Source organism: Ursus americanus, chromosome 20 (assembly GCF_024610735.1).
Source record: "Ursus americanus isolate L20-20 chromosome 20, mUrsAme1.1.p, whole genome shotgun sequence".
NCBI lineage: Eukaryota > Metazoa > Chordata > Mammalia > Carnivora > Ursidae > Ursus > Ursus americanus.
The window spans coordinates 9,223,775-9,509,217 of NC_142146.1; the positions used below are offsets into that span (position 1 = coordinate 9,223,775).

Sequence of the window (285,443 nt, forward strand, 5' to 3'; positions counted from 1 at the left end):
TGGCACGGTGATCTCAGTCATTAATGGGAGTTACCACACGCTCTCGCTGCAGGAGCACAGACAGGTCACTACCCTCTCCAAGTCTGTACCATGCAGACTGTAAACTGAATGCCATTGGAAAGGCAGGAGGACAAGGAGCAATGTGTGAGAGGGTGCTATAACTGTAACCAGGCTTCTGAGCCCAGGAGAGATTTGGGGGCTTTTCGAGTTTCTAGCAGGTGGTGGTGTCTAGCAGGGAGGAGCTCACGGTTGGGCCAGGTCAGTCCCAGAATCTGGTCCTGAGCTTTGATGCATCAGAAACATTTCATTTATTTAATAAAACAATTGTGACTGCTATCCTGGGCAGCCTCTTCCCAGCATCAGGATTTCAGGGAAACCAAATTAGTAACCAGAAGTTTATTCACTAGCGGTGGAAGTGAGGCAAAGGGGACCAGATAGTTGTAGACACACTTTTTGTTTTGTTTTATACCCCAAACTTACACAGAGCCTGAAATTTTTTATGCAGTAGAGAACTGGTGTGCCTAAAACCCAGGGTGAGATACACCAGAATGCCAGACACAGTGCCTGACTCCCTGGGCTGCAGCTGAATAAAACTTGACATTGGTTTTCTCCAGTCTTCCTTTGTCTATTCCTCTGTAGACTTCCACCCTTCTGCCTGCCTCTGTCATTATTACTATGTCACTATTTCCAAGGTTACAGTTTATTGGATGTGGCTCCTTATTTTCCTCAATAGGAAAAACCCTAATCTCAAATCAACCATGTGTTTACAAGCCTTCTCTAGAGTTGGGCTTCCCATCGATCAGGGAAATTCTTATTACCCAGAGGTGTCACTTCCTGACCTGATGGACAAATGCAAAGGGTGCAACTGTCTCCCCTTGCACCTTAATTATATTTCCAAGAAGTAGTTCAGAAACACAGACCTGGAAAATGGCTTCAAGTCAGCTCTAGTATGAATCTGAGTTCTGTCAGCTGAGAACTAAAAACCAAGGCATCCAGTGCTTCCCAGGCCCAGACCTACGGGGGTGTCTTTAGGGAGCAGTCTTGAGTCTCTCTTTCTGCACTCTCATCCATGGCCTTGGAAAAGGACAGCAGGGTATCAACTTATGGCAGATTTTTGAAGTCGAGTGCCATAGTGGCCATCCTAAGGCAAAGAACGAGGCTAGCAACAGGGCAATCAACAGGAAAATTCCAGTTCAAAAAACGTGAGGGACAGGTAATAACCCCACTTGGCCTCAGACTTTCCAATGAGTGGGATGAATCTGACACAGAGTGTGAAGTGAGACAGCATTGACTCAGAACTATGGGAATGAATATAAGACAAAAGTAGGGACAATGGTCAACACCAGGCCCTATTTAGAGCTGGGAGGGAGGGCCAAAAAGCTGAGTATTCCAGAGGAAATGGTAGCCCTGCTGCCTGCTCTGTTGGGACCATACCTGGACCAGCTCAGGATGCAGAATTCCTGGAACTTTTAATGAGTGTAAAGGGTATTTTCCATAGAGCAAGAGGAAATGAGATTTACTTCCAACAAAGTGCACAAATCGTCCTGGGCCGCTAAGCATAGCTTTTCTTAATGGTTTAATGGGCCCTGGGTAAACAGTAGGTGAGCCCCTGATTTAAATGGAAAAGTGTGAGTTTATAGAATACAACCCCACAGAGCTAATAAAGCAGGGTGGGGAGCTACTTTAAAGCTGCTACTCCTACATAAACCTAAAGGGACATAAAAGAACCCTATGGACTGTTCTACTGGAATAAGCTTAAAGAACAGTTTCATTTATTAAGGGAAGGAGATTTCTGTGAAAGTAGGGAATCAACAGAAATACTGCATGAAGGTACAACAGCAAAGCATTACATGGTAACCTGAAATGTGTCATGCTACATAATAAAGATGGTTGATGGCTCAGAAAAGGGGCGGGGGCAGGAGAGGGAAGCCAGGAAGGAAGACCCTGGCCCAGGGTCAGGAGCCTGGGGTGTCATGTAACACCTACTACTAACTGTAATCTTGGGGGAGCCCCTTCTGGGCCTTGGTTTCCACATCTGTGAAGTTGCTATAATAATAATAGCAACTGACACTTATTGAGAGCTTCCTCCAAATGCTGGATATATGCCACAAACACCTCATGTGGGTTATTTCATTTAATTGTCACAACGATCTGGTAGGAGAAGAACATTTATGACTTCTCTGAAAAAAACCAGGAAGTCCAACAATGTTGGGCACCAGTCCCCGTGGCACAAAGTCAGAGCTGAGCAGAAGCCATGCTGTTTTAGATGAAACCATTAGCCACATCGTCACACTCCCATCATACTGTTTATTTTGATTATGGTACCTGAATGGTTCTTACAGCAAGTGGGCTTGTGGCCCCTGGATTCAATGGTCTTAATGATCCCTCCTCTACCCCTGAGAGTTGATGTTCTTCGCTCCATGTCAGCCTGCCCAGAGCGGTCAGACCATTCCTCAACAGTCAGGCCTCAGATAGTGGGTGCTGGACATTGCTCCCCGACCCCTTGAGGACTCCTAGGAAGCATGGGTGCTAGGGACTGAGAGCAGGTGCTACTGTGCCCTGTGAAATGGAGTTTCAGTGGACACTGGTCTCTCTGTAGCTTGCCCTCATCTGAGCCAGGAGCTTGATCTCATTTGAATGGGGAAAAAGTAGCAGAAGAATGAACAAGGACATTCTGAAGCCCCCAGGGTCTGTGCCAGGATGAACAAGGACCTTCCTATCCTAGAGGCAAGACAAGGCATGACCCTAAGTCACATTAGTCTACCTCTCTCTGCCTTGGTTTCCTCACCTACAAGTTAATAATAGTCCCTACCTCATAGGGAGGCTATAAGAAGCAGAGAAAGAACCCCATGGGTTGCTAAAAACTCTGAAGTTTCTGGTCCCAGCCCTTTGGCCATCATGAGATACCTGTGGGTTCATAAAAGAATGATCTATCTCTAACAAAAAAACGAAAACCCCTTTCTGCTTACGCTAGCTTATATTGGGTTTCACCCACCAGGAAGTTAGAAATAGAAACTACTTAGAGGTGAACTTACACATTACAAATCCTTCAGGTCTGTGTGTTTTTCCCATTGCTCTCTTTCTAAATGGGCCTCTGGTATAGATAACGAGCAGTTCACTCATTTGTTCCCAGAAGATTGGGGCAAAATGAAGTCCTGCTCATCACATTTCTAACTCTTTTTAGTCCAATTGCTTTGGGAAGGTTTCTACAGCAGTCATCCTTCCCCAAGCTCTCTTTCTTTCTTTTCTGCTCCTCCTCCTCAACTACCAGGCCATAGGAGGAATCCTGGAGCAGTCTTGCTTTATGACCAGTGGGTCCTTTTCACTAACAGCTGTCGCAAACCACATTTCTCCAGTTGGGTTTACTTATTCTTCAACTGAGGCCCCTGTACTGGGGCAGGTGCTCTATTCAGAAACTGTCTGTTCAGAGCTGCCCCATACCTGCTTCTCTGGCTTCTCTGGCTCTTCAACACTGCCTTCAATCAAATGTGCTCCCCCTGGATTCTCATAATTGCTATTTTAGTTTAAATAGGAAAGAGTTGGGGCATCTGGGCTACTCAGTTGGTTAAGCGTCCAACTCTTGATTTTGGCTCAGGTCATGATGTCAGGATTGTGAGATTGAGCCCCATGTTGGGCATGGAGCCTGCTTAAGATTCTCTCTCTCCCTCTCCCTCTGCCCCTCCCACCCCTCTCTAAAAAAATAAAATAATATAATATAAATTTAATTTAACTTTAAAAATAAAATAAAATAAATAGGAAAGAACTGGTTTTATTGCTTTCAACCCAAGAACCCTAGCTGCAATATGGTACCTCACTGGTGAGGGCAAGAGAATAATGGTGAAAAGGAGTTGGTTATATTGAATTGTCAAGAAAGTCCTTTCTAAGAAGGTGAAATTTCTGCTGAGCCTTCAATAAAGTATGCAAACAAGGCAGGCAAAGGCTTGAGAAGAAGCATTCTAGGAAGGCAACAGTAAATGCAAAGACCTTGAGGGGGAATCATCAAGGAGCAGCAGGGAGGCCAATGTGGCTAGAGCCAAGTAAGTGAGCAAGAGATTGGAAGGAGATGAGAGCAGAGAGCTAGGCAGAACTTGGATCCTGAAGTGTCCCTAGGCTGCAGTGAGGAGTTTGGGTTTTATGATATGGCAAGAGTCACTGGAGGGCTTGAACAGAGTGACATATTCTGATTTAAAAAAACATCTTTATGGCTGGCTGCCTTGAGAACTTCCTGTGGAAGACAAGCGTAGAAAGTGTAGTAAGATCAGTGAAGACACTATTTCAGGCATCCAGGAAGATGTGATCATGGCTTGGATGCAAGTCAGAGTAGTGGAGATGGAGAAGACCGAACAAATTTACAATATGGTTTCAAGGAAAAATTGCGTTAAAAAACCTGTTGATGGGGGCACTTAGGTGGCTCAGTCGGTTAAGCATCCAACTCCTGGCTTTGGCTCAGGTCATGATATCAGGGTCTCAGGCACTGGACATGGCCCCTATAAGATTTTCTCTCTCTCCCTCTCCCTCTGCCGCTCCCCACCTCTGCACGTATGCCCTTTCTCTTTATCTCTTAAAAAAAGAAAACACTTATTGATGTAGGGTGTGAGGGGAAGAGAAGAACCAAGGTTTACTCTTAGATTTTGGATTGAACCAACTCCATAGTTGCCATTTGCTGGGATGGTGAAAACCATGGGAGAGACTTGTCATTGTATTAGTCATCTGCTACATAACAAATGATCACAAAATTTAGTGGCTTAAAATAATAATAAACTGTCATCTCACTTTTTCTGTGGGTCAAGGATTCAGGAGTGGCCAGCTGGGTGTTTCTGACTCATGCTCTCTCATGAGGCTAAGTTAAGCTGTTGGCTGGGGCCACATCACCTGAAGTCTTGGTTGGAGTTGGTGGATGTGTTTGGAGGTGGCTCACTCACTGGCCAGCAGGTTGTGCTGGCCATTGGTAGGAAACTTCCATTACTCACCACCTGGACCTTTCCACAATCTACAGGAGTGTCCTTACAACAGGGCAGTGCCTTACTCCAGGCAAATGATGTTAAGATCTCTTATGACCTAGCCTCAGCAGTCACATTCCGTTATTCCCACAATATGGGAATAATGCCTGTATTCCCACAATACAGGCCAGCCGTATTCAGTGTGAGAGGGGCATGATCCCAGGAGGCAAAAATCACTAGGGGCTGTCTTGATGGCTGGTTCCCACACTGTCCACACAGATGCCAGAACACAGTGTAGACAGAGCCAGTCAGGGTGTCAGAGGGCGCTGGCTAGAAGAAGGGACCTGGAGAATGGGCAGGGCTGGAGCAGAATGGTTATATTCTAGAAGTATAAATGAGTCAAAGGGAAAAATTCCAGATATGTGGAATGGACTTCAGTGGGGCCAGATGTTCTCCATTGAAGAGGGAGCTGGGCTAGAGAGACACAAAGCCCTATTTGCCAAAAAACCTCATGGATTCCTATTTGGGGTTCAGAATATATGGAGGAGCCCACAAGAGTTAATGAATCATGATATGGAGAGATGACTATATCTGTTGAAGGAAGAGGAAACCTGGAGCTGAAGATGTAAAAGATACCAACTGAGGCAACTGGTCAGTGTTAAGAGGCAAGCATCCCCCCCCACACACACCCCTATCTTATTTTACAGGAATCACTGTGACCTTATAGGGCTAGCTAAAGGCACAGGGACGCCTAGGACCCATATTCCTAGTTTATGCCTTCTGCCACAGGTGACAGGATCTCTCCCAGTGCCTGAAACTTCTCAAAGACTCCCCGAAGGAATTTGGGTTTAGTATTGTGGAAGGTATTAATCTCCCCAAGACACTCTGAGACCCAGGAGTTGGCTCCTAAGAACAGGCTGCACAAGAAGGAGAAAGCTATCCACCCCTGTGAGCTGAAGGGCTGTAACTTGAGCCCTGAGATAGTCAACCTGTGAAAACTATTAAACTCACTCTGGGCATTAACACTTCTGTGAATGCTAACTGATCAGATTTACTGAGTCTTACTTTAAAAATGCAAAGACCAGGATCTGTGAAGACCCAGGTCTGCTTGAGAAAGCAGGTGTTCTCTTGTCCCAGGCTTGGCCTTAGGGAAGTGTTCTCTTAACAAAGGACCATGTCTTATGCCTATCTAGCTTCACCAGCAGCAGGACATTTCCCCATTTGTCCCTGTCTTAAGCCTCCACCTACAGAAGCACACACCTCAACTTTGCTATCCCATGAGGGATTTGGGCACAAATTCTGCAGCTGCGCCTCAGGATTATGCCTAAAGGCAACAGTCAAACTGCCCTGCCTGCAGGACCAGGTACATAGTTTGCAGTGCTCAGGGAAAATGGAATTGTGAGGCTCCTTGTTCATAAATTATTAAGAATTTCAAAATGGTGACAGCAGAGCATTAAACCAAGCACGAGGCCTTTCTAAGTACAAGGCTCTGTGTGGCTGTACAAGGTTGCACATATACCAAACCAGCCCTGCCTACCTGTTACCTCCCCTGAGTCCACAGCTTTGATGCCTGCCATTGACATTCATCCAATCAGTCTTCCTCTGTGCCCCCTCCAGCCCTCGGCTGAGCCACACAGGACCCTGAAGGAGAAATACTCTTCCTTCCTCTATTTATTATCCATCCCTTACTCTCTGAGCCACAACGATTTCATCTTCTCACCTCCGTGGCCAGGTACATATCTTGTGGTCTCCATCATTAAAGTTTCTGGACTATCCCATCCCTCCTCCTTACAATGTTCTTCCTGTTTGGGGCAACAGTGGCAGCCCTGCAGCCCACAGCTGCCCTCTTGGATCACCTTCCAGTTTCTTCCTGTTTCAGGTGGTCCCACACAAGCCTCTCACCTCTGTCCAGGTCCACTCCATTTCTGCACCATTGCTCTTAAGGCCCTCTCCCATTTCTCCATTGTCACCGAGTTTCTGCTCAACAAAAGAGTTCTGCCTACAGATTGGGAATATTTTATTCCTTTCCAATAATACTGTTCAGAGTTTTTTAGGACAGCTACATTTTAAAGATATTTTATAAGTGACAAAAGATTCCTAAAAGTGTATTTATTTTGTAATAAATGATTTTATAAATGAGAAAACAGAAATTTGAATGGGTTAGGGTAACTTGTCCAAGGTCACACAGCTAGTTAGTGGCAAAGCCAAGGCAGGATTTCAGCACCTGCTGACTCCAACTACAATTTCTAAACTAATTAGGAATTAGTGGGGGTCATAAAAAAATAAAGGAAAAAGGACATAAAGGAACAAGACAATATTGTGTTTTTTTTTTTTTTTTTAATGGCTGCATGTTCCTTGGCACTATTGAGAGGTAGGGGTCTGTGTCCCTTCCTTTGAGTTTGGGCAGGCTTGTGATTGCTTTGATCAATAGAATGGGGTAGAAGTGATGCTAGATCAAAGAAGGCCTGCCTGGTTCTCCTGGGATGCTCACTCTGGGGAAACCCAGCCCCCATATAAGAGCATCAAATATCTTGAGACTGCCATGCTAGAGGGGCCATATGTGGTGTGGTGCTTTAATCAACAGCCCCAGCTGACCTCCCAGATGACAGCCAGCATCAACTTCCAGCCATGTGATGAGCAATGCTGAACATCCAGTCAGTTGGACCCTTAGAAGATTTTAGCCCCAGCTGTCAAGTGACCCCCACCGGTAAGTCTTCCCAGCTGGTGCCCCAGACATCATGGAGCAGACACACCTCACACCACATCTTCATTGTTGCCTTGCCTGAATTCCCGAGTCACACAACCTCTGAATAGAATAAAATGGTTGTTGGAAGACCATCGGTTTTGGGGTGACTTGTTATGCAGCAGTAACTGGAACAGACACGGGCAAGCCATGCATCTGCCCACTAATGTTTAAGTCATAAATTTCACATGACTTCCTCTAACAGCTTTCCAGAATTCCCTCAATAGGCAACAAAAAGATGCCTCTTGTGGAGGATGTGCTTAGAGAGAGCAGGGCTTCCCCTCTCCTCATTCACACTCTTCACTCCGGCTGGGTCTGCTTTCTAGAAAGAAGTGGACAAACTAGGGTTTCAAGTTCAGTGCTGTATTAACTTCTCTGAACCTCAGTTCCTCCTCTATAAAATGAGAGATGGGGCATGATGTTCACTTGGTGGATCTGGAGGGGGGTCCAGAAAAGCAAGGGCATAAACTGGCTCTGAGAGCTCTTCAGTACACTCTAGGGATAATCATAGAGGCCACCTACCATCTGTTTCCCGCCCTGTCCATTCCACAGCCCCCTCGCCTTGATGCCTGGGAGATACAGCCTGACTCAGTGGAAACAACATTCCCAGCCCAAGCCATTAGCTCGAGAGCCTCACACAGCTGCCATCCTTCCCCTCTAGTTTGCACCTTTCCAATAAAAGCATTGCCTCTTTTGATTACAGGAGAAATCTCCACTCTAATTGACTTCCAGGCATTAAAGTTTTACCGAGATGATCTCAGAAGCTCCCTGGGGACAGGAGAAGTGCCGAGCAGTGCCGCCCTTAGGGCCCTGGTGCTAGGGAAGAGTTTCTAAAACTGTTTGCTCTAAATTTTGGCAGGGCACCTTCTGGGGAATATAAAGAGCAGCTCAAAACAAAAGAAGCACTCAATTTCCCTCTCACCCTAGGCCCTGGAGAAGAGGGGCAGCTGGGTCCCAGGCTCCTTGTTGCAGCTTACTGATCTCTGCAACAGGGGGCAGAGTAGGACAGAGACGTGGAGGCCCCGGCACGTGCATTCCTGCCCTAACTCTTTCATGCAATGCCCCAACAGAGACACAAAGAAGTAAGAGGTGTGGTGCCTGCCTCGACAGGTCAGCTGTACATGTGCACATATGACAGATGGTGAGAGAGTATGAGGCAATATAATTGGGTGTCAAGTTAGGTGGCATGATTAGCACTAAAAGAGGTAAACTGAAGATGGGAAGAGGAGCAGAGATTAGGGATAATTGAGGAAGGTTTCCTAGTGGAGAGGAAATAAGTGCTAGACTTTTGAGAATAGTAATAACAGTAAACACTTACATACCACTTGCTTTGTGCCAAATCCTGCCCCAAGCCCTTTATACACTTTAACATATTTATTCCTTGTAACAACCTTTTGAGATAGATTCTGCTTTTAACCGCTTTTTACAGATAAGAAAATCATAGCATGAAAAAGTTGAGTAGCAGCTAGAATCAGAGCTAGCAAGTGGTAAAGCAGATGTGGAGCCAGAAAGTCTGACTCAGGATCCGTGTTTTTTACCACCACACTGTGCTGCCTTTCAAAGTACCAATGCAAGCAGATGAGGGGACAAGGAGAGGAGGAGACTGGTAAAGAGGAGGAAAGGTGCAAAGGCACAGAGGTGTGACTGTGCTCTTCATTCGGTGGCCAATCACACCTTTCCTCTGACTCTTGGGAGGAAAAGGAATCATGTATATGGCTTTACATGCTTAGCAAATTTCTGGAATGATACAAAAACATAGTATCAGTGATTACCTCTTAGATGGAAATTAAAAAATGAAAAAAAAAAAAGAAATGGAAATGGAAGGGAGTGGAGTGAAGGGAAAGGAGGAGTTCTTACTTTTTATTTTATACTCTCCAAATGTGAGAAAATTTCGCCTTGAATCACTTTACAATTCAATATTGTTTGGTAAAAAATGAGCAAAGGGAAGACTCTCCTCACCCTGTCCCCACCATTCCCTTAAGGGATGCATCTTTCAAGAGGGCAAAACAGACCAAACCAGAGCCAGTGCTTGGGCTACAGGAATAATGCAGGGAAGATGAGCTTCTGCATCCTGTCCCCTGCCCAGAGTGAGCTGGGGACCCACCATCCTGCCAGTCAGAAGGCCCATCCTTCAGTCCCAGGATGCCAGGCTCACCCCCCACCCTCTCTTCTCTCAGAGCCCCCTACCTTTCCACTCATCACCATACTTTTGCAAAGATCACAAAGAGAGCCCCAGACCCATGTTTGGCAATTTTTTTAAATAATTGAGAACTTACAAAAATTGAGAAATTCCATATAAACACCTGGATTTCTTACATCTTTTGACCAAACCAGAAGACTTGGCAATTACCGGCCTGCATTCTTACAGGGCCACTTGAAGCCGAGCTCAGGCTCTTGGCCCTTTCAACAAGACACATGTTCTGCTTGCCTCTGTCTTTACCACTCCCTGTATTTTCATACTAAGGCCAAATGCCATTGATATTGTATCTATGCACTTGTTTTTCTTACAAATGGCTTGCTTCCTCAGCTACATCACCTGCCAGGTCCTGGTAAACCGCTGAATTTTCAGTTTGTGGTTTAGATTGCAAATAGTTTCCAATTGTTTCATAAATCTGTTCCCCCCAAGATCCTGGAGTGCAGGAACAAAGTTCAACACATCCTTTGCATTCCACACATCCTCTACCAGTACAGCTTTTCATTGAAGGCCTGATAAATTCGTCCATCCAGGCTAATTACAGAGTAAAGATCTCAATTTCAATCTATCCAGGACTGGCTATGGCCAAATCAATGCAGCTCAATACTCAATCCTCCTCAAGAACGCTATGTGCTTTTATGCCTCAAAACATTAATAGACGAACACTGCTCTCCCCTAGGCCTATAGTTTTACTAAATATAACTGCTGACTTCTGTTATCTGTCTTTACAGGCAACCTGCCTCCCTTTGGCTGATCTATCTTTTCCCATAGACAGTCAACTTCCCATTACCTCTCTCTCCTGCTCATGCATATTATACAAATGACTCATGTATCAACAAAAAGAGCAACCCCCTTACCTTCCACTTGACTTGTTTTAAATAGTAAAAATGTCTTTACAGTTATTACGTTTTGCCAATATTCTTTCACACCTTTGGTCTCACAGAAATCTCTTACAGCAAACCCATTAGAGTTGCATAGTCACTATTTTAGAGATTAGGAAACTAATGCACAGACAGGTTAAGTGACTTGCCAAGCATCACACTGCCCAGATGGGACCTGACTCTAATCCAGTGCTTTTTCTTGATTTTCAAGGACAGGTCGAGTTGGGTGATTCTCAGGAGAAGTGGTTAATGCTGCACTGGGCCCACTCACCCCAGAGAATGAGTTGCAATAAGAGGAAAGGAAAATTTGATTCTCCCAACTCACTTCTCTGTCACAGGTCAGCTGTGACTGGTTGTTTGGGGTGACTGTGACTCCCAAGTGTTTGGGGATCCACCTGGACTTCTCTGGGGTGCCCATGAGAGTAGAAGGAAGCTTTCTAAAGGGCCTCGAGAAGGGCAACTGATCCCAGACCTGGGGCACTCCTGGGAGCCTTACTCATGGAAGAATCTAGGATCAAGGTTACACAAATCAGCAAAAAGAGAGCCCTACCTAAAATGAATCTCCAGTGCCACTTACAGGCACTGAACCAATATTATGTCTTGTCTTTTCTCAGCCAGATCACCACATATTTAGGTGTCTCAAAATTATACTGATTGTCTTAGTCATCTCAGGCTGCTAGAGCAAATATCATAACAACATGACTTAAACAACAAATATTTCTCACAGTTCTGGAGATGGGGAAGCCCAAGATCAAGGTGCTAACAGATTCAGTGTCTGGTGAGAGCTGACAGATTCAATAAGGTTTACAGATGGCCACCTTATTGCTGTGTCCTCACATGATGAAGAGAGATAGTGGAGCATGAGCTCTGGTCTCAGAAGGGCACTAATCCTTTCAAGAGCATCCCACCTCATGACTTCACCTAAACCTAATTACCTCCCAAAATCCCCACCTAATGGGGAGAGAGTCCATAAAACTGACTTTGGCTCCTTTTCCTCCCCCTAAAATTATTAGTTTCCAATCAAATACTTTATACTAAACAAGAGAGGGATTAAGTTTACTATAAGAAACAAATTATACATTGATCCTAAAACCAGGCCAACAGGGGCCCCTGGGTGGCTCAGTCAGTTGAGCGTTTGCCTTCTGCTCAGGTCATGATCCCAGGGTCCTGGGATAGAGCCCCACATCCGCTCCCTGCTCAGCGGGGAACTTGCTTCTCTCTCCACCTGCTTTGCCTGACATCCCCCCTGTCTGTGCACTCTCTCTCTATCTCTCTCTTTGACAAATAAATAAATAAAATCTTTTAAAAAAAAAGAACTTAAAAAAAAAAATAAAACCAGGCCAACAGAAGCTTCTAGTCACTGATGAGATTTCATAAAATACAGGGAGACACTGTAAATCCAGAAGAAACGGAGGTCTGAAAAAGTCTATACATTCAAAGAAAGAAAAACCCAAGTTAAATATCTCTCAGAACTCTGGCAGTTAAACTGATAAGATTAAGCAGGTAAAGGTTGGGATGAAATATATTTGAAAAGTCAAAATGTCTCTCAGGACCACAGCACCAAGAACAGAAGTCCACTGCAGCCTCACTGATAACATACGTAGTAGAGAGTAGGTAGATAAAGAGGCTCGTCCAGGGGCGCCTGGGTGGCACAGCGGTTAAGCATCTGCCTTCCGCTCAGGGCGTGATCCCGGCGTTCTGGGATCGAGCCCCACATCAGGCTCCTCCGCTATGAGCCTGCTTCTTCCTCTCCCACTCCCCCTGCTTGTGTTCCCTCTCTCGCTGGCTGTCTCTATCTCTGTCGAATAAATAAATAAAATCTTTATTAAAAAAAAAAAGGCTTGTCCACAGAGAAAATATAGTCAAAAAGCAGAGTCCAGCAGCACCCACCTAGCATTATCCAGAGTGGCGAGTACTTAGCAGATGGGATATTTCAATTGGCTTGAGAAGAGGACAGGTGCATCTTGCTGTCAAGCTCCATGATGTCATCAATTATCTAATTAGCCCCTTTTGCAGAAGTCCCAGGCTTCATGGTTAGGTGGCTTCCATGAAACATTTCCCTAAAGGAGGACCCTAGGCCATAAAGACCTAGTTCTCTAAGCAGTTTTGTTGTTCACTGTAAATGAATAAACCAACATCAGCCTGGTGTGAGCTTTGAACCTGAGACCTTACCTTTGAGAAAACTGAAGCATTCAGAAGAGAATTCCCCAGAATCCTACGATTATATCTGCTCACCTATCAGTGTCTGCAGCCATATTCATTGCATTCCGCCTGTAGCAAATTGCAAAAATGGCCACAAACTCTTCTCTTTCCTGAACCCATGTCATTGCTATGTAATAATGCAGCTTCTTTATCAGGAAGTAGAATCTATTTCTCTAAGTTTTGAATCTGGGCTTGGCCATATGGTGTGCTTTAGCCAGAAGGACATTAGTCAATGTGATGCAAATAGAGGCTTGAGAAATATTTGCACATTGGGGTTTGCCTTCCCTTGCTGAGCTAGGCAATCTGAGACTACCATGTGAACAAATTCAAGCAAGCCTCCCAGCAGAGTGGTGGCTATGTGGAAAACAACTGAGGCACTTTGGTTGACAGCCGACTGCCAGATATATGAGTGGTGCATGAGGGCCAAATGATGATCTTGATCACCCAACTTCTAGCCAACCTACCAGCTGACCCACAGCAAGCCCAGGAAAGATCAGTCAAGCTAGGCCAGACAAAAAGAACTACTCCACTGATCTGCTAATCCACTAAACTTTGGGGTGGTTTGTTATGGCACAAAAGCTAACCAGTACACTCCCTGTTACTTTGGATGGACTCTCCATGACCCTCTAAAGCCAGCCCCTCTACTTGTGCATCTGTCTCTTTCCCTCTTGTAAATTTAGAGACATAGTTATGTCATTTCTCCCTTCTCTTTTCTGCATCAAGAATGTTTCCCACTTTATTTTTTTTAATAATAATTTTTTATTATATTATGTTAGTCACCATACAGTACCTCCCTAGATTTTGATGCAAAGTTCCATGATTCATTATTTGAGTATAACACCCAGTGCAACATGCAAAACGTGCCCTCTTTAATACCCATCACTGGCCTATCCCATTCCCCCACCCCCCTCCCCTCTGAAGCCCTCATTTTGTTTCCCAGAGTCCATACTCTTTTATGGTTCATTCCCCCTTCTGTTTACCCCCCCTTTCTTCTTCCCTTTCTTCTCCTACAGATCTTCCTACTTCTTATGTTCCATAAATGAGTGAAACCATATGATAATTGCCTTTCTCTGCTTGACTTATTTCGCTTAGCATTATCTCCTCCAGTACCGTCCATGTTGCTGCAAATGTTGTGAGATCGTTCTTTTTGATGGCTGAGTAATATTCCATTGTATATACAGACCACAACTTCTTAATCCAGTCATCTGTTGAAGGGCATCTCAGCTCCTTCCACAATTTAGCTATTGTGGACAATGCTGCTATGAACATTGGGGTGTATATGGCCCTTCTCTTCACTACATCTGTATCTTGGGGGTAAATACCCAGTAGTCCAATTGCTGGATCACAGGGTAGCTCAATTTTTAACTTTTTAGGGGACCTCCACACTGTTTTCCAAAGTGGCTGTACCAACTTGCATTCCCACCAACCGTGTAAGAGGGATCCCCTTTCTCCACATCCATTCCAACATTTGTTGTTTCCTGCCTTGTCAATTTTTGCCATTCTAACTGGCGTAAGGTGGTATCTCAATGTGGTTTTGATTTGAATTTCCCTGATGGCTAATGATTTTGAACATTTTTTCATGTGTCTGTTAGCCATTTGTATGTCTTCTTTGGAAAAGTGTCTGTTCATATCTTCTGCCCATTTTTTGATTTGATTATTTGTTTCCCATGTATTGAGTTTGAGAAGCTCTTTGTAGATCTTGGATACTAATCTTTTATCTGTGGTGTCATTTGCAAATATCTTCTCCCATTCCGTGGGCTGCCTCTTAGTTTTTTGTGTGGAACCAGAAAAGGCCCTGAATCACCAAGGAATTGTTGAAAAGGAAAAACAAAGCTATGGGCATCACGTTGCCGGATTTCAAGCTATACTACAAAGCTGTGATCACAAAGACAGCATGGTACTGGCACAAAAACAGACACATAGACCAATGGAACAGAATAGAGAACCCAGAAATGGACCCTTGGCTCTTTGGGCAACTAATCTTTGACAAAGCAGGAAAAAACATCCAGTGGAAAAAAGACAGTCTCTTCAATAAATGGTGCTGGGAAAATTGGTCAACTACATGCAAAAGAATGAAACTTGACCACTCTCTCACACCATACACAAAGATAAACTCCAAATGGATGAAAGACCTCGATGTGAGACAGGATTCCCTCAAAATCCTAGAGGAGAACATTGGCAGCAACCTCTTTGACATCGGTCACAGCAACTTTTTTCATGACACATCTCCAAAGGCAAGAGAAACAAAAGAAAAAATGAACTCGTGGGACTTCATCAAAATAAAAAGCTTCTTCACAGCCAAGGAAACAGTCAAAGAATGTTTCCCACTTTAAGGAATCATTCCTACCAGCTTACAAACACACTGATATTTCCCCCATACTAAAAAATAAATCAAAACCCTCTCTTGACCCCACTTCCCCTACTAGTTTCTGCCCCAATTCTCTACTTCCTTTTGCTCTAAACCTCCTCAAAATGGTTGTCTATTCTTGCTGTCTCCAGTTCTTTTCCTCCTGTCCTCTCTGAATCCCATTCTAATCAGGCTTTTGCCTCTATCCCTGTAACAAAACATTTCATGTCAAGGTCACCACTGAAGCCAAGTTGTCAACCCAGTGACTAGTTTTCATCCATTTAGTGACATATGACACAATTGGCCATTCTCTCCTTTTATGTATACTTTCTTCCCTGGATTCCAGGTCACCATACTCCCCTGGTTCTCCTCTGGCAGCTCCTTCTCAGTCTTCAGTTTGGGGTCCTCCTATTCTTCCCAACACCTTTACATGTTAGTGCCTGGGAAATCCATCCTGGGCCCCTTCTCTTCTTTACTACCCCTGGTGACCTCATCTATCAATGTGACTTTAAATATTATCTATCTATGACAATAGATAGATATTATAGCCATTTGTATGTCTTCTTTGGAAAAGTGTCTGTTCATATCTTCTGCCCATTTTTTGATTTGATTATTTGTTTCCCGTGTATTGAGTTTGAGAAGCTCTTTGTAGATCTTGGATACTAATCTTTTATCTGTGGTGTCATTTGCAAATATTTTCTCCCATTCCGTGGGCTGCCTCTTAGTTTTTTGTGTGGAACCAGAAAAGGCCCTGAATCACCAAGGAATAAATATCTATCTATCGATGACAATAGATACACGTTTATATCTCTAGTTTCTATTTCCAGCCTATACCACTCTCCTAATCTCTAAACTTCTATTTTCAACTGCCTATTTAATATCTCCACTGGGATGGCTAGTAGACGTGTCAAACTTAACATATCCAAAGCTATTTTCTCATGCTCAAACCACAGTCTTCCCTATCAGTTGATGGCAACTCAATTCTTCCAGTAACTAAGAAACTTAGAATAATCCTTTGCTACTCTCACATCACATATCCAATGTATCAGGATAAAGGTTGGGTCTACCTTCAAAGCCAACCAGATTTGAACACTTTCTTTACCTCTATGTCAGTTTAAGCAACCATCAGTTTCTGCTTGGGTTATTGCAGAAGCCTCCTAACTGACCTCCCCACTTTCACCCTTGTCACGCAATTTAAAAAAGAGATACCCTGGGGCACCGGCGTGGCTCAGTTGGTTAAGCATCTGCCTTCAGCTCAGGTCATGATCCCAGGATCCTGGGATCGAACCTCACATAGGGCTCCCTGCTCAGTGGGGAGTCTCCTCTCTCTCCCTTTGCTGCTCCCACTGCTTGTGCTCTCTGTCAAATAATCTTTAAGAAAATAAATACAAATAGGGGCACCTGGGTGGCACAGCAGTTAAGCGTCTGCCTTCGGCTCAGGGCGTGATCCTGGCGTTATGGGATCGAGCCCCACATCAGGCTCCTCCACTATGAGCCTGCTTCTTCCTCTCCCACTCCCCCTGCTTGTGTTCCCTCTCTCGCTGGATGTCTCTATTTCTGTCAAATAAATAAATAAAATCTTTTAAAAAAATAAATACAAATAAAAAAGAGATACACTAAATATCTATAAATTCGGGATGGGGAAGGATTTTCATAAAATCCCCTTCTGAAAAAGGAGGGATTCTTTGCTTTAACACCTCCTACTATAACAGGGGGATTCTCTGTTTTTTAAATATGGACTTCCCCCCCTCATAGAAATGACTCACTTAATAAATATTTTATTTACATGTATCACTTTTTAAGAAATGTAGCTACAGCATTAAAGGAAGGAAGAACAGCCAGTTACATCAGCAGCTGAATTTTCACAAAGCCCAGAGAGCAGCTTCTATGAGCCAGATCAACATCTTCATGATTCAAATCTATAGGAAACTGATGCAGTTATCATAGGGAAACTTCACTCCTCTTGGGGGAAGGAGCTGGGCCAGTGATTTGGAACCAGGTCTGCAATTTCCACTAACCAAACACAGGGCACATCTAAAATGTTCTCATGCCTAGTGGGCCCTATAGACTCTTGCAGGATAAAATTAAGGAGTTCCGTAGGAAAAAAAAAACAAACGTTTTTCAGGATAATTGGTCCTGGCAAAAGGTCACTTAAAGCAAATCCACTTAAATGGGAAGCAACATTTTATAACAAATGATAGGGGTGAGGGGGAGTGTAGATTAAAGGTTTACCTCAAAAAGAACTAAAAATTATGATAGTAAATTTATTTTATATTTAGCCACATTTTGATTATAACTGCAACTATGGACTAATTCTTGGAACAGAAAAATGAATCAAGACGTGTTTGGGTTAAGATGGCGGAGGAGTAGGGGACCCCTTTTTCAGCCAGTCTACTGAGTCATGTTGAATAGGTACCAGACCAGCCTGAACATCCACGGAATCAGCATGAGATGCAGGAAGATACATCTGGATCTCTACAAATGAACATCTCCAGCACTGAGTATTGAGGTATGAAGCCGGGAGCTGTGAAACCGTGCACAGATATCGGAAGATAAACGGAAGGGGGAGGGAGCCGCTGCATTCGGGTGCAGGGAAGTGGCAGCCACCTGCACAGGGGAGCGGGTGAACTTGCGGACCGGCACCCGAGAGAGAGCAGACTGAGACTGTGAACCGGGGAATGCGTGCCACCAGACTGAAACGGAGCTCCGGTGTGCTCACTGGAACCAGACTGAGACCAGGAGCTCCAGGAGCACGCAGAGGTGGCTGGAGGCTAGCGGCTGGTGGCTAGCGGCTGGCAGTGTTAGAAACACAAGGGACAGAGACGCGCCAGCCCTGGAAGTGAGGGCTGGGATGCCTGGTGTGGGGCACACATCCCAGGACACTGCAGGGTTGAGCAGCACCAACAGAAACAGAGTTAAAGGGGCCAGAACATCAGTGGGGAATGGTCCATGATCCCTCTGTTCTGAGACAGAGGCTGAGATTTGGCCACTGCTGCACTGACTCTCAGAAGAGGCACAGCAAACAACCAGGGAAAGCCTCCAGAGAAAAAGCCTGGAAAGACCGGCTCACAGTGTGCCCACCCCCATCCCCCCTCGCAGGGACAGGGAGACTCTACCCAAACAGGGTTGCCTGAGTATCGGCGCGGCAGGCACTTCCACCAGAAGGCAGGCTGAAAAATCAAGAAGCCCACATCCCTAAGATTCCTATAAAACAAGGGCGCACAGCCTGGGTCCCAGTCAATAATTTGGGCTCTGGACAACCCCGCAACCTCTCCTCATCACAATGATGAGAAGGAGAAATCCCCCGAGCAATGAAAAGACAATGAGTCTGTGGCCTCTGCCACAGAACTAACGGATATGGATATAATCAAATTATCAGAAATGGAACACAGAGTAACAATGGTCAAGATGATGTGTAGACTTGAAAAAAGTATTAATGAAAATGTTAATGAGAATATAGAATCTCTAAGGGTGGAAATGAGAGTGAATCTGGCAGAAACTAAAAATTCTATGAGCCAAATACAGTCAAAACTAGAGGCTCTGATGGCCAGGGTGAATGAGGCAGAAGAACGTATCAGTGAATTGGAGGATGGTTTAGTAGAAGAAAAAATGAAAATAGAAGCTGGACTTAAAAAAATCCACGCCCACGAATGTAGGTTACGGGAGATTACTGACTCAGTGAAATGATCCAACGCCAGAATCATCGGCATCCCCGAGGGGGTGGAGAAAAACAGAGGTCTAGAAGAGATATTTGAACAAATTGTAGCTGAAAACTTCCCTGATCTAGCAAGGGGAACAAACATCTGTGTCCAAGAGGCAGAGAGGACCCCTCCCAAGCTCAACCACGACAAACCTACGCCACGTCACATCATAGTGCAATTCACAAATATTAGATCCAAGGATACAGTATTGAAAGCGGCCAGGGCAAAGAAATTTCTCACGTACTAAGGCAAAGCTATCAGAATTACGTCAGACCTGTCTACATAGACCTAGAATGAGAGAAAGGGTTGCAGGGGCATTTTTAAAGCTCTTTCGGAGAAAAACATGCAGCCAAGGATCCTTTATCCAGCAAGGCTGTCATTCAGAATTGATGGAGAAATAAAAACCTTCCAGAATTGCCAGTCATTGACCAATTTCGTAACCACGAAACCCGTGCTACCGGAGATAGTAAGGGGGGTTCTATAAAGGTAAAGAGGCCCCAAGAGTGATACAGAACAGAAAGTCACAATGGATAGAAACAAAGACTGTACTGGCAACATGGCATCATTAAAATCATATCTCTCAATATTCAGTCTCAATGTAAATGGCCTAAATGCTCCCATAAAACACCACAGGGTTGCAGATTGGATAAAAAGACATGACCCATCCATTTGTGTCTACAAGACTCATTTTGAACCTAAAGATACATTCAGACTGAAAGTAAAGGGATGGAATACCATCTTTCATGCCAATGGATCTCAAAAGAAAGCTGGAGTAGCAATTTTCATATCAGACAGATTGGATTTTAAACTAAAGACTATAGTTGAAGACACAGAAGGGCACTATGTTATTCTTAAAGGATGTATCCAAAAAGTGGATATGAAAATTATAAATATATATGCCCCCAACAGGGGAGCATCAAGATACACAAGCCAACTCTTAACCAGAATAAAGAGACATATAGATAAAAATACGTTAATAGTAGGGGACCTCAACACTCCACTATTGGAAAAAGACAGAACACCCATGCAAAAAATCGACAAAGAAATAAGGGCTTTGAATGCCATATTCGATGAGTTGGACCTCATAGATATATATAGAACACTACACCCCAGAATCAAAGAATATTCATTCTATTCTAATGCCCATGGAACATTCTCAAGAATAGACCATGTTCTGGGACACAAAACAGGTCTCAACCGATACCAAAAGACTGAAATTATTCCCTGCATATTCTCAGACCACAACGCTTTGAAATTGGAACTCAACCACACGGAAAAATTTGGAAGAAACTCAAACACTTGGAGAATAAGAACCATCATGCTCAGGAATGATTCGATAAACCAGGAAATCAAAAATCAATTTAAACATTTTATGGAGACCAACTAGAATGAAAACACAATGGTCCAAAACCTATGGGATACTGCAAAGGCAGTCCTAGGGGGGAAATACATAGCCATCCAAGCCTCACTCAAAAGAATAGAAAAATCTAAAATGCAGTTTTTATATTCTCACCTCAAGAAGCTGGAACAGCAACAGAGGGACAGGCCTAATCCACGCATGAGGAAGCAGTTGACCAAGATTAGAGCAGAAATCAATGAATTAGAAACCAGGAGTACAGTAGTGCAGATCGATAGAACTAGAAGCTGGTTCTCTGAGAGAATCAGTAAAATTGACAGACCACTGGCAAGACTTATCCAAAAGAATAGAGAAAGGACCCAAATTAATAAAATTATGAATGAAAAAGGAGAGGTCACAACCAACACCAATAAAATTGGAAGGATTATTAGAAACTTTTATCAACAGCTTTATGCCAATAAATTAAGCAATCCGGAAGAGATGGAGGCCTTCCTGGAAACCTATAAACTACCAAGACTGAAACAGGAAGAAATAGATTTTTTAAACAGTCCAATTAATTATGAAGAGATTGAATCAGTGATAAACAACCTTCCAAAAAACAAAACTCCGGGCCCGGACAGTTTTCCTGGGGAATTCTACCAAACATTCAAAGAAGAAATAATACCTATTCTCCTAAAGCTATTTCAAAAAATAGAAACAGAAAGAAAGTTACCAAATTCATTCTATGAGGCCAATATTACCCTGATCCCCAAACCAGGCGAAGACCCCATCAAAAAGGAGAATTACAGACCGATTTCCCTAATGAACATGGAGGCCAAAATTCTCAACAAGATCCTGGCTAATGGAATCCAACAGTACATTAAAAGGATTATCCATCATGACCAAGTGGGATTCATCCCTGGGATGCAAGGGTGTTTTAACATTCGCAAATCGATCAGGGTCTTAGATTTTATCCAGAAAGAAAAATTCAAAAATCATAGGATTCTCTCAATAGATGCAGAAAAAGCATTTGACAAAATACAGCATCCTTTCCTGATTAAAGCCCTTCAGAGTGTAGGGATAGAGGGTACATTCCTCAATCTCATAAAAACCATCTATGAAAAGCCTACAGCAAATATCATTCTCAATGGGGAAAAGCTGGAAGCCTTTCCCTTAAGATCAGAAACACGACAAGGATGCCCACTCTCGCCACTATTATTCAACATAGTACTAGAAGTCCTTGCAACAGCAATCAGACAACAAAAAGGGATAAAAGGTATTCAAATCGGCAAAGAAGAAGTCAAAATGTGTCTCTTCGCAGATGACATGATACTCTATATGGAAAACCCAAAAGAATCCACTCCCAAACTATTAGAAGTTATAGAGCAATTCAGTAATGTGGCAGGATACAAAATCAATGCTCAGAAATCAGTTGCATTTCTATACATGAATAATGAGACTGAAGAAAGAGAAATTAGGGAATCCATCCCATTTACAATAGCACCAAAAACCATACGTTACCTTGGAATTAACTTAACCAGAGACGTAAAGTATCTATATTCTAGAAACTATAAATCACTCTTGAAAGACATTGAGGAAGATACAAAAAGATGGAAAAATATTCCATGCTCATGGATCGGAAGAATTAACATAGTTAAAATGTCCATGCTACCCAGAGCAATCTACACTTTCAATGCTATCCCGATCAAAATACCGAGGACATTTTTCAAAGACCTGGAACAAATAGTCCTTAAATTTGTATGGAACCAGAAAAGGCCCCGAATCGCCAAGGAACTGTTGAAAAGGAAAAACAAAGCTGGGGGCATCACAATGCCGGATTTCAAGCTGTACTACAAAGCTGTGATCACAAAGACAGCATGGTACTGGCACAAAAACAGACACATAGACCAATGGAACAGAATAGAGAACCCAGAAATGGACCCTTGGCTCTTTGGGCAACTAATCTTTGATAAAGCAGGAAAAAACATCCAGTGGAAAAAAGACAGTCTCTTCAATAAATGGTGCTGGGTAAATTGGTCAACTACATGCAAAAGAATAAAACTTGGGGCGCCTGAGTGGCTCAGTCGTTAAGCGTCTGCCTTCGGCTCAGGGCGTGATCCCAGCATTCTGGGTTCGAGCCCCACATCAGGCTCCTCCACTGGAAGCCTGTTTCTTCCTCTCCCACTCCCCCTGTTTGTGTTCCCTCTCTCTCTGGCTGTCTCTATCTCTGTCAAATAAATAAATAAAATCTTTAAAAAAAAAAAAGAATAAAACTTGACCACTCTCTCACACCATACACAAAGATAAACTCCAAATGGATGAAAGACCTCGATGTGAGACAGGATTCCCTCAAAATCCTAGAGGAGAACATTGGCAGCAACCTCTACGACATCGGCCAAAGCAACCTTTTTCATGACACATCTCGAAAGGCAAGAGAAACAAAAGATAAAATGAACTTGTGGGACTACATCAAGATAAAAAGCTTCTGCACAGCCAACGCAACAGTCAAAAAAACTAAGAGGCAGCCCACGGAATGGGAGAAGATATTTGCAAATGATGCTACAGATAAAAGACTGGTATCCAAGATCTACAAAGAACTTCTCAAACTCAATACGTGAGAAACAAATAAACAAATCATAAAATGGGCAGAAGATATGAACAGACACTTTTCCAATGATGGCATACAAATGGCTAACAGACACATGAAAAAACGTTCAAAATCATTAACCATCAGGGAAATTCAAATCAAAACCACACTAAGATACCACCTTATGCCAGTTAGAATGGCTAAAATTGACAAGGCAAGAAACAACAATTGTTGGAGAGGACGTGGAGAAAAGGGATCCCTCCTACATTGTTGGTGGGAATACAAGTTGGTACAGCCACTCTGGAAAACAGTGTGGAGGTCCCTTAAAAAGTTAAAAATTGAGCTACCCTATGATCCAGCCATTGCACTACTGGGTATTTACCCCCAAGATACAGACCTAGTGAAGAGAAGGGCCATATACACCCAATGTTCATAGCAGCATTGTCCACAATAGCTAAATCGTGGAAGGAACCGAGATGCCCTTCAACAGATTACTGGATTAAGAAGTTGTGGTCCATATATACAATGGAATAATACTCAGCTATCAGAAAGAACGATTTCTCAACATTTGCTGCAACATGGATGGCACTGGAGGAGATAATGCTAAGTGAAATAAGTCAAGCAGAGAAAGAGAAGTATCATATGATTTCTCTCATCTATGGAACATAAGAACCAGGAAGATCGGTAGGGGAAGAAAGGGATAAAGAAAGGGGGAGTAATCAGAAGGGGGAATGAAGCATGAGAGACTATGGACTCTGAGAAACAAACTGAGGGCTTCAGAGGGGAGGGGGATGGGGGAATGGGATAGGCTGGTGATGGGTAGTAAGGAGGGCACGTATTGCATGGTGCACTGGGTGTTATATGCAACTAATGAATCATCAAACTTTACATCAGAAACCAGGGAGGTACTGTATGGTGACTAACATAATATAATTTTAAAAACACTTAAAAAAAAAGATATGTTTGGGGCATACTTTTTTCTGAAAAAAGAAATTGTTAAGATAGCAAAATATGGCATCCATCACTTCTCACTGAATCTTCACAGTGAAGTTTTAAAGAAAGTAAATTTTGCAAAACAGTCAAGGGCTTTATCACTTTTCTCCAGGGCTACTTCCAATTTTTGAATTTCTATTCATCCCCTTCTGGAGCCTCCATTATGCCATCATCATTGTTGGTTTTCTCTTTTTCAGTTGTGACCAGATAACCTCTGCCAGACCCTCATTTCTTGGAGGCTTCAGTAATAATAATTACTGAATCAGTCCTCCACCAACACTTCCATTATCTTAGTGAAATCCTACATCTTCTGCGAGACTGGCAATTTCACTTTGTAATTGTTTGACATAGTAATCACAGTGGAAACATCTGACATTAATGTTGGGTGGGAGTAGATGTCAGTGTTAAGCCAGAGGGAGATGTGAAGGGGGACCGGCTTTATAAGGATTTGTTTGTTAGTGAGCATTTCATGTTGGGAGGACCTTTGCTTCCCAACGTGTAATTATGGGTACTCCAATAATAAACACTCTGATAATGCAGTTTCCTTTGCACTCAAAACCAGGAATTAGCACTGCAGTTTCTGGGTGAAAGGACTCCACTCGGAGAAATGTGGAGTCCACCGTGGGTAAAGGTGGTCAGTTGGAACCTAAGTGATGCTGGCCGAAAGGCTGACTGAAGTCCCTCCCAGGTCTGGCTTCCAGACCCATTATGTTTAAGCCCTTAGTCTGTGGTCAACACCTATAATTAAAATCCTGGGGTCGGGGGGGGGGGGGGGGGGGGGACACACAAATATCTGCTTTGTGAACACTGCCACCTACTGAAAGTAAGCTTCATTTCCAATTTTACTGTTGTAGACACTACAAAGGACTCTAGGCGGCAATGCATTGCTGTCTATGCCTTATATAGATTAGCTTAGGTCTGGCAAGGCTTAAAACCCCTTCCTCCTAATGGGAGTCTGTTGAGGGATTCTGTGTTTGTGTCTGGTTTGGTCTGGACGGGGTTGGGTCTGGCTGTACAAGTCTTCAAGGCTTGCATAGTAATAGGGAAATTCTTGGAATATGGCTCATTCTTTCATATCTGACTTTGTACATGTTCTTTATATCACTGGCCCACTCAGCAAACTGTTCTCCTTCGAGATCAAGTTCAAATGTCTCCTCTGCAAAGACTTCCTCAACTCTTCCAAAGTTTTTCTCCCTTTCCTCTGTGTTTCAAACAAGTTTTACTCAGTTCTGTTACAACACTTTCCACATGCAACCTAAATAAATAACCCACCTCCTCCTCTAGACTCAAGTTTTTTAATATAGCTGTCATGATTTAATTTTATTAGCATACATTCCACTACCTAGCACATTGAAGACACTCACTTAACATTAATCAAAAGAATGAATAAATACTGTGATCATGCCAAACAGTCCAAGTTTACATCAGCTTCCTGAACTCAGTACTTTTAAATAAGGTAAAATTCACATAACATAAAATTCAAGATTTAAGCCATTTTAAGGTGTACAGTCAATGGTTTTTAGTATATTCACAATGTTGCAGACTAAGTATAGCCACCTAGTGGGGTATGCAATGGTAACATACTGTGATTTTGATTCGCATTTCTTTAATGACTAATAATGTTAAGCACCTTTTCATGTGTTTGTTGGCTATTTGTATGTTAGGGCTCAGGATATATCACCCCAAATTTTGTCATGTGGCATATTGACTATTTTGAATTAAACTTGAGAAACAGCCAGTGCAAGACAGACACTCTGGCCTGCCTTTGTCCCTCTGAAAGTAGGAGATAAATCTCGCATGTGATAAGTACCTTCCCTGTGTCAGGAGGGTAGGAAGTATCCTTATCACTAGAGACTGGGAATTTAGGGTCAAAAAGTATGTATAAACAAACCTTGTTTCTTCTTCAGCATTTTACTACCCTTAGTCCAAACCCCTTTACTAGTCAAGTCTTCAAAAATTTATGATTTCTTTGTCTAAAAGGTATAAAAATCTTCCTATTTTGGTCACTTCTTTGAGTCTCATATCTTTGTGGGGCTCCTGTACATACATATGTAATTAAATGTGTTTTCTCCTGTTAATCTTTTCATTATAGGGGGATCTGAGCCAAGAACCTAGAAGGGTAAAGGGAAAACTATTTTTTCTTCCCCTACATGTATATTTCTTAGAAGAAATGTCTATTGGGTTATTTGTCTCTTTGTTGTTCAGATGTAAGAATTCTTCTATGTTCAGGATATGAGGTCCTTATCAGATCCTATTATTTGCAAATATTTTCCCCATTCTGTGAGTTGCCTTTTCACTTTCTTGATAGTATCCTTTGATGCACAAAAGTTTTAATTTTGATGAAGTCCAATTTAATTTTTCCTTTTGTTGCTTGAGGTTTTGGTGTCATATTTAAGAAACCATTACCTTACCCAAGGTCATGGAGGTTTATACTGATATTAGCTCCTAAGAGTTTTATAGTTTTAGTCCTTACATTTAGGTCTTCAATCCATTTTGAGTTAATTTTTGTATATGGTGTGAGGCAAGGAGTCCAACTTCATTCTTCGGCATGTGGCTATCCAGTTGTCCCAGCACCATTTGTTGAAAAGGTGCTTTCCTTCCCCCAATGAATGGTTTTTGCATCCTTGTTAAAAATCAATTGACCAGAGATATGTGAGTTTATCTGTAAACTTTCAATTCTATTCCATTCATCTACTTGGTATGCCAGTACCACAATGTTTTGATTACTGTAGTTTATAGCAAGTTTTGAAATCTCACCAATGATTCTTAACCAATAAGGTATAAAGAAGTCTGAATGAGATACAAAGACTACAAAATCATAAACCTGTAAGTTTATTTTGTCCATAATATGCCCCATGACCAGTGCTATAATAAAATCTCTTTACTCACGCATGTTTTATATGAATGGATTACGTTTATGAAGTAAAAAGAGAGCTGAGTTTCACCATTTGGGATGATTTATATAAACAAAAGCACAGAGGCAAAAGAGATCATGAAAACTTAAAAGCAAATGAGAGGTCTTTTAGTCAGTGAATGGATGAAAAAAAACTATAGTACATTGACAGTGGAATATTATTTGGTGCTAAAAAGAAATGAGCTATCAAGACATGAAAAGAGACAGAGGAATCTTAAATGCATACTACTAAGTGAAAGAAGCCAATCTGAAAAGGCTAGATATGGAATGAGTCCAACAATATGATGTTCTGGAAAAGGCAAAACTACAAGGACAGTAAAAAGACCAGTGATAGCCAGAGGTAAAGTGTGAGGGACGGAATGAGTAGGTCCAGCACAGAGTACTTTAAGTACTCTGTGACTGGTTGAAACTATTTGATATGACAGTATAGTGGTGGATACATGACATTATATATTTGTCAAAACCCACAGAATGTATAATATCAAGAATGAACCCTAATGTTAACTATGGACTTTGGGTGATGATGATGTGTCAATATAGGTTCATTGACTGTAACAAATGTACCACTCTGGTTTGGTATGCTGATAGTGGGGGAGGGTATGCATGTGTGGCAGCAGAAAGTATTTAGGAAATCTTTGTACCTTCCACTTAATTTTGCTATGAACATAAAATTGATCTAAAAAATAAAGTATATTTAAAACTTTGAAAAGATTTGGGAGGTTCTAGGTGTACTAACAATGTCTGCAACAGGCACCATCTTGAAATTAGGAAGACTGAATGTTTACTTGCTGAGTCCTAAGATGCGCAGTGCTCTTCCTTCAGAGTGTCCCAGAACACTGGTAGCCAAACTTGTATATATTCTTTTAAGATTGTAATTTTTTATAATATATATACATTTGGTCTCTGTCCCATTCCTGGCACAGAGTTCCTAAAATATCTTAAAGGATAAAGAGTGATGGGAACATTTTTTGTTATAATATTTGGTCTTTGTTCTTGGTTCCTAAAATAGCTCAAGATAAAGGTTTTGTCATTCATAACAAACCCCTTTCAACCACACCTGAGTTTATGTTAATGATGTAATTTTTGTAAAGTCCCTAGATAGACTCAGGATGGGGGGCTGGTTGCCAAGAGCACCAACCATGTGATTAGAGAGTTGGCACTAATAGTCCTACCCCCTGACCTCCAGATAGAGGACAGGGACTAGATTAAGTTAACCACTAATGGCCAGTGATTCAATCAGTTGAATGTACATAATGAAGATTCCATAAAAACCCAAAAGGACAGGTTCAGAGACTTCTAGGGTGTCACCAACCTTGAGGTCCTGGGAAGGTACTGTACCTAGAGAGAGCATGGAAACTCCATACCTCTTCCCCCATACCTTGCCCTGTGCATCTCTTCTATCTGGTTGTATCCTTTTAATAAATGTGCGATAGCAGGTAAACTTTTCTTAAGTTCTGTGAAGTGCCCAGCAAATTAATCGAACATGAGGAAAGGATCATAGGAACCCTCAATTCATAGCTTGTTGGAAGCACAGGTAACAGCCTGGACTTGTGATTGCTGTCCAAAATAGGGCAAGTCATGAGGGACTGAACCCTCAACCTGTGAGACCTTATGCTATCTCCAGGTAGATACCATTGGAATTGAATTAAATTGTAGGACACCCAGTCAGGTCCACCAGAATGTTGGAGAATTGCTTGATGTGAGGAAAAATCCACACATTTTAGTGACCAAAATTGACAACAGTACAGGAAAAAGAGGAGTATTTTAGTCTGATCAAGCTTTCATAACAAAATACCAGTCTAGGTGGTTTATAAACAACATACATTTATTTCTTACAGTTGTGAATGCTGAAGATTAGAGTACCAGCATAGTTAGACTCTGGTGAGAGACCTCTTTCGGGTCACAGAATTTTCATTGTATTCTCACATGGCAGAAGGGACAGCAGAGCTCTACTAGGCCTCTTTTATAAGGACATTAATCTCATTTATGAGAGTTCTGCCCTTGTGACCTAATCACCTCCCAAAGACCCCACCTTCTAATACCATCACATTGGGAATTAAGAATTCAACATTTGAATGTGGGGGGACACAGACATTCCAACTATAGTAAGGAATATTTTTCTCTTACAACCTTCTAAGCAGGAGATTAAAAGGGCCTTCTCTGGGGAATCTAACCAACACAGGAAAAAAGACCTAATAATAGTGACATTAAAGTTTCCTTGACAAATGACCAGCCAGATGATCCTACAGTGAAGCCACCTTTGATATGTCCAATCAGGGGATTCCTGCTCTACCACTACATAACCAACCAAGAATGCCAGGCATCTAGGGAGAACTTTTAATATGAAAGATGGAGACTAGCAAACTTACAGATAAAAGCAAACTAGAGGAAACAGGGATTCTCAAAGGAGAAGAAAACAGAAAAAAAAATGCCATCAATATCTTCAGAATATTAGGAAAAGATGTTGCAGGCATGGAACAAGATAAAGACACTATTTAATTTTTTTCCAAGTTTTTTCTTAATTCCAGTTAGTTAACATACAGTGTAATATTAGTTTCAGGTGTATGGTATGGTGATACAACACTTCCATACATCACCCAGTGCTCATCATGACAAGTGCACTCCTTAATCCTCATCACCTATTTGAACCATTCCCCACGCACCTCACCTCTGGTAACCATCAATTTGTTCTCTATAGTTAAGAGTCTGTTCCTTGGGAGAGCACCTGGGTGGCTCAGTCAGTTAAATGTCTGACTTTGGCTCAGGTCATGATCCCAGGGTCTTGGGATTGAGCCCCATGTTGGGCTCCCAGCTCAGTAGGGAGTCTGCCTGTCTCTCTCCCTCTGTCCCTTCCCCCCACTCATATGTGTGCATGCTCTCTCTCTCAAATAAATAAATAAAATCTTTTTTTTAAAGAATCTGTTCCTTGATTTTCCTCTCTCTTCCCCCCTACATTCATTTGTTTTGTTTCTTAAATTCCACATATGGGTGAAATCATATGGTATTTGTCTTTCTCTGACCGACTTATTTCATTTAGCATAATACTCTCTAGCTCCATCCACATTGTTGCAAATGGCAAGATTTCATTCTTTTTGATGGCTAAGTAATATTCCTCTGTGTGTGTGTGTGTGTGTGTGTGTGTGTGTGTGTGTGTGTATACCACATTTTCTTTACTCATCTGTCAATGGACATTTGGACTCTTTCCATAATTTGGTTATTGTAGATAATGCTGTTATAAATACTGGGGTGCATGAATACCTTTGAATTAGTATTTTTGTATAAAGACACTATTTTTTTTTAAGATTTTATTTATTTATTTATTTATTTATTTATTTGACAGAGAGAGAGAGATCGCGTGAGAGAGAGCACAAGCGGTGGGAGCAGAGGGAGAGGGAGAAGCTGGCTCTCCACTGAGCAGGGAGCCCGATGTGGGGCTCACTCCCAGGATCCCAGGATCATGAACTGAGTTGAAGGCAGACGCTTAATGACTGAGCCACCCCTGAAGACACTATTTTAAAAAGGAACATTCAGAGGACTATAATGCTATTACAAGAAATTATGAAAAATTCAATAGAAGGGGCACCTGGGTGGCTCAGTTGGTTAGGCATCTGCCTTCAGCTCAGGTCATGATCCCAGCGTCCTGGGATAGAGCCTCACTTGGGGCTCCCTTCTCAGCAGAAAGCCTGCTTCTCCTTCTACCTCTGCTGCTCCCCCTGCTTGTGCTCTCTCTCTCTGTCAAATAAATAGATAAAATCTTAAAATAAACAAACAAATATAAAAATTCAATAGAAGAATTGGAAAATAAAATTGAGAAAATCTCACAGAAGTAAAGCAAAAATAAATCAGACATAGAAAAAAAGGGGGACCAGGAATTAGAAGACAAGCCCAGAAGGCCTAACATCTGAATAATAGTTCCAGAAAGAGAAAAGAGAAATGATTTATGTGAGAATATCATCAAAGCAGAAATTCAAGGAAATTTCACAGGATGGAAAGTAAAAGGAAAACTGTTTTCCCCTGCTTAAAACACTTCTGACACCAAATGTGTAGGTTTTTTCCCCCACCAAGCAATTCTGACACTAACTACTTAGAGTTAGTATAGACTCCCTGAGCTAAGGACTCAAATCCCACAAGACTTCCCCCCACTTCAGCCATCAATCACAAGTTATAGGTCTTCAGGTTACCCACCCTCCTGTCTGATTTGGTTACAAATTGGAGGTTCCTATAACTCTCTCCTCAGGTTCAATAGTTTGGTATAATGGCTCACAGAACTCAGGGAAACACTTTACTCAATATCGGCAATGGATTATAAAGCATACAAATAAACAACCAGATGAGGAGGCACATAGGGCAAAGTCTGGAAGGGTCCCAAGCACAGGAGCTCCTGTTCCCATGGAGTTTGGGGGGCACCATCCTCTCAGCCTCACCAACCAACGACCTCTCCAAACCCCTTCATTTAGGGTTTTTTATAGAGGTTCCATTATGTAGAAATGATTAATTAAATAATTGGCCAATGGCGATTAACTCAATTCCTAGTCCTTCCTTCCCGGCCCCCAACTCCTGACACCCCAGAAGTCAGGGGGTGAAGCTAAAAGTTCCAACCCTGTAATCACATGGTTGCTTCCTCTGGCAACCAGCCCCCAACCTTCAAGAGTCACTTTGTTAACAAACTCAGGTATGGTTGAAAGGGGGTTGTTATAAATAACAAAAGATTCTCCTCTCACTTCTACCACTCAGGAAATTCCAAGGGTTTTAGAAGCTCTATGCCAGTAATCAGGGATGAAGACAAAATATATATTTCTTATTACGTCACAATATCACACAAAGAGATGCATTTCCAGACTGAAAGGACCCAGAAAATGCCAACACAGTGGGCTCACACCAAGATATATCACTGTGAAATTTCAGAACACTGGGAACAAAGAGAAAATACTAAAAGTTCCCTGAGCATAAAATACCAGGATCAGGAATCACAGTGGCTTTTGATTTATTAATAGCAACACAGGAAGCTAAAAGACTACAGAGAGTAATACATTCAAAATAATGATGGAAAGATAATTTCTAAATTATTATAAATTCAGCCAATTCTCAACGGAATATGAAGGTAGAATATTTTTGGATATAAGAAAGCTACTGTGGGATATATTCCACCAAAACAAGAAAGAAGCAGCCTTGGGATATATGAAACAAAGGCCCAGTTTCCTTTGGAGAGGAGTGAAGGTAGATCCCAGGATAATAGCTGAGCACCTATGTAGAGGAAAACCAGGTCATATTGGAGTGGTCAGAAGGATCTACAAACAGCTTCATTTTAAAAGATTAAATTATGAGGACACTTGTTGCACCTGAATATATTTAGGCCAGTAATTCTCAAAGTGAGGTCCAGTGACCCTAGGGGTTCCTCAAGACCCTGTCAGGGAATTTGCAAGGTCAAACTGATGAGGTACAGGTGACTATACATGAGGTTCAGTGGGGTGGAGTCTGGAGCCCATGACCAAGAAAGAATTCTTGAGGCATCTTTGGTGCAAAATGGGTGTTTATTAAAGCACGGGGACAGGACCCATGGGCAGAAAGAGCTGCTGCCCCGGGGTTGTGAGGAATGGCCCATTATATACCCTCAAGTTGGGAGGGGGTTAGCGATAGCGTAAATCTCTAAGGAATTTTGGAGGCAAGATTTTCAGGACCTTGAGGGGGCTAGCTGTTGTTGGGCAAAGGTCATTTATTACCGTCTAATAAAACCTTAGTCATGAGACCCTTCAGATGTATATCGGTGGGCCATATGCTTGGGGGATGATTGTCAACACGTATCTTGGGGGGTTGGACATAAAGGAAGTTTCCAAAACAATTTTTATACGTTAAAGTAGACTTACAGGATCTTAGTGGAGGAGAGGGGATCAGGCCAGGACTGCCTTTTGCCCTTAGCAAAGTATTAACATTGAGGCAGCTGAGTTCCTAGAGGAATGTCGCCATGCCTGTTTCAAGGACTTGTCAATGGGCTGTAGGTAGTAAGGACTGTTTCTTTGTCCTTTAGGGTAGCCAGGAATGCCTGAGGAATGTTGCATACATCCCATGGGGGGGGGGGTTTTGCAGGGTGTCAGCTTCTGCTTTGTCTTCAGCTTGCCTTCCATTCCCTCATCAAAACTATTTTCACATGAGTATACAGTAGAGTTTTCCAGAGGCTACTTAACATACAACATACATATAACAGATTGAATGCAGAAGTAGAAATATGAAGCCAGATATCTACTAATAAACCCAACATTAGAGAGACTAGAAAATATGTAAAATAATACCACCCTTTTTATTAAATTTATTTTGTTTTGGAAAATATAGTTCTGTTTCATAAGAAAATGTCTCTTACGTTTACATGAAATAGATTTATTAATGCTTTTGAATGTGTATATAAATATTTTTTCCAGTTTTGATTTCTAATATGGTACATGTTAGTGGACATGATCTACATAAACAAAAACTTTTTGGGATCATCCATAAAATTATGAGTGAAAGGGGGTCTAAGACCAAAAAGTTTGAGAACTGCTGATTTACACAGCTAATAGGATGTTTGAATTACATTAGTGTTAAGTAGACCTAACCAAACAAATAGCCATAAACTCCAGAGAAGAGAGAAAATCAAACAGAAAAGGAAGGTATCCATAGTATAATGCATGGCTCAGCTGAGAAAAGCATTTACATGTAAACTGATACTGTCTAATTGAAAGTATGACATAACTATGTTAGGGACTGGGGGCAGGACCAGGGGGCTAAAAGGAAGTTCACAAAAGAGAGCTAACTCTGCATCTCCCACAGTAGAAAGTTGGCAGATAATAACATAGTAAATTGGGGATTTTAAATTTTGGTTTGAGAGGTGGGAGATGATATGTTGATTTTCAACGGGAGAATGGGACATAAGAGAATCGCAAGAGTGGGAATGCTGAGGCAAGGTAGGTGTGATCCGAAGACAAACAAACCAGTGTTTGAGAACCACTAATATTTATAGGAAGTAGTGAAGGTAGAGTCAAGAGAATGGTTTGTGGTTCTGCTGTGCCACTTACTCACCTAACCACGTCACTTGGTCTCAATTTCCTGCTAAGTTAGAGGGCTATACTTGACAGTCACTAAGATTACAATTAAGTCTAAAAATTACTGTATGTTCCACAATATTCTTTTTTTTTTTTAAGATTTTATTTATTTATTTGACAGAGAGACAGCCAGCGAGAGAGGGAACCCAAGCAGTGGGAGTGGGAGAGGAAGAAGCAGGTTCCCAGCAGGGGAGCCTGATGCAGGGCTCCATCCCAGAACTCTGGGATCATGCCCTGAGCCGAAGGCAGACGCGAAACAATTGCGCCACCCAGGCGCCCCTGCACAATAATATTCTGAACAGCAAAGGCAGGTCAGTCAGATTGATCTAGACAAGGGAAGTCTTTTTTCTTTAACATAGAAATAAGAAACATTTTGGAGAAGAAAATAATATTTGATTTGGGCTTCGAGATTTCCAAATTAAATAATCCGTAATTCTATTCATTCAATAAAATTAGCATTCTGGATACAGTTCCATTACATGCAAATGCCATGGTGTTTTTTTCTAAGCTCCTTGTCAACAGCTTCTCTGCTTCGTAAATTCTATTTAAGATGCTGTTTTCTCTTCCTGATCTCTATGTGGCTAGAAAAAAGGAATTATGCTTAAGTAATAAGTGATGATACTCATCTCTTACTTTTTCTTATGTTCATTTCTATGGTTTCTACAGCAATTATGTTTCTTTATGGAGGATAGCTAAAAATGTATCTGCAGCAAGAGCTTGTAAGTGCAAGGTAAATGCTTGATTAGCTGCAATTAGGGGCTCATGAAAATAAATACCAGGTGACAGTTTGCACTATTCATCAAAGTATTAACAGAGGTGAGAGGGAGCACACTTTTTTTCTTTTTTAAAAATAACCAAATGAAGAAAAGTTATCCAAAATGCTCACTTAAAGAAAACCCCCTTTAATAGATTGTATCATTAATAGTGTCTTCCAGGGGACACCTGAGTGGCTCAGTTGGTCAAGTGTCTGACTCTTGATTTCAGCCCAGGTCATGATATCAGGGTTGTGAGATCGAGACTGTGCTGGGCTCCACACTCAGCACAGAATCTGCTTGGGATTGTCTCTCTCCTTCTCCCTCTGCCCCTTCCCCTGCTCACACGCACGCGAGTGCACACATTCTCTTTCTCTCTAAATAAGTATATAAAAAATAAAATCTTTTTTTAAAAAAACAGTGTTTTCCAATCCTTTTTCTTGGCAGATCTAGTAAACAGAGTGGTCCAGAGACAGATTTCAAAGGCACATTTTAAAAGTGCACATACACTGTCACATATAGAAAAATTTGTACGTGCCATAGCTGGTCTATGAAGGAGACATGGCCGCTGCCATAGATGATGACCAGAACAGAGAGGAAGAGGAAGAAATTCCCTGGCTTCCTCCTTTCTTTTCCTTTCTGGTCCCCAGTAGTGCCAACCCCAGCCAGAAGACAGTGGACATGAGGGTCTAGAAAGTGCAGCGGGCAGCAGGCAAACCCTACCCATCAATCAGAGAAGGGTCAGGGTGAGACATAAACAAGAACCACATCAGCACAGTCCACCCCTTTTGCTACGCAGCATTCTTTCCCATCTTTCTACCCAAACTTAACTCTCTAAAACAACTTCATGCTTCTGCCTAACAAAACTGCAGTGTAAGTGCCTGGCATTAAGCTCTTGATTGCTGAGGTATCCATTTAGAAAGACATCCATCTTGAATAAACATTTTGCCAGTTGTGTGGCACAGCTACTAGCAAAACAACCAGATAGGGAATTGAGCCACCACTATCCACGAAGTTTTCTCTTTCAGAAAGCCCTGGATAACCTGGAAAATTGACCACTCTGATGACCCCACTTCTCCCTTCCCATGCCCTAATTTCTACTCTTAAGCTTTAAATTAGCCAATGAGGAGTGAACCCATGAAACCGCAGATACCCCACACTTGGACCCTAATAAAGGCAGAGCCCTAGGGCCTTCCTCTCTCCCTTTACCCTCTCTCTCCCTTTACCCTCAACCTCATTATATGGCCCTCCAGGATGCTGGAGGACTTGTGGGTAATAAATCCTGTTCCTCAAATTTCTCTGATAGTTTCTTGCTAAAATGTATCCTGAAATCATAATAAAAATCACAAGGGCTAATCCAGCCACAATACTGGCTCAGGTGGGGAAATGTCTGTAGGGGATTGCTAAGAGTAATACAGGTCGGGACAAGCGCCTCAGGGTTCCTAGCCAATAGCATCACTATGAATAGGCTGAGACCAACAAAATGTCAGGCAGAAGATGTACCGTACAAATGAAGATGCCCTCACCCTCTCCCCAACAAGGGGAAACACAGTTCCATCTACCATGTTGTCCATATCAAGTTGGGTCTGAGTGTGACTCCTCATAACCTGTTGCCATTTAATGAAATTATAAAGTTAAGCACTGCCAAAACTCTTTATGCAAAATGACAGGAAAAGGAAGGGGGTGTTGAAATCATTCATTAAAATATACATAACATAGCAGCTTTAGTTCTCAACTTCATAACTCATCACAAGGCCATAGTTGATATTTATCATATCCTTCTCCCTCTACTTATTCCATGTTACTTTTGACATCATTCAGAACCTTGGTTGCTTGGAATTCTTTACGTAGTGAGGGGACACCAAACTTCATTCTTAACAGGCTTTAGTCCTTTATCATCCTGCCTTTTCGGGTTACTATTATCCCTTTCCCCCACACTGACCTTTCCTATTGAACATGAAAGTATTAAGAAGCATCCCAATGAGGGGAGCCTGGGTGGCTAAGTTGGTTAAGTGTCCAACTCTTAACTCAGCTCAGGTCTTGATCTCACGGTTGTGAGTTCAAAACCTGTGTTGGGCTCCATACTGAGTGTGGAGCCTATTTAAAAAAAGAAGAAGAAGCAGGAGGAGGAGGAGGAGGAGAGGAAGGAAGAGGAAGAGGAGGAAGAAGAAGGAGGAGGAGGAGAAGAGGTAACGAATCCCAATTCCAGGCATAGTCTTATCTTCCTCCACTGTGTAAAAATGCCTCCATACCAATGGAAATTTTGTTGTGTATTCTAGTGGAAACATTCCACTCTTGGAAATTAAAACTTCTAGATGAGAAGAGCTAAGGTTACAGAAATGAGAAGCCAAACTCTTATAAGTGTGTTACTAGTTGTGAGAAGCTCCTCCCAACCAGTGTGCTCTTGCCATGAAAGAAAATGCAACATGTATTAACCGTTGGTTCAAATCATGACCCATAAAACAACACTCCAATTTGGTAAGGTGCTGTCTCCCAGCTGACACCAAAACTGGGTCTTCAGTAGACCTTTTCAACATTTTGTAAAACTAGCAGCTTCTGAATTTTGGGACACATGATAAGACTAGTTGAATCTCTTGCTGCATATACTTATGGTAAAATGAGTTCCTTGGTTGGAAGCAATGTTGTATGGAATACCTTGATGGTGAATAGGAATGCCATAAGTCCATGGACAAGGGTGCTGGCAGAAGCTAACGGACAGAGAGAAATAATTCATATTCAGAAAACAATCAGTGAGGACAAATTGCTTCCTATTTAATGATGGAAAGGCTCCAAGGTAACTGACCTACCACCAGGTGGGCCTGGCTGGTCCCACAAGGGAATGATGCCATATGAGGGGCCCAGCTCTGCTGTTGGCATATTGTGTGCTCAACAGTACAATAGCCAGATCAACCTTCAGTGTGAAAAGGTCCATGTTGTTAAGCTGAGGTATGGCCTGCATTCCTAATGTCATGGCCACTTTATTCATGAACCCCTAAGTGAGCAACAGAATGGTTGAAAAAAGAGAACTCATTTATATCTACAGGGTGGTTATCTTATCCAATTCATTGTTGTGAGGCTCCCCTGACATGGTTGCCTTTTGGTTGGTATTTACATTGGGTACAAATATCTTTGTACTCTTTGTCTCTCCTAAATCAGGTTCCCCAGAATAGAGTTAGACAGAGGTTCATATATGTGTGATTTATTTTTCAAGCACTCTCAGGAGAATCTGATAAGGGAATGAGAGAAGCAGAGTAGGGAAGGGAAAAGAAATAAGCAAGAACGCGGTTTCAGGTGAAGTCCAGCTACGTTCTGATCCCACAGGGCACTCTGGAGGGTAAACTGTACCACAAAATGTGTCCCACCTTGAGCCAAGGGGTTTTGCATCTCCACCTCAGTCAGTCATTGACTATGGGCTGCCAGGACAGAGAAGCAGCATAATTCCCAGGCACCGCTGGGTAAGATAACCTTGGCTGTTCAAGGACAATCCTCCTGAGAAAGCTGCAAGTATGAGGCATTGCCTGACCATCCACTCAGGTCAGAGATATGCATACAAATTAAGCATTAAAAGGATCCCATTTCAGGGCTCCCAGCTGGCTCAGTTGGTAGAGCATGTGACTCTTGATCTCAAGGTTGTGAGTTTGAACCCCACATTGGGCATGGAGCCTACTTTAAAAAAGGGGGGGGATCCCATTTCTAGTGATCTTTGTTCCCTTATATAGATCCAGATTTCTATCTGGCATCATTTTCCTCCTGCCTAAAGGACATCCTTTAATATTTCCTGTTGTGTGTGATGTCATAGTGATTAATTCTTTCAGCCTTTGTGAAGTCGTCTAACATCTTTCACCTTATTTCACCTTCATTCTTGAAAGATATTTTTATTGGGCATAGAATTCTAGTTTGACAGGGTTTTTTTTTTTCTTTTAGTGTTTAAAGATATTGCTCTATATTGCTCTATTATCTTCTTATTTGCATTGTGTCCAAAAAGAAATCTGAAGTCATCCTTACTCTTGTTCCTCCATATATAGCATGTGTTTTTTCTCTGGTTATTTTTAAGACTCTCTCTTTATCACTGGTTTTAAGCAGTTTGATTATGATGGGCCTCTATGCTGTTTTCTTCATGCTTCTTATGCTCGAGTATTTGTGAAGTTTCATATATATATATATATGTATATATACATATATATATACATGCACACATATATATTATAGTTTCTATCACATTTGGGAAATTTGATTTTTTTCCTTTTTTAAGAAATTTCATTTATTTATTTGACAGAGAGAGAGAGAACACAAGCAGGGAGAGTGGCAGAGGGAGAGGGAGAGGCAGACCCCCCACTGAGCAAGTAGCCCGATGTGGGGCTCTATCCCAGGACCCTGAGATCATGACCTGAGCCAAAGGCAGATGCACCTAACTGACTGAGCCACCCATGCACCCCAAGTTTGGGAAATTTTCAATCATTATTTATTTAAATATTTTTTTCTGTCTTTCCCGCTCTCTCTGGATACTCCAACTATACTTGTATTAGGTTGCTTGATGTTGTCTTACAGTTCACTTATTAATTTTCATCTCTGAAAGCTCTATTTGAGTGTTTTTTTAAACATCTTCCATGTCTCTACTTAACTCTTTGAATATATGTATATGGTTATAACTTTTTTTTGTTAAAAGTAGGCTCCATGCCCAGTGTGGAGCCCACCATGGGACTTAAACTCACCACCCTGAGATCAAGACCTGAGCTGAGGTCAAGAGTCAGATGCTTAACCTACTGAGCCACCCAGGCTCCCCTATGGTTATAACTTTTAATATCCTTGTCTGCTAATTCTTCTATCTGTGTCCATTCTGTGTGGTTTCTTTCAACTGAATAAATTATCTCCTCATTATGGGTCGTATTTCCTACTTCTTTGCATCGCCTGGCAGTTATTTATCAGATAGCAGATGCAAAATTTACTTGTCAGGAATGGACATTTGTCTTTGAATAAATATTCCTGAGCTTTGCTCTGGGACACTATTAAGTTACTTGAAAAGTGCATTGATCCTTTTGGGTCTTCCTCTGATGATTTGTTAGGTGGCACTTCCACAGTGCTCATTCTAGGACTAATTATTTCCCATTACAGAGGTAAAACTCTTCTGTGTACCTTACCCAGTACCCTGTGAATCTTGAGGTTTCCCAGTCTGGCTGGTGGGAACAGGAACTCTTCCTGGCTCTGTGTGAGCACTGTGCATGGCATTGCCATCTCTCATACTTTTGGTGCTGCTTTCCCTGTCCTCAGGTTTCCTTTTTTTCTTTTTTAAATATTTTATTTACTTATTTGAGAGAGAGAGAGAGAGAAAGAGAATGAGCAGGGGGGAGAGGCAGAGGGAGAGGGAGAAGCAGGCTCCCCACTGAGCAGGCAGCAGGACATGGGGCTCAATCCCGGGACCCTCAGATCATGACCCAAGCAGAAGGCAGTCGCCTGACTGAGCCATCCAGGCACCCATCTCAGGTTGTTTCCTTACATGCATTTGCTGACCCGTATTCTGCTGAATACTTGAGAGTACTCTACAGGTCTCTGGGTTTCTGTGTGCAGTTCTCTCCTCTTTGGTAGCCCATCCTGAGAACTCCAGCTTTCTTATTCTCCTCCAAACTCTCAGTTCCTCCTCAACTCATGGAGTCTGCTGGGGTCTGCCTGGGTTCCCCTTCCTGCACCAAGGCCTGGAAACTCTCTAAGGTGGGGCTCACCTCGTTCCTTGTCAGAGATCACTAGTCCTTTGTTGCCTATATTGAATTGAATGTCTTGAAAATCCCTGTTTTACATGTTTTGTCTGCTTTTTGGTTGCCCAGTGGGGAGGGTACATCCAATTCCTGTTATTCCGTCTTGAGCTAAATCAGAAGTCCTCTCCCTTGTTATTTTTATTAGTTACTTACATTATCCAACATTGATTTCTTTTCCTAACCTTCTGAGCAGAATGTTTAATTCATAGGTCACTCTTACTTATAATGATATTCTTTTTCATCACAGCTTTAACCAGAACTCATATATTTGGCCAAACAGTGTTTTTCTTATTGGTGCTTTCATTTTCTCTATACAGAAATTTTTTAAATCCCCAAATGATGGGAGTATTTACTGTTGGATCATTATACCTTTTTTTTTAACATTAACTAGCATTCCTAATATTATTCTAACATAATTAACATTTCTAATAATTTCTAACATTAACTAACTTGTAGTTTTCCCACATTATGATTAAAGGCTGTGGGGAAGCGTACTCCATAGTGGTTAGCAGCTGCATTCTTGAGTCAGAAAGCTGAGATTTAAAGCCCTGCTCTGTCTTTCCTGGCTATATTACCTTGGGCAGAGTATTTAACCTAAGGCTCAATTTCTTCATTTGTAAAATTGAGATAATAATCATACCTATCTCAAGTGGTTGCTCTGAGAGTTAAATTAAGATAATATATGTAAATCCTTTAGCACATAGTAAGTATTCAACAAATTTTAGTTAAAATTTCTATTTGGGGAAACTTATAGGGAATTTTTGCAGTCAACTTTTGCTGTTCAATTGGCACTTGCAAAAAGTGAAAAAGTGTAGGTATAAAGTTTAATACAGTAGCACATTCTCTTGATCCCAACTCCATACCCCCTTGGCTCTCTCTGAGTTTGCCTGCAGCTGCAAGGAACAATGTGCTGACAGTCCCCTCAAAAACCCAAACATCTCTTCTTCCCTGCTTGAAGGTGGCCAGCAATGTTTGGGACTTAAAACTCTCAGAGACAATTCTCAACCAGTGAAGGACAGGAGAAAGCAGATAAATATCCCAGCTTTGCTGTCCCTGGAGAGGTTATATCTAAGATACATTCTACATGTTCCTCAAAGAATCCCCCAGAGGAACTGAGCTTCAGTTACCCACAGGTGAAACCTGCTCATTATGCATCCTAGATGGGGCTTTCCTCCTTCCTGGCTCACTGCCCCTGCTCTTTTTCTTGTGCTCCCTGAGATTACCTCCTAAATAAACTATCTGCACAAGACTTCACCTCAGAATCTGTTTTCTGGAGGAACACAGACTAACACAGATATATACGTATTAGATTATCCTAGTAATTGTACAGTTTACATCCACTAAGCAGTCGTTCTCAAATCTCATTTGATATTACAATCAACTGGAGAGAAATACATCAAAATTTCTAGGAAGTGTTGAATAAAAAACAAATCCAGATTTAGTAAGGAGAGATAATTGGAAGGGAGTAATGCAAAGGGGTTGGGAGGGACTGCTCCTGCAAGGAGAAGCTCTGACCATAAGATCTTGAAGGTTAGACAAGAAGAGTTTTTCTTTTATAGAGAAGAGTAAACAAGACTAGAAGGGACTAGGTGTGGGGAAGTGGGGTGAAAGGGTGACCTAATGGAAGACTAGATCAGAGAATGTTTTCCCCTACGGATGTTGCAGGAATTCTCTGCCTTTAGTGCCAACGGTTCTTGGTCATGTCGCTTCAAAGAATGAAGAGGTAGACCAAAAGAGTGGTGGGTAGCAAAGCAAAGTTTATTGAGTGATAATGTAAAGCTACTGGAGAGGGCGGGAACCTGAGAGGGTTGCCCTCAGAGTTTCTAAGTTTAGGGATTTTTATGACCTCTTTTGTGGAACTATCTTAAGCAACCAGGGTGTGCTGAGTCGTGCCAATCAGGGCTTTGGTCAAGTTATCTACCTATTAGGTTAATGTCAACATGCTGATGGTCTTTTTTGTTGACATCTGGGGCTTACGTCTTAACTGCCCCTTGTCCCCGATAGTGACAAACGCTTTGTGGGTGATTGCCTTATTTTAGGATGTTTTGCGGAAGTCATTTCTGCAAAGGCTGCAAAGCAGAATGCTAGTGCGCTCCTCTCCAAACTGTAAAACAGGATATTAGCTGTTCTATTTTAGCTGTCCTGACTCCATATTTTCTTGTTGGGGACCCAGGCCCTGACTACCTAACTGTCCTACTAACTCCTAATAAGGAGAGGTTGTTAAGGAGGAGTTATGTGCTGGTTCAGGCAGGGGGTGGGCCAAAGCTCAGGGACTTAGGAGAAAGAGAGAATCTTAACTAAAGTTTGGTTAACAAGCATTTTGTTTTGATTGGTCAGTGGGAACAAGCAGATCAGCTAATCATTTATGAAGTCACTGGTGGGAACTTAGAGGGTCTGTGCCTAGTCTTGTCATAGGTAAACAAGGGGGCATAATTGAGTCTTACCTAAGTCATATGGGAAAGGATAGTTCTTTGCAGGAATTCTTTTCCACAACACAAAAGAGGTTCTGTGTGTGTGTGTGTGTGTGTGTGTGTGTATGCGTTATTCCTAAACTGTCACTGTTTTCCAGGAGCATAGGGCTCAGGTAAAATTCAACACTGTCAGGATGGAGCCTGGACAACAATAGTTTCTAGAAGCGCCCCCCTCCCCCGCCCCGATAATGTACAGATTACAATAAAAGACTTGAGAGACACATCAACTAATTAAAACATGTAGACCTTATTCAGGTCCTAATTCAAACAAAACTGGTTTTTTTTTAAAGACATTTATAAAACAATGAGAGATTTTTTAACCCTGAGTCTTTGATTAAGTTTAAGAATTGCTGTTTATTTTTCAGGTGTGATAATGATATTGTGCTTATGAATTTTTAATTTAAAAAAGTGATAATGGTATTGTGGTTATGTTTTTAAAAGAGTCCTTATATTTTAGAGCTACTCACTGGACAAAATGTTCATATACTGAAGGATTTCTGGAATTGCTTCAATATAGTACGGAAAGGGGGAAAGTGGGCAGAGAATTAGCTGGCCGTGACTTGGTAAAATTGTGAACGGTAGGTGGCAGGTCCCCTGGGTTCATTACAACAGTCTGTTTACTTTTGCATAGGTTTGAAATAAAAAAGCTTTTCTAAAGAAACCCCTAGTTGTTCTTAATATGCTATCCATGTTGAAACTGCTTTTCATAGCTTTAATTATTTTTTGTCTGTTCAACGATCAAAATCTGAAAGAGGTTTGTTAAGGGTTTCCCTCCCCTATTACATTTCTATCCATTTCTCCTTGTATTTCCTGTGATGTTTGGTTTATAGATGTCACTGCTTTATTATTTGTCACACGGAGGTTTATGAAAGATTGCCTTGGAAAAATAATACACCCTTATGGCAAAAGTAAGGAAAAAAAATCAAGCAATATATAAGGGAGTACCGTGAAAAATAGATTTTTTCACATCAAATTCCCAACTTTCAATCCCTCTCCTGAGTGTCAGCCACAATTACCGATTTCTTCTGTCTCCGTTGAGGAACAATCAATGTGTGTGTGTTTGTGTGTGTGTGTGTACATTTGCATATACCTGAATGTCCTTTATTTAATATAATTGGGACCCCAGTGTTTTACACTGTTAGACTCCCTGCATTTATCACTTAAATCACTTAAATCTTGTACAGAAAATAGCGCAGTGGAAACTGTGCCCCTCAGAACACCCTGCTGTTTCTGATTCCGTTTCTGAAAGCTATTTCAAAGCTCTGTAAACTACAGATAACAATGCAAAGTAATTCCTGTCTATCGACATGCAAATCAATTCTGGCAGGCGCAGGGACAAGCTCCCCCACCCGTGGAAAAACCAGTTTTGCCCTCATTTATTTCAACATTCCTTTACTCCACAGGAATTCTTTGACTTTTCCTTTGAGTCATAATGGCATCTGCCTAGTTCGTTCCTTATGACCAAGTAAAATCTGCAGCTCATGTTCATTTTATATCTGCATGAGAGTCATGATTTTACTTTGTTTTTTTTTTTTTTTTTTTGAGAATTATCCTTTAACAGTGTTTAGCCCATTGATTGAACATACAACTCATGGGATGTGAAGAAAACCCAACTTTATTTTTATCTCTCAGTGCCCTATGTGAGTAACCGTCTGGATGTATCGGTAACTCATTTACTCTGTTCCAGTCATTTACTTCAACAAGCCTTTGATAAATATGCTTTTACTTGTGTTTTTAAGTCAAATGTAATTACACTTGTAGGATGACTATCTAGAAGAAGGACTAAATCACTCTCCAAAGAAATTATACCAATTTATCCTCCCACTAAGAGTGTATAAAATGATGGTTCACATTCTCTGAACACAGCACATTATCAAAACTTTAGATCCTTCCATTCTGGTACGTGAAAAATGGAATCTTATTTAAATATGCATTTCTTTCATTAGGAATTAGATTGGCATATTTTCATACAATGTAAGCCATCAATTTTCTTTCTCTGTAAGCTGCCTATTTATGTCCTTTGCCCATTTTTTCTATTGTTTTGATTTTTCATATTAACTTGTAAACTCTCTTTGGTTATTAAGGAAATTGGCCCTTTGTCATGGGTGTTGCAAACATCTTTTCCCACAGTGGGGCTGGGGAACCGTGAAGAGACGGGGCCAGGCAAGCACAGTACAACTCGGTGGGTTCAGAATGTACCTGCATCTAGAAAGGCTGCGTCTCTCACATCTCCTGCCCTCCAGATGTGACTGAGTCCTCACCTTCTCATTCACAGCCCCTCAGCAATGAAGATCTAATTGAAGTGCAAGAAAAAGGGTGCACTGAAAAGTCACCATGGAAACTGCCCCTCCCACAGCATTTACCATTCAAAGGCTTCTATAGGCATTCATGTACAACAAATTAACAAAGAAAGATTTCCAGACTCAACCCTAATTTTGAATGCGGTTTGAAGGTGTTTAGAGGCAGGAAGAATGCCTGTGGTTTCCATTGGGAGATTACTAGGAAAAGAATTGTCTTCAGTTCCAGCTTCTGTGGAGAATAATTTAAGACGTTAGACTGTATTTTGTTTTTGCTGCAATTTTCCATCCTCCCCTACCTTCTGCTGATGGTTGCCAGTCCATAGTGCTTAGTGGGCCTTAAGCCTAAAGACTACCTCTGGTCTTGCCTTTAGTGAAAGTCTGGATTCACTGAAGAGGTTAAACTAGGTGGGAAAGGGTGTGCAGAGGAAAAATCCATTCTCTTTGGAGGGCAGAGAAGTCAATGAAATCAGGAAGAGAGGTTCTGCCAGGGGTGATGACCTATGGCCACTGCTGAAAGCATCCAGGATGGTGACTGCAGGGGAGCAAAATTTGCCACCCCAAAATGTGTCTCTTTGGCATGTGGATTATTTAGGATGATCACTTTTTAAGAAACAAAAGGGTCAGGAAGAAGCTTTGACCTTTCCCCTGACTGCCTAGAAGAATTTAGACAGAGGACCTGCTCCAGGAAGGGAACAATCACCATAGATAACTGCAGTATAATACGAATTAGGGGTGGTAGACAGGCCGCAAGGTAGCAAAGTCTGTGTAAATTCCTCTCTATGTCCCTTGTTTCTGGAAGGCCCAGCAAACATCTGCTTACCAAACGTTTATCTTTTTCATCTTCCTGTGGTTTATCTTCCTTCCTCATGAAGTCCCAGACAACTACCCCCTTCTCCTTAGCTCTAGATAAGCCTCAACTGCCTGTGGGTCTCATATTTTTATGTAGTCCACCTATGTATGTAACTAAATTTAATTTTTTCCTGTTAATCTGCCTCATGTCAATTTTTTTTAATTTAAAGATTTTATTTATTTATTTGACAGAGAGAGAGAGACAGCCAGTGAGAGGGGGAACACAAGCAAGGGGGGTGGGAGAGGAAGAAGCAGGCTCCCAGCGGAGGAGCCCAACATGGGGCTTGATCCCAGGACCCCAGGATCCCACCCTGAGCCAAAGGCAGACGCTTAACGACTGAGCCACCCAGGCACCCCGCCTCATGTCAATTGAATTCAGCCAGCCAAAGGAAACTTGAAGGGTAAAGGAAAATTTTTCCTCCGAACAGTGACAGAAAGTGATCAATGATGGCTAGTGATCTTAAGGAGGTGGGGACTGAGGCACTGGGATTTCCAACTGTAACAAAAAAATTCCAGTCCCAGTGCAGGAAAAGACCAGGGGCCTGGTCACTTTCAAATGACATTGGGCATCTCTTAGCCTTAACCACTGTGGCCTAGGACTATTGATGCCTCCTGATATCTATGGGTGACTCCCAAAATCTATGGGTGACTTATCATGGGTCACAGTGGCCAGAGGAGTCTAATCAATGACTGAGGTAGACTTTACCATCATTTTGGTTGGCTGAGGGCTCAAAATTACACTTAATACAATTCTAATAATCTCATATGATATATTTATATATCAGAGTTTGTAGAGTAAGATTCATACCCAAAGTACTTCTTAGGACTAGCATTTTGGGAAGCTTCAGCCAGTCAGCTACTGTGAAAAAGTCCCACCGCAAAAAAAGTGTATTTGTGATGTAGTTTTAATTTTTTCCCTCCACTTAGTAAATGCTTATAAATGCATAACTTTTGCTATATTTTCTTTTATTTTCATAATCAATTATGGCTTTTTATGGGAACAAATAGATTTCCTTAAAAGGTACTTTGATTATGACATTTTAGCAGTAGGAAATCCATTTTAAGGTTTGATTTTGTCACCTCAGAGCTAGTGAGGGCCAAAATCAGGGATGATCTGGATGGTTCTCTACTGCCCTCCAGTGGGAAGTTGGATGGAGATGAAAACATTTTTGGAGTGAAAGAGACTGCTGTATACTTCTAATACTGGCATGTAAAAAATATAGACAGAAAGAAATAAAAAGAACCAAAGGCTATTTTTCTCTCAGTGTGTTCAGAAATAAGTGAACTGTTGAATGATGAGTCATTTAGTACCATGCCTTCTAAGGACGCCTTTAAACCTGAGGAGTTACTGACAAGACATAAAATAGCACACAATTTTTGATGTAAACATCTTAAGCATTCTGAATCTCTATATTTACTTATATAAAATTGATTTTCTTATGCATACTTATGTAGTTATGATGTTGTACTCCATTAGATATCAAACATCCTTCTTAGTAGAGAATTATTAAAGAGTTATAAGAAAAATGCATACAGCTTCTCAATTTCTCCATGTTTCTGACTGATAGCATGGCAGATTTACATTAACAAGTTTATTTAGCACATCTGTGTGAGGCTTAAAATTTGATACTTTTTAAATTGTTTTTAAGGATTTTATTTATTTATTTGAGAGAGAGAGAGAGCACAAGCAGGGTGAGTGGCAGAGGGAGAGGGAGAAGCCGACTCCCCACCGAGCAGGGAGCCCAATACGATGTGGAACTCTGCCCCAGGATCAGGGATCATGACCTCAGCTGAAGGCAGATGCTCAACCGACTGAGCCACCCAGGCACACCAATTTGATACTTTTTAAAATTCATATTTCAAATATCCAAATTAATGCTTTAGGTACTAGCAAAAGGTAATAGTTGCAAACCAAGGCTCTAAAGGGTTTCACATTTGTAAACAAATTTTCAAAACTTATTAATTCCTCTTAAACTACTAAAACAAAAAATATGACAAAATTTATGTCTCTCCCTGGTGATGGCAAATCTGGGGTGTGGTACAAAAACGTACCTGGTTACCTTCACTTTGTGGTTAGATGGATCATTGAGCCAGAAAACATGATTTAAGCATGAGGACAACCTGTAAAAAGGTCTTATCATTTCACAGATCTTTTTCCAGGCCGTTGAGAACAAGAGAGGAGGCAAGAACAAAAGGTATGAAATTTCAAGTTGGTTTGAAAACTTTAAAAGGTGATAGACCCTACATTACATAAAGCTTCTGAGACCTACTCTATGAAAATAAAGCACTTTGGCAATGTTCCCCGAGGAAGGTGATGATTAAAAATTACTCTGAAAATATATTGAATATTTCCTACATACCAGCTACTATGCTAAGATTATCTCATTTACCTTCATAAGAACCACATGAGATAGGTACCCTTGTTATTTCCATTGTACAGATAAAGAAACTGAATATGAGTAACTGGAAGAATCAACCTCCAGAGGAAGATTAAATATGAACATATCTGGTTTATTTGGTAGTAGAAGCCTTCTATAACTCTAATTTGCTTTTTATGTCTACTGCATTTTATTTAATACGTGTGCAGATTTTTTTTTTTTTTTTTGCAGGATTCTAAAGGCAGAGGTCTCAAAATCTGAGAACAATATAATAGGTGTCAAGCCTTCTTACATTTTGAATAAACATGCCAATCTGCCCATGCAGGAATTGCTAAGAGATTGATGAAGAAATTCTGTCAGGATAAGCCTCCTGGAAGTTACATAAGAAAAGACAAAGAATGAAATAGCGATTGCAGAGGCTGAGGGTTAGAATATCTTTGCAGAGCTATGAAGATGCTGTGACATTTCTCCTCCTTATGCAGGAGGGAGGGTTGTATCAGTTATCTATTACTGTGTAACAAATCATCCCAAAAGGAAGGTACATAAAACAATAAACACTTACTATCTCACACAATTTCTGTACATCAGGAATTTGGGAACAGTTTAGCTGAATATGCTGGCTCAGAATTTCTCATAAAGTTGCAGTTTAAGATATCATCTGATTGAGCACGCTGAGGTCACATGCCTATACCCTCCCTGTAAGAAGGCTAGAAAAAGTGAGTAACTGTCTTTTTCACTTTTTGTAAGCAGTGCTCATCACCACCAAGACACATGGTGGGTAATTCCCCAAACACAGAAAGAGAACTCAAATGGTAGACGGCAGAAAATAAAACCACAAAAACTTCTAACTCAAAGTCATCCCTTTGGCTGCTCAACACTGATATAACCACTGCTTTCAATGCTTATACTTCAAAAAAAGTTGCCACTTAAAATGTTGCAAATATCCTTCATACAGTCAAAGATGCACTCACTCCAAGGAAGTCAGCCAATGGTTTCATCAGTTACCACATCCATCTGTCCATTTCCAAGTCCAGAACCTCTAGTTGATATCCAGTCCTTTGCAATTTACAGGCTAAATACTGAAGTTTACCAACAATAGTACAACCTACATGCAATAGTGAAGTAGAGGGCAAAGAAAAAAAATAAAAACTAAAGACATAAAAGTGCACACAAGTGCACACATAAAGGAGACACAAGTAAGGGTGCCAGCTCTCATTTCTTCCCCTGATCATGAGGACTTCACCACTCAGTGACTTCCTTTCTCCACCAGCCATTCTTTGTTTCCTTTACCTTCAGCCAGTACCTTCATTGCTAAGGGATCTGTGTATTTGATAGATCTGTTTAAAGATATAACCACAAACCTATTTCTGCTTGATGATCAGGGTGAATCACTCCAGTCAATACCATAATCTTGTTCTTCTTTTCCTTATCTTGCCTATCCAATGACACAAGACATGCAAAATGGTTAGATGGCAGTCTCACCCCCAAATCAATGAAACCATTGCTCAGGCTTTGTTGAAAAAATTCCTTTCTTTGGTAACATACCTCTAAACCAACAAAACCCAGAATCTCAGAGACTGGCAGTTAAAAAAAATTTAATATCCCGTTGTTCCTAAATCCATTATTTTTACGTATGGAAGCCTGAGAGTTTTAAAACATATCCACAAATTCTTTGACCCTTCTCCCATTAAGAAAACGAGTCTCCAGTTGCTGGAGGGGTGGGGGTGGAGGGATGGGGTAACTGGGTGATGGACATTGGGGAGGGTATGTGTTTTAATGAGCACTGGGTATTATAAAAGAATGATGAATCACAGTCCTGTATCCGTGAAACAAATAATACTTTATATATTAATTAATTGAATTTAAATAAATTTAAAAAGAAAGAAAGAAAAGGAGTCTCCTTTGATATAACCAACCTTAGTGACTAAGATCCTAATGAACTGAATGTGGTTTTGAAGTGACTTCCATTGTTAGTTTAGAAAGGCATTACAGTTTCCATTCAGATTTCTCTCTCTGAGGATGTTTTGCCCTTGGAACCCAGCTACTATGTTATGAGGAACCAAATAGCACTGTAAAAAGGCCACAAGTGGGTGTTCTGGCCACAGACACATCATCAGTCCCCAGACATGTGAAAGAGTGAAACTTTAGATGATTTTAGCTCCCAACTTTTTGGCTGCCCCAGCTGGCATCAAATGGAAAGTGGAACAGAGATAAACTGTCCTGAGTCCTGCACAAGTTATGGATTTGTAATCAAAGTAAATGTTGTAGTTCTTTTAAACCAGTAAGTTTTGGAGGTAGTTATACAGCAATAGACAGCAAGGACCTGAAGGAAAAGAACCAAATATTGCACACTAGTTCAAAGCATATGCTGCAAAAAGGGTTATCTCTCAGAACACACCGGAACTAAGTCTTCAATAGGACATGTGCTTCTTGGTGATAGACAATACAATTAGACCAATGAATTCTATGGGCAATAACATACTGCATTACCTCTTTCATTAAAGAGTGAGCTTCTTGGTCAGAAGCTATATGGTGTCAGACACAATGACTGTGTATAAAACATTCAATAAATCCCCAGATGGTGGCACTGACAGCAGCACAGCAAACAGGGAAGCAAATCTAAATCTAGAATAAGCAATTTCAGAGAGGAAAATAACTATTCTCTTTCAATGACTGGGTAGGGGTAAAGGAATTGACTTGCCTCCAAGTGGCTGGCTGGTCCTCCTGGAGCAGGGGTATCTCACCAACTCAGAATTGGTCATTGCTGCTGGCAATCTGAACACTCAACAGTGGTTTGGTAATCCTAGGCATAGCTCCAATCCTGCTATCATTTCCATTTCATTCATGATTCCAATGAGCAAGCACTGAGCCTGGAAAAGGAGGTTGAGTTTCCTCCACAGAGCAGTTCATTTCATCCATATGATTCATAAGATTTATTCTGCTAGGTCCATCAGCATATCCCATCCCCTCCCAAATATTCCTTGTCACCAGTTCTCCAATCTTGTCTTTCCAATGTCCTTGAACACCTGGCCAAACAATTAGCTTTGCACCATGAATTATTATCCAAGGCCAACTCTCCTTTCAGGCAAAGTGAACTTCTGGACATACTGCTGGCCACTCTGCACATTAAAAGGACTTCATGACTTCAATGGTCTTCAGGTCCAAAGTGGGACCCCAACAATCTCACAGTGCATTTCTGGCAGGTACCACGATATTGCGCAGAGCAACAAACCTGAACAAGTCTGGCACATCATGGGTATTCAATAGACATTTGTTGAATCATGCTTTAAAAATGTAGATCATAGCTAACTAAAATTTAAATAAACGTTTGGAAGAAAAAAATGCAGATCATTTCCCTCCCTCCCCTGTTTAAACTCCTTTAACAGCTTCCTATTGCTCTAAAAGCCCCTGCTGGGTGTGGCCTCTGCTTTTTCCTTCCCCTTGTTCTCTGAACTCTAAGCATTGGTCCTCAATTCTTAGATGTTCCCTATGCCCTCCTGCCACAAGACCTTTGCTCAGACTGTACCCTGTCCTTGCCGAATTAACTCCATTCTCAGATCTTGACAAGATTCTTTCCTGTCTTATAACTATTTTTCTTCACTATAATTAACTCCATATTTATTTATGTGTTTAATTAATTCCTGCCTTACCCTGGGACTCTAAGAATCTAAGGATTATGTGCACTCACCACTGGATCCCCAGCACCTAATATATTGCCTGGCACTTAACAGATGCCAAATATTTTGCTGAATGAACACATGAATAAATGAATGAATGTGTCTGTAATAAAATGTAGTATACGTAATTTATCTTCAAGTTATCACTGCCAGTTTTGCTTAAGAAGCTTTCTGCTATCAGTTCCTACTCCTCGAATTCACATTTCTTTATTAATTTAAAAAGGCATTTGTCTAGACAAGAACTTTCCTAAGCATCATTCTTTACTAGCACTATGCAATAGAAATATGTGAGCTACATACATAACTTCAAATATACTATCAGCCACATTACAAAAACTAAAGAAATAATCTTACTATTTAACCAGTATTTCCAAGACATCATTCAGTGTGAGATCGATATAAAACATATTAATGAAATATTTTACATTTTCTTTATCCTGTCTTTGAAATTTGGTGGGTATTTTAGTTTCATCATATCTCAGTTTGAATTAGCTATATTTCAAGTGCTCAGTAGCCAGACGTGCGTAGAGGATGCTGTACCGGACAGTGCAGTTCTATAGAATTCACTTTCACAAGAAGGAGTGTGGCCACCCTCAGCACCTAAAATTAGTGCCAGGAAAGCGTCCTCAAGTCAAACTTTCGGCCAGAAGATCTAACTGTCCCAGTATAAAAGATGATTTAAACCAGATACAACAGTGAGCCCCAACTCCTTCAGAATTCATTAACTTAGAAAGTTGTCTCTAGGAACAATTTTAATGTTTATCTTCCTATAACATCCTTTTATCTCTTATTTAAATAGAAACGTTCCTCCTCCTGAAGATATGGGCCACCTTCTTTGCCAACCCTTCTATTTCTCCTCCTTCGAAGCCAATTTGTAATTCTTCATTTTTAGGTACTTCGTGGCAAGTCTGCCCATTCCCTTGGCTGCCTAGGAAAAATGGGGCGGGGGTAGGGAGACTCTGTCCAAGCCTCCCATGTCTAGTGTTCATTCTTTCGGCGTCTTCCTTATGCCTGCTTGTACCTCTGGAGGAGGCACCCCAGACAGCAGCGCAACTCATTTAAGGCCCAGAGCTGGAGTCGGATTGCTCTTCGATTCAGGAAGTGGCTCTCTCTCTGCCAGCACTATACACACGCAACGGTTTTTAGGTGCTTCAGCCTCACGAGACAACCACTGCCCACAGCGACAAACAGCATTAGGTGAGCACAAGACCAGCCCGACCTCGGCTTCACCACCTGCCCTTGGCTAAAGGGGAAGAGGCGGGACATCCGCCCGGTCGGAGACACTTCCGGAAGTGACGTAGGAGTGTCAACATGCAAGATGGCGGCCCATCACCGGCAGAACACGGCAGGGCGGAGGAAAGTGCAGGTATGGGAGTCCCGCTCCTCGACCTCCTGGACGTGGCCTGAGGCTCCAGGCCCACCTGCAGCAAGCAGATGCCTCGGGCCGCGGTCGTCCAGGGTAGCGGCTTGGGGCCAGTGGGACAGGGCGCGGCCGGCGGCGAGGGGTGGGGCCGCGGCGCTAACGGCTTGAGGAAGGGGCGGGGGGGGGGCGGCTGGGTGGACCTGCCTGGGCCCAGTCCCGGGACCCTAGGGTTCGCTGTTTGGAGCTTGGGCTTGCCAGACTCCAGCTCTCTCGTAGGCTTGGGCTTGCGGGATCTGGATGGGCTCGTTTCCCGCCCACCTGCCTCCCCCTTCCCTTGCTTTTCACCAAAACGCTCTGCCCTGTCCGCGTCTGAGCCGAGGCCTGCGTCCACTTCTCCCTCGAGCGGCGGCGGAATGGGCCTGTGCGGGGGCGTGGCGGGGCAGCGGGGCGCAGATGGCCCTGCGGGGTTTCTGCGGAAGATTCTGCACATGGGAGCCCTCTGCCTTTTTTTTTTTTTTTTTTTTTTTTTACTTTTTGCGGAAGCTTTGTCCCTTGTGAGGTGGAAACGACGTGGGAGTGTGCTGGTGTTAGTGGGAAAATTATCATTTTTATTAATTTTTTTCATCTTCATTGTGCATTCTCGAATCTTTCTTTCCTGTTCCTGATGATTTATTATCCAAGGGTAAAGAGTTATTTGATCGTTTCGTGTGTTCTTTATGCCTTCGTGAATCCACTTTTATTTTGGGCAAGATTAAGAGTTGTCGCTACCTATTATTTTCAGCGGTGCAAGGAGTAAAACCCTATTACAAGTGTTTGCCTGCAGATATATTAGGATATATCTAGATACAGGAGTGACGGTTTATGCGCTTATTCATTAAACGTTTACTGAGCTCTTTAGTCCCAAAGATGTGCAAAGAATTGAGACAGTATGGGAATAAGTAATACCCAGGATCTCTTTATGAACCACAGAATTATATGTAGTTCTGCAGATTGAAATCGATTGTTTAATAGGTAAACAGGACAAAGTGATCCTTCAGTAAGGTAACCCCAACAGTGGCTGTATGCCATTGTCTTCTGGGCAGTTTACTTACTTATTTTATTGATCTCATTGATCACTACAATGTCCTGAGCATTCGCTAGATGTCTCTGAGTTGAGTGAAATTAATAAGAACCTAAAATAGCTTATTACCCTGTTAGATGATTTTTAAGTGCATCAGTAAAGGGATTTAAGTAACCCCAGCATCCAAGCCAGGTGGGCGGGAATGTGTGCTGCAGACTAAAATGTAACTCAGAACTCAAAATGTAACTCAAAAATGTCTTAATTGTATTCTAGACAGTAGAGTGGTACACTTCTTAGGGTAGTAAGGAGAGTTAGGCATCTCAGTTTCTTGCATTTAAATTTAAAAGGCCATATAAAAGTACAGGATGAGGAAATGTAAATTTACCACAGTGTGTGGAAAAATTGAGTGTTTTAATAAGCTGAATGTGAGCCATCACATGTTGAATGACAGAGATAATTCCATTCTTTGCTGGTCATAGTACAAAACTGCAGGTTGGGATTCAGCACTTACTGCCTTGTTCTTGATGGGTCTAAGCAATCAGATTGGTGAAGTAACCTGAAACTATTTCCTGTGAAGAGCGTCAAAAGAACGAAGATTAGCCTGCTAAAAAGAAGATTCAGTGAATTGTTAGCTGCTCTCAGAATTTGTCCCATAGTTATAGAACCAATGTGAGAAGCTACAGAGATTGATTGTATCTCAGTGTGAGGGAGAACTTTTGTTGATGGAAGTGTTTTTCAAACTAGTGCATGTCCGTTGTGAAAAAAAAACCCACAAACAATAGAAAGGTATAAATGATAATTGTCCTCTACTCTTCCAAGAATGCTACTGTGGACAGTGTGATATATAATCCTAGACCAGTTTTTTGTTTTGTTTTGTTTTGTTTTGTTTTGTTTTACTCGGAGCACTGTTGGCATGTTGGGCTGCATGATTCTTTATTCTTTATTGGGCAGGGAGGGGGTCCTGTGCATTATAAGTTGTTTTGTGTCATCCTGGCTTCTGTCTACTAGATGTTAGCATCTCTCCAGTGTTGACAACCAAAAATAACTAGATACTTTCAGATGTTCTCTGGAGGGTATAATTGCCCCTGGTTGAAAACCAGTGTTCTATACCTCTTTGTGTATGTGTACCCAACTTACGTGATTTTTTTGACTCTAAACAAAGTCATAGTTTTTATTGTTCACTGTCTTGCTGTTTGTCAAAATTTTAAATACACATTCCCATTGACCCAGCAATTCCTCGTCTAAAAAATTGTTTTACAAAAGAGCAGATGAGGGGTGCCTGGGTGGCTCAGTCAATTAAGCATCTGCCTTAGGCTCAGGTCATGATCCCAGGGTTCTGGGATCGAGCCCCCCCCCCTTGCTGCTCAGTCCGATTCTCTCTCTCCCTCTGCCCCTCCCCCAGCTCATGTCTCTCTCGCTCTCTCTCTTAAATAAATTGATTAAATTAATTTTTAAAAAAATTTAAGAAGTGCATATGCATATATCATACTCTAGTTGTGCAAGAGTGTTTATTTTAGGAATGCTGTCATTGTGAAAAAAAATCTCAATGTCCATCAGTAGTCACTTAGCAGATGAGTATACCTACCTGGTGGATTAATTTGCAGTTGTTAAAAAAATAAGCTTGATCTGTATTATTAAAAAAGGAATGGTGTCCAGAAGTCAAAAAACAAGTCAACATAGCATAGTCCCATTTCCACAAAGGAAATAATGTGTCTTAAACATCTGGAAGGCTATTAACAGTGATTATCTCTGTGTATTAGATTATGTGATTATGGGTAAGGCAGGAAATGGGATATCTTTTATTTTAAAATATATATTAACTTTTATATTTTTGAGCTTTTTCCATTCTTTGTTTTTATAAATAAAATCTTTCCATTTTGGAAAAAGTGTATATGGCTACCTAAATATATTTTGCCTCTTGGCTGTCTTGTACCAAGAGGCAGTAGCCCTGAGCTTCATTATTAAATTGTAGGCCAAAAAGAACCCTTGAGACTTATAATATTGATAAATAACCTGTGGAGAGGGGTCCAAACATAGTCCTTATTAGTTATAGACATAATGAAGAATGAGTACATGTCCTACCATCTTCAACTTCTTAAGCAGCCTGGAGGTGAGTATGAGGGGAAGGGGTGGATTTGTGATTGGCAGAAACATGATCAGACAATCAAATTAATGAATTCAGATATATGATACAGATTTTTTCCTGGTAATCAAGTTTCAAAGTAAGTCTTCACTCCCTGGTGGTCCCTTGTTGTTATTATTTTCCAACAACCAGAGTCTGATGGTTGACTCAGTCTCTTTCTCTCTCTCTCTCTCTCTCTCCCTCTCTCCCTCTCTCCCTCTCCCTCTCTCCCTCTCTCCCCATTCCTCCCTCTCTCTCTCCTCCCCATTCCTCCCTTTCCCTCCCTCTCATTTCCCCTCTCCATCTTTCCTTCAGCAATGGCATCTTCTCTCACTTGCTTCAGAATTCTTGGAATGAGCTTGTCACTGCTATTCCTGGTTTAGGAACAACAACCATGTCCTAGTACCCAGGGATGTTTCAAGTATATACTTGGCTTTCCATAACAGGATTCTTTTCCTTGGAAATGACCCCAAATCCAACTTAACCAGGCTCCCATAATAAAACACATGTATTGGCTTAGGTAAATGAAAAGTCAAGAGGTAGTGCTGGTTTCATGCAAATCTTGAACCAGCAGGCTCACTGTAACTCTCTAACCTAAGAAGTGCTGTAAAGTCAGCTTTACCATTGGGCTGCTAATGCATTCTCTTCTATTCCCAAACTCTCAGCTCTTGGCCTTCCCTCTTGGGGGCTGTCCCATCCCAGTCCTCATGTCCCTTCATACAGTATTCAAGGCAACAGTCACTTATGTGGCTCCTGTACATTTTCTTCTAGGATTTGCTTGCCTTGAGGAGAAGAAATGGGGAATGGAGAGGCAACCCACAGAGGTCTCTTCTATCAGTACTTACCTTTTTTCTCTGCCAAATATTTAGTTATTCCAGACCTATTCAGAACTCAGTATGGGTCCTTATTTCTGATTCTGAGTTCCAGTTCTGGGTTGGTTGTTTAATCTTTGAGACTTTTTTTTTTTAAAGGAAGTAGAATGATGCCAAATAAGCTTTAAAGGTTAAAAAATGGTTAGTGATAAGCAGCAGAAGGAGGGGGAAGTGAAATTTTAGTTCTGGTGGCCAGAGTAGGCCTTGCTGAGAAGCTGACTTTTGAGTAAGGATCTGAAGGAAATGAGATTGCCATCTGGAAGAACATTCCAGTGAGAATATCAGATGCAAAGTCCTCATTGGGAATGTACCTGGCTTATTTGTGGAACGCTAATGATGCCTTTGTGGCTGGTGTGGAGTGAGTGAGGGAAGAGGAGTAGGAGATGAAATCAGAGAGGTACCTGCAGGCCAGATCTTTTAGAGCACTTCAGGTCATGGGAAGGGCTTTGGCTTTTGCTCTTGAGTGAGATAGAAAGCAGTCGGTGAATTTGGAACCGAGGAATATACGCAATAAATATGTGTTTTTACAGGACCAGCCTGGCTGCTGTATTAAGAACAAACTGAAGGTGAGCAAGGGCAGAGCAGGGGGACCAGTAGCTATTTAAGAAATCCAGATGCTATGGAATAGTGCTCCACACAGAGTGGTGAGAAATAGTTACATTTTGGAAGACTAGACTTACTGACAGGATGTGAGATGAGACAAATTGAAGTAATGATGGCACCAAGGTTTTTGGCCTGAGTGACTGAAAGAATGAAGTTGCCATTAACGCACATCAGTGAGGGAGAATACAGGAAAAGCTAGTTTGGAGAGAACTATTGGGAGCTTGGTTTGGGAAATGCCACAATTAAGATGCTTGTTAGACATCCAAGTGGAGGTGAGTCAGTGCACACTGGGGGGCGGGGGGGGGGGAGCTGGGGAAATAGCCCAGAGTGCCTCCTTTGTGAGCCTGAAATGCTCTATTTTTTTAAAAAGATTTTATTTATTTGATGGAAAGAGAGAAAGCACAAGCAGGGGGAGCGGCAGGAAGAGGGAGAGGGAGAAGCAGGCTCCCCGCTGAGCAGGGAGCCTGAAGCGGGCTTGATCCAAGGCTCAGTCCCAGGATTCTGGGATCATGACCTGAAACAAAGACAGCTGTTTAACCGACTGAGCCATCCAGGAGCCCCGAGCCTGAAATGCTTTGAAATATCCCTTCTTTTCTTAAAAAGATTGTGAATTTTTTACTTATTCCATGATATATCCATATTTGTTTTCATATAAAAAATTGTTACTGTGATAGGCAGAATTCCTCCCCCGCCCCCCAGCAAATGCCCATGCCCTAATCCCTGGAATTTGTGAATATGTTATATTGCATGATAAAAAGGACTTTGCAGATGTAATTAAGGTTACAGACCTTAAAGGGGGATTATCCTGGATTATCCCAGTAAACCCAATTTAATCATGTGAGCTCTTAAAAGCAGAGAATGTTCACCCAGTGGACGCAGAAGTCAAAGAGATTTGAGGCACTAGAGGGACCCTCTTTTATAGGAGAGGGGAAAAATAGAAAGTATGAGAAAGACTGCAGGCCTGTAGGAGCCTTTTTTTAAGGAAATTAAGGTGGTCACATATGAGCCTTCATCTTCTCTGCCTTTGCCTGTTCTCTTGACTGTCTAAATAAGGTTTTCCAGGACTTTACTCACTCATTCATTATCGCTATCTCCAGCACCCTCTGCTTTTTTTTTTTTTTTTTTTTTTTTACTTCCATCTCTTTTGCCTGTAAAGCTTACCTATATCATGGGGCGATGGCAGGGGGGCGGGGTGGCAGCAAACTTCACTTAACTTGCTGTGACTTCTCTTATATTCTTTCTCCACTAGAATGAAAGCTCCAGGGTCACCTGGGTGGCTCAGTCAGTTAAGGGTGCAGCTGAGGTCATGATCTCAGGGTCTTGAGCCACGTGTCAGGCTCCCTGCTCAGTCAGGAGTCTGCTTCTCCCTCTCCGTTTGCTCCTTCCCCCCTCCCCCCCCCCCCCCCCCCCCCCCCCCCGTTCATGAGCACGTGCTATCTCTCTCTAATATAAATGAATGAATAAATAAATAAATAAATAAAATATCTTAAAAAAATAAATAAAAGAATGAAAGCTCCAGGAGGACTTTTGTGCTCACGCACAAAATCTTCAGTGTTAAGAATTGAGCCTGGCCACTGGTGGATGCCTCATCAATATTTGTTGAAAGAATTGCATCCTGTTTTTCTTTTATCTACAGCCATTTTTTTTTTAGATTTTATTTATTTATTTATTTGGGAGAGAGAGAGAGAGACAGAGTGAGAGAGAGAAGAGGGCACATGAGCAGGGGCAGAGGGAGAGGGAGAAGCAGACTCCCCTGCCAAGCAGGGAGCCCAATGCAGGGCTCGATCCCAAGACCCTGGGATTATGACCTGAGCCGAAGGCAGATGCTTAACCAACTGAGCCACCCGGGTGCCCCATTTTTTTTCTTTAACAGTAGGTTTTTAGGGGTGCCTGGGTGGCTCAGTCGGTTAAGCATCCGCCTCTTCATTTCAGCTCCAGTCATAATCTCAGGGTTGTGAGATAAAGCCCCTCACTGGGCTCTGTGTTGAGCATGGAGCCTGCTTGGGATTCTCTCTCTCTCTCTTCCTTTCCCTCTGCTCCTCCCCCTGCCCTTGTGCTCTCTCTCTCAGACAGAAGTTCTTAATGTGATATGTCTTGGAATATATCAGTGTATGCAGTTCATTTTTTTAAGGTTTTATTTATTTATTTGAAAGAGTGCGTGCATGAGAGAGCACAAGCAGGGGGTGCAGCAGAGGGAGAAGGAGAAGTAGAGGGAGAGGGAGAAGCAGGCCCCTGGGCAAGCAGGGAGCCCGACGTGGTAGTCGATCCCAGCACCCTGGATCATGACCCGAGCCAAAGGCAGACGCCCAGCCGACTGAGCCACTCAGGTGCCCCTCATCTTCATTTTTTAATGACCACTTAGAATGGATAATTTATCTAGTCGTTTCCTTTTTGAAGATACCATTGCTATTTTGTCCCATCATACTAAAATTTACTAAAGAAGATTAATAGCATTTAAAAAATAGTAAAGGAGGTCTTACAAAAGTAAACAAAAGGACAAAGATCCATAATATAGAATGCATAAATGAAGGATCAGTTTGAAGGTTCCAACATCTGACTGATGGGGGTTTAAGAAGGAGCAAACAGAGATCATTATTAATGACTTGATACAAGAAAGTTTTCCAGAGCTGAAGCGCCACAAGCTTCTAGATTGAAAAGGCTTTCTCAATGCATTGCAAAATTATTGATAAAAGGACCAAAAAATAAATAAGTAAATAAAGCAGCAAGAAAATAGATCCTAAACACTTGGGAGTGAGACGGTGGGCAGGTGGCAGTACAGGAAAGAATGAAAATGAGATCACTTTAGAATGGAATGAAACAGAATGGCATTGAATTCAGTGGCAACAGTGGGTGCTGGATTGGAAGTTGGAGCAGTGCCTTCAGAAGTGGAGGGGTTTTTCTACATGGACTTCTTTACCCAGCCAAATCAAGTGTAGAGGTAAAGACCTTTTTAGGCTTGCGAGGGCTAAATCACCTCAGGGACCTTTTCCTGTGTTAGTTTCTTAAGGTCCTGGGAATGTGTTTCAGCAAATCTGGGGAGTGAACCCAGAAAGAAGGAGACATTGAAATTCAGGAAACAGTGACCCTAACCCAGCCCGGAAGAGAAGTAAAGGGAAGCATCAAAGGTGACAGCTGTGCCAGCAGACAGGGCAGGTAGCCCGGGCTACCGTGAGAAGATGTGTGTTTCTGAGAGAAGGCTTCTGGGCAAAGCAGGGTGGTCTGGGCTCTTGCTAAAATATCTCATGTGATGCTGCAATGAAGGGGAGTGAAGTTAAAGTAGAGGAAAGCATAGAAGAAGGAAAGAAAGGGAGAATGCCAGGGAAAACAAGCCTCTAAGAAAAGAAATGTATTCATAATATAGTTCTTGGCTAGTCAGCAGACAGCAGTTTATTCACCCGAAAATAGTGGTACATCTATATTGGAAGAATAGAGGGAGGAGTTACTAAGGGGAGTCCAAAGCTAGATCCCAGTCTACCATAGCCTGAGTAAATAGACAGTGTCTAAAATGGATAAGCCAGAAGATTGTAGGATAAGCACAATGTTTTGAGAAATGCAGTAATTCTTCAAAACAATGAAGAATTGAAATTAGTTACCCCTAGGAATTAAGAACGGGTATGGGGAGTCTTACCCAGACAACAGGGAGATGGTTTTTCATTAGAGTCTTTCAATACTATGGCATTTGATCTTCTGAATACAGGCAAGAATTACTTGGACAGAAATTAAATTATAAGTTCAAAAAACTAATATGTTTCTATTGTAAAACATTCGTACCATATAAAAAACCCACGAGTAACAGTCACCATAATTCCATTACTCAGGAATAACTACTGATAGTTTTATGTGTGTATATTCTTCCAAACTTATGTATTTGTTTTAAAATACACATTTAAAAAGGGGATCCCTCTTACACTGTTGGTGGGAATGCAAGTTGGTACAGCCACTTTGGAAAACAGTGTGGAGGTCCCTTAAAAAGTTAAAAATGGAGCTACCCAATGATCCAGCCATTGCACTACTGAGTATTTACCCCAAAGATACAGATGTAGTGAAAAGAAGGGCCATATGCACCCCAATGTTCATAGCAGCATTGTCCACAATAGCTAAATTGTGGAAGGAGCCGAGATGCCCTTCAACAGATGACTGGATTAAAAAGATGTGGTCCATATATACAATGGAATATTACTCAGCCATCAGAAAGAACGATTACCCAACATTTGCAGCAACATGGATGGGACTGGAGGAGATTATGTAAGTGAAATAAGGCAAGCAGAGAAAGACAATTATCATATGGTTTCACTCATTTATGGAACATAAGAAATAGCAGGGAGATCGGTAGGAGAAGGTAGGGAAGAATGAAGGGGGGTACACAGAAGGGGGAATGAACCATGAGAGACTGTGGACTCTGGGAAACAAACTGAGGGCTTCAGAGGGGAGGGGGTGGGGGATTGGGATAAGCCAGTGATGGGTATTAAGGAGGGCACGTATTGCATGGTGCACTGAATGTTATACACAAATAATGAATCATGGAACACTACATCAAAAACTAAGGATGTAGGGGCGCCTGGGTGGCACAGCGGTTGAGCGTCTGCCTTTGGCTCAGGGCGTGATCCCGGCGATCTGGGATCGAGCCCCACATCAGGCTCTTCTGCTGTGGGCCTGCTTCTTCCTCTCCCACTCCCCCTGCTTGTGTTCCCTCTCTCGCTGGCTGTCTCTCTCTCTGTCAAATAAATAAATAAAATCTTTAAAAAAAAAAAAAAAAAAAAAAAAAAAACTAAGGATGTACTGTATGTCGACTAACATAATAAAAATTATTTAAAAAAATAAAATATATAGGGGTGCCTGGGTGGCACAGCGGTTAAGCGTCTGCCTTCGGCTCAGGGCATGATCCTGGCGTTGTGGGATCGAGCCCCACATCAGGCTCCTCCGCTATGAGCCTGCTTCTTCCTCTCGCACTCCCTCTGCTTGTGTTCCCTGTCCCGCTGGCTGTCTCTATCTCTGTCGAATAAATAAATAAAATCTTTAAAAAAATAAAATACATAAAATAAAATACACATTTACTATTCTGCAACATTTTTATAGTAATTATTATACCCTACTCTGTTGAACATATTTCACTTCAAAAAAACACATAATGGCTTTCTTCCTGTGTTGGTCAGTCTAGATCTACATCAACATTTGTAATGATTAAATAGCATTCTGTTTTATAAGGTGTGTGCCCTTGGGGCGCCTGGGTGGCACAGCGGTTAAGCGTCTGCCTTCGGCTCAGGGCGTGATCCCGGCGTTCTGGGATCGAGCCCCATATCAGGCTCCTCTGCTATGAGCCTGCTTCTTCCTCTCCCACTCCCCCTGCTTGTGTTCCCTCTCTCGCTGGCTGTCTCTGTCTCTGTCAAATAAATAAATAAAATCTTAAAAAAAAAAAAAAAAGGTGTGTGCCAAAATTTACCCAACTAGGATACTTCTAATTCTTTGCCATAAAAATCACACCTCTGTAGTAAATACCTTTGAAGAAGTGGGCCTTGATTTGTTTTGCCAAGAATTACTTTCCACCTGGAATGAGGACCTGACAATCATGTTGTTATTCTCTGACCTTTTCCCACTGGACCAAATCAGATAATCTCCCAGAAATCTGAACATTAAGATTCCTATGTGCAACATAGTCTCCACTGTGAAATGCACTGAGAGAAGCAGATAAGGGGCCTTGGAGCCCCAGAGAAAAAGAGATCAGGAGAGATTGAAATTGACATTGAAGCCATCTTGGTTCCGATGGCTCTCCAGTGTCTGATTCATGCAACAATATTTATTGTGTGTCTTTTATGTGCCAGACACTATAATGAGGTACAGTGGTAGAATAAACAAGGCAGACAAGTTCCTTACCCTCTTGAAGCTTTTATTTTAGAGGAGAAGATATAACAAAAAAAAGAGAAATACGGAGTGTGGTTAAGAACAGTGCAAGAAATAAATAGGGTAAGTGATGGAGGACGGAGACCAGGGGATGCTTTTCAGAAGAGGTGACTTTTCTGCTAAGACCTGAAGGGCCAGGATGAGCCAGACAAGATAAAAGCCAGGGGGAGTGTATTCCTGTGGGGTTCATAGAGGTGGGGGATGTTCTTGGCATGGGGAACAGTAAATTCTTTTTTTTTTTTTTTAAAGATTGTATTTATTTGTGTGACAGAGAGACAGCCAGCGAGAGAGGGAACACAGCAGGGGAGTGAGAGAGGAAGAAGCAGGCTCCCAGCGGAGGAGCCCAATGTGGGACTCGATCCCGGATCACGCCCTGAGCCGAAGGCAGACGCTTAACGACTGCGCCACCCAGGCGCCCCAGGAACAGTAAATTCTGAAGCCTTCGGGTGGGTGGGAAAGAGCTTGATGTGTTTGAGGAACAACAGAGTTTGGGGTGACTCTCATGAAAGAAGCTGGGGGGAGTTAGTTTGAGGTGAGTGTGAAGATGCGGGATAGATCCAAAGCATGTGAGGAATTCAGACTTTAAATGCAGTGAAAAACCTTTGGAAGGCTTCAGCAGAGAAGTGCCATGATTTTAAAAATGTCTCTTATGAGTCATGACCATATTTCCTGCCCTTGGGCTCTGATAGATATCCTTGTATCTTTATGTTAAATTCCCTCCCCCCCTTTTAATTTAGGCTGGTTTGAGTAAATATCTATTACAGTTACTTATACAAAAGACTAGGCCAAAAACAACAGTCTTGTTGTCTTTGTGCATACAGCCCTGGCCCTTTTCATGTCTTTTTTATGTGTTTGTTGGCCATTTTCTTTTTTAAAAACTTCCTCTTTGTGATCTTTATTCCTCTGTTAGAGAGTTTGACTTTTTAAAAAAATATATATTTATTTATTTATTTGACAGAGAGCACAAGCAGGGGGAGCGGCAGGCAGAGGGAGAGGGAGAAGCAGGCTCCCCGATGAGCAGGGAGCCTGATGTGGGGCTTGATCCCAGGACCCTGAGATCATGACCTGAGCCTGAGGCAGACGCTTAACCGACTGAGCCACCCAGGTGCCCCAGGAGTTTGACTTCTTATTGCTTTGTAAGGACTCTGTAGTTTCTCAAGAGTAAATTTTTATCTTTCATATTTATTTCGTTTTTTCCCAGTTAGATGTTTGCCGTTTAGCCTTGTTCATCTTATTTTTTGGCATTCAGGGTTTTTTTGTTTGTTTTTTTCCTAAATAACAGCATTCTTGAGATACAATTTATGTGAACTCACCCTGTTGAAGTATACGATTCAGGGCTTTTTCATAAATTCACAATATTTTACAATTGATCAATACAGAGCCTTTTGTCACCCCAGAAAGAAACCTCATACCCATTAGTATTTACCCCCATTTTCCTCCCTTCCAAGTCCCTGGCAACCACTAATGTACTTTCTCTTTCTGTAGATTTACCTGATCTGGACATTTTGTGGAAATAGACTCCTAACATAACTGGTCTCTTTAACTTCGCTTAATGTTTTTAAGATTCTGTCAGTGTTGGAGCTTTTGTCAGTACTTCACTGCTTTTTATGGCTGAATAAGATTCCGTTTGCACAGATACACCACATTTTGTCTATCTGTTCATGCGTTGGTGGGCATTTGAGTTGTTTCTACTTTTTGGCTGTTGTGAATAATGCTGCTGTGAGCAGTTGTGTATATATGGAAGGTTTTGACTTGTGTTTGGTCAGAGCAGCATTGATCTTTTTCTTTTGTTTCTTTTGTTTCTTTCTTGTTTCTTGTTAGCAGAACCTTCCCTATGTAGAGATTATACATATTTGCCTGTCTTTTTTAAAGTGTTTTTTATGATTAAATTGTTAAATTTCAATCTTTAGTTCATATGCAAATTCATTTTGGTTTAAGATTTGGAAAAAGGATATAATTTTTCCCATTAGAATCACTAGATGCTCCCAGATAATTTATTAAAGAGGTTATCATGCCCTCGTTTATTTGAAATACTATATTTATATCAAGATTAAAAATTCGTAATAGGAAAATATGTGTCCAAATTTTGTTTTATTCTGCTGATTCTTTTTTCTGTATTCCTGTTGTGGTACTCCATTGTAATTCTCCTAGCTTTGCCTTTTAAGATCTTTAAAGAATATCCTTTCATTTAAAAAAAATGACTGGGTATTCCCCTAGAGACACTGTACTGTATGTATTTCATCAGCTTCTAGAAAGAAATCTGATAGGATTCTGACCAAAGTTGGGTTAAATTCATAAATTTAGGAGTTATTAATTTTGAATCTTCCTGTGCTACAATATGGCATGTCTCAGGTTGTTCTTTTATGCACCTTGTGCTGTTGGTTATGTATCTTTCTTGCAAAATATGTTTCTAGGTACTTGTTCTTGTTCCTATCGTAAGTCATCACCCTCGCCCCCCCGCCCCCAGTTTTTTCTTAACTAGTTATTTCGTTAGATTAGAAACGTTTTGCTTTTGGCTGCCTTTTTCTTACTTGTAATTGCTTTTGGTCAGTTCTCTTGGGTTTTCACGTGGAGCAGACAGGTTACCAAGAGCAAAGTAGAGGAAAACGCTCTGAAGGAAATATTGAGCCTGTTATAGGAACACAAAGCTTCATTTTGTGTGGCAGGTCAGGTGAGGCCTTTCTGAGGAGGCATCATTTAAACACACGTAAAGACTGCAACAGAGTGGGGAGAAAGAGCTTCCACACAGAGGGGCCAGTGCGTGCAATGGTCTGGAGGCACAGTGTACCAGAATCGCGAGCAGAGCGTGCAAAGATGAGTGGCAGGAGAAGTGATCAAGGCACTTGAGGCCGGTCAAGGAGTTCAGATCAAATCCTGAGTTGAGGAGAGTAAGCAGCTGAAGAGGTTTTTGAGCAGAGGTGAGACATGTTCCAATTTACATTTTTAAAAGATTGCCCAGCTGCTTTGTGGAAAATGAATTCAAGATAGACAAGAGTGGAGAAGAGTCTGGTTAGGAAGCAGTTGTAGTAAGTTAGCTTTATACCTGCTGATCCTGGACTAGGTTATAATGAATGTCATTCTTCTCCACTGCTCAGTGTTTCAGTCTCTGCAGAATAAAATAACGTTTTTATTGGGTTGAAAAATAAGTTTTATATCGGAAAACATGGGATTTTGAATTTCAGATTGGCTACCGGTAGGCTACATTTTATTATTGTATGTCTTACAACTTCATAAAAAGCAAATCTGGACGTATTTATCAGGTTTCCTATGTTATTCGAGATGAAGTGGAGAAGTACAACCGAAATGGAGTCAATGCCCTGCAGCTGGATCCAGCACTGAACAGACTTTTCACAGCCGGTAGAGACTCAATCATAAGAATATGGAGTGTCAATCAGCACAAGGTAAGGCAGGGATTGAGTTTTACATTTTAAATCTATGCTCAGTAAATGTTTGTCTAATATGGCACCTTTCAGAGTGTCAGATTTAATCTCTGAGCAATGAGTTATTTGGTATACTGCAACCAGAATTCTATAAGCCTCTGAGAAAAAGCCCCTAGGGGAGTATTCATAACTGCTTTAGCTAAGGTAGGGACTCCATAAACTAGGTACATGATAAGAGCTCTCTGCTACAAAGGAGCAAAGATTTGTCTGGTAGGAGGACTGCTTTCAACAATTTATTTTCCTGGTTTAAATATGTTCCCCCAAAAGCTTCTTGGCAACCCTTTTCAGTGCTTAAAAAAAAAAAAAAGTTGAATATGCTCTTTTACATTTATAATTAATCTGGAACAAACATTTGATTTCTTTATTTAAAAGTGATTAGGGTGCCCAAAAAATCCATAGGGCCTTATTAGATAATATAAGGTTGATATAAAAATAGAAAGACAACATGGTTGACTTCTTCAGGAGATTTAAAGTCTGTTTTCTTAAACAGGGAAAGGACTTAAATCTATGTAAAAGTAAATCCCCCGTCAAATGGAAAGGAACTCTTTTTGTATTTTGTTTGGATGCCTGTATTGGGAAAGGAAAGATTCAGGGAAGGAGAAAGAGCATTTATTGAGCTCCTAGCCATGTACCAGATACACTTTTAGCCCTTTCCTATCCAGCGTGGTTTTAATTCTCACAACAACCCTTCAAGGCAGCTGATATGATTCATTTTCATAGATGGGAAGACAGGCTCAGAGAAACCCATGGTTAAATAGCTAGTAAGTGACAGAATTAGATCCCAGTCTAACTTAAGAACTCTGGTGCTTGACCTTGTAGTTTTAAAAGTCTGTGTCTCTCTAGCAAGCTGTGCGAAGTCTGATGTTCAGTCTGAAAAAGAGCCACTACTCTGCACAGTTGCTGTATAATTTTTCTTCAAATGGACTTTAGTCCAGTGGGCTTTAAATTTTTAACCAATGGAAATAGTGGTGGCCCAGTATCAAAAAAATGGAAACTAAGGCTTTGAAATACTTTTTGGAACTCACATTTGAATTGGAATGTCACCTTTCTAGGAATTGACAGTATTTCAGATAAATTAAGGAAAACACTCACAACAACTTAATCCTGAAAGAATCTAGAAAGCTACCTATCCTGCCCTTAGACATTTTTTTTCCGGTCTTCATTTCATGACAAGACTGAGTAGCATCATTTCTCAAATAGACTTGTAGAGAGCTGTTCTCTTCACCCTTGAAGAGTCTTGAACTTGCCTGTGTTCGGTGTAGAATGTAACTAAATGCTCTTTAAAAGGCCTGTCCTGGTAATTAAGCCAAGAGAGAAGAATGGAAGAATCTCAAGGTACTGAATTGATACGGTGGCATGAGTAGTACTCCTTTAACCTTGGGCTTCCAGTTCTTCTCTGAAGGACTGTAGATATCATGAGGAAAACATTTAATTCAGAAGGTAAAAACCTTAGTAGGAGGTTAAGAGCAAAAATGTTCATCTCCCTCTGCAGTGAGGCTGGGCTCCTCACTATTCTGGTCAGTCACATCTTCATTTCTGGGTCTGCTGTCTGCTGTGAGCCTTCACCACCCCTGATCCAAATCCCTCCAGCCTGGAGATCTCCCGTCCTGTCCTAGGAAACCCCTGCCTGCAGCACTCTGTGTCATGCAGTGCCTCGCCCAGATCTTGTTGCCTTTGCTAATTTAAGACATAAAAATTAAGCCTTTGTCCTAGAAACCTAAGCTTTCATCAGTAATAAAAGTCCTGAAACAAAATTTCTGTTTACCTCTGTTATATGGAAGCACCAACTGTTCGATAAAATTCTACTCTGGGGGCACCTGGGTGGCTCAGTCGGTTAAACATCGGACTCTTGATTTGGGCTCAGGGATGTGAGATCAAGCCCCTCATTGGGCTCTGCGCCGTGCGTGGAGCCTGCTTAAGACTCTCTCCCTCTGCCCCTCCCCACCCGCTCAGTGTGCATTTGCGCATGTGGGTGTGTGCGCATTCTCACTCTCTTTTAAATAAATTCATTCATTCATTCATTCATTCTACTCTGAATTCAACTGTCAATTTTAAGACCTGAGAACAGTGTGTCACATTTATTGAAGAATGTAAACATATCTATAATTTGTAATATATTTCATCCTCTAATGTAAACTAATGACCTTCTTAAAATTTTTTCTTTTAATTTTAGCAAGATCCATATATAGCATCTATGGAACACCATACCGATTGGGTAAATGACATTGTACTTTGTTGTAATGGGAAAACATGTAAGTACTTCTTCCGATTATTGGGCTTCTGGAAGTCTTTTATTCAATTTGATATGCTTTTCATTTTTTATGTACTTTTTTTATTGAAGTTTGACATACATACAGAAAAGCACACACACCTTGAGAACACAGCTTAGTAAATTTTTTAAGGTTAATACCCATGTCTACATACAGATTACCAGAAGCCCCCTTGGACTATCCTTTTAGTCACTCCCTTATACACCAAGATAACTGCTTTCCTGTCTTCTAAGCACCATAGATTAATTTTTTCTGCATTCGAACTATATATAAATAGACTCATAACAATATTTATTCTTTTAGCCTTATTGATGTCTCTTTTCGTTCTTATTATGGTAAGATCCATTTTTTGGATTTGTAGTCTGTGTTAGAGAAATTTTTTTCAATCAGATTAGTTGTTCCTTCAACAGGAACATTAAAAAAAGTTTGCCCTGCCTATTTAAAAAAATAAATTTGAGGGGGCATCAGGGTGGCTCAGTTGGTTAAGCATCTGCATTCAGCTCAGGTCATGATCCCAGGGTCCTGGGATGGACCCCGGCATCAGGCTCCCTGCTCAGCAGGGAGTCTGCTTCTCCCTCTGCCCCTCCCGCTTCTTGTGCTCTCTCTCCCTCAAAGAAATAAAAATAAAATCTTAAATAAGTAAATATTTGGGACAAAATACAATAGGTTCTAGGAAGAGCTTTTAGATATGTGTGTGTGTATGTGTGTATGAACATTAACAGATACTTGAATTAATGTTAAGAATACTACAAATATTCAAGTATATATGTGTGTCTATGAACATTAGTTTGAAAGTATGTTGCATTGTTATAATTGTGAAATTGTTAAAATGGTAAAAGTCTTACTACTTGAGTTTGTTTATTCTTTGCCTCTTCTAGTAATATCTGCTTCTTCTGACACGACAGTGAAAGTGTGGAATGCACATAAGGGATTTTGCATGTCAACACTAAGGACACATAAGGTAAAACAACAAACATAATTTTCAGTGTCTATAGTGTAATATTGAGATCTCGCTACTTTATGCGTCTCATTTTCTTACTGATCTAGCAGATCATTGTATGTGTGTTCTGTTACAGGATTATGTAAAGGCCTTAGCATATGCCAAGGATAAAGAACTGGTAGCTTCGGCTGGGTTGGACAGACAAATATTCCTTTGGGATGTGAATACTTTAACAGCATTGACTGCCTCAAATAACACTGTCACAAGTAAGGTGTTTGAAAAAAATTTCTTTCTTTAAATAAAGAATGGTTTGTGAAACATCTTTGATAGGTTTGCATCAAGACAGTGGTTCATATTTTGATAGTGCTTCTACCTACAGTGTTCTAGCCCCTAAGAGTATGATTGAACAATAAGGAGCTTGTTCCTCACTGCAATCTAAAAATGGTAACTTCTTCAGGTGTAACCTGGTTATTTTTATATATGTGCATGTCTTAGCTCCCTAGCTAAAACGTAAGTTCCTTCAGGGCAGAAGAATCTGTCTTATCACCACTTTGTACCTCCCACAGCATTGCCTGGCCCAAAGCCACAGTCTCAGCAGATACTGTTGATAGAGGTGGTGATTACTTGACAAAGTAGGTAGTTTCTGACTCTTATAAGTGTTACTATATCTTATAAGCCCTTGAGTTGATGGCCAAGATGGAGAATGCCCAAAGGAAAGAAAGAAAAGTCCTCCAAATCGGTCCCTTTCAGAGCCACCCTAAACAATCCAGCCAATTTCAGAAGAGTTCAGAGAGTTTGGGTGCCTCCAGAGGCAATTCAGAGACATTCACAGCAGGTTAATAGCATGGGTGCCTCATCAACTAAGAGATCTCAGATTACCAGGTCAGACCCAAACAAGTCTAGATATGAAACTTAGCCTCACAGTTGGCTCAACCTACCAGAGTCCTCTAGTCCAGGTGGCAGTAGGGACGCTTAGGAGTACATTTTTCGCTAAGCCTGGCCTGGAAAGTCTGTGTTCAGGATCTGAACTATCTAGATCCCTACATATAGGTCCAATTTGTCATGACTGTGGAATACTCACATTGACATAGCTGAAACAGTCATAATATAATCTAGGATGTGCCGGGAAGGGCACATTAGGAGACTGGATGTTTATAATTTCTTGAATATTGTTCTGCCCTTTTCCCCAGGAAATACGCAAAGCTCTAAACACTACCCTCCTCTTGTTCTCCTTGATTTTTCACCAGTGCATGATTGTAGTGATTCAGTAACTGATCCCTGCTGAGGGCTATCATGACACATCATTTAGTTCTCTCTAGATGTAGGGTCTGCCTCAAAGAGACACTAACAAGAGGGAACAAAGCAAAAGAAGTCAGGATTGTCCCAAGGTCAGAGACCAGGCTTAGGGTTACAGATTCTGCAACAGATACATCTTGCTTAGAATTGTTTGCAGAGGTTACCACAAAGGTTTATTTATGATTATAGAAATACTAATAGCTAACATTTATTTATTGAGTGCTTACTATAATCATTTTCTAAACATATGTATTAACTGCCTAACTCATAACTTCTCAGTATGTCTGTTTATATTTATTTTTTATTGAAAATTAGGATCATACTGTATAGACCGTTTTATATGCAACTTTTTTCACCTCAGTGAAACTGAGTTCTGAATCCAAGAGCATGAACATGATTCTTGCTACACATTGCCTCACGTCCTTCCAAGAGCTGTACCAAACAAGTTTACTTATCCCACAAGTAATGTATGAGAGTACCATTGTACTGTTTTTTGAGAATTATTACCTCGTTGAAAATCTGAATTGGTAGGTGAAAATAATATTTTTTGTTTTGATTTGTGTTTCCTTGAAAATGATGAGTTTGGACATGTTTTTCATATTTATTGGCACATGTGTGTCCTTGAAAATACATCACTTATGTGGATAGTTTTTAAATGGCAGTGCAATTCAATTTAGCCAGTATTTATTGAGCACTTGTGTATGCTCAAATCTAGAAAAGATGTAAATTTTGATAACAACCTTGTTTAGAATGACCTCCATCATAGCTAGACTTCTTTTCCTTAGAGCACTCACAAAGATAAGATTTTCTAAACAGTATAATTAAATTTACGTTTTTTTGCTGACTAGCTGCCGAACAGCTGATGATTTTGTTAACATTTAGTTTCGTTTATCCTTAATAGCTTCTTCTTTAAGTGGGAACAAAGATTCCATTTATAGCCTGGCAATGAATCAACTGGGAACAGTCATCGTATCAGGGTCCACTGAGAAGGTAAGGGGGAGCTTAATGGGTATATTTTAACACTGGAAAACAAAAACACCAAAATAATTTGATCTGTGTAATTACTAAATATACAAACCAAGGTTTTGCCTGGTGGGTGCTAAGGGAAAGGTTTTATTTGAACAAACGAGAATATAACTATATAATTACTGTCATGTGTGGTGATGGGGGTGGGGTGGATGGGTGAGGGAGGCCTATTCGTTGACATTAGAAAGGCTTCCTCCTATCTGAAAAGATTGGGGGCCTCAGACAGTGTCCATTGGCAGAACAATATTTCCTTCTCAGAATATAATGGTTGTCACTTGACTTCTAAATCATGTATCTTTGAAATGTGTTCATATGTATACTCAGTTTGTGTAATATTTTGTTAAAATACACAGGTTTTAAGGGTATGGGATCCAAGAACATGTGCAAAACTAATGAAGCTGAAAGGACACACAGACAATGTCAAAGCACTGCTGTTGAACAGAGATGGTTCACAGGTATGCACTTGCATGTGCACGCTTACCTAATGACCTTGTCCAAAATTTCATGCACCAGAAACTTCCCTGCTTTGTTGCTTAGGTTGATTTCAACCCAAAGCCACATGTATTATAAACTGTGATCTACTTTTTAATTCTTAAAATACTCAATTGTTTTTAATAGTAATCCACATTTTAAAATTATTGTTTGCATCACTTCTAAATAAAGGCCAAACAAAATGTTCCCTCAGAATAATTCTAATGCCAATAAGTATATGCAGTTATGATGTGTATAGGATAAAATTAAAATGTTACTTTGTGTAAAGCAGAAGGAAGTTTTGGTATTGAATGCTTTGTGCTAGTGAGTTAAGGGGAAATTTCCTGACAGTGGGTCTGACTTTGGGCAAATCCTCTCATTTGACTATGTAGGCACAGTCTATAAATTTAGTGATCTGACATAATACTTAAGAGTCAGCATTTCAAAAAAAATTTTTTTTGGTAATGTTTGAACATGTACTGGTACTCTCGTACTTTGTTGGGTACATAATTCGATTTCTTCTGTAGCAGTGGGAAAATGATCTTTCATCAATGTAGATAATAAAAACAAAAACTAAGCACCATTTTCAGTTAAGACCTACCCCAACCCTGTACCCCTGCCTCCCCCAGCCATGTTTTCTCATGGGCCAGGGAGAAGCCCAGAGCTAACTGGAATTGATTGCGAGTGAGTTAGGAGAGGGAGAGTAGTGAGGTGGTGCGATGAGAGGTGCCATCACTCCTATGGAAATTACGTCATAGAAACTGCCTCGCACGTGATTTAGAGAAACCTTTGTCTCCAGAGGTGAGAGGAAGGTTGGGAAGACTAGCCAAAACCAGGAACTCATTTTCAGAACCAGGCAAAGAGAGGCTTGAAGGTACCCGTGGAGGTCTTTGAAGATGCGGAAGGATCTTGATGTTAATGTACTGTGTGGCCTGGAGGAGGGAACTTCACACTACTAGTCCTTAGTTTACTCTTCTGCAAAGCAGGGACCATAATATTTAGTTTGTGTAGTTGGTAAGAAGATGAGAAGTAGTAAGTATGTTCTTGTCTGTAGGCTGTGACATTTTCTAGCACCCTTGAGTTCCTCTACAGCCCCATTTTCATGGGAGTCAAAGAAGCCCAGTTTGGTCCACTCCTCACTGTTTTGCAGTGTAGTTGCTGGGCTACACGTGAGATGGCTGCCTCTGCCTTGTTCTGTGGGCTTCGTTCAGGATTTGGCTGTGTCCTCTGGTCTTCATGGGACTGTCCTGAAATAGAGGGCTGTGGACAAGATGGTTTTCAGAAGGAGGCTGTGGGCCCGGCAGACTTTCTAAAGCTCCTCCTGCTACTATACTCCTTGCCTTGTTTCCTGTATCTACATAGTCATGAATGTGCTTTTACCTAAGATAATTTAAGTAGCACATATGGTTACAGGTACACTTCATGTGAAGTCAGCTCCACTTACTGTAAGCAGACTGCTTGGAAGGCTGCCCTTGGGCGGTAGAGCGCATAATTAGGCAGATACCACCCTCCTCGAGTTCCTCCTCCATCCATTTTCCTTACTGGCAGCCAGAGGCGAAATGTAAACTTAACCACCAACTACGCAACACACTTGTATTAGGGAATTGATCAACAAAACAGCAATAATAACTCCTTGTTTGGGTCAAAGGAGGAAAAAGAAACCTTTACATACTGATTCTCAAACTCTTGGAACATGCGAGAGAAGCAGTTAACAGTTACTGGACCAGAGCATGTACTGCATCCCCAGAGTTGCCCTGCAGGCTTCTCATGTAGGATCTCTGGTGGCATCATAAGTCAGGGACTTGTGATAAGATATATATAACAGGCCAGTGAATCCCATGGACGTCCCCTTCGTTGTGTTGTTGTTATTTAGCAAATCTTACTGTTTGAGGTCTGTCGCCATTGCAGTTGTTTTGCTTGGTGCCAACATTACTGGGCTGAGGCACCAGACATTTCATCCCGTATACTTGCTCAGGCAACTGCTTGAGGAACTGGGACAATCTGCCGTCTTGGTTTGAGTCAGTGACATCCTCATGTGTTCCTCACAGGGTTTTCCTGTAATTGAAGTCCTGCTGAACCTAGCTTAAACTCTAGGGGTCTTTAAGCATCAAGCCACTCCTTGCCCCGACTTACCTTGCCCACTTGGCTGCTGTCTGTTGGCAGTTATAATTGTGTATGAGTGACCATCCCAGAAACATGTTGGTCAACAGTGACCTGGCCTCAATACACTGACCCACGTTCAACAACGTGATCAGGGCTGTAGACTCTGTGCCCCTAAGTCTAATGTAGTAGAATATTCAGGTCCTTCTGTCTTAGTCCTGAGAATTACCTCCTAATGACAGGGTCTTCACGTTTATCCAGTGGAAGGGTGGAGGTAGTGGGAAACATTTGATGATTACTCTAGCTTCTACAAGGTCGCAGGCACTAGAATTCCTATTAAATAGGCACATCCTTCAACCATACTACCAAACGCTGCAAAGAAGTTTGCCAGCATTGTACTGTAAAAGTAATTGTTGTCTACTTGGCTTTTTAGCAGTCTTAGAATACAGTTACCATCAGAGGTTATTTTGTGTTCACTATCAGAGTTGATACAGCTCTGTTCCCTCATCTGCTTTCCGCTGTACGCTTTGGGATTGGAACTTACCTCTTCCCTGCTGCAAGTTACCGAGACAATGAGGACCCCAACCCGCCACCTGAGCTTTCCTTATCCCAAAGTTGTCAGACCTTACTCCCTGTAGATACATGGCCTAGGATTGGAGGGATCAAAGCTATACTAACAGCTTTGCCACCTCAGAGTAGCAGCTCTTCCTGGACAGAGCAGCCCCTCCTTGCCCCCTCTCCATGAGATTGCATGGATCCTCCCACAGGCATGTCTGGAGGGCTGCTTATAACTTACTGCTTGTAACTTACTCCAGACAGTTTCATTGTTGGTTAGACTCTTGGTTGCCTTGTAAACCAGTTGGAATAGGGGATTAAAACGCTAAGGCTCCTGGTAACTTATGGGGGAGTCTCCTAGTAGGTGTTCATTTAATTAAACACATCCAGAGTTCTAAAGGCCCCTTCCAGTCACAGGGCACGCCAATAAATCTTAATATTCTTGAAGGCCTCATCTGTTCAAACACTTTTGGAATCTCCAAGCCCACAACCATCTTCTCTTCTGTGAAGCTCTTTGCCTATGTAATTTCATACACCAGCACCAGCAGTTGCTTCTTCTTGAGGCCATTTTTTCCCCAAAGAAGTAACTTGTTATTCTCTTCTGCAAGTCACCACGGTAACTGGTAGTGAACCCCAGGCATGCTGAATGTGAATGTGGGGTGGCCGATTCAGCCTCTTTCTGTCAGAGTCACAGTGTGCTCAGCCCTGATTTGTGTGCCAGCAGCTTCTATGTAGTTGATGCTCCTGAGCCTTTGGAAAGTTTCAGAATTGCTAATGTTAACTCTGAATGCTAAAGGTCCACATTTTATATTAATAGATGTTGAACTTGAGGCTCAGATGGGAAGTATCCAAGGTCACAGAGTGAGTGGTAAGCCTGGGATTAGATTTTGCTTCTGACTCCCTATTAGTAGAATCTCAGAGACCTGGCAGGCCATTAGGAATCCATTTCCATGAGGTAGGGGTGAGACAGAGGTGTGACCTAGGGCTCCAGAAGGCCTGTTGGCCTAGTGCAAAGCTTGTCAACCTTAGTGTCCCAGAATGACCTGGAGAGCCTATCAAAACAGATTGCTAGGCCCTGCCAGAATTTCTGCCTCATTAGGTTTGGAATCAGACCATCTGCATTTTTAACAACTTCCCAGGGGTTGCTGATTCTGCATGTGGCCAGGTAGGAGAGGACAAAAGCAGTTTTGCTCAGAAGTTTCCCCTGCCTGAGCATGTCCTGTTGCCTTTGGTCATTTTAGCCTGTGGTGCATGTTTATCAGAAGTCTTTATCAGAGGCAGAAATACAGGTTGTTAGAGGTGGATGTTTGACAGTGTGGTCGGGAGAGGCACCAAGTACAGAGCACAGCAAAGCAGGAACTTTTCTGGCCGGGACATTTTCTGACTTTAACTTTCTCTGTTTTTAGTGCCTTTCCGGTAGTTCTGATGGGACAATTCGCCTTTGGTCCCTTGGCCAGCAGAGATGTATAGCGACGTACCGAGTCCATGATGAAGGTGTCTGGGCTCTGCAAGTCAATGACGCCTTCACGCACGTGTATTCTGGAGGAAGGGACAGAAAGATTTATTGTACAGACTTAAGAAACCCTGACATTCGGGTATTAATTTGTGAAGAAAAAGCACCAGTTCTCAAGGTATGTCCTATATTTTAGTTTTGTGGTTAAGATTGTTACATGTGCTAGCTAAATCCGTCAGAATCTGTATTAAAGCATGAATCGGCTGTGGGGTTGTAAAAACAGATATTTTAATTTTCATTAGTCACTTGTAGAAGAAATTGTGACTTCTTAGATACCTCAGTGACATGTACCTGTCCCACTGGCGAATCCTGGTGCTATGGCCCCACATTGCTCCTGAGCGCACTTAGCTTTCCTGACCTGTCCTTAGTGGAGGAATGTGATGAGTTCAGGTATCTGTGAGCAGACAACAGCAAAGCACAAGTGTGTCCACTGCCTCAAGAGGGAGGATGTGGAAGAGTTGCTCCAGAAGAAGAGAGAACAAGCCAGTTCATACTCCAAACCATTACTGCCTCAAAGTAGTCCTGATTGCTGATCAGCATCTGCTGCATGGGTGAAAGGGTACTCGAGAAGCCGTCCATGCTGACACCTGCTGAGAGTGAAGCCTGGACTGCGAAATGGCCTTATCATCATACGACAAGATTATTCAGCCTCCCTGATAATCTCAGAATTACACATTAAAACCATAGTGAAGAGCTTAACAGATTTAAAATGGAGGCATAAGGACAGCAGTACTTCCTTTTCACAAAAGTCATCCAAAAACAACAAGAAAAGCAAGAAACAGAACTGTAGATACCCACGAAACTAAGTGGCCTGAAACCCAGACCACAGTATAAGAGGAAGGGCTGAAAAAAGGAATAAAGGTCAAATGAGACAGTCGAGGGGATGCTTGTGGCCTAGGAGCACACACATCCTGCCTATTTTGGCTCTTTAAGATAGGTGGTGCCCCTCGAGAGGACAAAACCAATAATTCTAGGGGAGCAAGGGAGTTGAGACTGAAATCAGAGCCCGTGTGCAGGAAGCAGGCTGCTGGGAGGAGAAACACCGCACTGAGTTCTGCAGCTGCCAGGATCTCTTGGCTGTGGAGGAAAAGGTGCAAGAACTTAGTGGCGACATAACTGTGTGTGCCAAGAAACATCACTTTGAACTGAAGACGATTCCTACTTGCTAGGAGTCCGGCCTGTCCCACAACTCCCAACCTTCAGTTTCCTGGCACAGGAAGAACAGTGGATGACTGACCGTAGAGGGATTTCATGTGCGTGCTATCTATATACATGGGTGTAGGGACATATTTCTATATGTGTACTACTTAAAAAATACAGAAGGCACACGGTAAACTGTTCACAGGTGTACTATTCTTAGGTGAAGGAGGAGAATTACATGGGTACTTTTCACTTTTGCTATGTTAGAATGTTTTTTTACTACAGACATTTTCAAAGAGAAAAAGAGACTTATTCCTTGTTATTAAAAAAGAACACGAAAACAAAACAAAAGAGTAACAAAAACAAAATCATGGTAAGTCACCCTTTTGACTACACATTTGGATCCCCTAACTGTTTAATTTAAAATCACGCTGAAACTTTCAGCTGCTGTTTTTGGTGAGAAGTCACCCCTATTACACTTGTAAAAGGTCATCTTTCCTTTAGCAGAGACTCTCCCTCATTATTCTGTGCAACTCTAGCTTTTAACGCATGTCGCGGTGCAGTCAGCATACAAACATGGAATGAAGGAATTGATATTTAATAATCTATAGCTAGTCCCAGCAGCTCAGGAGAGTCAGCATTCCACAGAGCAGTGCTTTTGTGCTTTGTTTTCAGATGGAGCTTGATAGATCAGCTGATCCCCCTCCCGCAATCTGGGTTGCCACGACTAAGTCTACAGTAAATAAATGGGTAAGCGAACCGCTGTATCCCTGGCAAAGGTTGGTAAACATGTGGTTTGTTATCACAGACCTGCCAGATGCCAGTAACAAAGGCTCGAGGTGAATCTGATGCTCAGCATGCTTTCGAATAGTGGCAAAAATCTGAAAGCCTCTGTGAGTTCGATCCTAAGGATTGTACTAAAGATAATAGTCAAGATGAAGCTTCTGACTTCTTTGTCAGGAGCCAAGACAGACATTTGATGTGCTTGGAATAGGCACTATTGCCTGATAAGCCAATAAATGTTGGTATAGCATCTGAGCTCACAAAACTGCATTTGAAAACAGGCAGCCCGGGTCCAGGTTTCCCCCGCTATCCGGAAGTTCACTTTGTGCCATTGTTTATTACCCATTTTCTCTAACCCAAAGAAATCAGAGCAGAATTATTGCTTTTATGAAATGGTGATTGCTTCTTTGTCTTTACACTACATCTTGGCTTACAAAAGGCTTCCTATGAACACTTTACTTTTGGATAGCAGGAAATACCTGTACCAACATGGCAGGGATGGGACACTTGTTAGGCTTCTCTTTTTCCAAATGTAAGAGAAAATAGAAAAATTGTGCTTTCAAATTCATTTCCTTTTTCCTCACAACATGAAGAACAGGGATAGAAATAGAGGATAAGCAGAAGTCATTAAAAGTGCTTTTAATTCTTAAATGTTAATGAAAGAAGATTTAAGTTTCCTTGCTTACCAGACTATATGTGGATAACAAAAGAGAGAGTGTTTCCATTTATTTCTGTTTGTACACCAGTCAAGTGGGCATTCTCAGTACTTGTACAAAATGTTATATATCTTATCTAAATTTCGTTGTGCCAATATGAGATCAACATAGCTTTACCTGGAAAAGTGCCTTTTTTTCCCTCCAAAAAGACAGTATTAATATTCCCTTCTTAATACGTGTTTTGTTTCTTGAAATCATGGTGGATAATTGTACTTTATGACTATTTTTTGGTTGATGTTATCGTTTTGGTTTTTCTCATTTGTTTGTTCTTTGTTTTTCTTGCCACGTTAAACAGATTGGCAAAGCTTAAAAAGCATAAAATGATTAAAAAATGATTTTTGTTCCTTTAGACCTTGAAAGGAATTCATAATTTTAGAGCCTCCGGAGATTATGACAACGACTGTACAAATCCTATAACACCGCTTTGTACGCAGCCTGACCAGGTTATTAAAGGTGAGTAAGGAAGGTGGAAGGTATTATACCTTTTACTGAGGCTAATTATAGTTATTAAGAGATTGACAAAAATAAAGGAGGTGACCTTCCTTTAAATGTAATTCTGATGTCAACAGAAGACACAGTGTATTGGTTTATTTTTAATAGAAGAAAAATATTTTTAAAACGCTATTTAGTGACTTTAAAAGGGGGACTTTCTTGAGGTCATCTTTTTGCCCAGCATCAGAATAATCATGGCTGGGTCGAGCCAAGAAACCACTTTATAAAATTTATGGGGTTGCATGTTGTGTTTTGGCACAAGCCATATCTGGTCCCTGACTTTTCTGTGCTCCAGCTGGTAGTGGCAACTCTGACTTGAACACTCGCGAGAGGAGTAGAATATCGAACGGTCACTCACCTGCAGTTCTGTGCCTGTATCTTTAGAATCGCATGTCCATGCAGGAGGCATAAGTTAGAGACGGGACTGATCCAGAGGTTTCCTGTCATCATTATAACTTTTCCCAGCGGGTAAAACTGTTGGCCCTTAACAGTTTTCCATTAGTAGCCCCTCGAAGGAGGGAGTTTTTTCATCTATAATCTCTTTTTAAAATCGGACAGTTTTGCTTTAGTTGGCCTTAAACTGCCTTAGATATAATTATACATGTATATATTACTGTATGTGTATCTTTTGACTCACCTTCTCCTTTCTATTTCTGTTTCACGCCAATGAGAAATTACTGCTATATGGTGAATTTAAATAGGGAATTGTTTTTGCTAATTGTGTGGGTTTTTTTCCTTTAGGGGGTGCGAGTATTATTCAGTGCCACATTCTTAATGATAAGAGACATATATTAACCAAAGATACCAATAATAATGTGGCATATTGGGATGTATTGAAGGTAAGTAATTTTTTGTATTAAATATGAGTTATTGGATCATGTATCCCCTTTATTTTTTATTATAATATACATGAAATAACCAAGGTAATAGTATGTAAATTAAGATTAGGTTACAATAATACTGTATTTGGGGGAGTGGATACTTTTTTATACTAGTATTTAGATAAGGTCATAGTTTTTAAGCACCTTAAATTTGAGTAGAACCATTTCCGCTGTGTTATATGCTACCTTGCCTTAAAATAAATATATTGCAGTTCCTCATCCTTGACACTATGGACATTTTGGGCCAAATAAGTCTTTGTAGAGGGGGGCTGGGTAGAGTGCAATCTGCCCTGTGCATGAGAGGATGTTTAGCAGCCTCCCCAGCCTCTACCCACCAGGTGCCAGTAACCACCTTTCCTTCTACCGCCAGCTTCAGTTGTGATAGCCAGAACTCTCTCCAGACATTGCTAAATGTTTAGGGGGAAGAAGGAAGAAGCAACATACAAAATCACCGTAGGTTGAGAACTCCTGCAGTGTACAAAATAAGTTTAGCCATTTCTTAGGATTTATAGATACCACTGTGAGCATCAGTTACAACTCTGGGTCATGTTAAGATGACCCTGTGGGATAGTTAGATGTATTAAACTGTTCACCCACATTATAAATAGCACTAAAGAATTTATAGGCAGGGCGCCTGGGTGGCTCAGTGGGGTAAGCGTCTGCCTTGGGCTCAGGTCATGATCCCAGGGTTCTTGTAGGAATCCCTGCTCAGCGGGAAGCCTGCTTCTCCCCGCTCGTGCTCTCTCTCACTATCTCTGTCTCTCTCACAAATAAATAAAATCCTTAAAAAAAAAAAAGGATTTATAGGCAGATTGAAAAGTTTGCTTTTCTTTGTGTTGTTGGTGTATTTGTTCAACACCTATTTCCTGGATTGAATGAATATTGTGTGCAGAGAACTGTGTCGAGAGTCATAGATGACAGAAAGTCTGTACCATTATCCCCTCTGGTAGGGACAAGGGTAGGGGAATGGGAATGCCTCAGAGATCAAAAAAACCAGATGGATTACAGGGTAGTTTGTGGACAAGGGCAATTACTTACAACTAGAGAAATCAGGTGAGCTTCTTGTGGTGGGGAAATCATTTGAAGAGAGTCTTAAAGAATTCCACCAGATGACTAATGGGAGGGCATTTTTGGGAGAGGGAATGAATAAAAAGGCACAGGAGGGAAGGTAGTGCTCATTCAGTGACTTTGAGTTTTGTGTAATTGGAGACTAGAGGTAATGGGAGGGGCAGTATGGGTGTAAGGATGAGAGGTGTCATTCAAGTCATTTCCCAGAGTCTTGAATACAGGCCCCACGGTTGGCCTACTTTGCTATTCCCTAAAGAATCTTAATCTTGGACTGTATTGGAGCAGAAAGAATCCCTTGCCCAGAGGGACAGTGGTCTGTGTGATGGGGAAGAAGCTGGAAGGCCATGTCTTCAGCATAATGACTTGGGGATCTAAAGGAAGAGACAGATGTCGGATACATTTTAAGGAAGAATTGAAAAGCTCTGCAGTTTCCGTTAGGCTCCTGGTTAGAAGAAATGTCTAGATCTAAAGAATAAGATAAACAGCTTTCTTTCTGAGAAGAAGGGACTATCTGAATAGAAACCTTGGCCTGACTGACACTTTCCCTCCCCATTGGGGCAGGGGTATGGGAAGTCCCATAATGAAGCGGTTGCCTGGTGAGCATGGTTGCAGGCTTTAGTAGTTGAATGGAAAATTAAATTGCAGCAGACTCCAGAAGTCCACTCGGTTTTTCTTAATGATAGAGATACACTTCTGAGGCCACTGAAGACCCACGTTTGTTTCAGACTGGGAGGATCCAGAGCAGCCCTGAGGACCTGGTCGGCAGGAACTTGGCTCCTCCACCAGTGATGTGGCCCTAGCTCTGCCCCGTGGCTGGGCTCCCCTCATGCCACCCAGCACCTAGTGCTCTCCAGAACATAACAGAATCTAATTGGGCCAAGCTACTCTTTCAGGGTGGGCCAGCTGTGGATCTGACGTTCTCTCTTGGGCAGATTAGCCAAAGCCTTGGGAGGTGGCTCTGCTTAGGTGGGGCACAGACCTGGCATGGTCCATAATTGGCATTGTTGTGTCCCAAGCAGCTTTCTGTACCCAGACACTAGACCCTGAAGTGTCAGGATCAAGTGATTGGGCGTAATGGATATGACATTAAACAGAAGTAGGGAGTCAGGAGTATTTAGGAACATAGGCTCAGAGTGAAATAGAGTTGCATTCTAATCTTGGTTCTGCTAGCTACTAGCCAAGTGATCTCTGGAATATGCTGAACCTCTCTTACCTCTGTCTTTATTCCTAAAATGTGTGTGACACATTTCTTGGTGAGGTTAAGGAGATGTTTGAGAAGTATTTATCATAGTGGCTGGTACATAATAGTTAAGAGGCTGTTACACTAATGCAGGTGAGAGATGAGATATCTGGACTATGATGGAAAAAAACCAAAATGATGAGGAAGAGTATTGAGGCCTATGGATAAGAGGGAGCTTGAATAAAAGGGAGTATAAACAAAATAAAGTAGCAGAGTGAGTCCCAGGTTCCTAGGTCAGATAGTTTGGTAAGTGGAAGTGATGGGAGGGTGATGTAAGAGGGAAAATGGGTTGTTGGGGGGAAACGGGGGCCATGCTGAGCAAGACAATGAATTTGAGTTTATGTGAATGTCTGGGTAGATAGGAACTCACACACCAGTAAATGAGCTGGGCTGGAGAGACAGGCTCAGCAGTCAGCGGCTGGTGGATTATAAGTGAAGCAATGGGGACATCAGAGTTTCCAAGGGTTACATCTGTACTGAAGAGAGAAGAAACCAGCCATCACCCTTTTGGGAACTGTTAGAAAAGAGGAAACCACAGGTAAAATAAAAAGGGGTCGGAAAACCAAGAGCCAATGGCGGCTCAAGAACTAAGCAAGCATTTCCCAAAAGGGCTTGTGGTTAGCAGCACTGGCCTACGGAGAGTTCGCGTCTGATTTGGAATGTAACGTGCCTGGGATTTAACCAGTAGGGAGGATGGTGTTGGGGGGGGAATAGTCTTGAGGGAGTCCTAAAAGCAAAAGCCAGATAGAGTGGGTTGAGTAGTGATTGGGAGGTAGTGGAGCAGTCTAATGAAATTTGACTTTGGGGAGGTGGGCAGGAACAGGCAGTAGCGAGAGAGGATATAGGGATGGGAGGGTCAAGCAAAGGTTTTGTTTTGGTGTTCGGGTATTTTTGGGATGGGAGTAATTGGAGTGTGTTCACTGCTCATGGGGAGATGTCAGGAGAGACATGAGAGGGTAGATGGCAGTACCAGGTCCCCAAGAAGTGAGGGGGTCCAGAGCACAGCAACAAGGGGCACTTTTTTCCTCGCACAGGGAAAAACGGTAGCACATAGTTAAGGGGATTTTTGTCAAGGCTTCTCTAGTTTTGAAGTGTGGGGGTCAGTGAAGGGAGGTGGCAAGGCCAAACATGACGTGAGTAAAGATTTGACCATGGTGCTGTGAAGAACTGACTTTGGAAACAGAAGAAACCCCAGGTAGCAGCAGTATTGAGGTTGGAGACCGTACATCTGTGGCAGGAATATTGGCAAGGATTTGAGAGGCGGGCGTGCCATGTGTGTTATCCATGTGGATGTCTATGTCGTCCAGCATGCTTTTAGACTCCATTGTAATTAGACAGATGTGAAAATGTGTAAAATTTTGAACACCTAGGTCAGAATTCATCCACTACGTAATATTGATAATTACCATACTTTCTTTTTTGCTGTATAGGCATGTAAAGTTGAAGACCTGGGCAAAGTGGATTTTGAAGATGAAATTAAGAAAAGATTTAAGATGGTATATGTGCCAAATTGGTTCTCAGTAGACTTAAAAACTGGGGTAAGTTAGCAGCTGATATTTGTACAATTTGAGATAATGGAAAGTTTCTGATATAGCTCAAAATTAAGTATTATTAGTTACAGAGTCCTGTGTGTCTAAGTGTGAAGGCAGTACATTTTTCATGTTATTACTTGCAAAATGCAGTTTAAAAATGCCTCTTGGTATCCCAGTAAATTAAATTGTAGTTGCAGTGAATCATGTGAAACACATTTTGATTCTGAATCTGTGGCTTAGCTCTTTAGTCAAATAGTACAGATGAATAGGGCCTTAGAGACTTATTTGGAGAACTTATTGAAATGGAATGCCAGTAACAGTTTTTTCTTTTGACAGATGTTGACTATTACTTTGGATGAGAGTGATTGTTTTGCTGCTTGGGTTTCTGCAAAAGATGCTGGCTTCAGCAGCCCTGATGGGTCAGATCCAAAACGTGAGTTTTAAGTGTCCTTCCTTCCTTTCCTCCTTTCAAAAGAGAAGGTGGATCTGTGCTGGGTTGGGGTTTTTTTTGTTTGTTTTGATTTGTTTTGTTTTTTGCTATCTGCTCTTTTATTTTTTTTAAAATATTTGAGGTTTTTTAAATCATTTCTCAAGAAATCCATATATTCTCTCATGGAAATGGAAAATACTATTTCGTTTTAAATGTTTTGGGAATCTTGATTTTTCTCACAATATGTGGTTTAGCTTTAACACTTAAACACTCACTACACTCTCTACCCTTAAACTTTTCTGGAAATCTGATAGGGTAGGAAAAGTGAAGCTGGGAAACAGTTCTGTTGTTTTCCTTTTTTTTTTTTATTGAGATGTAATCGACATAACATTATATTAGTTTTAGTTGCACATGTACAACATGATTCAATATTTGTATATACTGCAAAATGATCACAAGTCCAGTTAATACTCATCATCATAGTACATAATTACACATTTTTCCCCTTGTGATGAGAATTTTTAAGATCTACTTTCTTAGCAATTTTCAAATATGCAGTACAGTATTATTAACTGTAGTCACCAGGCTGTACGTTACATCCCCTGACTTATTTATAACTGGAAGTTTGTGCCTTTTAAAAATCCCTTCACTTCCCTACCCCTTGCCTCTGGCAACCACCAATCTATTCTATATATCTGTGAGTTTTGGTTTTTGGTTTTAGTTTTTTAAGATTCTACGTATAAGTGAGACCATATGGTGTTTGTCTTCCTCTGTCTAACTTATTCCACCTAGCCTTCAAGGTCCACCTAAGTTATTGCAAATGGCACAATTTTGTTCTTTCTTGTGGGTGAATAGCATTCCATTGTACATACATACCACATTTTTTCTTTACCTGTTCATCCATTGATGAACATTGGTTGTTTCCATATCTTGGCTGTTGTAAATATGGCTGCAGTGAACATGGGGGTCCATATATCTTTTCAAGGTAGTGTTTTCATTTTCTTTGGATAAATACCCAGAAGTGGAATTGCTAGATAATATGGCAGTTCTATTTTTAATTTTTTGAGGAACCTCCATACTGTTTTCCACAGTGGCTATACCAATTTATGTTCCCACCAGTAGTGCACAGGGTTCCCTTTTCTCCACATTTTCATGAACACTTGTTGTTTTTTGTCTTTTTGATAATAGCCATTCTAACATGTGTGAGGTGATAGCTTGTGGTTTTGATTTGCATTTCCCTGATAATTAGTGACAGTGAGCATTTTTTCATGTACTTTTTGGCCATCTGTATGTCATTTGTGGAAAAATGTCTAATCAGGTCTTCTACCGATTTTTTTTTGAAGATTTTATTTTTAAATAATGTCTACAGTCAACGTGGGGCTCGAACTCATAATTCCGAAATCAAGAGTCACAGTCTCCACTGACTGAGCCAGCCAAGTGCCCCTTTCTGCCATTTTTTAATTGGATTGCTTGTTTTTTTGCTGCTGAGTTGTATGAAGTCCTTGTATGTGATTTGCAAATATTTTCTCCCATTCCATAGTTGCCTTTTCATTTTGTTGATGTTTCCTTTGCTGTGCAGGAGCTTTTTAGTTTGATGTAGTCCTACTAACTGACTTTTGCTTTTGTTGTTTTTGCTTTTGGTGTCAGATCCAATCATCACCAAGCTCAAGGAGCTTGCTGCCTATGTTTTCTTCTAGGAGTTTTATGGTTTCAGGTCTGACATCCAAGTCTTTAATGTATTTTGAGTTAATTTTTGTGTGTTACGAGAAAAGACTTGTGAAAGTCTATTATATTTTGTTGATTATATCTTTGGTTGGTTTTCTCCTAAGAATGTAGCATGTAGGCATACATGATATATATAAATATAGTTTTAGTGGCTCTATATGGAAATAATTCCTTAAAAAATGTAATTCCTCTTTTGGTTTGTTCATTTTTAAAGAATGGCTATATCTGAACAACCAGATAGAATATTATTATTACTTCTTTAAACATTCTAAGATAAATTTTAATAGACATGGCAAAATCTTTCAAGTCTTGCTTTTGAACATCATTGGCATTGGGTTAAGAATTAATATCAGAATATGTGGAAACATGATTTTTATTCCTTTCCGTCTGTTTTTAGGCTAAAACTAATAACTCTTTTCCATTTCTTTTCATTTTAATTCACTCTTTTGCAGTGAACTTAGGAGGACTTTTACTGCAGGCACTCCTAGAATATTGGCCTAGAACACATGTGAATCCAATGGATGAAGAAGAAAATGAAGTAAACCATGGTTCGTGTTTTTATATCAGGATAATTGATTTGAAATTACTCAGAAGTTTAAGATACTTGGAGTGTTTGTTATCCAGGAATGTTTAAGAAACATTGAAGCATTTGCTAAGTCGGCATAATAAATAACTTGTGATGTGCCCAGTTTATCACCCTGTCTTCCACATATCAGAGAACATCCAGTCTTAACTGAGGTTCCAAGAGCACTTTGAATCAGTGAAGCAGCTCAAAAGGTATTAAAAAAACCCTACATATTCAAATGGCCTTTGCCCTTAAAAGCAAGCAGCTTAGCAGCCTTCTTCCAAAGATATTTCTCAGAGTAGCTGTGGCCCTGCTGGACTCACCTCCAGAGCTAGCTAATGAGCTGCATCGAAAGCCATTTCTGTCCTTACCTCATCGTATTTCATGTCGGCCTGAAACACAGACATTACCAAATCTGATGATCTACCTGATATTGGCTCTAAACATTTCAGAAAATCAAATTCCAACTCAGAAGTGTCAGGATAAGTGAATAAGTATGTGTAAGAATTAGTGGCACTGAGGATATTGTAAAGCTGTGTGTGCCACAGGCAGTGGCGGTAACTTTCCCTGGGCAGCAGAGAACATGTTTTGAATTTATAAGCTTGGTTCAGTTTGATTGAAGAAAGGGGAAAAAAAAGAACTTAAAATTTCACAGCTCATGTGTTACCTACAGCGGGTTGAAGAGTCCTTTAGTCCCACCTACCAAGCTTACTCTGCTGAATGTTCTCTGAATTCTCTGAAGATTCTGCTGAAGATGGCCCCCTTCTGGTGGTCAGCAATGATGAGGACCTCCTGCCGGAGACTTCGTTCTGGCTGAATGACTCATCTGAAGTGATTTTTGGAGTTTAAATCTCTTGTGCAAGGATGGCATGCTTCTCTGCAAGCCATTCTTCTGATGTCCCTGTCAGAGAGGGCACTGACCCCACCCATGATGGCTTTTCTTCTGTGTCACCTGGCCCACTCCCCTCTTCGTCAGAATTGTATAGTGGGCTCTGAGCCAGAGAAACTCAATGGAAATGTCTTTCCACAGAGGCTTGAAATAGCTAAGTTTTAGTGTGGGCTCTGCCGTTTATCAGCTGTGTCACCATGGGCATATTATTTTCAGTTCTTGGCTCATCCCTCTCCATCTGCAATGTGACAGTTAGACAGGTTGCCTTTAGAGGCCCAAGTGGACAATAAAGGTCAAAAACCAGTAGTACAGTCAGCACCCCTGGCATCCAGGCTTTGTTGTGGGAAAATCAAACTGCCATAGTAGAGGCAGAGCAGGATCCACGCACCTCCCAGTCAGACGGCTGCTCGTTCCGCCTCTGTGGTCACCTGCTGTACCAGCGCCATGACCAGTGGACTCTTTCTGAGTCGTGTACGTTCTACTCAGTGAGCAGCGCAGGCGTTCGGAGGCCTGTAGTGAGTTGCAGGTGGGGTCGATAGACATAAATGGGCGGGACTACATCCTTTAGGGACTGACATTCTGGTAGGGCAGAGAGCTCCTCAGAGCAGACGGAACACGATGAGGTCAGAGGGAAGCGTTGGTTGTTGCTGCAAGGGAGGATCTGAAAGTGCTGTAGGTCAGAGGGTGAGGTTGCTTCTAGATTCACTAGGGATGCTTTATGAGCAAGGTGGCATCAGAGTGGGGCTCACCCATACTTGGTCAAAAGATGACAGAGAAAGCAGAGTGAAAGGAAATCTACAGAGAATAATAAAAAAGACATCTTGACTTCATTGAGGATTTTATTTTTCAACAATACCTCTGACATTAGTTATGGCTGCCATTAAGCATAAATTTTTTTTCTGGCTCAAGAAATTTTTCTGAGCTTGGTGGTCTACACACACACACGCACGTGCATATTGCCATTTATTAGCAGGCCGTCCTAGACTTTCCTGTGGCTGAAGTAGAGTTGTCTTTTTGTTTCAAATCTCATATGTTAATCTCTCCTATTAAAAATTCCTAAAATTATACAGTCATTTCCCATAAGGTACATCATAAGTTGCTTTACTTCTTATTCTTTGTAGAAATTTAACTTTGATTTGTTTTTTACCTTTTTCTGACCGGCTGACTCATCAGACTTTTAGCTTTAAAAACTTCGTGGTGTTTGAAGCCTGTAGAAACAGAATGTTTAGACTCTGTGTTTTTAGCACTAGTTCTGGATACTGACACCATCTGCATCTTTCCCTAGTAAATGGGGAGCAGGAGAACCGAGTGCAGAAGGGAAATGGATATTTTCAAGTGCCCCCCCACACCCCTGTGATTTTCGGTGAAGCTGGAGGACGCACGCTGTTCAGGTATAGGAGTGGAGGGCTGGAGACCCTGCCTAAGAAATCATCCCATTTGCTAAGAAGTACTGAGTCAAACGTGGTAACTTGTTCTAGGGGTGTGAGGGATTTGGAAGCTTTTCCATCTCCATGAGATAGTTAAGTGTCTGATGCCATTAGACCACATTCTAATGAGAGCTGAGCCTCTCGTGTTAAGGCAGATTCTCTGGTGGCTTCTACAGGAAGCTGTCACTTTCTCTCACTTAGTTGACTTGACTGCTAGGGTCAGGGAATCACCAGAAGTCCCTGCTCATAGAACAGCATCAGAGTAGGTAACTTCCCTCAGGCCGGGCCTTACAAGATGGGCTGGGCTGCTCCTGAGAACCGTTGTGCTCAGCGGTGCCCGACTGGAGGTGCAAGGCAGTCCTTCATGAGGCCCTCCCGGGACGCTGGACTGGCTTCACCTCACGTTCCAGCCAGGCGCTGGCGGAATCACAGGGGAGAGCTCAGTGGAGTCTTCTGTGGGGCCATACGTAAGAAAAATGCTTGTCTTGCCCTTAAGCTCGGAATTCTCTTCCTTTACGGTGGTTTCCTGAGAATGTGATGACCAAAACTCTCCTGACCCCCGTGACGTGTGGAGGCCTGTGCCCTGCACTGCAGCCCTGGCAGGGGACGTTTCTTTAGTGCTTTGCCTCCACCCAGTGTTCCTGTCATCACGCAGGGACTCAGAGAAGCAGCTGTAGCATATGTGTGGCCTCAGGATGCTGGGGCCTGAGTGTTAGCACCTGCTGCCCCCGTTAGCTGAGAGAGCCATTCTGCCTGGCTGCACTTTAGTTCCTCAGTCGTCAAGTGGGGGTCATCCCGCATAACTTCAGGGTCCCTCCCTCTAATGTTTGTTGACAGTGGTTTGTCCTTTGTGCTACTTGTGTCACTGACTACCTTCTGGGTTATGTTTAGGCTGCTCTGCCGAGACTCCGGGGGTGAGACTGAGTCGATGCTTCTTAATGAAACAGTGCCACAATGGGTAATTGACATCACTGTGGATGTAAGTGTCCTGCACTCCTGCTTTGCCCTTTTGTTCTGTCCAAATCACGAAGGAAATTAAGAGCAGCTTTAGGCTGTACTGTCTTACATGAGTAAAAACCAGGCTGCTCCCCTGCAGGCCCAAGGTTGCGGAAGAAGTACTGGTCATTAGTTATGTATCTGTTTATATCTTTGTTGGATTTAGTTATAAACGTAATGTGTGCTTATTAGAGAAAATAATAAATGAATCAAGTGAAACTCCCATCTCTTTCCCAGTCATTCCTCTCTTCCACTCACTCCTGTCCTCCTTAGAGGAGATAACTAGTCCATGTTCAGGCCATGACCTTCAGGACTTCTTTCTGTGCATACACAAGCAGATTTTACTGAGGTGTGTGTGTGTGCACCTATGTGTGTACACACACACAAGTTCATTATTTTGGACCAGATCTGTTATACATAGTGGTCTGCAACTTGGTTTGGTTTTTCACTTAAAAATACATCTTGGACATCTTTTCATGTCTGTACATATGGGTCATTCCTCTTTAATGACTACATAGTATGTCTTTGTATAAATGTGCCATCATTTATTTAACTGGTCCCCTACTGACGGACATTAAGGTTGTTTTCAGTGTGTTCTACTACAAGCAATGCTTCGGTGAACACCCTTGTACATGTATCTTTGTGTACTTTTTAGGATAAATTCCTAGAAGTGGAATTGCTGGATCAAAGGGTATGCGTGTTTTCAATTTTGATAGATACTGCCAAATTGCCCCCCACAAAAGCTGTAGCAGCGTACGCTCTCACCAGCATTGTATGAATGCCCATTTTTCCACACACACCGACACTGGGTGCTTTCTGTCTTTGCTAAAAGATGGCAGATATCTTGTTTTGATGTGGGCTTTTGTTTTCCATGTGTAGTGAGGTTAAGCATCTTTTCATATTGGCCATTTGTATTTCTTCTGTGAGTTTCCTTTTTGTATTCTTTGCTCATCTTTTGGGTAATTTGTATTTCTTACTGATTTGTAGGATTTCGTCATATTGCATATTAACCCTTCAACTATTATCTGTGTCTCTTAATTGAAGTTTTACTTTGTTCATGGGTGGTGTCTTTTACCAAGCAAAAAGTTTGACTTTTTATGTAACTAGATTGATCTTTTATGGCTCTGAGTTTCATGTCTTGCTTCGGTATTTCCTGCTCCAAAGTAGCAAAAATGTGTTCTTGTCTAGTATGTCTGTGATCATTGTGTATGTCTAGATCTGTAATCTATTAGAACTTACTTTGTTTGGTGTGAAGTAGGATGCTAACTTTCTCCAGATGGTTAGCCAGTGTGCCAAAACAATTTTTTGGAATCTGTCCTTTTCCTACTAATTTGAAATTCTATCTTTATCATATACTAAATTTCTGTATACACATGGGTCTATTTCTAGACTCTCTAATGTGCTGTTGACCTGTTTTATATATTCCTAAAGCCGTATGAAAAGAGATTTAATCTCTAGAACTTTCAGAAAATGTGTTTTCTGTCCCAGATATACCTCCAAGAACTTAAAGCCAGTGTGACACCTGATGGATATTCTGTGCTCTTCTCTAAGTCCGAGCTCCCCATAAACCACTACTTCCTTTGAGTGTGAAAGTCACCTGGGATGCATTGCTGACTTTAGGCCTGTGGCTTATTCCTGAGAGGAGACATCCAGACAGGATAAGACATGAAGGCTCGGAGGGGATTAATACCCAGAGAAAAGATGACCAGTTAATTTTATCCTTCATCTAAGTATGTGGTTTACTTCATGGTAGACATCTTGGTGGTTGGCCGAAGTTTCCACTCTTGCTTAAAACCTCAGACCTGAGGTCAGAGGGAAAGAAAGTGGGAGGACCTGAGTGGTCTTTTCAGTCGGATGATGGGCCTCGCCAGCCTAGAGTGTACAGTTTTTAAAAGGTGAATGTTGTGGGCTTCTCTCAAGACACCAAACTTTTTGTTTGGGCCCTTCGGTATCAGCCCCAATGTTTTAATGTAGAATTGAGATTTTTATTTCTAGGGCTTTGAGAGTGAAAATAAAATTTGTTTCCCTTTAATACCTTGAATTACTACTTGAGAAGAGCCATCCTGCAGCTTCATATTGCCACCGACATATCATTTTTCTCACATATCTTTTATTACAAAACTAAACATGATACTTTCCTGATATATTTTCTCTAAGGCTGACTTGGATAATTTGATAGCTTACTATACATTTCATAGAAAGTCCGTTTTAATTATAAAATAACTTGCAAATCATGTTTTTCTGTTGACATCATTTTCATTCATTGGCTAATCAATTGATCATACCTTTCTTTTTACTTTTAATATTCCAGAAAAACATGCCCAAATTCAACAAAATTCCTTTCTACCTCCAACCTCATGCATCTTCGGGAGCAAAAACTTTAAAAAAGTAAGTAAATGTAGTGTCACATGATGCCTTGATCTAATTAATTGGCAGAGCTTTCTTCTTCTTTATGATTGCTTTTACAGTAAAAGAGATCTAAAGCTAGTTTTTATAATACTGAAAACTTACATAATTTATCATACCAAGTACCTCCTGTGGTAGGCCACAAATGTTCAAAAAAGTAAGATTTGGTTTTTGTCTCTTGCCATAGCATAGTTTAGGACACAATCTGTGTATAAAAACTGCTTTTATGGATACTTAGGGAATGATGAGAGTAGGAGAAAGAAATGAATTGTGGACTGGAGATGTCCAGAAGGCTTCTTGAAAGACAGAATTTGAGCTAGATATATAAGGAATGGATAGAATTTCAAAAGAGAGGTATTCGTGGTCCAGGAAATGGTTTGATTGAGGATGTGGAAGTGGGAGCATGCACAAGATCCTAAAAATGAGCAAGGACCGGTGCAGCTGCCGCAGAGGATGTAGGGGTGGCCGGAAGTGGAAAGGGAAATCGGAGGTCTCATGGATGTATATCCAAGCAAGTAAAATCAACAAGACTTGAAAACTTTTTGTTCGGGAAATTTCCAAACATACACAAAAAAGAGATCAGGAGCATGAACCCCCATTATCCTATGAAACAAATGACACATGGCTAACCATTGTGCTTCCTCTCTACCTCTGCCTCGCCTCCCTGCCACCTACCTACACACACACATACACATACACCCCGGATTATTTTAAAGCAAGTCCTAGATAGCACTTCAGCTAGACTTAATGACTGAAGTTCAAGATGGCTTTCAGAGTTTGAGCCTGAGCTGCTTGGGTTGGCCATTTTTAACTGACGTCAGTGATACAAGAGAAGTAGGTTTGGGGGTGAGGAAACTGATGAATCTGGTTTGGGACACAGAGTTTGAGGTACCTGTGGGATGTCCATCTGGAGATACCCAGCCAGCTGTTGGGCTTGTGGCCTAAAGTTCAGGCAGGAGGTCTTGGCTGGAGGGCCGAGAGCCGCAGGAGAAAGCACTAGGGGATTTGAAGCCTGGTAAACACTGGGGGCTGCCTTCCCTCCCGGGAGCATTTAGTTTGCCCACGCTCTAGGATCATCTTTAAGAGAAAAAAACCCAGAAGGCTGTTCTTGATGTATAGGTAAGTTTTAAGAACATGTATTTAATCTCACTTACATGTAATCTGTGTCTTGGGACATGATGGAAACGTTGGCAATTCTAAAACTAGATTAAGGCAATGACTAAAAACACTTCTTGGTTTACGTTTCAGTGCTATGTTTTATCTTTATCCAATGTGAACACCAAAGACTATGTAAGAGACAGTATCTAGTGATTTCCTGATGGCACAGTCTGCCCTTGCTTTTTACAGAGATAGACTCTCTGCTAGTGACATGCTCCAAGTCCGAAAGGTAATGGAACATGTTTATGAGAAAATCATCAACTTGGACAATGAGTCGCAAACCACTAGCTCTTCTAATAATGAAAAACCAGGAGAACAGGAAAAAGAAGAGGATATTGCTGTGTTGGCAGAGGAGAAAATTGAACTTTTGTGCCAGGACCAGGTAAGTGCACTTGAGGACCACAGCCCCATTTTTTTCCAGCGCCGATGCTCAGAAAGTTAAATATGGTGTGATTATGGTTCCCATGTCTGTTACCTTTGGGGGTGCTTCTGCTTTTACGGAGGCTTTAAGGAGTGCTGCGTCTCTCCCACCTATTGGTGAGGCTCTTTCTAGAGGGGCCCTGCAGCCCACCCCCAAAAAATCTATTTACCCCAGGGAGATTCTCAGGAAAAGGACACGGAGATTGAAATGCACACACAAATGGTGAATGTGCTGACGGCTTTTGTTTTTTTACCTGACAAGCAAAAGACACATGACTGCCTTGATTGGCAGAGCAGTATCTGCCGAGTTGGTTTAAGATTTGAAGCGGAGGTGGGTAGAGCATTGGGGAGACTTTTAAATAAAGGTGCACTCAAGGCATTTCCTAAGGGGAATGGCTGAAGTTGGGATCTCTGGCCTAGTCACACAAGCCACCCGTCTCTCAGGGCCCGGGTTCGTGTCTGCGTGCGTGGGAGCGCTGTCAGCAAGAGCAGGCCACCAGGTGCAGGTGAGGGGAGAACAAGCTGGATCACCTGATGAGAGTCCCTGAGTTCACAGTGAAGGTCTGGGGTATTACAAAGTAGAGGCTTTGACATTTTTTATTATGTATTTTTTGCTGTTCAGGTTTTAGATCCAAACATGGACCTCCGAACAGTGAAGCACTTCATATGGAAGAGTGGTGGCGACCTCACCCTCCATTACCGTCAGAAGTCCACGTGAGGGGGGGCGCGTGCTCCTGGGTATTCATTTACTGACCTTCCTCTATGGCCCCGAGAGTAGTCCTAGGAAGCCCACCGAGCCCCAGCGGGAGCAAGACTTCTAACGGCCGATTTGGTATGGACCGAGATTCTCTTTCAGTTGAAGTGACTAATGCGATGTAAAATAGAAACCAGTCTCCATGTGTAGATTAAGCTGTCCCCAGGGAAGCAGAGAGCACGAGCAGAAGACCCCGCAAGCACACTGTGTCTTGTGAGATGGACAGAGAACGGACGACAGGCCTTCCTCCTTTCGTTTCCTCCTCCTTTCGTTTCAAAGGACCTTATCTTTGTCTGTAAGCACTTGTTAGAGACACATAGGTAGAGCCACATCTGTCACTGTGTTTCAACTTCAAACCCACACGCTCTGTAGCTTTTCTGACCGAGTACATTCCATTCATGCAGCACCTATGAAGGCTTTTTCCAAGTCGGTCATTAAAAACAAACGAGTTGTTCTCACATTTAAGACAGTTATTTTTAATAGGAATTTGCTGTTGTACAATTCCAGAGCCAGCCCATTTCATAATAAATTATCCTTGTTGGGCTTGTTTTAATATTGCATCTCAGATGCGTTCTTTTAGGAAGACCTATAGAAATTCTGGGTGCTGGACAGTAGCACTTGGACCGCCAGACTGGAGTGTGCCCTGCAGTGCCCAGGGCTGCCGCACCCCCACAGTGCCCCCAGCTGTGCGGCAGCCACAGGCAGGTCCAGCTTTGTTGAGGCGCCAGGCCAAGTGACACCACAGGTTCGTGCTCTGGGTGAGCAGTGTGACACCATCAAAACTTAAGACCATGAGGAAATACTTGCTTCATTTAAATGCTACCTAAAATGTATGGTGTCAGAGTAAAAAGGCTATCCTAGTGAGTTTATTTGGTATTCATATCCTGGGAGTATATGTACTTGTTTTCTCCAGAGTTTTATATGCAGGTTTTTGTTGTGTTACCTGTATCCAGAGTTCTTTTTGTTCTTACAACCTGAAGCTTTCATAGAATCATTTGAGTCTTGTACAGAATATAACTTATTGGGGATAAACACTTAACTTTTGGCAGAAAAAAATACTTTGGATTCTCCCCAAGGTCATTTGTATTCAGAACAGAACAGTGGTCCACCCCTGTAAAACTATATGAGACAAGCCTCCTGTATGAAGCCAGAAGCACAAGTGCCTTCAGAGGGCAGTTTATTCCAGTCCACTTGCCTCCCCAGCTCGTGTGCGGTCTGTCCCCACAACCGCAGGGACTGGGGAGGGGCGGGGAAGGTTTTTTCTTTTCTACATCTTCACAGGTTCAGCTGGAGGCAGCTGATGGGCCTGGTTCCAGACCTTTCTATTTGAGATATTCTTACCTGCACAACTGTAGAGACAGGGTTCCCTCACTGCTGGTCAGCCTCCTTTGGAAAGTGGACAGGTCACTGCCTCCAGCACTTTGAGGAAGTGAGCAAAGACACGCCGCATTTCCAGTGAGTCTTTCTCCATTACACAGAGAGCAACCGGCTTCCTTTTTTAAAAATCCTTTCTATCTGTTGGATACAACAGTGCGCTTTTGGTGCACATTTTTTAGCAATAGTTGTGAATTAATGGCAAAAACAAACCCCACAACTCACTTATCAGCCCTCCACTGTGTTTGCAGGAGTCCTGGGCCCTTGGGCTAAAGGAATGGTCTTGCTGGGCCATTTTGCCCCATGTGCCCAGCCTTGAGGGGCGGCTGCGTTCCCTTCCTGTCATAGATCTGACCCTCAGCATGCTTCTACTTTTTTTCCTTCCAGTCAAACCAGTAACAGTTTCCAGAAAATCTGACAGTCTGCAATGCCAAAAGGGTAAAAATCTGTATTTCACAGTTGTATAGAATAAAGGCTTTAGTTACAATATTTCAAAGTGTAGTACACCTTTATTTCTTTCACTTGTCGTTTTCCTTCATAGCAGATTACAGAGAAAGTTCTGGTTCCGTGTTTACCCTGGCATCGTTAGCATCAGTACCATTTTATCCCCCTATTTAGGGCGGGGAGTGTGTAAAAGTGAGGGAGGAAAGAGCCAGAATCCTAGGGTGAGGGTGATTTTGGACCAGACTGCCAGGCAGCAGTTCAGGGAAGCAGGCCTCAGAACAGTCCTGTGGTGATTCTCTTCTACCTCCTGGATTCCTCCTACAGGCAGACGCTGGGCTCCCAGACAGTCCAAGAACCCAGCTGCAGCCCTGGCTTCGGACACAATGCCTCCCTGTTCAGCAGGCTTATCAGCTGCTCTGGTAGGCTTGACAAGGGCTTGCTTCAAATGCAGTCACAGTGGTAGAAATTTGAAGTGTTTGCTAATTGGGGCCCTCCCTGCATATACTTGGTCTGTGCCCTCCAGAGCAGACAGTCCTTGTCCTGTGGGCCTAACAGAACTCTGAATGCTCTGTTAAGTGCACATATTACAGATCAAGCGGCAAAGGTGGGACGTTAAACTGGGTAGCAGCTAGAAGACCAGGCCAGAGGCAGCTTTTGTGGCAATTAGCAAGAAGTGGGAAGGTGAGGGACTTCAGGGGATGAGAGGCCGTTCCTGCGTGGAGCCCTCCTTTTCCTACAGGAACCAGGTAGAGCAGAAGACCTGGCCTAGTCTTAGCCTCTTGGGGCACCTGGGGTGAAGGGAACAGCCTCCTCCCATTCTATGGAAAAGAGCAAAATGGACCCACTCTCGTCCAGGCCCCTTGTTCCCCCATAGGGTGAGAGCTGTGTGTAAAGAGATCCAGTCAGGATTGGCTTTGAGAGTCTGCTTAGGATGGTGAACTTAGATTTGCAATTTTTATTCACCGCTGGGGCTGACTGGATGCCTTGTATATTTACAAGAGATGGCTGTAGAAGTTTGGGAGCTGACAGGAGTCACCACTAGAGATACTGGGTCTGTGGGGTGTAGGCCCTGGGAAGAAGAAACATCGTGGTCCAAGAACAAGTGAGCCTCTGCTGAAGGGCCTAGAATTTCCAGTCCTCCTCTTCCAGGAGAGGGGGACAAGGTCACTGCTTCTCTCCTCCAGCTGTAACTGGCAGATGTCAGTCAGCCGAGTGACTGTGCAGTGTAGTATAGAGATGAGGGCACATGACAGAAGAGACGGTAATTGGGGCTTCAGGGATCCCCAAGGCGTGGGGCTGCCTTCTAGTGCACACGAGGCTAGCTGAGCTGCGCAAGAAGAATCAAGGCAAGCCCTACCAAGAGTTAGGCAAACTCTCCAGACCTATCCCTTCCTCCCGCACTCCATCTGCACACCCGACTCTGTGTGGACCCTGCTGCCTCCTGGGCAGCCATAGTGTCCAGAGCAGGAGCAAGCACTGGACTTAAGGGTACATGGCCGAAAGATGCCCTTCCCCAAGGCCCATGGCCTCCTCTTCCTACCCACTGAGGCTCTCTGCCCCACGCAAGCTCCTGCAAAACTTGATCTGGGTACTGCTCCCAGTCCTCCACCACCCCAGAAGGACTTGTCTGAGACTCAAACAAGTGCCCGATTCCCCAAAGCCAGGACCATCAGGCAGAATTAATGCTGGGAGGTTATCTCTTGGACACCAGTAGGGTCTGTGTGGACACACAAGCCCCGCCCCACAGCAGTCCCTGCACATCCTGGGAGCCACCGCCTAGAAAGCTGCACACACGGCCGGGATCAGGCAAGGGGCTAGGCTGCGTGTAGTGTGGCCTAAGCTGCTTCCCCACATCTAGGCCTCACGAAATGCCATCAGGGGCCTCGACACAGCCTAGGGCGTTATTCGGGGGTGGATAGCTGGGCCTGGCTGGCTGCCTCCTCAGCCTCTGCCCCGAAATCTGGGCTCTCTGTGCTTGCCAGCTCCTCCTCAGCCTGCGCTTCAAGCAGCTCAGCAGACAGCCCGTCTTCTGGTGAGGCTGCAGAGGTGAGGCTGTCGGGAAGGGTTAGCTGAGGCAGGTGGTCTGGCTGGGCCTGCGTGCCTGGGCTGTCCGGGAAGGAGACCTCAAACTCTGATCCGGACCATGTGGCCTCACCTGAAACATACAGGGAGGGGCTGAGGAGGCCTACAGAACCCTGGGCCCATGTGGCCTGGGACAGCCACCCCACTCCCACCCCAGGCATTGATGGGGAATGGGAGATCTAGTGGCCGGATGCTTTGATGTGGTTGCGTTTCACCCAAAAGCCAGCCTCCCAGCCTCCCACCCTGCTGAGAAACTCGGGGCAGCCTTGCCAACAACCAGGGTCCTTCCCGGAAAGCTTCCGCAGCTGTGGGCCACTCACCACCACGCTCATGAGAACCACTGCTGGAGACGTCCTCGGGCCCGGAGGCTGAGAGAGCTGTGGAGGTCACCTCTGTGGCAGAGGGCAGGCTGGGCCAGACACTGGCATTGCTGCTGTCCAAGAGGGAGATACCCGACACGTCCAGGAAGCCTAGGGAAGGGTGCAAGTCTTCACTAGCATAAAACCCAGACTACTGGAAGGCCCGTACCCTGGCTCACTCAGCCCCGTTCCTGGGGCACCTGGCCTAAAACTGTAATCTCAACCCAGGGGGGGTACCCCCACCCAACCCCAAAGTGATCCCCACTGCCTGTTGCTGAGGAAAGAAAGGGAACAGCACAGTGACAGAGGCCCGGACCCTGCTCTGTCCCCGCTGTGCCGTGTGACCTTGAGCAGGCCGCTTCCCTTCAGTGGACGGCAGTCCCCCCCCCCATCTGCCCACTGGACTGGCTCATCTGCGACCAACTTGGCATGTATGAGCTAGGAGGCCTCAGCAGGTCTGAGGAAGGTTTGGCACTGCCACGGGAGCCTCGCTGTAAACCTGGGGCCCACCTCAGCACCAGGGGTTGCAGGCTCCTTAGCCTCCTCGCCAGAGCCCGCTCGCTACCTGGGTCCATGACGCGCTGCACTGGAGGTGGAGGCTGAAGAGGAATCTCCATGGCACGTGGAAATCCCCCAAGGTCTGGAGCGCCACGGCTGGGACTCCCAGGCTCAGAAAGCTGTCCCTCCACGGAGGAGCCAGGTGCCTGCAGCAGGGCCTACATGGGCCAGGGAAGGAGGCGGGAACAGGGCAGGGGCCGTTGGGACAGAGTAGTCCAACCTAACCCCTAGCCCACCCTGGCCACGGAAGCACCACTCTGCCTGACGGAGCAAACGGCCATGGTGACCTGCCCTTCCCCGACAGGGGATCTAAAGTCAGGCACAAGGGGCCTCACTGGCCTCTCCGGCAGTGCTGACTAGGAGGGAACACCCTTCCCACTCTGCCGAAGAGCCCCAGGTGCCCACCTGGCTGGGCCCCTCTAGTGACCCACAAGAAGAGAAGGCCTTCCGTGAATTCCAGCGTGCCTAGGGAGCAGTCCTCGCATGCCCCCGGTACAGACCCCAGGCACCAGCCCAGTGCCCAAAGGCACTTGGTGACTTTTCAACAGGCATGAAGGCAGGTCTGGCCTTCCCCTACAGAGCTGGCCAGACAACCAGCCCAACTGGGGCCCTGGGTGCCCAGCCTCTGGCCCAACATTACCAGACTCAGGCACAGTACAAGCTCCACACACCTGAGCCTCCGTTTCCCACTCGTGAAATGAAAATGACAACTAGTGCCTTGCCATTACCCTCACCTCCAGACCCAAGTGGCAGGCGGGCTCCACAAATGGGCCCTTGGCACCCATGGCGACAGCAGACTTGAGTCCTCTTTTCCCAGGTAGCAGGCCCCTTTGCCCATAGGAAGCTCCCCACGTCCCCTCACTGGCAGGTGCTCCCCACGTACCTCCATGTAGTCATCCTGCCTGGAGCCCATCTCTGGGCCAGGAGGGGCAGGAGAGTCCTGGGGGATGGGTCCAGGTGGCGGAGCACCAGGAGGCAGGACATCAGGAGGCAGGGCATCAGGAGGCAGGGTACCGGGAGGCAAGGTACCAGGTGGCTTCTTGTGGTGGCTGGGGGGCTGGGTTGGGATCCGGTGTAGATACCCGTAGCCAATACCACAGCCCAGACTGCCAAAGTCCAGAAACATTCGATCCAGGGGGTTGTCCTACAGCCCTTCCTAGGTCTGCCATCCCCCCACCCCCGCTCCTGGCCATGAGGGGCAAAGGGTGCCTCCTGGACCAGTGGTCATCCTCAGGATCCCTAGACCCAGAGCCCAGCCTCCACCCCCCACCATGGGATTCTGGGCGTCCATGTCCAGTGGCCAGGTCCAGCCAGGGCTCTACTGGGCCCCTGCCCTGCCACCCTCCAACTGAGGAAGTACCTGCCCTCTCCACCCCAGGCTGCGTTGGGAGTTACAGTCACCTCCCGGCAGGAGTCGGACTCGGAGTTGTAAACCATCAGCTTCAAGGGCTTCCCCTCGTGGGACTCGATGAGTGTAAAGAAGTCCTCGGACTACGACAAAGCCAGCGCCTGAGCCCCACTCCCAGCACTGGAATTGGAGGCCTCGACAAAACGAGGCCCTCCTCATGGACAGCACCCACCTCCACACCCTATCCAGGGGGCCTGGGGAGGGCAAACCAAAGGTCACTCACCTCCTGGAGGATCTGGTCTGAGCCAACCACATAGTCTGTGTAGGGGCGCAGGCCAGCAAGGGAGGCAGGTGAAGAGGGTTCCACGTCCTGGAGAAAGAATCACCAACGACCCGTCTTGCTCCTCAAGTTGGGGATGGGGTGGTGAGGATGGAGGGGGCCGCATCTCCACGTACTGAGCAGGACACTTGTCCTTGGGCTCTGGGCCAGGACATCAGGCCCAGACTTGCTTACTCCACTTCTTTTCCCGACCGCCCCCAGGTGCACAGACTGCCCAGCAGAGGGCAGCATGAGGGCACCGCTCACAGCCCTGAGCTCTAGAACGTGACCTCGTTTAAATCCTGACTCCACCAACCTCTAGCCTGTAACTATGGACAGATACTTAACCCCCCCTAGCGTCAGTTTCCCCACAATTAAAAGTAGGATATGCAGTACTTCCTCATAGGATTGCTGAAAAAATTAAAAATAGAATATAGGCAAAGAATGAAAACCACACGTTGGCCCACAGTAAGTGCCCAACTGCCGTGCTGTTACTGGTGCAGGCATATCGCTGGAGACCCCTGTGTAGGGGCTGGAGGCGGGGCAGTGAGCAGAACTGGGTAGAAGGATCATTTCCTCCCTGGGAAACTCTACCACTCCCAATCTCCCAGTCTCCCCGAGCAATGCAAAGGGATTGGCCTCATCACCTCCACTGCACTCATGGACAAACTAAGGAGGGCGGAAAGGTTGAGAAATCACCCATGAGAAGTCAGCAATACAGGAGGCTAGAAATCAAATCAGTCCATTTCCGGTCGGGGCACCCTCCTTGGGACCAAGCATCAAGATTGTGGGCACCACCGATGAACGTACAGATCACGCGTGTGTGTGTGAGTGTGTGTGTGAGAGAGAGAGAGAGAACAGACACTAACAGCAACGTCTGCAACAACTCAGTCACTGAGACTCAGGAAGACCCAGCCCCCAGGCACTGCCCAAGGCCCAAAGAGGCTCTGAGGAGACCTGCCAGAAAAGCCTCGGTCCTGGTATACCATAGAGTCTACCAGAAGAGACACGATCTATAAAGGCTGGCAGCAGCAGCCTTCTGGCAGTACGAGCACCCCTCCAGCAGATGGTATCCCACCTCTCAAAATAAGAAACCAAGGGTTAGAGGGTGAGAAGGTGCCCAAAGCCGCCTGGCTAACAGGCGGGCTGCACAGGTCAGGTGATGATGAGTGGCCCTCAGGGACCCCTCTCGCAGAAGCACTGGTTGTTGGCCTGGCCCAGCTGCCCCACACCTCACCCCTACCCTAGCCGCCTGCCAGCCCCACACCACCCCCCGCGCCCACTCACCAGCACGTGCCACACGTGCTCGCTGGCCCTGCGGAAGCTGCAGAAGCGCACGCTGGCGCCCAGCAGGCCCTGGCCGCCCCACATGTTGCTGGGCACCACCTCCACCTCGCGCACCTTCATGGTCTTCATGTTGAACACCTCTAGCTTCACAGGCTTCTCCACGTTGGCCTTCAGCAGGGCCTTCAGCGTGTCATTCTCCTTGTTCTGCGGGGGCAGCGGGGCTGACGCCAAGGGCCCCCACCCTGGGTTGGGGCCCCTCAGACAAGTCTGGGTCTGACAGGAGGAAGGGCCCCGGTGGCCAGCTGCCCCAGCAGGGTCTGGTGTGGGCGTGGGTCAGGACCTGCGACCACTGCAAACCCCACCAGCCCTAAGCACCATGAAACCTGCCTCCCTCAGCCACCCCCCCTGCCGGAAATACAACAAAGTGAACAAAGGGCCTACTTGGTCCAGAGCACCGCAGGGCTGCCCCTCTCTGACCGGCCTCTGGGCCACTTTGACACCTCTCATGCTCCAAGAGGCAGGCCCTTTAGACCTTGTGGCTCCAAGAGCCCCCTCACCACCCATCCACCTCAGAAAGCTCAGGAGCTGGGCAATGAGCAGGGCCCCAGTCAAGCGGAGTACAAGCCTAGAAGAAGGAGAGATGGGCTGGGCCTCCCTCCGGAAGGAAAGGGAGGCAGGAGCAGGGTGGGGCCTGCTGTGGGACAGGACACACACACACACACACACAAGGCAGCCGTAGCATGGGGGAAGCCTCACCAGCCTCGAGTGCCCGATGGTGATGATGAAGTCAAAGTAGGGTTCCAGGCCCGCCTGCTGGGCTGGGGAGTTCTCCTGCACCTGTCCCACAGCAGAGGCCACAGTCACGGCACAAGCCTCATGACTCTCCGAGAAACCCCCTGCCCCCAAATGTCAGAGACTGTCCATCACCACTTCGGGTGGTCCAACAAGGACCCGGGCACTGCACGAACTGTTCCAGGCAGGCCACACGTGTGCACTGTCAAAGTAACGCCGTCATCTCCTGCTACCTTCCTGGGCAAGACTGTCCTCCTCAGGAAATGGCTCTTGTCTGATCACAATCCACACATCATGCTTCCAGAGATGCCTCACAGGAGAGCCCAGGCAGCCCAGGGGGGCTTCTAGGAGGCCACACAGACACAAGGTGGCACAGGCCTGTGGGGAAGCTTGGGCCACTGTGAAGCCAGCAGGTTTACCAGAAAGGTTTAGGAAGGGAGGGCCCCAGGATAGATGAAACCAGGGATGTGCTCAGAAAGACAGACAGGGTAGGCAGCCAATGGCCAGATCCCAGAGGGCCCAGACCCTGTGGTGACAGATCCAAGCTCAGCTGGGCGGGCGTGGGAGCTGCTGAGGAGTGTGGCCGAGGGAAGCAGACCCAAGGCACAGGGATGAGCCTGAGCTGGGAGCCCTATGAGAGGAAGTCCCATGAGCAGGCCAAATCCCCGCCTCACAGCCTCAGCTCGGCTCGGCTCGGCTCCGCTCCGCTCCTCTCGGCTCCTCTCGGCTCCTCTCGGCTCCTCTCGGCTCCTCTCGGCTCCTCCGGCTCCTCCGGGAGCCACTCCTAGCCCAAGGGGGCCTCCAGCCCTGTATTCCGGAACTCACTGCTGTCTCCAAAAACACAGCAACCAAGCCTCCCAGCTGGAGTAGAAATCCATCTCAAAGGCCCCATTTACAGAGCCTTGCTCAAACAATGCAGCCTTTATCCCCAGGGCCAGACCCTGCGGTGGGCCCCACACCCTCAGGCCTTTGGCTGTGAGCACTTGATGTCCTGCTGGTCAGGCATCAGCCCAGAGGACACAGGGCTCAGGTTCTGGATGCCTCCACCACGGGAAGGCCCTGTGGCTTCCGACACCCGCTAGCCCCTATAGTCTTGGATTCCCCAAGCTGAAGGAGAGCTCACCCTGAGCCCTGGGATCCAGGGGAATTCGCCCCTGGAATTAGGACGCCCTTCTAGTTAGGTCACCACCCACTGAGCCCCTGCTTGCCACCCCCAGAAACTGCCATGGCTTCCAATGACAGTGAGCCCAGAAACCGACTCCAGTCCCAGTTGGCCTGCGACAGGGGAGCTCTGAGCCCTGCCCCTCTCCCTTCATGGGAAAGCGGGGACAAGGTGTCTTTGGAAAGCCATTGGACAGTTACTCAGAGACAGCTTGTGCAGAAGTACTCCTCCCTGCTCAGGACCACTTTCTGTGCCACTCCGCCTACCTCTGGGAAGGTCCCTGCTCCTGAGGCCAGTGCCACCCAGCTGCCGGCCCACTCCCCTCCTCAGTTATTCCCTGTCAGCCGCCCTCCATCATTACTGAGGTCCAGAGGCTCAGGCCTCCAATCCCCCGGCCCTCTCCCAGACACCCCCAATACCTCTCCCCAACCTCCCCCATGACCTTGTCCCCTGGCTGTACTCCACTGCCCTTGCCCCGGGCCTTGCCATCACCCACAAAGGCTCTAGTGCAGAAATAATCTACGTAGCTGCCACCGCGCCCACCACAATCACTGCCCTCTGTCCCGCTCTCCTGTGGGGGCTCTCATCACCCTCACCCCACAGCCCCACGATGCTTGCTGCTTTCACAACACTTTCCACTGTGTTCCGCATCAGCGCATCTAATGTAATTAAAGGGACAGCAGCTGACACTTGCTGAGGATTGGCTCGGTGCCAGGGGACTGCGCCACCTGCCCTACCTTGCACCTAACCTTTTTACCAGCACCGACTTATGCAGGAGGAAAAGTACTCCATTATTCAGAAATCTGACCCCAGGAAGTCCAACCCAGAACCTGCTCTGTTCCACTGCCCTGTCACAACCATTTCCTGGGGAACCCTCCACGCCTCTAATCTCCCTGAGGGCAGGGACTTTTCCAACAGGCCGGGTGCACAGTGAGAATGTCAGTGTTTATAGAAGGCAGCACACACAGTTTTCAGGAAATGTAAGCAGGTAATGTCACGCTTCCACGGAAAACGTCCCGATGGCTCCACGTGGCAGAACAAAATCCCAGATCTTTGGGACACAACGGGCCCCGCATAATCTGGCCTCACCCTTTACCTCTCACACAGGCCACCCCACCTATGTATGCCAGCCTTATCTCCTGCTCTTCCTCAACCCAACCGACACAACCCGCCTCAGGCCCTCCCTCAGCCTAGAACGCTCTTCCCCTAAGTCTCTGTACTGTCCACTCCTTCCTTCCTAGGTGTCTTGATGTGAGGCCTTTTCTGACCCCTCTATCCAAAACAGAACCGGCTATCCTCTGTATGCATTTACTCTACTCTCTCCTCCCCAGTACTGATCAGCACGTACCATAGATTTCTATTTCATCTCTCACCCTCCTCTCCGTGCCAGCAACCAAAGGTAAGCTCCCTGAGAAGAGGGATGACATCTGTTCTCTCCACTGCTTTACCTCTGGCACCCAGAACTCGGCCTGCCACAGCATGTGCTCAAAAATACCTGTTTTTGTGAGTGGAAGACCTCCAATCCTTTGACCTCTCCACTCAGCCCCTCTCCCACATTCCCCCCCCACCCCACCTCTCCAAGTCCTCAATTTCTATGTTTTCCATCAGCCTGCTGGAAGATTCTCCTGATGGGATGCATTCCACTGTCCACCTTTTCTGTCAGGTGCCTCACCATGATGCCGACCAGAGAAAGCCCATCACCAAACAGGGTCCTGTCAACTCTGGGCCCTGAAGCCAACCTGACTTTTAGGAACCCCCTTCTTTAGCCCTCCCCTCTTGTAGTTGATAACAGAGCTTTAGACACCCCTCAGCAGCCAAGCACCAAACTGACCAGCTTGCCGGCCTACACTCAGCTCTGCAATCCATCCACAGTGCCCATGGAAAAACACAAGGTCCTTCCCCTAACTACACTGTGGGTTCGGAGACCCTGTGCCCCCTCACCTCCATTACAACACCTCCTTCTCCACAGTACACATCGCCACCCCAACTCTCCAACTGGCTGCAGGCCCTCTCCTCACCTTCAGACTCTAGGAACCCCACTCCGTCTCCACTTTGCTCAGAACTGCTTGTCCAGACCTCCAGGTCCCTCCCCTGCTGCCAACGCTCCCCCCGTGCCTTCTGAGGCATTCTCAGGCTCTCCCTGGCTAGTTGTTTCTGCTCCTCGAGCCCCGGACCGGAGGCCTGTCCGACCCCAAGACGGCGGGATGCGCGCCGGCAGGCTCCCTGGCAGTTGACATCCACTTGGCCACCCCGAATCTATGGACCCAAGGACGGGGAGCTAGGTTCTGGTCTTGCCGGCTCTGTCCCCAGGCCCAGTAAGGAGGCGATCACAAGTGATGACCTAAGTGCGCAAGTGCGTCCCGACTGGACGTGGTGTAATCTTCACCCGGGAGAAGTGCCATTCCGGGTGGCCCGACCGGACCAGGAAACTCTCCCGCTTCCTGCATGGCTGGCACTCGGGGCCGGCGCCGGGCCGACCGCGGCCGCAGACGGGCCGGGGGCCAGAGCGCCGCGGCGCCGCCTCCCGCAGGCTGCTCCCACCAGGAAGGAAGCACACCCCCACACCAGGGCAGCCGCTCGGGGGGCCGGGACCCCGCCCCTGCCTCCCTCGAGCCGGCGATCAGACGTCCCCTCGCGTCCGTGCGGGCGCCCCGCCAAGGTCACCGGCGCCGCGGGGGCGACTCACCCCGTGCAGGTGGAAACCCTCGGCGCCGCCCGCGGGCTGCTCGGCGCTGGCGCCCAGGCCCATGGCTGCGGCCCGGCGCCGGCGCCCGTGTCCCGGTACCGCGATGCCAAGCCCGCAGGGCGAACCCGCGCCACCAGCGCGCACTAGCCCTTTCGGCGCTCGATTGCCAGCGCCTTGTCACGTGGGTGCCTGCCTCTCCCACCCCTGACTCTGACGCTCTTAGCAACCGGCCTTACCTCCGTTTCCAAGGACGCGCGCCTCCAACTTCCGGCCGCGAGAGAAGTGCCCAGGACCCTTACTCGGGAATCCAGCTCTGCGCGGCCGCACCAGACCCGGACTCGGAGCCGCGGGCGCCCGGAGATGAGCGGCAATGACTCCTCCCTTATGGTGCGTGGCCCGAGCGCGGCCAGGCCGCTCCCTCTGGGACTCTCCGCCCCTGGCCCCGAGACTCCCGCGCCCCGCTGCTCTCCTGTCACCTCTCCAACCGCTCCTGCTGTCCCCTTCATCCGCCTTTCGCTGTCCCTGGCCGGCCGCTAATGAAGGGCCTGGCCCCCTCTGGCCTCACTGTTCTTTACGAGCGCATCTTTCTCCGCTGGTGTTCTCTGTGCACCCTGAGCTCCAAATCAGCGTCTCCACCCAGTCTTGTCCTCGAGCTCCCCCCAACCAAGGTATCCAAAACCCTTCTCTGTCATCTTGCCATCATCTCCCCCTCTCCTGCCTCTGCCTCTTCTGCGTCCCCTACCTCAGTAGACGGCACCACTGTTTGATCCTACAGCCTTCACTCTTCTCCATTCCCACATCGGGTCCTGTCTATCAGCAGGAAATGTCAGCTCCTACAAGTGTTCTGACAGAACCCACGGCTTTGTATCTCCTAGCCCAGGATCCCCACCATCTCTCTCCAGGCATCTGAAACAGTACCCCCCCACACACACACCCCAAAAAGTTCTCTGCTTCAGGTCTCTCTTCACCAGCAGTCCCCACACCACCACCACCACCACTCACACACACATATCTGAACACATTCCTCCTCCTGCTTAAAACCATTCCAACTGCTTCCTATTACCCTGAGGATGCTGTCCGGGCTCTTTCATATGGCCCACAAGACTGTTCACAACCCAACCACATCTCCTCCCCAGCCGCAGCACCCACAAACCTTAGGGGAAGTGAAACTTCACTTTGCAATCTCAGCCCCTACTACTGCATGACCTTTGTCAAGCCATGGTCTTTATAGGCTTCAGCTTCTTCAACTATGAAGCATATGGAGACAATAATGCATAAGATAATGGGTGTAAAGCCCTTGATACTGTTCCCAACAAGTGTTTAACCCCAGTAACTTACAACTCTAACTGGTGGTGTCCCCATTCTTGCTACTGGTCCTCTCTCTTTCCCCTTATTCCCTTCCTAAAACAAAGCCTAAGTTGAATTCTCCATCACATTTGAACCAGACTCTGTGGATAATTCACAAACACGTCCAAGCTCCTTCCTGGGGAACTGCAATGGAGCTACTCCTGGGGCTGGTGAAGAACAAAATGAGGGCTCTTCCCTGCCTTCCTTTTGCAGAATGGAGGAGGAGCAGAGAATAGGGGAGAAAGTGGGTCAGAACAGAGAGAAGGGACTGGGGCTGTTGCCACTGTGTCTTCCTCTCTACAGGCTGGGATCATTTACTATAGCCAGGAACAGTACTTCCACCATGTGCAGCAGGCTGCGGCCGTGGGCCTGGAAAAATTCAGCAATGACCCTATCCTACAGTTCTTTAAAACCTATGGGATCCTCAGGGAAGGTAAGGACTTGCCAGTGTTGGCCTTCTAACGTCAGGCACCAGCCCAGCACTGACACTCTGGCTCCACCTGGAAAGTCTCCTTATACCCCAACCATGTTCCCATGGAGAGAGTCTTACACTCAGTAGCTAGGTTCCCAGGTTAATCCACACATGGCTGTGTAATACATATCTAGTTGACTTTTGAGACATCAGAGAGCTCACTACCCTTGCTCTGCACCTCAGTTTCCCTCTCTGGAAAATGAGTGGGTGGGGAGACATGACTGCCTGCTTATTGGGTGAATCCCAGGCTTGGAAACTGGGATCTGGTAGTGCAGGAAAAGGAGGAAGTGGTAGGTATGGGTAAAGGCAAGTATGGTGCAGGAGCAGGGGGAGGAACGAGCCTCACACAGGTGCTGACTCACTGACAGTTGGAAGGTAGTCCTGGGCCGGGGGCTGGCAGAGCCACCGATGGCCAACGTCAATGGATGCAGAGGGGTATGTGTACTCTGAGGCTCTTGAGCAGCTAGCTGGAATGCCCTGACGTCCTTCTTCAGAACTGACCCCCAGGCCCAAATCCTGGCCTCACAGGTGTCCCTTCAAGTACTCACAGGTACATCTGAGCTCCAAGCCCTCTAGCCCCTGGCAGCCTGGACCGTGGGACCAGCAGCCGTTTCAGGGAACTTGGGCCATTGGGGACGTTTGGACCAGTTGGCCTAATGATTCTGGGTGAAGCCAGGTGGTGCCAAGCCTTGAGTCAGCTCTGACAAGGGCTCCCATGTGTCTGCCACAGAGCCTCCTGCCCTCTGGGGACATAACCGTGTGGGCTTTTCTTTGCAGAACACATCCAGGATGCCATCAGCAACCTGGAGAGCATCCGGAATCATCCAGACGTGTCCTTGTGCTCCATCATGGCCCTCATTTACGCTCACAAGTGCTGTGAAACCATCGGTGAGTGCAGCCAGGCCCAGCAAGGCCTGGCCCCACTGCGGGAAGACAGCCCCACTCCAGAGCCGCAGCCCCCCCAAGGGCTGTCACAGGAGGTGGGCGCACCAGTGACAGCCCCTGCCGTTGGCCAGTGAGGAGTGGTTTCTGTTCTCTCCCCTTGGGATCCTCAAGGAAGATCCCATGCCCAGGTTCAGCTGAGTGGGAGCCACGGGCAAAGAGCATGACAGTGGGAGGGGTCCTCTTTCCAGATCCCCCGAGTTGGGAAGACACCCTGCTTTCCTTTGCCCAGACTTTGTTGAGACAAATGAAGTTGATATAAATAATTCCACCCCTAATGTCCACCGCTCTAGAGTCAGGGAAAGATTCCAAGACACTACAAACAACTATTTCCCCTCTCAGGATGGGCTGTGGGGCTGAGGTAGGGGATTCAGTTTGGTCTGTCCGCTCGGCAAACTGCTGGGCACAGGGGAGAAAAGTGAAACCTCAGACAGCAAACCCAAGTCCCGGCGTGGGCAGCTCCTGTGGTTTCCAGGCCCTGGGCTGGCATGTAGTCTGCTGTGTGTTGAAGGAGGCTCAGAGTGGCCAGAGGCAGCTCCCAGGGCCCTCAGTGCCTCCTGCAGGACCAGGCAGCCCTCCTCCCTCTGACTCACCCTCTTCCTCCTCTCGGATTCACAGACCAGGAAGCCATTCAGGAGCTCGAGAGCAGCCTGAAGGAAGTCCGCAATATGGCCAGCGCGACGGCCCTGTACTATGCCGGCCTCTTCCTCTGGCTCATGGGCCGCCATGACAAGGCCCGGGAGTACATCAACCGCACCCTGAAGATCTCCAGCAGCTCCAGAGAGGTACCTGCCTCAGGCGTCAAGGGGACAGCAGCTGCAGAGAGCAGCCTCCCAACGCAGCCGAGGGTGGTGGCCGTTACTCCCGCGGAGCACCCTGGGACTGGGAGAGCGCCGTACCCGGGCACTGACGAGACCCCCGGGCTCATAGGAGCCCCCACCCACGTTGTCTCAGTGGTTAGCTGAGGACACATTGGCATGTGTGCAGAGTCTAATCTGCAGACAGCTGTTCTGAGGCCTCTACTGTGTGTTTTTTAGATCTTGGATTAGGTGCCGACATTTTGAAATCAAAAGATTTTTGCCTAAAAGCCCAGATTTCTGGGTTCTTTTGGAAAACTAGACGAGTTGGCTATGCTGGGCCTACCTTCCCTCCTTGCAGTGGTCTGCTGGGTATCAGTGGTGGCCCATACGGCAGATTCTCACACGCGGTGCATCGGGACTAATATAGAGTTTGAAGCCTCAGTCTAGGCTCAGGCTCGTTGCCACCTCAGCAGGGATGATCTCACCCCCAAGGGGGTGAAAATTGGTTCCCTGAGGAGGGGGTGAAAAAACTCTTACCATTTATGTATAAAACACAGATTTATACACTGCATAAACAGATAGTAGTATATCTGTGATATTAAAATGTCTTGGAGGGAGAGGGAATGATTAAGAAAAATGTCTGAAAAGGCCCCTTAGGAGGGGAGCGATGGGAAAGAGTTGAGAAGCACTGGTCTAGGGCATGAGGGCTGCTTCAGGCCAGTGTCACCCCAGTGCCCCGTGACCTCACCTCCCAGGCCTGGCCACCTGTCTGCCAGCACAGGCTGGGTGAAGACTGGAGCAGAGCCCACAAGGCCCTCAAGCTCCAAATGGCTCCTGTTCACCCCCCAAGAAGGCATTCCCACCTCCCACACAGTCCAGGCCCTGCGCAGGGCTAAGGCCCACGTGGAGAGAGCAGGAGAGGCCGTGCCCAGTGATGCATGGTGGCCTTCTGACCCCAGTGTAGAGTAAACAGGCAATGACAAGATAGGTGACAATATGTCAGTAGGAACAGCAGAGCCGTGGGGTTCCCGGGGAGGGCCCACCCTCAGCCTGGAAGATCACGGAAGGCCTCCGACAGGAGGGTCCTCCTAGGCGGAATTTGAGAGACTTGTGGAGTTAATCAGGTGAAGGGGTTTGCCTGGGAGCGCTGTGTGGGGACAGGAGCAAGCAGAGCAAAGTCCTGGCAGTGGGAGGGAGCTGGGCTGTCCTGGGATCTGCAAGTAGGTGCGCCTGGAGGGGTCTCGGGGTGCAGAGTGACAGGGGTGGGACATGAGGCAGGAGAGCAGGCTGGGTCGAGGCTCTGCAAGACCCAGGACCTCATCTTCTGTCTTGTTCTGATCCCAGGGCTATGTGCTCCGAGGCTGGGTGGACCTCACCTCAGACAAGCCCCACACCGTGAAGAAATCCATCAAGTACCTGGAACAAGGAGTGCAGGACAGCAAAGATGTGCTGGGACTGATGGGAAAGGTGGGCAGTGGGGGGAGGGGAACAATCCCTACCTGGGCCATTAGAGCCAGAGACCCTCTGTCTCTGGGCCCTTACCTGGCTGATGAGGAGTGGGGGCCCAGAGAGGGTCAGGGTCACACAGCAGCCCAGGGCCCACTCGGTTCTCACAATCACACCTGCTCAGTCTGAGTCCCCATCTCGTTCTGCATGGGGTCTTGTCAGGGTCTGTCTTTTTTTCTCCGTATCTTTCTATCACGCTTTCTCTTCTCACCTATTAAGTTCAGTGGGGCAAAAGAGAAGGGATGTATGTGGTTTGTGTTTTCCGATCTCAATTTAAATTAAGTTACATTTTCCTTATGTGACCCCCACTGAATCAGTCTGTGAAGGAAAAGCTAGCCCTCTTATTCTCTTCTCTTAGTATATATTTTCTTAGAAAATGAATATGTACTCATTAAAAAAACAGAAGGCTAAAAAAGTCAAAAGGTGAATTAAAATGACATCCTTCATGCTCCCCCTCCAAACAGCTCATGTGGACCTTTTAGGGCCTTAGTGTGTTCCAGTCTTTTCTCTATGCATGTGGTTCAGGGTGTGCCTTAGAAGGGCTTTCTGGGAAACGGAAGCCAAGGAGAGCCTCATGCAGCAGGTGTATTGGGGGCACCCTTGGGACCAACACCTGTGGGGAAAGGGACAGAAGCAGGACTGGATAGCAGGAGAAATTGGGCTGTGACACAGCCATAGCAAAGGCCTCAGCCAACTCGGGGTTCTAGAGCTGGGGTGGCCTATCCCTGACCTCCTCCCTGACCACATGCCGGATGGGGGCTACCCCTGGGGAGGGGGTGACCTGGCATGAGGCCGCTGCCTTTAGCCATGGATGACCCCAGGGGGCAGGCCCCCCAGCAAGCTATCAGCTGCCAGCTCTCCTGGTCCTGAAGGGGACCCCACTGAGCACCCTCCACAGGGAGGGAGATAGTGTTGTTATTTAAGTTAGTTGTAATCATAAGGCATCTTATCATTCCGTTTCCTTTTCTTTATGTAAGATTTTGTCATAAGCCAGTGTCATTTTGAAAACTCCATTAAACCAATCCCCTGTTGTATGGACCTCATATAATTTGCCAGCCCCATTTCCTATTTTGGACATTGAGATTGTTTCCAATTTACACTTAGAAAGAGTGCTGCAGTGAGCACATCTATTCATCAATCTATCTAGAACAATACTCCTCTTGTTTTTAATAAGTTTTTTGAGGGCGGGTTGCCGAAGGTCTAACGTAAGCTATCCTTTTCAGAGTCCAGTTTCAAGTCCTTTGGGAGCATTGCTCTCTGCCCCTCAAGCACCTGCATCATGACACACTCGGGAGAACCTGGTGGCTCGCACTGGCCTGCACAGGCCAGAACCCCAGCCCAGTGGGCCTTGACAGAGAAAAAGCTATCAAGGGGGTTGCCTGCAAGCCCGAACTGACCCTGGGCCCGAGCGAGCAGTTTTCAGTGGTACACTTCAAGAAAGTGAATGGCAAACGAGTGGGCCTTATGTGGGACTGGAAAGTGCCCAGCACCCTCAGGTCTCCCCCAGGGGTGGCCCACACATGGCCTTGCCATATCCCGCACCTGCTAGGGCTCCCTGTCTCCCCTGAGCCCTTGCTTTGCCTGTCCAGGAACCCAAGCCTGCTGCGGACTTTGATCTGTGACTTTGAGGGATGACTCCTTCCCCTGGGGATTGGAGGGATTCCCTGGCACAGCTGAGGGGACCTGCAGCACCCCTGTGTCAGACTCTGCTCCTGTTCTGGTAGAGACCTGGACACCCCCTCTCCCCCGACCTCCCTTCGTGAGCACTGATGGAGGGTCTTCTCTTGGGCTTTCAACAGGCAACCTACTTCATGTTGCAGCAGAACTACTCGGGGGCGCTGGAGGTGGTGAACCAGATCACCGTCGCCTCAGGGAACTTCCTGCCTGCCCTGGTCCTAAAGATGCGGCTGTTCTTGGCTCGGCAGGACTGGGAGCAGACAGTCGAAACAGGACACAGGTGAGGGGCGGGGGTCAGCCAACACCACTGCACCAGTGTGCTGCTGCTTTCCTTTTTCACAAGCTAATATGTTCCCATCTTACAAGCTGGGGAGAGGGCAGACACCATGTATTTGATGGAACAAGACATAAAAGTAAATACTGTCAACAGAGCAGGTAGCAATAGTGATGCGATCATATGGGGGGGGGGCAGGGAGGCCGTGGCTTCTGATGGACAAAGAAATGGGCATATCTAGAGGTATAAGCACATTGTTAGGAGACAGGTAGGGGGAGTGACCCAAAGAACCCAAAGCACCCAGGGTTACAGGGCAACAAGCTGTTGCCTCTAAAGAATAGGGGGTGGGGGGCATAAAGGGACTGTTGCATTATTTAATTGTTGTAAACTATGGGTATGATATACTGTGATAAAAACTTCAGGGGGCAAGGTCATTGGTGACCAGGAGAAGACCTTTAGCTGAGGCTGGGCCCATCGGCCAGACAACCAGAGCTGGGGAGTTCCTGGGGCTTGTGGAAGCCAGACACCAAGTCGGGGTGACCTTGGAGCGTGGTCACTGTCGATAGAAATAAAGACCATTTGGGGGGAGGGATGTTTGATGGAAGGTTTTCTGAGGATGGAATTTTCGGAGATAACTGAAGCTTACTCTTTAAACTCTAACACTTGAACTATTTTCATTAAGTAAATTAAAATGTATGCTACTCATTTTCTTCCTAAAAAGAGTTAACAGATTATTTTTTTTCTGAGTGACCACAAGTTATCACTATGAATCGTTACTAAATGGTGGTACCGTACGGCACAGTTCAAAACCAAAACAAAACACAAGCAGACCTCTTTCTTCCCGGTGGAGAGATGGTAATACCTGTAATGATCAGCCCTGGAATCTGCATCCCAGAGAGAGGCACGCGGTAGCAAAGGAACATGATTCGAGCCTGCTCAGCCCACAGGGGCCCCCTCGTGAGTGCCTGTGTGGGCCTCGGCTTCCCTCTCTCACAGTTGACACCTGGCCAGTGTCCTCGGCAGGAGCTGGGTCAAGAGCTTGCTTTAGAGGCTTGGCCTTCGTCCAGCGGGATCCTGGGAACACCTGGCTGAAGGCCACAACCATGGTGTGCGCAGCCTCCCTCGCCCAAGGCCCTGCTGCCCTGCCCACGGGGAACAGTGTTTAGTGCCAACAGGCTGAGTCCCACACCCAATGCCTGCCCTCCTGGAGGTTTCCCCAGCTAGTGGTGTTCACAGAACTCCCCCACTGTTTTTTATTTAAAAGAAAAATTTTTAATGTGTTTTTAAAGTTTGTTTATTTATTTACTTATTTATTTAAGCAATCTCTACGCCCAGCGTGGGGCTTGAACTCACAACCCCGAGATCGGGAGTCCTGTGCTCTACGGACTGAGCGAGGCCGGCACCCTGCCCCCATTGGTTTTTAAATCTCTGCCCCCTCTAGGTGTGTTTCTCTTTACATCCCTAATATTATTTATTTTTCCCTTCCCTCTTATTTTTCCTCATCAACATTAAAGTAATTTGTTTCTTTCATTAGTCTTTTTAAAGACCCAGCTTTGAGTTTTGTAGCTGGTGTCTATCACACCTCTGTTTTCTACTTTGTTAATGTCTGTTCTTTATGATTTCCTGCCAACTCCTTCCTATGGGCTGTTCTGCTCTGGTTTTCTAACTCTTGAGTGGGATGACTGGTTCATCCATTCTCAATTTTCTTTTAGAATATAAGTTGTTTAAGTCTGTGCATGTCCCTCAAGGTACCATTCTAGCAGGATCTACACATTTGGATGTGATATTTTCGGTATCATTTGGTTCTAAGAATTTTCTAATATCCATTCTGATTCTTCTTTAGTCCATAAGTTATTTAAAGGTTTTTCTTTAATTTCCAAATGTATTTGGTTCCCAGTACCTTCAGAATCACTCTAAAGGGTTAGAACCATTTGAACGTTGACTGCCTAATCAATCCTGTTGGAATTTTGTATGTTAATTAGAATAACCCTCTATGAAGCACAAGGGCATCCCTGACCAGGCTGAAAAATAGGAAGTTTCCAATAAAGAAACAGAATATCAAAAACCCCATAGTATGTATGACCGGAAACTGTGTCTTCACAATGACACATGATGGAAAGCAAGCTTCCCTTTCTATCATTCAACCACAGATGACTCCCCAAGCACCTCTCCACCACCCTGGAACCATGGGACCATGGTACCATGATCATGTCTGTGATACTTGGAATATGAATAGACTTTTGTCACAAATCGCCCCAGATACATGACTTAAATAACATGAGAGGTTATTCCTCTCTCAAGCAAAAGTCTAGGTGGTTGTCCAGGACTGGGGCAGCAACTTAACTCTGTAGTGTCCCACGCCCCTTATGTCTTGCTGCTCTACCATTCCTGGTATGTGGCTCACGTGGTCCACGTTTCAGCCAGCAAGAAGGAGGAAAGAGAAGAAAGAGAAGGCAGGCTCTAAGGATAGAGCTTGATGTCACCTGGGGCACTTGCACTCACATCCAGTTGGCCGGAACTTAATCACAGGGCCACACCTCAGCTGCAGGGGAAGGCTGGGAGTTGTAGTCTTACTCTGGGTAGCCGTGAGCCCAGCCACATGGGGAGTTCCATTATTGAAAGGAGAAAGGGAGACTGGATATGGATATTTCAAGACAATCGTGAGTGGCTTGCCGCACCATGCTAGCCTGGCCTACGAATACTCTCAGTTTATGGGGCTCCTCTTCCTATTCCAGAATCCTAGAAAAAGATGATTGTAATATCGATGCCTACCAAATCCTAGCTGTGCATGAGCTTGCAAGAGAAGGAAACATGACCACAGTAAGTTCTTTCAAGACGCAGGAGTTGGGCCTTGAAACAAGCACAGCCTGTGGGGGGGTGGCTCTTAGTGCCTCCATCCCCAGGGCCTCGGAGGGCGCTCCCTGGATCTCAGCTCTCTCCCTTCCTCCTCACCTCCCTATAAGGAGGAGGTCAGGGGGTCTGGCTGTGGTTTGCTCTTTGGGCAGGGAGTGAGGTTGACTCTGGTTCTGCCCTGTGTTACCTGTGTGAGCCTGGGCAGGTTCACCCGGAGAAGCCCCAGGCTCCTCATTCATAAACTGAAGATAACTCCAACCACTTTGTGGGGTTGTCAGAAAGACTAAGTGGGATGACAGGTGGGAGAACTTGGAGTAGTGCCTGATTTCGGGAAATGCCATTTTTTTAAGGAGTGGCTGGAACCCCTCAGCTATTGGCCAGGTAGGACCTGGCCCCAGACTTGCTCCTAAGCCCTGTAGTTTTCCAAAGAAACCCAAAACGGTCTTCAAACACAGTCAGACACATCTGGTATTCTTCATGAAAACCTTGATGCCCGGACAGGTTTTTATTTTCAAGAAGAGTTTGTGTTTTCAGCCACAACATTGCCTTTTGAATAAATGCATTGCCTCTGTAAAGAGTGGCAAATTAGGAGTCTGTAAGGGTTTCACGATAGGAAGAGGAAGCTTCTGGTTCCTTCTGCACAGCTCTGAGACTATGGATTTTGTGGGGTGGGGTGAGATGGAGGGTACAGTCCATACTTGGGAAGAACCCTCACCAAGGGCCCCAATGCCATCTCTGGGTAGGAACAGGAGAATGGGCCTGTCCTCAGCTCCGTGCATTCCCAAAACCTTGGGCAGGCCTTCCTGGGGCCTGGCCTGAGGGTTATTCCCAGCAGCAGAGTTAGCATTAATGCCCCTCCGTCACCCCTCACCCCCCATCTCAACCCCTGGGGTTCACCCCTCTCCCCAGGCCTGGCTGCTCAGTGCTATCCTTGCTTGCATCTACTAAGCAGAGTAGTCCCGCCCCATCCAGGGTTTCCCTTCTGGCACTTCAACAACTTTGTGTTGGAAAGAACACAGGCTTTGGAGTCAGTCACCCAGTTGGTTGAGTGACCTCAGGCAAATTCCCTAACCTTTCTGACCCTTCGTCTGCCAGACGGGAAAGTTCAGAGAGTTACACTGACTTACAGGGTCATTGGGAGGATTCACTGGAGTGATGGACAGGCACCAGTGTGGTGACTCCCATCCACATGGAGCAGAGGCTCAGGGCCAGGGACCCACCGTGACCATCTGCTCTCGAGCCAGCCCAGCTGGTGCGCTGCCGGCCTGGTGGGCTGCTGTGTGGGCACCGTGACAGCTGGCTTCTGGCTCTGGCGGGGCGGGGGGGGTCTGAAACGGCACCTTCTCTTCACAAATCTGTGAACAAAGGGGCAGTGCCAGCTCTTGGCTGAACAGTGCTCCCAAAAGCTCCACCTACGGGGCTTTAAAATAATCCTGGGCCCACCCCAGTCCAGTTGAATCCAAATCTCTGGGGCTGGCTCCCAGGCATGTATTGTAAGATCTCCCAGGGGATGCTGGGGTTAAAACCTCTGCCCAACTCCCATTTTATGTTACCTTTGACCTTGTCTGTTTTGTCCCCCACAGGCTGCCAATCATGTTAGAAATCTGATTAAGGCACTGGAGACAAGAGAGCCCCAAAATCCAAGCCTCCATCTTAAAAAAATTCTTGTGGTTAGCAGGCTGGTAAGAAGGTTTTCCAAGTTTCTGAAATCGTACTTCTTGCTATGTTCTTAAGGGGAGTGCTGTGGCTCTCTGAAAGCTGCCCGGATACCCTGTCCTCCCGTCTCTGGCTCAAACTTGGCCTCTCAGGCTGGTGGGCCATACCCAGCGGCCCCTACCTGCCTCTGGCCAATAACTATATCATGTAGGCTCTGTATCTGGGCCCAAATGCTGCTCAGAGATGCTGTAAAGATCATCGCGATTGAGTCTGGAAGTGCTTTTAGAGTAGGAGGTCCCTTATTTGGGGGAAGAGGGCTGTGCCCGGCCGTGACACCCCACTGCCATATTCTCTCTGTGGAAGTGATCTGGAAAGGCGGGCCTGCCTGTACCTCTCTGACATCAGGCAGGTTGCCAAACAATCTGTCTCTGTCAGACCCTTCAGCCCCAAAGCAAGATTTACTAGAAGGAATTGCTGCAAAAACTGGGATAGCTCTGGGGCCTTGGGAACCAGAACCGTGGGGTCAAATGCCATAGGGACACCATCTCTCCTGCAGAGCCACAGATCTGTGTCTGATGCTCTCTGCTCATTCTACACATCTGGCAGCGGCCACTTCCCATCAACGGGACACAAAAGAGCCTCTCTCACCCCGCTTCAGTTTTTTAAAAACTTCTTGGTGACTTGGACCAATTATTGTGGCCAGACAGGAGATAGGCCCTTTGGAGGGCCCTGCGCCTGGAGGCAGGTTCCCCAGATGTGGCCAGGGTGAGGTTCTTTGGAAGCCGGACAACCACACAGACCCAGCTATGGGTGGCAGGCAGCCCTGAGGCTCTCCTGAGCAGCCCCCAGCAGGCCTGTCGAAGTGTCCCCCGTTTCTGACCTGGCCTTGTTCAGACAGGCTAGACTGACTGGTTTCTCTATTCCCGTGTGTCCGTTCCTTGCAGTGTGGGAAGCACCAGGCGATTCTACGGCTAGTGTGTGGCTTCATCGAGCGCACATTCATGGCCACACCGTCCTATGCCCATGTGGCCACACAGCTGGGCTATCTCTTCATCCTGCAGGATCAAGTGAGGGAGGCATCTCTGTGGTACTCGGAGGCCATGAAATTGGACGAGAGCAGTGTGGCTGCCTTAACAGGTCTATGCAGGTTGGGGCGGGGCGGGAGTGGGGGGGCCAAGGGAAGGCAGGTAGCAGGGTAGCCTCCATGGATCCGGAAGATCCCTGTGTGAGTTTGGGCGTACATTGTATGAGGGGTGCCTTTCCACGACATAGAAACGGAAACTGGTATGCCAGCAGAGGCAGAGATGGGGCAGCTGAAGATATGAGTTGACCCATTTTCCCTCCAGATAGCTCCAGGAAAAACAGAAATTTAAAAAACAAACTAACAAAAAAACCAAGCTGAGGGTCACTGGAAGCTGGGTGGGGCCATCAGTGAGATAATGAGATAACAGGAGGATTACTGACAGGCAGAGAATGCAATCAAGGAGGCCTTAAGCGGGGTGGGGCAGGAGGGAGCAGAGCCCCCATGCTTCCCACCACCAGAGACATGAAGGACAAAAATCCTTGCTGCTCCACACACGGGCCACATCCCCTGACATTCCCCCACCTGGCCCAGTCCTTCCCCACTTCCACGTTCAGGGGAGACCCCCAGCCCGTCAGCCCGTCAGCCCGAAGGGAAGTCCACCAGCCAGAATAATCATCCCACGCACCAGCCCAGGCGCACTGTCAGGTGTCAGCTGGAGTCACCCTCTCATCTGACCAGTCTCGGAAAATCGGTGACCTTAACAATTTGGGAAATGTGCTTTAGCTGCTAATACTCGTCAGTCTAGTCCATTTGTAAATCTGCTAACAGTCTGAAAGAGGGGCCGGGTGGAACAGGCGAAGCCACGGCCCTCTGAGGAGCAAAGTTAAAGTCGGATACAGAGAAGACTCCCCCCTCCCCCACTAAAACACCTCCAGTGTTTGCAGAGGCTATAATGTGAGTCAACAAGTAAAGAACAGGCTACTGTGAAAAAGGTTATAGGGAACAAAAAAGTTACTGAAAATTAAAAATACGATTGCAAAGTACAAAATTTCATAGATGAGCCAAATGGTGGGATGGATAGAAGTGAAAACCAAGATGGTAATTAGGAAGACAGTCAGGAATAAATACACCAAAATGACCAGGAAATACCTATAAAGGAGGAATAGTAAGAATAGATGGATTTGTCTTCCCAAATCCAAAACACAGTAGGAAACAACAGTAGTTAAGTCAGCTTGAGGCCGATGCTGGAATAAAGGGACGGCTAAATGGCACAGAAACAGGTCTTACGAATAAGGTGACATTTCAAGCCAATATGGTGGTAGGTTTCAATAACTCGTGGCTGGACGTGTGGCTATCCAGTATGAAAAAAGTAAAGGGAAGCTCCCATCTCAAACCACACTCAAAAATAGACTCCAGTTTATCAGCTCGGTTGGTAGAGCACATGACTCTGGATCTTGAGGATGTGAGTTCGAGACCCACGTTGGGGGATGGGGGTAGAGATAAGTTAAAAAATAAAAAATAAACTCCAGATGAATTAAATATGTAAACATAGAAATTCAATCGGACTTGGCTTCCCTGGGAGAAACTCAGAGGCTGGAAATGAAAATATCTTACCAATTTGACTATGCAAAAATTTAAAACTAATGGACGGCAAAAGACACTGAAAAATAATTAAGATGTAAAGGGCAAACTCATGGAAAATGTTTGTTACAAAGGATTAATCATCTTAATATATAAAAAGAAAACAACCCTAAGAGAAAAACAGCCTAAAGCTATGTATGGAGATTCATAGTAGAAAAGAAAAAGGCCATTCAATACATGAAAAAAAAAGTTCCTTTTCCCTGGCAATAAGAAAAAAAGTGAATTCAAATGAGTTGCTATTCACTTTTTAGACTGGCAAAGAGTAAAGCATGTCTGCAAGGTTGTGGGGAAAGGCCACTTTCAAATTCTTGGCAGTAATATTAACTGAAATGTCTCTGGAGGACAAGTCAGCCTTATCTGTCAACATTTTAGATATACATGCCCTTTGACCCATCGGCTCAACACGGAAATACGTTTACCATGGCCGTGCAACATTTAAGTGTCAAAAGCAAACTAAATGTGAGATGAGGTGTCCTTCAGTGGGGCCACAGTCAAATACAATGTCGCATCCGCAGTGGCATATTATGTTGTCATTAAAGAGAGCGGGGTGGATGTGTGTAAACTGACGCGTATCACGTAGACGTGTACACACTGCTGACAAATGAATGCTTAGAAAGATGGTTGAATATACCGCAAATTGTTAATGGCGGTTACCCTTGGAGAGAGACCTGCTTAAAGCTGGAGCGTGAGCTAGGGATGTGTTTCCATATTGCCTCATGCTTTGAATTCCTCACCCTGAGCATTCCTCACCCTTCCTTCCGCTGTCTCATCTGTGCTCCTTGGCGGGCTGGCCTGCTGGCTCCCTGTCAGAGCCGGCTGTTCATGCTTGTTCTATCCCGGGCCCAGGGATCATCTGGTGCCAGATCCTGGACGGCCACCTGGAGGAGGCAGAGCACCAGCTGGAATTCCTGAAGGAGGTGCAGCAGTCCCTTGGGAAGTCTCAGGTCAGAGCTCTCTGGGGGCATGGGTTGCTCCACGATTGGGTCCCCCACCCTCCTCCTACCCAGTTTCCAGTATCCAGCAGCCCACATGGCCTGGACTCCTGTGTCACCCTCGCCTGCCCGCTGCCCAGCTGGCGTTGGTGCTGAGACCTGGACCTGCCTCCCACAGGTGCTGGTTTTCCTCCAGGCCCTTCTGGCATCCCGGAAGCACAAGGGGGAGCAGGAAGTCACTGCCCTCCTGAAGGAGGCTGCGGAGCTACACTTCTCCAGCATGCAGGGCCTCCCCCTGGGCTCCGAGTACTTTGAAAAACTGGACCCCCTCTTCCTGGTCTGCCTCGCCAAGGAGTACTTGTTCTTCTGCCCCAAGCAGGTTAGCAGAAGTCCTAGCCTCGGTCTGGACAGAGGCAGGGACCTCGCCTGGCTGGCCACCAGGCTGCTCTGTACCCCTGTGGCTGGGGAACTCCTTCTCCTTCAAACTTGCATGTGTAGCATATGAATCACCTGAGAGTTGTTCCAGTGCAGATTCTAATTGGGGGGGGGGGGGGTGAGGTGGGGGAGGAAGGGAGCCTCCCTCTGGAACAAGCTCCCAGGTGATGCCCATGCTGCTGGTCCTCAGACCACATGCAGAGGAGCAAGGCACTGGCCCCTGCCTTTATCCTAGAGAATAACCAGGCTCCTTTTTTCCAGAAGTCTTCTAAGAAGTCTGTTAGCCATCACTTGTTTGTCTGCTTTACTTGTTTGCCTATTTTCCCGGCCAGCCAAGATTCCCTGTGGGCAAGGATCATGTCTCCCCAGTGCCATGTAATGAGTTGTCCCGCAAATATTTATCGAGTGCACTAACCGTGTATGTGCCAGACTCCACGTTAGGTACTGGGGACACAGTAGCGAGCAAAACCAAGTCCCCGTTCCCCGGAGCTTATGCCCCAGCCCTCGGCGGCACAGAGTAGATAATACGCATGTGGAACGAAGTAAAATTCCTTCACTGACACAGTGTTTTCTGAGAGCTTTAGGAGTCTGTCTGGCACGGGGCAGACCGTACAGCCAGGCCCCATGTTCCTCCAGCCCCGGTCGCCGGGCCAGATCGTGTCTCCACTCCTTAAACAAGTCACCGTGATCCTGAATCCTGTAGTCAAAGCAGCGCCAGCTCTGATTGACCCACTGTATGTGATGGCTCAGGTCAAGTACCTCTCAGGTGAGCCCGCGGGCCCCTCACATCTGCTCATCTCTTCAGACACTGCGCTGGGTGAGCGCCCACAGGCCCCCTGCCTGGGGTGTTTCTTACACACGCGTGCACGCACACACGCACACACATACACACACACACACCCTCACCAGGCCTGCCCGCATGTCTGGTCTCCACTCCCCTGAAACTGCCCGACTTCCCTCGCCAGCAGGGCTCTCTCCCACCCGGCCCGCTGCTGCTTGCTTCCGTCCTCTACACCAGGTAAGAGTCCCTGAACTTCCATTATACACCAGGGACATGCTGACGGTGGGCTCCACGAGTCCTCAAAATAGGCAGAAATTCCCTCATGAGGTTTGCATTCTAGTGAGGGGAAGTAGACAGTAAACATATTAACTAAGCACACCCCTGCGTTGTTTGTTAGGACACAGTAATGCCATGGAGAAAACTAAAGCAGGGGAGGGGAGGGCGTGGCAGGGTTGCAGTTTTTTAAAGGTGGTCTGGAGGGCCTCATGGGGAGGTAAGACCCTGTAGCATTAGGCTTTCAGGGTGGCCAGAGCAATATCCTTCCAGCGTCTTCCATCTGAAAGCCCATGCCCAGGAGAGAGAGAGGGAAAGGGGGAGAAGCCTCCGTGGGAGCCTCATTGTCCTCTCTGAGTACTCTCCCCCAGAGGCCTTGCACCGAGTCTGCCTGGAAGACAAGCCGATCTCTGGTGTGCTGGGGCCTTCCGAAGGATCCCAAATGCCAAGGCATGTGTCTGGCCTCCGGCACTGCCTTGCGTGGGTCACGCTGTGCAAGAGAGCTTCCCCATCTTCATCCTCTGGCCTCCCAGTGTTTATCTGGGTTCCAGGCTTGCCCACAGTTTCAAGGGCTCCTGGGTATGAGGCGAGAGCAGGAGCATGCCCCCAGGGCTGCTGGCAGCTGCCAACAAGTAGGTTTAGGGCCAAAGCCAGGTCTCCAGCTGCTTAAGTTGCCATAGTGACATATTCACATTTCTGCAGCACACAAGGAAGGATCGGGGAGTTGGGATCCACAAGCAGGTGCTCCCCACACACCAGGTTATGGACCCTGAGCAGGAGCTGTTGAGAGACCTGGATGCAGAGGGAGGAGGACCCTCCTATCAGCTCAGTGCACCCAACTCTTGGGCTGCCACCACTGCCCGCTGAGGGCCAGCCTGGCCTCAGGGAGACCCCGTAGCCTCCTAGTGCCAGAGCACTCAGCGCTCAGCCTCAGGAGCCAATGGTCCTGGATTTCAATGCTGACTTGGTCCCTTGCAAGCTGAGTGACTTATCGTCACGGGGTTCCAGTCCTACAGCTAAAAGACACAGATAATACTGCCAATCTTGTAGGGCCCAGCAAATATTAAACCACCCTTTCTAAAAGTGCTTTGCATGTGTTGGGCATAGAGCAAGTGGTTCATAGGTTGGGGCTATTATAGTTGCCGTTATTGTTAGGTTTCCTGCTGCTCTGAGGTGTGAGAATCAAGAGTTAAGTGTTCCCCGGAGCTTCCAGACGGAGCAGTGACGTGACTTAGTCGTCTCCCTGAGGGTTACGGAGAGAAAGGAGGGTTCACACCATGGTTTGAGTTTCCTGGCTTTTGTCTGGGTCAAGGAACAAAGTGTAGTTCTGATTTTAAGAAGAGACATCTGAGTGAAACAGAACAGAGCAGGGTTAAATGGCCAACTTGGGTATTTCCAGGTAAAGGGACATAGAAACTTCATTCTGCCTTTACTACTGGGCCCTGGGAGTCCCAGAGGACCCCTGGATGTAGAGGTCTGTTTCTCATTTCTAGGAGAGTTAGAGAATGCCCAGAGCACCCTGCAGCGCTGCCTGGAGCTGGACCCCACCTCCGTGGATGCCCACCTCCTCATGTCCCACATCTACCTGGCGCAGGGCAATTTTGCCATGTGTTCCCACTGCTTGGAGCTGGGTGTCAGCCACAACTTCCAGGTGTGGGTCCTCTATGCCCAGCCACCCACTCAGCACCCCACAGCCCACTTAGCTGCAGCCCCTACTTGCCCTGGGAGGGTAGTCCCAGGAGCTCCTTGCAGCCTTCAGACCCTTCTGCTGGCCAAAGGCAGGGGCAGGCTCAGTGGGCTTCTAGAGCTTTCTCCAGGCTGGGTGCTGTGAGTAGCAGCAGCAGCATGCTAGAGCCCCCGTGCTCCACTCTGCTCCTCTAGGTCCGAGACCACCCCCTCTACCACTACATCAAGGCGAGAGCCCTCAACAAGTCTGGGGACTATCCAGAAGCCATAAAGACACTGAAAATGATCGTAAAATTACCAGCTCGGAAGATGGAAGAAGGCAAGAAGTTCCGTGGGCCCTCTGTACAGCCCAGCGAGCGGGTATCCATCTTACTGGAACTGGCAGATGCCCTCCGGATGAATGGGGAGCTGGTAAGAAATGTGCTCTCTTCCCTTGGGACTGGGGCATTTGAAGGTCCAGGGTAATCAACCCAGGCTCTTTGGTTCTGACTGGTGTTTATTTGTGCTATTATTTGAGCCTTTATTCATCTGGGAGCATATCTTACCCCTGCCTAAAAGCTTCATTGGCTCCCACTGCCCTCAAGATAAGGTCCAGTCCCTCGAGTCCTCATGATCTGTCCCCTGCCTACCTCACTGTCCCCACGAGGATCTCACACAGGCAGAGCACAGAGACCCATAAGGGCAGCCATAGGTGGTCACGTAGAGTGGGCGATGTACAGCTCCAGTAGATGCCCTCATTACACCACAACCTTTAGGAACTGCGTCCCCTTGGACTTTTGTGGTATACAATTTGCTCAACTGTACGAGGCAGCCTTGGGGCCTTGGAAGGTCTGGCTAGGCAAAGGCAGGGAGCCCCTGAGCATCCCATGCTGGTGTAAAGGAGCAGCAGAGAACACAGAGTTGGGGGGGGGGGGTCGTGTTAGGCAAGGGGGGAAGAGGGGAGCTGGCTCCACATGCTCCCTTGGCCCCGCTGTCCTCACTCACCCACCTGCTCACAGGAAAGGGGTTTGTCAGCAGAGCTTCAAGACCATCTCTGTGATCCACCAGTACTGGGGCATCTGGCCTCCTGTGATGATCCTGCCATTGAGAAGGAACAGCCCATGAGGCCCTTTCTCCTTCAAGTTAAAAATAGCCTTTGGTCAAAGATGGGGATGTGGAAGCCTGTTTGTTGTACTTTCCTCCTTTAAATCTGCCAAAAGGAACACAAGACTTAAAAATGAAGAAGTAATCTCCATCTATAACACAATTAGGGGAGAGCCACATCCCAGAAGAGTTGAGTCAGCCAGTCATTTATTCAGCTAGTGATTGAGGACCAGCTATATGCCAGGTGCCATGTGGGGGCTGGAGATAGAGGAGAGCAGCCGGCAAGCTCCCTGTCCTTTCAGAACTTACCGTCCCTGGGGGAGAGAGAATGCAGGGTGCCCTGAGTGAAGGCCTGAGGTTCCTGCATTTGCTTGAAACTTTCTGAACTGGAGATGTGGTCAGGCCAGGAAAAGCAGGGACATTCCGTTTTTGGAAGGGGAGGGCCACTGAACAAGGACTGTCTGCTAAAATGCCTCCTTGCTTCTCTCTGTCCGGACTACTTTCTAAGAGACATGGGCCAGGGGAAAGTAAGGAGGGAAATGACCGGAAAATCAGTTCTGTAGCTGGCTTTGCTAGGATAACAGATCTGCAAACTGAGGCCTTCCCTGTGAGCCAGGGGTTCCATCCTGACCCCCCACCTTCTCACAAAGTCTACCCCAAAAGGGAGGACCCACAGAAAGCTCAGAGGAAATGTGCTTCTAGGGCAGCTGTGCTAGGCCCTCTCCCTCCCCAGCCTCGTTCCTGAGAAAAGGAAATGAGAATCTCATTTGAGAATGAACAGTGATCAGAGGGGATCCAACATAGTGATTATAGGGAAGGAAGGAGGTGAGGGAGGAAGGAAAGAAGGATGGGAGGAGGGAAAAAGGGAGGAAATATAGGAAGGGGGGAAGGAAGGATGGGAGGGAACGAAGGAAGGCAGGAAGGAGAGAAGGATAGAAGGAAGGAAAGAGGAGAAAGGAAACAAAATCACAAGCCAAAGACAAGAGAGGGTTACACTTTGGAGAAAGAGTACTATACAAAATAGAAGAAATATTTTAAAAAAACAAAAAGTTTTCTGCACTCAGTGAAAATAAAAAGAACATGGACTTTTGTAAAAACCAGCTCAAAGATGAGCACCAGAGATCCACAGAGGGGTAGAGCTAGCAGAATTAAAGACAGTAAGCACAGAAAGCAGTGATCCCATTCGTCTCACTAGAAAAAACAGAAAGTGGCTGAACCCTTGCTGAGGCTCTCTGATGGAGGAAAGGGTTGAGAAAATCATCGAAATGATTTGAGAGGATGACAGATGAGAAAGAAAGAGACAGACAGCTAGCAAATGCAAAATCAACATTCCTGCAGAAGAGAGAAGAAATGGAACAGGGGACACATCAGAGACATACCAGGAGAACAATTCCTTTAGGGGAGACACAAATCCGTGACATGGAAAGTCACTCTGTGCTGGAGAAATAGCAGTAAAATATTAAGACCAAGAAATATCCTAATAGTAATATCCTAATGAAGTTATGAGAATCAAGGATTCACAATGTCATTGAAGGTCCTGACAAGCATCTGGGTAGGCGACATATTACCCTCAATGAGAAAAAAAATCAACTTGGCCTCAGACTTTTACTCAACAATACTAAATTCAGGAAGACAACAGAACAATATTTACAAAATGTTGAAGGGGGAGGGATGTCCTCCAGGATATCTTTCATGTATGAAAGCAAGAAAGGATACTCTAAAAAATTGAATAACTCCAGAATTATGGTGTTAATTAAACCTTTTTGAAAAATCTACTTGTCGATATAATCCAGACAACCAAAACACAAAAGAAAATGAAGTTTTAATAAGTGAGAAAAAAATTTGAGCTATAAAAGGACTCATAGAACTAATCTAAATAAATTTAAATATAATTACATTGAAATAATTACACTCATTTCCACTCAAAGCCAGCATAATAGCTAAGTTCTTGAAATAAAAGTTATTGAAGTCAAAATATCAATAGTACCCCATAAAAAATTCAGGGAGGAGGATGTGAAGGGAAGGTAGGGTTACTGTAAGCATGCTAGTTTTTTCCATCTTTATAGAGTGTGAAACAAAAAGTTTTCACAAAATGTTTCTTGATAGAAAGATGACTCTTGGTAGAACTTAAAAGAGACGATTTCCACTACATTTATCAAAAGTTAAGAAGAAAAGAAAGCAGGACCACACATAAAGGCAGAAATGAAGCTGAACACAGCAGCATATAAAAATGAAAACCAAAAACAAAAAAAAAGAAAAGTTGACAGAAAACCCAAGAATGTATATGTGATAATAAAATTGTAAATGAAATAAATGTACCTAGTAATTAAAAGAGGCATTAGAGTGATTTAAACAAACAGAAGGAACCCTTCCTGTCTGTACTTTGAAAACCAAAGGATCCAGAATGAAAGTAAAAACATGGAAGTAAACAAAAAGAAAGCAGAGGTTGAGGAAGAAATGTCTGGTAAGGCTGAATCCAAGTCAAACAGCACGAAAATGGGGAAAGAGAGTCACTTTGTTAAAATAATCAAGAGTACAAATATAATGAAGAAATAATTCAAATAGACTTTTATGTACCAAATACCGTAACATTAAAATACCTTTGGGGCACCTGGGTGATTCAGTCCATTAAGCATCTGCCTTCAGGGCGTCTGGGTGGCTCAGTCATTAAGCGTCTGCCTTCGGCTCAGGTCATGATCCCAGGGTCCTGGGACCAAGCCCCGCATCTGGCTCCCTGCTCCGCTGGAAGCCTGCTTCTCCCTCTCCCACTCCCCCTGCTTGTGTTCCCTCTCTTGCTGGCTGTCTCTCTCTCTGTCAAATAAATAAAATAAAATATTAAAAAAAAATCATCTGCCTTCAGCTTAGGTCATGATCTCGGGATCAAGCCCCACGGGGTGAAGAGGTGCTACCTGCTCAGCGGCGAGTCTGCTTCTCTCTCTCCCTCTGCCCCTCCCCCTATTCCTGCATGAGCACGTGCACACACGTGTGCTCTCTCTCAAATAAATACATAAAATCTTTAATAAATAATAATAAAAATAAAACATACCTTTGACCAAAAGTAGGAAAGTAGAAGGCGATGTGTCCATAGGTCTCCAACAGGAAGGTGGGCGACAGCTAACAGAGGGTCTGTTGGGTTCCCGTGTCCCAGCATGAGGCCACCAAGGTCATGCAGGATGCCATCAACGAGTTCAGTGGCACACCAGAGGAGATCCGCATCACCATTGCCAATGTGGACTTGGCCCTGAGCAAGGGGAACGTGGACATGGCACTGAGCATGCTGAGGAACATCACACCCAAGCAGCCCTGCTACACGGAAGCCAAGGAGAAGATGGCCAACATCTACCTGCAGACCCACAAAGACACCCGCCTCTACATCAGCTGCTACCGGTAAGCCCCAGGTGGCCGCACCTGACAGCCTCATTTCCGGTGGTGTTTTAGGAGTGTTTCTTCCAGATCGTGTTTCTTCCACCTGGGTGTCCAGTCCGCGTCCTCCAGGTGTGTTATATGCAAGTACAGAATTTCCTATGGGTCAGAATTTGAGTGTGATAAGTCAGGCCAGCTCATTGCTGAGTTCTAAAGATACGGAATTGAATCTGTCCTGCTTGGCTGCCCTGTATGGCCCCACATTCTGGTGGGAATCATGGGAATGCACTTCTGCCCCGGGCCCTGACTCTGCCCGTCTCTGAAGAAGTGTCCAGTGACTTGATGTGGTCGATGAGAGGTGCAGAAGTGGGGAGAGCTGGGGTTAGAAGCCCTGTCTATATGCTTTGACATTGGGGCCTCAAAAGTACCTTCCCAGCCCCTTCCTCAAGCAAAACTCTTGGTGGGAGCCAGTGCTAAGGGGGCAAAGCCAAGAGCAGTGGGAAACCAATAAACAGTGAAGTGGTCACATGGAGTTTTAGAAAGAGCAGAATGCCTCCTTATGCAGAGGGGTCTAGGGGGTTGGGAGTGGAGGCCAGAGGAACGGGTGGAAGCTCTGACATGGTCCAGAAAACAGATGAGGAGAGCCTAGACTAAGGCAGCTAGCACAGTGCCTCCTGCACAGTGGGCTTTCAATGAGTATTGGGTGATGAATGAATGAATGGATGAATGAATGAATGAATGAATTAGTGGGGAGGAGATGGATTCAGAAACACGAACGATGCACAGGTCTGAGCTAAGTTTTTGGTTGCTTTTGCAGGGAGCTCTGTGAACACCTGCCTGGTCCCCATACCAGCCTGCTACTGGGTGATGCTTTCATGAACATTCAGGAGGTGAGTGAAAGCCTCATGGCCTTGCCAAGTGGTCCCCCAATCTCATGTCTCCAGTGGGAGAGAAGAGAGAGAGAGAAACGTCTGGACACTCTCCCCACCAGCCCGAGAAGGCCCTGGAGGTTTATGACGAGGCCTATAGAAAGAACCCACACGATGCCTCCCTGGTCAGCAGGATCGGGCAAGCCTATGTGAAGACCCACCAGTACACCAAGGTCAGGCTAGCTTGGGGTGGGGAGCAGTGGGGGGGCCAGCCCAGCAGGGAAGAGGGAAGAGGGTGCATGGGTGGGAGGGGAGTGGCTGTATTTCTACCCTCACTCCCTGCTGAATGGGCTACCAAGGAGATAATTCAGAAGCCACCCCCCCAACGCACACTGCCAGCTGGGAGCCCTCTGCCAGCTGGGAGGGCCTTTTCATCTCAGGCTTCTGTATTCTGGAGGGACGCACAGGTGTGGTGGCCGCTGAGGGGAACGCGGTGTGAGGCACTCAAGGGCAGAACCAGACCCAATGCCAATAGTTCCTGTTTGCCCTAAGGCAATTAATTATTATGAGGCCGCCCAGAAGATCAGTGGACAGGACTTTCTGTGCTGTGATCTGGCTGAACTTCTCCTGAAGTTAAAGAAATTCAACAAGGCAGAGAAAGTTCTGAAACAAGCATTGGAACATGACTCTGGTGAGGCCACATTCTAAAGTCTCTCCCCCAGCATACTGCGCCCCTTTCGCCCCCCACACTTTCTTCTCCTGCAGAATGATGCAGGGGTCCTGAGCCCAGTCCCCTCCCTCCCCCATCCCCGGCTTCCCAGGGGTCAGAGAACACTGATTTGAGTTTCCATTTTGCAGTCAGAGATGTCCCATCCATGATGAACGATGTCAAGTGCTTGCTTTTGCTGGCAAAGGTTTATAAGAGTCATAAAAAAGAAGATGTGATGGGAACTTTGGACAAGGTAATTGACAATAGACAACAGACTCAAGCTCTTTATCTGCCATTTCCTGATGGGAGCTATAAAAGGAAGGATAGGACTGCAGGTCTGGAAGTCTTGAGGCCTGGCCCTCAAAAGAGGACCTAGGTTATACCTCAGACCTCTGCCTTCCATTTACTTCTGCACCTGTGCTCTTCCTTGATGGTTCCCCAAAGTGCCCAAAGGCCAGCTGGACTGGGCTGGAGAAGGTGGGGAAGAAGCAGCTTGTCCTCAAGGATGCTGGTGGTGATAAAACTGGACAATGCCAGTGGTACAGCACTAGGCTTTTTGTTTTCTTATTCATTCTCACAGTAGCCCTTTGAGATAAGCACTGTGATGTTCCTATTTCACAGATGAGGCTCCAAGAGGTTAAGAAATGTGCCCAAAGTCACACTGCTAGTAAGTGGTGGAGCTGAGATTTGAAGCAGGTCTGACCTGATCCAACCGAAGCTCTTTCCCCACTGGACTGCCTCAGTGGGACACTTCCTGGCCATTCCCGCCATGCCTTCCTCGCTCTTTCTAGCAAGGGCGTGGCCTGCCACTTGTTCCTGGGGGGCGTCCTGCAGGTGCAGCAGCAGAGCCCACTCTCTGACTGCTTGAGATGATTTATTCCCTTGTTTCCGGATTCCCACTCCTGTTTGGCCCTTAGAAAGCCCAAAGCCTTCATTCCGATGCTCCCTGGTTACTCACTCAATCCCTGTATGTCGTGGATATTTGCAGAGGCTGCCTCAAATTCCCAGCAGCGCACTATTCAGAGCAAGCGCATCTACCAAAACCCAGCCTGCTCTGAGCACCTACTGTGTGCTTGCTCTAGCACAAATTAGACACAGGAAGTCACAGGGTGTGATGGAAGCAGGTAAACAAGTACAGTCCAGTAGAGCGTTTTGTTTGGGTGACTTTGCTTCTCCTCTGCCCCAGAGGCAGAGCCAGCTCGCCTCCTGAGCACTTAGCCAGTGGCCTTGCCTGTCCAGAGTGACCCAGATTTGCTCAAGGGCACTTGAGATGCCCTTTCTGATAATCTGCTGACACAGAAACAAGAGCGTGGAGACTTGTTGTGAATTGGCCTGGGATCTAACACGTCAGGCTCTGCGTCTCTGATCCTGAGTTTACTGGTTTCCCCAGGCCATGGACCTCCAGTCTCGGATACTGAAGCGCGTTCCACTGGAGCAACCAGAAATGATCCCCTCGCAGAAGCAACTGGCAGCCTCCATCTGTGTCCAGTTTGGGGAGCACTACCTGGCAGAGAAGGAGTTTGCCAAGGCGGTGCGGTCTTACAAGGATGCCCTCTTCTACTTGCCCGTTGACAATAAGGTGGGGTTCTCAAAGCCAGAGCCCACTTCTCTTGGGCCATGACGCCTCCCAGAGTCCCCTGCCTAGGGGCAGAGGCCAGGTCCTTTCCTGTGCCTCGCTGAGGAGCTGCAGGTGTAAGGCCCAGGGCCCCTGGTGTGGGGAGTCTGCTCTAGCTGACCTGGGGCCCTCAGCCATCGCAGCTCTTGGACCCAGGTTGGGAAGCCTCACTTTGAGCAGGCACTTGTGGGCAGTAGAGCGGGGAAAATGCTGCCAAAAGTCATGTTAGTCTGGCATTTTCAGGTGGGGACACAGTGAGAGCTGTGGCTGCCATGGGTCTTTGGGAAGGAAGCCAGACTAAGCTTCCAGGGAGGTTTAGGGTCGTGAGGGAGGTGTGGCCCACATGAGACAATGGTGGCTGGAGTCCGTACAAGAGAACGGAGGAAGAGCTTAGTGGCAGAGCCAGTCATTCATTTGGGGCACCTGGGTGGCTCAGTCAGTTAAGTGTCTGCCTTTGGCTCAGGTCAACCTGGGTTCAAGCCTCACAGGCTCTCTGCTTAGTGGGGAGCCTGCTTCTCCCTCTCCCTCTGCCTGCTGCTCCCCCTGCTTGGGCTCTCTCTCTCTCTCTGTCTTTCTGTCAAATACATAAATAAATAAAATCTTAACAAAAAAAAAAACAAAACTAGCACTCATTTAACAGATGTGTCTCATATGTGACAGGCACGGTGCTAGGCCCGGGAGACGGTGGGCCAAGACCTGTCCCTGCCCAAAGGCTGCCTCAGGCAGGGGGACAGATAAGCACATTTGCAGTTCCAATGCTACACAGTCTGTACCTGCATGTGGGTCTGCACACTGTGGGAACTCAGAAGACGGGTCCCTGCCCCGGAGTCTGGGGCACAGAAGCCGGCCCAGAGACGGTTAGGTCAGAGCCAAAGCTGAAGGTTAAGTACGAGTTACTCAGACTCCAAGTTTCGGAGGTTGGTTAGTAAAATCATGGTATGATTAGAGAATTGGTGAGGGAAAAGGGGAGGGCCAGAGACCTATTTTGAAGGCAGAACTAATAGAAATGGGGGATGAGAGTGGGAAACATCAGTCTGCGTGTTTTCCCACGATGCTCACTGGTCGATTCTGTCTGGTCTTGTTGCAGGTGGTGTTGGAGCTGGCGAGGCTCTATCTGCTGCAGGGGCAGCTGGACTTGTGCGAACAGCACTGTGCCAGCCTCCTGCAGTCCGAGCAGAACCACGAGACCGCCTCAGTGGTATGGGGCCCCCAAACCTTCTGCCTGCCCTCCCCAGGCTCCCTTTGACCACACATAGCTCAGATGCCTGACTGCCCTGCCCCCAGGGGCTGCCAGGCAGAGGGGTGGAGCGCAGGGCCCGCTGCCCTTCACATGATAGGGGTGGGCTGGCAGCAGGGGGCAACGTTAGTCTCTTGGGCCAGTGTTGGGGGAGGCAGTGAAGCTGATTCACTTTCATGGGGGCACACCCATAGTTCCTGAAGGCAAGGGTGCGACAGGTTCCTGGATTTAAAGAAGTGTGTGGGAAAAGCCCTCTCCTGTCTGACTTCTCTCCTCCCTAATACCCAGACAGCAAGCAGGGCCACCCCACAGAAGAGGGGAGCCCTCATTCCACCTCCACCGCCTGCAGCTGGCAGTTCTCAGACAGGGGCGGAGAGGCTGGCTCTGCTGCCTGTCAAAGGGTCCCACAGATGTCCACCCCGGGGCTTATCTTCCCACATCCGTCCTCACCCCAGCTCTCCCCCCATCCCAGGCAGGCCGTTCCTTCTGGGCTCCTCCTGTGGCCACTTCTCCCAGTGCCCAGAGAGGCTCTCCTGGAAGTCCTTTCCCACCTGCCCTGCTTATCCCCACCCCCGCCCAGCCTCCCCACCAGGCCCATGCGAACTGCTGTCAGGAATTCCGGAGCACTGTGTGTTTTCTGATAGATGATGGCTGACCTGATGTTCAGAAAACAGAAATACGAAGCTGCTGTCAATCTCTACCACCAAGTCCTGGAGAAAGCACCAGGTAACTGCCTGCATTAAGACTGCCTGCTTCAGTTCCCAGCCAGCAAGGGCTGCTCTCCCAGAGAAGGGTGGGCCCCCTCCCCTCCTTCCTGACTGGGCAGAGGAAGCCCCTTCCTCTCTGATTGTTCCCAGAGAAGCAGGAAACTGATAAAGCTCCGATAGAACATGCTGGCCCTTCCCGAGTCCAAGAGGCCAGTTCCTGGTCCCAGGCAGGGCAGTGCTTGGCACTGGACCCAGGAGAGCCTGTCTGTCCCATCACAGCCATTGGACTGGATGTGGCCCCCTTCTGACGTCACAGCACCTAGAGGTGGCTAGAAATTCTGCCTCATAGGTAGCTACATTTCCCCTCACTGCTGTATCAAACCACCCCTCTTTCTGGGGCAGGGGCCATACCTGAGGCTCACACTAGAGCCCCTGTAGGCCCACAACCAGCTCAGCCTAGAGGCCCAGCAGAGTGCCGCTGTTAGGAGTACGGATCCTGGAGCCAGACAGCCTATGTCTAACTCAAGCTCTTCCACTCACCAGCTGTGTAACCTTTGGCAGATAACTTCTTTATGTCTCAGTTTCCTCATCTGTGAAATGGGAAAAATAGGTACCTCACTGTGTAGTTAATATATAGGTAAAGCACTTCGTGCCAGGTACTGTGTAAGTGTTAGCTATTATAATGACTTTTCAGTATGATTATTATTATTCTCTCACCTTTGGAGACCAGGGGAGACACTGAAGCTGCTGAGATGTCCTGCTCAGCCCAAATGGGCAGTGTCCGCTGGTCCACTCGCTTCTCCATGCCGGCCCACGGCACCCAACAGGACGTAGCTAGTGGTTATCACAGCCTGGAGATTTCTGCTCTCTTATTTTAGATAATTTTTTGGTATTGAATAAACTAATTGATCTGCTATGGAGAAGTGGGAGACTTGAAGATGCCCCTGCCTTCTTTGAATTGACCAAGAGGATGTCCAGCCGTGTTCCTTTGGAGCCAGGGTTCAACTACTGCAGAGGCATCTATTGCTGGTGAGTTGGGAGCCTGGGGGTGTTGGAGCAGTTCTGTGCAGGGGGTTCTTCTTAGCAGACACGCTGAGCTTCTGCAGAAATTCAGCCTGCAGATCAGGGTGCCAGGAGAGCAGCGATCCAGCCCTGCTGTGTGCAGACTCAGGGAGTGGCCCTGCGTGTCCCTGCCCTCCCTGGCCCTCAGTTTCCCTCAGTGGTTCTTGGTATTTCTCTTCTCCACTACAGGCGCATAGGGCAACCCAACGAAGCACTGAAGTTCCTAAACAAAGCACGCAAGGACAGCACTTGGGGCCAGAGTGCCACCTACTACATGGTGCAGATCTGTCTGAACCCAGACAACGAGATCGTGGGCGGAGAGGTTTTTGAGAACCTGGTGGCTGAGAGCAAGTAGGGGCCCTGCTGACCTGGGGGTGGGGGCGCAGGGGCAGGTCCCTAGGAAAGGCGGGAAGAGCCGCTCGCGGCGGGGCCTGGGCCAAGTGAGGGTCCCGCGCGGGCCGAGGCTGCCTCGGGTTCCCGTGTCCGACGGCCGCAGCTGCACCGACAGGAAAGACTCGGAGCAGCACGGTGTGCGCACCGCGGAAAAGCTGCTGCGTGAGTTCTACCCGCACTCGGCCTGGGGCCAGACCCAGCTGCGGCTGCTGCAGAGCCTCTGCCTGCTGGCCACCAAGGAGAAGGCCAACGTGGAGGCGGCACTGGGCACCTTCATCGAGATGGCGCAGGCCGAGGTGGGACGGCACGCGGGACGGGCGGCGGGGGGCGAGGACCTGGAGCGCGCGCCCACGCCCGCTTCCCCCCTCCCCGTACTCAGAAGGACAGCGTGCCCGCATTGCTGGCCATGGCGCAGGCCTACGCGCTGCTGAAGCAGGTCCCCAAGGCGCGCACGCAGCTGAAGCGTCTGGCCAAGGCCCCGTGGGCTCTGGGCGAGGCCGAGGACCTGGAGAAGAGCTGGCTCCTGCTGGCTGACCTTTACTGTCAGGGCGGCAAGTTCGACCTGGCCTCGGAGCTGCTGCGGCGCTGCATACAATACAACAAGGCAGGGGTCGCGCGGCCGTCGGGGAAGCGGGGACGCCAGGTGGAGGCGGGGCCGCCAGGTGGAGGCGGGGCGCGTGGGGGCGCGGGGGCTTCGGGAGCAGAGGAGGTGCCGGTTGGAGCCCGATGAGAAGAGGCCGGACAAAAGGGGCCATATGCTCGCTAGAGCAAGACGGGAAGGGGACCCGGGTCTGGGTTGGGGAGGGGGACGGGGCTAGGTAAGAGGGGGTGCACAGGGTCGGGCAGCCAAGAGAGATGGGAAGGCTCAGGGGGTCGTGGGGCGTGGGTCAGAGCAGGAGGGCTGTGGGGAAAGGGGTCATGCAAGCCTCCGGGTAGCCTAGAGGGGGCGCACAGCTGACCCCTCGCAAGGGTGGGAGGTGCTGCTGGAGTCCCTGAGAGGTTTGAGTTAATGCAGCTCACCACCCTCCTTTGCCCCCCTTGGGTTGTACCCTGTGCTGGGACCCGATGTGGCTTTCCCTGCAGTCCTGCTGCAAGGCCTATGAGTACATGGGCTTCATCATGGAGAAGGAGCAGTCCTATAAAGACGCAGCCACCAACTACCAGCTGGCCTGGAAGTACAGTCATCATGCCAACCCTGCCATTGGTAAGGCAAGCAGCCAAGGTGCAGGTGGGTGAGGAGGGAGCTGGGCAGGAGGACCACCACCCTGGCTCTTGGGTGGTTAGAGTGCCACTGTCTGTGTTCCCTGTGCCCCGGACAGGCTTCAAACTCGCTTTCAACTACTTGAAAGACAAGAGATTTGTGGAGGCCATTGAAGTCTGCCACAATGTAAGCCTTTTGTAAGCCCCTGGAAGACACTGGGGGTGGGGATGGGGGGCTTGGTACAGTGTCCTGGTCCTGGCCTGATGCTGCACACCCTTTCTCCCTCTGTCCCAGGTCCTCAGAGAGCATCCTAACTACCCCCAAATCAGAGAAGAAATTTTGGAAAAGGCCCAAGGGTCGCTGAGGCCCTAGCTGTGGTCAGTGGGAGCCAGGGCGGGTGGAAGCCATCAACCTACAGAAGTTTCGTGAAGGGGTTGGGAAGTGGGTCAGGGGAGAAGAGCTTGAGAAAATGACATCTTCTTACCCATTTCTATATCGTGTGTGGTTTATTTGAATCATGCCTCATGTGGTCTAAGGGAATCCCAAAGCTTTGTGTTTTTAAGGCACAAGAGGCAACTTTGCTCCGAGGAAGAGGGGGACCAACCAGCCTAGCTTATGCTGGGCTCACTGGGCACCTTCTGTTGGGCTCCATTTTTATTCCAGACTCTCTGAGGGAGCAGAGAGGAACAAAGAGGTGGTTTTAAGAAAAATTCTGCTATATTATTATGTTAGTTTATAAATGCCTGCCCTCCCTATCTGGTCTCTGGATTCCCAGAGCACAAGAAGCAACTGTTCCTCCCTGCCCTGCTGCCCACACCATCCTGTTCAGCTGGTGCCCAGACAGAAGGACCAGCTCAGAAGGTCCCAGAGCTGAGGCTCTTTGTGAGGGAGGCCATCATATTGCAGGTTGTGAAGGCCATTGGCTCACACTGTCCTTACATTCTGTCTCCTCCCCAAGTCCTGTGCTGGCCTCTGCGACAAACCTGATTACCCATGCCTAGTACAGGGAAATACAGCCCAAGAAAAAATAGCTCCCACTTCAGATTTTCTAAAAGACACTGACCAACAAATTTATCCTCCAGAAACCCTTTTCACACCTCAGGGGACAAAAGCAGTGGTCTCTATTTAGATGAATTATGTTACTGGTAACTGGCGAGAGGGTGACAGAGGTCACTTTCCTGCAGGTTCCAACACCTCTCTTCTTGTTTTTCCATAATGGCAATAATGGGCCAGTCTGGCCTCAGAGGGAGGAACTCTGAACTGCGAGTCAGGACTGTGAGCTTCCCAAGACCTTTTGCTCTTTGGACCTTAGTGTCCCCCTCAGTGACAGGAAATTAGATTAGATGTGTGTGTTCCCAAACCATGATACAAACCCCTGTCAATGGTATACAGCAAAAATTTTACAGTTTAATAACTATGCGTTTAAATATCATTGTTACATAATAGAGAAAAATAGCATGATGAACTCATGAATTCTTGAGTGCTGTTACTCAGAATGGTTCTAACTTTTAAGCACATCGGGATAAATGATGTAAAGCAAAATACTTAGCATGAGTAGAATGCAGCTACGGCAAAATTTTCAAGAGAAGTTGTCCGGTGACGACAGTTTGGGAACTGAACAGGTAGGGGTCGCTTTTAGAACAGACAGAATTGTCCTTGGTAGTGGCTGGGCCTTGTTTTTATAACATCCTGCTGATCACATGCACGGCCTCTCGATCTAAGTCAAGGATCTGGAATGCTTTCCCCAGGTTACTACCATCCTTCCTATGGGAAACCAGTCTCCTTTATTAGCATCTGCTTTACAATATGGTTTCTTGGGGCAGGTCGTTGAGAGACAGGTTTGACTGTATGGAGAATGATGCTGTAAAGGATTGTACATTAATCACACTTTTATTGCTGTAAAACCTCAATTGTCTTCATTTATCTAAAGGGAAAAAAAAAAAAAAAAAGGCCAGGAAGTGATCCTGTTGCCCTAGACGGGGGAGTGGGCAGGTTCCGTCCAGCCAACGGGCTATGTCCATGGTTTAGAAGCCTGTGGGGGCTTCCAGCCAGGGATCTGGAGGGGCCAGGAGCTGCTGTCCAGACCCCCTGGGTAATCAGAGCAGGGCCTCAGAGCCCTTGAAGAGACCCAGATTTTGAATCATGCATGCTGAAGCAATCTCTACAAGAGAGTTCCCAGGGACCGGCAGCGGGGAGATGGGGAGACAGAACAACGGAATGTACCAGGATCCTCCACCCTGAGAAGCCAAAGGCCTGGCTGGCCCTGGCTAAGCTGGTTACAGGGACAGGCTACCCACCATAGGCCAGGCACTGAGCTATGGATCCTCTCTCTTGGATGGGGCCACATGGCCATGTCCATGCATGTCCAGGGGTAAGAGATACCCAAAGAGTGACAGAACTGCCAAAAAAGAGCGGATAAAACACAGAAATAGAGGCAGAAATATGAAAACAAAATGGCAGTCACAAACATGCACACGAGGCTTGCATTCCCCAAGCACTCTCCTAAGTGCTGTGTATATACGCACTGAATGAGCTTATGAGGCCGATGCTGTTATCCGCACAGTATTGAGAACACCAAGACCCAGCGGTGGTAGAGGGGAAGTGATTTGCATGTCACCTTACCAGGTAGAAGAGCTGGGATTTGAACCTGGCACTCTGGGTCCGTGCTCTTACGCAGGAAGCCACAGAGATGAAATTCGTCCAGCACAGACCAAAAGCCAGAGAACTGGAGGCAAGAAAGGAGACCCAGATCCGGTCTCCTTGTTTGGTCCTCCCTTTCAGCAGTTTGCATAAATCATTATTCCTGAGGGGGAGGTCAACCTTGCTCCTCAGGCCCTAGGCTCCCCAGGGCAGGGTGCGACCTGCTCCTTTGGCCTGCAGCTGGGCTGCTGGGGACAGGTCAGACGGGTCTGGCTGGTGCAGAGGGTTGAGGTCCTGCAGCTTCCGGTGCTCAAGTCCCCAGGGGCCTCAGCTGCTCAGCCCCACAGGAGGCCTCTACCAGCCACATCCTACTGCCTGCCCCTGGAGGGGGGGGGACTTTGCCCTCAAGGCCAGGCCCCACCCAGCTCAGTGTGCGGAGTGGAAAACAATGGGAAGCAGCCAGAGCAGATAGCCCTGTCCCAGAAGACTGTCCTGCTGCTGCTCCCTACCACCCCAGGAGACCACTGGAGAGAGATGGGTTCTTGGAAAGGGAAAACTGCTCTACCTGCCTGGCAACCTCCCAGCTGGCTTCCTGTCTCCGAGGTGACAGGCCTGCATGGAAAGAGGCCCACTGTGTTGTGGCCCCACTCCTACCCCAACACAGCCTCAGTGTCCACACTGCCCTGCAGGGCCCATCTTCCCCTCCCTCCTCACTACCTCCTGAGGGTATTACCCTCCATCTCCCAGTCCCACAAATGCAGACCACAGTTAAAAATAGAGCCTCTTTATTGGTACCTGTAAGCTCAGGTACAAGGTGTTCCCACAAGCACGCAGGCTGGCAAGGCCTCCTGGGCAAGAGGGCAGGCCCAGAGCCTGGGCTTCTTGGCACAGACATAGAGAAAAATGAATAAATTATAGTTCTAACACTCAAGGACGATACAGAAATTAGGATGCAAAATTCAACATCAGCAAACAGGCATAAAAGCCACGAGGGGCCACCCCTCACCCCAGCCAACTGGCCTTAGGGCATGGGCAGGTGGCCCAGGCTGGCATGCAGTGCCCAGAAAGCCCTGAGATAGTAGTCAGGGGCATGCTGTGGGCCCTGAGGCTAGCCCCTTGCCCTCTCTGGGCTTCCTGCTTCCCTTCTACATTAGTGGACCCAGAATAAAGGCTGTGGCCTTTGGGAAGGAAGATGAGGAGGCAGAGGACAGGAAGCAGAGGGGGCTGTGTGGGGCAGAAGTAGGTTTTGGTCACGGTTGGTCAGCCCAGCCCAGCCCCACCCCCATACCTAGACGCTGTCCCCAGCCACCCGCCTGGAGCCAGGCAGCTGCCACAGCAGACCATGGGGCCCCAGTCCACACCTGGTTTGTACCAAAGCCGAGGCAAGGCAGGGTTGCAGGACTACAAGGCCGAAGGGACTCATAGGGGTCTGTGCCCCACCCCAACCCCAGCACTGCCCACCAGCCAGAGGGGAGGAGCCTACGCCTCCTAGTCTCCAAATAAATTATGGAAATAAATTATAGTCTTCACAGTCCAGAAAATACAGCCACCCATGGGTCTGGGACTCAGGGTGGCAGGAGAAGCCATTAGAAGTGGCTGATTTCAGCCCTGTCTTGTTTGGGCTAAGGAACATCATACAAGACCAAAAAGGGGTCTGCAAAGCTCCAGGGGAGCCATATTTCCTCCTGTTCTTGGCACACACCGTGGAAATGGAAGGAGAGACTGTGTGGGCTTTGGAGGGGGGGGTGCCAGGTGGCTGAAAGGGAAAGCCCCCTCCCCGCCCTCTACTCAGCACAGAAAGTTACAAAAATAAATAATCGATCCAGAGTGTTGCACAAAAATCAGGAGTGCCCGCATAGATGAGCCAGCCAATGGGAAACCCTTGACAGACCTCAGGGAGCCCCCAAATTACAACAAAGCAGCAACGGGGCTCTTGCGGCCACAAAAAGGTACCCTAGTCCTCACACAGGCACTGGCTCCACCAGAGGCGCTGGGGCAGCGTCCTCGAACAACTGGCTGTCTATGAAGGGAGCCAGGGCCTCAGCAGCTGAGTCTGGCAGGCCCACGATGGACTCCAAGAAGCAGGCGCCAGCATCGCCCGGTGGAGAAAAGGCAGGCAGGGGGAAGCAAGGGGCCTCGAGGCTGTCTAGGCTGTCAGACACCTTCCGGGAGGTGTAGTGAGGCCCCAGACTATAGTCTGGCAGGGCCTGGAGCAGCTCGAAGGAGTCACAGGAAGACAAGCTGAGGTCCACTGAGTTGCTCTGGCCAGCGTCTGAGCTGGGCAGCACCGAGGTGCCAGGGAGGCTGCCTTCTCCCAACCCTTCAAGGCCACTGTTTAGGAAGAAGCTGGCATCCAGGTTGGCGTTCTCATCCAGAATGCCTGACGTGAGGCTAGAGCTGGAATAGCTGTGGGTCCAGCTGGCCAGGCTACCAGGGTCACCAGTACCAAAGATGTCAGCTGGGTGGAAGCAGCTGAGGTTGTCGAGGTTCCCTACCCCCCCGTCCTCCTCCTCCTCCTCCTCCCCTCCCAGGTCGGAGTCACTGAGACTCAGGACCCGGGCCAGGCTGTCATCATCCATGTCGGGCTGGAAGCCAGGGCCAGGCAGGGCTGGGTGGGCGGTGCTGCTCGGGGCGTCGCTCGTGCCCGAAGCTGTGGAGGAGTCGGTCATGTCACTGCTACAGCTGTTGTCTGCCAGCTCACTGCTCACGGGGGGCTTGGCCAGCGGGAAAGTGGGGGCCAGGACCTGATCACCAGGGCTGGTGGGGCCGCTCTGGCCAGGAGCTTCCAGCTCCCCCAGGCTCTCAGCCCCCTGCTCCAGCTGCAGGCGGGTGAGCGTGTGGAGGAAGTGGGTCTGCACGCGGGCCTGATTAAATTCCACGCGGCCCTTGGGGTTCTCGCAGCCCTCCCTGCAGCAGCCACAGGGGAACGTGGTGTGGTCCATCTGCAGAGAGAGCATAGCATGAGTGAGGGTCCCGTGGAGCCCAGAGCAGTCCCCGAGCTCAGGCTCCCCTTCCCAGCCCATACCTGGCACTTGATGCCTGCCAGACTGCAGCTGCAGGTCTCGGGGTCACAGACCCTATCACAGCGACAGCCACAGTCCTCCCGGGACTGGCGCAGAGCCTGCAGCTCCCGCTTCTCCTCACGATCGATCCTCCGCACACCGGCAGCCCGCAGCAGAGCCCGCCGTCGCCGGGCCGGGTAGGGCTGTAGGAAGGTCATCTCCTCCAACCGGCCGCCTGCCACGGCCACAGCCAAGTCCTCTTCCACAGAGGCATCATCAATGGCGTCCACTGTGAGTGGCGGGCTGGCCTCCGTCTCAGGTAGCCCAGTCTCTGCAAGCTGTACCCATGGGAGAGAGGAGGCCTGTGAGAGACAGACAGGGGTCTTGGCCCCCACAGCCGTCAGCCACTGGGCAAACGCTCCCCACATGCTTACTCTGGGCTGGGCACCACGGATACCACAGTGAACTAAAAGGCCAAGAACACTGCCCTCAGGGCATTTGCAAAGAGACTTCCTGTTCCTGTCATTCCCCAGTTTGTGGACAAGCCCCCCGCCTCCCTCCTCAGCCAGCCCGACACCCCAACCCCCAATGTCACCTCAACTCCCCACCCCCTACCCCGCGGTGAGGACAGACAGCTTCAGGCACCATGTCCCCAGCCCCTACACCAAACACAGGCCCTTCCACACCCCACTCTGTCTGCAGATAATCAGGCAACAGGCTCTGATGGAGCAATACTGGCCCCAGGGGCCTCTTTCCCCAAATACATAATGAGCAAACTGGCCCCCACCCTGGAAGCCCCTCCCCTCAAGGCTAGGACTTCAGGAGCTGGCCAAGGGCACAGGCGATGGAGAGGGGTCTCCCCTACCTTCCACCGCAGCGCCTCCAGCTTCTCCTCCTTCAAGCGTAGGCGCAGCTTCTCACGCCGTGCCCGGGCTTGCTCCTGGGTGAACTCAGCCAAGGAGAAGCGGCGGCAGGCACTGTGGCGAGGGGCCATACCCAAAGTGCAGCCGCCACGGCTGGGCACGCTGGTGAAACCCTGGCACCTCGGAAAGTAGAAGACGGTGATGCCATCGAAGGCGACTCGGCCTGGCCGCTTCCTGGGAGCCCGCTTCAGGATGGACAGGGCTGGAAGGCACGGAGGGAAGGGGCAGGGCATTAGTTCTCTGTGAGGGACCGCAGACCTCCCGGAAGATGCTGCTGAACGGCCTCTCCTCACATGTCCCGCTCTGACCTCCCACTCCGAGAGAAAAAGAAATGCATCTGAATTTAGGAGCCAGCCTCGCTGGGATCAGGGCTGGTAAAATCGAATGCCACTCCTAGGTCAACATGGGCTTCCTGTTACTTACCAGTCCAAATGAGAGCACTTGTGAGATTAAGCAGCTTTCCCATCTTTATTAGCCATTTGTAGGTTCCTCATGCAGTTTTCTATAGTTTTTTATTATTATTATTATTGATTTGTAGGGCCGCTTTACATGTGACATTGAAGACACTGATCATCTGTCTAACCCATCTGGGCAAATATTTTAGTCTTTTATTTTTGTTCAAGGGATTTTACAAAGTAACTTCTAAGGCCATGTAATTAAAAATATACTGATCTTTTCCTTTACAGCTTCTTGCATTTTGCAGGCTTAGAAAGGCTGTTATTTGGGATTGCCTTTCTAAGTTATGGATTGTTTATTGGTTAGTAAGCTATGTATTTGGTATATTCTATACAAATACTGGTACACTACTGTGTTTAATTAAACTGTAAGTAGTTACCTTAAAACAGTTGAATACTGGCAACTGCATGTATTTTAACTTAATAGATTATTTTGCCTGTCCCAATCCAATACACAGAATTCTTATTCTCTCTGCAAACTGAACTGGGTAGCCCTTACTGAACAATGTTAACTACTAGTGGTGACAGACAGCATCCTCATCTTGTTCCTTAGTGGGATGGCTTCCAAGATTTCCTCATGAATTGGAATGCCAGCTTTTGGGTTGAGACAGTATTTTTAATCACTTAAGGTAGGATCCACTTATTCCTGTTTTACCAAGGGTCTTATCTAGAAGGAACACGACATTTTATCCAATGTTTTTCAGCATCCACAGTGGCTCTCATGGTTTTCCTCCTCGGACATAGTCACTGGGTAAACTCTAAGACTGGATTTTATAAATATTAAACCATATTGCCAGACTAAACCCACAGTTTAGTCAACATACTGTTAGGCTCTACATGCTAAAAATCATCCTCTATCTGTAATACAGAGTTATGGATGTTAGGGCACAAAGACACCGTATCTGGGGTATTAAAATGTCATGGCAGGGTTAAATAGGAAAAAAATATCTAAAAAGGCTCCTTGGGGGTGGGGGGCAGCAATAATGGAAAATAAAGTCGAGGAATAGTGCTTAAGGGCTGTCTTTGTCATTTTGAAATCAGAATGACACCAGCTTGAAAAATAACTGCAGACGAAACCTTTCCACTATGTTCAGGCAAAGCCAAGCGGCACTTTGACAGGAGAGGGACCGGCCTGACAGGCCCCGCAGTACACAAGTGTGGGGCGTGGGACTCCAGTGGTTCAGTTGGTAGGACAGGGTGTACAAGCTGCAGAAACGAAACTGGATCATAAGGGAGGAGTTGGAGCCAGAGGGCCCCAGGGCTACTCTGTGGAGCTCCGTCCTGACCTGCAGGACTTCTAAGCAGGGAGTCCTGAGGTCGAAGGTGAATCTAGCTGGGCCCAAGTGCCTCTGGACAGTGGGCATTCCCGAGTGACCACTCTATTACAGGAAGTGGCCAAGGTGGGGAGCCAAAGCCGCGAGGACACGACCTCCAGAGGCCAGAACAGCTTTGTCAGGGGCCTCCCAATTTCATCTTCAGGAAGGAAGAAGGGGTGTGGTGGTTCCTAGGGGAGGGGGACTCACGGGTGAAACTCCGGCGGCCACAGAAGTCCCGGTCAGGCAAGGGCAACTGATCCCAGGGGCCCTCCTCATCTGAGTCCCAGGCTGGGGAGACTGAAGAGCTTGGAGAGCAGGAGCGAGAACGACGGCCAGAGGAGGACAATGAGGAGGAAGATGAGCACAGTGAGGAAGAGTCCTCATCCAGCTGGTCAAACTTCCTCTTCAGTGGCCCAGTCATGGTGGGGCAGGGGTACTCTGGGGTCTGGGCACAGACAACCTGGAATGGAAAGGAGAAAGCTCTCAGTGGCAGGCCTGAGGGCAGGCGGCGGCAGCTCAGCCACGATCAACTCTCCCCAAACCCTCCAGGGTGTCCCAGGCCCCCCCCCCCCCCCGGCTCTGCGTTCAGGGGGCACGGCTCCAGGAGGCTTCTTTCCACAAGCAGAGCGCTGCGGTCCAAACCCTCATCCTGGCACTTGTAGACTCCCACCCCCTCTGCCCAAAAGCCTTCCCAGGACACCACCAGAAACCTTCCCCACTACCTCCTACAATCCACCTACACACATGCATACACCAGACCAACAGATGGACCAACAGACCTCAGCCCGGCCTCGCTCATTCCCCGACAGGAATCCTGGGGGCTGACTCACTGGCTGGGTGATTCACACGGCTTGCATCTGTGTGCCTTTGTGTGTGTGAGGCCGTCTGCCACAGCCTGCACAGCCCTGTACAGTGGCTCTGCTCCCTCCTCCTCCACCACCAACCCCCAGCACACCCACAGACACACCATCCCGCGTGCACGCGCGCGTGCGCGCACACACACACACACACACACTCCCGCCCTTTCTCTCCTTCTCTCCCTCTCTCTCTGGGGCCAGGTTGACCAGGGCACTCCGGGAAACAGGCTGGCTTTGACACTGGCCCTGATTCCCAGACACAGGACTTTCCGGAGCCCCTCCTCTCCTCAGACAGAGCCACTCAGATTTTCCCTCAGAAACCCCCGCCCCACAGAAGTCCCCTGCCTCCAGGCCTGGCTGTACTTCGTGTCTCTCTAACAACTCCTGCTTGATCTTAAAAATGCATCTACATCTTGCCTCTACTCCAATCAATACCTAACCCTGTTTGTTTCAATTAACTTCCTATGGAAATTTTTTTTTCCCTCTTACACACACACATACACATACACACACACAAACACACAACTCCTCCTCCTCTTAGTGAAACTGACCGGTCAAGATGATGTCCCACTCTCTGTTTGTAGCTTGGTGACTTGCGGGCACCTCAGGACACACAGCTTACTGTGTCCCCCCTTCGAGGGTCTCAGCCTTCAGAGGGGGTGCAACTGGAGCCTCCCACAGCCTGGCTGGCTTTGGCTTCAGGAAGTGGAGTTGGGGTTCCCACCCCTACATACCTCCACTATCCCTGGGAATCCCCAAAGGACTCAGTTCTAAGAACTGAGCTACCTTGTCTCTCTGTGTCCTACAGGGCTCAGGCCTGGGCCCCAGGAGGTCACCAGGAGGAAGGGGAAACGGTGCAGAGGCCCTAGTGCTGGGGAGCCCCTCCCCCACTGCCATCACAGGAAATGAGAACAGGAAAAACCAACCAGAAGGCTGGCCATCTCCTCTACTCAGGTGTCCTTTCTAAACACCCTCGTCCCCCTCTGCCAACCCTACCACAAAGTCTCTGGATCCTAGACCTAGAGGGTGCACAGTCAGTGGACTTACTGGATAAAATTCGTCCCAGGCATAGCCTCTCCCCACAAGCAAGAGAGAATCAAGAGAAACTCCCCTCCTTGCTAACCCTTCACACTGGGCCAGGGGAAGAGAACACACAGGTGCTTCCGGGGACTACTCAGCGGGTAGTTTCTCAGGCTTGGCACCCGCACCCCCCCCCCCAAACCACAAACAAAAACAACCCAGCTCCCAGCTGACCTGCAGGCTCTCCCAGGAGATGGGGGAACTTATGACCCAGGGCAAGGCACACACACACACATATACACACGTGCAGACCACAGAGACACACACAACACATGTGAGCAAACCACACCCACATACCCTGTTCCTACCAGACCCGCTGGGAGACCCTATCCTTTCCCAAACTCCAGATGCTGTCGACAGGGTGCTGAATGCCTAATCACACACCCATGCCCAAGGCCCACCCCTGCCAAAACCAAATGCCCACTTTGTATCTCTGCCTGGCCGTCCCTTAGAAACAAAATTCCATAGGCCCCAAATCGAACCCCTTGTCTCTGTTCCCCACCCCCCGTGCCATCTGTTCCTCTTCCTGTGTTCCCTATCTTAGTAACGGCACTGCCACCCACCCAGTTACTCAAGCCAGAAACCTGCAGCCATCCTCAACTCCTTCCTCCCTCTCCCTCCAGCCACATCCAAGCAGCCAGTCCTGCAAGTACACACTAGCCCACTTAATGCACACAAGGCTAGGCAGAGAGACAGCGGGGATTGGGGAGGCCATCAGCATAGTGTTAGGAACTTTGGCTCCAGAACCAGACTGCCTGCACTGGAACCCTGGCTTGGCTATTACCCGGCTGCGCGACCCTGGTCAAGGTCCTTAAGCTCTGTGTCTCCAATTCCTTGCCTTAAAATCTCACAGGGTTGGGAGGTTTACATGAATCAATACATGTCAAGTTCTTAGAACAGTGGTAAGTGCTGAGTGAACATGTCATTCTACACTGTGAGAAAAAGGCGCTCCTGGATACATGTGAATCTCAATGGTGTCATGTGGAATGAAAGAAGCCAGACACAAGAATACATGTGAATGAAGTTCAAGGAAAGGCAAACCCAATCAGTGATGATAGAAGTCAGAATGGGAGGGGAGGGTGTTTGATACGCACGGGGGACAATCATGGGGGGGAACTTCTGGGCGGGTGGGTTTCTCAAAATGTTCTGTGCTGATCTGGCTGGTGGTTCCATGAATGTCTAAAACTAAAAATTCATCTAGCTGTACACATAAGATTCATATGCTTTATTTATTTCATGTATGTCTCCTGTTTTATTATGTCTCTGTCCCCACTGCTACTGTCCATGTCCCCTGCCTCTGCTCCTGCCATCCCCCAGCAGCCAGAGTGATCTTCCTTAAGATCTCTGCCTGCCACCCTATGCTTAGGAAAGCCGGCCCTTAGGATCAAGCCTAGAATTCCAAGGGGCTGAAGCAGGCCTGGCTGTGGCCTTTCCCCCTCCCCTCACTATATTCCAGCTGAACTTGCAGTTCTCCTAATTGCCATGACCTGCCCGCCTCCTGGCCTTTGCACAAGCTGGAACCCAGCCTACTCTCCTTTAATAGTCATTTCCAAGAGGGCCTCCCTGAAACCCCCACTCCTCACTCCTTACTACATGCCTCTCTGGGCTCCCACCGGCCCTGGGATTCCCCTACCCCTGCCCTTCTCTCGAAGTCTTGCTCCGGCCTCACTGCTGCTCCCTCCCACCAGGCTAAGGGCCTCTCTGCCTGGGCTTCCCTGTACCCATGCCTAGAACAGTCTGGCACAGATAAGGCACCTAAAGACCAGCAGAGGTGGGCCTCAGTGCGATTTCCTGACCCTGTCACAGTTCGTTTGGGGGTGGGGCATGCCCACCCCCCAGCCTGCCTGCACTGGAGCCACAGGAGGGGATGGCTCTGAGGGTAGGAAGTTCAGGCTGCAGTCAGGTGCCAACACAGGCATCTCAGGAGGCTCCCTGTTCCCCAGAAGTAAACACACAGAGATCAAGGAAGCAGATTTAAGCCAGACACCCTGGCTCTGCCTCAGGCCTCTCTACAGAATGGGAATTCAAGGTGAAGGTGTTAGAAGCTTCCAGGCTGCAGACAGGAAAACAGGGACACAGGGACGGTCCAGCCATGCCGCAGATTCTAGTGATGAACCTCTACCAGGATCTGCAGACCTAGGGTCTAAGGAGAACTGATCTCTGCCCTGACACTCCTCTGGGTCGGAGGGAAAAGGAGCAGCCCTTGGGTCTTGCGCTTCCCTGTCCCACCTGGGAATCCAGAGGCCGAGAGAGAGGCAGAGGCAGGAGATGAGAAAAAGATACAGAGACAAGGACAGGCCAAATCAGAAAAAGGAATGAAAGATAGTGAAAGAGTCCAAGAAAAGTGTCAGACAGTGAGTCAGAGGAGGGGGGAGGGGCCTTCAGCAGCTACCCAGGAATCAAGATCCCAACCATGGCTCTGTTCCCAGGGTGAACACGGCCCCCTCCTAGGGTCCTGGAGGAAGGAAGAGCAATTCCCAGGAGCTGGCTCAGACAGAAATACCACACCCCTGAGGAGCCCCAGAGACAGGCCCTGAATCAGACAGAGCCAGGCTTCTTCCTGGATCTGCCTGGGCCCTGAGAATCAGGCCACCCTCCTGTCACCACAGACAGGAGTTGACAGCTCAGGAAGAAGGGGTGACACTTCCCCACTCTACTACTCACAACTATCTACACACTCAGGCCGCACTGTGAATCCCAGGAAGGCTACCTCACCCCAGGCACCAGGCAAACAAAGGCTCTTTGGGGGCCGGGAGGATATCTCAGGGCCTCTGGGAAGCCACATCAACTCCGCTGTGCAGCTCAGCAGTCCCAATGTCCCAGTCCCCCGACCAGAGCTGATATTGGGGAGAGGGCGCCTTCAGCTGCCTCCATCCTCCTCTGGGAATCTGAAGAATGTCTTTTAACCTCAGATCTCCAGGCCTTGGTCAGGCCAGCTCCCCCCAACACCTGGGGTCACATGACCCCAGACCCTCAGGAACTACTTCCTAGGACAAAGAAAAGACACCCCTGAGTACCTCTGGCCCCCACTGGGATTGGCTAGAAAAACCACCTGGGCAGCACAGAGAGGGCAGACAGGAAGCCTTAGCACACCCCATCCCCCCATCCCTCTGAAAGTGATCCTGGGGGAGGGCACAGTTCCTCAGCCTTGGCCTCCAAGGCCTGGCACTGGGTAGGTGCCAAATGTTTGCTGGCTACAGGAGGCCAACTGCTCCTGCAGAAGGGAAATTGCACCTGACAGCAACTGCTTCCTCCACCTAAGCAAGGCCTCCTTCATTCTCATTCATTCATTCATTCATTCATGCATTCAACAAATATTGAGCTCCTATGGCATGCCTAACACTGTATCAGGCACTTGGGCAGACAGGGAGCAAGACCCACACTAGGACTGCACTCTTACAGCTTTTAAATTTAGTGGCAAGGAGTATGTAGTTACAAAACCATGGTAACTCAGAGGGGTGGAACAGGAGGGGGAAAGCTGAGGGTAAAAACAGTCTCTAGGAGGAGAGGAGGCAGAAAGTTCCAGAGGGGGGCACAGCATGTAAGAGAGAGCCAGAATGGTGAGGGGGAGGGGCGTCCTGGGACAGGTTTTGAGAACCAGGGCTGACAGGGCAGGCTTTAGCTTGAGGGCACTGGAAGCCACAGAAGGGTTTAAGTAGGGAGTGACAATACCAGATTTGCATTTTAAAAAGATGGCTCAGTCCCCGACCAGAGGGGGGTGTGACTAGTTGGCCCCGTGCCAGGGCTAGGTGAGCAATGACAGCACAGGGAGGGTAAAGGAGAAAGGGGAATAGACTTGGTAACCTCCGGATGTGGAAATGGAAGAGGGCAGTGATGTCAAGGATTTGGGGACGAGAGGAGGAGGTCTGCTCCAGAGGGCTGTGAGACATCTGAGTGGAGGCGTGGGGTGGGCAGTGGAGCGGGGAGGGCTCCTCGAGTGTCAGGAGTGTAGGCTATGTGTGTGACTGCCTGAGAGCCGGAGTGACTAAGTGTGTGACGGCTGCTGTGGTGGGGACATCCAAGGGTGCGTGCCTGTGGAAGGGCCCCCGGGGAGGGGAAACTGAGGACCGGGAGGAAGTACGTGCTGGGGAGGGGAGAAGTGCGTGGGAGAGAGCCTACGTGTGCCCGCGGGTGTCCGGTGGGGCTGCGCCCGTGACTCACAGCGGTGGCCTCTGCGTGTGACGGTGACTGACAAACAGGTGAGCGTACGACACAATCCCTCCTCCTTCCCTCCCTCCTACCGGGGTCCGTGACTCACGGAGCCTCACTCCTCCTCGCTCTTCCCTCCACTCCCTCTCTGACCCCCGCCGGCCGGGGGCGCCAGGCACGCGCCGCAATCCCGGCGCCCGCCCCCGGTGGGGGGGGGAGCCCGAGGAGGAAGGCGACAAATGTCACCTGCTCCGGCCATGCGAGGAACTTCTGAAAAGTTCTCAGGCAACTGGGTCAAAAGGAAACTCTCCCGTGGACGCGCGCGCCCCGTCACCCCGCCACCCGCGCCAACCTCCACTCGGCCGCCACCCGCGCCAGGCTCGGGGCGCCGCGACTTCTCGGGGTACCGGCGGCGGCGCGGGGGAGGGGAGCGGAAAACCTGCCACTCTCGCCTCTCCGCCTCCCCTCCCCGGACGCCGGCCCGGCGCGCAGCCTGGAGCCAAGCCGTCCCCGCCCCGGCGCCCGCTCAGGCCGGCGGGAGCCAAGTGGCAGGGACCCGAGGGGCACAGCCCCCCGCGCGGGACGCCCCCTCCCCAAGGTCCCGGCCCGCCGGGCCCGCAGCCCCTCGGCGCTCACCTGCGATCCGGGAGCTCGCCCAGGACACCAACGCGACCCGCGTCCCGGCCGGGGACGCCCCCCGCGCTGCTACCCCGTGTGCGCTCGGCCGGGCAGCAGTCGGCCCAGCCGCCCCTAGCTCTGAGCGTCCGGCAGCGGCGGCGGCGGCGGGAGACTGGCTGCGCCCGGCCCCGCCCGCCGCTCCGCCCTCCTCGTCAGTGGAAAACTCCGGGGCTCGCTGCGCTGACGCACGCCCGGCCTCCCGCCAGGCCGCCCGGCAGCCCCGCCCCGGAGGCGTCGCCTCCCCCCGCCCGGAGCCCGGCGCAGCGGCCGCGGGGCCTCCCTGCGGACTCTGACCCGGCGCGGGCGCCGCGACCGCCCTGCGCCCTCGGTTGCCCTAGTCCGTCCCCCTCCCGCAGTTTCTTGAAGTTGCCGACGCTCCCAGCCGGCATAGCAGGGTCGCAAAGATCCCTACCTCGCCAGACGGCCCCCGTTCGCGGATAGGTAGACTGAGGCCCGGAGCAGCGCGGAGTGTCCGGAAGGCCACGGCGACAGTGGCAGAGCCGAGGACTCCTCCAGGCTTTCACCCCCACCCTGCCCGAGGCAGTTGCTATCATCCAATCTAAACGTCCTTCCTCTGTGCCCTCCTTACCACCCACCCCCAGATCCGCCTGAAAAGTAAACTGTGACCGGAGAGGAACCTGGGCAGGGAGCAAGGGGGAAGCAGGGGGAGGGGGGGAGGTCATCTGTGGGCCTGACCTTCACCTCTGCCCACGGGCCAGAGACCCTGCAGAACCGCTGAGCCGGGGGTTCCTGGAAACAGCATCCCCCTCCCCATCCCTCCTTAAAAAAAAAAAAAAAAAGGTTCCTTCCGAGCCAGACCCCGGCCACTTAAAATGGCCCACTGCCTTCTCTGCTCCCGCCAAGGCCTTTCCTGACTAGTGCCCAACTCTCCCTGTATTACTGCACAAGGGAAAGTGTGTGCATGCCCCGGCAGCGAGCCCTGGCCAGATGACCATCCTCTGCCCTTCTTCCTAACCTCAGATCAGACCTTACCCACCACGCGTGTACCTTGAGCGTTTCTACCTTCACACCTTTGCTACACAGCGTTCCTCTCGCCTGGAATGCCTGCCTGCCTTCTCGCTGCTTACCAGAATCTCATCGCCTTTAAGGTCTCAGCTTGCACTGCCTCCTCCAGGGAGCCTTCGTGGGAGCTTGACCCTCCCCCTCCCAGTCCTGCTCCCGCTGCATTCTGGGTTTTTCTCTGACTGCCCTAGATGAATGCTGTCACTGACTAGCCCAACCCTCAGGATTCCTTTCTACCTTCCTCCAGGTGGGGGGTGGGGGTGATCTCTCCTGCATGGATGGCTCTGGGGTGGTGATGATGGTGAGGGCCCTCTTGAGCCACAGGTGCTTATGTAGAGCGTGCCGGAAAGGTCTGCCTGCCCCTTTACCTTTCCAGGGAAGAAAAATAGGAGGAAAGCAGGTTGGAGGAAGCTACAGCTCTTGTCCTTGTATGTACTGAGTGTGTGTGCCTGGGGGACCTGTAGGGGCAGGTGTCTGGACAGCTGGAGCAAAGCTTCCGGTGACTTCCCAGTGTCCTCAAGATGAAGCCTCAACTCTGTAGGGCCTACAAAGCCCAAATAATCTGGCCCTTGCCCACCTTTGCAGCCTTACCTCTCTCTCGTTGTGCTCCCATCCCCCACTCCCCTGCTCCTCCATTTCCGTGTCCATAATAGGTATACAGGTCTTTTTACCTATACACTATACATGTAATATTGGCACAGCTGCATGTAGTTTAATTTACATGTGAGGTATTCTGTTCTTAATCTCATTAAGTTTCTTCCAGCCTTCTCTCTGCACTCCCACCCACACCTCTTGATAACCACTCCGGTCCTGTTCACCAACGACCAGTTTTTGGGTTGCATCCTCCTCATCCTGATTCAGACTTCCCAAGATGCTCATGTCCAGCCTGCACCTACCTTGCACTTAGTTGTGTGGTTTCCGTGTGCATTTCCTGGTGTTGTCTGGGAGTAGTGGGAGGGCAGGGGCTGTGTCTGACTCTCCTCCATGCTCAATCAGAACCTGTTGAATACATTAAGTATACCCAGTAAATGTGTACAGGGAACTGGGGCTCTAGGAGTATACAGGGCTGGAAGTGGAGATTGAAGGGTCATCAGCATACAACGGTCCATCGAGGCCATGGGTGTGGCTAAGACAGCTCAAGAGGGAGTTTAAAGGCTCCGGAGCTGGGTGTCAGTTGTTAGAGGTGACTCAGCCCTCAGGGCTATGATGGCAGGTGGCCACCCACCCACCACCACCCCCTCGGACATTCAGCCCTGTCCTCCCTGTGGCTGCTGGTTGCAGACCTTTTTGGTTCCAAGGAATTCTTTCTTCCACTGCCGCCTCCTTCCTGCCTCAAACCTTCTGGTCTCCCCAGGAGAAAGGGAGTTTCTATGACCTACAGTGGAGTGGAGTTCTAGTTGTCTCCTTCCCTCTCTCTCTCTCTCTGGACTTCAGTCTTCCAATTTGTAAAACAGAGGCATTGGACCAGAGAACCCCACCAGCTTCAACATTCCTTGAGTTTCTTTCTAGAAGACAATGCCTGCTGATCATCTGGGCAGAGTTGAGCACTAGAGTTTGGGGGTGTCTCAGGCTGCCTACGTTTGCATCCTGCTGGGCAGTGTACTGGGGAAACTAGACGGGACAGAGACCAGTGCAGGGAGTTGGCAAGGGCTGCAGTGGGGGCTTAGAGCAGAGAGCCCAATGGGTGACGGGTTTGGGGGGCAGTAAAGGAAGGAGAGAATAAGAGAAAATATAGGAGAATAAAAATAATCAAATAAGTGATGTGTTTTCTCCAGTGAAGTGTCTCCCTGTCCTGGGATGGGCTCACCAGATGTTCCCCAGATGTTGTTGGTGATGGGAAACATCTCCCTCTGGGATCCCAACTCTTCCTGTTCATGGGGAAATGAAGGGTCTGTTCCAAGGCAAGGAGGGTGGGGTCTGGAGCAGCATCCATCTGTGACTATGGCACATACATAGGCAGAAACACACCCACACATCCTCAGGGAATTTCTGAATACTTACAAGAGTCCAGAAAATTTCTCAAACATTCAACATCCCTGGACCACCCATTTTAGGTAAATAAAACAATTATTACGAGTTTTAAATAAATATTTTTCAAACTTAAAAAGGAATGATCCCATCTGAAAAACTAAAGTTAAAAAGAGTAATGCCAAATATGGGAAATTGAGAATTAACCAGATCTATCATGCATTTTTGGTGGGTGAATTGATGCAATCGCTTTGAAAATAATGTGGCAGTACCTAGTAAGGCTGAACATGGGTAGGCTCTGTGATCATCTAGTTCTATTTCTCAGTGTATTCCCAAGAGGGAAACAATGCTTATGTCCACCAAAAGACACTTACAAAAATTGTAGAGCAGCTTTATTCATGACAACCTAGAATGGAAAACAACCCAGATGTCCAATGGATAAATGGAAACAAACTGTGATTTATCTTGCAATGGAATATTACACAGCAAAGAAAAAGAACAAATGCTCAACCCATGCCAGGACAGGGTGAATCTTTAAAACATATTGACTAGGGGCACCTGGGTTGCTCAGTTGCTTAAGCATCTGCCTTCCACTCAAGTCCTGATCCCAGGGTCCTGGGATCAAGCCCCACATTGGGCTCCCTGCTTGGCGGGAAGTCTGCTTCTCCCTCTGCCCTTTCCCCTACTCGTGCACGTGCTCTCTCTCTCTCTCTCTCTCTCTCGTCCACTCTCTTCCTTTTAAATAAATAAAATCTTAAAAAAATAAAATGTTATATTGACTAAAAGAAGGCAAGCACAAAAGAGCTATAACTATAATTCCATTTATATGAAGGTTAAACAGTGGAACTAGATAGATAACATTACCTTTGGGGGTACCGATGGGGAAGAACCATAACAGAGCCTTCTGGGATCATGGAGATGGTCTGTATCTTGATCTAGGCAGGGGTTGGACAGGTACATACATATGTAAAAATTCAAGTTCTCGGCTTCAGTTTTGTTCAGGTTCTGTATGTAAGTTTCGCCTTGCTAAAAGGAGCAGGGAGAGAGGGCGGGGCATTCCAAGTGCGTGATTGGGACAGGGATGCCCTTTGTCTCAGCCTTCCACCAGGAAGTCAGTCTACTTACAGACCAGTGAGGGATACCCAGGACTCACAGGTCAGATTCAACTGTTTAGATTTTTTTTTTTAAGATGTTATTTATTTATTTGACAGAGAGAGAGACAGCCAGCGAGAGAGGGAACACAAGCAGGGAGAGTGGGAGAGGAAGAAGCAGGCTCATAGCGGAGGAGCCTGATGTGGGGCTCGATCCCATAATGCCGGGATCACGCCCTGAGCCGAAGGCAGACACTCAACCGCTGTGCCACCCAGGCGCCCCAACTGTTTAGATTTCTGAGATGGGTAAGAATTTTATTCCGCCGTGATTCTTCAGTGCAAGGAGCTTCATGTCATTTAGCACCTACGAGTTTTACAGTTTTTGCTCTCGTGTTCAGGTCTTTGATCTGTTTAGAGTTAGTTTTGTCCATGCTGTAAGGCCAGAGTCTACTTCACCCTTTTGCATGTGAATATCCAGTTTTCCCAGCACCATATATTAAAAAGATATTATTTTTCAACATTGAATGAAAGCAGCTGAGTCCGCCGGAGAAATTTTACCTCCCTCAGCTGCGATACTCTCCAGTATGCCACCCCAATCCCACAACCTCCAAGACTTGTCTGAGGAATGGGGGTGCCATTCCCTGTCCCAGATAGCCTGGGTCTCTGATTTTCAGTCCATGTTGTCTGCTCATGGCTAATATTCTCCTTACAAGCAACTTCAGCATCACCGGAGAACTTGTTAGAAATGCAGATTCTTGGATTCTCCCCAGACCCACTAAGTCAGGAACTCTGGTACTGGGGCCTGGCAACCTGTCTTCCAAAGGCCCTCCTGTCAATTCGGATGCACGAAGGGGCTTGGGCCCCTCTGAGCTAAAGCCTTGGGAAGCAAAACCCAAGAAAGGGGACTCTTTTCAAGTACAGGTCTTGAACACTCTTGTTTGTCCAAACTGGAAGACTTTTGAATGGAGATCTGTGGATTAAAAATCTGAGCAGTGAGCTCTGGGTCAAAGGATTTTGACAGATATTGCCAAATCATCCTCCCTAAAAGTTGCCCCAATTTCACTCTCCAGGGTATCTGAGCGAGCCTATTTCCCAACACTCTCCCTGGCACTGGGTGTGATCAAACATACTGATCTCTGCCAGTCTGGTAGGAGAAACAAAGAAGACGCCTTAGTGTTTTCCTTGGCATTTCTCTATGTATGAGTGAAGTTGTTTTTTAAGCCACCTGCATTTCTCTCTAAACTGCTGGTTTATATTCTTTACATATTTCATATAGGGTTAAATCTTTGAGGACTAAGGAGATGAACCCTCTGTCTGTCATTCATGATGCAGTCATTCCTGCTTTGTTTTCTAGCTTCGTTTATAGTATATTTTACACGGTATATTTTACACAGAAGTTTTAAATTTTTATATAATCAAATTTCTTAAGTATTTAGGGATCCTGGGTTTTATGTGCTCTATTCCCTATCATAATATTGTAAATTCACCTATTCTTTTAATATGTAAATCCTTATCCATTTGGAATTTATTTTGACTTAAGGAATGGAATAGTGTGCCCATTTTATTTTCCCCCCAAATAATTAGTTAATTTTTCAGCTACTTTTTCTTCTAATTTAAATGTTACCTTAAATGGATAAAATATCTGGTTTTCTATTCTGGTCCACTGGGTTGTCTATTTCATCTCTGGGTACCAAATTGCTTTACAAATTATAATTTCATAATGTGTTTTATCATCTGATAGGTCTAGTCCCACCGTATTACTTTTCTTTTCCAGGACATTTCTGGCTCATATTTATTTGCCTTTTTGAGCTTCATGCCATTTTTTGGACAAGTTCCACACCTGGCAAACAAACAAAAATACAGCGAATATTTTAATTAAAATCACATTGACCAAAAAAAAAAAAAAATCACATTGAATTAATAGATTAATGGAGCACTGGCATTTTTATAATATTGTGTTCTTCCTATTCAAAAGCACAGGTTAGAAATTTCCCTCTAATTTTAATATTATCTTTATAAAGGCCCTTAGATGTCTTTAACATATTTTTCTAAATATTTTATCTTTTTTACTGTAATTGTAATTTCTTCCTATTATATTTTCTGACAAGTTGTATTTTTTAATGTAAAGGATGTTTTGCATATTAACCTTGGAAACTGTCATTATCCCAAATTCTCTCTCTTTTTTTTTTTTTAAGATCTTATTTATTTTTTTGCCAGAGAGAGAGAGCACAAGCAGGGGGAGCAGCAGGCAAAGGGAGAAGCAGGCTCCCTGCTGAGGGAGGACCCCCCCCCCCCCAATGTGGGACTCTATCCCAGGACTCTGGGATCATGACCTGAGCTAAAGGCAGATGCTTAACCAAGTGAGCCACCCTGGTGTCCCTATCCTGAATTCTCTTGTTGTCTCTAACAGTTGTGCAATTTTCAATCATACCATTTATACATAATTTTGCTAGTCTGTTATAGTTTTGTTTGTTTTAAGCAAGGATGGTTGTGGGATATTTGTCAGAAGTCTTTTTGGCATCTATTAAGATATTATAGAGTTCTCCTTTAATCTATTAATACGTTCTATTTTATTAGAAATTCCCTAATATTATTGAACCATTTGCATTACTAGGATGAACTTACTTGGATATGATAGATGATTCTTTTGAGATATTGTTGATTTGTATTTGCTAGTATTTTGAGGGTTTTTTTTCCTCCCCTCTCAGGTTCAATCACACTAATTACTGTTCAGATTCTCCACTTTCCTTCTTATCATTTGTTTTCTTGATAGGTCATGAGCTGATGGGGTCAATTAAAATGTCCTCTTGTGCTGGATCCAATTTCTACTTGCATTATCTGTATATTGTTATTCTGAACTGTCATATCTTATTCTTGACTTTGAAGCTATAGAGATTTATTATAGAGGTGCATAGAGATTTCTAAAAACCAGATTCTTAATGTGGATACTGCTCTCTCTACTGTTCAGCTTCCTCGCATCTCATTTAACATTTTCATGTTTAATTTAACCCTGGCTGATGGTAATTGCAACCTCAGCTCAGTATTTTCTTGTATAACTTGGTTTATATTATATTTTTAAGCTTCCTAAGTTATTTTGGTAAAGATACATCTCTTCTATACAACATACAATAGGAGATTGTTTTACGATTCAATGTGAGAGTCTTTTTTCTATTATAAGGACAGGTTTATCCTATTTACATTTGTTGATATAACTGATACATTAGTCTTAATTCTGTCTTATCTCTGTTGTTTTCCATTTTAATGCTTCCTCTGTTTTCTGTTTTACCATGTGTATTTTTGTCTTCTTTGATATGCATGTGTGTGTGCACATGTGTTTGTATTTTTGTCTGATGGTTTGAAAGTTTACAGTCTGTTTCTAATTTTTCTAGTGGTTGCCTGTATATGGATTTATTTCTCTGCCAAGGGAAGAAAATCTTCAAATGTAGGGAAAGAGTCATCTTCTCAAAGACTGAGCCTTGACACCACAGTTTTGTCTTCAAATTCTTGATATTTTAGCCTCAACATGAAAAATGGCGGTAGTCTCACCCTGAAGCCAAAGGTTCACGCTGCTGAGCTGCTGCTTGAGCTAGTCATGGACAGCCGAGAGCTGCCAGTGCCACAAAGGCATGCTGTATGTCCTGTCTTATTTCAGAGCCTCGTGTGAATATCTTTCTCCACCAGCCAGCATACCTCGTTCAACAGTGTCATGCACTTGCTGTCCATTTCTCTGCACAGTATTTGAAGAGACATAGCCAGAGAGGCCATGAATTGAATTCATTGACTCTTCTTGCTTCTTGTTTTCACACATATCGAGATCAGGAGCCAGATTGTTGCCTGACAGCTGGTCTTTGCGAATACAGTGGTGTGTGGTTGGTGTTCTGATGCAAGTTGTGTGTGTGTGTTTTCTGGTAGGTCAGTGAGCATACCAACAGATAAAGGCACACTCAGAAGAGGGTGATTTTAGGAAAGCTTGTTTACGAGGACTATTTTCAAACGTGTAGGTGTGGGAGCACCTCGGGGGATGTTGCAATAGCTGGCCAGCACAGCAGAGCTGTTACCATCAACAGGCTGGAAGGGAAAGGGGATGGTCACCAGAAAGGAGAGAACTGAGCAGAGGAGGCTGGCTACCTTGGGAGGCCCAGTGGCCCCCCCCCCCCCCTGCTGAAGAACACATCGTACACAGGGAGACTCACAGGCAGGAAACCAAGGGGCTAAATGCCCATTTTCACTCTCTTCCCTCCCTTTTCCTGCTGGGTCCCCATAGCTGACCCCACCTGGAAGCCAGAAGTTCATTCATCTCATCTTACAAGGGAATTAAGTGATAAATAGAACAAAGAGTCATCAGGTACGTTTCCCTCATGTTTTTCTGAAAATATGCGGAGAGCTGACACATCAGGGGTACACCCACTAGGATTGCTTTCAACTACCAGTACTAGAGAATCCAAGTTCCAGTTTAATTCTGTACTGTAACAGGAAGGCTGCAGGTAGGCGGCCAGTGACATTCAGTAATGTCAGTGCTGATGTATCTAGAATTCTCTCAGCCTTTGCCTTGTGCCGGTTGCTTCATATTTGCAAGATGGTGGCCCAGCACCAGGTATCATGACCACGGTTAAGTTAGGAAGAGGGGGAAGTGGGGGTACCAGCATGTATGCCCATTTTATTCAAAACAAAAACAAAAACTTTCATAGAGGTACCCTCAGTGGACTTCCCATCATATTTCATTGACCAGAACTGGTTTCGTGGTCTCTTATAGCAGCCAGGAAGACTGGGAAAGTGGGAAATGGGCTGGTCATGATTGATTTAGACTACTTGTAATTAACTGCCGAGACTGGAGACGTTGGTGCATGGATCAAAATCAGGAATCTGTTATCAGGAACGAAGGGATGGAATAAATTCTGGATCAACAATGAACAAGGCTTACCACAAGTGGTTTTTATTCAACAATGAAGCCAATTGTCTGCTAGCACTCACTCAGGACAGAAATTGCTCTTTCACACTATGTGCTATTGATTTCATGTGACATCCGAAAGTGTTGTTTGATCAAGTAATTTTGCCCAAAGCTTGCTCTGCTTTTCTCCAGTAGCCTATGACTCAATTTACAAGCCACAGTTTGAATCGTGTGTTGGTTTTCACTTTAAGTTAGACAACTTTAATGGTGCTTCCGTAGTTTGGATTTTTCTCTGTCTTTGGTGGCAAAATGCATCATTATCACACAGACATCATTATTTCACCCATATTCTGGAAGGATTTGATTGGTTTTCTACCTAGCTTGCAGGGCCTGACGTGAAGATGATGCAAATGTCTCAGTGGGCCTCATGCCACTATTTGACAAAGTTTCATAATAGACAAAGCCTCAGGGACTAGAGGAAATGCATTACCAGCTAACAAAATCCTATTTTCAGATATCCATTCCCACATCTGTCTTTCTGATTCACACTTTTTTTTCCTACTTGTGTAAAATCATCTTCTACACACTCATCTACCCTGGTATATATGATCGCATTTGATATCACACATTTTTGTTACTATTTCCAATACTCCTTTTTTGCTTTAACGAACCTCTTTTGAACTACTGTTCCATCGTTATGATTTGGGACCACACTACCGTAGTGTAGTAACAACAAAATGGATATATGACAAATGGGAACAATAACATGAATATGGTTGAAATATCATAGCAAATTGAACTACAGTTAATGGCACTCTCTACTAAATATGAGCTGAATCGAACTGGCCAAAAAAGTTCTGGTGGCACAGGGGCACCGACAAAACCATGATGATTGTTGCAAGGTAATGGATTTCTATGGAAATAATCTCTTGCCTCACATTTTAAAAAATATATTTATTTATTTATTTGAATGCAGAGGGGAAGAGTAGAAGGAGAGAGAGAGAATCTCAAGCAGACTCCACACTGAGTGTGGAGCCTGACGCAGGGCTCGATCTCAGGACCCTGAGATCATGACCTGAGCCGAAATCAAGAGGTGGACACTTAACCTACTGAGCCACCCAGGCGCCCCACTTATCCCACACTGATGAAATGTACATAAACAAAATTGCTTGTCTGTGTGGCAGACCCTGCCACACCCTATTTGTGTCCTGTGGCACTCCCAATTCCCATACGTGCTCATGGCAACTCACCACAAACACATGGAATGCTCAACCTGGGGTATTTCTTGGGTCACAGGATGGTGCACACCTGGCACACAGGGCAGGCTGGGAGTGCCAGGGAGCTAATGCCCCAGATACAGACCTTCACCTGAGCGGACTAGGGTGGGGCTCTCCGAGGCGTGCTGCACACAGCATCCCGGAGGCCCCAGTGGGAGTGAGCCACAGTTGCCCACAGCAGCAAACATGCGTCAACACACCCTGTGGTGGTTTCCCTCCCTTCCCCACCTCCCCTTCTCTCTAGCAGTACTTCATGGGATCACTTCCCAAGTGAAACACTTCTACTCACATCTTTGTCTCTGGGTCCACTTTTGGGGGAAACGAGCCCAAGGCCGTTTTTCCTCTGAAATTCCCTGCTGGCCATGAGATTCATGAACCCCACTTTAGGAATGTCTTCTCTAGACGAGCCTGCTGATTTTACAAATGCCTGAGACCCAGAGCTGGGGGTCATTCTATGGTCACAGGCAGCCCAGTTCCCTGCGATCAACCAGTGCAGGGGGAGGCCCTGATGCCTTTAGGGGCTGCATTGGAGGGTCTGACCTAACTCCTGACCCAGATGTGGCACAGAGGGACCTTGAGGAATAAGGGCTGGGGTGGCTGGGGGCTGGGCCTGACAGCTCTGCACCTCCACATTCCCCTGAGCCCCTCCCAGCTTGTGGTCCAGTCCCTGCTTCCTGCCCCCACCACTGAAATGGAGGTTTTTCTGGGTCTTTCTTTCCTGGGTCTTTCCTGAAGAAGTCCTCCCCAAACATCCCATGCATATACACACAAGCTTCTCTCTGGGATCCCAGCTCTGTGGATCTCAAAGATACTGTGAGATGGATTCATGTCCATAGCAGAAGGGGAGAGATTTTTCTCTGCTTTTCTCCCGTTTCCTATGAGAGAAGCTTGCGACTTGTGACCCTGCCAACCATTTCCAGAGAAGAAATTGGCTTCTAGCCCAGCTTTCTAAATAATATGATCATCTATTTCAAATGCCCAACCCACAGACCTTTTCTTACTTCCATTTGACAGACGGGACATCTAAGACCAAGACAGAAATTATATCATGAGCCCATGATCTGACTCCCAGACGGTGATTTGTCATTCCATCTTCACAGCAGGCTTGCGAGGGAGTTTGTTTGAGCCACGAACTTACCCTCATGGTCACCCACAACCCCAGGATGTGTGGAGGCTGTTGGGGTCATGATCCTCTTGGTAAAACCACCTGCCCTCCTGGCTGTGCCCTTTCCAGGTCCTTCACCCCGATCTCTATGGGACCAACAGGGGTGTCATCCAGTGGAGCAGAAATGTCCAGGGCCAGCCAAAAGAAATTCACTTCTATAACATTTACTGAACTCTGCAGCAGACAGGGCCCTAGGTTCACTTGGGGAGCAGTGAAGGGGAGGGATCTTAATGAACCCAATGGATCACTGCCCTCCCGCAGAGAGCTCATAGGCTAAGAAGTGAGATAATTCACTTATAAGAAGCTAGAGTGTCCTAAGGGCCACAATAATAACAGTTGTGATGGTGTAAAAACATGTCCATAAACTCTTTCACACTCTTCTTATCAAGAGGGGGAATCTAATTCCTCTCCCCTTAAGTATGGGCCAGCCTTGGTGACTTGCTTCTCATGAATACAACGTGGAGGAAGTGATACTGTGTGATTTCCAAGGTAAGTTAGAAAAAGTGATATAGCTACTGCCTGGCTGTTTCCTGGGACACTCACTCTTGAAAACCCAGTCACCAGGCTCCGAGGAAGCCTGGATTACTTGAAAGAGCCATACGTGGGTGTTCTGATCAAGCCCCAGCTGAGGCCCCTGACAGCCGGCCTTAAATGCCACATTTATGAGTGGACATGGCTTCAGATGATCCCAGTCTTTGTGCCTCTCCAGTTATGGGGCCATCTTTACTAAGTCCTGGCCATCTTATAGATTCACGAGCAAAATAAATGCATATTAAGACATAAATCTTGAGGGTGGTTTGTTATGAAGCAGTAGCTACCTGGGTCTGTACTCAAGTGTATGGTGTATTTACTAGAAGTCAAACACTGTGCGAAACCCATTACAGGATTATATTCATACTGAATCCTCCAGACAACCCTATTGGGTAGATACTATGGGAATCTCGATATTGTGGAGGAGCAAAGCTCAGAGTGATTACGTGACTTGTCTGACTCATAGAGCTTGTAAGTGGCAGAACCAAGACCCAAGGTAGCCATGTGCTGGTTAATGTTTACCAAAGAGCGAGGGGTGGGGGTGGGGGAATCAAGATGTGCAGTGTCTGCCAATTTTCACAGTGTAAATTCTCCCACCATGGCTGATTTCAAGCTACTGGCACCGCAAGAGAAGCTGAGAAGAGATGGGCATACTCCAGGCAGCCCTCCAGGAGGTTTAGGCCAGCTCCGGTACACCACTGAGTGGAGGGCGCCAACACCAGCAAACATGTTCTGAGATGACAGGGATTGTAGTGAGCACTGGTCAGGAGAGTCTTCTTGAAATGTAGGTAGAGCTGTGGAAAAGTCCTTTTGGACATTCATGCATGCTGTTTACCAAACTATGCCAGACACTGTTGTAGTCACTGATCATTAGTGGCATGTAACACAGACAAGGTCTGTGCTCTCATGGAATATTCTTTTCCTCAGGACAGAGACTGAGAAACTCCAAGGCATAGGGCATATTGAGAAGTTTCAGTTATTCTAGGAGTGGGAGATGGAGAGGGAAGTGGAGCCCAGACTTAGCATGTCACAGCCAGTTCCCAGGAGGGGAGATGGGCTAGTGGCTCCCTTCCTTCTTCTAGCCCTTCCCTTTGGGGAAACCCCGAGTCTGAAAAGTCTCAAGTCTATTAGACTGGGAGTACCCCCTCCCAGCCCAAGGAGACAGCTCCAGGAAAAGGAGGGGACACGGGCTTCCCAAGGCTACCTCCACCAGCCTCCTTCCCATAGCCATCCCTCCAGGTGTTATGAGCAGTTTCCTGAAGTTGGCCTTGGGGCTGCTCAGGCTGGGTCCCTGCCCCAGGATCTGCGATGGGGATAAGAATCAGTGCACAATCCTGAAGTAATATCCATTTGGAGCGGATTCTTAACTGGAAGAAAAAAAAATGCTTCTAATCCAAAGGATTCTGTGCTCTGCAGGGAAGAAATACCTTGTCCAAGCACAGCTTCAGCAGAGAGAGAATTATGAGAAATCACTCTCTTCCAAGATGACTACATCCAAGCTGGTGTGATTTCTTCCAAGGAAGGGGATTTACTTATTTTTTTAATATACAAGACTCAAAATACTTAAAGCATGACACGTACCATTATTGAAAAAGTTACTAAAATGCAAAGAATTAAGTTTTCCTGAAGTCTTGGATTGTGCAGAGTGGGGGTAGGGCAAGTCACTGAGGGGATTACAGCACAAACAGAACATAGTTCGAACCAGATTTCCGAGGTCACTGCTCCTAAAGGCGGTGGCTGGGCTGACACAGGGAGGAGATCCTTCCAGCAACACTCTCCTCAGCCCTGCCCCTCCCAGGCTCCAGTCGGTTCTCTTCAAGTCTCAGTGCTACCCCAAGACTGCCTTCTGGTTTATAAGGGGAAACCATGGATCTGCCCTTTCTATAAAATTGTCTCTCTCCTGCCGTGGGAGACTCTTTAAAAACAAACAAACAAACAAACAAACAAACAAACAATTTTTTCTTCCCTTTGATAAAACTCACACATGTACTTTGTTCAAAATATCCGAAATGGGCGGCTCCTGGGTGGCTCAGTCAGTTGAGCGTCTGCCTTTGGTTCCGATCATGATCCCAGGGTTCTGGGATGGAGCCCCGCATCGCATCAGGCTCCCCCTGCTTGTGCTCTCTGTCAAATAAATAAAATAAAATCTTAAAAAAATAACAACAAAAAATAAAAACGTTTTTAAAAAAATATCCAAAATAGAAGAAAATAAAATGTTGGGCCTCATTCTCTCTGTTTACCCTCAGTCTCTACTAGAGGCACTCTTTCTAGGGCTTTTTCTGTTTGTCTTTTTCTAGAAGCAGTCTATTTACATGACACACACACACACACACACACACACACCACACACCACACACCCAGACATACATATCCCTCATCTTACTTAACCTATAAGGAGGATATATCCCAGCCCTTCTGCTCTCCCTCCCTCCCTCCTTCTCTCCTGCTCCACACACTGGTGTCGCTAGGCTCTCCTTGAGCATGGCTCTCCTTGTTCTCATGTCTCAATCAATGCAGCTTTGGAAGATCCTTTCCTGGGTCTATTTTATTTCTTGATCTCTAAATATCAGAGGGCAGCAAGCTTTGCCTCTTTTCTACCTACGCTCACTCCCTAAGCAGCCCCTTCTCGGGCTGGGTCCTTGCAGAGCACCCTCACCGCTGACCCCTGCTCTGGGTTCTCAAATTCTTCCATTTGCTGCCCCAGACCTGCTCACCACCCTTCTCCTCCCAGCTCTGCGCCTGGGGACTGACCTGTCTGGTATTCCATGCTGTTTGACCACTGGCCAACACAGACAGGAGTTCAGAGGGAGGAGAAAGAGGTCAGGATATACATTTTCCATGTAAGGTTGCCAGGGACCAGCTACACTCCTCCATCGGAGCTCTCCACTCCTGTCAGTGCGCCACATCCAAACCTGTATCTCAAAAATAAGTCCCCTACGCCTGGGTGGCACAGCGGTTAAGCGTCTGCCTTCGGCTCAGGGCGTGATCCTGGCGTTCTGGGATTGAGCCCCACATCAGGCTCCTCTGCTATGAGCCTGCTTCTTCCTCTCCCACTTCCCCTGCTTGTGTTCCCTCTCTCGCTGGCTGTCTCTATCTCTGTCGAATAAATAAATAAAATCTTTAAAAAAAAAATTAAAAAAAAAAAAGTCCCCTTCCTTGGAGGAAATCACACAAGTTTGGATATTGTCCTCTCCACTTCACTCTATCTGTCCCCAGGTACCGGCAACTCTCACCTTTTCCGCATCAGAACTACGGATGGTCAAGTCCCCATTGCTACTAGCCCAGGGGTCCTACTTTGTCCTGGTGGTTTCTCTACACCCTGCTACCCTTCCGTGAAAGGCCCTTTTATTAAACTCTCCTCAAATTTCTCAATCCAAGCGCGTCAGCTGTTTCCCTCTGGAAAAATCTGAGCTACAAATTCCAAATAATTCTGAGATTTCTATCAGCCCTGAACTCCTGACCCACATAAGTAGCTCAGACTACAATCCCTCACCCCGCTGGCTAAAAGGCCAGATCCTCCCAGTCTTCCCCACCCTGGTAAATGATAACTTCACGCTTGTAGGGACTGGTACTCTTACTCTTTCCCAGGCACGTCTGGTCTATCAGCAAACAATGCTGCCACGAGCCACCTTAGGAATTTATCCTTGCAGTCCTGTCTGTAGGACAAATCCCTATGTGCGTAATGGTTAGGTTAAAGGGTAGGTTCCTTTAAAATTTTGATCTTATTGCCGGGTGGTTCTTCAACCTGGAAGGCCCAGCCTGTTCCTGTCCGCCCCGCCCCTTTCCCCCCTCCCCCCTGCAACAGTAGGTATCGCTCCGGTTTTCCCACCCGCTCCTCTATCAGGCAGTTATCAGACTTTTTGATCTCGGTTGACACAGATAGGTATGTTGGTGTCTAACCGGCAATTCTACGCCGTGGGAGAAGCGAAGCACTTTTTTCGGGGAACCTCCACAGGGGTCTGCTGGAGCTGAGCGTGGGACCCCGCGGAGCCAGGCGCCCCGCCGACTGCGTCCACGGTTCCACTCTCTCCCTCGTTTTCCGCGCTTTCCTTCCTCCCCCCCAAGTTTCTGATTCCTGGAACCAGGCTCGGTGACCTCACGCCAGTGACTTCACATCCGGGACCTTCTGGGAATTCTCAGCGGCACTTTTTCGTAAGAAACCAGACGGGGGGAGGCGGGAGGAAGGGGGTGCGACGGAAGGAGGAGTGCGGAGCTTTTGGGGAAGAAGAGAGGGAACCGCAGGGGCAGCTTCCTTCTTCCGATCGGGGACGGGTGGAGCTGGCAGGGGCGTGTGGCCGAGTTGCAAAGACAACCGAGTCCCCGCCCCGGCGGCGGCCAGCCCGGCACGCGCGCGCTCCCTCCCTGGGCCACGGACCCCAGCCCTGGTCGCTCCTGGTTTGGGACCAGGGCGCAATTCCCGAGGGCTCCCAGGTTGAGCCTTGGCCTGATTTTTTTCTGAAGTTAAATGTGCGTCTAACGTGGCAGCTCTGCTACAGGTGGGGAACGGGTATCAAGAAGGAGAAAACGGAGGTGGAGGGGGTTATCGACTTGCAGGTACTAACAATGTAGTGGGAGGGAGATGCACTAAACTAAAAGGTTACAATCGGGCTTTCCAAGCTCCAAAACTGCATAAGATCCAGAGGTCAAAGAAGGACACTCTTGATGGCTTTTGCTTCCTTGAAGAGGTGGCCTCAGAGCTGAGTCTTCCTCCATAAAATAAGTATTTAAAAATAGATTTTACAACTGTGGTGGTATAAAGACGAATATGGTAATGTTAAGTATTAAGGCAATTTCTTCTACCTAAAAATTCCCCTTTTCCCCCTTCTGATTTTATTAGAAGTTAAAACATTTTCAGGGGCCTTGAAAGTATTGTGGGCCCCAGGTCCCCTGCTGGCTGTGTCCAATGGGTAAGCTGACTCAGGGCAAAACCAGGGCTGTGTGACACAGCCTGGATAGAATATTGTGGGGGAGTGGATGGAGAAAGGCTATAAACACAGGTAGCAGCATACACGAAGAGCCTTGAATGACCTGAAGGAATGTGAATTTTGTGGTAGAGCTGGTAGGAAATCGCTGCAGGGATGGACTGGAGGACTGACAGTTTGGAGGTAGCACTGGAGGTGGGGAGAACATTGGGATGGGTGTTGCTGCAATAGGATATCCTAAGTCTTAGCCACAGTGGAGATGGAACGGTGGGGAAAGGCAAAGACAGTTTTGGGAAGCCAGCAGATTGATGTGGGCGGGGGGTGGGCGCAGGGAGAAGCCCGGGCTGATTCTCATGGAAAAGGAGAAAACAAAGAGGAGAAACTGTACGGGTTTCAGGACTCTGGGAAGATCAAATGGAAAGTCCTTCACCAATAACAAAGCGGGGAAAATGTGCATACCATAACAGGCTTGTGGGTGGCTTCAGAGTCACCTCTTGCCCAGATCTCTGCAATAGCTTCTACTAGGCATTCCAACCCCCTCTCTGCTGTCTGAGGCACCTCTCCAAAGCTGTATTTCCATTGGGTCACTTTCCTTCTCCCTGTGGTCCAGAGGACAAAACTGCAGTCTTCTCCTGGGCATTTCCAGAGTTTAGAATGAGAAAAATCAGATGGGATTTTTTTTTTTTTTTTTAGATTTTATTTATTTATTTTGACAGAGAGACAGCCAGCGAGAGAGGGAACACAGCAGGGGACTGGGAGAGGAAGAAGCAGGCTCCCAGCGGAGGAGCCCGATGTGGGACTCCATCCCGGAACGCCGGGATCATGCCCTGAGCCGAAGGCAGACGCCTAACGACTGCGCTACCCAGGGGCTCCCCAGATTGGATTTTTAACACCCTTTACAGTAGAACACTGTTCCAGAACTTCATTTGGCTTTCTCAATCTCCAGTAACTCATCCTTCCCGCCAAAGAAACAAACAACTATACTTGACTCCCATCTTCCAATGCAAACACTGGGCTTCCTCCAGAGCAGACTAGGCTAAAATCAAGGGCTGGGGCAGGAAATACTCTTACGGGGAGAAGAGCTGGGCTCCAATGACTCCTTGAAAGATAAACCTTCATTTATTCACCCTAAAACATGGATCAGCCACCTACTAAGTGCTTTTGTACCATTCTGGCAGGCACAGGGGATGCAACAATAAACAAATGAGAAGTGGTTTGTCGTGGAGATGATATTCTGGTGGGGGAAGACTCCATGGGGACATGGCACCCTCCAAAACTGGACACGTGTTCTAGAACTTTGCCTCTTTCTCACTAAAAGGTGGTGTCTAATACCCCTTGCATTCAATCCAGGCAGACTTGTGACTCATTTGTAACCAACAAAATGCAACAGGAGTGATTTTGTGTGATTTCCAAGGCTGGGTCAGACAAGGTAATGCAGCTTCTGCCTTGTTAGTTGGGACACATGCCTTTGGAGCCTTGAGATGAAATGTAGGAAGTCCAACTACCCTGAGACTGCCATGCCATGAGGAGGCCCAGGCCACGTGGAGAGGCCGTGCGTATGTGTTCTGGAAGATATCCCAGCCAATAGCCAGCATCAGCTGCCAGACGTGAGTGGATGAGCTTTCAGATCTTTCCACACTAACTGTTAAATTACCTCAGCCTTCAAGTTTTCCCAGCCGAGACCCCATACATCATGATACAGAGACAAGCCATCCCCACTGTGTTCTATCCAAATTCATGACCCACAGAATTCATGAGTATTATAAAATGGTTGTTGTTTAAACCACTAAGTTTGAGGTGATTTGCTATACAGGAATAGTATTGAGAACACTGACAATAAGCAAATACGTGACGAAGATAATTTTATATTGTGGGAGGTCGCATGAAAACATGAAACATGAATGATAACTTGTTGGAAGGCCCTTTTGATGGAGAGCGGGGGGGGGCAATAGGCAGGGGAGGGATGGATCAAGAAGGGCCTTTCTGGAGAGACATTCGAACAGGATCTGAGTGAGAAGGAGACCAGCCACTGAAGATCTGAGAGGAAAGACTTCCAGGCAGCGAGTACAGCAAGTGCAAAGGCCCTGAGGCAGGAATCGGTTTGGTAAAGATTCTGTGAAGATCAAGGCCAGTGTAACTAGGGAGATGTATGTGAAGAAGAGAGTGGGGGCAACAAAGTTGGGAGAGGAAGGCAGAGAAACAAGTCATTCTGGTCTTGAAGGCAGAGAAGAGTTAGTTTTCAGATTCAGTGTGCTGGGAAACCACTGGGGAGTATTTACACGAGAACGACTTGATCTGGTAAATTCTCAGAGCTTTGGCTGCCAGGTGAGCGACAGAGTGTTAGGACAGGAGGAAGCAAGGAAGACTACTTGGGAGGCTATGGCAGTGGCCCAGGAAAGTGGGGAATGGGTGATGGCACGAGGCAGCGTGATGGTACTGAAGATGGGGACTGGTGGACAGGAGCAGTGGCAAGGAGTGACGAGAAGGAAGGAGGCGCCCCGCCCAGCAGGTCGGTCCCGGGTGGGGCCGCGACTTGGGTGAGGACCGGAACCCGCACCCGCCTGGAATCCTGAAGGGAGGCTCCGAGCAAGGGCCGGCCAGGACGGCGCGTACTGGCGTCCAGCGTCTGCCGCGAGGAGCCTGCCCCTGGCTGCGCGCCTACCCGGCGTTTCCGGGCAACGGCTGCAGCTGCCGGAACGTCCCGAACCCCGCGGCCTGGGTAACGTCATCGTCACCTCGGAGACGGCGGGTGGGAACGCGCCCCACCTCCGCCTGCCCCCACCTCCGCCTGCCCCCGCCTCCAGCCCCGTTCCGGGGGCGTGGTCTGGGCGTCGCGTGTTTCGCCTGCGCCCGGGCCCAACTTCCAGCCCCGCCCCCGACTGCTGGCGGGAGGAGAGGTGGAGCCTAGGTCTCCGGGGCAGGTGTGGCGGCAGGTGTTCAGGACACTGGGCGAGACCTCACCGAGCGGCCGCTACTCTCCTTGTGCACGCTGCCGCCAGAGTGGTCACCACCCACCCACCTACCTCTTCCCACTCTTCCCTCTAGGCTTCCACCTCCAGTCGTTCGGACCCGGTCCAATGTCATTAAGGTTACTCCCGCGGAGATGCTTTCCCTTGACCACCCAAGCTATAGTACCAACCAATCCACTTCTCTTGGACTTTGTTTTTATTTCCTTCACAGTATGGCTCCCTTCTAAAATTATCTGCTTATAATATATTGTCTTCTCTCTTTTATTATTATTATTATTATTATTATTATTATTATTATTATTATTATTATTATTATTTTCTTGCTTTGTCTTACCCCTTTAAACCCAGGTTCCGTGAATTCAGGGATAAATTCTGCCTTGTTCATCTCTATCCTCAGCATCCTGAATGGAACCTGGCAGGGAGTAGGTGCTCAATAAATGAGTTAGTTGGATGAATCACTGAATTCACTTAATCATTTCATTCGTCTATGCCTTCATTTATTTGACATTTACAGAGTGCCTTCTAGGCACTTTCGATAAGCACTAGTGGTACTGAGATGAACAAGACAGGAACTCCACCTGGAGGTGAGAAAGATACATTAAAACTAATAGTTACCAATAACACTAAAAAGTGAACATGTTGGAGTTCCAGGTGCTGGGCATATAGCTCCAAGCACTCTGCACGTAATAACTCCCTTAATCTTTGCAAGAGTAGGTACTGCAGTCATGCCCACTGTACAGATGAGAACAATGAGAACAGTCTTGCTGTAAGCTCCTGGGCCTCGTAATCAAGTGAGAGCCCGCAGAGGGCAGGGGAGGGAGACATGTGGCTAGGGGCCCAGAGAGATGTAGGTACTAGCCCCAAGTGGGTAGATTTGGTATCTTAATTGCTCCTACACACCACTGTCTTTCACAGGAGACTAGCTCGCTCCAGTTCAGAGCCCAGCTGCCCTAGGGGTGCTCAAGGTGTGAGAAAAGCCCTCAATGAGGGGGCTGTGACATGACATGTAGGCTGATTCCGGGTCTGGCGGTAGGCTAGGAGCCTACCTGTTTAACTAAAGCAAAGTGTGGACAAGCTCCTACATAACCTTGTGGGGGGCATGATGTGTGGGGAGGTAGACAGATGGAGGGGTATCAGGAAATTGAGGAACTACACTCATTCCCATCCGTATGTTAACACTCTTCCCCTAGAGTGGAAGAGCGGCCTTGTCAGTTGCATTACCCGTATTCCTCAACTGGTTTTTCCTGTTTATTCATGGTATCTCTGTCTCCTCATTCTAGAAGGTCAGTTCCCTGAGAATGTGATTCCATAAGACCTTACCTCTGTGTCCCTGCCTCCTAGAATAGGCCTGGCATGCAGCAGGCACTCAGTGCTTTTGAAAGAGTGTAAAGGGCCCTGCACTAAATCATTCTGGCCTTCTAGGCCAAGCTCCATGCACTCGCCTTCCCAGGAGCCCCTGCTCTGCATGCAGCACCTGGCCCTGAGCAAGGGAGAGGGCCCAGCCATCTTGGCCACTGGAGTTCTCCTGGGGTGTGACCCTCCCTCCTTCCCAGGCCTGACTGGGCTGCTGTCCCACTCTGGAGCAGGATTCTAGTCAGATTCCACTCCAGGATGATGTCCAAGAACCTCCAGGAGGGGAGGAGACCAGACGTAGTGGGGCAGCAGTGTATATATGGGCTGGGTAAGGGGGGAAAGGGCAGCAAGGAGAACAGGGGGCTGTGTGGGGCCTCTTTGTTTCCCAGCCACGATGGTAGAAGAAGGGGGTGGCTTTTCAGAACCTTCCAACACTGCCATTGCCAGGAAAATGGGGCGTCTGGAGGTTGTGGCTATTTTCTCCCCCACAGTGGGAACCCAGACTCTAGAACAGATGCACAAACCGTCAGACATGCATGGACGACAGAATAAAACTTGGGTTTATTCAGACTGTATCTTTTCCATTTGGGGTGGAGAGGCAGTATCTTTGGCTTTAGGGACATGTGCCGGTTGCTGAACTTCTCCGTGTGATCTTTGGGCTGCCAGGGTGACCCGCTGAACCATGGAGATAGTGACGAGGGGGCTGCAGCAGGGCCCTTCCGGAGCCCTCAGACCAATCCCGAACAGAGACCAATCATGCTGTCCAGTTGGCCCTGTCCTCTCCAAGAGTTAAGGAGCCGATGGCCGAGAACATTTTGACTCGTAATAAAAGAATAAAGGCTGAGAGGGGAGAGTCACTCAGGGGGCTCTCTCTTAGGCTCAGCCCGTAGGCTAGGCCTGTGCGAGGAGCACAAGTATCTGTATATAACTCCATGCTCCACAAGCGGCAGCTGGCTCCCGTGCCTCTCCCAGGCCCAAGCTACTTGGCAGGCCTCTGCCCAACCTTTCCTCCCTGCCTTCTGCAAGAGCTGGGCCTCCTGACGGAACTGAGGAAAGGGAAACTGCCCACACGTCCCAGAAGGTGCCCTTTCTTCTTGGTCCTTGCCTCACGTGTGCAGGAGGTCAGCGCCCACCTCGGTCCTTGGCCCCCCAGGGAAACGCCGCAGTGCTGATGGGAGGCTGTGGTGGAGGCGGAGGGGCTCACTGGGCCTCCGGCTGGGAGTGGCCACAGGGGGTCTGCGCCATGCCGGCTTCGGCCAGGTTCCCGCTGAACCTGGCTGGGCTGTGCAGGAACTGACGGAACAAGGGGGAAGCATGGAGCTCGAGGTGGGGGCCTGGGCCCCTGGACAGCTCTGCCTGCCTGGTGACCACGGTGGGGGATGAGAGGACTGGGTTCCTGCACGGGTCCACCCCTTCAGACTGCTGGATAACCATTCTCGTGGCTCCACAGCACTGGGAACCCCCCGGTCCAGTCTGCAGCTCCAGAACGCTCTTCTGCTGCCCAGTGGGCGGGGGGCTGGCTGAGGCAGGGGCAGGCTCGGGCTGCTCAGAGCACTGGGTGACCTCCTTCTTGCCAGCCTTTTCCTGGAGACCTTTCTGGTGGAGCTGGGCCTGGCTCACATCCTGTGCTAGGTGAGTGCTTTTCACTGAGACATCAAGGATGCCCTTGGGGCTGGCAGCCTCTGGAAGCTTCCTTGCGGCTGACTCAATAGAGATGAATGTTGGGGAGCAAGACGGATCTCTGCTGGAAGGCAAGACTCCAGGGAGGCCTGGGTCTTCTTTCAGTGTCTCTGGCCTCCTGGTGGAAGGGACATCTGAGGCTGCTTGACCCCTGGTCTCTGTGTGATTTCTGACCTTGGCCTGACTCTGGACCTCAGTATGGCTTGCAACTTGGGTTTGGTTCTTGACTACAGTTTGCCCTCTGACCTCCTGGCCTGAGCAGTTAGGTCTGGCTTTGCTTCTGTCTGTGTCACTGATCTTGCAGGCACTGTGGGCCTTCAGCGGTCCTTGGGAATGGTCCCTGGTGTTGGTCTCAGGCTGCAGGCTGGACATGGAGCTGAGAGCCTTGTGCACGGCCTCCTCAATGTCCAGCAGCCTGGCCAGAGTCTGTTCCCTCAGCCGGGCCACCTCTGTGCTGACCTTTGTCAGCTCCCCGAAGGCCTGCACCACTGAGGCCTCGGGTTTGTGGGGGGCAGCAGGAGTCTGAGGGGCCACTCCCAGCTGGGGCACAGTTTCAAAGAGCCTCCTCAGCGCCCGCACATCCACACTGCTTGTGGCCGCCTCCTCTAAGGCTTGCACCTGGCTCAGGAGGCCCTGGAGTTCTTGCTGGCTTCCCTGCAGAATCTCAGTGCTCTCAGGGGTGGCTTGCTGGGAACCTGCTGTGGGCCCCTCTCTTGGCGGACTGGGACCCTGCTGTGGTGAGGTGGGGTGACTTCTGAGAGCTGAGAGCTTGGGGGCCTCAGGGCTCTGGGCATTGCTGCCTGCAGTCTGGCTCTTGGTGAGTCCGGAAACCGTGGTGCTGGGGCCATGCTGGGGGCTGGGCTGGCTCTGTTCACGTGGGCATCCAGCCAGAGATACACATCTCTGGCCTGCAGTGGTGGGGACGTTGGCTGGCTGAAGGGCCGTTGCTTCTCTCTCACCTGGCTTGTGTGCTCCTTGCCCTGCCGCTTTGGAGGAGCTGCGACATAGAGCTGAGGGTGTGGGCAGCCTCTGAGGAGGGGGGATCTGGCTTAGGTGTGCAGGTTTGGGAGGTAGCTGAGGCTTCTTCCTTGGGGGCATTTTGGGCTCCAGTTCTGGGGTCCTTGTCTGTGACTCCCCAGGGGTTCTCTGGCCAACAGGGCTGCTGTGGGAGTGGAGAAGGGGGTCCTGCAGGGGCTCGGAGTCCTGCCGGAGAGAGTCCTCATCATGGCGGGTTTGGGCTGGGAAATCTGGTCCTGTCACAGCAGCTGGGAGAAGAGGAGGAGGAGGAACAGAGGCATTATGGGAGTGCAGACTGGCACCTGCAGGCCGAGGCCCAGAGGCCAGAGTGTGGTGGGCTGAAGAGGCAACCTTCAGGGTGGTCTCTGCAGCTTGGAGGCCTCCTGGGCTGACTCTTGCCATTGCCTTCTCTGGAGATCCCCAGGCCATCTGTGTGCAGCCCCCAGGCTCCTCCCACCCGGGCCTCAGACTCTGACCTGGGGCTTCCTGGAGTGGGCTGGGAGCCTGGACTGAGAGGGCAGTGTCCCTGCCCCGCTGTGGGGGCTCTCTTTCAGAAGGCTGGACAACCCTGCGTGGTTCAAAGGTCCTCACGGGGTGAGCAGTGTAGATGCCATCCTGAATAGTCACCCACCCCTCAGGCAGCCCTCTGGGCAGTGCTTTCTGTTCCCCACTGACCTTTCTTGGGGGTGCTGGGATCCTGGGGTCACCTCCAGCCATAGGTCTAGTGTTGCTCTGGGCAGCCATGGTGACCACGGCTGATGCTTGCCGAGAACCGTCAGGGCGCCGAGCTGGCTCCAGGGCCGCCGAGCTGGCTCCAGGGGTAGTGGCTTGCTTGTTCTTATTCAGAACTTGCTGGCGCAGGCTTTGGGCCTCAGCAGTTGCCATCTGCAGATTCTGCATGGCAGCCTGGAGGTCTGGGGCCCCAGGCCCCGGGGATGCAGTTGTGGTTCCTTTGGACTTTTCCAAAGCCGCTATCCCTTTCTGCCCAGCGTGACTATCTTCCTGCTTTTCTTCCCCAGCCAGGGGCACTGCCTTTCCAATGGCCTGTGGGAGGTGGGGGGTGCCCCCCAGGCCTCTCAGATGCCCCATCCCCATGCTGGGGTCCAGTGGGGGAACATGGATGATGTTCTCTGTTGGGGGCAGCTTCTGGGCCCCCTCACTGGCTGGCACTGGACTCGGATTGGATGGTGGCTCCCACCGCAGACTGTGCAGGCCACTCAGGTCCCCTTTGTCTATGCAGCTGGCCAGCAGCTGCACACTGCCCCTCTCAGGGGCCCTGCTGGTCAGCCGGGGCTGCAGGGAGTAGGCAGTCAGCGAGACCAGGCCCTGCTCTGTCTCCTGCATCACCAGCCCAGTCCTTGCTATTGAGGTCCCCAGGCCACAAGCCAGCAACTGTTGGAACTCAGGATCCATGTCCTCGACATTCCCGCTGCTGCCTGGAGCTGGCAGCCTCAGCGGCTTAAAGCGGAGCTGGCCCGCTGGGTCCTCCTGAACCAGCAGCCCCTGCTGGTCCACATCTGGCCGGCGCAGCACCTGGCGGACAATCCTGGGAAGCTCGCCAGACACCAACTCCTCCTTCCGTATGTGGGGTCCCCCCTGCCCTGGGCCTGGGAGCACATATTTGGCAAGGCAGAGCTCCCCTGGCCCTTGGGCCTCCATAAGGATGCCTCCATGGTGCAGGAGGCCAGGCACAGTGTGCAGAGTCCGCAGAGTCCCCTCAGCTGCGGTCTCCTGCCTCTCCAGCACCCTGTTGCCCGAGGGGCCCACGGGCTGCTCTTCCTGGAGGTTGCCCCCTCGGATGCTCTCCGCTGCCAGGGAGCCCATGGGGCAATTCTCAAAGAGCCAGGTGAACTTGTGCACGGAGCCCACAGAGATGGGCTCAGGGAGTACCCTGGACCCCTGGTCTTCCCTCTTGCCTGCCTCTAGGGCCTGGAAAACCTCCTTCTGCCGAGACACCTGCCCCGAAGGGATCTCCACTCGGCTGCAGTATCGCACAGGCCCTCTTCTGCAGGGACGGCCTGAGGCCTGCAGAGGCTCAGTTTCGAAGACATGTCCATCTGTCTGTCTTTCCCCAGCCTGAATCTGGCTAACCTGCAGGTGCTGCTCCCTGGAGCTTTCTGGCCTGTCCAGGGGTTGGGGCGCAAACATCCAGGTGCAGGATCGTGCCTCAGCCTTAGCTGTGGGATCGGTGATGTCTGACCCCTGCTTTTCTGCCAACTCACTCATTGGGCACGTCTCAAACAACCACCGGATGGTCTGCACGTCACCTTTGGGAAGTGCCTCAGGCTGGGAACCTGCCTGGCTCTTTCCTTCTTCTTCCTGGCGTTCTTGCCGTTCCCGCTGGTGGATTACCTCCAGGGGCTGGGTCTCAAAGAGCCACCGGGTAGTGCCAACGTCTCCAGCCACCACTTCCTGCCGGGTGATCCCCCGTACCACGTCCACAGTACTGGGGCTTCGGCCCAGTTGGTCCAGGGGCTGTGTCTCAAACATCCACCGGTAGCCCTGCACATCACCTCCAACTATCTGCTCTCTGCTGACAGAGGTCAGGGCATGGAGGTGGCCCTTGCCATCCTGCATGGCATACACCGGGGACCCTATGTCCTGGGACTGCCCAGTAGAATCCATTCCCTCTGCTCTGTTCATACTCCTGTGGGCTGAAGGCTCACCCTGTCCAATGCTGTCCAGGGGAAGGGTCTCAAAAAGGTTCTTGAAGGCCTTCACATCCCCCTTCACCCCATCCCTCTGGAGGGCACTTTGAGAGTGGGACAGTGCGGAGGAGCTGTTGCTGGGTAGATGCTCAGACGTGAGCCCCTCACACTCCCGGGGACCCACTCGCTGCAGGTGGCCCACTTGGACCTTGTCTCTAGGAGTGTCCAGTGGCTTCATCTCAAATAGCCACAGAGTAGAGTGGACATCACCAGGAACTACTTCCTCTTTGGGTGGTTGCTCTGCTCTAGACTCCTCTTCCCCCTTGAGAGTGTCTAGTGCTCGGGTCTCAAACAAATGCCGCTGCTGCTGAACATCTGGACCAGGAGGGATAAGGTCTGGGGATGGCTGGAAGTCTTTCTCATCCACAAAGATCTCCCGAATGGCGTCCAGCGGCTGTGTCTCAAAGATCCAGCGAGTTGCACTGACGTCAGGCCGGGCCCCCTCCTCCAGGGAGATCCCCCGGATTACCCGCACCTGGCTGGGGTCCCTGTTGATGGCATCCAAAGGTTGGGTTTCAAAGAGCCAGCGGGCAGACCGCACTGCGTTGCTTTGGATTTCCTCCCGGCACGCAGCCTTGACCTCGTGGATGGCACCCTCTGCATCCTGGATGGCACATAGTGGCTCTGTTTGGAATAGTTTCACTGTCTTCTTTACGTCGCCCTTCAGCTCCTGAATCTCTGAGCGCAGCTCCAAGGGGCTCTGCTCCTGGATGGAGGGGCGGGAGCCCAGGCGGTCCAGCGGCCGTGTCTCAAAGAGCATCTTGGTACCCTGGACATCCCCGCTGGCCTCAGGCTCCCTCACCGTAGCCTCCGCTGCCTTGGCCTGGCCAGTCAGCTCATCCAGCGGCTTTGTCTCAAACAGCCGGCGGGCTGCACGAACGTCCCCTCCGGATGGCGGCGGTCCGGCTGGCTCCTGGTCTGTGCTGTTGGCAAAGGAGCCTTCCTCAAACTTGCGGGAGGTAGCCTGGACATCGCCGCCAGACACGGGCTCCCTGGCAGGCGGCCTCTCACGGTCCCCGATGGCATCTAGCCGCCAGTTCTCAAAGATCCAGCGCATGCACTGGACGTCACCCTCCGTGGGCTCCTCAGAATCCAGGACGTCAGCCAGATCTTCAGCCACGGCCTCGGCCAGGTTCTTGCGGAGCTCAGGGTGGATGTGCCTGTAGAGGCGGCGGAGCTCACTGGCTTGTCTCTGCTGGTGGAACTTGGAGAAGGACTCCTTGGGCGGTGGTGGTGGCAGATCCTCCAGGGCTGGGGGTGGAGGGAGGGGCAGGTCCTCTGCGGTGGCCATCGGAATGGTCGGCATAGGGGCTGCCTGCGTCTGGGCTTTGGCCATCCTTCTGAGGAGAAGGGGCAGAGGTGAGGATGGGGCTGGTAGTTGGGAGAAATGACAGCGGGCGGGGCCTAGGGGCAGAGTAGTCCTGCGGTGACCTGTGTTTAGAGACTCCCTCCCTCTCCAGGCCTCACCTGGGTATCACTCTGCCACCTGCATGGTTGCTATGTGACAAGTCTTGAACTTAGGGCCTATGGAGCCATCCATCAAGGTGGATCCTGCTTCCCCAGAATTTCCTGGGTTGCTAGGGAGCAGGCAGGGCACTACTGGCCGTGAAACTCTGTCCTTACCCCTACAAGGGATGCCAAAACCTCCAGTAGGCAAACTGGACATGTTCGATCCTCACCTTCCTTTACCCAAGTCGGTTTTCCCCTGGTAAACTCCCAAGGTGAATCCTGACTGATGGGGTTCCAGTCGGGAAGAGGCGGGTCCTATGGAGAAGAAATTCCCTTTCACAACACCAGAGGGCGCACTTGCCTCTTTGCCGGGAGTCCTGCCCAGCCTTTAACGTCTTGCCTCTCAACTCGCTTTCCAGCCCTTCTGGCCCCGGGAGGTTTAGCAGGGGCCTGCAGCCTCTGCCGTAGCAGAAGCAACCCAGGCGCTGTGAGGGGCCGTTGTTCACCAGCTATCTCACAGCTCCGCAAAGCCAGATTCTGAATCCCGGGTTGGGGTTTTCTGTGCCATACCCCAAGACTCAGAAGATGGGAGTCAAGGTGATCTTAAGGGCCTCCTAGTCCAGCCACTCACAATTAAAGACAAGGAAATTGAGGCATAGAGAGAGTCAGATCTTGGCGAAGGAGTGGCAGGCAGTGCTGGCTCGGGGTTCCTAGATCCTATTTGGGGCCCTGTTCCCAAGAAATAAGAGGGAAGGGGGCGTGGAGCTTTCTTACTGGCTGTGATAGCCATCTGTTCCCCAACAGCCACCAGAGGAGAGTGTGAGGGTGACACCCACAGGGAGGGAAGGCAGTGGACAGGGGGCTTACTGCAGAGAGCTTGCCCTGGCTCATGGAGACTCTGCGCCAACCGTAGGCCACCAGCCCAAAACTCCTGTACTTCTCCTTCTCCCTCTTCATGTCAGGCTTCCATCAGCTTCCATCAAGACACTGCTTCCCCCCACTTCCCTCCTCCCTTGCTGTGGCCTCCCACCCCTCAAGCCCTTCTCTGGTCTCAGTCCTCTGTGTGTCTTATCTGTCTTGTGACAGGTGTACTGACAGTCCCCAGAGGCCAGTAGGGAAGGAATGGGAAGCATGTCCCCCCTCCTGCTAACCCTGACCCGCTGCTCTGCTCCACACTCATGCTAAATATAGCTGAGGTCCTGGCCTCGGCCCAGCAGCCCTGGGCTCAGGAGGGAGGCCCAGGCTCAGCCAATGGGACCCTGGGCTCCCTCACCCACCTTATCTCCTCCTCTGTCCGGGGCTCCCTGATCCTGCCCCCTGTCTCCTGAGCTGGTGTCAGGCGCCTGGCCTGCAGGATGACCAGTGCTGGGGCCTGGTGGTGGGGGGAGGTTGAGGGACATGGGCAGCAGGTGGGAGGTAGGACTTCCTCCTCATGGTTACCTCAGAAGTGGGGGGAATTGAGACCTGTTTGCCACCCCCCTTCTGAGATAGCCATCCAGTCTGCCCACCAGACATCAGAGCCTGAGGGGGAAAACTCTGAAACCTGCAGCCCGAGTCTCCTCACACACTCTGGGTGGTTCCTTTTGTCTCTGAGTTCTGATGGGAACAAAGGCAAACCATGCCTCCCTGTCCTGTCACGACCATGTGGCCTGAGCGAATGGCATGTATAGACCACCAACTCCACCCCACCGCTGACCCCAGGAATCTCTAGAATCCCTGTTATGGTTACAAATAGTTAGCATCATGGAATCCAGGGATATCAGAGCTATGGGCCCTCAGAAATCAAAGAATCTAACGCCCCCTTGTTTAGACAGGGAAACGGAGGCCCAAAGACAGGGAAGGAGCTGTTCCGGGGGGCTCTGTAAGGTAGCAGCAAGGCCTGAAGCAGCAGGTTTTCTGACCCCTGCCCCTCCCACCCTTGCCCCTGCCTGGCCTGAAACTCCTGGGGCTTAAGTTTCTAAAGGACAGGGACGGGGTGGGGGGTGTGGGTGGAATTGGAACTGGGACCACCAGACTTAGGGTCAGACCTGAACCCCAAGAAGTGTGCCAGAGCTTGGCCAACTAGGGCTGAGCCAGCCTCTGAAAGGTGACCCCACCTTTGCGCCCAGGTCAGCTTCTCCTTGGCTCAGCCTCCACAGGTCTCTACATCTGGGCAGATTCAGATCTGGTCCCCCCACCTCGTGTCCCCTGAATTTGCCCCAAGGGCTTTCCCACTGGGCAAGACCATGGCCTGGGGCAAAGTCTGCCCTCCATCCCAGGCCTAGGCCGTGATATGTGGGGAGCTGGGCTCAGGCCAGCCCTGGGGAGACATTCCTGGTGCCAGATATGCCAAGACTTTTGCCCACAACAGCTGGGCATGGGGTTTGTCCTAGCAATGCAGAGTCAGCCCTACGTCCTCCCCTCCAGCCCCCATGTCCTCCGACCTCTCTTGTGTCCCTCTTTCTTCCAGACCTTGGGCCTGCCTGGGGCTTCCCTGAGAGGAAGTCCTGAAGCCTGAGGAGCTCCACACCTGTATTTTTAAAAATGGCAGCTCCAGGCCACCTACTCCTGAAAGCCTTTCTGAATGATGCCAGGCTGGTAAGAACCTGTCTCTTCTGTGGGACTCAGGCCTGTGGCAGCCACTATGGGAGCTCCCATGGGGCTCATGCTAATCCTCCTTGAACTTCCTCATGGAACTTTTATATCAGGGATCCCCCACTCACCAACATCCAGTTGCAACCTCCTGCCTCCACCCAGAGGTAACTGTGATTTACACTGCCTGAGAGCCATCCCACATTGCCCGCAGGGGATCCCAGCCCAGAAAGCCAGCCTGCCGTGGAAAGATGAAAGGACAGGCTACTCACCTGAAGGTCCCACTTGGCCGAGGGGGTGCTCGAGGTCTGTGGCAGGTGTGATCTAATGGTCTGTCTGTCCGCTTTGGCTTCTTATTCGGGGCTGGTCCCGCTCTGCTGGCCTCTTTAGACGCCTTCTCTCTGCCCTGGCTCACGTCTCTGTCCTCTGCCCGCCTAGCAGCTGCCTTTATCTTGCTGGCTAGGGGGTGGGCCAGGTGGGGGTGGGTGGGAGAGGCTATGTTCAGAGCATGAAGTGGCTCAGTTATTTTTAGGGCTTGTGGAAGTTCCCCTTCCATCCCAGGGAATCGGTTACATGTCCTTTCTGCTGCGAGGGGAAGGGGAGTAGGGATAGCTTCATTCATTCAAGGCTCATCTGAGAATTGGGGTCAGTGACTCAGCCATGGTGTGGGGTAGAGGTGTCCCAGACTATTTTGAGGGGATGAATCAAGAGGGACATCTGACACCTGGATGGCCCTGCCCCCTTATCCCATGTGGCCCCCCTGTCTGGACCGGTCTCTGACTATTCCTGATGTGTATGTTTACTGTGCTAGGGGACTGGAGGCCCCTGAGGGCAGGCCTGGGCCCTCTTCTCTGCTCCTGGCCTGGACACTTCTGAGGGTAAGCCCAGCTCTCCTTCTCCCCCATTCCCTCCATGCTAAGGATTTCCCCTCTCTTGTCTTTCCTTTTCATGCCCCATAGCACCGGGCTACACAGTCCAGAGTGCAACTGGATCGGGGGAAAGACTCCTGAACTTCCAGGCCTCAACTCTTCACTAGGTCTCTGACTTATCAAAGAATTCCACGGAATGGTTCTGTGGTTTTCGTAGCAGATAATCTGGGTCCTTGTTTACTTTTGAACTCTTCTCTCTGACTCAGGGCCCAGACTTTCTGGGAATGGAGGGGAAGGGAGGGTTGGCACGCGGCAAGCTGACTGGGGGTTATTTCTGACCCTGGAGTCATCAGCTTCCCAGTCACAGATGACTGCGGGGGGTTATGCCTCCCCCTTCTTTGCTTTCCAGAACCCAGGGTACATAGCAGGGTCCAGAGATCCTAGCATCCCGACCAGGAAGGGTGAGGGGCATCAGGGGACCATCCAGAGCACTCGAAGGAGGCGTTTTCCCCGGGCGCTAGCCCTAAGGCCATGCAGGTGCATTCTGTTACCCAGCAGAACAGGGTCTTCCTTCTGGCATCCGGGATGCCCTCTGGTGCCAGGCAGTGATAGCAGGCACTGCTCGTTTTTTCCACTGAGTCAGTGTGAGTCATGCTGCATTAACATGGGGCCAGAGAGAGGGGCATCTGGGAACCCCTCTCCTGCATCCACTCCCTCTTTTGGCTTCCCCTGTCCTTTTCCATCCCCCTGCCTGCTCCCCAGGCTTTTCCTGATCATCTGGTTGGTTCTGTTCTAATACAACTCTCCTTTTCAATATAGTCACCACTAGCCTCAGCTGCTTATTTATGTTTAAACTGAGTGAAATGAATTAAAATTAAAAATCCAGTTCCTCCATCATGCTAGCCACATTTTGAGTGTTCCATAGAGACGGACACATCCCTGTGCAAAGTTCTGTTGCTCTGCTACCGCTATCAACACTGAAAATCTCGTAACAGAGGGTGTTTCCCTCTCTGCCTTGGCTGTCAGGAAGCTCTGAGCTACATTCCTAGTCAAGCAAGTAGGCTTTGCGGGCTGCATCCTGTGTAATGAGGGTGACCAACTGCTGCCTGTCTCCAGGGGGTTCCCAGAATAAAGGACTTTGAGTTTTAAAGCTGGAAAACTTGAAGAAAACCAGAGTGAGTTAGTCATCCTATGTGTAATGATTTAACAGGGCCACACCATGAAGGTGTCAATTACAAGGCATGAGGCATGATTTATCAGAGTATCTTTTTTTAAAAAATATTTTATTTATTTATTTGACAGAGAGAGAGAGCGTGAGCCAGGTGAGGGCCAGAAGGAGAGCGAGACAAGCAGACTCCCCGCTCAGTGCTCAACCCTAGGACCCTGAGATCATGACCTAAGCCGAAGGCAGACACTTAACGGACTGAGCCACCCAGGTGCCCCTATCAGAGTATCTTTGGTGGAGACATTGCACAGCTCTCTCTTTCAGCTCCCTCAAACCATCTTGGGAATGAGGCTGGGAATAAATAAATACACGGAGGTTGAATGGCTATGCTGATTCATCGATCTTTGTCAAAAGGCAGAAGGGCCTTGGGGGAGGGGTGGTGGTTTCCAGGGATGCCAATGCCTCCTTCTGGAGCCCACTGCTCCTCAGTCTTAAGAGTGCCTTCCCCAGTCAGCCCCTCCCTCCACGTGGGGCTCCGCCAAAGCTGGGGGTTAGTCAGATGTTCACAGTCTCCCTGCAGAGCCGGCACGCTATGGCAGAGCTCAGAGCCAGTAGCTGGAGGCCCACTCGGCGGAAGCTCCAGGAGAGACAGGGTCCAGGGAGGATTATGGGCCAGACTGCCTGAGTGTAAATCCTACCTGTGACACTCACTAGCTGTGTGAACTTGAAGTTCCTTACTCCTTCTATTCCTCAGTTTCCTCATCTGTAAGATGGGGATAGTAATTGCGCATACCTCAAAGTGTTGCTGTGAAGAATATACATCTCTCTCTCTCTCTCTCTCTCTCTCTCTCACACACACACACACACACACACACACACACACACACACAACCGGTGCATTTAGAGTAGGGCCTGGCACACTATAAGCTCAATAAATGAGTAAGGTCATTAAGTTTTTCCTGGATCCCTGCCACCCCCAGCTTCTCCAGGTCCCAGATCCCAGTGTGTCCTCTTGGTCTGAAGACAAGTGCCCTTCAAGGCTCTGGCTGGCAGTCCTGGCTTCCCTCTAACTGGGAAGCAGACACTGGTGCCAAGGGCCAGCTCTGAGCGAGCCAGGCTGGGTCTGTTCCAGGCCTGCGGGAGACAGGTCTGCTCAGCCTCTTGATAAAACCATCTGAACCCAGAACAGGGGTTTTCTGCTCTGGGGGGAGCTCTGAGGATGGGCACACTGGAGGAGAGTCCCCACCTTCCTGCCAGAGGAGCGTGGCTACCACGTGAGAGGCGGTAGAGCGTGCTTTTGAAAGCATGGGGTCCGGTGTCAGACTGCTGGGGTCAGATCGCCAGCCTGTCTCTTCCTATTTATATGCCCTCTGAACGTCTTTCAGTTCTCTGCACCCTAGAGTCCTAGCTCGGGATCTTCCAAGCGTCAGCACCCCCATCCCGCCCCCAGTGGAACATTTGGGAGCAAGTGACTTCACTGGGAGGGGAGGAATGTGGTGAGGGAGTAAAGTGAGTTGGGGGCAGGAGGAAAGCAGGTTACTACTGTGGACAGCTGGGGCTTGATCCCATGGGGAGCCTCTGAGAGCTAGTGTAGAACGTGTGTCACCAGGGCAAGGAAGCTGGGGGTGTTCACCCACCATCGTCACCCCCACCTGGACGGAAGCACTGCCTCTCCTATCCTTCCAGCCTGCCCCACAGACAGAGAGATACAAGGGTTTAAGGTGGGAATCTGTGAGTCTGTACAGGGACTGTGACCTGAAGTGGAGTGTGGGGGGGGGCAGGGACCAGTATGTGTGTGCCCATTTTACAGGTCAGGAAATGAAGGCTCAGAGAAGTTAGGTCAACATATGAGTGATGGGCTCAGCAAGGACTAGTACTCAGGCTTCCTGCCCCGATCAGGGTGGTCTAGCCCCCGGGGATGCTTTGATGCTTTGTGAGGAGGGATGTGATGGGGACGAGGCAGACCTGGGTCTCACTGAGGACATGGCTGTCACCTGACAGAACAGCAGGAAGCCTGGAGGTGACTGCCCCTTAATCCTTGGGCTTGGAGAACTGCTGTCAGTCCTGCACACATTCCAGGGACCCCAGAGCACTTGTGGCCAGGAGGGGTGCAGTTGGCAGCTTCCTGGGACGGGGGCCCTGCCCTTTGACCCTGTTAGCATCCTGCTGGCGAATTTCCCCTCCTCCCTTCCTTCCCCAGTACAAATTACGCCCTGCTGGGAGCCAGATCCTAGCTGTGGAGCCTGTCGTGGGATACCACAGTTCAGTGGGAAAGGGACCTGGTGAGGACAGACGTACCAGCTTGGCATTGAGGGGCCCAGGGAGGGAGAAGCACACTCCAAGTGGGGGCCCCCGGGGTGGTTTCATGAAGGATGTAGCCTTTGAGCTGAGTCCCCCAAATGAGGAGGCACTTGAGGAGTGGAGATGGTGGGTATTAGGAGCTGAATTGTGTCCCTCTCAAATTCATATGTCGAAGCCTTAACTCCCAAACCTCAGAATGTAACTGTGTTTGGAGAGAGGGCCTTTAAAGAAGCAATTAAGGTAAAATGAAGCCAAGAGGGTAGGGTCCTAACCCAATAGGACTGATGTGCCTTATAAGAAGAGAAAGGCACCAGGGATGTGTGCTCACAGAGGAAAGGCCATGTGAGGACACAGGGAGAGAGGCCTCAGGAGAAACCAAATTGGCCAGAACCTTGATCTTGGACTTCTAGCCTCCAGAACTGTGAGAAAATTAATTTCTGTTGTTTCAGCCACTCAGTCTGTGGTATTTTGTTCTGGCAGCCTGAGCTGATGAAGTTAGTGGGAAACAATATTTAGGTGGAAGGGATGGCCTAAGTATAGGCCGGAAAGTAGGAAAATCTGACTGAGCCCAGGGCGGAGAGAGATGGGTTGATACAGGAGTCCTAGAGGTCATGGGGTAAGTTTTATCCATTTCTGCACCCCCCAACCCCTACTGCTGAGTACATATTAATTTGAGCAGGTCTTCGCAGGATATAGCTGGCAGAATTCTAAAGATGGTCCCCCAAGATTCTTGTCCCCTGGTGATTGATCAAACACTACTCAAGGCACTGCTGTGAAGGGATTTTGCATGTGCGATTCAAGTCCCAAGTCAATTGATTTTAAGATAAAGAGATTATCTGGGTAGGCCTGACCCAATCAGGGAAGGTTCTTAGAAGTGGAAAGCTTTCTTCTGTTGGTGACAGAAGAGGAAGTCATTGAGATGGCAGGCCTGGGAGCATTTGACACACCTTCACCGACTTGAAGATGGAGGGATCGTGTGAGCAGCCATGTGGAGCCTTAAGGAACTGAGAGAGGCTCTTGGCTGGCAGTAAGGGAATGGGGACCTCTGTCTTACAATTGCAGGGCCTGAATTCTGTCACCATCTGGCATGAGCTTGGAAGAGGAGTTTTCTTCAGTGTCCAGGTGAGGTTCAGCCTTAGGATTCCCTGAGCAGAGAGCCCAGCCCTGTATTAGCTACAGAACTGTGAGCTAATAAAGGGTGTCGTTTAAGCGGCTAAGTCTGTGGTATTCTGCCTCACAGGAATAGAAAACTAATGGAGTGGAAACAGAGCAGTGGAGGGCGGGCGGGAAGCCATGTCTGCCCACTTAAAATGGGCACCCAGCCAGCCTGGAGCTCGGCCTCAGCGTTCCCCACTGTGTGACTGGCTAGGGGGTCCTAGGCAGTTGTGCTCAGCAGCCCCAGGTCACCAGAGAGCCTCAGAGCACCTCAGGCTCCATAAATCCTGGTTAGGGGAAGTCAGAGCAGGAAGAGCCCAGTGTTTCATTCCCTCCCCCACCCCATCCCCTTTTCATGCCTGGGGGGCTGGAAGCTTGTAGCAGAGCTGGGACCCCACGCAGCAGTGAAGGAGCGGGTTCAGGAAGCCCTCCTCTGGAACCCCAGCTCCACACTTGGCAGCTCTCTAACCTTGGACAGGCCATATCAGCTCTGCAAGCCTCAGTTTCCCTGTCTGTACAATGGGGATGGGCTGAGGAGGGAAGGGCTTCTGGGCGGAGGGACGAGAGTGGGCACAGGTGCAGACGGTGTGACATGTGGTGTGTGACTTGAATGCAGGGTGGGTGACAGATGGAGAGTGGTCCTGGGCAGTGGGCACAGAGCCACACTGTGAGTGCCAGGCAAGGAGTTTGGGCCCCATTCAGACAGGGTAATCTGGGTCACAGCAGACAGGTGATGAGAGCCGGTCCCAGCAGCCCAGGTTCCAAGTGATGAAGATTTTGGTGGTGGCAGAGAGGAGGGGACAAGGGGCTGAGCCTACGGGATTCTCAGGAGGTAGAACAGACAAAATGTAAGTAAAAGAGCTAAAAGGTGCCTGAGTGCCTGGTGAACCATCTGAGGTGGCAGGCAGAAAACTGTTCGGTGTACTCGGCCATGAGGAGAGGGGCCCTAGGAGGCCATCCCCCACTGTCTGGCTTGGGGCAGTGGGTGAGCAGTGGGAGTGAGGCGGAAGGCAGGATGGCTGGTGGAGAGGGGGTGACAGGCTGACTTTGGACCAGATGAGGGTGAGGTAGGCAGAGTCTGTCTTCAGGGGCCAGACAATGAGATTTGGACTGGCGACAGAGACCCGACAGCCATTTGTGTGCAGAGGGGATGCAGGTCGCCCGGGGAGGCACTCTCCAGGGCAGGGACAGACGTGGGAGAAATGGACTGTGTAGCCTAGCTGCAGAAGGAAGTAGCAGCCAGGGATGCAGGAGAAAAACCACGAGAGGAGTTGGTCTTGGAAGATGCTGAGGGAGGAATGCATTTCGAGGATGGAGGGGAGCGACAGTGTTCAGTGTTCCACAGAGTAAAGAGAAGGAGCGGGAAGGGGCTGCCCGGTTCACCCCAGGTTCACCAAGGACACCCTTGAGGACTTTGCCCGAGAGCCACCTCCAGGCTGTGGAGGGCTGTGGAGAGCTGCGGAGGGCTTGGGGTGAGCATGTGGAGGCACCCAGGAGAGATGATTCTGGTAAATAACTCCTCTGGTCCTCACAATTCTTACTGGTCAAGTAGGACCCAATACAGGAGTCACGGTTGTGGTGAAAAACTAAATCAGGGTCGGGAAAGCACCCCTGGCAAGAGGGATGCATAGTTCCAAAGGCAGGTGGGAAAGCGGAGCGTTGGAAATGGCTGGCAAGGCCCCCAGCGCCCAGTAGGTGGCAGCACGTCATCAGGTGACACTTCACCTCTCCAAACCAAGACTGCATTTTATCATCTCATTTATGTAATCAGCACCTGGTGAGCGCTGGTTGTTATACTCAACTCATGTATCCTTGAACACTACATCAAAAACGAATGATGTACAATATGCTGGCCAATTGCATTTAAATAAAAAAATGCTTTGCGTGGCTACTATGTGCTGAGCTCTGGGCTAAGCACTGGAGATTTTATATATAGATCTCTTGCTTTCTCTCTATCTCCATATATACCCTCATGGAGCCTACATTTTGGTTAGAGGCAGATAAAACAAGAAGTGAATTATCATCATAACTGTCAATTAATCCTCTAAACTTCCATGCTTTATCTTCTCTGAGTTACCGGGGAACCTTTCTAGAATGTGACCTACATCCCTTTCTCTTTGAACCAAACAGTACCTTCCTTGTTCGTGGGACAGATTGATGCATTTTCCAAAGATGGCCACTCCAATATCTCCCATCCCATCCCATGTCCCTTATAACGTGACTTTGACCCTCCTCCAGTTGAAGGAAAGGAGTCTATATGCCATCCTCTTGCGTCCAGGCAGGGCTGGGACTAGTGGAAGGGCATTTTATGACTTCTGAGGTTGGGCCACAACAGGCAGCAGAGCTTCCACCTGCTTCTCTGGGGACATTGGAACCCAGTCACTACGCCGTGAGGAAGCCCAAGCAGCCTGGGGAGAAATTACGCAGAGGTGAATCGAGGCCCCCAGCCCGAGGCCCTGGCTAAGTCTCCAGCCAAAAGTCAGCGCGGGAGGAAGCCAGCTTAGAGCGTGTATTCCAGTCTCTAGGCAAGTTGTCCCAGCTGACGCCACACTGAGCAGAGAGGAGGCTGTCTCTGATGGCAGAACTGTGGGCAAAATGATTGCTATTGTTTTGAGCCACTTAAAATTTGAGCTCGTTTGTTATGCAGTAATAGATAGATACAAGTCGTTAAGTTAATACTCAGGAGGGCCTACTCTCCATTAGGCTCTCTGCTAGGAACTGGGGATATAGGGTAAACAGGACAGACACGCTCTCTGCTGTCATGGCATTTACTGTCCAGCTGGGAAAACAGAGTGTGATCAAAGCACTGTAATTCGCTGGCTAGACTTGAAGCCGTGACAAGGTTACTGGGCTCCAGGCACCTGAGCTCCAGGTATAGTACGCAAACAGTTAACCTCTGTTTCCTGAGTCACTGCGAACCTCCCGTGAGAAAGCAGCTATTGAGAACATCCAGGGCAGCCCCCAGGGTGACCTGGCCTGTGAGCCTCCCCACTCACACCACCTCCAGAGCCCTTGCTGCAGCCCAGGCCAACATTTCCCACTTTTCATTCCCAGCAAGGCTTCCCACTGCTCCTGGGATGAGACCAAAGTTGGCCAGGGCTCCCAAGACTGAGCGAAGCAGCTCTACCTGTGTCCCCAACTCCGCCTCGCGGCACTCTCCCCTTCCCTCCCTTTCCTGTCCTCAGGATGCACCAAGCTTTCTCCCACTTCAGGATCTTAGCACCTGCTGTTCTCTCTGCTGAGCTGCTGGGGACACCTCAGCCTCCTCCACTCCCTCCCCTCCCTGGACATTTGCACCCGAAGCAGGAGTATAAATGGACCTGGCCTCGCCCTTCTCCTCCTCCTGGCCCTGTTCTGTCCTACACTGTGAGGGGCCTGTGTATATGTGAGGACACCCCAGACCACAGGTCCACAAGGCATCATAAACCCGCCTCTCCCTGGCCACTCCCAGGTCTTGCGATGTGGGCCCTGGCAGAACACTCTGCTGTCAGGTGGATGGACCTAGAAAAGAGACTAGGATGTCTGAGTAGAAAATACCAGGGTCCCAGGTACCTTGAGATGGAGAGAAACCTCTTCAAAGGCCTTGCCCAACGGGGCTGCCGGGAGCCCCATGGGAACCCCAAATAGAGAATATTTGTTGGGGGAGACTTCTAGGCCCAGGGGCTAAATGGGAATTATCAGGAGAGAGCTGGGAAGTGAATCCACCATGTCAGTAACTGCAGGGGATATGGGACTGGGGGTTTCTTCAAAGAACCTTCAAAACACCCCATGATAGAAAGAGCCAGCCCTGAACTTCTGCCAAGCTCAGGAATCAATGCTTCCGGAAAGCACCAGACCTGTGATCTCTCTCCTGCCCTTTCCCCTCTCTCCCTGCCCCACCCCCTGAACTTGGACTCTGGAGGGGTCAGAACACAAAGGGCAAGCTGGGCAGGCAGGGGAGGTGAGCAAGGTGGGATGATGGAAGGCTGCCCTGGTTTGGCATGGAAACTCAGTGGGGGAAGGGGCGTGTCATGGGTTATCTCACTCTTTCCTCGTTACTCGCTTCTCTTTACCCTTCGCCCATCCGCTGTCACTTCAGACTCGGGGTGCAGGAAGGAGAGGGAGGAGAGACGAGGGCAGAGAAAGTGTTGGTGGCGCCCTCTGGGAGGGTCGGAGACCCAAATGCTGGCTGTTCCTCGAGTGGACTGCCCAGTGCGTGCACTGGAGACACCAGCCATGGGTAGGCCATTCCCTGAACAGGGTGACATGACCTCAAGACAAGTGCTGACGCCATCTCCCCGCCTGCACACGCCTCCTCTTGAGTGTGCTACAGGAGACCCTCAGCCCTCTTCACTCCTGCTCTCCACTAAGCCCAGGGCCCGGGCTCTCCCGGGGGGGGGGGGCGGAGAGGGCCCCCTTGAAGGCCCCTATCAGACCTGAAGTGGGAGGAGGACAACACTTTCCTTCAAGAAACCCTCTTTCCAGTTTCACTTCTAGTCACACACTTCTTCCTGGTGGCACATGTCGGACGAAAGGTCGCTTGCCCACTTTCTGTAAGTCTTGCACTTTATTTCAGATTGTGGGGGGTGGCTCTAGGGTCCATTTTTCTTACCTACGGAGCTTTAACTAAAATCTTGGAGACAGGAAATGCCCTTTGAAGGTTCTTGTTACATGAATGGTTTGCACCTGGAGGGGCTCAAGATGTACCTCAATGGCATCAACATGATGTTAGCTAAAGACATCTGATACACAGCAGCCTCTGTGGCTTATCTAAAAAAACCTTATCTAAACTTCTTTTGCAGCTGTGAGCAGGACCTCCTGAAAAATACAGTTGCCATAAATCCTCCCTCTCTCGGAAGTTTACAGCCAGAAAGGAGACTAGCCATTATAACCGGGATGAGTAATTGTTTAAATAAACTTTATCTGAAACTGCCCTCCCTTCCACTGATTCTTCTGTAGAAGCTCTGTCTCCTTACTAAGAGGGTTTATAAACCTCTATCTTTGGCTATTTGGGGGACCAATACACTGAAGGCTCCCTGGTAGAGAAACTTTGTCTTCTCCCCTCTTAATTTGTTATCAGTTAATTCACAGGTCCCCAGAACTGAACCTAAGTTAACAGAAGAAAAAATTTTTTTATCCCAACACATTCTTCTCTTGACAACAAGCGTATATTTGGCCATCTAAGATTTTCTGTCTGGTACTGGATTCTATCTTCTCGCTCTGCAAATGTCACTGCAGAGCAGAGTTCCCTCTTTCTCTCCCTCTCATGAGTGTTAATCGGGTTAGAAGAAGAGATGGGAGAAAAGAGAATGGATGAAAGATTATACTGCTAAATTTATTACTCATTTATAGAAACCACTGTACCTCCAGTTTAGCCACAAACAAGGAAGGGCTGTGGTATTGCTGGGGAGCAGCTGTATGGAAGGAGCGCTTTCTCAGTTCCAAAGCGATCATGGCCAGGAGAGTGGATGAATTATGTTTGTTGTTATTCAGTCTGGTCTAATTGCTCTTGAGTGGAATGTAGAATGTCACCAGGTGGCTGATTACAAATGACCAGACCCCACTCCCCTCAAAAAAATTAATAGCTTGTATATTAATCAGTGTGGGCTGCCATAATGAAATACCAGGGATTGGGAGGCTTAAACAATAGGAATTTATTTCTCAGAGTTCTAGGGTCTGGGAAATCCAAGGTCAAGTTACCTGTAGATTCAGTTCTTTGGGGAGGGCCTCTTCCTAGCTTGCAGACGCCAGCCTTTTTGCTGCGTCCTCACATGGCAATGGAGGGGAGGGGCGCAAGGAGAGCTCCTTTTTATAGGGACACTAACCCTGTCACGGGGGCCCCAGACTCATGACCTCATTGAAGCCTAATTACCTTCCAAAAGCCCCATCCCCAAATACTATCACACTGGGGGGACGGGGCTTCCACATATGAATTTGAGGTGGGGACATGAATATTCAGTTCATAAGAGAAACTTAAGACCAACCAGTTAAGAAGTACTGTAATAAATACAACACAAATGAGGTGCCTGCGTGGCTCAGTCGGTTAAGTGTCCGCCTTTGGCTCAGGTCATGATCTCAGGGTGCTGGGGTGGAGCCCTCAGCAGGGAGTATGCTTGTTCCCATCCCACTGCCCCTCCCCCAGCTCATGCGCATGTGCGGGCTCTCTCTCTCTGTGTCAGATAAAATCTTTAAAAAAAAAATTAAGAAATAAATACAACACAAAATGTTTGTATTACAATGTGTCATTTTTGTTTCTCTTTCTGCCTGTTCTTCCTTGGATCTTGCCCGCAGACATCAAACCTACCTCCTCGTTCCCCTGGGGCCAGAAACTCAACTGGCCCTCCCTGGGAATTAATGTGGAGTCCTCTGATAGCTGAATCAGGTGTGGGGAAAAAAATGTTTCAGTAGAAAATTATGTACCATCTGTAACACACCTTTGTGGGTCATTAGATACTAGCCCTGTTCGTTGTCTTTGAGTGACTTGCAATGTTTCCTAACTTGTAAGTAACAGGTGTATATAAATGCTGTCCTGTCTGGTAGTGTCCTGTCTGGTAGAGGTAATTGACTTCCTCCCCGCTGTGGAAGAATCACTTTTGTCCCTTTTGTAATTCATTTCAACATTCCTTTACTCCCTATACATTTGTGCTGTTTGGAGTTTTCCTTTGAATTGGTTATAATATCTGCTTGTTTTTTTTTCTCAGATTACAATAATAAAATAACTTCTTCAACATGGGTTCATTTTTTACATCTGTATGAAAGTCATGAGATCTTACCTTTTACTGAAAATTGTCTTTTAACACAGGGAGGAGAAGTGACAAGACTCAGCTTCTGAAGAAGGCTGAATCTCTGAGTCCCATGTCTTCTCCATCTTGGGTCATGGAAGCCCCTCCTTCTGGTTGTTCAGGCCCCAAAACCTCGAGGTCATTCTGGACCCTTCCCTTGCTTGCATTCCCCCATTCAACCCTGTGGTTGGCTGACTAATGGCCCCCAAAGATGTTCACATCCTAAACTCTGGAACCCTTGAATATGTTACCTTCTGTGGCAAAGAGGACATTGTAGATGTGAGTAAATTAAAGGTTCTGAGTTGGGGAGATTATCCTGGATTATTTCAGTAGACCCAATCTAATCACAAGGAAAGTAGGAGGACAAATCAGAAAAAGGAGATGTGAGCACAGAAGCAGAAGCTGGAGCCACGTGCTCTGAAGGCAGGGGGTGGGGCATAAGCCAAGGAAGCAGTGGGCTTGAGACGGAGAAAAGGCAAGGGCATGGATTCTCCCCTCCGGAGCCTGCAGAAGGAGGCAGCCCCCAAAACACCTCGATTCTCACCCCGGAGCCTCTTTTCAGAGTTCTGAGCTTCAGAACTGTAAGAGAATAAATTTGTGTTGTTTGTAAGTCAGTAAAGGTGTGGTAATTTGTTCTAGCAGCAATAGGAAATAAGGGCAAACACCACAGCAAATTATGTTGGCTTTATCTTTGAAACGTAGCCAGGATTTGACCACTTCTCCCTAGTTCTGCTGCTGGCATCTTGGGCCAAGCCAGTTCCATCCCTTCTCTGGGTTGCTGCAAAACCCTGCTTACTGGTCTTGGTGTGCCCTGCCCTCCAGCCTTTTCCGCCCTCTGGATGCAGGAAATGAGAGTCTCTACTGCCAAGGAGGCCCTCTGGCTTTACCCCTTGGCATACTTTATAGGCCCCTGCAGCTGCATCCATTTCCATTGTCCTTGCAGTTACTAAAGTTACTACTTCCATACCTCTAAAGGCTTGATACATTGCACCCATCAGGGCATCCCCTCCCTCCATACACCATCCCAGTTCAGCCCTAGTGACCGTTCAGACAATTGCACAGCTGCAGCTTGTCAGGGGCCATCCATACTTACAACCAGCAAGATCATCAGCTCCAAAGTCCCATTTGACATTTGCTTTCCCCGAGAGCACCTGGTATTAGCTGTTGCAGGTCAGGTGCCTCGGGACTCAGACTCTGAGATACAGATTCACATGCAGGAAGCTTTCTGGGGAGTGCTCCCAAGACCAAGAGCTGCGGGCAAGGGATGGGACGAGATGGACTCCTGAGAGGAGGGGCCACAGTTGAACTGCAAGGCAGCCACCATGAGGGCCACAGCTGCCAATCCTGTAAACAGGGCTGGATACCCTTCCATGTTGTCTTCAAGAGGGCTGGCATTTCCTATTCCTTCACTGGTCCATGTGGGTTGGCTCCAGGAAGAGGGTACAAGCATGGGCAAGGGAGTTTTTCCCAGCCCTAGGCAATCCTTGGAGAGCGACTCACCTGAAGGCTTTCAGCCCCCAACCTTCTCAGCAGTTAGCTGGATAAGTTCCAGCAGAGGTGAAGGGGCAGGGCTGGATGCCATCTATCACAGTGACCTTTTATAAAAGCTATCGGATTTTATCATCATCCTGCTTAAAGCCTTCCAATGACATAAAATAAAAGTCATGTGGGGCGCCTGTGTGGTTCAGTCAGTTAATCGTCTGCCTTTGGCTCAGGTCATGATCCCAGAATCCTGGGACAGAGCCCTGCATGGCTCTCTGCTCAGCAGGGAGCCTGCTTCTCCCTCTCCCTCTGCTGCTCCTCCTGCTTGTACTCTCGCTCTTGCTCGCTCTCTCTCAAATAAATAAATAAAATCTTTAAAAAAAAAAACGTCATGTGCAATAGGCCCTACATTCTCCAACATGAGCTAACCAGGCTCCTTCTGGCTCACCAGGCTGTCTTCTTAGCCTTCTTTCTATTCATTTGCTCAATATTTGCTGAATATTTATTATGGACTACACAATGTTCTAAGCCATAGATCACAAACTATGCTCATAGGCCAAATTGTGAGGCTGCTTGTTTTTATAAATAAAGTTTTATTGGAACAGAGTCACATCTATTTGTTTAAATATTGTCTGTGGCTGCTTTCACGCTACAGCAGCAGGGCTGCGCAGGGACCATATGGTCTACAAAGCCTAAAATATTTACTATTTGATCTGTCGTCTAGTTCAGTGCTGTCTGATATATATTACAAGCCTCAAATTTGAGCCACATATGTAATTTTAAATTTTCTAGTAGCCACATTAAATAAGTTTATAAAAAAGAAACAGGTGAATAAGATTTCACACATATGTGGAACTTAAAAAACAAAACAGATGAACATAAGGGAAGGGAAGGAAAAATAAAATAAGATGAAAACAGAGTGGGAGGCAAACTGCAAGAGATTCTTAACTCTAGGAAACAAACTGAGGGTTGCTGGAGGGGAGTTGGGTGGGGGGACAGGGTAACTTGGTGATGGGCATTAAGGAGGGCACTTGATGTAATGAGCACTCGGTGTTAAATGCAACTGATGAATCACTAAACTCTACTTCTGAAACTAATAAAAAAGAAACAGGTGAAATAAATTTCAATAATATGTTCTATACAACGCAATCCCACTATCATTTCAACATATAACCAATATTATAAATTATCAATGAAATATTTTACATTCTCTTTAATATGAAGCCTTTGAAATTCAGTGTATATTTCACCCTTATTGCAAATCTCAGTTTGGGCTAGCCACTCTTCTGGTGCTCATGAGACTTAAGTGGCTGGTCGTTCTGGTATTGGATGGTGCAGTTTTAGAAGCAGGTGACACAGAAATGAATAAAGCAGAGAAAATTCCCTGCCTCCATGAGGCTTACATTCATAATGGAGGGGAGAAACAATAAAACAAACAGATGAACATAAAAATAAGAGCTAAAATAGATTTAGGCCTGATGGTGGGTGATAAGTGGTGATGTGAATTTTGGGGCAGAAGTTGTATGTTTAAATCAGGGAAGGTCACGGGGGGCCTGGGTGGCTCAGCCAGTTAAGTGTCTGCGTTAGGCCTGGGTCATGATCCCAGAGTCCTAGGATTGAGCCCCACGTCGGGCTCCCTGCTCAGCAAGGAGCCTGCTTCTCCCTCTCCCTCTGCCCCTCCCCCTGCTTGTGCTCTCTTTCTCTGACTCTCTCAAATAAATGGATAAAATTTTTTAAACAATCAAATCAATCAATCAATCAGGGAAGGTCACACTGAGAAATCATTTACTGGCCTCTGTAAAGAAAGTATGGAGTGAAGGATTAACCTTACCCAAAGAGAGGTCTTGCCTTTGTCTTAGCTCCTCAGAGGAGTCTGCAGGCCCCCAGAACGTCCTACCTGTAGAAATGTCTCTCTTTGCCTGGGACTTTGGCCAGTGGACAATCTAACGATGTGACTTAGGATGGGGGCTGTGGGCCACGCTGTCAGTTCTGACCTCCAGAGGAACCAGAGACCACAGTATTTGCCAATGTCTGGGAGGGGCTGGAGACTAAAGGTCAGCCACCTGTGCAGTGTGTGACCAAGCTCCAATAAGTTCTCTGAACACCACAGACTTGGGGACTTTCCTGCGGGTTTGCATTACTCTAAGCACACTGTCACATTCTGTGGCCGGCAGGAGATAACGCCATTGTCTGTGGCTCCCCAGGAGAAGGCAACCAGAAGCTTCATGTTCGAACTGGCCCTATGCATCCCTTCTCTTAGTTAACTTTATCGTATCCTTTCCCTGTAATAAACCATAACTATAACAGCTCTCAGTGAGTTCCTCTAGCAAATTATCCAACCTGAGGGTGGTTTTAGGAAGACTGCTGAACTTGCAGTGGGTATCAGAAGTCAGGTGGTCTCTTGTGGGCACAGATTCCCGTAACAAGCAACCTTGCCTGAAATAATCAGCAAGACCAAAAGCCAGGGGAGTCCAGTAGTTTTGGCAAGTTTAGAAATTTTAAGTTTGAAGATCCCATTAGTTCTCTCGACATTGCCTGATGATTGAGGGTGACAGGGTCAGTGATAATTCCAAGATGCTTGCGAGGTTTTCGTTAAGGCTCATATGATTTGCCTTATGAATGGGTATCTTGGTTCCTGGAGATTGTGGAAGGTGTGAAAAATTGACATGATTGGAACCATTTTAGAATAGAGCCAGAGTGGCCCTTCGTGCCCTCCTTAACGCCCATCACCCCATTACCCCCTCTCCCCACCCCCCTCCCCTCTGAAACCCTCAGTTTGTTTCCTGGGGTCCACAGCCTCTCATGGTTCATCTCCCTCTCTGATTTCTCCCCCTTCAGTTTTCCCTCCCTTCCCCTATGGTCCTCCATGCTGTTCCTTATGTTCCACATATGAATGAAACTATATGATAATCATCTTTCTCTGTTTGACTTATTTCACTTAGCATAATCCCCTCCAGTTCCATCCATGTTGATGCAAATGGTGGGTATTCATCCTTTCTGCTGGCTGAGTAATATTCCATTGTATATATGGACCACATCGTCTTTATCCATTTGTCTATTGAAGGGCTTCATTCGCCAACACCAACAGAATAGTCCATCAGTGTGTGATAGCAGCTCAGCCCATTGGTCCCAACAGACAGTTTCATTTTCTCTTCTCCAAGTATTTGCCCACGTCCTCTTTCTCATCCAAACCCCTGCTGTCATCCCACAGGTGGGACACTTTTCTGATTATTGCCAGAATCTGTGCTTCCCAAACTGCAATTCCTTGATCCCAAATAAATGCTCATTTGTCTCACTGCAGCTCTTTGTTTTCAGGTTGACAAAGGTATATCCCAAGTGGCAAACATGTTCTCCAACAGATTTTTTGCCACTGTGAAGGCAACGGAAGGCTTCAACCCATCAAGAAAACATACAGATAGTAACGAGAACATATATATTAAGATTTTACTTATTTATCTGAGAGAGAGAGAGAGAGCACACGAGCAGGGTGAAGGGCAGAGGGAGAAGCAGACTCTGTGTTGAGTGGGGAGCCCGATGCTGGACTTGTTCCCAGGACGCTGGGATGATGACCTGAGCTGAAGGCAGACACTTAACCAACTGAGCCACCCAGATGCCCCAGTAATGAGAACATATTAATAACCCATACTAAGTGCTAGATGAATGAAATCTGGCTGCAGGTGTTCAGAGGGTCCAGAGGGAGAAGTTCTGAGGCCTTTGGGGATAAAGATAGTTCTTCGAGGATCATGCACCTGACAGGCCAAACATGGCTGGTAGCCTGGATTTGCAATTTTATCGAAGTCTTCCCACCAATGCCTATTCATAATCTGAGTCATCTTAAATGCATTACAGTGGGCGAATGAATTCAAAAACCAAAAAATGGGGTCAGTTAGGGAGCCGGGAAGAACCAAACAGCCGTCTTGGGTTTCCCAAAGCCCTGACTGTTTGTCTGATTTATGGCCATTGTTTACCCACCTTAATTTCTCTGGTTCAGGAGCAGATCATTGCCATGTTACAAGGACACCAAGATGGCAAATGTCTGGCAAAGAGGGGTCATTTTTCTGCAGAAGCAGAAGGGACTTCATGCATGTATGCCACAATCTTTAGAGTTTGGAGCTGCTGCTTTTGCATGGAAGTCAGCTGGGGTCTTTTCCTGATGCTCAGGTTCAGTCCTTTCAGCACGAGTCTCGATAGTGAGGACGGCAATGTCAGAAAGTAAGAGAATAGTAGGAAGAAACTTGTTTACTTGTTGCGCATTTTTGATTGGAGTCTCACAGGATGTGAGAAAATCTCCTTTGTTTCTAATACATCTCCAAACCATGGATGAGGGGAAAGACTACAGCTATCGGTATAAATATGAACAGTGTGTCCTTCTGGTAGCTGCCATACTTGGATAAAGGCATGGAACTCTGCTCATTGGGCTGATTGAGCTTGCAGGAGCTCTCCCCTTTTGAGTAGGTCATACGGGGTAATAACAGCCAGCTCAGCAATTCCCCTTTTCCTATCTACAGCAACGAAGATTCGATGGGGATTAGTTAAAGGGGTGTCTTGTAAATCAGGATGCATTGTTAAAATGGAACGTGACTCCCTCAGTCATGGGGCTCACCTCCATCGGGTAGAGGTAGTAACGTTGCAACATTATGTAGATTAGAAGGTAAAAGCAGAAGGATCTCATAGGAAGTTAGTCTACTTGCAGAGAAATGTTGAGTCAATTAACTTGAAGAAGACTTCAGACAGTGTATGAGGTTTGCAAATAAATGTCATTTTCTAAGGTTAAATCCGCTGAGGCTTGCACTGACTTGTACCTGGGGCTGTAGCCTTAAGGCAACTGTGATATGCACGTGCAACGGACTCAAGTGTGCTGTAAAGGCCTTTGTCTATTACTATGTTCTTGTGTGTGCGTTCCCGGGGCTTGTTTATTCCTTTCATGCACATAAAGTAAAAGGGTTCGAATATGCAGGTAGCTTTAAAGCAGGCAGTTCGTACAGAGTTTATTTTAGTCTTATAAAAGCCTGCTTATGCTTATCTTCCCGAGGAAGGGCTTCAGGGATGGAAATTTTAGTAAGTTCACAGAGTACAGAAGTTGATAGAGAAAAATCAGAAACCCACAGTCCATAATATCCAGCCAGGCCTAGGAATCTACAAAGCTGTGGTTTAGTTGTGGGTCTAGAAAATTCCTGGATTACTGGGATTCTTTTTAGAGATAGCTGGTTTAGACCCTGACCTAGGTAATGAACAATGTCTAGAAACAACTGTAATTTTTCCTTAGAGACTTTGTGTCTTTTTTCAGCTAACTGTTGAAGCAAATACATGGAATCTTTTATGGATGCCTCTTTGATGACGGACCACAGCAAGAGGGTATCTAAATATTGTAAAAGGGTGGATTCCCCAGAGAACAGGAGTACTTAAATCTTGAAGTTGTAGGGGTCAAGGGTAGGCTCCCCTAAAATGTGCCACTTTGGCATATTGATTATTTTAAATAAAAATTACTTGAGAAACTGAGTATGCAAGAACATTCAGACCCTCCTCTGTTCCCCAAAAACAGGAAACAAATCTCTCATATAAAAAATATCTCCTTGTATGAGGAAGTACAAAGGCATCCTTACCACCAGAGACAGGAACTTTAAAGCTGCCCAAACTGTAGAAACAAACCTCGTTACTTTTTTCCTAATCTATTACTTCAGCTTAACTTTTGCTTAGAATTCCCTGCTAATTAAAGCAGCCAAACAGCTGTTTTCTTTATCCTGTTAATTCCTCACAAATTTATGGCCTCTTTGTCTAAAATGTATGAAAACTGCCTGCCTTGGTCATTTCTTTGGGCCTCAATTTCATTATTGAGCCCCCCTGAGCATGTAATAAAACCTTGCTTTTTTTTCTCTTGTTAATCTGTCTCATGTAAATTTAAGTCTCAGTCCAGCTGGAAGACCTTAAAGGGTAGAGGAAGAATTTCTCCTTCCCTACAAAGTACTTGGGAGTAATAAGAAGGGGCCTCCGGGAACGCCTGAGGCACAACTGTTCAGGTATATTATTGGTTGTTCCAAGTAAAGGTAAATAGATATAGGCTGTTGAAGTCCTCAGGGATGCTGAAGAAGGCTGAGCAGAGGTTTATAACAGTGCATCATTCTGAGGCAAGTGGTGATGAAGGATAGTTGGAAGAATGGCAGGCAGGGACGAGCCTCCCCCTCCCCCACCCTAAGAGGAAACTACCCTTAAAAGGACTTTACAAGGAGTCCTCCACCCTTTCCCACGTGGCAGTTAGATGACAAGCCTTGTAAATGACAAGCCCCTGGGCGATTAGGCCTTCTCCTCTGGGTGTGAGGCCTTGTGTGGCCTCAGGTTTGAATGGACATTGAGGTAACAACTTAGGGGGAGGTTTAGTTATATCAATCTGAATCTTTTGAGGTTCTGCACTTTTTATTTTTCCAATGTCAGTATTAGAAGGAGGCCACAGGGGCGGGCGTCTGGGTGGTGCAGTTGGTTAAGCATCCCACTGTTGGCTTCAGCTCAGGTCGTGATCTCAGGATCACAGGATCTAGCCCTGTGTCTGGCTCCACACTGAGCACGGAGTCTGCCTGAGAGTGTCTCTCCCTCTGCCCCTCCCACTTGTGCTGTCTGTCTCTCTCTCTCTGAAATAAATAAATCTTTAAAAAAAGTAGGCCACAGATTTTCAGGCACCTCAATTAGCTTTTTGGAATTCTTCCTCTTCTGTGTCAAGGACGAACTGTAAGGAACATAAAAGATCAAGTTCAACTTGGTCAGGAATTCTAAGGTAAGGAGACAAAATGTATTAGCCCTTTTATTTTTCATTTTGTAAAAGATTTATTTATTTATTTGAGAGAGAGTGTGTGTGAGCACATGGCAGGGGGGAGGGACAGAGGGAGAGGGAAAGAGAGACTCTCTAGCAGACTCCCTGCTGAGTGAGGAGCCCAGTGCAGGGCTCAATCCCATAACCCTAAGATCATGACCTGAGCTGAAATCAAGAGTTAGATGCTTAACCAACTGAGCCACCCAGGCGCCCCAACATATGCCCTTTTAATCTAGACAGAAGATCTCTTCCTGGGCCTGGCTGTATCACATAGAAAGAAGTGTTTTTCAGTAAAAGGTCCCAGAGCCATTTGTACTGATTGTGATAAATTCTCTCTGAAATTTGTTAGATAACTCCACTGTGGAAACTTCCTTTTTACTCTGAGGGATTTGCTGTTTTATGATGGTGGCATTTTCTTTTTTTAAAGATTTTATTTATTTATTTGACAGAGATAGAGACAGCCAGCGAGAGAGGGAACACAAGCAGGGGGAGTGGGAGAGGAAGAAGCAGGCTTCCAACGGAGGAGCCTGATGTGGGGCTCGATCCCAGAACACCGGGATCACGCCCTGAGCCGAAGGCAGACGCTTAACGACTGAGCCACCCAGGTGCCCCTATGAGGGTGGCATTTAAAGCAGAAAGCATAGTTCAACTAGAATTTGACAAGGTACCCCATTAATTTTGATTTTAGTTTCCCCTTGGCTGTTTAGGAATTATTGGTAATAGTTTACTGGAGAACCCCTTAGGGCCCATTAACTGTGGGTGAGGCCCCTACCGGGTCCCTCCTTTGAAGGTAGACATGAGGACTTTCGAGAATTTACATAGGACCTTTGAGGACAATCTCTCTTCCAGTGTCCCAGTGTCTTACACCTGAGGCATTACTCTTTGGACCAGCGTTTTTTTCTGATGATGGACCCCTGGGGGGGTGCAATGGGAGAGGTGTTATTTTGAGTTTCTGGCCTTGAAGCTGTTGTAGCCATGAAGCTATTTGGTGGATTTTTGTTTGTGATCTTGCTCAGGGTCCTTTCAAAATGCTCAGCTATGGTCACAAATTCAGTCAGGCAGTGGCCTCCCATCTTATTTTCAACCACGGATTTCAGGAGATGATCCATTTACAAAAAGGGCAGCTAAAGCAGGCAGGGTGACCTTATTTATTGTATGGAACCCCACATGCTACAGAAAAAGGCCTTCCAAATGGGCTTGAAAACCTGCCACAGATTTATCTTTATTTTGTCTGCATGTTTGTATCATATACCAATCAGTGCAAACAGGAAGACTCTAGGAATGGCTTATAAAAATTTCAGTTGCTATTCTGCCAGCCCTTTCTGGTTGAGGATCTCTAATTCATCACTCTTGGGGTTTTGCCATCTTGCTTCCTGCCTCCATCTGGGCTTCCCCAGGACCTGCCAACAAGTGCACAAGCTGATAAAGATCTGGCAGCTCAGGGTCATGGGCCCGGATAATGACTCTACACTCTTCAAAAAGCTTTTCCGTTTCCTCCATAGGTTAGGAAATTCTGTAACTTTGGCCCTATTGTTCAGTCTTTGACCAAGGACTGAGGATACCTCAGCGTCGTTTGTCAGTGACCTTGGGTAGTTTTATTTTAAAAGGTAACTGTCTAGGGATGCCTCGGTAGCTCCGCCAACTCTTGACTTCAGCTCAGGTCGTGATCTCAGGGTAGTGAGATCCAGCCCTGCATGGGGCTCCTTGGTCAGCCGGGAGTCTGCTTGAACTTCTCTCTCCCTCTACCTACACCCCTCACTCTCTGTACACACTCACATACACACACACACACACACACACACACTCTAAAATAAATAAATAAACCTTAAAAGTTCTAATAGTCTCTTTGGGGGGAAAGGCAGTTCAGACAGAGAATTTGGTAAAATGTGAGCACTCAGGTGAAAAGAGACTGTAGGGAAGTGGTATCAGTCAGTCCTATCCCCTTGTGTTTTAGGTACCTCTTGCATCTTTAATTTTTCATTAGCCTTTTGTAATGTGTCTTTTAGTGAAGCTATTTTGGAATCTTGAAGACTTTTGAAAGTTTCTGCATACCAATTAAAGTAGGTATCCCATTTTGTTTACTCAACTTGGAATCCCTTGAGCGTTTCTCAAGTGCATTTCTTAAATGAGCAATCTTTTTTAATTGGAATGTTGCTCATAACGGCCCTTGTAATACTACATTACTTTTAGTAAAATTTTGCCATTTTGCCGGATATCTGCGGCTTCCAGGACTATAGTTCTTTTGTTGTTGTTGTTTTCTTCTTTGTTTTGTTTTATTTTTGAGAGGGAAGACTTTTTTATTAATTGAAATTAAATTTATAAACTTTTTTCATTATGTTAAAGTTTAAGATGCAGAGCAAGAAGTTCTGTTTGATGGAGCAGGGGAGTCGTGGGATGATAAAGTGAAATCAGTTTGTGTCCAACCTCTTTGGTACCTGAATCTCCAGGGAGCTTACAGAGCTGTACCTGTCTCATGCTCCCATTCCTCACAATACTCCAAGCATCTTCTCAGAAGAATCTGTCTATTGTCTGTTCCTCCAGGTCCCCTCCGATGGGCTGGGACTTGTTCTTCAGCACCCTGGGGCTGCCAGAGACCAGCTCCCACTGCTCATCCTTCTGTCTTAGATCAACTGTTGCTGTGCTTGCTGCTACTGGATGAAATGGGAGTTGCCTAAGTGGAATTCACAGTCAAGGTATCTGTATTTCTCTGTCTTTCAGGCACTCCAGTTCTGACCACCACTGTCCCCTAGCAGTGACTGTCTACTTTTTGTTCAGCTAATGCCTGCACAGTTGAAGCTGACATCTGGTCCCTGACGACTTGCCAAGTACTTGGGATGAAGGTTTATCTTCTACTTAATTCAATCACATCAAGGCTGAATTTTCTAGCTTTTGCTTCAACTATGCTGATGATCTAGTCAAGGTCCTCTAGATCCCAATCTATGCTCCATAGGTTGTTTCTCAGCTCATTGGTGGTCCAGTTGATTTCTTCCCTCATTGCTGTGGAGGGGTCCTGGAAGAGCTCTGTCCATCTCTGAAATAATCCCTGGGTGGTGTTGACTGCTTTCTGTACCTCTTCTTTCACCACAAAGAAGGGGTCCTCCATAGACATGGCATCCCAGCCCCCAGTTGCCTCATACCTGCTCCATCTGCAGCCTTTGAGCCTCCCCCTGCCAACCCCACAGATCTTCTGCAGCCATGGCTACTTCCTCAGCCTGGGGAACCCAGAGCAGCTGGTGCACACAGGCCAGTGCACACGGGACCGCTGTGGGTCCAGCACTCGATCGCCCTGTAGACCAAACCTCAGACTCTAATGCCTGCCCCCTTTCCTGCCTCCACCCCTGCCAGGACTATATTCTTAAGCATTAAAGGAAGCACAAGTGCCAGAAGATGGCACACTCAACTCTTCAGATAGAAAAAATCCCATTTAAATAAATTTTATTCACCTGAGGCCTCCTGCTGGACCCAGTCCAGTCCCAAACTGGACCCAGACCAACTCCAGCCATAACCACAAACAATTCCTAGCATGGCAAAGGTTCGAATTTTCCACTCAAAAACCTGGGAATTGAGATCCAAAGGGTTAGGAGCTTGGTTCCAGGCAGAACTGTCTGGCAGCTCACTTGGCTCTGGGAAGAATCCTCTGCCCTGTAAAGGAAAGCCAGTTGGATTGGGAGCTCAGTGCAGAGGGCAGAGCTCAGAACTGAGAGGAACTGACCTATGACCCTCAGAAATGTCAAGAAAGATAGTGAACTCAAAGGCCTTGAGGGGTACCATGCCTGTGTTTCTCACTGACCCCCAAACGCTGTCCGAAGACCACCTCAGATCTTGTCGCTGTATCAAATCTGCTGAAGAACAAAAATTCGGTGTCACCTGGATCTTGAGTTGCTGCACTAGGGTATTGAAGACAATAACCAACAACAAACTAAGAGGGCAGAAGTCCAGAAATGCATTTCATATAGCCAGCCAAAAAAGCTTTAAGACTAAAGACAAAACAAAACCGATTACCACTACTCCTAAGAAGATCAACATTGTGAAAGATGAAAATGTTGACAAACTGAGTAAAGCTTTTGTAGGTAAACACAAGGAGCCTGCATATTTCTCAACAGCCGAATCCTCAGCAGTGTCATGAAAATGAGGAAGCAAATAATGGCTCAGTTGTGATACACGGGTGAGACATCAAACATCCCAAAAAGACCAATAAATTACATGTTTTACATAGTTTTATTTTTTAAAATCTTTTTTTGAAGATTTTATTTAGTTATTTGCAAGAAAGAGAGAGAGCACAAGCAGGCAGAGCCACAGAGGGAGAGGGAGAAGCAGGCTCCCTGCTGAGCAGAGAGCCCAATACGGGGACTTGATCCCAAGACCCCAGAATGATGACCTGAGCCGAAGGCAGACGCCCAACCAACTGAGCCACCCAGACCCCATAAAAATCTTGTTAATGTACAGGCATTGGCACATTTTTAAAAAAAGATTTATTTATTTATTTTAGATAGAGAGGATGGAGGGGCAGAGAGAGAGGGAAAGGAGAGAGAGAGAGAATCTCAAGCAGATACCCCGATGAACTTGGAGCCCAACGTGGGGCTTGATTCCCATGACCCTGAGATCATGACCCGAGGTGAAATCAAGAGTCAGAAGCTTAAATGACTGAGCCACCCAGATGCCCTAGCATTGGCACATTTTAAAAACAAACTACATACACAGAGCTTTCCTATAATCTAGGAAAGTGGAATGTCAGAAGTCAATAAAATGTGAAACTTAAAAGCATTAAAACAGAAGGCATTTCACAAAATCTGTTCACTGTAACAGCTGGTCTATCCTCATTTACATCCTTCACTTCATAAGTGGCAGTGAATGCATGTCTGGCTTGGAGGACACACAGAAATACAGTTTCATGGAAGTAAAAAATGTTAGATAAGGAGCCCTTGGCCAATTTTTTTTGGTTTTTGGTGACCTTAAGTCTACTTTAACTTTTCTCTCATTAAGAGGAAAAAAACAGAAGGATTCAGAATTGGAAGAGAAGGTGAAAGCCTAGTATGTAATTACTTGTGGGTGGGGGGATTGGTGGGTATTAAATCACTTTTTCCCCTGGAAAAAAAAAAAGAACAAAAATTCAACTGAGTTACGTTGAGACCTAATCAGCCTTATCCAACAGTCCATGAATAGGGCAGCATCCCATATAATAAATGGGCTCTCCAAGGAGCTGTACAAAATGGAAGCCTTTTATAGGAAGGAGGGCAGAACAAGGAGGTTATTAGCAAAAGACAAAAAGGATTATTTCACAAGCACGGTTACCTTCCTTTGGGGGGAAGACTGGGGTCTATCAGGCAGATGACCTTACTAATGCTGACCAGGAAATGCCAGACTGGTTGGTTTAAAATTCCATTCCTGGGAGACACTGAAACCACCATTAAGTCTTGGTTTGCTATCTTGGGGGCAAATGACTCCACCTTGGGCCTATTATTTCTTTTGTTTTTTAACAGTTGTAAGAGTGATAAATGCACAAGGTAGACATTCAGATCTAAGGAAAGGTATGCAAACAGGAGTAATTAAAAGTAAACCTCTCTCCTGGAATTTCCATTCTTCACTCTCCTGAGATGGATTCATGATCTCTTGCCCTTTTCTTCCTTTGTTTATTCACTTATTTTATCGGGATAATCCCAAAACTATGAAAGGTGTGTTTATGCTACCTTCAAGTTGTATTGGTAATTGAGCTTGGTCTAGAATTCTAGAATTTTCAAGGCTTGGTGGTTGGCTTCTAGCCCCCAGGGTTGCTGATGACAGTCTGATTCTCCTTTCTTTGCAGGTGACATTCCTGCTGTTACAATACATAGTTTCATACCAGAAGCTTTTTGGATTGCATCTGAATGCTTAGTTCTGAGACCTGACCATTTGTGTCTAGTTGTGGATCTTCTTTCATTTAGTCTACGCAGCACTTGGAGGGTCTTTCCAACTGAAGATTGTTATCTCCAGCCACCTACATGAATTAACCTAGCCCTTCATTTCAACCATGAATAGGCAACGACTAACCACCAGACATCTATGCAAAATCAAAAGCAAAATTGGTGAAGAACCAGGATGAACAAACAGAAAAAACAGATATAATTCAGGGAACCCAAAGTTCTAAAGTGCTGACTGGTCTCTAAGTTCGTGACTACCAAAACCTCAAAGGGCCCAGTGTGCTATTCAGTAACTGTCCTTCTTTTCCTTATTCTACTCACTCCCTTCCTCCCTAGACAATGATTTTATATCTTGATCTTTCTTTTCAGACCTCCAGGGTGGCCTCCCCCATCCTCATCTGCAGCTGACTACCTTGATTTCCCTGAGAATTAAAAGGGTCAGAAGAGAATTCCCATGAGCTCCCAACACCAGATCTATCCAGCTACCTGATCCTCTATCTTCCTCTTACCATGAAGTCATCATCCCTGCTCTTAGATCAGCCCAGCTCCTTCTCCTATGCCCTAGATCCCATTCCTTCTCTCCATCCTAGGGATGCAGATTCACCATTGTCTCCCCTTTATCCTACTGTATCACTCCCATCAGCGTGCAAACAGGCATGTATTTCCACATCTTAAAACACAACAAACAATCCTCTGCCTCCCCCTCCAGGTACTGCCTGTCTCTCCTCTGCCCTTTGCAGGTGAATTTGAAAAACTCATCTAAACTAGTTGCCTCTGATTCTTCATCTCCCATTCTGTCTTAATCAAAGACTTTGCCCTCACCATTCTGCCAAAATAAATCTTGTCAAGATCAACAATGATCTCCTTATAACTAAATCCCATGTTAGATTCTCAGGTCCCATCTTACACTGGACGCAGGCAATCACTCCTTTGAACACTGCCATCACTTGGCTTCAAGCACTCGCATTCTCCTGGTTGACCTCTGACCTCACTGGCAGTTCCTCCTCACTCTCCATAGCTCATACACACTCCAATGTCTACCCTCTTAATACTGGAGTCTCCAGACTAAGTTCTGGAACTCTTATGTACACTCTTCATGAACTTCTTTTTGAAGACCATCTATATCGAGTATCTACAGCCCTAACTTCTCTCCTCTGATCTCGGCTCGTGCATTTAACGATTTAATATCTCCTTGTGGATGTCAAATAGATACCTCATGCTCAGGAAGTCCAACATTGAGCTCCCCATCTCATCATCCCTCTTCCCAAATGGCTCCTCCCAAAGTCCTCCCTCCTGTCGCAGAAAACAGTAATCAGCTTTCCTAGTACCCTACCTAAGAACACGAGAATCCTCTCTTTTCCTCACCTGACACATCTCATGCATTTTACCTTATATAAAATACCCATTTTATATACAGAATATGACATCTAATAATCACCTCCACCTGGGCCATACTACAATCATTTCACACCTGGACCTTCTGGAGTAACATCCTAACTAGCATAACCACTTCTTTCCTGTTTGCCTGGTACTTTCCTGAGTTTCTCATTGCAAGTTCAGTCTCAGGAAACCCCCTCAGCCCCGGGGCAAAGCAGGATAATTTTTCATCCTACTTCTACCTGGGCTCTGCTTCTTCCATGGCCTCCCTACAGTCTATTCTCAGTGGAGATAGGCTCGTTCTTTTGAAAAGCAAATTTTATCATGTCACTCCTCCGCTCAAAACCCTTCAGTGGCTCCCCATGCCACTCAGAGAGAAAGCTGTTGCTTTTGGTGACCTCTGAGACTGCAGGATCCACAGGCTTGAAAGCAAAGATGAAGAGTTCCACTTTGATTAGGCTGATATGAGGTACTTGTGGCATGTACAATTGGCAGCGTCCAGAACTGGAGGGAAAATTGAGAATATATTCTGTTTGTAAAACAAGAACAGATTATGGGAAAAGTTGCAAGTAAGAGTTCTAGAAAATTAGAAATATTTGTTAAATTGACAAAAATATGGTAGGACTGAAAGACAAAATTACATAATATCTTTGGGGATACTAATGATAAATAAATGTCATATACATGCAATTTGCTTATATAGTATTTCAAATCCAAAATATAAAAGTTATATAAATATATGTCTTTGTAACATGATGCCCTAAACTCCCAGAATCTTCGATGTGCCTCTTCTCAAACCAAGGACATATAACCCTCCAAATCAGGATATCAGAAGTCAGCATTGGTATAACACTGACCTCCTATCCAAGGACCATCCAAATTTCACCAAATATTCAACAATGTCGCTTTTCTGTTTGGTTCATGCTTTGCACTTAATAATCACATGTCTTTTGTCTCCTTCAATCTAGAACAGTTCTTTAGTCTCTCCCTGTCCTATAAGGGCCTTAAAAGTTTTAAAGAGTACAGACCTTTCATTCTGCAGTATCTAGCTTGGTGTGGTTTCCTCAGGACAGGACTCAGACATGCATTCTTGGGAGAAATATACAGAAGTGACGCTGTCCTCTTCCACTGCATCACATCAGAGAACTCCTGATATTGACCTGTTCTACCACTAGTGACGTTAATCTTGATCACTTGGTAAATTTGATATCTGCTAGGTTTCCCCACATTACATCATCATTTTTCTATTTGTAATTGATAAGTATTTTGTGAAAAGATACTCTCAAACTATTCCAATATATTCATCCCACTAAACCTCCATTCATTTGACTCAGTATCCATTGATGATTCTTGTCTGAATTAATCACCATTGTGCTGGTTGTTAGTTCTTCTCTCTCATTCATGATTTAATTTATTTAGGTCCTTTCTCTTTTCTTTTTGATAAGTCTGGCTAAGAGTTTATCAATTTCATTAATTTTTTCAGAGAACCAGCTCCTGGTTTCAGTGATCTGTCCTATTATTTTTTAGTTTCTGTAACATTTATTTCTGCTCTAATTTTTATTATTTCTTTCCTTCTGCTGGCTTGAGGCTTCATTTGTTCTTTTTCTAGCTCCTTTGGGTCTAAGACTAGGTTGTTTATTTGAGATTTTTCTTGCTTCTTGAGGTAAGCTTGTATTACTATATACCAGCCTCTTAGGACAGCTTTTGCTTCATCCCAAAGATTTTGAACTGTTGTGTTTTCATTTTCATCTGTTTCCATGTATTCTTTTTAAAATTTCTTCTTTGATTTGTGAGCATTGATTTTGTATCCCGCCACATCACTGAATTGCTCTATAACTTCTAATAGTTTAGGAGTGGATTCTTTTGGGTTTTCCATATAGAGTATCATGTCATCTGCGAAGAGAGACAGTTTGACTTCTTCTTTGCCAATTTGGATACCTTTAATACCTTTTTGTTGCCTGATTGCTGTTGCAAGGACTTCTAGTACTATGTTGAATAATAGTGGTGAGAGTGGGCATCCTTGTCGTGTTCCTGATCTTAAGGGAAAGGCTTCCAGCTTTTCCCCATTGAGAATGATATTTGCTGTAGGCTTTTCATAGATGGTTTTTATGAGATTGAGGAATGTACCCTCTATCCCTACACTCTGAAGGGTTTTAATCAGGAAAGGATGCTGTATTTTGTGAAATGCTTTTTCTGCATCTATTGAGAGAATCCTATGATTTTTGGCTTTTTTTTTCCTGATAAAATTTATGACACTGATAGTTTTGTGAATGTTGAACCACCCTTGCATCCCAGGGATGAATCCCACTTGGTCATGATGGATAATCCTTTTAATGTACTGTTGGATTCTATTAGCCAGGATCTTGTTGAGAATTTTGGCATCCATATTCGTTAGGGAAATCGGTCTGTAATTCTCCTTTTTGTTGGGGTCTTTGCCTGGTTTGGGGATGAGGGTAATATTGGCCTCATAGAATGAGTTTGGTAGCTTTCCCTCTGTTTCTATTTTTTGAAATAGCTTTAGGAGAATAGGTATTATTTCTTCTTTGAATGTTTGGTAGAATTCCCCAGGAAAACCATCTGGTCCTGGCGTTTTGTTTTTTGGAAGGTTTTTTATCACTGTTTCAATCTCTTCATAATTAATTGGCCTGTTTAAAAAATCAATTTCCTCCTGCTTCAGTCTTGGTAGTTTATAGGTTTCCAGGAAGTCCTCCATCTCTCCCAGATTGCTTAATTTATTGGCATAAAGCTGTTGATAAAAGTTTCTAATAATGCTTCCAATTTCATTGGTGTTGGTTGTGACCTCTCCCTTTTCATTCATAATTTTATTGATTTAGGTCCTTTCTCTATTCTTTTGGATAAGTCTTGCCAGTGGTCTGTCAATTTTATATACTCTTTCAAAGAACCAGCTTATAGTTCTGTTGATCTAGTCTACTGTGCTCCTGGTTTCTAATTCCATTACCTTGGAATTAACTTAACCAGAGACGTAAAGGACCTATATTCTAGAAACTACAAATCACTCTTAAAAGACATTGAAGAAGACACAAAAAGATGGAAAAATATTCCATGCTCATGGATCGGAAGAATTAACATAGTTAAAATGTCCATGCTACCCAGAGCAATCTACACTTTCAATGCTATCCCGATCAAAATACCAAGGACATTTTTCAAAGAACTGGAACAAATAGCCCTTAAATTTGTATGGAACCAGAAAAGGCCCCGAATCGCCAAGGAAGTGTTGAAAAGGAAAAACAAAGCTGGGGGCATCACAATGCTGGATTTCAAGCTGTACTACAAAGCTGTGATCACCAAGACAGCATGGTACTGGCACAAAAACAGATACATAGACCAATGGAACAGAATAAAGAACCCAGAAATGGACCCTCGGCTCTTTGGGCAACTAATTTTTGACAAAGCAGGAAAAAACATCCATGGGAAAAAGACAGTCTCTTAAATAAATGGTGCTGGGAAAATTGGACAGCTACATGCAAAAGAATGAAACTTGATCACTCTCTCACACTATACACAAAGATAAACTCCAAATGGATGAAAGACCTCGATGTGAGACAGGAATCCATCAAAATCCTAGAGGAGAACATAGGCAGCAACTTCTACGACATCGGCCAAAGCAACCTTTTTCATGACACATCTCCAAAGGCAAGAGAAACAAAAGATAAAACGAACTTGTGGGACTTCATCAAGATCAAAAGCTTCTGCACAGCCAAGGAAACAGTCAAAAAAACTAAGAGGCAGCCCACAGAATGGGAGAATATATTTGCAAATGATACTACAGATAAAAGACTGGTATCCAAGATCTACAAAGAACTTCTCAAACTCAATACGTGAGAAACAAATAAACAAATCATAAAATGGGCAGAAGATATGAACAGACACTTTTCCAATGAAGACATACAAATGGCTAACAGACACACAAAAAAATGTTCAAAATCATTAGCCATCAGGGAAATTCAAATCAAAACCACACTAAGATACCACCTTACGCCAGTCAGAATGGCAAAAATTGACAAGGCAAGAAACAACAATTGTTGGAGAGGATGTGGAGAAAGGGGATCCCTCCTACGTTGTTGGTGGGAATGCAAATTGGTACAACCACTCTGGAAAACAGTGTGGAAGTCCCTTAAAAAGTTAAAAATTGAGCTACCCTATGGTCCAGCCATTGCACTACTGGGTATTTACCCCAAAGATACAGACATAGTGAAGAGAAGGGCCATATGCACCCCAATGTTCACAGCAGCTTTGTCTACAATAGCTAAATCGTGGAAGGGGCTGAGATGCCCTTCAACAGATGACTGGATTAAGAAGTTGTGGTCCATGGGGGCGCCTGGGTAGCGCAGTCGTTAAAGAAGTTGTGGTCCATATATACAATGGAATATTACTCAGCCATCAAAAAGAACGATTTCTCAACATTTGCTGCAACATGGACGGCACTGGGGGAGATAATGCTAAGTGAAATAAGTCAAGCAGAGAAAGACAATTATCATATGATTTCTCTCATCTATGGAACATAAGAACTGGGAAGATCGGTAGGAGAAGAAAGGGATAAAGAAAGGGGGGGTAATCAGAAGGGGGAATGAAGCATGAGACACTATGGACTCTGAGAAACAAACTGAGGGCTTCGGGGGGGGAATGGAGTAGGCTGGTGATGGGTGGTGGGGAGGGCACGTATTGCATGGTGCACTGGGTGTTATACGCAACTAATGAATCATGGAACTTTACATTGGAAACCAGGGATGTACTGTATGGTGATTAACATAATATTATAAAAATAAATAAATAAATAAATAAATAAATAAATAAATAAATAAATAAATTTCTTCTTTGATCTTGATTGACTCATTCATTGTTTAGTAGAGTATTGTTTAATCTCCATGTATTTGTGGTCTTTCCAGACTTTTTCTTGTGGTTGACTTCAAGTTTCATAGTGTTGTGGTCAGAAAATATGCATGGTATGATCTCAATCTTTTTTGTATTTGTTAAGGCTTGATTTGTGACCCAGTATGTGATCTATTCTGGAGAATGTCCCATGTGCACTTGAAAAAAATGTGTATGCTGCTGCTTTAGGTTGGAAAGTTCTGAATATATCTGTTTAAGTCTATCTGGTCCAGTGTGTCATTCAAAGCCATTGTTTCCTTGTTGATTTTCTGTTTAGATGATCTGTCCATTGATGTAAATAGGATATTAAAGTCCCCTACTATTATTGTATTATTACCAATGAACTCAAACAATCCTTATGTTTGTTATCCATTGTTTTATATATTTGGGTACTCCCATGTTGGGGGCATAAATATTTACAATTGTTAGATCTTCTTGCTGGATAGACCCTTTAATTATGATATAGTGTCCTTCTTCATCTCTTGTTATAGTCTTTGGTTCAAAGTCTAGTTTGTCTGATATAAGAATGGCTACTCCAGCTTTGTTTCGACATCCATTTACATGATAAATGTTTCTCCATCCCCTCACTTTCAATCTGCAGGTGTCTTTAGGTCTAAAACGAGGCAGCATAGAGATGGGTCTTGTTTCGGAATATGCATTTTAAAATTCACTTCTTTAACATTATTTTTTAATGCTTCTGGAATTTTTTTCTTCACAGTATGAGGCAGGAATCTCTCTAAATCTTTTCCCAAGTATAGCAATTGTATTGTTGAAGAGTTTGTCCTTTCCTCTGCTTTAATCACAATTGCTTTGGCTGTGGTTTGTATAAGGACTCAACTCAAGAATGTGAGGACAGTTCATGACTCATGTTGGCACTAGAACAGGAAAGTCAGGAACTGAGGATTCTCTACATCTTTCAAGAGCCAAGTAGTTTGTCATCTTTCGTGGGCCACAGGACTTCTCATTGCTGCTTTTCTCTGCCTCCTCCTTCTTATAAGCAGCTTCCTCTGCTTGCACACATGCCCCATGGCCACCAGCATCAGTTTGTCTGATTTGACCACTGGACTGCACACCGTTATTGACTATGGGGTCTCTACAATGCCCATATGAAAGGGATAATCTCCTTGACTCAGTCCAGGCTATAGATTGGTTCATCCTGGGTCTGGGGTCTGCTTCTGGTCCAATCACCTTTGGTCATGACAGGGAGCAAAGTTAGAGTAGTTCCGGGGTGGGGGGAGACCCCCTCAGGGCTGTGGATAAGATGAAGCAGATTCCTTAAGAAGGATGAATCATATGGAGGACACTGAACCTATCTACTAATTCTATAGTCATACATTAAGTTCTCATAAGGCTGGTTTTTAAAAAATCCAATTATAGGGGCACTTAGGTGGTGCAGTTGTTTGAGTCTGACTCTTGGTTTGGGCTCAGGTCCTGATCTCAGGGTCTTGGGATCAAGCCCTGCATCTGTTTCTGTGCTCAGCATGGAGTTTGCTTAAGGGTCTCTCTCCTCTCCTCCTCTCCCTCTCCCCCACTTTCTCTCTCTCTCTCAAACAAGTAAATACAATCTTTAAAAAAATCAATTTATAGATTTTAAGAAGTGAGGACATTTGGTAAAGGTTTTGTGAATCTGAAAATTAAGGATTAGTTTGAGTTCATGGGTCATTATTGAGAAACACTGATTTAAGTCCAGAACTTCAACTTCTCAGATGAGTAAACTGAGGCTCAGAGAGGACAACTGATTTGTCCTGGTCCACATGGCCTGTCAGTGGCAAAGCTGGTATGAGAACAGGGGGTGGAAGTACAGTGAGGCAAGCAAAGCACCCAGGATGTAAAATTTAAGGAAGCCCTCACTCTTAGAGTCATTCTAGTGCCCAAGGTGCTTCCCTGGTCTCAACCTAGGCCCCAGCTCTGATTAGAAGTCTAGGATCCTGCCTACCGGAAGGACAGATCAATCACGTCTGATTTGAAGGGTTTAGGTGAAGGGGACTTATGGAGAATTTTCCTGCATTACTATCTTTAGGGAGAAGTTCCTGAGGAAGACTGGCTAAGCTGGTTTTCCCAGGGTGAAAGATCTGATCATTTGGGATGGCTGCTCACTGGAGAAGTCTAAAATATCCCCGATACCCAGAGCATTGAGGGCTCCCCAAGTCTGGGCAGAGTTCCTTGCCTGGGCTATCTTTAGCTGGTTGCTGAGGATTGCAGCATTTCTGAGACCTGGTGATGGATACTTCTCTCTTCCTCCTTTCATAAAAATAGGACTTCAGTCCAACCAGTCTTATAGGATCTGTTCTTGCAGAAATGGAACATGTAGGGTTTGGGTTTCTTTTGTCTCCTGTCTGGTATCTGCTTCCTTAGTGCAGAACTGCTTACTAAGAATTTTACCACAGGAAGATTTTAAGAAAGTTAGTGCTGGCTTTGTTGTTGGCCAAGGCAAAAAGTCACCAAGATGGTCAGTCAGACAAAGAAGAAATAAAGAAGAGAAGAACAAAAGAGAAATGCCCTGAATCACTTTGTGACCCCTTTTCTGCTACCACCTGCTCCTGCCTGCTCCCATGCACTATCTTGCCCACCTAGATTTCTGCTTTTCTCTCACTCTGATCTGGTGTATTCTCAACACAGCAACCAGAGGGATTTGTTAAAATATGAACCAGGCAAGAAAATGAACTAAAAAGCATTCAGACTGAAAAGGAAATGAAACTATCTCTATTTGCAGATGACATGATCTTGTATTCAGAAAATCCTAAGATGGAATCCATTAAAAAACTATTAGAACTAATTAATGAGTTCACTGAAATTATAAGATACCAGTTATAAAATCAATTGCAACTCTATACACTTGTAATAAGCAATCCAAAAATGAAATTAAGAAAGCAATTTCATTTATAAGAGCATTAACAAGAATAAAACACTTAGGAATAAATTTAACAAAGGAAATGGAAAACTTATATTCCGAAAACTACAAAACACAGTTGAAAGAAATTAAAGAAAACCTACATAAATGGAAAACATTCCAAGTTCATAATTCAGAAGACTGAATTAGTAAGATCGCAATACTCTCCAAATTCATCTATAGATTTAATGCAGTCCCTATCAAAATCCCAACTGGTTTCTTTGTAGAAATTGACAATTGATCCTAAAATTCATATGGAAATTCAAGAGACCTAGAATAGCCAAAACAATCTTGAAGAAAGAAGAAAAAGTTGGAGGACTCACACTTTCCATATTCAAAACTACAAAGGAGCAATAATAAAGACATAAATAGATACATATATATATATATGAAATAGAAGTGGGAATTCAGAAATAAATCCATATATCTCTGGTTCATTTATTAAGGATGCCAAGATCATCCAACGAGGAAAGAACAGTCTTTTCAACAAATGGTGGTGGGACAACTGAATAGCTACATGCCAAAGAATGCGCTAGACCTCCTACCTTGCACCAGACACAGAAATTAAATCAAAATGAATTAAAGACTTAAATGTAAAAGCCCAAATTCTTTATTTTTTGTACAGCCTTGCCAAGACAAGGCCTCAAAAAATTGGCTTAAGGATGAGTTAAGGGTGCCTGGGTGGCTCAGTTGGTTGACTGTCTGACTTCAACTCAGGTCATGATCTCAGGGTCCTGGGACCAAGCCCTCATCAAGCCCTGCATTGGGCTCTGCATTCAGAGGGGAGTCTGCTGTCCCCCTGCCCCCCCCCCACTTGTACTCTCTCTCTCTCTCTCTCAAATAAATAAATAAAATCTTTAAAAAGAAAAAGACTCTAAGTTGTTCCTCTCCATGGAAATCTTGAGTAAAAAAAAAGGCAAAACTCTTTAAAAACATAGTTGCAAATATTCATGATCTTGGATTTGGCAACATATTCTTTGTTGTGAAACCAAAGGCATAAACAACAAAAGAAAAGATAAATTGCACTTCATCAAAATTAAAAATTTTGTGCTTCAAAGGACACCATCAAGAAAGCAAAGAAAGGCAACCCACAGAATGGGAAAAAATATTTGCAAATCTAGGATATATAAAGAACACTTGCAACTCAATAAAAAGACAAATAACCCAATTAGATGATACGTGAAGGATTGGAATAGACATTTCTCCAAAGAAGATAAATAAAAGGCCACTAAGCCCACGAAAAGATGCTTAACATCATCAGTCATTCGGAAAACTCAAATCAAAACTACAGTGCAGTAACACTTCACACCCACTATGATGACTAGTATAAAAATAAGATCAAGTGTTACCAACAATGTGAAGGAGAAACCCTCATACATTGCTGGTGGGTGTGTAAAACGCAACCACTTTAGGAAAACAGTCTGGCAGTTTCATAAAAAGTTAAACGTAGTTACCAGCTGACCTAGCAGTTCCACTCCTAGGTATGTACCAAAGAGAAATGAAAACATAAGCCCAGATAAAAACTTTATATGAATGTTCATAGCACCATTATTCATAAGGGCCAAAAAGTGGAAACAACCCTGAACTCTATTAGCAGATGAATGGATAAACAAAATGCACTATATACGGACAATAGGATATTATTTGGCCATACGAAGGAATGAAGTACTGAAATGTGCTGCGATTTATACAAAATGTCCAGAATAAGCAAATATAGAGACAGAAGGTTGATCGGTGATTACCACAGTTTGGGGTGAGGGGCGGTGGAAGATTAGGAGGTGACATCTGAAGGGAAGGGGTTGCTTTTTGGGATGATGAAGATGTTCTAAAATGGACCTTGGTGATGGCTACACGACTCCGTGAATATACTGTAAAGCAGCGAACTGTACACTTTACTGAGTGAATTATATGGTATATATAAATTATTTGTCATTAAAGTCATCCACGCCTACATCCAGATCTATATATCTATGATCACACCCTGCCTCTACCGAGCACCCGCCAAAAGCTCCCATCTCACTCGTGTAGTTTCGAAGCCCTTCCAAAGTCCACCAGGATCTGGCACCCCACTGCTTCACTGCTCTCACCTCCTGCTCCTCTGCCCCCTTTGCCATTCCTCTAACTAGACTGTTTTCTCCCAGATAATTGCAAGGCTCATTCCCTTCCTTCTTTCAGATCTCTGCTCAAATGCCACCTTCTTGATGAGACTTACTCTGATCATTCAGTTAAAAAAATCACAGTTCTTATTACACTGCCTTGCTCTGTTTTTCATTTCTTACCATTTTCCTAGCAGGGAAGACATTAAAAATATTTAACAACCCACACTATAGGTATAGAAATATGGAATGTGGAATAGGGTATAGATCCTAGAGACCCCTGCTGGGCTGAGTATCAATCCTTTAGGATCGTAGGGAGATGGGGGCAGGTGGTGTTCCTGGGAAGAGTCAGGGAAGCTAGGAGGCACTTAGGCTTTAGGGCAGATGTACAGAAATATTTCAACTCTGGCTTACTACTATATACTTCATGAATATCAGCTCTGTTTACATCATATTATATCAGTTTCTTGTATTTATCATCAATCTCTCCCATGGGGGCCCAGGGCAGCCCACCCTAAAATGTACCACTTTGGTATATTGATTATTTTGCATTAAAGTTACTTAAGAGGGGTATCTGGAGTACCTGGGTGGCACAGCGGTTAAGCGTCTGCCTTCGGCTCAGGGCGTGATCCTGGCGTTCTGGGATTGAGCCCCACATCAAGCTCCTCCGCTATGAGCCTGCTTCTTCCTCTCCCACTCCCCCTGCTTGTGTTCCCTCTCTCTCTGGCTGTCTCTATCTCTGTCAAATAAATAAATAAAATCTTAAAAAAAAAAAAAGAGGGGTACCTGGGTGGCTCAGTTGGTTAAGCATCCAACTCTTGATTTTGGCTCAGGTAGTGATCTCAGGGTTGTGGGATCCAGCCCCAGGTTGGGCTCAACGAGGAGTCTGCTTGAAGATTCTTTCTCTCCCTTTCCCTCTGCGCCACCCCCCACTTGTGTGTGCACGGTCTCATTCTCTCTCTCTCTCTCAAAAAAAAAAAACAACAAAAAATAAAAAATGAAGTCATTTAAGAAATGGCAAGTGCAGGAAGAACATTCTGACCCCTGCTTTGTCTCTAGAAAGCAGAAAATAAGTCTCCCACGTGAATGGTACCTTCCCTTCACCAGCAGGTGGGGAGACATCCTTATCATCAGAGACTGGAAATTTAGGGCTGAAGAAGCCGATATAAACAAACCTTGTTACTTTTACTAATTTATTACCCCGCCCAAATTCTGCCTGAAATTCATTGCTAATTGAAGCTCCCAAACATACGTTTTCTTTGTCCTGTCAATTCCTCTCTAAACTCATGTTTCTTTGTCTAAAAATTATAAAAGCTGTCTGCCTTGGTCATTTCTTCAGGTCTCTTCATGATTGGGCCTCTGTGTGCACCTAATTAAACCTTGTTCCTGTTACTCAGTCTCATGTTAATTTAATTCTTAGACCAGCTACAAGAAGCTTGAAGGGTGGAGTAAATGACCTTGGTCAGAGCTCTTTTGGTGAAACCATGTGGGCAAAAGTTTGATTGGAGTGCATTTAAGAGAGGATGGGAGGAGAGAAATAGGAGTCAGGAAACAGAAAACTTATTTTTAAAAAAGATTTTTTCTGTGAAGAAGAACACAGGGTAATGGGACTTCCATCTTCGGGCTAGGCTGGGATCTGTCTGAATCCCCAGCTTCAGGCTGGGGTCTGTTTCCTGCTCTTAGATCCTTGCTGGCTTTGGTCTGCTGGTACCAGGACCTGCCAACGTGGCTGTCTGCCTCCCTGTCTACTCCCTGCCTCCCCTAGTCCCTGCCTCCTGCCTCCCCTGTGTTCTTCTGGCTTTAGACATGGGCTGTAGTATAGAAAGGGGAAGTGGTGTCAAGAGGCATTTTATTTATTTATTTTTCTATTTTTTTATAATAATTTTTTATTATGTTGTGTTAATCACCATACAGTACATCCCTAGTTTTTGATGTAATGTTCCATGATCCATTATCAAGAGGCATTTTAGAATTAATGCTTTATAATTTTTTCTGTCAGTTTAATATTTTTTACTTTTTGATTAAAGTTTTTATTTGGAGATAATCGTCGATCCATATGCAATTGTAAAGAATAACACAGAAAGACTCTGTGTACCCTTTACCCAGTTTCCCCAAATGGTAACATCTTACATACTTTGGAACAGTATCTCATCCTAGAGGTTGACGTTGACCATCAGGATCCAAAGCATTTTTCCTGCCACAAAATTCCCTGCTGTTGCCCATTAAGAACAACACCCCATCCTCAACCTCTGGCAGTCACCAATCAGTTACCCATTTCTAGAATTTTGTGATTTCGAGAATGTTATATAAATGGAATTTTAGAGTAGGTAAACTTTTGGGATTGGCTTTTTTCCACTGAGCATAATTCTCTGGAGATTCATCCAGATTTTCGCCTCTATCAATAGCTCATTTCTTTTTGTTGCTGAGTAGGACTCCATGGTACTGATATAGCACAGGTTTCTTTTCTTGTTTTGTTTTTTTTTTAAACCATTTATCTGGTGAAGAATATCTGGGCTGTTTCCAGTTTTTGGCTTTTACAAATAAAGCCATTATAAACATTTGTGCACAGGTTTCTTTCAATGTGTGTGTGAACATAAGTTTTCATTTCTCTAGGATAAATTCCTAGGAGTACAATTGCTGGGCCATATGGTAGCTGTATGTTTAGTTTTTAAAGACCTTGCAAACTGTTTTCCAGAGTGTCTGCACCACTGGCATTGCATGGGTAATCTAGTTTCTCCACATTCTTGCCAGTATTTGGTGTATCACTGTTTTTTATTTTCACTATTCTGATAGATAACATGGTAGTATTTTATTGTGGTTTTAATTTGCATTACCCTAATGGTGAACCTTGTGGAATGTCTTTTCACGTGCTCATTTGTCTTCTGTATATCTTTTTTAGTGAAATGTCCTTCACATGGTTTTTCCACTTTTTTTAAAAATTTATTTATTTGACAGAGAGAGAGAGAGAGAGAGACAGCCAGCAAGAGAGGGAACACAGGCAGGTTGAGTGGGAGAGGAAGAAGCAGGTTCCCAGCAGAGGAGCCTGATGTGGGGATCAATCCCAGGACCCTGGGAGCACGCCCTGAGCCGAAGGCAGATGCTTAATGACTGAGCCACCCAGGCGCCCTGATTTTTCCACTTTCTAATTGGATTAGTTGCATTTTTTACTGTTAATCTTGAGAGTCTGAAAAAATATATTATTGTTTTCAGTCTCTTGTTGGCTATGAGGTTTGCAAATATTTTCTCCCACCATATAGCTTGTCTTCTTATCCTCTTTGCGGTCCTTTCAGCCCAAAAATGTTACTATTTGATGATGCCCAATATATTGATTTTTTGTTTTATGGATTATACTTTTGATGTCAAGTCTGAGAACTCTTTGCCTAGCCCTTGATCTTGAAGATATCATCCTAGGCTTTTTTTCTTCCCTGTAAACATTTGACAGCTTTATGTTTTACATTTATGTTTCCCATTTGGAGTTTACAGTGTCTTGAATCTGTAGATTTATGTCCTTTGCCAGATTTGGGAAGTTTTCAGCCATTATTTCTTCAAGTACTTTTCTAGGCTTGCCCTCTTTCTTCTTTCCTCCCAGGGTTTCCATGACATGATTGTTAGATCTCTTATAGTCTTGCATGTCCCCAAGTCTCTATTCTTTTTTTCAGTCAATTTTCTCTCTATTGTTTTGTCTTCAAGTTCATGAATTCTTTACTTTGTCTCATCCATTCTGATGTTGAGCTCATCTGCTGTTTTTTTTTTTTTTTCAAGTTCTGGTTATTGTATTTCCCAGTACTAAAATTTCCGTTTGGTTCTTTGTATCTTTTATTTATTTACTGAAACTTATTTCCTTGCTGAGAACTTCTACTTTTCCCCCATTTGTTTCAAGCATGCTTGTAATTGCTTGTTGCATTTTTATGATGGTTGCTTTAAAATCTTTGTCAGGTAATTCTAATATTTTTGACATCTGGGTGTTGGCATCTATTGACCGTCTTGATTCAGTTTGAGACCTTCCTGGTTTTTTATATGGTAAATGATTTCTTATTGAAACCCAGAGACTTTGGGTACCATGTTATGAGACTCTATTTAAACCTTCTATTTCAGCTGGCTTCCACTTGATACCACTCAAGGAAGGGAAGGGGTGGTGTTGTAGCTGGTGAAGATAGAAGTCCAGATTCCCTACTTGGCCTTTGTTGGTACCTGAGGAGGGAAACTCTTTGTTGCTGTTGGCTATGCTTGTCAAGTTCTGGCTCCCACATGCCTTCCACTGATATTTCTTTGGCTACAAGAGGTGGGAGGGCCTTGTTACTGCTCCCCGTGTGAACTTCAATGACACCTCAGTGAGTGGGTGGCCTCATTATCAGCAGGCGGTGACAGAAACCCTTCCTCTCCAGTAGACCTCCTCCAACACCACCCCAGTAGGGAGGGGGAGGGGTGCCTCATTACTTCTGGTGGGAGCGGCAGTCCAGGCTTCCAGATGGTCTCCACTAACACCACAGAATGTGGAGGTTGGAGGGTAAAGCTTGTTTCAGACTGAGGAAGGTCAAGTCTAGGGTCCCAACCCCCATTTGCTGGCATGAGTAGGGGTGGGGCCAGTGTGTTTTCTGTGGTGTGGTGCTAGAGAAGAGTGGTTATTATTTAAAAGTTTCTGTCTTGCTTGGCTGCCTCTTTCTCACTCCTTAGGTTAGACAGAGAAGCCTTTTCTTGGTTTTGTTTGTTTGTCTGTCTGTGCCCTTTAATGGTTTGAGTTTTGAGTTTTCTTTTTCTCAGCCCTTGGTGAGGATATATGAGGCAAAAAACAAAGTTAGGGAACTCACTATCATGTCCTCCTCTGGGCCCTGAGGTCTCTAGACAGTTTGCCTTATTCTCTCAATGTTCAGAATTTCTTCTATTTGTCTTATATATAATGTCCAAGATTTTTACTTGTACTTAGGAGAAAGAATAGATAGATGTATATCTACTCCATCTTCCCAGAAATGGCAGAGTTTCAGGGAAGGTTTTTAAAAATCTTCTTGAGATGTGAAATAATACAGGCACATCTGCACACTGACGGGAATGGTAGGGAAAACATAAATGACATAGGGAATGAAGAGATAGTTGCTGGTAATATATCTTGGGGGAGGAGAGAGTCATGACATCTAATACCCAAGATTTAGCCTTAAATAGGAGAATGGACAGTTCATCTAGTAATGGATGTAAAGGCAGAGAACATGGGCACAAATGCAGTTAAATAAGTTTGCTGAAGAATAATAAAAGAAGGTAAAAGGAGGACGTGTGGTGGTAAAGAATGCTGTCTTACATGGACCATTTCTCTGAGCAGATAACTATTGATCACAAACCTGTATGAAGCCAGGGAATGGTTCAGGTAAAATCTGGGGGAAGAGTGATCCAGGCAGAGGCACCACCAGTCAGAAGTGAGTTTGTCTTGTCCAGAAACAGTAAGAAAGCCTCATTTTCTGTGCAGCATTCCCAGACCTAATCTACCTTCCTTGTGGACCACTTGGCTCATCTCTGTTACTTACATGGGTGATTCTCTCTGTATTGTCATACTTTTCTTTCAGCTCTCTAATGTCTGCCCCACTAGGAAGTGGGCTGCATCTATTTCATCTTTGTAACCTCAGCACCTGCCACCATGCTTGAAACAGAGGAGGCACTTTGAAACATTCTTTCAGTGGACAACCATTGAAAAAGTTGCTCACTTCTAGAAGGTGGTGAGGCAAGTACAGTGGAGAAAGCATGGACTTTGGTAGTACACAGATTTGTGTAGGAGTGCTGGTTTGATCCAGGAGATTGTGGTGCATGTTGATGGCCTGCTTTTCTGTCTCTGCCTAGAGAATGCATGCACGTGCATAGGAACACAGATTTTTATTTGTTTTTATTCCAGATCCCTGGCAATAGAATGGAAACCATATGGAATGGGAATTGTCTCCTGGTCTAATCTCTCCTCATCCTCCTGCTCAGATCTTCATGATTACCATGTGGGTGGTCTCTTGACTGGTGCAAATGGTCCCAAACAGACCACCTCATCTTTTTTCACTCTACCACCTTCTCCCTACCTTCCAATGTCCTTTCAATCCTCTCCCGAAAGTCCCCAGATTTCTTCTTTTCTTGGGTCATGACACTTTCTAAAAATCACAAGCCTTTTCCTTCTTTGGATATTGACACGCCTTTGGCAGGTCTCATCATAGCTCCTCCACTCCTTAGACCTTTGGGAAGTGGGGGAGTAGAGAGAGGCTAGGAGAAGGGAAGATCTTCTGCATTTTTCTTTTTTATCTTTAAACTTTGGACATCTGTCACTACTTGGATTGATCTTCTGCCATGATTCCTCAAAAAGATTCATATGTGGCTGTGGAATGCTTGGCTGGCTTAGTCAGCAGAGCATGTGATCCTTGATCTCAGGGTTGTGAGTTTAAGCCTCACGTTGGGCATGGAGCCTACTGCTAAAAAAATCAGGTGAAAAAAAATCATACGTGGTTGATAATCACTAAGGCTAGTATAATTTTTAGACCTTATGCTAAACCCTATGCCCACTTTGATTCATCTTATCCCCTCTGTTAATTCTCCTTGGTGTTGTTCCATGGAGGACCCTTCCCAACTCTGTTTCCACCATCCCTGCCAATAGGAGAGATTAAGAGCTGTCCACTGTGCACAGGCTGTTCCCTTGGATTCAGATGCTCCCTTTGATCTAGGAAAGATGTTAGGGTTCAAAACCAATGGCCAAGAAAGAATTCTCAAGCTGTCTTTGGTCTCAAAGGTGATTTTATTAAAGCACAGGGACAGGACCCGTGGACAGAAAGAGCTGCACTGGGGTCATGAGGAGTGGCCCATTATATACCCTCAAGTTGGGACGGGGTTAGGGATAGCCTAAGTCTCTATGGAATTTTGGAAGCAAGGTTTCCAGGACCCTGACGGGCCTAGCTATTGTTGGGAAAAGGTCACTTAACCTGAGTTATGTGTTATACGCAAGTAATGAATCATGGAACATTACATCAAAAACTAGGGATGTACTGTATGGTGACTAACATAACATAATAAAAATTATTATAAAAAAAACCTGAGTTTTGAAACCCTTCATATGTATATTGGTGGGTCATATGCTTGGGGGATGATTGTCAACATGTATCTCGGGGGATAGAGATAGAAAGTTTCCAAAGGAATTTTTATTTGTTAAAGTAGACTTACAAGATCCTGGGGGTTGGGCTAAGATTACCTGCTGCCGTTAGCAAAGTATTAACATTGATGCAGCTCTGTCCCTAGAGGAATGTCACTCTGCCTGTTTCAAGGACTTGTCAGTGGGATGTCAGTAGTAAGGGAATTTAATAATTTTTCTTTTGCCTTTGTTTCCCACAACACCTTTACTTTCCCTTCCCAACTTCCACTCAGCCTTTAATTTAGCTCTAGGTTCAGCTCCTAAAGGCCAACACCTCTTTTCTTTCTGCTCTACAGCCTTCTTCCCAGAGAGGCTGGAGTCTTGGTCTCTTGTGCTGACTCTGATGTAACCAGTGCCACAGCAGATACAAGGTCATTTATCATGCTGTTTTTCCTCAGTAGATGGTGAATTCACTGAGAGCAGAATCTTTCACTGGCTCTGCCTCCAGGCTCTAGTCAAACTGTGTGGGAGACATATGAATGATTAGGTAAAATAAATGCTTTTTCCATTCCATCCAGGGAGGTTCACAGGTTGAGCTGAGAACTCTGATTTAGGATTTGCAGAATGGGCAAGGAGGGGGGCACTTGGGGTGAGGGGGACACCTGTGTTCTCAGAGTTTTCCTGTCTCTCTGTGAAGGAATGTAACCCATGCAGACAAGTGATGGGTGTGTGCAGACCACAGAACTTGTGTGGGAGAGAAAGGAGCAAAAGTAAATGGGAAAACTGCTGACTTCAGAAGGCACTGAGAGCTTACACAGTGATAATTCAGGACACTGCTCTCTGCCTTTGAACAGTCAGGGTTAATATTTCTTTGAAAATGTGCTGAGTGGGGTGCCTGGGTGGCTCAGTCAGTTGAGTGGCCGATTCTTGATTTCGGCTCAGGTCATGATCTCGGGGTCGTGGGATGGAGCCCTGGACTGGGTTCTTCACTCAGTGGGAAGTCTACTTAAGATGCCCTCTCTCTGTCTCCCTCTGCCCTTCTCTTCACCCTTGTGCTCATGCTCACTCTCTCTCTCTAAAATAAATAAATACATCTTTAAAAAGGGGGGGGTGAAGGAGGGAGTGTTTCTATTTCCTGCCAAGAGCTGTGTGCCTCCTGAGACCCTAGCAACAAGTGGGTGTCTCCTTCAGCTGAGAAGTGAGAAGAACACACCCTATGGTAGGGGACACTCCAGAGTTGCTGCGTGCCTCTCCTGTCCTGGGTGGGTGTGGCTGCTGGGTGAGGCATCCTTATGTCTAGATGCAAAGACTCCTAGCTATCAGCTGCTCAACTGATAGTTACAGATGTACCGCTTTGGATAAGGTTCCACAACTTAGGGAAAAAGGCATAAATAGTGACCAACAAATTAGAGAAACTGGACATTTAAGGATGTTCTCGATAGACAACTGCAGGGAGATAGACTTGGCGAATTTTTTAAAAAAGATTTTAGAGAGTATTTGAGAGCGAGTGTGTGCAAGAGCATGAGTGAGGGGGGAGGGGCAGAGGGAGAGGAAGAAGCAGACTCCTGGATGAGTAAGGATCCCAACTGGGTTGGGGGGCTCAATGTGGGGCTCAATGCGGGATTCAACCCCAGGGCCCGGGGTCATAACCTGAGCAAAAGCAGCAGCCTAACTGAGCCGCCCAGATGCCCCATAGACTCGGGGTATTAAAAACATTGCTCATCTCAGAGAAGAAAGCAAGAACTGGTTAAAAAGTGAGGGCTAGTGGACACCACATGGTGATGGAATTAATGACCTGCAATTAGGAATGTGACAATCAGAGCGGAAAGTAGGGTCGGGCTTGAGAATAGTGAGGAAGTAGCTGAAACATTCACAGATCCTGGGAGGAGAGTGGAAGATAAGGATCTATTTATAAAAATCCATAACCATCTTCAGGGGTTAAGGAAGAGTATGAGATCTTTTGTAATTGTTTCCTGTCTTTAGAGGGGAACCAGATAAGAAGAGGTACCTTTTTGTGCTTTCAGCCAAATTGAGGAAGAAACTAATGGAGTTAGCAGCGAACAGATCATTGGAAATCATTTTGATGAGGTGGGTTGAATGTTGCTGTGAGGTATTTTTTTTACATGTTATTAATGTTTAAACAAGTAGACTTTGAATAAAGCAGATTACCCTCCAAATGGTACCCTCCATTTCAAGGATGAGGCCCACTTTCATTCAATCAGTTCAAGGCCTTAAGAGAGAAGGCTAAGATTCCCAGAGGGAAAAAAAATTATCTCCAGAATGTCCTGCAGATTTCAGACTTGTCAGTTCCTACAATCACATTAAAATAAATCTCTTTCTCATATAAAACCAATGGGATATACATATTATATATAATACATATATTCTATTGATCATGTTTCTCTGGAGAACTCTGACTAATACAAGTTTCAAACTAAAGCATGCTTTCACATAACATAATTTACCTCATTTGACGTTCACAACATTCTATCACAAGTTAAGTATTGTTGAGATGAGACCAAGGTGTGAGTAGAAGTGGGTATCTTTACTCCTCTGATCCTTCCATCCTGTCCTTCTCTGTCAGGCTATCCTTGTTTATCCCCATCCAAGTAACAGTCATCCAAAGACCATCAGGGAGCAGAACTGAACTGGACAATGGCAGTGTCCCCAGCAGGCAGACTGCCTCTAGGTGGGGTATTTGAGCAGCTTGGACAAAGATGCTTTGAGGCAGAGGTGGTTGGGAAAGTCCTCATCTTTAAAAGAGCTATTTCAGAGTGAGATTCTGTTCCATGTTCTTCATTGCCCAATTCTTTAGGTTGCAAGCAATGAAAACCCCAATCATATTGAAGTAAATAAAAAAGGGAATTTACTGGCTTATGTAATGAACAGGCCAAAAGTTTGGGTGTGATGGGATGCAGGTTCTTAAGCTATGTCATCAGGACTTTGTCTCTCTTTCATCATGTTTTGGTTCTGCTTTTCTTTGTGTGGGCCTCATTCTATAGCATATTTTTCCCAAATGGTAGCAAGACACTGATGAACATGTCTAGATTTCCATGCCACCAGCTGAGGATTCGCAGCAGAGAGAGAGAACATCTGCTTCCCAGTGGTACCCACAAACGTTCTGAAATGGACTCTCATTGGCCCATCTTGGAAAAGGTGCTTAACCATGACCAATATCTGTGGACAGAGGGGTGGAATATGATGGGTTTCCCATTGGGTTCCATCCAAGCTCTGGACAGCCTAGAGTATATCAAAATCCTTCCCGATTTTCTGACAAAAAAAGAATTTACAAAAGAAGTAATTGGTAGATTTATCTAACTGAAAATTTAAAGTGTTTGGATGTCAACATCCATGATAAAATGAAAATTGAGCCAAAATATTTGCCAAATCCATGGTTAGTAGTCTTATTATAGTCTTAAAATATAGAGTACACACACTGATGAGAAAAACATTGCCTCTGCGACTTAGAAAAATGGTCAATTGGCAGCATCACTAAAACATCCCTCAAATACCCCAAAATCAGATTGCAAGATGAACCCCCTCATTTGTATCAGTTTCAAGTAACAAAAACAAGCAAGTAACAGAAAATGTTACTCATACTAGTATAAACTATAAATGTAAAGACCAGAGGTACATTGGTCTCAGATATCGTTTGATAAGAGCTCTAGTTTTATTTCTCTGAGATTCCCTCTGCTCTTCCTTTTTTCCCATGTCCAACTTCTTCCTCAGGCTGGCTGCCCTCATGGTGACAAAAAAGCTGCAGCAGCTTTGGGGTTTCACAGATTGACATCATTCTCTCTGGACTGAGACAGAGTGTGTGACCAAGAATTATGAACAAAACACTAGATCTTCACATTGATTGGATCATCCTTAAACCCATCCAGGGACAAGGAAATGCCATGGGCTAAATGGCTTAGACCTGGTTCTTAAAACAGTTTCTTAGGAAAGAGATGAGATTATCTTGTTTTGTCCAAGTACATCAGAGCCCACCCCAGGAGCTGGGTGAGGTCAAACTCATCAAACCTCAATGGCTGTTATAAAAATGAGGTGAGGGAGGAATAATTAATTGTTGGGGAGATAGCCATAAAGTCCACAATATCATCAATGTATCCAAACATGACTCTTCCTTTATGTTCCCTATCTCTCTGCATTGCAGCCAGAGTTATCTTTATAAATCTTGCATAATCACCTTGCTTAAAACTTTTTAACTGTTCCACACCACCTGTATGATACAGTCCCATTCCTTCACTATAATTTACAAAGTTCTCCAAGAACTAGCTGTTGGGCTTCAAGACTTGCCTTCCAAGTCTGTCTAGGCTCCTCCCTTGCCCTACTTTTCCCCATCTCTCATCCTTTCCATCTACTTTCCAGGTACACTGATATTTTTCCTTTTCTTTTATCCTTTCTTTTTTCTTTCTTCCAGAGCTTTACGCCTACTGTTTGTTTTACCTGCAGGACTCTTCCCTCTCACATCTTCCACCTAAGAAAATTTATTTTTACCTCTTAATTCTTAGGTTAGGTGTCCTCTTCCTCTGGGAAGACTATACTGATCTTTTCTACTCTAAGGCTAGGTTAGGTGTCTCTGTGCTCACATGCATCATCTGCCTGCCCTCCTCTAGCTTGTCAGTTCTGAGATGACAAGTTGGTCTTGTTCACTCTTGTACCCCCAGTTTCTTCCTCTGTTCCTTAATACATACGGCATGTACAATAAATATTTGTTGGATAAGTAAATTAAATAACAAAGAAGAAAATATAATATTTGGGGATCCTGGGTGGCTCAGTCAGGACCCGACTCACTCAAGACCTGACTCTTGATTTCAGCTCAGGTCATGATCTCAGGGTTGTGAGATTGAGCCCGGTGTTGGGCTCTGCACTGAGCATGGAGCCTGATTAAGATTTTCTCTCTCCCTCTCCCTCTTCTCCTCCCCCAACTCTTTCTTTAAAAAGGGGGAAAAATATGATAGTTAATAAACCTATGTAAAATATTTATCTTTGGACAGTGTCCTCAAGGGTAATTTTTTTTATAGCTTTCTATAATGTTCCAAATTTTCTTCCATAAGCCTTTATTACCTATATTACAAACAGTATAGAAAAAAGGTAAGTTCCTCCAAACATTGATTGGAGAATTGATTTCTGGTAACATCCCCCATTGATCCTGGTCCTGACCCTGGGAACCCCACAGGGCATATCTGTGCCTTTTGGCACAGAGACATCCATGTTGTCAGTTTTATGTCTTGAGGAGAAAAACAAACAAAAAGGAACAAGAGAGGTTCCCCTCTTTTTTTTTTTTCTCACTCAGACATCCCTGGGCTGATAGGAAAGGAGAACAAACAGAGCTGATTTTAGAATTTTTTTTAATCTTTTAAAAATTGTGAAACATACCCTATAGGCAGAACAGTTTATGAGGACATAGTTGAGTTTATAGAGGGACAATAAAAGGAGCACCCATGTAGTCATTACCCAGGCTAAGAGATAAAACATTAGCTTATGTCAGAAGCCCCTGTGTATGCTCCCCAAATGTGTTATTTCTCCTGCTCCCAGCACTAATGACATCCTGAATTTTATACCAATCATTCCCTTGTTTGGCTCTATTATTATTATTATTTTTAGCACTTAGGTATGTGTCCCCAAACAAGATTTATTGTAACTCCTGGCATTTTGACTAGTGTTTGTTATCATATTTTAAGCTTCTATATTTTTTATATCTGTTATGTTTCTTCTCTTTTCTTTGTCTTTTTCTGGGTTGGATGTTTTAATCACTCAATTTACCCCTCTTTACTAATTTGGAGTCCAATTATATACATCTTAGACAATTTGATAAGATTACATAGGTTGCTGAGGCTCTCTCATTTTTCCTCATTATTTTCCCCTCCTCTCTCAAACTGGATAATTTTTATTGATTTGCCTTCAAGGTCGCTGGCTTTTTCTTCTGATAACCTCCAAGCTGCTGCTAATTTCATCAAATGAATTTTTAAAATTTCAGTATTATAATTTTCAGTTTTAGAATGTCCATATCTCTGTTTTTATAGTTTTTATTTCTCTGTTAATGTTCCTTATCTGTTCAGTCATTAAAATCCAATTTTCCTTTAATTCTTTGAACACAATTTTAAAAAAGATTTCATTTATTTATTTGAGAGAGGTAGTGAGAGAGAGCACAAGTGGGGAGGAGAGGGAGAAGCAGGCTTCCTATGAGCAGAGAGCCTGATGCGGAGCTCGATTCCAGGACCCTGGGATCATGACCTGAGCTGAAGGCAGACACTTCTTTTTTTAAATAAAGATTTTTTAAATTTTTTGTCAGAGAGAGAGAGAGAGAGCACAAGCAGGGGGAGTGGCAGACAGAGGAAGAAGCAGACTCTTCACTGAGCAAGGAGCCCAATGCAGTACTCCCATCTCAGGACCCCAGGATCATGACCTGAGCTGAAGGCAGACACTTAACTGACTGAACCACCCAGGATTCCCTGGATATAATTTTTCCATCCAAATTTTGAAATCTATTTTTTTCTAAGTTTAGAAATATCAGTTGACAGTTATTTTCAAACCTTAGGATATTAAAGATCCATTCATGCATTTATTCTTTCAACAAAGATTTGTTGTGTTTATTAAATACTGGGGTAAATAAATAAAATATAGCTTCTCCCTTCATGTGGGCACAACCTGGGCCATGTAAGGAAATTATTTCAAAGTAGTATAAAATAGAGTCTTGAAAAGGTATATTAGTGGCACAGATGAGCAATCTGACTATCCATCAGGGAAGACTTCACAGAGAAAGGTAACATTGAGTTGGGTCTTCTAGTATAAATACAAGTTTACTAGGTAGATAAGAATTGGGGAAAATTCTGGACATACCGAATGGCATGTGAAAAGGCACAAAAGTATGAAACAGAATGCTACACATTTTAAAATTGTACAATGTATTACTCTTTCAGATGAAGCTGGAGAGTAGATTTCCTCTCTTGCACTCCCTTTCTTTAAGTAAGCTGGTCCATAGTTACCAACCAGTGTTTCAAATGATCTTATTCTCCTTGTTTTCTTAAAACTCTCGTTAATGTTTTTGATCTCTGTCTCTGTGGCATGCATTTTAGTTAAGTTCTTAAGTTCTATCTTCTAGTTTTCTGATTCTCTCTTTAGCTTGTATTTATTCTACCACTAACCTGGTCTTTTGAATTTTTAGTTTTAATTATTATAATTTTTTATCTCTAGGAGATCTATTTGGTTTTATTCTAAAGCTGCTTTTCTTTCACTCACATTTTCAAGTTTCCCTACTCTTTTCTGAAACATATTAAATATATATTATTTTCTCATTTCGATAGTTCCGATATCTGAATTTCTTTAGAACTGATTCTTCTGTCAGTTTTTTTCCTGCTAGCCTTTACTCATGGTGGCTTTTTTCCTTGTATGTTTTGTTTGTTTATTTGTTTTTACTTTTCTTGGGAATTTGTGGACATTCTTTCAGAACAAGGATAGGAAAATTTCCTCCAGAGATTTGAGTTTTCTTTTACCTTTCACTAGAGTAACTATCTTTCCAAAATTGCTTTATGTCAAGTTATTATTTGAGGTTTTGCTAACTAGTGGGAAAGAGTAAATTTGGGATTCAAATTCATGTGAAGTAATGACATATGTTTAAAAAATTATGAGGAAGATAGTTCCTCTCTCTGTTCCACACTGAGGATCAAGACTTTCACTTTCCCGGGTTGAGAGTGTAGGCAGGTCTGTATTAGGTCACTGTTTTACTATGGATTCAATTCTTTGGGGATCCAGCTTTAGGGCCATTATCCTCTTAGACTCTCTTGGGCAAGTCATGAGTTTCTCTTCTGTCTCTTTACTCCTTGACTAGAAAAAGTCATACTCAATTTCACAAAGTTTTATAATGCTATTAAGACTGAAGCTGGCATCAGGGCTCCATTGACATATACTAAATTAGTCCCTGCCTGAGTATTCCTCTTTTTTCAGATCATGTATGCCTTCAAGAAGGCAGATTTTGTATTTTATTCAGCATTTTTATTTGTTTTTACTATGAGAGAAGGGAAATACAAATATGGAATGGGGCACCTGTAATGTTGGCTTGAAATCAGTATCAAAATGTATTCTTGATTTTACGTGTGTGTATGTGCATTTGTGTGTGTGTGTGTGTGTGTGTGTTTATCCTACCTCTGTCCCTTGAAAGAGTTTGGAAGCAATAACATCCAGTAACACATAGGATACCTAGCACCCAGATTATGGTTTCTAAATTCCATTCCTCACTAAAAGAACTGGGACTACTTGGAAAAAAATGACTAATTCCATGTCTGAGGAAGTGAAAGGACATTTGGAGCACTTTTTGTGCCAGAAAGCAAGGAAGTTACTCAAATACTAATAAGGACATGTGAAAAGAACATAAGAGCTAGCCTGAAGGGGCTCTCACTGGCCAAATCTGGGAGAATTGGAGCCTCAGAAAAGGAGAACAATGGGAATGGATCATAATACACTGAATAAAAACCCCCATGAATGCATAGTAATACTCTGGATGGAAGGATGGAAGAAGGGAAGTTTGGGAGAAAGGCATCTCTTATAGAAGAATAAATGTCACAGATTAAGTTCCCCAGACTGGATAATAGAGACTTGTATACAGAACGCTCACTGGGGAAGGCTTCTACATTCAGCACTCTGGCGCACTTCAGAAAGCAGGACTGGGGAAGTAAACTGTAATGTCATCATAGCTGAGCATAGCTGTTTTCTTTTTCTTTTTCTTTTTTAAATTTTATTTATTTATTTGACAGAGAAGAGAGAGCACAAGCAGGGGGAGTGGCAGGCAGAGTGAGAAGCAGACTCCCTGTTGAGCAGAGAGCCTGATGTGGGGCTCAATCCCAGGACCCAGGGATCATGACCTGAGCCAAATGCAGATGCTTAACCCACTGAGCCACCCAGGTGCCCCGATAGCTGTTTTCAAAAGGGGGCTCTGGGGTTGGAATGACTCATCAGAGTTGTCCCAAGTTGGGGCAAGGGGCCTGAAGCTGTATTCCCTCCCACTACATTCTTAGAGATGAGGACCATCCTTGAGGAGCAGCAATAATCTTGGAGAAGATAGTTTCGTTCCATAGAGGGTGATTCTTGGGGAGGGTCTCAGCTGAGAGCTCTTAGCAGACAGCACCAGCAGCTGGAGGAATGAGTGGCCATCGTGAAGGGGGAACCAGGAAAACACACCACCACATCTACTACAATGCCAGATAATAAATGTGGAGAAATGACAGAATTTGAAAATTACAATTTTGCAAATTTCAACGTATTCGTTGATCTAGGCAAAGATTATCAATGCCTGGACCATCAAAGCTAAAAGGATTTGGTGAACAGTTTTGGGGGAACAAAATCTTCACATGGTTCTGAAATTTCTCCTCACTTTTTAATTATTTTAATTTAAGTACTTTTTAATTATAAAGAAGGACAAAGTACCTTTACAATGGAGAGATCTGACAGAGACCACTTTAAGAGATCAAACTTAATCTCACCAATAATGGGACAAACTGACCTTATGTGCCTCCTGGTGTGATGTAATGTGAAGGCCACAGCTTCTTCTGTCTTGAATTTTTGCCCACCATTTTAACCCCATCTTTTTTTTTTTTTTAAAGATTTTATTTATTTATTCGACAGAGATAGAGACAGCCAGCGAGAGAGGGAACACAAGCAGGAGGAGTGGGAGAGGAAGAAGCAGGCTCATAGTGGAAGAGCCTGATGTGGGGCTCGATCCCATAACGCTGGGATCACGCCCTGAGCCAAAGGCAGGCGCTTAACCGCTGTGCCACCCAGGCGCCCCAACCCCATCTTTTTTTTTTAAGATTTTTTATTTCTTTGAGAGAGAGAGAGAGAGAGAGAGAGAGAGAGCATGAGTGGGAAGGGCAGAGGGGGAGGGAGAAGCAGATTCACCGCTGAGCAGGGAGCACGACGTGGGGTTCAATCCCAGGACTCCAGGATCATGACCTGGGCTGAAGGCAGACCCTCAACCAACTGAGCCACCCAGGCGCCCCCATTTTAACCTTATCTAATCATGAAGAAACAATCAGAAAAGCCATACATGGGATATCCTACAAGACAACAGGCTTGGACTCATCAAAAATGGTGATGTCGTTATGGATAAAAAAGATGGAAGGAATGCCTTCGATGAGGGTTTGACACGCTATAATTCATCTGTCACATCTTGAGACACATCCACACCCATTTGCTTACATATGATCTATGGCTGCTTCTGTGCGACAGAGCAGAGTTGAGTAGTTGAAATAGACACCTATCTGGTCCTTCACAAAAAAGTTTGCCAACTTCTGCCTTAGATTAACAATAACCAGAAACATGACAATTAACCACAAGTATAAGGCTGAACCTTGATTGGATTCTGAATTTTTTAAAAGACTGTAATGGAAAATTGGAGAAAATTTGAATATGAACTGTATTGTTGTATATTATATGTTATATTAAATTTTTGGATTAGTGTTAAATTTCTTGGGTGTGATATTGGTTTTGTGGTTATGTGGGAGGAGTCCTTCCTCTTTGAAGATATGTGCTGACACAATTAGGAGTTCAGTATCAGGATGGCTGTAACTTATTCTTCAGCCAAAGAAAACTCTGTGTGTGTGTGTGTGTGTGTGTGTGTGTGTGTGTGTCTATAAAGAAAGATCAAACAAATGTAGCAGATTCTTAAAATTGGTGAATCCAGATAAAGGTTATATGGTGTTTGTGATAATAACTTGTTTGACTGTTTAGCTTTGAACTTTTTCCTAGTAAAAAGTTGGGGGAAAAAAGTGAAAGAAAACTTTCTTAATCTTAATTCTTGGTCTGGTTAAATATTCCAGAAGTCAGTTTCAGGCTACTTAAAATGATTCATTTAATTTTCTCAGGATGTAAAGTTGAAAAAATTTGAAGTGAATATCCCCAGAATCCCTCTGACATTCTCTTCCTATTCCCATAGACAGAATGATGATTTCTGTCCGAGAGGAGGAGAGCTGGGTGCTTTCAGCCTGGGGGAGACCCTGGCAACGTGAATCAGCAGGCTGAAAGAGAAGGCCACCGTTAATTAAAAACAGCTTCATGGAAAAAAGTGTTAACTGAGTAGTAACATGGTCTGTGTTCAAATCCTAGCTTGGCCACCAGCTTCTGCTAGCGGGGCATGTCTCATAAAGATAAGCATCAGTACCATAGCTAGTGTTCAGGGGATGCTAGCTATGCGCCAGGCATGGGTCTGAGAATTTTACAAGTATTCGTTTAATTCTTACAGCACTATGAGGAGCTATTGCTGTCATTCTCACTTTACAGAGGAAGAAACTGAGCCCCAAATTGTTAAAATCTGGCCCAAACTCTCCCAACTGGCGGATGAAAGAGCTGGGATTTGAACCAGGCTGTGGTCCCTCTGGAGCTCCCACTTGTCACCATGACACCATACAGTCTTTCAGATACAGCTGTTAGGGAGAAGAATCATGGTAAAAGTCAAGGCTGGTTTGAGGAGGGGCCAGTCCATGTGCATGACCTTTAACACTCTCAGATAAAGCATGCACTAGATTAACCGCAAAGGTCACCCTGTGATCGGGCCATTCCAGATGAGGGCTCTGCAAGGACAGTTTTGAAGGGAACCAACTCCAATCCACAAAATGGGATATCCTTTATATGGAATGAAGTAAAAGTCCATCAAATTCAGTTCTGGGTGGCAGGTGGGTCAGCTAGCAAGTTCTAGAAAGTCAGCCTTTCCACTGGGGATATGTGCCTGAACGCCCTCATGGAAATCTGGATGCTTACTCCTCTTTGCTGCACACTCCCTCCTCCTCCATTGGTAACGAAGACAGCAACCAGAGTGGACTTCCTCTCAACTTAGCCAAAGAGGCTCCCTCATGGGGGCTGGGGCAGGAACCAGTCACAGATACTCTCAGGCAATGAGAGAATGAGCTCAGGGAAAGATTATGCACTTGACTTTGTCAACTTGAAGCTGTACCCCAGACTTCCTTATTAACCTCTTGTAGGTGTACGATGGTGTGACTGACTTGGAGGGACTGAGTCCTCAGACCTTGGGGGCTGCGCTCTGGTTGGATAACAATCAGGCCAGGGGCTGTGGAGCCTGCAGACATCCTTGGCATGGTTACCTAGGTCAGTGCCTCTGTGTGGCACACACACACACACACACACACACACACACACACACACACAAAAGATAGCTCTTTTCTCTGAGTTGGTTTATCCTGGGATGCTGGCATTTCCCTGGGTGGCATGATGCTACCCTTTTGGATGTGCGTAAATTCCAGACTACCCCACGCTGGCCAGGTTCCTTGAATTGGAAACACAAGGGTGGGAATCGGCTCATCCTGCAGAGTGCCTCGTGGCACCTCTCCTGTCCCATGAAGCACAGCAGTGTCCCTGTTGGAGTAGTCTCTCTCAGTCCTCTCTTCCTAGGGTCTTGGGTTCATTTCCGGATAAGTCATGCTTCTTCTGTCCATTTTTAGAAAGACACTATTTAGATTTTGCACATAGCTGTGAAAGCAAAAACAGGATTTCTAATGCTGGGGATTGAAGAAGAGTTTTGCAACTCACACCCCAAAGGAGAAGTATGGACTTCCTCAGCTTCCCCCTGACAATGGAGATGAATGTCATCGCTCTGGTGACCAACAGGCCGTGGGCAATAAAATAGATCTGCATCATGCCGGGAGGAGAGTGAGGGCACCAAAGGCTCCCAGCTTCCTTTCCTCCTCAGCTGAGGGGCTGACCGGTGAGGGCTGGGTGCTGGGGGGCCAGGCTTCCCTGAGGGAAATCATCCAGCAGAGAGACCTGGGAGCACATCCTTCAAGCAGGAAGTGTGGCCACAGCTCTGGTGGCAGCCTCCGGCTTGGACCACACTGCGCTAAAGGTCTTACACAGGCAGAAGGAGGCACGTGGGGCAGTCAGTGCAAGCCTTCCTTCCTCATGCTAGGCCCTTCCAAGCCCTTCCTACTATTCCTCCCCCACTGCCCCTCTGTGGCCTGTCTTTCTGGCTGGGATTGTGGCTGGAGGACACATCTGGGAAGGGACTTTAAAGAGAGAGAGAAGGATGGAGAGAGGGGGAAAGAATAAAAACAGGGGGGTCATTGAAGTCGAAGGAGCAGGGAGTGTGGGGAGAAGGAAAGTGGACCCAGAGGGCTGGAAGGTGGGGACATTTCTGCAGACCTGACCCAGCTCCACGCTAAGCATTCTGACCAGAACTAAGCAAATCCTTACATTCTCGTGACAGCGGTGGTGTGAGAAGGCACCTGCAGACCTCCCTCAGATCTCTGACTGTGGGGGTGTAATGGACCACTGTGCCCCAAGGTGGCACCCCACACCAGGACAGGTCCATCCCTGGGAGACATGGAACTCCTCTGGCAGTGACTTTGGCTCCCTGACACCCCAGTGTCCTTGCCCCAACTGTCCTCCCCCTATCCAGCAGGGGGCACACCTACATGATGGTCTGTCCTAGCTCTGCATGCCTCCCAACATCCCCGCGTGTCCCGATGTGTCTCATCCCTTCCCAGCCCGGCTCTGCATCTCCGAGGACCTGAAGTCACAGAAGCCCTAACTGGGTACTAGTGTCATGTTTATTTGACATCTGGGAAAACCAGGGCACAGAGAGCTACGGTGAATTGCCTCGAGTTTTGCAGCCAGTATGTGGGCACGCTGAGAGTTGAACCCACCTGCTTCCCCACCATATGCTCTCAGTACCTTTTCACACATACGGTGACAGAGTCTGATGCAAGCTCAGAGGTGAACCCACTGTCACATGGTTATTGTGGCCCCGATGCCCCAGGGTATATATGAGGCCCAGTGAACACCAACCCTTAGTGGTCTGGGGCCCTGGGTTCCCCCTGGGTGGGGATGACACCACCCAGTGCCTTTCTGGAGTCACAGGGGCAGCTCACAGGTGTCAGGGACAAGTCTATGCTCTTGGATGGCATCCCCCAGGTTTTGCCAGACATCAGCCTCCCCCTTCCTGGCATGCACGTCTCCTAGGGAGCTGTGTGAGGTGTACCTGGGAAGCTCTGAGCAGCTGCAGGCTTGCGGGCTTCCACGTGGATCAGGAGAAACAGTCTTGCTCCTGAAAGTGTCTGGCAAGGTCCCAGGAAGGGCTGGGGCCGCATTCCTCCTGCTTCTCCTTCTCCTTTTGCATTGCCAGGCCCAAATTCCTCTGCACAGAAGCAATTCCCTGAGCTACACGCCAGTCACCCCAAAAGATGGCATTCTGCTGACCAGGGAACAGTGCATGTCTGGGTTCTGGGAGGGCTCAGATGGCACATCCTGCCTCAGCTGAGATTCAAACTTGCATCTGCCTTGGTGTATGAAAGCTCTGCTCTTCTTTGAACCAGTGGTGGAAAGACCTGGAAGACCGGGAAGTAACAGAAGCTAGGATACAAAATGATGACTGGGTATGTGGACAGCAATGCTCTGAAACAGGAAGAGATAAAAAGACAGGAGGGAGGGTGCATCTCCAAAGACGTCAGGCCTCCACCAGGAGCAGGTCCTTTGGATGGCAGCAGGCCCCGGGGGGATGTTTGCTTGGCTTGCCTGGATGGTGAGGGCTTCTGGGAGGCTTTGCCCACTTGTCAACAGGACCTTCTGAGCCCCCAGGATCACTGCTCTTTCAGCTATCACTGACCTTCTCAGCTGGCTGGAGGCTGGGTTTTCATGAGGCTTTCTTCCTCTTCTGCAGACAGAAAATCCACACATCCAGGTTGTAAAGCCACTGCCACTGTCCTGTACCAGCTTGCCCCTCTTTTGGGCCCGAGGAAGGGTGTGTGTGTGTGTGTGTGTGCATGTGTGTGTGCGTGTGCACGCATGTGTGCTGTACCCAAGCTCTGTCTCTGCCCCTCTCACTCCTGCCTGCACAGCCCCCAGGACGGGAAGAGTGCCAGCATCACAATGCTGACAGCGGGATGAAGACCACCAGGCAGTGCTGGTGGGCCTTTTGAAGAGCTGACACAGAGAAAAGGGTGCCCCGCAAAGGCAAGCCCCGTGTCCTCTCTCAGGCGGTGGCCTCTGACTGGAGGGTCCAGGGAGGAGCGGCCGTGAGGTCCAGGCTGGGCTGTAAGAAGCTAAAGCAGGAGATGGTGCTTTGCAGGAGGTCAACGGGCAGCTCTAGGGAGGGTGAGGCCAGCCTTGGGGACAGGGAAGTTAGTGGAGCTGATAGATGAGGGTGCTGGGAGTGACAACAGGGAGCGGCTGTTTGGCAAGGGTCCTGGGGTGTGGGACAGTGGTGAGCAGGCCAGGGCTGGCTGTGGAGGTGGGGAGGGGCAGGATCCTCTGTGGTTGCTCCTTCCGTACTGTGAGACCACACTTAGCACGCCGGCCTCTTCCTTACCAGGCTGAAAATTTTCCCACCTCTCTGGTTTCTAAGTCTGCCACCACAGCACCCATGTTACCTAACTCCTCTGCCTACCGCCTTCCTCTTCCGACCTTGGACGGCCCTGATGCTCTGCCACCCCAGGGGCACACTATCTGTCGTTTCTCTAATTCCCTCTCTCCAAATCCATTCGTATCTACCCCATTCAGAATGTGTGCCAGGCCCTACAGGGCAGGAAAATTCAGGGGATTTTTACCTAATATTTTTCTTTTCAAACACCTAAATTCCTTAGGAAATGGGAAAGAGGGAAGTTTCGGCTTTTCTTTCCTTTAGACTCTAAGAAGACTCCTTGGGCAGAAGGAGGGCTCTGGGAATGTATAGATGTTGGTCCCAGAGAGCAAGGTCTTGTCCCTGCCTCCTGGCAGAGGCCTGGACTTGCTGCAGGGCCCTCAATCATCCGGAGGCCCTGGAGGCAAAGGGGATCTGTGCCCTGCTTCCTGGGCTGAGTCCTGGAAAGGAGCAGGCCCCCAGACAGGGAATAGATCTAAGCAGACAGACCCATAACCAGCATAACCCGTGCTGGGTTGTGCCATAGAAGCAGCACAGTAAATTCTAGGCCCACGGGTGGCACAGACAAGTGAGGACAGAAGCTGGATCGGAGGGCCAAGGCAGACCAGAAGGGGAGCCAGTCCATTTGCATGGCTCAGTGGCTGGTGTGTAGAGGGGAAAGTGCCTGGCTGGTGGGCATGTGCATGGAGAGAGGGGATAAAGGGAAGGGTAGCTACCAGGTAAGATTGCACGGAGCTGCAAGCAGCAGAAAATCCAGTGCCTGGTGGTGTGAACCGTGGGAGGTTCTGTGACTTCTGCACTAGGTCAGCCCAAGTGCATACAGCACTGTCACAATGTCACCCAGGCCACCGGCACCTTACCCCTTCCTTCTTTATCATCCTTTTACTCCGAAAAATAAGAGCGAGTTGTCGATTTTGATTTAGGAAATAAATTTAGTTCATGCAAATGATCCACCCTTTAAAAATTGAATCATAATTATAGAAGTGCATTCTTCTTTAGTTATATTTAAATATAGCTCACAAATATCAGTGTGCTAACTAACTATAGCTACTCCTGAAACTTCAAGTTGCCTCCTACTCAGCCAAATGGCAAGATTTTATCAGTGGAAAATTAGTCACAGTTTCCTCCCCCCCAGCTTTATTGAGGTATAATTTACATGTAACATTGCATACGTTTAGGATGTACATCCTGGGGGTGCCTGGGTGGCTCAGTGGGTTAAGCGTCTGCCTTCAGCTCAGGTCATGGTCTCAGGGTCTTGGGTTTGATCCTCGCATTGGGCTCCCTGCTCAGCTGGGAGTCTGCTTCTCCCTCTCCCTCTGCCGCAGCCCCCTGTCTGCTCTCTCCCTCTCTCTCTCTTTCTCAAATAAATAAATAAAATCTTTATTTTGAAAAAAAAAATGTACAGCCTGATGATTTGACACACATAGCTATTGCAAATTGATTACCACAATAAGTTTACTTAACACATCCATTACCACACCTAATTACCTTTCTTTGTGTTTGGTGAGAAACAAAGTCCAAGCATTGTTAACTATGGTCACCATACTGCAATTAGATCCTCAGAACTTACTAGTTTAATAGCTAGAAGTTTGTACTCTTTCACTAACGTCTCTCCATCTGCCTGCCACCAGCCCCTGACAATCCCCATTCTACTCTGTTTCTATGAGTTAGACCTCACGTAGAAGTGAGATCATACAATATGGGTCTTTGTCTGATTTATTTCATTAAACATAATGACCTCAAGTTTTATTCATATAGTCTCAAATGTCAGGATTTCCTTCTTTTTATGATTGAATAATATTCCATTGAGTATATATATCACATTCTTTTTTTATCCATTCATCCATCAGTGGACACCTAGCTAGTTTCCGTATCTCGGTTATTGTGAGTAATGCTGCAGTGACCGTGAGGGCTCAGATATCTGTTCACCATAGTGATTTTATTTCCTTCAGGTGAATATTCAGAAGAGGGATTGCTGGGTCATATGGTAGTTCTTTTTAAAATTTTTCTGTGGAACCTCCATACTGTTTTCCGCAGTGGCTCCTATCTTCTGACACTAGTTATTCAAACGGGTGTGATGTGGCATCTCACAGTGGTTTTGATTTGCATTTCCTTGATGATGAGTGATGTTGAGCACCCTTTCACATATCTGTTGGTCATCTGTATGTCTTTTTTGGAAAAGGGTCCATTAAGGTCCTTTGTCCATTTTTTGATTGGATAATCACTATTTTTTTGCTCCATTAATTTTACCCCTGTAAATCTTTACTATTTTATCAACACCTTGCACATTCTAAATAGCAGCTGCTGAACTTACCTAGCATATGTTGGTAAACACAATAGTCATATATTTCCAAGGGCCCACTCATGCGAACTACAGAGCAGAATAACACCTTGTGTATTTCACCCTTCATATTCTGGTAAGCAAAACTGTGTTTATGAAAATGCGTGTAAAACTTCAGTTCCCACCTGAGACCCGTGGTGGGTCCAAACCTCCATATGCAGCCCTGGCACTTTGGGATATCACCACAGGTTCCTCGGGATACCTATGTATGCAAGGTCTCAAGCTACATATCCTCACGCCACTCTGCTCCTGAAGAGGGAAGAGAACTGACAGGCCCATGGGAAGGGTCCTAAACACTGGAATTAAGGCAAGTAGGGCTTGAGGTAAGGGCAGCTAGACTGTACCCTCTGGGGCAGCAGACAGAGGAAAAGAGATGTGAGCCTGTGTTAGCCCCTGCCCTGGGCTAGAAACTGTGGCAGTTGCTTGCACAAAGATCTCTCATGTTCTCCTCTAAATATAGGCATCAACACCCCATTGTTCTGATGAGTAAACTAAGGCCCAACGCAGTTAAATAATTTCTGAAGACCAACACTGTCAGAGCAGAGATGCTCGCCCTTTAAGTCTAGGCTCATCAGGAAGGGTGAGGGTAGATCTTCATGGACAAGACAGTAGCAAGATGGCCCTGGGCTCCTTCTGGTCTCACGGAGGGCTCTGTGGAGCAGAGGTGCCAGACCCAGGGGCTGACACATCTGTAGTACTTGGAAAGAGGAGGGTGTCTGTGGGCAGGCGTTCCCTTAGCTAGGAGTGGCCAAAGGTTATCAGGGTGAGTGGAATAGAACTCCCTGAAAGACTAAGGTTGATTACCTAGGCTCCTTATATCTCCTAGGATTCTCTGACATTATATTTGGGGTCTGCACACAGTGCTTTCATTGTCCTCTGTGGCCGGTAAAGGTACAGAATATTTCAGACATAGTCTCAATTCTTCACTGTTGTAATTGCACTACCCCTAGACTGAGCATTTTCAAAAATCTTTCCTTCTGTAAGGTTCACTGCCATTTTACCAGTTCATGCCTCTTCAAGTAAAATACCGGCATGCCTTTAGGTGTGGCAAACAGGGTGTGATAAATACTCCAAAGAACTGGCATCGGCATACCACGCCCATTATTCCCCAGCCCGCGTATCTGCCTGTGCTTTGAGTAATGATGAATTAATACAGTGTGATTTCTGCTACCTCTGATTAACTTAAATCCATGACCATGATAACCAGGTTGTAGCTAAAAGTCACTTTCTTGACTTTCAGGTTTAAATAGCATCTGGCTAGCAGCCTCTGGGGCAGCCCCTTGCAATATTTCATTAAAATGTTAATGAGTGCATAGGACAAACTGAAAATGCCAAGTAAAGCCATAGACTAAGACTAAACACAACCTTGACAGAATAGGAGAGGAATCTGCATTAACTACAAAGCAGGGTCATTTGAAAAGAGAAACCACTGTGACTTTTGCCTTATGAAACAGAAAAATAGTAAATGACATCAGGAAACAGTATTTGTAACATATATGAAAGACAAAAGATGATTCTATTTCCTCTATAATGAGCTCTTAAAAATCAATTTTATGGACAGGCAAGCAGAAGAATGAAACTGGACCACTTTCTTATACCACACACAAAAATGAACTCAAAATGTTTGAAAGACCTAAATGTGAGACAGGAATCCATCAAAATCCTAGAGGAGAACACAGGCAGAAACCTTTGTGACCTCAGCTGCAGCAACTTCTTGCTAGACACGTCTCCAAGGCAAGGGAAACAAAAGCAAAAATGAACTATTGGGGCTTCATCAAGATAAAAAGCTTTTGCACAGCAATGGAAAACAATCAACAAAACTAAAAGGCAGCCTGTGGGATGGGAGAAGATATTTGCAAATGACATATCAGATAAAGGGCTAGTATCCAAAATCTATAAGGAACTTATCAAACTCAACACCCAAAGGACAAATAATCCAACCAAGAAATGGGCAGAAGACATGAACAGACATTTATTCAAAAAAGACATACAAATGGCCAACAGACACATGAAAAAATGCTCAATAACACTTGGTATCAGGGAAATACAAATCAAAACCACAATGAGATACCACCTCACACCAGTCAGAATGGCTAAAATTAACAAGTCAGGAAACAACAGATGCTGGCAAGGATGCAGAGAAAGGGGAACCCTCTTACACTGTTGGTGGGAATGCAAACTGGTGTAGCTGCTCTGGAGAACAGTATGGAGGTTCCTCAAAAAGTTAAAAATAGAAGTATTCTACAACCCAGCAATTGCACTACTCAGTATTTGTCCAAAGGATACAAAAATAGTGGTTCAAAGGGGCACATGCATCCCAATGTTTATAGTAGTAATAGCCAAAATATGGAAAGAGTATAGATGTCCAACGACAGATGATGGATAAAGAAGATGTGGTAGATATATACAATGGAATATTACTCAGTGATCAAAAAGAATGAAATCTTGTCATTTGCAATGACATGGATGGAACTAGAGGGTATTATACTAAGGGAAATAAGTCAGTCAGGGAAAGATAAATACCATCTGATTTCACTCATATGTGGAATTTAAGAAACAAAACAGATGAACATAGGGGAAGGGAAGGAAAAATAAAATAAGATAAAAACTGAGAGGGAAGTAAACCATAAGAGATTGTTAACTCTAGGAAACAAACTGAAGGTTGCTGGAGGGGAGGTTGGTGGGGGGATGGGGTAATTGGGTGATGGGCATTAAGGAGGGCACTTAAAGTAATGAGCACTGGGTGTTATATGCAACTGATGAATCACTGACCTCTACCCCTGACACTAATAATACACTGTATGTTAGCTGAATTGAATTTAAATTTATTTTTTTTTAATTTTTAAAAAAAGATTTTATTTATTTATTTGACAGAGACAGCCAGCGAGAGAGGGAACACAAGCAGGGGGAGTGGGAGAGGAAGAAGCAGGCTCCTAGCGGAGGAGCCTGTTGTGGGGCTTGATCCCAGAACGCTGGGATCAAGCCCTGAGCCGAGGGCAGATGCTTAATGACTGCGCCACCCAGGCGCCCCTGAATTTAAATTTAAAAAAATAGAAAAAATTAATTTTAAAGTATCAAATATACCAATAAACATGTGCAATAACCACCAAGAGGCAATTCACACAAAAATATAAATTAATTCCCTCAGTAAATGTTTGTTGAGTCCCTACTATGTGTTAGGCACCATTTGAGGCACCGTGGATCTGGTCCTTCCATGCTAATGTGGAAGATAAATCAGAAATAGGCAAATATCTAATATAATGTCCAGTAGAGATAAGGGTAAGAAAACAAATAAAGGCAGGAATAGGGATAGGGAGTGAGGGTGGTGGTGGTGTCTATGTTTTAAAAGGGGAGATTTGTGAAGGCCTATCTGTGGAGGTTAATACTGAAGCAGAGGCTGAGTGAAGCTAGGTGGTGAGCCATGCACAGATCTGGTAAAAGAGACCCTACCTTGCTCCCCAAAAAAGAAGTTTCCAGCAGAGAAAACAGCAAGTACAAATGGCCTGTGGTAGAGAAGAGCTCAGCCTGTTTCAGGAGGAGCTCAGGGGTCTGAGTGACTAAAGACAGTGTGGGAGGAAAGTCTTGGGTTATGAGACTGGAAGGGAGGCTAGGGCTGGATCATGCAGGATTCCTAGATCCCAGCAGAAAGTTGGTCCATCCTAAGGGAGAAGGTAGCCCCTGGGTGACCCTGAGTAGAGAAGTGACATGATCTGACTGGAGCATGAAGAGGACCCCCAGGGCTGGGGCAGTGAAGGGACAGAGGAGTGGGAGCAGAGACAGGGGAGCCCGTGAAGTTGTATAGGGGAGAGACAGAGACAAATCAGATAGCAGGGCAGTGGTGGAAGTACTGAGAAGCAATCTAATACAAGATCTATTTGGAAAAAAGTGCTGGCTGGAATCTGCTGGTGTGTTGGAAATGGAGGGTCAGAGCAAGAGCGGCATCCAAGAGAACTCCAAGGTTTTTGACCAGAGCAACTAGAAGAATGGACTTGTCATTTATGGAGGCAGTGAAGACTGCAGTGTTCTGTGATGAGTGCCGGGAGATGCTTATTGTCTGTCCAAGGGGAATGGTTAGGGAACTGAATATACAAGTCTGAACTTTAGAGAAGTTTGGGCTGGAGAAAATTGTTTGGATGTTGTCAGCGCAGAGAGATGGTGTTGACAGATTTGCAGCTAGCTGAGCTCTCCAGGGGAGTGACTGTAGGTAGAAGAGATCTGGGAATGTAGCCTCGAAGCCTTTGATACTTAGGGGTCAGGGAGGCAGAAAGGAACCAGAGAAGAAGACTGGGAAGGTGGCCAGTGAGGGAGTCAGAGAAGGAGGAGGGAGAGTGGTATCCCTAGGGCCAAATGGAAAATGTGCTTCAAGAAGGAGGGAGAGATGAACTTAGCAACTTCTGTTGATGTGTCAGTGAGGTGGGCCTGATCGTGGACTCTGACCTAGTCACCTGCAGAGCATCTGTGACTTTGCCGAGGGTGTCTGGGGGAGTGGTGAGGAGGAAGAGCAAGAGAGAATGGAGGCCAAGAGATTAGAGATGCCTCTTGGGTGTCTCCAAATGGAGAAGAGACAAGAGCAAGAATGTGGGAGGTATGGAGTCCAGAGGAGGGTCTAAAAATGAGAGGCACTCTGGTCTGCCCATATGCTAACTGGGAATCCTCCAGCAGAGGGGAGGAATGCAGGAATACAATCCTTGGGGACGTAAGATGGGATGAATGTAGTGCATAAGCAGAGGGTTTGGCTTTAGATAAGAGCAAAGAAAATCCTTCCACTGAACCCGGACAGGAGGAAGAGCAAGTGGGCACAGCTGCAGGTAGGTGGGAGATGTGATTTTGGGAGCCTGTGGATTCTTTTCTGGTTCCTTCTATATCTCAGTGAAATGAGGTGCTTTGAAATGAGCACTTACCCCTTATCAACAAAAGTGTAAATTAGCCTTTTGGTATTGGGCTTCCCAGCTTGGCAGCTGGGCATTGTCTTGTCCCCAAACAGGGCTACCTGGATTCTCAGAGTTGGCACAGATGGGAGTTCCCTGGCTCATCGGAGCATCACACCTGCTAGCAGAAACCCAAGTTAGTCCTTGTGGTTTGGATTTCTAATAAATTCACTTCCATGTAAGGTATAAACAGTTTGTGAAATGCATCCTGAGGAGAATTTACTAGAGACTTAAATAAGCTTCTTGTTCTTTGTTTTTCCTTTCTTTCATTTTTCAGGTAACAAGCTCCCCATGACACTGAGATGGCTCTATCCAAGTGTATCCGAAACGATGGTGGATGCACTGAAAGTAGACTTCCCGGCAACCAACTGTGCTAAATCTTGAATAAATTATCTCTTCTGTTGCCTTTTGCAGGTTGTTTATGTTTTGCACAGAAGTGAATTTTTTACACCTTCAAATTGCACAAGGACTCTGGGTGCCCTGTTCATCCCTACTTTTCCCTCTAAGACACCCCCCACCCTCACCCCTGGAGCAAATGTTGCCACCTCCTTCTCTTCCTTGATTTTATTGGAGGTTTTTTTCCCCTAAATTTTTATTGTGGTAAAATATACATTAAGTTTACTATCTTAGCCATTTTTAAGTACATTCAATGTTGTGCAACCATCACAACCATCCATTTCCAGAACTCTTTCATCCTGCAAAACTGATACTCTGATCCTGTGATACAATAACCCCCATTCCCCCTTCCCCCAGATTTTTTATGACTCAGAAGGCCTCTCCTGTGTCCCCTTAACCCAAGCACTAAGCAGTCTCTTAAAACAACTTAGAACAGCTACTTTTGTGATGTTATTATTTACTTTTTAAAAATCCCCTCTCTTTTCTTTTCTCTCTTCTAGATAGCAGCCTTACCACCTCCTCTGAGGAAAGGAAGTCTTTTTTTTTTCTTTCTCTATCTTGCTCTTGAAGTCAGTAGCTAGTATTTTATAAAATAACAAAAGCCTATAATGTCCAGATACCAAAGCTTGGGAAGGTAGGGGTGGTGTGTGTGTGCCGAAGTCAGGGAGTAGGGTTCTTAGAGCATTAGCTGTATCGTGTCATCGTTCTGAAAAGCAATTTTGCAGTAGCTAGCAAAAGACACACAGAGGCTTCAATCCATTGATTATTGAATTCCTCATAGACCATCAAAGATATGCACAAAGATTTATGTTCAGCGCAGTGTTTTACATAATAATGAAAACCAGGTGTTGCCTCTATGTCCATTGGTAGGGGCTAGGTAAAGTCTATACGCAATCATTAAAAACCATGTTTGAGTTTGATACATGGGGAGATGTGCATGCTATAATGTTAAATGAAAAATACGAGAGAAACTATATATATATTATGATCTCAAATCTTTTCTTAAGTTTGTATCTGCAGAGAATAGCATGGTAGAGAACCACCTCTGTGTTAAACAATTCTCAGGGAGATGGAATATTGTGTAATTTTAACTTTTTATTTATTTATTTATTTATTTATTTATTTATTTATTTATTGTATTTTCATTGACTGTACACCTCTTTTATATTCAGAAAAAGATGTAAAGAATATAAAACAAACACACAGAAAACGGAACAATCTTACCTAGTACTCAAAGAGGAGCAAATTAAAATTTATTTTTGTTTCTACCTAAATAAATGAGGAAATATGGAGTAAAAGAGTAATTTTCCTGCTGAGCATGTTTTGTGGTTTCTAGAGTGGAGGAACTGTGGCTGTTGCCTAATGATGTCTCTTATTCAACAGAAATGGAAACACGGCGCCTATATCCTTGAGAAAACGAGTTGGCCCTCCTATGGATGGAGCGTGTCTTGAAGAGAAACCGGATATTTCTTAATTTGCTAAGAACTACATTTGTCACTTACTCTCAGATAATACCACTTTGGGGTAGCCCACATGGGGTTGACAACTTAGCTAGTTAAGCAAACAATACTACAAGTCATACTGAAACCGAAGTGGTCCCCGTGGGCCAGGGGAGTGGGTATGGATGGAGAAGAAAATTAACTTCTGAGTTGGGACAGATATCCTAATTTTGAGGGCACTAATGAGACATCAATTCAGGGCCAGTTGGTACCCAAGGTGGACCTCTCAGTCAAGTTGCCATGTTCCCACATGTAGTTGCCGGACTTGTGGGGCCAGAGGTCAATTCTCTCCTTGGGTGCTCAGGGACAGACTCGCAGAGAGAGACAATGGAAAGCCCACTAGACCTTATATACACTCCAGATCCTGCGGATTATAAGGGTAGTAGTTCTTCCCACCAATCCAAAGAATGTATTCTCCAGCTTTCTTGGTGGCAACATCCTTTTCGAAGCCAACTTCTCCCTCAGATGGTCATTTGATGAAAAGAATAAGCCTAAAGTGGTAGGATTATTTGGAAGGAGCTGGGCATTTTCCCCCAGGGTGTGGCCATCCCTGGACAGTGGCCCTTCTCGACTAAGACCCTGCCTACCAACCCAGATCCTGTTGATAGATTTGCCTCTGGGAATCCCGGTATCCTTTGCTGATAAGCATTTGTTTACCATCTTCATTAGAGATACTGATGTCACAGAACAGTGGTCACCAAAAGCTGCCCCACCCAGGCTGCCTCTGTCATCGTGAGCGGATTGATTCTGTTAAACTCGGCATTCTGGAGGGCAGACCTCCCCTCCCTGCCTGTCATCCACTTGCAGACCTTCCTTCTGGATTTTTTTCCATGCTCACCTGTGTTCTCTGCTCTTAGAGGCAGGGTTGGTCTGTATTTTTTTCCAGCTTTATTGAGATATAATTGATACATGACATTGTGTAAGTTTAAGGTGCACAAGGTAGTGATTTTGTATATGCATGTTACAAAACGATTACCACAATAAGGTTAGTTTAGACATTTATCACCTCACAGTTACAATTTTGTGTGTGTGATCAGAATTTTAAAAATCTACTCTCTTAGCAACTTTTAAATATACAATACGGCATTGTTAACTACAGTTATCGTAGGATTGGTCTCTATTTTTATCAAGATGAAAAAAAAATCAGCAGACTGAGAGTCAAGGGATCTACCTCTTTCATTAATTCCCTGCATGATAGAGGCCCCCTCTGGGTCTCCTGTCCCTTATCGTCACGGACAAGTCTGTGATTCTGGGACTAAGGGGAGTAAGAAGGCAAGGACAAGAGAGACGAGTTTCTTCGTTGGGAAAGGTTCAATCGAAAAAGAGCAAGAAGAAGAAGGAAAAACCAAAAATAGTCATGACCATTTATTTGACCTTGCTTTGCCAGGCTTGCCCTGTGAGTCTTGTGAAGGCAATTTTACTAAATCCTCACAATAATCCTAGGAGGTGGGCACTACTTTTGTTCTTATTTTTCAAACGAGGAAACAGCCTCAGAGTTAGGGTTAGGGTTAGAGTTAGGGTTAAGTAACTTGCCCAAGGTCACAGAGTTAATATGTTGGGACTCAATCACAGATCTCCCTCTGCCTTTGCAGTCCACCATTTCCGTCTTCTTTTGGGAAGCCCAGAACCCAGAAGCAGTGGTGGGTCGGATCCCGCTGTGCTCTTGGGGCCAACCGTCTTTTTCAAATATGCCTTCCTTTACGTAGCCACCAACATCGTTGCCATTTAGAGTTTTTCAGTGAACTTCCCTATTTCCTCCCTATTCTGTCTTATTCATCAAAATGAATGAGTGAATGATTCTTATGTTACAAATTTAATTTCCAGTTAGAAGTGAAAGTGCTTGTCTCTCTACTTTTATTTCTCAAGCCAGAACAGTTTTTCCCTTTTTTCTTGGGAGTCCAGAAATAAGTTAAAATTTAATTAAAAGTTTTATGATTCAATAGTTGCAAAGAGGTTCAAGTGATAATGGAACAAACTTGTGGATAACCTGAGGAGAATGTGCCCCTCTGTTAGTTGTTTGAGCCAATGTTCCAGAAGAGTCTCCCCACCCGCTCTGCTCCTAATGCCTTTCAATATTCACACACTTTTCCCACGTCTTAAGATCCCCATGCCCTTATACACCTTCTTTACGTATGACATTCACTGAGCCTAGCATGCCATCCCCTCCTTTGCCTTTGCCTGGAGAGCTCCTTACTCTTAAAGACTCAAGTCCAACTGCTCTTGCGTGACCAATTAGTGCAAAGTATGTTTATTTGTTTACTTCTCTGTTCTGTACTTGAATGTTAGATCAATGAGGGCAGAGGCATGGCCTCACTCGTCTTTGGAACCACTCTGGATCTGAGCCCACATAATGCATGTAATATATGCCCAATAACGATTTCATAATAATTTTGTCTGTATGTGTCCAAAGCCAATCATTTCCTGTGCCCTTTGTCCCAGTTACCCCCATGATGAGGCATTTATCCAAAGGAAATCATTGAAGAGGAGAAAGGGAATTACACAGACAGAAGCGCTGTAACTATGCATTTGCTAAATATTGGAAACAAGTTTATCAACAGGATAATGGTGAGTAAATTACAGTACACGGTCTTGATGGAACATGATTCATTCTCTCATTGATTAAACCAACAGACGGAGTGCCAAGGATGTGTCAGAAATACAGCAATGAGTCAGATGCCTTCGAGTACACAAGCTGGCAGAGACTTCTAGAGCCATCATTACAAAACTATACAGAAACAGAAAACTATTTGTGGCCTAATGTTAGAGAGAAAAATAGCAGATTACAAAACAGTCTGTACATGATGCTTTCAACTCTAGACATGTGAAAGTGTGAACAAGTTCTGGGTGGGCAAATGAAGGCATTGCATGGTTAGGTTATAGGTGACCTTCTCTTTGGCATTATTACCGTTGATGTTTTTAAGCTCTAAAGTATTTGACCAACCCAGAAGTCTACTGAAAAGGCGGGAAAATACTGCTTCTGGGACCCTGGCTCTCCAGGTTGGCAGTGGCATGAATGAGAGGGTTCTCTCTAGATGGGCAAGGGGTTTGTCACGAGGCAATTGGAAAGGCACATTCAGGCAGTCTGGAGGGCTGGGTCAGGGATTATCAGTCTGAATATCTAGGAATGTCCACTGAGTGCCACTGTAGGAACCAGCCTCCTCTGTATCTGAGCTGCATCGAACAGCAGAGCCAAGGCTCTGCCAACACTGTCCCCTAAGCACTGCGCCAGGTGGGGGAGAGCTGAAGTCTGCGAACCAGATAAGAGGGATGGGACCTGCAAGAATTGGTGGCTGGGTCCTCATGCTGTAAAGGACGCTCCTTATGTAAAAAGTACCATTATTTCCATTCTACAGATGAGGAAGCTGAAGCGAGGCTGGCTCCAAGCTACCCAGCAGGCCAAGTGATGAGCTGGGATTGGAAACCATCCCTTCCTAGTTTGGGCCAGGGTTCTTTCTATTTATTTCCCCGGTCCTAGAAGCAGGTGATGATGCATAAGGCTGGATGGAAGAGACCTGGCTGGCTGAGAGGCTGGATTCTTTTGGAAGGGGAAGAAATGGGGAATCTGTTGGTGGGACTACATGATGGACGGTCTTAAATTTGATGTAGTAGGAACTGGGCAATCATTGTAACTTTGGGGTTTCAGGGAGAGGAGGTTGGCAGTGTGTGCTGGCTGGTGTAATCAGTGAGGAGGCTGGCCCAGACACATGGTAAGTTTAGTGGGCAGCTCTTGTTCTGTCAGATCAAAATAGCACCCACCCCTCCAGCTTCTTGGAAATATGTCTTCCTGCACCTCTAACCATGAGATTGGAGTGGAAGCTGCCATCTTATCTATTCTTCCCCCAAGGATATAACCTGGTCCAGGGATGGACATCTGATTCAAACTTGGCCAATGAGAGCCCTTCCCTGGGAATTTTAACCTCAGGACCAGAGAGGGATGGGTCTCAGTCCCTCACTATTGGCTAAGCTGTGTCTGGGAGCTCTGTCACCACTCAGAGATTTGAGAGCCAGAGAGAGAAAATTCTAGCTGGACTCAAGCTCTAGTTTCTACTTCGAGGGCTCAGCCACCCTCTTGCTCATGCCACCATGTGAATAATACTCTCCACCTCCTCTTTAGCTAAGCTAGTCTGAGTTGAATTTTTATCATTTGTAAACAAAAAGTCCTGACATTTGCAGTTAGAGACATGCCTACCCTTTATCATTCAAATTTTGGGCAGAATTCTCAAAAATGTTTTAGGGTTGTTTTGGGGGCATTCAGTTCATCATTTCTTCCATGTAAGACACAAAAAAGTCTGTCTTCATTATTCAGTGTCAGGCTCAGGAACTCCAGGCTCTCTGTGGGGACAAGGCTTTGGGTATCCCTTCAGAGAAGGATGGACCCATCGCCATCACTGGTGTGGTGAGTAAAATTGCTGCTCAGCATGCTCTCCCGCCTGCTCGTTTGTGATTCAGTCGGGGAGAAACTGACATGGACAGGACGACCACACAGGACAGCCAGGCATTTCCTATACAAGTGGTAAAGGTATCTTCTGAACTTCTCTCCAGCAAATGCGTAGATAAAGGGATTGAGGCAACAGTGGATAAACGCAATTGTCTCAGTCACACTGAGGGCCAACCTCAGATCCCTCTTCATGTCACAACTGGGAAAGAAGTCATAGAGATTAAGTGTCTCTAAGAAAATCATGATGTTGTAGGGTGTCCAGAAGAGGAAAAACATGATGACCACCAGAAAGATCAGTTTGATGGCTTTGGCTTTCTTGTGGTTCTTACAGGAAAACAGTGTTCGCATGATTCTGAAGTAACAGTAACTCATAATGAGCATGGGGAGCAGGAAGCCAAGCAAATTTGCTTCCACGTTGCGGAGCACAGGCCAGAGATCCTGCAGGACCTCGGGGTAGTCACCAAGGCATTCGTTTTCTTTTTGTTTTGTGAACATGAACTGAGGTGCTGCCACCAAGATGGCTGCCGCCCAGACACCTAGGCTGATGGTGACGCCATGCTGCACGGTCCGGTTGTTCATGGAGTTGGCTGCCAGGACAATGGCCAGGTACCTATCGATGCTGATGACAGTGATGAAGAATATGCCTCCAAAAAAGCCGATGAAGAAGAAGGCAGTGGTGAGTTTGCACACAGCATTGTGAAGGCCTTGTTCACTTATCAGGTAGTGAGTCCAGAAGGGTAAGGTGGCTACAAAGAGCAGATCGGACAAGGCCAGGTTCAGGAGGTAAATGTCGGTGATACTCTTGGGCTTCCGGCTGTTGGTGAGGGCGAACACCACCAGCAAGTTTCCCAGCAGGCCAAAGGCAAAGACAAGGGAGTAGAGTATGGACAGGAAGACGGTCCCAAAGGCCACGATGTCCCCCATATCACAGGCTTCAGCAGACTCATCGTACTCAAAGTATTCTAAAATTGATTCAGGGGAGTGGATGGGCATGGTGAGGGCCTGAATCAGAAAGGAAAACAAATAACAGCATTAGTTCTCAGAGAACTAAAGTTGGGATTCTATCTGACCCCACATATAAGCAGGCTGGAGGAAACAAATATTGGTTGTATGCCTAACCAATACACTTCCCAGTGTCATGTGCTTCATCTTGTTTAATCTCCACAACAGACTCTTGATGGAGGCTGTAAGAGATTCCTCTGACAGAAGAGGAAATCAGGTGTCTGAGAGGTTCAGGGACTTGCTTGGAGCTACACAGTGAATGGCTCAGCTAGCATTTGAATCGAGACCTTTTGAAGCTTGAGACAGATCTTTTCTTCTTTGATTTTCAAACATCTGTCCAAAAGGTTGACCAGTGTGTGGGTAGTGGGAGAGAGGACTGTGGAGAAGAGGGGGTGGGATGGTAGGGGGTGCAGCCATAATCCACACATCTTGTTCAAACTTCCCTGAAGCAATTCTCCACCGCCTTTCTTATTCCCACCTCCTCTACCCTCTGGATCCCAATTTCTCCTGCAGGAAGCTGAGATTGAAGAAAGAGGTCTCAGACACTCTTCAGACACAGAGCCCTGAGCAGACCTGTACCCAGAAGCCCCTCGTCTTTGTTTTTCAGAACCCTCTCTCTTTCTCTTCCTCTTGGAACCAACAAGTCCTTCTCCCCCTTAAGGGATTAAACACAGTCATACACTCTAGAGTGACCACCTTGTCTCGGTTTGCCCAGGACTTCTCTGGTTTTAGCACCAAAAGTTGGAAACCCCTCAGTTCTAAGGAGACAGCCGTGGACAGCCATCCCACAAATCCTAGTGAAGAGGAGTGTCACCATTGCCGTCATAGGGCCTCTGCCCTATGAAAGGACTGATTGATCCTGTACGGGGGGTCATGCTAGTTAGCCTTCTGCGCTGGGTCCAGGTGGCTAATTCACCCTATAATTACCAGCCCTGCACTCACTGTAGCCTGGTGATTCATAAGAATTTTGTTCCTTCAGAACAAAAATTGAAAGACAAGACATTTCTGCACAGGTTGAGAAGTAACATTTATCCCCTTCTCCCTTCACCTCCCCAGCCAGGACTCACTTGTTATTCACTCCAGAGGCTACAAGGGCAACCCTTTCACTCTGTCCCTCTGGGGCCTCCTCCTCTTTCTTGTGATGCCACAGACAGGCCCCTGAGAACCCCCAAGTATGTTCAGAGCACACGTCCTGGTTGTCACTGCCTCCCTCCCCACCACAACTAAAAACAAAGTTCACACCTCTTTAACCAAGGGAGTTTCCACACCCCACTGCATCCTTTTCATACTGGTTTTACCAAGACTGTGTCTCTGCCAAGGTGAGGGCCCACCCTCCCGGCCAGGGCTTTGCTTCTCCCTTCCCAGCCTCTACTTTGTGTTCTGGCCCATCTCTGCATCTTCCCCAGATTCTTCCAGGAAGAAGTGGGTTAAGCCTTTCTGACCTTGGCGTCTCAGGCTAGGATGGAATTCTCAACCCCCCAGGAAGAGTGTATGCTTTCTTTGCTTTAAGCCACAATACCCTTTTCTCAGAGATGAACCTCTGGCTGTGACTTTAATCAATAATATTTAGTTTAACCACATAAAATGGCCAATGTGCTACCCCTTTTGAGCTGCATAAATGTCAGTTTCAAATGGTTCAAGCTGACAGATGAGGAGATGGGAAATTCCTACTCCTTTAAGGTGGCTTATGGTAGTGGCACATCTTCCCAGACGGGCAGCTGTATGAAAGTGGAAATAGTCAAGCCCTTGGTGATCATAAGTTAGAGAACCGGGGGCTACCACCCTCTTCTTTCTCCATTTTCCCCCAGTGAAAGGAGCTGGCACAGTTGGCCTTGAGACGAGGCCAAGGATAAGGAAGATTGTGTGTTATCTCTTCATGTCTTGTGGCCCAGGAACTTTGTGCTGGTGCATTGGCTTGACTTTGCCAAATCTGTATGATGTAGATTTAATTTCCACTCCTGGCACTATGCCTTATACACAGGGACCTCCTCTAAATCTTCCAGCAGGTGTTCCTGGGTCACTGAGGAGGGAGATCAGGGAGGTGGGCAGACTCGGGCTCTCTTGTGGCTGAATCTCATGCCTATTTCTCTGGCCAAGTGATCTTGGGTGAACTTGGAACCTCTGAATCTGACATTCCTCATCTGTAAGATTACGACTCATTCTCATGTGTGCCCACAGTGCTGTTCTGAGGAGAGCACCTGGCATGGTGTGTTGCCTACAGCAGGCACTTAATAAATGCATTTAGCGAGGAAGCAGAAGCACTTTGGACCTTTGCAATCACCCAGGTTGCCTGGATGTGTTGTTCATTCCCACCCTAGACATTGGTCTGTGAAGTTGGTTTTATTTTTTTCCCTGAAATAAAAAATATTTTCTTTTCAGATTTTTTTTGGGGGGAGGGGAGAAGTAGGGAGTGAAGCACACTTTTACTGAGTTTTTATTCAGCTGTCAGGCTCATTGCTAAACACATATTGCCTATTTTGGGAAAAAAATCATTAATTGACTTGAAATTTTAAAAACAAAAATAAACAAAAATATGAGTTATATGAAAAATTAAAATAAGTAAGTAAGCAAATAGTCTAATATGATAACCAATACATAGTAAATGGCCAATAAATGGTAGCCAACACACAACAGGATACTTATCTCTACTTTATGGGCAAGAAGATGCACTCAGAGAGGGTGAGTAACTTGCCCAAGGCCACACAGCTGGCGTGTGGCAGGGCTGCCATTTGGGCCCACGTGTGGCCAGGCTGTCTGCCCTGCCTGAGACAGGGAGTTCCTGAGAGAGGAACAGGGTCTTCTTCAGCTTTGCAGACCAGTGTTAAACAGAGGGAGAGGCCTGGCACCAAGCAAATGCCACAGGAATATTTGCAGGAGGATAAATATTGTCTGCTAGACTTTCATTCCAAATTGCTCTGGGGGAGGAGTAGTGACAGTGGCCTTTCCATTGTCCAGTTCCTAGACATGCGCCCAGGGTACCAGAGTGTCCTTTCTGATCCCAGGCCAGGGGCCCTGGCTTGAACTCCAGGTGCTTAGTGGATGCCTAGTGTGTTGAATGAGAGAATGAGTGAGTGAATGAATAAATGCAAGGCATAGAGAAGCAGGAGAAGTGCTGCTTTGGCTACAAGAAAGAGCTCTTGGAGACAAGCCGAGACCCACCAGCTCTCCAGGGTCAGAAATCACAGCTGCCCATGGCAGCACGCTCTTTCTTGCTGGTGTCAGGACCCAGCCCCGCCTCACTGCGCGACTCAGGGGTGGCCCAGGCTTCTCTGCAGTCTGAGCCCTTGGGCCAGTTTGAACCCAGCCTTGCTGTTTGAGAAGCCCAGATCATGCAAGGACACCATTTAATCAGAAACCTGACAGCCAGGAAGGATGTCACTGAATTATTCTGCTGAACATGACAGCCTGATCAAGAGAGGGACCTTTTTAGGAACAGTGGGCCTGAGCTCAGTGGTTCTTTTATTATTTCTGGATCCTCTGAGATGCCCCACTATTGGGAGATAAGCCTAATGATGGAGCCTCCTGGCAGCAGACAGGAGCAGGGCCAGTCCTCGAGGGCGGCTTTCCAGGCAGACTGAAGGGCCACCAGGCATCTGATTGGCAGGACACTGGCTTTTTCTGGCCCCTGAGGACAGCAGGAACCAAGCGCAGGAATCCAAGGAGATAAGCCTTCTTGGCAGGGCCTACTCAGCCGGGTCTCATACAGATGGGGGCTCAAGAGGAGAGACGCATGCCGGACGAGCTGAGGGCTGTGGCCAGCAAGCACGCAAACCACTCCAGGCTGTTCTCAGGTCTCCTTAGCCTCTCTCCCCATAAGTCAAGGTTTACTAAATGGAGTTGAATGGTGAGAGTTTGAGCTTAGTCCAGACACTGAGCTTTGAGTGCACATGTGTTTCGTACTCCAGTGGAAATGAACCTGCTTCATCAACTCGCTCGCTTGCCTCCATCCCCGATCCCGCTCGGCTTCCTCCAGCACACTTCCTTTTCTCTGGTCTGCTCATTTATTTTTCAACTTTTTTAGGTCGTCATTTACCCATTGTTTCCAGTCAGCTTCCCTGTTCTCTACTTCCTTTTTCATTTAAGTGGCCTGAGTCCACTTTCCTCTTCTGTCCCACATCCTTTTCGGGCTGCTTCCCCCATCTTTTGGCTTCACATCTTGCTTACAGTCTGCTAGACCAAGTGCGACCTTTTTTGTTTTGTGTTGGTTTGTTTTTCCCTCTTTGCTTTCTGCTTACGGCTTTTTAGATCCCCGAGTGAAAACCAGGTTTGAGGTTCAGTTGGTTTCTAATGCCAGGAAAAGTATGGTTGAATGTTTTTCCTTTGAACCAAAGGAAATGAGAGGATAGTAAAGATTGCTTGAGCCCTGACTGTGGGGATTCCACTGTGCTGAGAATGTTCCAGAGCCTGAAGCTATCCTTGGAAAGCCCAGTGTGGAAGGAGAAGAGGCTGCCATTTTCGGATGCCCACCCCCTTATGTCCCGCTGCATACGTAAGACCCTGTTTCATTCTCTCAACAACCCCTCATGAGAATGGTGGCCCTTCTTGTACAAGTGAACCAACAGCAGCCCTGAGAGATCCGGGAAGTTCGTCCAAGGAGCAACAGAGCCAGGATTTCAGCCCACATGTGCCTTTCCACAGAGCCATGCTCCCTGCACGGCTTCAGGCTCTCCCTCTTGGAAAGGAAGTCTGCAGCTTATCACAGACCACTTGTCTAAATCTAAAACTGAGAAAGAGTAGACTCAGCCCCCCCCCCCCCCCCCGGAAAGAAGATGACCCGTGATGCCAGCCTGAACACTTGCCCTGGGTTTCTCCCCTCTGGAATCAGAACCCATCAGGCTGACTCTGAGGGGAATGTTAGGCAGTCAGGAGATGAAAAGGGTGGGGATATTCACCTCTCCAGCCACGACTAGGGGGTCCTCACTGCCAGACCCCCAGGATCTAGCTCTCATCAATGCTGGTGAAGAAATTTGGAATCCTTTTCTCTGAAGAAGAGGCTGAAGGCTGTAGGGTGAGCTTATTTCCTGGCTTCAAATATATGGTGACACAGTACCCTTCTCAGGATGAGCACCAAGTAATGTACGAAATTGTGGAATCACCATAGGGTACACCTGAAACTTGTGTAACACACTATGGTAGCCATACTGGAATTAAAATGAAAAGTTAACAAAAAAACAGGCTGATGCTTTTCTGAGCTGTGTGCTTCACAGAGGCCCACACATCCTACAGACGGCTGAGAGACCATGGGCAGCTCACTCTGCCTCTGCCTCAGTTTCCTCATATGTGAGACGAAAGCATTGGACCAGATCGTCCCTAAGGGCCCAGCTCTGGTATGCTTAAGTTTTCAACAAGAACCAAACAGAAGGAAATAGTCGTTGAGCACAACAGGAGTCCTAGGTCAGTAAGAGCATGGCCTAGTGTCAAGAGAAGTGGCTGCTCACGGACATGACTCTTCTGGACTCACAGGCTGCCAGCATCCAGATGGGGTTCTGTCTGGACACAGACAGGCAAAAGAAGGGCAGGTGGAGGGACCCCAACTTGCATGCAGAGGAGCTCTAAGGGCACCATTTACACCTTGCAGCCCCTCCCCTGTGGAAGTGACCCCAGCAGCTCTCTCTATATCAGCAAGCAGACCACCTGAAACGGCACAGCCTTCCCCCCCCCCCAACCAGCGTTTGGACCAGCCAAACTCACGCCCCAAGCTCTGCTGCCGCTCGGTGAGCCACCCCTTCACAGAAGCCGGGGCTCTGGGTTTGACGTGCCTCCCTCTCGTTTCTTCTTCCAAGTACGCTATGCTATTTACTTATCTCTGTCAAACTGTGAAGTTCTGAAAGGAAATGCTTTAGGACTTTTGTCTAGTAATTGAGGAAGAGATGGATTTTAAATTAAATTATTAACTAAGCCAATATCTGTTATGTTTTTTAACCATATGTTTGTGTAAGGACAAATAAAAATAATGCCTAAGAGGCTTACTTCTCCCCCTTGAAAGTAAGGGAAGAGATTCTCCTTTGCCTCCTCCTTCCAGGATGCTGGCTTTAGAAAACTTGTCGCTGGAAGTACTTTCTCCTCTCTCTGAAGTGTGCTTATGTGTTCTTCTGAAAATGTGATCACCTCTTTTGTCAGCTTTATGACCCAGGAATCTTTCTCAAGAACCAGGGGGCCCTCTCTTTGAAAAGTAAACATTAAGAAATAGCAATGCTGGGGCACCTGGGTGGCTCAGTCAGTTAAGCGTCTGCTTTTAGCTCTGGTCAAGCCCCACATCAGGCTCCCTGCTCAGCAGGGAATCTACTTCTCCCTCCCCCCTCCCCCCGCTTGCACGCTCTCTCAAATAAATAAAATCTTAAACAAACAAACAAGCAAAAAGAATTAGCGTCCCTGTCACCCAGTTTCCGTGAAAGGGTCGGAGCCTAACTTGGGTGGGTGCCTTGTTCCAAGTTACAAAAATACCTCCCGTCATAAAGATGTGAGTCTATTTCTTCTCTGGATGAAGCCCATCAGCTAACACAGATGGTCATCCCAGTTACCATGGTGAAGTTAGCATGACTGTGTGTGACTGTCGAGTTCTCTCGCTTGAGGACTAGGTGTGTATCTCTCATGTTAGGGATTGTGTCTGCTTGGCTGTGCAGAAGGGTGAGTTGTTTCTCCCCATCTCTGCAGTCTCTTAGCGGATTGCCTGAGATGCGTATCACATTCTGGTTTCATGCCTCGTTAATAATAAAAGTGTTCTCTTTCTCTATTATATCTGTGAGAGGTTTTTCTGGGTTGGAGATCTTATTTTTAATTTTATTTCCCCAACACTAGGCACTGTGCTCCATTAGGTGGTGGTAAAAATGGCTAAGATACGGTCTCTAAGTTTCTGTTAATGGTTAGTAACAGAATGTAAGAAAAGTTTGGGGAAACCCAAGGATTGGATCATTTAAGCTGAATCTTAAAGCTGGGGGGGGGAATCTTCCAGGTAGACAAAGGTGGAGGTGGGAAGCGGGGGTGGGGGTATTGAAGCCAAAGACACTGAGGGTCTGAGCACAGGGATGTTTCCCGGGCTCAAGGCTCCGTAGAGGGGGCGTGAGGGAATATACTAGAAACAGAAAGGAGTGAGGATAGTGGGGTTAGAAGGGGCCAGCATGCTCCTGGAGTCTTCATGGAAGTCGAGTTTAGTCTGTGTGGAGGGTTCAGGAGAAGATGCAGAGAGAGCAAGGGCCAAGAAGGCAGAAGAGGTCCTCAAATTCCAGACTAAGGAACAGAGGGAGAATTATAAGACTTTGAAAGAGGGGGGAAATTACTGGGTGCCCTGGCTAGCACACCCTTCAGGGCTACCTCCCCTATTCATTGTCTGACCGATATACAGCTGTGTAAGTTTGGGAGACTGATAGCAATGCAATAATCTTGTTTGCAGAAAAAGAAACTGTGTCTGGTGGAGATGCGCTCAATAACCGCCTGTGGTTAGGGACCAGTTCTGCATGTATCTGTACATTCCTCCTAGCATTTCTAGAAGTATCTCATCCACACTACTGCTGTGCTGCTCATTGCCATTGATGAATAGGCAGGCACCATGTGAGCATCCCACGGCAATCTCTTCCACTGTTGATGCACACCTGGGTGGCTTTTGGCGCAGGGCCGCCGTGGACAACACTGTCACGAACAGTGGTGTGTGTGCACAGCATGGATGCATTTTAAAATTGCAGACCCAAAAGTGGACCTATTGTGTGAATCCATGCATATAAAGGTCAAAAACAGGCAACGATAATGCATATTGGTTAGGGATGCATATGTAGGTGGTAGAACTCTAGGGATGAGCAAGGAAGCAGTGACTTCTGGGAGGGCAGGGTGTCAGTCAGGAAGGGACATAAGGGAGGCTGCTGGGGGCCAGCCTGGGTCTCTCTGGCTGCCTGGCTGGTGGTTGGCTGGGGGGTTGATTTATAAATTGTTAACCTGCACACTGTTCTTTGAGTGTGCTGTATTTCACAATGAACATAGGTTTAAGGAAAAGGACCAAGAGGGCCTGCAAAATATTTTTTTTAATATTTAAAGAGGGGTGCCTGGGTGGCTCAGTCATTTGATTTTGGCTCGGGTCATGATCTTGGGGTCATGAGATCAGCCCCATATCAGACTTTGCACTCAGTGCAGCGTCTGCTTGAGATTCTCTCTCTCAAATAAATAAATAAATAAATAAAATCTTTATATATTTATAGAGATGTGATATAGGTTTTCTTCCCTATAAAGATGCATAACCCCAAAGAGCTGCTCTTTGGCCAGATCAGAAGAGGAGGTAGCTGAAGCCCGACTGTGGCTGCAGAGCCACGAGGATTCCAGCCCCCGGGGCAGCCAGCACATTCTGAGCCCCATGGAGAGTGGGCAGGCTCAGGACTCAGCGGGAAGCCCCACCGTTGGCGCTCCTGGGCAGAGTCAGTGAGGCAAGCCCTTGGAATCCCTGGACTGTGCTGCTGGAAATCCGAGCAATTTCCCGGAAAAGCCAGCGGACACCTGGCCAGTGCCACTGCGGCTCCACCTCCTCGTAACTGTGACCCGCTGTGGGACAGCTGGAGATCCCTTCCCTGTCCAGCTCAGCTGCTGTGGGTGCTGACTTTGGCCATCTTCAAGGGGGAAGTCTTGGTGCCTGAGTAAAACAGGGGTAGCCAAGGACTCTGTTCCAGGTCAGAGGTTGGCCTGGGAAGCTGGTAGCTGAATGTCCCAGACCCTGAGAAGGAAGGTCTTTGAGGCCAGGGTCTCTGGAGTGGGATCATACCTGATATCGTTGCCCTTCCACAGCCCGGCCAGGGCACGGATGAGGTTATCTCCTGGAAGGGGGTGGGGGTGGGGAATGGAAGCTGATTCTGACCTGGCATGCTCCTTCTCCCTGCCCCTCACAACCTCATTTGAACGTGGTTAGTGGTCTCAAGGGGCACAAAGCTTCTCATCTTCAGCTTCCCACAATGACAATACATATTATTTATTGAGCACCAAATATAGCCAGAGAGTACGGTCAGAGCTTCATACATCTTGCCCTTAATACTCACAGATATTCAACCTACACCTGTCACTCGGCTTCAGCAATTATCAGCTCATGGCTATAGCAGGACCTGAGCCTTAGCAAGGTCAAGTGCAGAGCCAGGCCTTCATTCCAAAGCCAAGCTGCCTTTCCCACCCTCTGTGAAGCAGAGAGAGTGACAGTTGTAGAGCCTGGCTTGGGGTATGGTCGGCATGCGGCTGACACACAGTCCGGGCTTCCTTCTGGGGGTGTGGGCAAGAGCCACATCCTGCCCAGCATCCCTGTGTGAAAATGAAGCCAAGCAAGAGGCAGGCAAAGGATGTAAATCCGAACCTGCACGCGTGCGCAAGGACACACACACGTGTGTGCACACATGCACACACGCACGCGCACACACGTGCACACACGCACACACATGCACGCACGCGCACACACGCAGTGGTGCCCAAGGCTCAGCAGCCCATGCAAACATGCAGGCCCGCAGCCCAGTCCATCCCCAGGCACCTCAGGGCATGGGCTGACCTGCCCCTGAGCAGACCCTGGAAGCCCCACAGAAATTTCACCAGGAAGCTAGCTTGCTTGCTTGCTTGCTTGCTTTCTCTCTCTTTCTTTCTTTCCGATTTTATTTATTTATTTGAGAGAGGGGAGAGACAGACCAAGCAAGTAGGGGCAGGAACAGAGAGGGAGGGAGAGGGACAAGCAGACCTCACTAAGCATGGAGCCCGACACGGCGCTGGATCTCACAACCCTGAAATCATGACCTGAGCCCAAACCAAGAGTCGGAGGCTCAACCAACTGAGCCACCCGGGGACCCTGCCAGGAAGCTCTCTTGTCTGCTTCTCACACAATCTGGTTTTCTTTTCTCCTTTAGGCTCAACTTTTTTCTACCTTGAGTTTTCTATCTGAAGTATTTGAAAAAGAAAACGAACTTTTGGGGTGGGAGGGGAAATCCTAAAACTCCCTGGCATTTATCTGAGCACAGCTGAGAACATACAGAGGCTGCAGAATCTGGGAGGCCGAGATGGCCAGATAACGGTCAAGCAAGGAGAAATGATAGGCATGGTCAGTCCTCGCCTGGAACCTCCATGTAGTTCTTCCTCTCTTGCACACACGCATGTGTCTGCTCAGAATTCCTGAGACCGTTTTCCCACAACACAAACCTTCTGAGCCCGTGTCCTCACAATGATTATAACAGCATATATTAATAGCGAACATCGAATTTGTGTTGGCAATTTATTCATTAAAATAGTTGTCATTGTAAATGCAATAGGTGCTCTTTATAACAAATGTAGATGGCACAAAAAAAGCATGTAAAGAAAAGGAAAAACAACATAGAAGTGAATGATCTACCATCCAACTTCCCAGAATCAGCAACAGCTAGCTTTCTGCCTTTCTGCAATCGCTCTGCATATTTTTATATTTATGTTAAGTGTAGTTATACTTATATGTAAGATGCAAGTGCTATATTAAACATTTTTTATTATAAAATTTTCAAACATACATAAAAGCAGAGAGCACCCCAGGCGCGCACCAGACAGCTTCAATTAGCAACTCATGGTCACTATTTCATCTATTCCACACTCCGTGCCCTACTAGATTATTTCAAAATAAATCCAGGTGTCATAGCATTTCATCCATAAACAGGTAAGTGTGAATCTCCAAAAGAATAAGAACTCTTTTTAAACAAAATTATAACTTCAATACTATTTCTCACTTTAAAGAAGTTACTAATTCCTCACTATCATCCAGATGCAATTTTAAATGATGCTTCTTTCCGGTAACACCTACCCATGAGCTTTTCTCCGGGCCCATAACATGTAATTACCTATGCTTCTAATCGTATTAAGTGTCAAGAGGATCATGGATGGTCTAATCATCCACTGCCCACCACCCTTCAAGCCGGACATTAGGCTGCAACAGCTTTGGGAAATGTCTCTTGTTAGCGTGGAAAGCAAACCAGCGTCTGTACCCACTGTGACCTCTGACCACTGTGCCCCACCCCACGAGCCCAGAGGTGCTGGCAAGTTCTCTGCTCCTACCTGGGCCGGGCTCGGGAAGGAAACCTCCCGACGTGACAATCAACCACTCCGTCCCACGCCTCTGTCTCTGTCACAGAGTATTTCCCTTTCCCTCCCTCTGAGGGCATCTTTATTTGCAAAGTTAGCCAATAGTAGTGGGTTTCCTGTGAGGTATACTAACTATCTTTAGATGTTGCCCCAGGCAAGCTCAGAAACTCTGGACTGGAGGGTTTGAATTCGCAAACCTGGAAGACAGAGCTGGGGGGGCAGACCCACCAGGGCTTGCAGGCAGGGAGGATGTGGAGGCTGTGCTATTTGCCCCCTTTTGGAGGAGGGCAGGGAACAGTGCAGGTCTCAGGAACCACTAATGCCCACTGAACCTCAGTTCTCCCACCTGTAAAAAGGGAACCCACAACACTCACCAGGCTGCGTTGGGGTGCTGATTAAATGAACCACAGCTTCTCTCTTCAAAGGATAGTCCCAGCCACTGGGAGCTTACTAGAAATGCAGCACCTCAGGCCCCACCACTGAAAGAGACTCTGCATTTTGATGAAATTCTTAAGAGATTGCTAAGTGCATGGATTTTGAGATGCATTGGCACAAAAAGCACTTAGTGAGGACCTGGCATCTGGTAGGTGCTTCCGAATTTTCTACTACTCCTCACTTCCCTCCTCCAAGGCTTTTAGCGGCTCCCTATACCCTCCGGTCAAGCCTAAGGTACATGCCTCCCAGGCACAGGCTTCCTCCACAAACTGGCGCAGCCTCATTCCCCGCTGCCTCCCACAGCCCGCGCTGCTCCAGCAGGATGGGGAGCAGCTGGGCCTGACTCTTCCAGGCCGTGCTCCTGCTCCCTGCCCCGGCCAGATTGCTCCCGACTCTGCAGCTCGAACCTCAGCCGCCACAGCCTCACTGCCTTCCCACCACTTCCTTACCTGCCTGGCTCACCTACAAGGCAAACGCGACTTCTGATGGCTCCTGCTCCTGGGTCCTACCTCAGGTCTAGCACCCCAGGCACATGTCTACTAAAGAGTCAGGGATTCCTCCACAGCCTTCCTGGCTCCTCCGCTGCCCGTCTTGCAGCCTGCGCCCCGGCACCACTGTGGCACTTGTAGCTGCGTCTTCCCGCGGGCAGGCTGTCCTGTGTGCTCCCACCTGGCCTCCTCCTTAGTCCTGGCAGCCAGGACAGAGCTGCAGGTGGGACTGCAGTGTCCCAGGCTGGGTGACCTGCTGGCGTTTGAGGAAGTCTGCGGCAGGTTTCCCTTCCTCCTTTCTCTCTGGCCAGGAGCCTGCAGCACCCCTCCCCCCTGCCTGCCCTTCCTCATCTCTGTCCCACAGCCACCTGTCCCAGGGCCCACCCAGTGGGGCCTTCTGCTTCAGCCTCCCTTTGTCTGCCTGAGGCTCCCCTGCTGCTTCTCTGAGTGCTCCTCTCTGGGATCCTGTCAAGACTCTCTCTCTTCCGGTCATGCAGTCTTCCTGGACAATCTTGCCCACGGCACTGTCTTCCTGGGCAACTTTATCCACTGCCTTGTTAGCCTCATCAGCTTTCCTGTCTTCCTGGACAACCTCGCCCACTGCACGTCAGTGACCACCTCTGTGATCGGATTCCCCATTTTTGTCTCCAGCTGGGGCCTGAAGAGCCTCCAATGCCCATCTGTGTCCTTCATACCTATTCTCATCTACCCCGTTGTCCATTCTCCTCTACCTGGCAGCCAGAGAGCTCTTTCCAAAGTGCAAACTGCCCACCTAAACCCTCCAGGGTTTCTCCTCACCGTGAGTTTCAGTCCCAGGCTTGTAAGCATGGCTTTGGCATGATCCCACCCCTTTGGATGTCCCAACCTGTTCTAAGCACCCCTCCACACACACACCAAGTGCATGTGTGGGCTGCTCGTCCCTTCCCACCTCACCAGGCCTTGAAGCTAATAAGCCGGCTTTCGCTGTCCCATAGGAGCTGGCAGCAGACAGGACTGTGACTCGCAGCCCAGCGAGTGGCATGCTTGTGCCAGTTCCCTGGGCTCCCAAATTCCAGGATGACATGCATGGTGGACCCAGATGGATGCTTGCACATGAAGGAGGTTGCATGACGAGAGAGGAACTGTGAGCTTGAGGAACACACCATTTTATAGCAAGCAATGAGCAAGCCTGCTCAATGGCCCCAAGGCAGACATTACCTCATCCCTCAGGCTGTAAACACCACCACGAAAAATGGGCCAAGGAAAAGGCAGCTGGGACTCTGTATTCTCAGTGCACTCCGAGAGACGGGAGAGTGCAGCAGCCTTCCCACTTGGGCCATACCTCCGTGAACCTTGGAAAAGGCCTCTCAGGTTCTGCTCTGGGGACTTTCTCCTCCCTGGACTCCTATTCCTCCCTCCCCAGCGCTCCCATGCTGTGCTGCCTTCGGCTGGTCTCCATCCCTCACTTTCACAGCCCCTTTCGCTTCACCCTTTGTCTGAGCTGTCCCTTGTGAAGGGTAACAGAGTATGCCAGCACCATATATGCCACTTGGATATATCCATTATCTTCAGCCGTAAGCCCTCTAGAAATAGTAAATACAAGGCGAGGCTCTCTCTGAACTCTTCCTATCTGCCTCAAGACAGAGCCTCCCAAAGGAGCTCGGTTGTCACAGATCTTCCCCCCGGGAGTTTCAAGAACCAGGGAGCACTGACATTTGTCACAAGAGAAGGAACTAGAAGTCCCCACCACACCCAGATGCACTTGGTCACAAACCAACATACCTCCCATCTGTTCTTCTAAGGACCTGTTCATCTTTCCTACAGATCATTTACTCTCTCCTAAGAAGAACACACACCTCCACCCTTTCCCTACGAAGCTGGTATTTAAGCCTGAATTCTAAGCCTCTAAATGAGGAGGCACTCATTTTTCTCTGTGTCCCTTCCATGTATATCCAACACATAACTGTTAATAACATTCTTTGTGTTTCTTTTGGTAATCTGTCTTTTATGACAGAGGCCTCAGCTTAGAACTCAGAAGGGTAGAGGGAAAATTCTTTTTCCTCCCCGACAGTTTCTGATAACCCAGACAGGACCTCTGAGACACCTTACAGATGGGAGTCTGGGAACACCGGCAAAAGCCAGTGAAGGATAAGAATTATTTGTCCTCCCCACACTTGCTTGTAAGTCCTTGTTTCCCTTGGTTTCTCTTCCAGTTGAGCCGGTAACTGCCTACCGTAGCTTGGTTTCTGTTGGAGGAGGGGTAAGGGGTGTTGGGCGGGCTTCCAGGCAAGAGAGGCCGTGGGGATGGTGGGGACAGCCTGGCAGTGATGCACACAGACACACAAGGCAGGCAAGGACTGGAGACTTGGTTTGAATAAAGCTCTGTGGGAGAGACACAGCAAAGGGAAATGAAGATATGATTATGCCTTGAAGGCCAGGCTAGGATGTTCTCACTTTACGCTACAGGCTGAGGGGGGCCTTGGGAATAAGCGCAGCAAACCTTTACACAGCATAGCAGATGTGCTAGGCAGTGAGCTAAGTCCTGCATGCGTGTGAGCTCACATAACCCAGTGACCCCTGAAGCCCCCGTAACACTGACAGGACACTGGGGGGAGGAGAGGAGATGTCACTTGCTCAAGGCCACACGTTCATACGTGGCAGAGCCAGGATTTGAATTTAACCTTTAGGTTTCCTGGTCTGTGCCACGCATTCTCGGGAGGGGAGGGTCTACTGGGTTTGTGTTTACTGTGCAGATACACACACATTACAGAAACAGATAGCATATCTATGTTGTAGAAATTTCGTGAGAGGTGATTAAGAATATCATGTCTAAAAAGACCTCCGCAGAGGATGATAATGGAAAAAGGTTGAGAAACCATTGTCTCTGCTCTAAATCAGACCCTGGAGCTGTGTCTGGTGCTTAAAACCTGGGGTCAGGGAGTAACAGGACAAAAGTCACATCTTCAGAAAAATACACCAGTGGTTGAATGGATGTGAGGGAAAGCTGCTGGAGTAGAAGGGAAGGAGCAGACGCATGGCAGGTGTCTCCGTGCCAGGCACTGGGCTAGGCACATCGCCTGTAAGGTCTCCTTTTGATCTTCACCTTCACGTTTTCAGATGATGAGATGAGGAGAAAGGAGCTGTGGGTCTCAGCCACCAGCTGGAAAAGGGCTGGGGCAGGACTTGAACATCCTGATTCTGAATGCAGGCAGGGAGAAGGCCATGGAGGGAGTGGACAGCAGGAGAGAGAGAGTGATTTGGCTAACGGAGGATGCACAGAATTGGTGAAAGATCGGGCCAATTTAGGAACAAGTGTGGAGCCAGGGACTGTTTTGCTGCCAACAAGTCAGTACCATTATACCAGAAGGTTTCAGAAACAGAAGGAGGTTCCTTGTTCCTCTTCTCCCCCAAAGAGAAGAAAGACCAGGCGTAAAAAATTAGGAAGTTAGAAAGGAATAAAGCTAGACAAAAGAAATGCTATTTACTTGTTCCCCTGCCCTAATGTTTACATTTTAACACCACTGGTTGCAATTTCTTAGGCTTGTTTCATAATTTCTGCTCAACAGGGACAAAAAGCATTCCTCTTCAGTATAAAGGTAACGACTTGACAAAGAGCTCCAGGAGCATTTTGGATAAAATATTTTTAGGCATCATTAAACTATTTTCTTGGAAATATTAAAAAATTCCACTTTTCTCCCTCCAAACATGGTGTGTGTTCCCAATCATGCAGAACTTCCTAATGGAGAATAATGGAAAATGAACAGATGAACTGCCCACTTGAGTTATAGAAGTATTTCCATTTTAGCCCTTTGAACTACATAAGGAATTCAAATTAATTCCTAGAATGTTTTTATATTGCTTTCTGATGTTTTGCAGGGTCTGCTTTAGGGAAAAAAAATACAATAGCTGTCTTTCATAAGCAATGCCCTTAAAGCAGTTCTTTTCTGTTGCTGCTGTAGATATGACTTAGTGCTCAGTACCCTGGGGCAATAAAGTAGAGCTCCTGGGTCCTTATCATTGACCAGCTATTGAACATAAGCTCTCTGGGCACCTGGGTGGCTCAGTTGGTTAGGTGTCCGCCTTCGGCTCAGGTCATGATCTCAGGGTCCTGGGATGGAGCCCCCTGTTGTCAGGGCTTCCTGCTCAGCAGGGAGTCTGCTTCTTCCTTTCCCTCTGCCACTCCCCCTGCTTGTGCTCTCTCTCTCTCTGTCAAATAAATAAAACCTTTTAAAAAAATAGGCTGTCAGGTCAACCAGTTGCCCGTGTATACGCTCATCTACAGAGTAAACTTGTATGTGTCATCAGGGACTATAGCAGTGGCAGACAAACTCATACATCCAGGAGGGTCTTCTTTATTTCCCACACTATCATTCAAAACATAACAAAAACTTCACAGTGAAGTACAAATATAGAGGGGCAAATCCAGTGGTAGCCTTGCACCAGTCTGCACGACTGCATCAGGTCCCCTTGGCCCTAAGAAACTGATGGCAGGGTATTATGGGGTCATATTGTGCTTTGGGGGCTGGAGTGGACACTGTTTAATGTTAAGACTGTAATTGGACCACAAAACTGAAGGTGGTATTTGCCGTCCGGCGCTTCCAGATTCGCTCCTGATGGAACTTCCTTGGTCAGTTGGACTTGAACCAAGATTTTAGGCACCTTTGGCACACTTTTTAATGCTTTGGGACAATAATGTCATCTGAAGTGACTGGCATTTGTTTCAAAGGTACATTATAAGGTACAAAGATAGCAAAGGCTGTGAAAGAAACATTTTACCATCTAATTTCTTAGCATGTGGAGCATCTGAAATTGACAGCCGTTTGGCAGCACGTGTCATTGCAGACTTGGACAGGGTAGCTGTGACCACAGGTGAACATGGGCAAACCAGATTGCCATTTCTGCACAACGACCACCTTGTTGTTGCAGTGAGATGCTTTCTTCTTAGACAATTTTATAGGATTTTACTGTCTTATAGAAAAAAAAATCTTGTTATAATAGATCAATCTATATTTTATTCAGAGCCACCTTCTAATCTCGATTCTAAAAAACAGAATATCAATATTTTTTTCTGCTTGAACCAGCTGCCCAAAGAATCAGTTCTGAGTAAATCCCAGTTATGTTTCAATCCACGTTTGAAGGTAACGAAGAGTTGGGCTCGTATGTGGCTGTAGATGACATTTGTCAGACTGTTTGCTGTCCTGTAGACATGTTGATAGGTCCTCAAGTGACAGCTGGCAAGAAGGGCATGCTTGGTGGCCAGGGAGCGATGCTGAGTCATTTTCCTCAGCTGGTGCACTTCTTGGTGATGGAATCTGCAGTAACATTTCAGCTTAAGAAGAGCCACACGCTGACTCCAGGTTTCCTTCAAAGGCTTCAAATTCCACTTGGTGACTAGACCTCAGGCTGTTTCAGTACTGTGAGCACTTTCATTTCTGACAGATTTGGAATATCCTCAAATTGGAATTGGCCACAAGGAGGCATATCTTTCAATATTTTGAATGGATTAAATGAAAATTCACTTAAAATCCCCTTTTCAAAAATGTTTTCGATCAATGACCAAGATTTCGTAAACTTACGATGTCAAATCAATTTTAACCTGCTTGCAAAAGAGGCCAAAGAGGTCTATTTCCTCGAAGCCAGTATATGTCCTGCAGCTTACGTGTAAAGAAGCCAATGTTGGCTGAAATCGTATATCCAGCAACATAACTATAATTCTTGGATTATGACATTTCTCCATATGGCGCATTTAAGACACAGATTAGGCAACATTTTGTCATACTCCAAAGCTCACGTGTGTGTGTGTGTGTGGGATGATTAGTGTGCTTTCTTAAAGTAAATGAAATCCATCTGTGATTCATATGTGAAAATGTGTCTGTCCAAGAAAGATAAATACTTGTATGGTCTCACTTATGTGTGGAATCTAAAAATATCAAACTCAGAGAAACAGAGAGTAGAATGGTGTTTATCAGGGATTGAGGGGTGAGGGAATTGGGTGATATGGGTCAGAGGGTACAAACTTTCAGTTATAAAATGAATAAATTCATCCATAGCATGGTGACCATAGTTAACAATACTGTGTCATACACCTGAAAGTTGCTTCTTAATGTTCCATCATAACAACAACAACAACAAAATGGTAATTATGTGAGGCAAAGGATGTATCACTTAACCCTACTGTGGTAAACATTCTGCAATATATACGTGTATCAAATCATCACATTGTACACCTTAGATTCATACCATGTTGTATGTCAATATCTCACGAGAGCCAGAAAAAAAACTGGAAAATTTTTTTATTATTTTTATTTTTTAAAGAATTTATTTATTTATTTGAGAGAGTGAGAGAGAGCGCGTGTGAGAGAGCACAAGCAGGGGGAGCAGCAGAGGGAGAGGGAGAAGCAGACTGGACCCCAGGACCCTGGGATTATGACCTGAACCAAAGGCAGACACTCAACCGACTGAGCCAACCAGGTGCCCCGGAAAAATTTTTTAAAAAGAAAACGTGGGGGCACCTGGGTGGCTCAGTTGGTTGGGCATCTGCCTTCAGCTCAGATGATGATCCCGGAGTCCCAGGATGGAGCCCCAAGTCAGGAAGTCTGCTTTTCCCTCTGCCCCTCACTCCCCTAGTGCTCTCTCTCTCAAATGAATAAATAAAATCTTAAAAAAAAAAAAAAAGGAAATGAGTCTTGTTCTTCTCCAGGAGTCTCATTTGCATTGAATTATTTCTCAATCTTGGTAGGTGGAGGCAGAAGTCCTAAAGGCTCATTGTAAACTAAAGCAAAAGTGCCCCTTTATTCCCAAACAAGAAATCATTTGCACGTTAACTGTTAAGCAGTCATTGGTGAACACTGTTTTCTGCGTTTCACTTTTGTTCATGGGCCACGTATCATCTGCCTGGCTCTGCTCGCTCATTCACTTGTCAGGTATTTATTGATGCTATAGCTCGTTCTCAGAGCTGGTTGCTTGCAAGACAGAGATGAATGGGGCAGCCTTCCGCTCTTTGAGGCTGCAAAAAGAGACAGCTCAGAGAATGTTAAGTAACAGGCAGGGATCAGGATGCAGGAGTGCCGTCTTGCCTCTGCCCAACCAACTCCATCGCTCCCTTCCCACAACCAGCTCCATCTCCCTGCAGCACTCCCTGGGGTCGGGAGCATTGCGCTGGGCTGCCCATCAGCAGACATGGCCGAGCCTCGGGGACAACTTTTGTCCGCAGGACTCTTCCCCGTTCACTGGTTTCATTCAAAGCTCATGGCTTTGTGGACAAAAACACCTGCTGCGGCTGCATTTCCTGGGAAGGAGTGGTATGTGTGGGTGACACTGCAAGCCTTTGGATTTCGATTTTATATAAAACCTGCAGATCTACAATTCTCTGGAGTCACGTCATGCTGGTTCAAAGGCTGACCCTGACACTCTCAAGCTGTGTGGCCTCAGTCAAGTTGTTTCTCTGAGCCTGACTTGCTCTACTGTGAAAGTCAAGATAATAAAAGCCACATGGCGGGGTGGCATGGGGATTAGCAACAACACAGGTCACGTACCTCACACGGTACCTGGAACATGGTGGGCCTTCAGCAAATGAGCAAGGATTATTCAAAGCAAGAAAGTTCCAAACGGGGTCATGGGTACTAGAAATCTGCACACTGGGGACATGCAGAGGAAGGAATAATCTCTTCCTAAGAGGTCTTGGTGGATGCATACACCTCGTGAGGACATGCCCGCAGAAGAACAGGGCTGTACAGAGGGTCAAGAGGGTAAAAGGCCTCACCCAGGGGAAGCTGTTCAATGTGCTCCCTTGCTCCTGGGGTCTCCAGGGCTTTGCTGAAGTCCTGTCCATCCCACACTGCTCCCTCGGCAAGGGTTTCTGAGTGACAGTGACCCTTCTACTTCAAACTCTCAGACAGTCTTTTCCCAGTCCTCCCCCAAATGATCTTTGTACTGTGCTTAGAGAAAAAATCAAATCCAGCTGCTCTGGACTGAATGTTTGTGTCCCCCCATAATTCATGTTAAAGCCCTAACTTCTAATGTGACTGTATTTGGAGATATGATCTTTAAGGAGATAATTAAGGTTCAATAAGGTCATATACTCTTATGGGACCGGTGTCCATACAAAAAGGGGAAGAGACACCAGGGATGTGCATGTGGAGAATAGACCATGTGAGGGCACAGCACGAATGTGGCCATCGACACGGGAGAAACCAACCAACGCCAACACCTTGATCTGGGACACCCAGCCTCCAGAAATGTAAGAAATAAATTCTGTTGATTAAGCCACCCAGTCTATGGTATTTTGTTCTCGCAGCTGTAGGAAACAAATACCCAAGTTTGATGTCAATCAGAATGGAATTCTTTCTCCATGTTTACAGACTGAAGATGGTCAGCAGCAGCGAGGGAGGACACATGCCAGAGGAACCAGGGACCATCTCCATAACAGGCAGATGGCAAGGACATAGAGGATCTGGGCTCCTGCTGGATGAGGCTCAGGAAGGATCCGGGAGACAGGGTCAGTGCTGGGTTGAATGCTGTGAAGACAGGGAGGCATTCAGTGACGGGGTATCTTACGGAATTTTGCGTGGGAGGCAGGGGGATTGGAGTTGGCTGAGAGACTTCACTGGTAAAGAGGCAGCCATTACTGATGCTGGTCAGGGATGCGGGATGTTTCGGTAATTTTGCAGTTGTGGAGTGGCCTTGTCTGAGCATCTGTGATGTTCGGGGAGAACTTCATGGTCAGGCCACTGACACGCGAGTTTTCCCTCTCTTTTGTTATAAGTGAATCCCACACGGTGCAGCCCATGGAATGGGAACAATGCACAGGCCAGCCACGACGTGCATGTGCAGCTCAGACCACGGTTTGCAAAGCCTGCCCACAGGTACCGGCCCCCTTTCAGCTGAGGAGGTTAGAGGAGTAACCTGGGGCCACTCGGCTGGTACGTTGGCAGGTGGGCAGGGAGTCAAAGTCAGGAATTTCCCTACATGCTGTGTCTGGCTGTTTCTCTTGAGCTTACGGAACGCAGAACAGATGCCTTCCAGGCACGCTCAGGGTGGGCAACCACAGCTCCTTCCTAAAGTGCTTTCCTCCTGGCTCTGGGAGAGCAGCCAGGCCTGGCAGAACAGGGGAACGGGGTTGCTGGTGGCTGGAAGCGTGTTCTAAATGGAGTCTTGGGGCTCCCTCTAGTGGTTATTACATGAACTGCGGGCCAAGGCCAGGGGGGAGACCGTTGAGGGCAGCGAGGTCCCCTGGGTGACCGTGTGCCAGGCACGCCAAGGTCAAGGGCTCATTTGATCCTCAGCCCGTTGACCGGTGAGCTGGGTGTTCTTAGCACATTACAAAAACGAGAAGACAGAACTGAATTCAGAGTTTAGTCAGGAAAAGTTTGCTTAAGTTTGGGCTTTAGATCTCGTCCAGGGACGGATCTCCTGGCCTAACAGACTGCCCTTACCCAACAGTGAATTTGTAATGGCTCTTTAGCGGCATACCCTGGATGAGCCTGTGGAATCCGGGAGTTGTTTCCAGGCTTTACAGTTTTATAAGATGTTCCACGTTTGTCATTTCTAGTGGTCCTCACGGACCCCAATAAAGCAGGCTCATGAGGCATGATTACCTCCACTTTACAACCAAGACAATAGACGGTAACAGAGGTAAAGAGACAGTAACAGGTAAAGAGGGATGACAATCACCACTATCGGTGTCTGGTAAAAGATGGGCAGGCGCTGGGACCTGTTTTCCCTGACGCACTGGATCATGTTCTTTCTACCCCCTCACACTGGCTCTGACGTCCTGTTGCATTATCTCCAGGTAATAATATAGATGAAAACTTAGAGAAAAGAAAAGAAGGTCAGTTACAGTCAGTTCTTTGGGGAGAAAGAACAAGTTGGAAAGATGAATGAGAGCAGACTCAGGGCTCCTGGGGAGGGGGCCACTGCAAGAGGGGATGGAGGTCAAGCTGCTCTCCGGGCCTGGCTGCATGGCCCCAGAGGAGGGAATGCCCTGTCATTCCACACTAGTTGCTGTAAGTGCTGGCTGCCTCCCTGGGTGGTTCTAGAGAAGCTCTGGCAGGTGACCAAAGCCTGTGCTGAGGGGCCCGTGTTTCCTGGAAGCCGTGGTTTCAATATTACAATGTCTAGAGCTGCACAGTCCAATAGCATTGTCACTGGCCACGTGCTAGTGATCAAGTACTGGAAATTTGGCTAGTCTCAATTGCAATGTGATATAAATATAAAATATTTACCAGATTTGTTTAAAGACTTAGTATGAAAAAGAACATAATATATATGTAATATACAATATATATAATGTATAATATAATGTAGCATTATATTTTATATAATAATACGATGTAATATATATGCAGACTATATTACATATGATATATATGCAATAATTTTGTGTTGGTTACATATTGAAATACCATTTTGGAGGTATTTGGTTTAAAAATATTTATTAAAATTAATTTTAGCTTTTCCTCTTTACTTTTAAAATCACTACCAGAAATTTTTAAATTACCTATGAGGCTTGCATTACATTACTACTGGATATCACTGATCTAGAGCTTTGGTCCTGGTGAATTTGCTTATGTGAAAGCTGAAGTAACAGGAGGCCACTTATGTCCGGGGGTTTTAAAATGGAGCCAGGAGGCCATTAAAGAGATGAGCCGTATGTGTGTCCTCTATGCACCTCCTCACCATGTGGAACCAAGAATGAATTGGGTCCAAGCACAAATACTCCAAGGACTCTGCATGAGCATCTGAGGCTTGTTACAATGATGGACTTTTGCTTAGTGACAGCCTTAGCAATGAATTATGTTTAGTGAAGATCAGCTTTCTGCCACCAGTCACAATTCTTTGTAAGCAACGTATGTAAGCATTCCCTTTTTCTCTGCAAACCTGGGACATTCGCTTCCTACTGGGACACAATTTGGTTGCCGCCTAAACCTCTGTATCCCGGATTGCAATTCTTTGATCCCAAATCAATGCTTTTGCTTTATTATTGCCTTCTGACAAATTTAGGTTGACCCTTAGTAAAAGCTAAATTCAACCAAGGAGATTTGAAGATCTGATTGGGTTTCTTAAGTGATTCTTCTTTTTTTTTTTTTTAAGATTTTATTTATTTGTTTGACAGAGAGAGAGAGAACACAAGCAGGGGCAGAGGGAGAGGGAGAAGCAGGCTCCCTGCAGAGCAAGGAGCCCAACGCGGGGTTTGATCCCAGGATCCCGGGACCACAACCCAAGCCAAAGGCAGACTCGTAACAGCTGAGCCACCCAGGCGCTCCTAAGCGATTCTTGAATGGGGCAGTAGCCTACCCAGCAAACTGAGAGATGCTCTGAGGAGTTGTACAAAGTAGAAGGTTTTTATTGGAAGGAGGGTGGGGCAAGAAGTTATTAGGAAAAGAAAAGAAAGGATTGTTCCAGGCAAAGTCACCTTAGCTTAGGGATAAGGGCAGAGGGTCTTATCATGCAGATTATGTCATCTTCCTTTGTGGGATGGGGACCCCAGGTGACAGATTACCTCACTGGTGCTGACCAGAAAATTCCTGACTGACTATATTTCTCAGGGAGTTTGAAACTGCAATTAAGTTATGTATTAAGCCCCAGTTTGGTGACTTTCTTAGCCTAAGTCCCCATCTTGGGGCTTATGAGTTTCTTTTCTTTTTTTTTTTTAATGATTTTTTTTTAATTAATTTATTTAAGAGCAAAAGAGAGTACACACAAACGCGCTTATAGGGATGAGAGACAGAGGGTAAGGGAGAGAGAGAATCTCAAGCAGACTTCCCGCTGATTGCAGAGCCTGACACGGGGCTCTATGACCCTGAGACTGTGACCTGAGCCAAAATCAAGAGTTGGACACTCAACCGACTGAGCCACCCAGGTGTCCCAGGCCTGTGGTTTTCTTTTTAACACACCTATAACATATTGGAAGCCCTGGAGATGTCCCACAACGCAGGCCTTCTTGTCCCGCTCTCTGCTGAAGTATTTGGGGGTGGCTGGTGGGGTTGGGGGAGAGGTGACCTTAAAGCCTTGTCTCTCTGCCAAATGGGCAAACTGAAGTGTTCCTGTAGCAGGTGACAGGGGGGCAGGGAACAGGACACTCTACGTGGCTGTCTCTCTAGATGGCAAGTTGCTTCTGTATAGACAAATCCCTGTCCCTCTAAGCTGTATTGGATTTCCCACCCTGTTGATTCTCTCAGTCCATCATTTCCTCTTCACAGAGCTGAGCACATTTCATCACTATCCTCTTGTATGGAAAGTGTTTAATGTCTGTTTGCTCACTAAACGGGAGCAACATGGGGGCAGGTACTCTGTCCACTGCTGTGAACAGTACCAGTATGGTCAACTCTCAGCAATGATTTGCCATTGACTCCTGGCATAATTAGGGGAGAAATGGTTCTTTGCCAGACACCCAGTCTGTAGTAGGCATTCCATGGCAGCCCCTGGGCAGAACCACTGTCATAATTAAGTTATGGAGTGGAACACCAGCTTGGGAGGGAAGGCCACCTGCCCAAGGTCACCGTGGGGTGAGTGCATGAACAGGACTAGAAGCCAGGCCTGGCAGGTTCCCACACCAGTGCTTTCCACCTCACCTGAGGGTGGCCCCTGCTTTCAGTTTCCATCTCAGAGGAACTGTGATCATCCCTTCAAGTCTGGCTCTACTCTCTTCTTTGGGAGATCCCATGCTTCCCAAGGTGGGCAATTTCCAAACCCTGAAATCTGAGAGGGTTTGTGTTTGTCTTGGTGACACCACAGCAGAGCCGAGGGGAGAAGACCATAAGGTCCTGATGGCTGGTGGATGCAGGCAAAAGGGAGCAGAATTCGCCAACCCAAAAATATGTCTCTTTGGCATAAGGATTATTTTAGGCTGATTATTTTTAAGTAACTGCAAACAATGGAGAACCTCCAAAAACCAGATAGATGTTTCTCTTTAGTGAGAGACGTTGACGTTTATAAGAGAAATCTCAACTTGTAAGTGCATGTCCCTCACTGTACCATGAAGAGGGGGATGACTCTAAATCTCTAGAACTCTTCTCAGTGGAGAAGCAAGGACTTAAATCTGCATAACAACCTTACCCATGTTCACTGTGCTTTTCCTAGTAAGTTCCCCAAACTGAACGCCCACCCTCAACTTCTTCTTTTGTCCTTAGCTGAAGATGGTGTTTAAGGTGATGGTTTCTGCCATTTTGGGGAGTTACTCAATTTTCCTGGGTCTCTCCCATGTGTACAGAAGATAAACATGTTATTAAACTTTTGTTTCTTTCCCATTAATCTGTCTCATATTAATTTAATTTTTAGATCCGCCAAAGAACCTAGAAGGGAAGAAGGATTAAATTTTCTCCCCTACACAGGCAATGAGTTGATGGTGATGTGATTCGAAGTTTGGGTCCGAGAGCAAATGGTCAAGAAAGAATTCTTGAGATGTTTTTGGCACAAAGAGGTGTTTTTGTTATAGCACAGGGACAGGACCCATGGACAGAAAGAGCTGCATTTGTGATTGTGAAGAGTGACTGATGAAAGTATACTTCTAAGGTTGTGGAGGGAGGGGAGGTAGAGATAACGTAAGTTTCTAAGGAATTTCTGTATGCTGAAAGCAGGGTCTACAGGACCTTGGAGGTCTGGCTATCGTCAAAATAAGGTTGCTTTTAGTCTCTAGCAAAACATCAACATTAAGGCTGCCATGAGTTCCTTGAGGAATGTCACGCTCTGCATGTCTCAAGTATTTATCAGTGGGCTGCAGGTTGTAAGAAGATTTAACTTAAGCTACATTTTTCTTACCTAAGCTACATTTTTCTTGCCTTTGTTCTCATCATTTCCCCCCTGAGCAATTTTGACCTTTAAATCTTTAAGGTTGCTGAGAGTGGAAGGTCTTATCTTC

The 285,443-nt window shown here is 46.5% G+C and overlaps 6 protein-coding genes, 1 long non-coding RNA gene and 1 pseudogene across 19 annotated transcripts; 3 read left to right on the forward strand and 5 right to left on the reverse strand.

Moving 5' to 3' along the window:
- The first annotated feature begins 53,384 nt into the window (after positions 1–53,384).
- WDR48 (WD repeat domain 48) lies at positions 53,385–98,102 on the forward strand. 2 transcript variants are annotated; one of them, XM_045798202.2, is made up of 19 exons: positions 53,385–53,454; positions 67,267–67,407; positions 69,620–69,698; positions 70,595–70,677; positions 70,793–70,922; positions 72,854–72,942; positions 73,332–73,433; positions 77,511–77,735; positions 79,433–79,507; positions 80,607–80,709; positions 81,490–81,587; positions 85,368–85,475; positions 85,806–85,902; positions 88,077–88,172; positions 90,364–90,469; positions 91,397–91,484; positions 93,813–93,889; positions 95,255–95,447; positions 96,108–98,102. In XM_045798202.2, exons 1-19 carry the CDS (start codon positions 53,407–53,409, stop codon positions 96,201–96,203), a joined length of 2,034 nt encoding a protein of 677 aa, XP_045654158.1. In that variant the 5' UTR covers positions 53,385–53,406; the 3' UTR covers positions 96,204–98,102. The 2 variants fall into 2 exon arrangements, with proteins under 2 accessions (XP_045654158.1, XP_045654159.1); XM_045798203.2 differs by lacking the exon at positions 79,433–79,507.
- On the reverse strand, positions 98,103–108,831 carry GORASP1 (golgi reassembly stacking protein 1). Of its 3 annotated transcripts, none has more exons than XM_087870108.1 (9): positions 108,651–108,831; positions 104,767–104,847; positions 104,011–104,283; positions 102,688–102,774; positions 102,417–102,547; positions 101,940–102,162; positions 101,064–101,214; positions 100,460–100,609; positions 98,103–100,212 (listed from the first exon to the last, which is right to left on the reverse strand). In XM_087870108.1, the coding sequence occupies exons 1-9, from the start codon at positions 108,711–108,713 to the stop codon at positions 99,959–99,961; spliced, it is 1,413 nt and encodes a 470-aa protein (XP_087726234.1). In that variant the 5' UTR covers positions 108,714–108,831; the 3' UTR covers positions 98,103–99,958. The 3 variants fall into 3 exon arrangements, with proteins under 3 accessions (XP_087726234.1, XP_045654168.1, XP_045654173.1); XM_045798212.2 differs by having other exon boundaries at positions 104,011–104,214; positions 108,651–108,830; XM_045798217.2 differs by lacking the exon at positions 108,651–108,831 and adding an exon at positions 104,938–106,372 and having other exon boundaries at positions 104,011–104,214.
- A 113-nt stretch (positions 108,832–108,944) lies between these two features.
- On the forward strand, positions 108,945–141,076 carry TTC21A (tetratricopeptide repeat domain 21A). Of its 2 annotated transcripts, none has more exons than XM_087870109.1 (29): positions 108,945–109,037; positions 110,301–110,430; positions 111,247–111,357; positions 112,030–112,196; positions 113,556–113,678; positions 115,517–115,674; positions 118,404–118,488; positions 120,105–120,203; positions 121,122–121,314; positions 123,689–123,786; positions 123,953–124,153; positions 124,846–124,975; positions 126,757–126,914; positions 127,145–127,360; positions 131,181–131,419; positions 132,213–132,285; positions 132,387–132,497; positions 132,817–132,955; positions 133,123–133,226; positions 134,364–134,552; positions 135,676–135,786; positions 136,470–136,551; positions 137,411–137,561; positions 137,784–137,945; positions 138,058–138,283; positions 138,367–138,591; positions 139,071–139,191; positions 139,307–139,374; positions 139,483–141,076. In XM_087870109.1, the coding sequence occupies exons 1-29, from the start codon at positions 109,011–109,013 to the stop codon at positions 139,558–139,560; spliced, it is 3,975 nt and encodes a 1,324-aa protein (XP_087726235.1). In that variant the 5' UTR covers positions 108,945–109,010; the 3' UTR covers positions 139,561–141,076. The 2 variants fall into 2 exon arrangements, with proteins under 2 accessions (XP_087726235.1, XP_087726236.1); XM_087870110.1 differs by having other exon boundaries at positions 138,103–138,283.
- Positions 141,077–142,596: 1,520 nt separating this feature from the next.
- Positions 142,597–155,467, reverse strand: CSRNP1 (cysteine and serine rich nuclear protein 1). Of its 7 annotated transcripts, none has more exons than XM_045798206.2 (5): positions 155,377–155,467; positions 147,732–147,984; positions 145,696–145,955; positions 144,854–145,192; positions 142,597–144,770 (listed from the first exon to the last, which is right to left on the reverse strand). In XM_045798206.2, exons 2-5 carry the CDS (start codon positions 147,943–147,945, stop codon positions 143,790–143,792), a joined length of 1,794 nt encoding a protein of 597 aa, XP_045654162.1. In that variant the 5' UTR covers positions 147,946–147,984; positions 155,377–155,467; the 3' UTR covers positions 142,597–143,789. The 7 variants fall into 7 exon arrangements, with proteins under 7 accessions (XP_045654162.1, XP_045654163.1, XP_045654164.1 ...); XM_045798207.2 differs by lacking the exon at positions 155,377–155,467 and adding an exon at positions 154,701–155,365; XM_045798208.2 differs by lacking the exon at positions 155,377–155,467 and adding an exon at positions 155,297–155,354.
- A 14,797-nt stretch (positions 155,468–170,264) lies between these two features.
- On the forward strand, positions 170,265–172,366 carry LOC148108364 (uncharacterized). Its single transcript, XR_015727832.1, has 2 exons — positions 170,265–170,383; positions 171,870–172,366. It is a non-coding gene; the product is annotated as an uncharacterized LOC148108364 (long non-coding RNA).
- Positions 172,367–176,012: 3,646 nt separating this feature from the next.
- On the reverse strand, positions 176,013–185,353 carry XIRP1 (xin actin binding repeat containing 1). 2 transcript variants are annotated; one of them, XM_045798197.2, is made up of 2 exons: positions 185,173–185,353; positions 176,013–182,217 (listed from the first exon to the last, which is right to left on the reverse strand). In XM_045798197.2, the coding sequence occupies exon 2, from the start codon at positions 182,214–182,216 to the stop codon at positions 176,676–176,678; it is 5,541 nt and encodes a 1,846-aa protein (XP_045654153.2). In that variant the 5' UTR covers position 182,217; positions 185,173–185,353; the 3' UTR covers positions 176,013–176,675. The 2 variants fall into 2 exon arrangements, with proteins under 2 accessions (XP_045654153.2, XP_045654152.2); XM_045798196.2 differs by having other exon boundaries at positions 176,013–182,220.
- A 22,590-nt stretch (positions 185,354–207,943) lies between these two features.
- LOC123792771 (syntaxin-6 pseudogene) lies at positions 207,944–208,544 on the reverse strand (annotated as a pseudogene).
- Positions 208,545–256,709: 48,165 nt separating this feature from the next.
- Positions 256,710–271,866, reverse strand: CX3CR1 (C-X3-C motif chemokine receptor 1). 2 transcript variants are annotated; one of them, XM_045798195.2, is made up of 2 exons: positions 271,568–271,866; positions 256,710–259,634 (listed from the first exon to the last, which is right to left on the reverse strand). In XM_045798195.2, the coding sequence occupies exon 2, from the start codon at positions 259,623–259,625 to the stop codon at positions 258,555–258,557; it is 1,071 nt and encodes a 356-aa protein (XP_045654151.2). In that variant the 5' UTR covers positions 259,626–259,634; positions 271,568–271,866; the 3' UTR covers positions 256,710–258,554. The 2 variants fall into 2 exon arrangements, with proteins under 2 accessions (XP_045654151.2, XP_045654150.2); XM_045798194.2 differs by lacking the exon at positions 271,568–271,866 and adding an exon at positions 270,657–270,745.
- Positions 271,867–285,443: the final 13,577 nt, after the last annotated feature.

Excerpts from the sequence above, each read along its gene's own strand:
- WDR48 (XM_045798202.2), top strand. The coding sequence starts at position 53,407 with ATGGCGGCCCATCACCGGCAGAACACGGCAGGGCGGAGGAAAGTGCAG. Across the intron at positions 88,173-90,363 it reads AGAAAATGAAGTAAACCATG|TAAATGGGGAGCAGGAGAAC; the intron begins GTTCGTGTTTTT and ends ATCTTTCCCTAG. Across the intron at positions 93,890-95,254 it reads GGAGCAAAAACTTTAAAAAA|AGATAGACTCTCTGCTAGTG; the intron begins GTAAGTAAATGT and ends TGCTTTTTACAG.
- GORASP1 (XM_087870108.1), bottom strand. The coding sequence starts at position 108,713 with ATGGGCCTGGGCGCCAGCGCCGAGCAGCCCGCGGGCGGCGCCGAGGGT. Across the intron at positions 101,215-101,939 it reads GGCAGGATGACTACATGGAG|GCCCTGCTGCAGGCACCTGG; the intron begins GTACGTGGGGAG and ends TGGCCCATGTAG. Across the intron at positions 100,610-101,063 it reads GCAGCGCGTCATGGACCCAG|GCTTCCTGGACGTGTCGGGT; the intron begins GTAGCGAGCGGG and ends ACCCTTCCCTAG.
- TTC21A (XM_087870109.1), top strand. The coding sequence starts at position 109,011 with ATGAGCGGCAATGACTCCTCCCTTATG. Across the intron at positions 113,679-115,516 it reads TGCTGGGACTGATGGGAAAG|GCAACCTACTTCATGTTGCA; the intron begins GTGGGCAGTGGG and ends GGCTTTCAACAG. Across the intron at positions 132,286-132,386 it reads CTTTCATGAACATTCAGGAG|CCCGAGAAGGCCCTGGAGGT; the intron begins GTGAGTGAAAGC and ends TCTCCCCACCAG.
- CSRNP1 (XM_045798206.2), bottom strand. The coding sequence starts at position 147,945 with ATGACTGGGCCACTGAAGAGGAAGTTTGACCAGCTGGATGAGGACTCT. Across the intron at positions 145,956-147,731 it reads TGGCCGCCGGAGTTTCACCC|CCCTGTCCATCCTGAAGCGG; the intron begins GTGAGTCCCCCT and ends CGTGCCTTCCAG. Across the intron at positions 144,771-144,853 it reads TGGCAGGCATCAAGTGCCAG|ATGGACCACACCACGTTCCC; the intron begins GTATGGGCTGGG and ends CTCTCTCTGCAG.
- XIRP1 (XM_045798197.2), bottom strand. The coding sequence starts at position 182,216 with ATGGCCAAAGCCCAGACGCAGGCAGCCCCTATGCCGACCATTCCGATG.
- CX3CR1 (XM_045798195.2), bottom strand. The coding sequence starts at position 259,625 with ATGCCCATCCACTCCCCTGAATCAATTTTAGAATACTTTGAGTACGAT.